This window comes from Lichenostomus cassidix, chromosome 9, assembly GCF_008360975.1.
Source record: "Lichenostomus cassidix isolate B80296 chromosome 9, HeHo_3.0, whole genome shotgun sequence".
Classification (NCBI taxonomy): domain Eukaryota; kingdom Metazoa; phylum Chordata; class Aves; order Passeriformes; family Meliphagidae; genus Lichenostomus; species Lichenostomus cassidix.
The window spans coordinates 16530543-16812412 of NC_139490.1; the positions used below are offsets into that span (position 1 = coordinate 16530543).

The window sequence follows — 281870 nt, forward strand, 5'->3', positions numbered from 1 at the left end:
CACCCACACTGTGCAATACCAAAGCTTGCAGGAAGCCAAAGGAAAATTAGTTTCCGTGCACTTTTTCTGTGTATTGATCACTGTTCTCTTGGGATGGATAAAGCTGTCTTGTAGGTCTGGTCCAGCTCCTTGCACCTGCTCCTAGCAGAGGGGAATGGAGCCATCAGTATCTGCTTGGTTTCCACTGACTTCTGAATTTACCTGTGTCCTGTGGAGAAGGAGCCCTTAGTGCACCTCCAGAGCTGAACATGGTAGGATGAGGCATTAGTTTACTCCCAGGCAAAGTTTCTGCATGTGAGCAGGAGAAAGGTGAGTTTGGGGAGTGCTCATCCCTCCTCAGGGCTGACTGTTCCTGCAGCCCTGGTACAGGGTGGTGTCACACACAGCTCTCCATCTCTGGCTGCCTGCCTATCCTGAGAAGTTTCCTCTCTTAGTGCTGACTGTAAAAACTAGGAAATGTTGGGGTTTTATAGCTTGGCAGGCATGAAGCTGGGGCTTGACTGCTGTGCCATGAGGGGACAGCATGTCCTCCCTTTCACTGTTTAAAATAGCTGGATTTGAACACTGTAATAGATTAGGCACTGTGGGTGTTTAAACTTTCAGGATGATTGATCACCTCTCAGAGAGAGGCAGATGGTATGGTGATGAGTTCCAGATCCTTTCAATTGAGCATCTTTGGGGAAAGTGTTGTGGACCAGGCTGGGGGGAGGGTTCTCTCAATTTAATTAAAAAAACCCACAAACCCAATGATGTAGGATTTCAAATTAAATCCTCTTGGCTCATAAACAATAACTAAAAATTGACTCAGTTTAACATTAACTGCCTGAGCTCCTCTAGTCTGTGAGCCAGGTGAAAGGGCCTTGGTTCACAGCCCCACGAAGGCTTTGGGAAGGAAGGTCTGGAGTGGGTTGGACTTTGTGCCATGGTCTCACCCCAGTGCTGCTGCATGGCCCCTGAATGGAGCCCAGGGCTCCTCCCAGCCACAGGGCCTTGCTCCTGGGCTCTGCCAAAAGCACCTGCATTAATGCCACTCTGGATCACCCTACTTAGGGACTTCTGATTCCTGGAGTAGAAATGTGCTTTCCAACCCACTTAAAACATTCCAGTGGCTATACTGGAGCCATCAGCACAGTAACCCCACAACAGGGCTGATGCTGCATGAGCTGCCATTGATCTTCATCAGTGAAAAGCAATGTGCAACTAATGAGCAAAGCTCAGCAGCTTCCCCAATATGTCCCAGCTCTCTGCTAACCTCAGTTCTCAGGGGAGGGGGGGACTGATTAGAAAGAGTCATTTGCCTTCTTGCTTCCTGGCATAATTTTACCACTTCTCAGCATGTGTGCTGTGGGCCAGCAGCCTCCCCTTCCTCTGGAGCAAGTTCCCCCCAAGCATTCCCCAGGGATCTGTGCAGAAACATTTGTCTCCATGTCAGGGGCTGTATCTCCATATTCTCTTGGTCCCCACCATTTGCTGGGGAGGGTGTGAAATCACACACTGGCTTCAACTCACAAACCATTAACTGGATGGGCATTCGAGGAGCCAGTTAGTTTTTCGAAGGCAGTTTCTGGGCTTTAGGGTGATGTAAAGTTTCACTGCAAGCCAGTTGGCAGCAGTGCCTGGGTAAAAGCCCGTGCTGTGTCACTCTTCCTTGAAGTGCTCTCCCAGCTCTGTGCCTGTTTGGACTGTCTGTCTTGACTTCTGCAATTAGTACAAGGTTATTGTAGGTTTAAAATGTTGCCTGCTTTGGCAGTATCTACAGTCCCTTAAGGCAAGGATGCCTGTTTATTGTTATAACACCCCCTGAGCACAACACAGAAGAGTCCCTGTAGGAAAGAGTATTTCAGCAAAGTAGATTTTTTTTGCAAAAAAAAAAAAAAAGTTTTGGCTGGCCTCTGAAACTTAAATGCCATTGGAAACTAATACTAAGTTTATTTTTTTCTCCATAAATCACATCTCAGGGCTTTTGTTATTCTGCTCTCATCCTGCTGTATCTTCCCAGCGCTGATAAGGAGTACTTAGCTGCTGTCCCAGATGCCCAAGGGGTGAGCAGAGCTCCTGGGGCTGCTGGCAGGATTCCCAGGGCCTGAGTGAGCTGTGCTGCTGGGTGATCCATGGCCATCCGTGCTGTGCCAGCAGCCCGGGCTGCAGGGCTGTTTGCAGTGCTGGTGGCTGCACCTCTGCCAGCACCTTCCCTGGCTGTGCTGCCCAGGCCTGCTTGCAAACCCTGTGGGGCTGGGAAGAGGGATGGGAAGTAGCAAAAAGGCTTTCCACCAGCTCCTGGGGCTTGCCACCCAGCCTGGGGTGCCTGCCTCTGCAGGGTGCTCTGCTGGAGCCACTGCATCCCAGACCTTTGGGAACAGCTCCTCTGGGACTCAGTCCTTTTAACACTCAACACCCAGCCACTGGATCAGCAATCTCCAAAAGGAAGCATTTCCATTGTGGGATGGGCTTGTATATGAATTAAAATAAGCAAATGCCCTGAAATCTATTTTGGGCTGGTCTTCAGAGGAACTGGAATATCCAGTTCAGGATGACAATCCCTGCATCCCTCAGCACAAAGCTAGGGATAGCTGGGAAGTGAGAGCCTGTCTGTCAGGCTGTTTCAAGGGTTTGAATGCTTATGCATTTTTATAAGTCAGAGCAACATCATATATATGTATAAAATATATGTGTTTGTGTTTTTCCTTCTAGCACACACATTTGAAGCTTTCCCTACACTCCACAATGGCTGTGCAGAGGAGGAGCCAGCCCAGCCTTCCTGTGTGCCTTTTCTTCACACACTTTGATGTGAAGATGCTAAATGACAGGAGAATTCAGTCCTCCTCCCACTTGTGCCCAGCTGGGTGCAGGCAGCAATGCTGCTGCTCGGAGGGAGGAATCCTGCTCTGCTGGGCCCCAAAGCTTTTGCTTGTTTCTGATTAAACCAGGCAATTCTGGATCACTGTGATAATGTGGCATTAATACAGAGGACTTTCTAATTTTCCAGCTCACTATAGAAGACACTGATGCATCGTTCTGATCCATCCCTACTGTTAACCAGCAGGGCAATCGCAGGTGAAATGGAAATATCAGTGTAGGGAACGCCTGCCTGCACAGCCTGCTCACTGCCTGCTGCCAGCAGCAGCTACGGAAGGTTTTCCAGTGATCTGGCACACGATGAACTGGAATGATTTCTGATTTCACTCCTGACCCACCCCCCCTCCCCAATCCAGCATGCATAATTTAGCAAGAATAATGAGCCAGCTCATCATATCTGCTGTGATACACCAGCTGATGAAGTGGCCCATCGTCTCTGCAGCTCGCAGCGCATCCTGCGCGAGCTGTGCCTCGAATGTCTTGGCTTTTACTGAGAGCTCCCAAACTTCCGAGTGCATTTATTTCAGTTTGCTCCTTGCATTTGGTGTGAATTTCATGCTAATGAATTTCAACTCTCTTGATGTCCCTGACAATGTTCCAATTCTCGCATTTTTGTCAGTAAGGAGCAAATCATGTCCCTAGAACTTGACAGGAGTTATGGTTTCAAAGCAATTGTTTGTAAGCACATTACTCAAGGAAGACTATTAACAGAATAATCATGGTATAAGCTTATCTTCCAGGAGGAAAAAAAAATCAGGCTTAAATATCTCTGTGTGCTTTATCGGCTATAGTTTCCCTTTTGGGCTCTGTAACTACTATATGAGATTCTAATATTACATAAAATTCATCTTTTTTGGAGGAAGAGATAGCTGCATAAATTCTGAACTGTACTGGTTTCTTTTTCCTGCCTTGTTAAATGGCAACTGTGGGAATGATCTTTTTTGAGGATGAGGCTTTAATAGGAGTGTTTATTACACCAATGTTTTTCTAAATGCATGAAGCGGAACTTACACTTAAATTATCATTTGATTAAAAGTGGGATTGTGTGAGCTCACAGTAATGATCTTTCTGTGAGGATTATTTCTTTCTCATGTCTCTGAAGGGAAGCTGGGAGGAACCCTCCTGCAGTTAGCAGAGCGACAGTGTTATTGTAAACCCCTATCCCTTCAAAAGGGTCTTGGGACAATATTTATTGGAAATACAGTGATACCTGCCTGTAAAGTTACAGTGCACCCATTGCCCTTCCTTACGATGGGCTTCAAAAAAACCCAAAAACCTCCAAAAAACCTCGTGGCAAGCATAGAAAGCTCTCTTGGAAAGAGCTTGTCTCATGCAGGCTGTGACCTTGGATGCCACGGGCAGTTTTGCTCTCCTGTGAATGCCACACAGATTGAGGGGCATGGACAAATCGCGGGGTACCAAAATGACCCGAGCACAGCCATGCCAGAGGGCTGGGTTCCTCCCTTTGCTCGCTGCCAGGCTGCTTGCCTGTGGATTTGGAACATCCTTCGAGCTGAACAAAGCCTCCCTCCCTGCCCCAGCGCTGCCGGTGTGTCTGTGCCAGCGATGCCAGCGCGGGCACAGCTCGGGCAGCGCAGATGGGAGCTCCGGCAGGAGTGAACCTTTTCTGTGTGCTCCGAGCTGCTCTCCCCAGCTCCCAGCGCTGCTGAGCCGCTGCCAGCCCGGACAGCAGCCAGGCCGAGCGATGGCTCGCAGAGGCTCAGCCGAATTTCCACGGGAGGCTCCAGCGGGCTCTCCTCCAGCTCCAGGCTCCGCAGAGGCTCCTCAGCTCTCGCTTCCCTTCCCAGGGTGTTGCTCAGGCACAGCCTCAGCCCCACAGTCAGAAATGCGGTTTGTGTGCTCTGTGTATCTCGTTTCTCCCGTTCCGAGGGCTGGGAGCAGCACAGCAGCAGCAGGCTGGCAGTGTTTTCTGTGCAGGGATGGCTGTGCGCTCCTCCCCCGGATGCCATGGGCAGCTGCGAGACAGCCGCTCTCGGAACTGTCTCTGTCTTTGGGGAGATCTGCAGTGCTGATGGCATCTCAGCCCCCTCATCCCAGCCTTTATCCCTGTCATGTGCTGCTTTCCTCCTCATCTCTGTATCCCTAACTTCTCCTCCTACACCCCGTCCCTCCCCGTGTCTCTCTGCAGTGGCACAGGACATGCTAGAATTGCAGCAGATTCAGACACTGAAGGCAGCTCAGACCACCCCTCCATCGTGTCAAAGCATTGCTTCACATCTGGATACATTTCTGCCAGGTTTTCACTGAGTCAACATGAGGATTTTTCCTTTTCCTTCCTATTCCTGATGCAAATATTTCCACTCAAACCTTCTTGGAAAAAGGTCCGCCTCAGGGAAACACCTGGCTTGGGGGGAAAAAAAATCTCGAGGTGATTGATTTCAGTTATGCAGCTTCTACAGGCACCTGGAAAGGGGAGGTTTGGAGGCAGAAAGCAGGAGGCAGCTGTGGCTGCAGCTACCTGGGAGGGCTGAGAGCAGGGAGGGAGCAGCTGGCCAGGCACAGGGCCACCAGCCACAGCATGCTGCCTGCATGGCAGCTTGGCTCCAGCTTCATCAGGAATTAGATTAAAGTGTAATACTATCAAATTTCTCTTTCTAAGTCTTGCTTTTCAGGGGGCACACACAAGTAGTAAGTGTTTAGCAAAGAGCACAGAGCTTGTAGTGCCTTTTGAATGATTTCTTTAATTCCAGGCCTGACTTCAAGTAGGTCAACTGAAAAATGAGTAAATTACACTTGCAAAAATGCATTAGGAGCTGCGGTGTGCATAAATCTAACTGCCATTTAGCAGAGGTCATAACAAATTAGAAATTAAAATTCCAGGTAGAAAAGTTTTCCAGGCTGTGGTTGGTGGAACAGCCTCTGCCTCTGGGCTCTTTGCCTGCCCCAGTGTTGCTCTTCCACCTCACTTGGACAGCTCCAAGAGCAGCTCACAACATGGCTTCATGCGTCAGACCTCCCATCCTTTCTGCTTTTGAGGTTAGATTATTCCATAAAACCTCATTTTCTTGGTGCACTCCTTATAAAAAGGATTAATGTAGCTACCTCTGGCAAAAGGACCAGGGACACTTTTCTGAAAGCCAGGACCTGCAGCTTATGTCAATATGGTATTTGGGCACCACCAGGTTTTTGAAGTTGGAAGCCTTTGAAATCCTTCCAGCCTTGGTCACTGAAAAACCAAACTCTCAAACTTTCAAATCTTGCCCTTTTTCTTTATAATGGGGGTGGGAAGGTATTCAGAGGAAATACAGTTTCAGCAATGAAAATGTAAGCAATTTTTTTCTTTCTTTTTAGAGGAAAAAAGATAAAACACCCTAAGACCCCAACCTTTCAAAGCTATAATCTGAATATACCCAGCCAGAAATGCCAGCAAATGTGTTTCCTTAAGGGTATTCTTCAGTCTCCAATTAGCATTTTAAATACCAAGACTCCAAGAAAAGAAAAGCAGTTTAATATAAATATGTTGGGTGAGTTGAAATGAAAAATACTTTGAATTATGCATTTTTAAAAAATAATTAGTGTTTTCTTGTTCTCAGGCTCGTAGTTTCTGGACCAAGCACCTTCAGACTGCAGAAAATCAATTCTTTTTCCTCCTCTCCCTCTCCTCCCACTTAATTTGAACATTATTCTCTTTCCCCACTGTGGTTCTTTTTCTGCTGTCTGCCAGGCATGCCTCCTCCTCCAAACACAGACAAAACCTGCAATGTATTTTAAAATAAATGCTTGTTATGCCCTGGCACCCATGCTTATCCCGCTCTTGGATTCCTCCGGAGGGCAAGAAGCACTTGATTTTCTTTAAAAGGTAGTCAAGAAAATGCCTTTAAAAAGTGCCTGCCTCTAAACAGCTTTCCAGGTGCTTCTTCTCCTGACAATGTGCACTGCTGGATGCCCAGGCAGGCAAGGTCCTGCAGCATGTGCTGCTGACACCAGTGAGATAAGCAGGTTTAAAGCACAGGGTGTCAGGGCTTGTCTGTGTTGTGCATATGCTACAAAGAACAGTCAGTGGGAAGTCCTGACCATGGCCAAGGGCAGCTGGAAAAGAAGATTTTTAATTGCTACCCATGTGCATGTTATCTTGCTTTCACCAGAGGTAATGGTGTGTAAGCCTGGAAAACTTCTATGTCACTGTTGCTGCTGGAGCTTCTTCATGGTTTCACGGTGAGAAAATTCACACAGGTACCCCAGCAGGGAATGTTAAACATCCACCTTGCTTTATTGCATTCTCCTGTACAGCAGAACCATGCTTTGAAATGGTAAGAGGCTTCTTACCCTTCCCTTCTGCATCTCCCCTTCCCCCAGCTGCTCTGTGGTGAGTTTGCCATCCTCCTTCTTGCTGCATCAATTCCTAGCACAGGGCTGTGTGGTGATGCCACCACTAAATTCCTCTTTCTGATTGAGGGGGCATCCTGCACAATTGCATGGTACTGACCTATATCTTTAGTTCTCCACAAAATCATTAAAAAGAAAGCTATAATAATTCTGCTTCAGGTTAAATTTTCAATGCAGAGAGGGAATTACAGCTGTAGACAGCCAGCAACTTTATTTAAAATCTTTTATTAAATAGTATTTTGATACCTCCTCTTGTTCTCATGCCAAAACAGGTATTTGGGGCACAACTGTATTAAAACTACTGAGGCAAAGAAGGAAGAGGTAAGACTGTACCTGAAGTACCTCTGCATCCTCAATGACACAAGTAGGAGCCAAGGCCTGACCGTCACTCCATTTCTGAGCAAACTCCCCAGATTTCCAATGTGACTGGAACAGAGGCACACAAAGATGGGTATGAGCCTAGGGCTGCATTCCAAATCATGTGCTGCCGCTGGGTTTTCATCCTCGCTTGCTTTTGGGGTTTTCAACCTTGTTAATGGAAAGAGCATGGAGGGTTATTGAGTGTTTAGGATCCTGGGAAGAAATAATCCCCTCTGTTGACCTGAGCTGCAGGAGGTGGCTTTGGCCAATTTATGGAGAGAGGAGCATGAATGGAAATATTCTCTGACTTGCCAAGGCTTTGCCACAGGAATCCTTCGTGGGTCTGGAGCTCTCTGGCAGAGTACAGGGAGCCTTCAATCCATGCACACATCACAGCAGATGGCTGTGTCTCTGCATTCAAGGCATCTTTCAAAATCACTGCTGTGATGTGACTTTAAGCTGATGCTTTTCATGCTCCCCTCTTTTGGCATGGTGGGTCTTTCCTGTCTAACAGAAGAGAATTGGCCTGGGAAAGATGGAGATAATGGGGGATGGAGAATGATCTTTGTTCGAATTCAGCAGAATACCTGTCTGGAAAGGTGAGAGATTCTGCTGCAATCAAGACAGTCAGGTCTGGGTACCACTGACTGTACAGGACTACAGTCTTGGGGTTTAATTTTGGTTTTAGCATTTCAGAATGCCCTGGCCCTGCTCTGGGCAGCATGGGGTGGCCTGGATAGCTCCCTTGGGAAAATGATGAATCTTTCCTCTAAACAGAGACAAGGCAGGGTGGTGCAATGCTGATCACAGTTTGGATAAGTACTAGTCTCTCTTTGCCTATTTCTCTTAGCAACCACCACTTGCAACCCATTTACCACTTCAAAGAGGGAGCAGAGACAGGCATGAAACCCTTGAGAACACCTTTCTTTTTTGCTGTGTGCCAGTTGCTAATTACTATTATATGTTTAGTCACTTGGATTTTACATAATCAGAAATCAGCCACTCAAAATCGGGTTGATAAATACATTATTAGTAGTAAAATATATCCAATATTTGGGTAAGTGTTCTTTTTTTACACAGGTATTTCAACAGAATTTATCCTCTTCAGTTATTCAGTATAACTGTATTAGCAGAGGATGAAGTAAGGATTGTTAATGATGGGGGAAATTACTGTCCAAGCTAGTGAATCCCACATGTTTTTGTTACCTATTAAAATTTATCTGTTGAATATTCTCCACAGGTGACTGAGAGAGAACTAGCCCTTCACATCCAGGTTACCAACAATCCTGTGCCTATTATCAGCAGAGTCAGCTCTCCTTAAATCTAACTTCTTCCATATGTCACTTCCAGATGATCCAAAGAGAAGTGCTTACAGATGCCTGAGCTGAGGAGAACAGCAAGGGAAAGGGCATTACATGCATCCCTCTTGTCAGGAAGTTTTGTCACACTGCCAAACCCCAGAACATTGGAGTTTCCAAACCCCGTTTCTCTCGCTCTCTAAATCAGCTCAGTGTGCCGTGCAGAACAGCAGTCTGAGGGGCAGTGTCCTTGACAGAGTAAGCACAGCTCACTTATTTTTAATTGCAAATAATGAACCAGATGTTCTGCATACGAGAGGAAACCCAAAATGCTGCTGCTGCTGCAGGGCCAGAGCTGCCACTGGTGGGCTGGGACCTGGTGTGCCTGGGGCACTGTTTCTCCCCTGGAGCTGCTTGCTGTCCCCCTCCCTTCCTGCACGTTGTCCTTGGGCTGCAGCAGGGCTGGGATTTGGGTTCCAAGCCTTTCCCGGCCCCATCCTGCACTGCTTTGCTGCTGACCCTCATCCCAGCACCAGGTGACTCAGTCCTTCTGTGGGGCTGCTCCTTCTGCCCCCTTCCCTCTTGCTGCCTGACCTCCCACGCACTCAGATGTGCTTCACTGGTGCATTTTTGGTTTATGTGCTTCTTTGGAGCCAGAAGAAGAGTAAGCAGAAAAATAGCTGCTGTAAGAAGTTACCTGACTTGTCCTCTTCTGTGTGGCTTGGCTGCTGTCCCGGCTCAGCAGTGCCCAAGCCTCCCAGGCTCTGGCATCTGGTTGGAGAGAGGTTTGCCTGTGGTAATGTGCTCAATGGCTCTCAGTCTAAGCACTGAAAAATGCAAAACACCCTGGAAAAACTGCAGGCCTCGGGTACTTAACTCTTTGGTGATCATGTAACAAGCAGCTAATAACCGTGACAACTTAAATGTTTCCTTTTTTACTGGTGACTTGACAGAGAAGTCAGACTTCCCAGCCTCGTTTAGAAAATCTGTGTAGACAACCTTACTTGTCTGCATTAGATACTGCCATGTACTCCCCTCTTTTTGCAGTTTCAGGTTTAATATCCTAGAATTTATTGACTTATGCTTTGATACATTAGAGAGTTACCGGTTTTCAGGTCCTAGCAAGGATGAATCCATGAAGACACTGTCCCACAGACTCACTTTGAGGGAGACTTGCAGCATTAACCTGCAGGGTCACATGTTGTATATAAGCATCATTTGCAGTAAGATTTATCTCAGGTGACATGATCTCCTGCTTGCAATATGAAAGATATCCACAGACTTGTGCCACCAAGTAAAGGTGACAGAAAAGCTAAAAAGTGGCCCTAATCGCTATGCTGCTAAAATCTGGCAAAAAGCTAGGGGATGTCTGGAGAGAATGGGCTGCCCAGGCTTGAGGCAGCATTCCTACCCTGTGCATCCCTGGGCAGAGGTAGTGGGAGCACCTGGAGCATGGAAGTTTTGTCAGAACTACAACACTTGTGAGAATTTCAAGATCACAATAGTGATATTAATTTTGGGACATAGTTTTTATGCCCCAAAAGGTATGATAATGTATGTTAGAAAGGCACATTAGAAATTCCAAAATATGTACAGGGTGTACCTTCCCTGAACACCTCAGGTGTAGCCTGTGTGAAAATGCACAAGCTCCTCTGTGAACTTTAGCTGATCTTTGGTCCTTCCTCTAGCAATCAAGTACATTGTTTAATTTTTTTGGACAGTACCCACATCACTGATGGGCACTTCATAAATACAACTAAATGCATCCTGGCAGGCTTCATCTCTAATTTTACAATGTGGTTTTCTGTGTCAGATGACTACACTTTATCCTAACTGTTTTAACAACAGCACCCAGGATGATTCAGGTTTATTCTCCCACCAGTCATACATGCTGTGCATTCAAAATAACCAACTTTGCTGTCTGGAGAGCTGTACAGTGCTCCTGAAGCAGCAGGTGAGGTGCTTTAATCTGAGATTCCCATTATAAAATGGTGCAATCAATCCAGCTGACTTCTTAATACCTCTGTGTGGGTTTTTCCCCCCCTCTGTGGTATGAGTGACTAATTTCAACTTCCCTGAATTGCTCTGAAGAAGCAGCCTGCTTATCTGTGATGCTTGTCCTGCTTCTGCACCTCTCAGAGGGTAAGTGATGGTCCTGTACCTGCCTAGCTTATCCTAAATCTGGCTGTAGGGACAGGCAGTGGTGTGGAGCTGTTGGGCCCTCCCAGGATATTGCCCTGGGTCAGCCTTGGCACTGAGGAGCTGTTGGAAGAGGTGCTGCATTTGTGGTTGGTCTCTTGGTGCTCAGAGAGCCAAAGGTTTGGCTGGCTTGTTTCACTGTTCTCCTTTGCTCCCTGGGAATGCTCTCCTTTGGAAAGCAGGAATGTCCAGAAACAGCTGGAGCTGCTGGGTGAGAAGAAAACCATATCAGCAATTGATTTGAATGGGAATAACAGACAGTTGTTGATGGGAGGTGAAGGCTGTGGTACGTCATGTCTAATAGTTGTTTATCCTCTACAGTTTTTTCAGAATGTTTCCTCACTATTTTTTTTTTAATGGAAAATCTGGGGGTGGTTCTTTCCTTTCTGCTTGTAATCTCTCAGTTTAGTTAAACCCACAAAAATGCTGAGAGAAATTGCTTAATCCCACAGAAGTCTGTCATCATCTTTCAGCTTGATATAAATTTTTGTTTGATTTTTGAGGAAACTGTTGTTTAGAGTGTTTTTCAGGCCGTGACAGGAGATGGTATCAGTATGTGTTACGGAAAGTTATTTAATAAGTACAACTAACATATTGCAAGACTGATGTTCTGCACGTTCAGCTTTTAGGCACAGGTCAAGGAAATGTCCTAGAGAGTCTGCCTCAGCAGGCTCCATGTGCTGTGCTTGGGCCAGCACAGGTCTCACCTCACAGGACTCCTTGGAGTACATGCCTATGAGGGTCTTGCTTTCTGCTCTGTAAAGCTTTTATATATGAAAGCTCCTGCTCTTGATGCAAAGATCAGCTTCCAGGCTTTATGGTATTGGTGCAGCCTCTTCCAAAGGAGATACTTACTATGTTCTCCCTTGCACTTCTCCTAAATCACCTTTTTTTCAAAGTGCATGTTGTGTTGCAAATGCAAACCTGGTTGCAGGTTTGGCAATTACCTGCCTATGCACTTGGCAGGACAGTATCTGTAGGAGAACAAAATATGTTTATAGCGGTATGGAAGCCCTGGCTTCCCAGAAGAATTGTTGGTAAGAATGCGTTTTTTTTGGCCAAAATGTCCATGATTCAGCATGCATCACTAATCTCTGGAAGTTGTCATCATACCTGTCAAACAGTCAAGTTTTTTCTAACTCACAAGCAAAAGTTTTTTCCCAAAGTTTTGTTCCATTCAAGTTTCTTCCTAAACTGCTGCTGTGTACAGAGCCTTTTAATGAGATCTTTCTTACAAGTCTGTTAATTTATTAAAAGGCCCATCTCTACTAACTGAATAAGCACAATATATCTCTTTGCCTTAAGCTTCCATCTTTCCAAAAGATCTGCTTTTAACTGTGGCAGGTATTTGAGTTCAAGTCATCACCTAATCTAGATAAAGGAGGTGATCTTGTCCACAGCACTTACATCCTTATGCCTGTACTTCAGACTCACATCTGATATTGAACTGAACTTGCTATTGAGTTCTCTATCTAGTAGCCTGAAAACATCTGGTCTCTTGTGACCAAACTGAATAAGCAGCAAAACTCAGGGGGTTTTATTGGTTGGTTGGGGGATTTTGTTGTTTACAAGTTTTAGTACAAATTCTGAGAAACCTCAGTACCTTTCATGTTCTGAATGTGGTCATGGACTCTCTTGGGTTTAGCAAAATACCTGTGTGCTTGAGTAACAAGTTTCCTGTGCCTTTTCCCAGTTGAAGCTCTGATGACAGAAAGGCAGCATGGTGTGGTGTACCAGGCTGGAGAGATACCTCCTGACTGCAAAGCCTGTGTCTGCTGGTGGCAGAAGCTGTACAGAACATTGAGCTGGCTGGGAGGTTGTCCTCACTATTTCCTGAGACAAATATGTGGTTTTTGTAAAACACAGTGTTTCTTTTTTTTGTTTGTTTTTAAGAAAGAAAAATCCAACACTTGATTTGGAGGAGCAGGGGAGTTCAATTCTCAGTTAAGGAAATCAGGAGGAGACATTTCCTCTGGGAACTGTTGATGAAATACTGATCCTTGTCTGCTTTTACAGCAGTGGCTCTGGGCCAGCTGTGGCTAAACCCCAGTAGCTGAGCAGTGTCCTGTGAGTGACTCATTGCCACTGGGGCAGGTGCTCTGCCAGGAGCTCTTCCCAGCTGCACTGAGGAGCCTCTGAACCCATCCCACAGCTGCTCATCTGAGCAGGTACACGTGGCTGATTTAAGGGATCTTTAAGCCAAGAATGTTCTGAGCTCCCACGCTTCAAGGGAGGTTGCAAAACCGTGACCTTTTATGTTCTGCTTTAGGACAAAGCCAAATGGACTTTCAAATGGGAAAACCCAGGGATTCTTGAAACATCACCCGTGGCCCACCTTAAGGTGTGGTAAGTCAGGCATAATAGCACAGATAACACAGTGGCCTTAGAGACAGCCAAAATATTTTCCAAGGATTGCAATAGAAATGGCTGGGGCAGATTGTTCATTTTCTGTCATCAGCTCTGCCTCAAAGGAAGCTCTGCAATTTTATGTGAAGAGAAAACATGAGGGTTTGAAACATAGAGCAGCTCAATTTGTTGGCCAAGGACAGCAGCACAGCTCTGACTTCTCCTCTGCAGGGTGTTCCCACCTTGCAGAGCATTACAGCAATTAGCTGTATGTAATCACCACCTCTGTCCGCCATGGACATGGCCCTGCCTGGGACTCTTAGCTGGCCCCAGTCCCTGGCCGAGGTGGAAAGCATTTCCCTGGCACTGTGGGGCTGCCTGTGTGTGTTGTGAGGTTTCACTGGGGGCTTTGCAGCACTGATATATTCCAAAACAATCTCAGAAGGTGTTTGCTGCAGCTCAAAGGAGCTGCATTACAGTATGCAGTTGGATTATTTTGCCTTAGTAGTAATCCTACAGCTGGGTCATAAAAGATAATAAACTTGATCCAGTAGGTGAAAAGAAGACCCCTAGCATCACCCCACTCATATTCCATTGGGAGGTATGAATATAAAAGAAGTTTTGCACAGCAAATGAAATAACTTCCCATATGGAGGGTTAACATCAAGTTGAAGCCTTTCTGATTTCTCTAGGAAATTCCCTAGGAAGATTAGTTTCAGACAGTTCTTAAAACAAGCTTCTTCACAGCATCTTTTAAAATCGTGTGATCGATGAGGAATGTCTCCCATTTGCCTATATCATCCTGACCTAGTTCAGCTCCTTTCTCTTGAAAAGTCCATCTTTTACAGTATGTCTTAGCTTTGTCTAAGGGCTCCTCCTCAAATCTACACTGTTTCCACCCTAGTTATGTGTAGAGAAAATATTGTTCAACACAGCCTAAAAAATAAGAAAACACTCATCTGAATAATTTCTGGTGATTTGGGTGTTCATTTTGGTTTGGTTTTTTTGAATTGAGTTGTAGTTCCAGCTTCTGCAAACTCTGGTGAAAAAAATGCAGCCAGCATTATATGTCACAGTCAGGAAACACCCACTAGAAGGCTGATGGTGGTGATGGTAAAATCCTGGCAGAAGCCAACACCAACTTACTCTTGGTGTTTGTTCAGGGAGTGCTGCTCCCTGCCCTGTGCAGTAAGAATCCCCTGTGCCTTCCCAGCGGTGTCTGTCTCACGCCAGGTGTAAAGCCAGGAAGCTGTGGGGCAAAAGCTAAGGCAAAAGGTTCTTCTAGGGGCTCTGGTGACCAAGGCTGAGAGGCTGAGAGGCTGAGAATGAAACACAAGATGAATGCACTGAGTCGTCTGCCCTGGGAAAGGCGTGCACAGTCCCTGGCTTCTGGAAATGGTTACAGCTGGTAATTTCCCAGGACAATCCCTCGGAGCAGTTCCTGTGCCATACCAGGAAGCATTTGCTGTAAATTTAGGCAGGACATGAATTGCCTGTGTTTCTAATCAGCAGGGCCAGAGGTGTGAGCAGGATGAGCAGCCCATGGGCACCAAGGTCTGGTGCATGGGCAGTGCAGCAGGGATGGGATTGTTCCCTATCTGGGGACACCTTTGGGACATCAGTCCCTGTGGTACCCTCCCAGCTTCCTGGCACAGCTGGTGTTGAGAAAGGAGCAATTCCACCCCACACCCCCCTTCCTGACACTAGATAAGGAACTGAAGCTTCTGGCAGCAGTTTTTGGTGGGCTCCAGCTGCACCCCTGAGGGTGAGTGTTTGTCTTCAGGGCCTGAGCAATGGGCTTCAGACTGGGCTCATCCAAAGCTGTGCTCCTCGTGAGAGAGCATGGATAAACTCCAAGGCTTTGTGCACCAAGGAGGCTGTTGGCAGGAAGGAAATGAAGGGAAAACTCATGTTTTCATAACAGATGAAAAATCCCTCTGTGATCCCAGATCCAGGGTTAGCTGTACCCTCACACTGAATAGGAGGAAGGAGGAATAATTTCCTCAGGTCTCTTTTTGTGCCTGTTAAATAATTAATATCTCTCTAACTTAAGTCTGAGCACTAGAAAACCCTCGGTTGCATTTAGGCCAAAGAAAACATATTTTTGCTATTAAAAGCACACTCTCATTTTATCTCATCAGCCCATGAATTTCTTGCAGACCACGCTAACTTTTGCAAAAGGGAGTTTCTGTCTTCTCTCTTTTCCTTGCATGTAGCTATTTACTTGGCCAAAGATAAGGCAAAGTTTCTGGAGGACACTTGACCACAGGAGAATAATGTCCCATTTTGGGTACAGAGTGTCAAAAACCTCTTTTAGCTTATTGCAGCTTGTGACGTCCTCTGGAACAACAATACCCCTGAGACAGCACTGAGGGACGACCTGGGGGCTGCAGATTCCTCCACCAGACTGGCTGGGGGTCATCTGAACCTGGTGCTGGGAATCCCAAGCAAGGTGTTTGAGGTGACAGTAGGCAAGACAGATGCCACTGTGGGGAGAAGAGAACCACCCCATGGTGAGGGGGCAGGAAGGAAATCTACAGCTACTACCAATAACACAAGGGCAGCAATAAGGAAATAACTTGGTGAATCAACCCTTTCAAACTGAGGCGCTCAGAATTAGATCTATAGTGCAGCAACTTGATTTCCAAGTGCTTTGGAATGAGTGACAGCCCTGTTTCCGTGTGTTACTGGCCCTTGCCATCCAAATCCAAAAGCTGCAGCTGGACACTGGCCAGAGCAGGGGTGTGAGGTAGGTGGAGGCAGCCCTGCCAGCCCAGCAGCCAGACAGGAGAGGGGGAGGAAGGACCTTCAGGGTACAGGAAAGAACCCTGAAGCCTCTCTGTGATGAGCAGCACCTCATTCAGCCTGTGCACAGGATGACGCTGCCTCTCCACAGAGACCTGGGGAGACAGATGTAGTGGTGAGGGAGGGAACGTTGGAGCAAGAGCTTCTAATGCACTACAGAGGGGATTGGGCTGTGGAAACAAACTGCTATGATTAGATTTTACTGGGTTTGAAGAAAATATTCCCATTCCATCCATGTTTCTGGTAACAGCTGGGCCACCAGCAGGCTCTGCAGCAGGTTGTGTTTACCAGCATCCTCCTGTCGCCTGTCTATTCCCACCTGTGTTTATGGCAGAAGAGAGCAATGCTAAGGAGAGATCCACCTTTAAAAGACATGTGTCTCCAGGTCTCTAACTCCTAGGCTTCTGATGGGGATATTTTCTAGGTTTTTCAAGTTGCAGATAGCCCTTGATACCCTAGCTGCTAATTTAGCAAGCAAAACAGAGCTGCTCACTCCTGTCAGCCCCGGGAAAGTTGGCACAGAGGGCTGCCAGCAGGGCACTGGGGCTGGGAAGAAGCTGTCCTTCTTAGAGCATTGTTTTCTCCTGGAGGATTTCACCTGGGAACAGCCTTGACCTGCTATCCCAATCAAAGAGGACCTGTGGTTTTCCAGCACTGCTGATGAAAAGCAAAATCTGCATGGCATCCCCAGGGGGCCTGGGGGAGCTGCAGCAGCAGTCAGAGCAGGTAAACCCAGATTTTCCCCTTTTCACAGAGCACAGAGTTAATTACAGGAAAGGGCAGGGAAGGAGTGGGCTGTGCTGTGCTGCTGCACCCCAGCAAGAGCTGCAAGGCTCCCCAGGCCGGAGCCTGGTGTCACCTTGGGTCTGGATGCCCTGCCAGCTCCCTGGTGACAGCTGTGACAGACTCAGGGTGCTGTGGCATCCTGTCCCTGCTGCTCCCCTGGGTCTGGGGCAGAGCCGTGTGGGCAATAACAGAGCAATTGCAGGGCTGAGCAGAGCTCTCCATGCTTCTGCTGCCTGCTGGGCCTGCTGCTGTCAAGAAGGAATAAAGAGAGATGGTTCTTTCCCCCCGAAACAGCCAACCTTTATAATTTTAGGGAGTTTTACTTGACTAATGGAGCTGTTCCTACCTTTATTTCTACAAGGTCAAACCATTTGTTTTCACGAGGTATGCTAATGTAATCTATTTTTTCTTCTTCCTCAGCCATCACTTAAAAAAATCTTAGATGTTTGTTTGGGAAAGTGTTGTTAGATGTATTTTTATGTGACATATTTATGCACACTGTTGCTGATTTGAATTCTGATCAGTGATACTGCACTACAGCAATAACTGATAGGTTGTAATGTTTATAAACGTTGCTTTGAGATTTAAATTTAAGAGACAAGCATAGGAAATAGATCTTATCACAATACACTGTAATCAAATAGAGTCCAAATAAAGAGGAATAAACAAAACAAATTTTATATCTGGGCATTTGCATTCTCCCAGATGCTGGCTACCATCTGCCAGGATGTTTTAGCTCTAAAGTAAGCTGCAGTTTATAACACCTATAAACCCAGGGATTTCTTCCCCTCTTCTCCTCTGCCCATACTTTTGCAAGGGAAGGATACACATGGTAGTAACTCGGGGTGAACATTATCTGTTGGTGCAGAGATTTCCTAGAATTCTAGCTTTTACTGGAAAAAAGGATGGCATTTACTGAAATATTGAAAAGTCTTATCTAGTTTTGGTTTTGTTCTGAATCCCAGGGATTCTGCACAAAGATGAAACTTATTAGAGGCTTGAATGCTCAGTGGTGTGCATTATTTCCATTGGACTGGGAGCAGATTCAAAGCTGGAGAACTGGACATTCACATGGTCCAAGAACTGAAAAGTACAACTAGCACCAGGTTGTTTTTTTTCCCCTCTGAGTTATGCTGACAGCAGCCATAACATTAAGGCTGAAAAGTTTATTTACTATATAAAAGCCATATTTTCCCTTCTTATCCCAGCTTTCCTTGGCTTTCATTGCTTGGCAGTATCCCCTTAACCACTAACACCCAGAGGCGTGGTATTAAACTGGGATGAAAAATGAACATGCAGGAGAATATTGGAGATTTAAGTGGGTATGGTTCTAAGAAAACCAGTGGAAAATATGTTTACTCCAAGCATCTGTAGCACCTAATTGAAGCAGTGATGTTTTCTGTAAGAACACAGGGAATGCTTTTCTGCTTTCTCTTTGGCTTTGAATTTCACTTTGAATTGATGTGACATAATCCATGGAATTATTTTCTCACAGCTGCAATGGAAACTTTCTGCCAATAGACAAGGATGTGTTAATCGGGGTGAAAAAGCCTAAGTTCAGTTCATCTTTGGTGCTTTCTGGAGTCTTTGTTTAGGAACTGTGCCTTCCTCCTAATTTATTGAAACCCAGCACACAGTAAGCACTATTACTTTTGAACTATTAATGTTGCTATAAATTTGAATGGTAGAAAAGGGTGGCAGATTGTGATCAAAAGGGAGCTGATCTACAGCTGCGTGTGAAATAATTGCCGATACTAAATGTGACAGAGACTGAAACCCATATTAATGTGCCCATAAAGGATGATGCAGTGCTCCTGAGCCTGCAGTATTGGCATTGCCAAATGAATTCCCATGAATCTTATTTAGGAGAACATAAAAGAACCCACATCACCTTTAGGGCATCTGCAGGAGCTGCTGGTTGGTGCTTTGTTATTCATTCATATTACTTTTCTCAGGCAGCTCTAAGTGGAAGGCTGAGCCTCCCTCCAGTGCACTTGCCAGGACTGGTGAGGGAGAGCAGCCCTGCAGGATGGGGGAGCAGCCACTGCTGCCAGCAGTGGTTCCTGGCCAAGGGAAGGCTCCTGGCATGGTGGTCTCACTCTGGGAGAGGCAGTGGGATGTGGGAAGGCTGTCAGAGCACTGCACACCACTCCCCGAGCACACCTCAGGGTGTGTATGTCCTGGAGTTGTAATTAAGTCCAGCTATGCCCTGGTCAGCAGTCTTAGCTCATTATGGTCCATCGCTGGTCTCATGGTCCTCCAGTGCCATTCCAAAATAAAGAAAAGGCAGTGTGTGCGTTTGATGGGAACACATGGGCAGGGATGGCCTTTTCTTCCCTGTACCCTGCTTTTTTGAGTCAGTGGGGTCCTACAGCATCTGTTCTCAAAGCTACAGATTTAAGCAGCCAAATCTTTTTGTCTGTATCAATCTGTATTTGTGCTGGCTGTTAATCTTCTCAGGCACACATCACAAAAGGCAGGCAGGCGTTAGGTTCCCACACCTCACTCATCAGTCCATCCCTCTGTTTCCTCACCTTTTATTGCATATGCTGAAACAAGAGCTGTTTCAAAAATGTACTTCTTTTTCCAAAATAGATTAACATTTCTCAGAGACCTTTGAAGATGTAAATTTAACCAGATATATTTTAAAGTTCTTTTTAATGAACATCAGAGCCCTCGTTTGGGCCATATGGAGGAGCAGAGGAAAAAAGTGGAGCTGAGAAAGTGGGATGGGGTGGGTGACACACCAAACAGCCTCACCAGCAAGTCACACCAGTGAAGGTAAGCCCAAACAGGGAGACTCACTGGGCACATGGTCATGGTCATGGCCAGCACAACAGAGCATGATAGTGCCATCAGGGTGGCTGGAAAAAATAGATTTTTCTCATTTAACCAACTATATAATTTTGCAGTCATGTTTTGAAGGTTAACAATGGACAGAAGAGGCTACTGATGTGAGTGCTTCAGAGACAGGGAGCTCATCCTGCAAAAGGGTTATTGACAGCGCCGACTGAAAACAGCAGGACAGTGTTTGGGCTGCATAGGCAGGGCCAGCAATGGGTTTGGAGTGGAGGTGGTTTCATGAACATATCTTTGGGGAAAATGGCCAGAGCAGAAATGGCCCCAGCTGCTGCAGGCAGTGCTGTGCCAGGCAGTGCCTGGCTTTCACAAGCCTCCGCTGAGCAGCACAAATTGAATAACCCCTCATTATGGGGAGCACTGTCCAAACGTTTCCTCAGTGAGCAGTTGAAAGGAAAGCTAATGTCCCTTCCTGGACAAAGCTTTGCTCCTCTTGGCCAGCTGTCAGCCTGGCTGGTGGACATGATGCTGGGTGTGGAGTTCCATGCCCAGGAGGAGGCTGTTCCACCACAGGCTCACAGCACTGCACACAGCAGCAAGAGCTTTAGAGGTTTGCTCAGTCTGGCAGAGCTGCACGCTGTGATGACAGGGGGTGGGCTGGCTGCCCTCCCTCTCCCTCCCTGGCAGTGTCACTCCAAAGCATTTTGTGGTGGGGCAGCTTTTGGCCAAATGAGAGCAGGCTCTGACCCACAGAGCAGCCAAGTCATTGCAGAGCCCCAGCAATGGGCTGCTTGTGAGGGTGCAGCCCACAGCAGGGGCGGAGCAGGACCTTCTGCTCATCTGAACAGTCATCCCCTCACTTCTCACAGAGCAGAGCAGGGCTTTGTTCCAGGATTAGTCCCTGGGCACAGGCATGGCTCCCTAAGACCCTGGGAGAGCACAGAGCCAAATTCAGCTCTGTGCACAAAGAGAAGGCATGGGGGAAGAGCTGTAGTACCTGACACAACCCAAAGCCAGCGCTGAAAAGGGGCTTCAGACTTTACTTCCAGCTTCCCACGCATTCAAAACTGAGCTGGATTCCCTTCTCCATCTTAAAAGGTCCTCTAGCCCTGCCTGACTCTGAGTGCAGAAAGAGCCTTGATTTTTCCACTCTTTCTCACCTCTCAGCCCTGTTGGTTTTTTTTCCCCTCAGCAAGGTTATTCCTAGTGCAAACTGATGGGCTGAGAAGGGCAGAGCTCTTGCCCAGCTCCCACCTATACCTGCAGAGGAGACCTATGCCTCCCACCTGGGCTGGATGCTGGAAAGTTCCCATGGGGTGACAGCTCTTTTGGGGGCAGGCTGGCCTTTAGCACAGCTCTGCAAATATCCAAACACTGACAGGGATTTCTCAAAATGTATTTTTACTATTGCAGGTACCATCAACCTTCGCTGAGACCTCTGGGCTGGACTGCAAAGGAAGTGCAGTGTTGGACACTAAAATAGAAAATATTTATTTAAAAAAGTCAAATGTTCCAATTTCTTTTCTCTTCTGGTGAGTGTAAATTAATAGCAGTTCAGCACTGTGCTGAAGTAAGTGGGGTGGGATTGTGGGAGAGCTCTTTTTAGTAAAAAATATAAATATACACCACTTTAATTGTCACCCACTCGTTTGTTTTTTAATGTGAACAAGGCTCCAGCAGGCTCCAAAGAGCATTGATACCCACACTCACTCTGCCCTGGAGAGGCCCCAGCCAGGGACCTCCAGCTTGTCCAAAGGCAGGTTTTTAAGCAGCTACAATATCACTGCTCAAGGAGTCAAGTAGCTCCTCCTGTGTCTGTGACTGTGCCCTGGAAAAGGGGCTCCACACTTGAAAAAGTGGCAAACCAGTAAAGGAAATATAGGAGCCCCCTGTTCATTTCCCATGAGATATTATAGGGTGCTAACAGCTGCCCCAGCTCCTGCACAGCAACAGCTGTCACATGCTGTAATGGAAGGGGGTCAGGCTTTGGGATCTTTCTTTCCCAAGTCCATGGTTGTTTTTGGAAGGGGGAGAAGGGCTGCCCTGTATTTGAGGGTTTTCCAGAATCCTCTGCAGTGTCCTAATCCTGCTGCCAGTGATATCTGATGGGGAAGCCATCGTAGCTCTGCTTCTTTTTGTTACTTTGCATTGATATGCAGATTTACCTTGATTTTTTTGCAATTTGCTGTCAGGGAAATAGAATAATATTCCTTTCCTTCACCTTTATATTCGAGTGTAATCACCATCCTTAGCCATGTGCAGAGAGCTGCATCCTGGAGCTGTAATTGCACCTGGGACACACCATAATGCAGAATAATAACTTTATGCTAATGAGCTCTATGTGTTCAGTCAGGATCAGACCTGCCATCCTCCTTCCCAATGAAATTACTGCTGGTCTGCTCACGCTGCTTTTCCAAGTGTATGCTAGTGTTTGCAATCAATTTGAGCAAGTCTCAGTTTTGATTCAAGTTGTCTTCTGAGTTATCCAACAAAGAAAGGCAAAGCCAGGACAGCAAAGCAGACATGAATCCTCAGGGCTCTCTTTAATTTGCAGTTTATCTGCAGTTTAAGGGAGTAAGCACAGCCATGCTGAAGATGCATAAATACAGCTTGGAGAGCCATTGAAACTAGGTCAGGGTTTCAGCTCTGCCTGGGGATTTCATTACCATGACTTGGGAAGACTCTGTGCTGCTCCAGGAGCCAGGTGGAGCACACTTCTGAACTAGGATAATGAAACCAGGTAGGCTTCTGCCTAATCAACAGCAGCTCCACTGCAGACTGGTAAACAGGTCACGTAGGCCATCGCTGAGCTGGAATTGCTAAATTATTGCTGAATCTCACTGGTCAGTCCTGGCAAAGGCCTTTGACTCTCCAGAGCCTTCAGTCTGCAGCTGTGCTCCAAGGAGCACCTCCAGCATTTGCTAGCAGTAACCAAATTGCCTTCCAGGTGCTTGGAGGGAGGGATAGAACTGTCAATCTGATAGTTGTTAACAAAATGCATAATTTGGGGGGGGAAGAAAAAGGGACTTGCACTGATGCACATTCATTTGCTCTGCAATCCAAGTATATGACTGCTGCAGAACATGAATCAATTCCGTATTTGAGACCCAGTCTGTGTTTGTGTTTTAAGCTAGTCTTCCAAGCAAAACATGTGAAAAGAGAACATTTAAACAGGAAGGGTTCGTGAATTTTTTCTTCCCTCATAAATTTGTGTAGGTCTTGTTGCTGCTAATTACTGGAGATCCCAGCACAAGAGCTTTTCTTTCTAGCAAACCAGCTTCTCATGTTTCCTGCCCTTCAGTTAATCAGTTATAATCTCCTCTCTGTTTGTTTATTTAACTCCCAAAAAGCTAATTGGCTGTTTGTGACATGAGTCTGCCTGAGACTGAGAAAGCAGAGTTTGTCTGTGTGCACCCGCAGTGCGGGCAGCGGGTGAGCTCTGGCAGTGCCCACCACTTCCACGGCGGCCTCTGGATGTTCCAGGAGCCAGGGACTGCTCTGTCCCTCCCCCTGTGCCTCCCAGGCAGGCTGTTTTCCCCGGAGGAGGGTGGCTGGTGGGGCTGGGGCATGGGCAGCTGCCAGGGCTGGTGACTTGCAGCCCCAGCAAGTCAGAATCCCACCTGGAGAGGGTGGGTTAGCATCAAGTAAGGCAGGGATGTGGACGGGAGTCACTGCAAGCCTGATCCTCTGATTCCTCTGGTGGGGCTAGAAAAGCAGATTGGGAAGTAAAACACTGAGGACCTCTATAGCAACCTTTGTGTCTCTGTGAGTTGAAGGCAGGTGGTGGTGGTGGTGAGAGCGGTGGCTTGTGTCCTCTCTAACTCCACTGTCCCCATGTCCCCTCCCTGGCACAGACATGCCCTTTGCAAAGGTGGCATGGCACCAGGCACCCACGGCTCACTGTGAACATGTAGCACAGGAGGGCAGCTGCACCCACAGCTCCTTCCTCCCCGTGCCCTGCAGTCAGAGTTCACAGGATGCCAACCAGCCCTTCTGGGTGTCAGGGCTTCCTGCAGTGAGTTTTTGTTCCTCACCCACCCAATATCTGTGCTTTCCTGAGCACCAGGTGTGTTTTCCCAGCAGCTGCTGCCTCTGCACATGGCCTGCCCAGGGGGCTTGGTGTTCCCAGTGCTCTGTTGGACCCTCTGAGCAAGATTAGGACATGGTTCTTCTCAAAATCTGTGTTTAGTTGATTGTGTAGTTGGTTGTAAGTGAGGTTTTTTTGACCATGTGTATTTTGCTTTCACCATGCAAGAATAACTAAGCAGCAGTGATTGTAATTTTTTTTTCTTTTCATCCTTTAAAATGGGTCCATAAACCACATCACACTCTGGCCCCTTCATGGCTTCTGTGACATCACATGGCTGCAGGCTCAAAGGATATGGCGAGTGGAGAAGTCTTCCAGCCTAAGGGGAAATTGTGAAAGGATTGCTATAAGGTACCTTAGTCATGCTCTTGTATGCACATTTTCACTAAAAAAGAGACTTGTTTTTTGCAGCTGTGCTTCTGAGATTGTGTTTCAGCATTGGAGGAACAGGCTGTAACGCAAAGACCCTTCAGAAAGTCCCACTTGAGTTCCTGGTATGACAAAACTACCCTTTAACCTCAAGCCATGAGGTATGAGGCCATCTGTTTCTAAAGTGACTTCAGACATTATGCACAGCTCTATAAAAATGCAAAATGGGGCTGTTGTATTACCTCCTGTAGCTCAAGAGGTTTGGAGCATTGGTTCATCATTTGTTACCAAAACAGCACTTCCCTAAAGCTGTGTCTGCTGCATCTTCTTTTGCAGCAGAGTCTTTATTTTTGTGCTTATAACATTGCAGTTTATTTCCGTGGCAACAACTATAATGTGACAATTTGCATCCATAATAACTTCACTGTTACTAGAAAAGGTAAAACGGTGACGGTCTTTTTGAAAAAATGATCTGGGTCCAACTGAAATTGCAAACTATTAAAAAAACATACTAAAAATTAAGTTGATTTCTAGGGTATTAAATCATGGCATATGGAGCTGAGCACATGATTTTTCTCATCTCACTGCCATAGTGAGGGGCGAGCCTGCGTAAGCGGGCTGGAGAGCTGAGACTGCAGATGAGGCAACACACAAACACTCTCATTTGTGTTTTACTTAAGCTTCAACAACGATGTTGTCTGTTTTCTCTTCCTAGAGGACTGCAATCACTCATGCACTGTTTTTCTTTGCTCTGCTGTGTGATGCACAAGTTGTTTCTGCATTCCAGGTTCATTTGTGACATCCCTCTCTTCTGCTTGCATGTGGATAATGAAGATGCTGCCCTGCTCGTCAGGAAATGATGAGGCTGCTGACTGCAACCTGAGAGGAGTTGCATTGAGGCCAGTGGAATTGTTATGACTCAGCACCAGCCCTGAACCAGGGTTTGCCCAGCACTGCCAGTTGTTCAATGCATTTGTACATGTTTTATCTTTCACCTGTGTCCATATGCACACATTCATGTTTAAATCAAAGAGAATCCTGCTTGTATGATGAGACACACATACTTCTCGGTTCAGACAATCCTCTGCTTTGATGAGTTTATCAAACCTATTATTCAGAAGTCAGGCTACTGGTAAATATAAAATGAGCTAAGAAATATGCTGTCCATATGCTTTGAGCAACCTGGTCTAGTGAAAAGTGTCCCTGACCAGGGCAGCAGGGCTGGAAACAGATGCTCTTTAGGGTCCCTTCCAACCCAGGCTACTCTAGCTTAATTCTAAGCTTTCCAGAAAAGCTTTCCTCCATAAATTAGAAGTAAGAAAGCTGGTACTAGTAAAACAGAGCAAGCTATCAGAGACCTCAGTTTGGCTGGAGTAGAAATGTCAGATAATATGATTTTCCATTAATTACTGACTGCAGCACTGGGTTGAGAAGTTAAAATTCTCTGTGGAAGGTAAGGTCCATGTAAGCCCCTTGAGCCCATATGTGGCCATGAGCACTTTATCTTGCTTGAAGCAGCTGGAGGAGCAAGCATCTCTTTTCTTCGTTGTGTGTGATGTGGGTTGAGATAGAATTACAAAACTAACCTCCTTGCCTGCTGCTTTGTCTCATCACATTTTCATAGGCCAGGAAGAACAAAAACCCCACATCCAATGATGCAAGTGTGGGCTTGCCTCAACGCTGTGTTCCCTTGCCAAAGGAGGGTGAGAGGGCTCTTCCCAGCCCCTGAATGCTCCTAGGACATCCATGATCTGCCTGTCAGCTGGCCTGCATCTGCCTGTGTGTTGTTCCTGCCCATGGTGCTCACCTGCACCACAACGTCGATTTGGCAAGTAAAGTTTGTGGTGATGTTTAGATGATCTGCCATCTGATAATTAATGCATGGTCTTAATTAGAATCCAGTTCTGAAGAATTTGCTCTCTTTTAAATATCCTGCTTTTCCTGTTGCATGATATTGCAGTTTCTTAACAGCTTTTGGAGTCCCCACACGACATATGCTCCTTGTGGCTGTGTTTATTTTCTTGCTTCCCATTCGAGTATTATCAGTATTGATTCTCGAGATGGTTGATTTGCTGTTTCTAGAGAGACATGCAGATTGAATCACTTTCCATTTAATATTAACTGAAACTCACTGGAACATTATCATCTGCATGGCAACCAGGAGCCCATCTGTGCCTAACATCAATACTCCAAAGTGAAAGAGCATGCTTTTCACAGGATAAATACACACTGAAAATCCTTATCAGGTCTGAACGAGCTCTTGGTGGGAAAAACCACCTTCTGCCTAACAGCAGGTGTGCAGGTCACATCCAGTTTCAGCTGTGAGTAATGGACAGCAGTGATTCACTCCACAGCTAGTCCCATAAAGCCCACTCCTTATTCCCAGAGACAAATAGGAGTGATATTTTTATTAACAAGTGTTATTGTTGGTAAGCCCTTTCTAGGTCAGTTTAAACCAATACACATAACCTCTCCTGGCTGACTCCCAGCTTCATGAAAGCTGGCAGATCCACTGGAGGGCTGGAGTGGTGGTTTGGAGGGGACATGCTGGACAAGGCACGCCATCAGAACTGGGAACTGGGTACAAAACTGCTCCTAAGTCAAATATCAAAATTCAAAGAGTGCTACTCTTTGAGGGAAAGAGAAGAGTGACAAATGCTTGCCAGGGAAGAGGAAGCCTGGTCTTCTGATGCTCCTCTGCTGAGAGATGACACCAGTGCAGACCCCCTGGTTGGGGTTTTGCTTCCCCTCAATTTAATAGTGCTCTTCTGCTTAAAAGAAATCAGCACAGGATTAATTTCATTGCGTCTTAATTATTTCTTTTCTGTTTTTCTACATGTTTGGCTGCTTTACTGCTTTAATACAGTATTTTCCATTAAGCAGTTCTATGCAGTACAACAAAAATAAACACTCAGAGCAACGTGCGTAAGATTAAACTATTTAACTCACTCAAAGTATACAGTTCATAAATTAAAAGTGCTTATGCTCATACTTTATTATTGATTGCTGAGTTGATACAAGTAGAAGAACTTGCCCTTAGGAAAGAAAACTCATGGTTCCTTAAGCTTTTCTTTGTCAGGAAGCCAAAAAGACAACATTACATGGAAATGTCACCATTTGTTCTTGTCAAATGTAGTTTATTCAATTAGATATTTTATAACTCTACTGAGTTATACAAAGGAGGTTAATATTTTTTATTGTTTTTCTTCAGGCTGTGCCTCTAATACACACAGAGGTAAGTTAGCCTAGTAAAATATACAGTGTAATTTGGTAATGTGTTTATTGGATTCCAGTAACAGACTATGAGAAATTATTTAAGATTTTTGCTTCTTCAACTGAAATTTTCTTTCTTTCTTTTTTTTTTGTTTCTTTTTGTTTGTTCTTGTTGTTATTGGGGGTCATAAGCTTGCCAGCTTTTTGTTTTCCAGAAATATGTTAAAGAAGAAATTGCTAGAAGCAGATCTGGGGCTTTTTCCTGAGTTAAGAAAGAAAGAAGCAGATTTGGTGGTTTTTCCCCTGAGTTAAGAAACAGAGACTTTCTGGAAAACAAGGTCTTTAGATATACTCATGTCTTCAAAAATTTGTCTATGGTTGTGAAACTTATCTGACATCTTGCAGAATGATTAATACAAGAGGAGCCTAAACTTACAGTAACTTACCATTTGAAACTGTCTTATGGAGGGTTCAGATCAGCTCTGGTTTTATGGATATGGTTTAAACTAGCAAAAAAAACTTTCCTTTTTCCTTGTGGAGTCAGTTTTCTGTCCAACTGGCGGCTGGAGCTCCATTGAGCTCCAGAGGTCAAATAAATATCACCATTGATGCAAGGAAGAGAGATGGGAGCATGTAGCCAGTGCAAGGGCAAGGAGAGCACCAGAGTGACCTTGATTTGAGGTTCACTTAACCCAGTGACAGAACTGCAGCCAAAGCAGCTGGCTAAAGCTCTGGGCATTCTCACAAGTTCTACTGAACTGGGACAGTGCTCCCATGCCTTGCCACAGATGGAAAGAAAAGCAGAAGCAAGGCTGTTGAGCTGACTTTGGGCTGAGAACCACATGTGGCCCATGGCTGCTTCTTAAAAATACCTGCAAGCACTTTCACTGTGTGAATCTACCGGAGATGACTGTATTTCTTGAAAGAACCAACACCCTTCCTGGAAAAATTGCAACAGTTCAGAAAAGGTGAAAGTTGAGCACTGCCACCCTCTTCCTCTTGTGTAATTTGATTAGCTCATCCTCTGAGGCAGCAGGAGCTGCCATGCCCACCGTGCCAGGTTGAGGGCTTTTTCTAAGTCTCGTGTTGTGTTGGGAACTGCTATCGTGTTTGAACTCAATTGAGGACATGAAACCAACTGCAGTTTGGCAAGCCACACAGACTGGAGCTAATTTTTCTTCTCTGTTAATTTACCTGCCTGTGGCTTTTTGTGTTGCCCAGGATATAATCACAGCTTGTTCTGGAGGTGCTAGACATGTTTGTCTGGAACCGTGCCGATGGCAGCAGCAGTGTGTCACCCAGGCTGGTCACTCCTGCCCATGGCAGGGCCAGCTGCTGGGCTGTGACATGGACAGACCCCAGGGCCAAGGCTTCCCTTGGCTCCTGCATCCCTGAGTCTGAGAGGAGTGTTGGAAGGGTCTTTAGAGTAGGGAAGCTTTGGCTGCCCTGACTGGTCAGGAGCTGGCAGGGCTGATGTGCAGGAACCCCTCCATCAGCTTCCAGGCCAAAGCAAGGAGCAGAAGTGCTGGAAATGATGGTGTGCTTTGGTACACACTTTGTGCAGTGGCCTCTGGGAGGGACGCTGCAAACTGGTGACTAAGAGTGTCCTGGAAGCTAAATCCCATGTAACTAGGGGTGTAGATCCATGAAAGGCTTAATCTGATTTAAATGCAAGCTGCTTCCGACAGAGGTGGCCTCCTCACATCCCACATGTGCATTCCCACCCTCTCCCTTCTCTTGCCTCTGGGTATCCCTGAGCTGTGGTTGACTCAGATCATGCTGTTCACCCAGTACAAAGCAGCTGACGTTCATTGTAGGCTCAGTTTGTGTCAGGCCATAACTATGCATACAAGAATATGACCTAGAAGGCCCCATCTGGTAGGGCTGAAGGAGAAATGCTGCTCTGTTCGGTAGCCTTCACTTAGACTGGATTGAGTAAAAGGAAACTGGACAGCACAGAAGCCAATTTGAATAATGCTCAGGGCTGAATTGGATGCAGGAGGTCAGGAGACTAAAACTCAGAAAACCACTGGAAACTCCTCTTAGCTACTTCATGTAGGAAGCACACAAAACCTGGAGCCTTGCACCAAGCTCCAGGGAGCAGGACTGCAAACAGAGGAACCTTCTTTTGGAGACATCACTGGGAAGAAACCAGCCAGCCAAAGGTGGTTTGATGGGGCTCGCTGATACATTTATACAGGTGAACAGTGTGGAGGCCAGGAAGGAGCTCTGGTTTCCAGATAAATACCCTCTCTCTCATTCACTTTCTTACTGATCACAGCTCTCTTCCATTTCCTTTCCTACTCCTTGCTCCTGTTTTGGGACAGGGATGGGAAGGGTTGGAGTGAGGCTGGTGGTACAGTGCTGTGAGGGAACACAACCCAAACCAAACACCCTTTCAGCACTGCTCTTCTTTTGCTTTCATTTTAAACACAGCTTTTCCATTCCAGGTCTAAGCACTTCCCAGGTTCATCACCTGCCCTTTCTGGAAATGGGCATTTGTTTTGGGAAACAAGTGGAAGAGCAGCATTCTGCCAGGGTAAATTCCCAGTTTCCAGCAATCTCGTGCACAGGGCCTTGCTTCCAGAACACAAGATTGCTTCTCTGCTGTGAGAAACCTGTGGTGATTGCTTCTTCCAGGCTTGTCTGACGAGTGTGCTTGCAGAGTGGTAACAAAAGGTGTTACAGGACTTCTGAGATGAGCAGCAGGTCAGGGAAATTTCAGGAAGACATAGATGGGAGCTGAAAGTGAGGGACAGGAGAACACCTCTGGATTTAATCTGTGATGCAAAAAGCAAAATATACTTAAACAAAACAAAAGAAAACCAACTCAAAACCTCAGAGAAATCAGGACATAAAAGTGTGGAAAAAGTAAGAAAAAACATGGGAGCTCTTCTTCCAGCTTCTGCTTCCCTGTCCTGCTCACTCTGCTCTCTCTGTGCTTGGTGTTGGTGTGCTGCTGTGAATCCCACCACGCTCCTCTGTCACAGCTCAGGGTGTGCAGCCTGGCCCTGGCCCTGCCCACAGTGGCACAGCTTCATCCAGGCTGCAAATGAGGCAGTTCCCAGCCTCCCAGGGGGACAGGGAGGGGAGCAAGTGACTGGCACAGGGCCCAAGTCCTGGCAGACCTGGAGAGAGCTGAACAGGTACTGAGCAGTGCTGGACTCCAGACTCTACAAATGTAACAGTCAAAGCCATTATCACACCAAGTAAATACATAATAATACATTAATTTTGGTGGCTTTACATAGGAATGTCCTGCATGTGCCATTGCTGAAGTCTTGGTGAGTTCCTGCTACAGTAAACTCTGATCTTTTTTATTATTATTATTTTATTATTATTTTATTATTCTGCACCATTCCAGAAATGTCATCCTATTTCCCACTGTCATACAAAATGCCTGAGGCTGTGATTGAAAAATCTTATGAAAAGACTCATATTCTGTTTCTAATCTGATGTGTTTCTGTCTTTAGATTGCCTGCTAGTTTCTTTTTGCCTGCGTGACATTTCTATTTTGATCTAACCTCTTCTTTCCCTCCCCCTGTTGCAGTGTCTCTGTCTCCATGGCCCATTTCTCCTTCACAAGTTGTTAATGTGAAAAAACTACACTGCCCCATACCTGAGCAGGTCAGCTTCAAGCACTCCTAAATCACAGCTTCAGCTCATGTTTATGGTGGATAACAAAGAAAAGTGTTTTTACGCTGAGGATAATGGTGTATTTGCACTGTAAGATAAACCTTAGATGTAAAAATCATTATTTATTTAATAGTCACATCAAAGAATACCACTGGAGAAGAGAATTTCAAAGTTTCCCAGAATAATCAGATTTCTGCTATTATGTGAGGTATTTTCTTTTCTCCTGACTTGATAATAATGAGTAATAAAAGTGTAGTTCTCAGAAATCATTTAAAGCTTTACCAGACTGAGAAGGAAAAAAAAAAGAATTGTTTCCTTAGAAGCTAGAAATGTAGTAAGTGACAGGACTGCAGAGCTAATGAGGGAAAGAAAGGTCTGACTTGAAGCAGACTGCAGCACTTCCGAAACCTGAGAAAGATTTTCTCTTAGGAAGGAGGAGAAGTACCATTGGGAAAGCTCGTTGCTTAATTTCCTATGGTACTTTCCTTAATTAAATGCATATTTAAATAAGCAGGAGCTCAGCGGTGGAAGTATCCTATAGCATCATTGTGCATTGTGCTCCACGGTACAGAAGCACCACTGAGGGCAGCCCTGTCCCCAGCATTGCATATTCTAGGTAGAGAGAGCCACAGAAAAGACATCCTTTGTGGATCTCCCCTTACAGATTTGTCTGAACGGCTCTCTAAAGCCTCTGATGACTGACTGTGAAACAAGGCCCCAGTTGATTAAGAAACCGAATGGCTTGGCAGAAGAATGAGGTCCTCAGTTTAAATTCAGGCTAGTTTCCGTTTTCTTAGTCCTCTCCGTGTCTCACAGAGAAATCCCTCACAATTTTTTAACCCTTTGCTCTGCCTGGCTGAGCCCTGGGAAGATGTGGGCTGTTGCGGAGCAGAAAGGCCTTGCAAAGCGAGGGCCTTGCTGCCCTTGGAAAATCCTTGCTCACTTCTGGTACTTTGGCTAACTAGAAAAGCATTCTGGGAATGACTCAGCTAAACTAGAGGTGAAAAACATGTCAGATAATTGTAAAACAATGATTAGAGCCAATCAGTGCTCACACTGTGGGGCTGTGGTTGGTTACACCTGATGCTGTTCCTGTCGAGGTCTATGGTGGTTAGTTACATTTGTTGTGCCTCGCAAGTATGGAAACTCATAACAAACGAACAGCTTAAGAACCCTGGACTTTTGCAATAAAGTATCTTTGCCATAGCACCGTGGAAATCATGTGTTTAAGGCCGCAGTGGGTCACCATGAGCTCTCTTTGTTGGTAGCACCTCCGTGCTGGCCTGTCCCTGTTCCCTGGAGCCCCAGGGCGGCAGGAGAAGGCTCCCCAGGCAGGGCTCGGGGGAGAGCTGGGTGCCAACGAGCAGAAAGGAGGAACTGAGGGAAAAAGGAGGCATCCAGCAGGTGAGGGATGTCTCTTCCAGCAGGGAGCATTAAGGTCCACTCTCCTGCAGTGTGCAGCAGGGAGGGAAGCGTGGTGGCTCTGTCAGCCCTATGCCCATGTGCAACATGTACAAACCCTGTCCATGTCCCACGCATGGTGATGGCAGCCAGGGTGGAGAGTTCTCTGCTGTGAGTGTGGCATTTGGTGAGCAGGCATTTGTATTTGACACTAACACACTCAGCTATTCCTCCAGACCAGGCATGGCTCTGGACACAGAATGGCCAGATTTTGACAACAGCTGTGAAAGGTTTCTCCATCCTGAAAGCAGAAGGGTAATTTGTTATTCCCAGAACAGGCACATTGTCTGCATGCTGTTAGGAAGGAAGAACAGTTTTTAAGTTGGTAGAGCAATGATCAAAGTCTCATAGGGCTTGGCTTCTTGTCTCACAGGGTCTGCTCAAGGCTCCAAGTGGGATCCAGCTTGCCCAATGACAGTTGTTTTGAAACCTGCCTAGTGAAGAGTGGTGAACCTCCAGAAGCATGTTATGCTGCCTGCAGCTGGGTGTATGGGAGCCCCAGCCAGGCCATCACCCTGCCAGTGATTGCCAGTGCCCCCAGCAAGCTGCCTGGGAGCTCTGTGCTGCACAGAAGGCTCCAGGCTGGGCTGGGGAGGCAGCACTCAGGTCAGATCCTCAGGGACACCGCACTGATTGGGGCTGTCCAGGGGAGCAGTGCCTCATCTAAAAGGGCAGGAGATGATTTATCCTTCCCCAGCTCACCCAGAATTGCTCCCTCTGACAGCAGTAACACATCCCTTCTCGCAGGTAAGGGATGTGCAGTGATTGCAGTCTTGGCTCACACAAGAGGCACTTTTTTTCCATTTTCCTCATAGTACTTTCAAGTACTATCAAATACAGAGGTATATTTTCCTTTGTCCTAAATAGCGCATTTAAAAAAAAAAATCTGTTTCAAGTGGTCCAAAGTATATGACTGAAAGCTTTTCAGAGATAATAATCTGCAGGTGTGCTCCAGCCCTGGACAGTGCTGGATCTGCTGCAGAGAGTCCTTCCAACAAAGAAAGGGGCTTCTTCTTGTGGGAGGTAAAACACAGCAGGAATGGAAATCTCAAAAGAATAATTATCTATGTACAGGTGACAAAGATAGTGTCAGTTTAATTTTAAAATCAATACAGACATTGTAATGATTTCTAATAGCAGAACTCAAGACTCTTACATCCTTTGTCATTAGGGCTGGTGAAGTCAGGACAGGGAATGTAAGTGGGAGATTAGCTCAGGACAGGAGAGAAAGACCAGTTTCAGAGTATAGTTCCCCATCACATGGATTTTTACTGTGACAGGAGGACTAAAAAGGAGGCTTATCCTCAATGCAGTACAGTACTGTTGAGAGAATAATACTAACAACAATAGCATATAGAGCTGTCATAAGGAATTTTTTTTCTGGACCAGCTCCAAGAAACAGGGTCTGGACCAAAAAAAAAGCCCTGCAATAGCATGTGTGATAAATATAATACCTTCTTGAACCTAGAAAGAGAAGTAGAAAGGCTGGAAAGTGCAGTATTTTGCATGACTTTTGTGGTATTTTTGTGAAAAACTGACTAACAAGCACATGATGTGCAGCTTGGTGGAGTGGGGGGAAAGTGCTGGGACAGAAACCTGAGTTTTCAGAGAAATTATTCTCACTGACATTAAAACAAACTCAGTTCACACATTTGTCTGAGAAAAACTCAACTGCCAGATTCCTAATGAAGAGGTAGCCATAATCAAGCCATGAAAACCAAAGAGGCATGGCAAAGGTTTTTAAAAAATGGCAACATACTGAGGAGAATCTATATGGAATATGTTGGCTCCAACTGCATTATTGAAACAGCTGTTGAATTTCAGGCTGAAAAAGCATAAAATATTGAGAACGGGTAACACAAGCTCCAATTCTGAAATTCTTGTGTGACAAGCAGAAAAGAAACTCATTAGGCAGCTGAAAATGTCACAGAATTAATTGTTTCATTTTGCGAGCTATCCTTGGTTGCATACACATCAAAAACCACTCATAAAGATGAGGAATATTCAACTTTTTTAGGAGCAGTAGTAGACTCTGTGACATCTGAGCACCTCCCTGCTCCAAATTCTTGCTGTCTGGCACCACAGTAAAGAAATGTCACTATTCCCATTTTACAGACAGGGAGGTAGATGAAAGCAAATGAAGTGATTTTCTAAGGTTGCACTGAGAGTTTGTCCACAGGTCAGGGACTGAACCCAAGTTCCCAAAGAACTAGCTAAATCTTTGGCCAGTGGATTTTTTTTTCTGAGTTGCGAAATGGTCATTGTTAATAATCCACAATTGTTATTCTTTTCTCCTTTGACAGATTTAAGGGTTTTCAATGCCACCTCCTTGTTCTCTTGTATTTCATATGGAGCATGCTCTGCATATTTGGTGGAAAGCCAAGCGTGCCTCAGTTCCCCATCTGCTCTTTTTATGTTGCAGCTTATCTCCCATCCCACCTCTGCATTGTCTTTTATAAGTGTATCTCTAATCTCAAGCAGTGTTTAGCAAACCCAGATTCCAGTGTCACAAGGGGTGGCTGCAACAGTAATGCCCCTCATGGTCTCCACAGTGCATCTGTGGAAAACTCGAGCAGCCCTAGGAACAGATCCCTGGGTGTTTGAGATTATTTTCAAGAACCTTCGCTAAGTATTCACCAAGAATAGGGAGACAGCTGTTAACACTCCAGAAATACCAAGTGAAGGTTTGAATGCCAATCCAGAAAAGGAGTTGAAAATATAGTAGATGATTTATCAAGGGCATATTGGAGAAGTGTGAATAGAGATGGTGCTGTCATGATGTATCTTAAAGTTCTTGATATTGGAATGACTGCTCAGAGATTTCCCATTAGACACAGTGAAATTCATAATTGCCAGCGTTGAGGGAGTCTGTGTTAAATGGGCACCAAAAGGCAAAATGTGGAGAGCCTGAGGACAAGGAGATTTGTTGAGGACAATGGAATTTGGGTGGTGTGGTTTGTGCTGTTTTTTTGTTTGTATTGGGTTTTTTTGTTTGCTTAGGTCTTTTAGGTTTGATTTTGGGCTTTTTTAAGCAATCAGACAGAGATTATTATAAAGAATTAAGAAGAAAAGGACATTTTATCACCATCCCACTTGCTTGCAGTGGCACTTCTCCCACTCTTTAGATCCAGCAAGAATTGAGAGAGGACAGAGGTCTGGGGGATGGAGCACTGAGTGCAGGGCAGTGAGTGTGGTGGGGACTGAAGGAAAAGCATCTGCTGCTTTTGTTTCCCCCACTTCATCTCTGTTGGTGTCAGAGGCAGCTGGGAGGTAGCCAGTCATACCTAGGGAATAACTTAGTCCAAATAATAGAAACTGGTAATAAAATATAAGGGATACTTGGCAAGAGGGTTGTACAAGAGAAGAAATGTTTTAGCCTGAGGTGTGAGGTGTGAATTGCTGAATGCAGCGTGTTTAGGAAAGATGGATGCAAAATCAAAGGAGCTGCTGGCACTGCTTGAGTGATCCGTGAGCTCAGTTTTGTCTATTTTGCTTGGAATTGGCTTTTAGCTTCTGCTGCTCTATTACTGCACTGTTTTGACAGTAACTTAATAAAAGTAGGAGTCAGCTGCTCTGAGGGATCTGTGTGTCCCACCTGGAGTGCAGTCCAAGTCCAGCTGGTGAGTAGCTGGCCATGTGTGTGCACAGATGCCACTTTTGTGTGCACAGTTGCTATGCCAATGCCAAGAGAGGTGGTATGTGCAAATGAGAAACTTGAAAATTGAGTTCTGAAGGTATAAGGGTTATTACCTGAGATGTAATGTACTTTGAATCTATTTAATAATAGCATCTTAGAATGAGCCAATCCTAATGATTGCAGACAGAGACCAGCAAGGTTCTGTGCATCTTGACTACAGTGTATGGATACTGGGCTCTGATTCTCTGCCTTTGATGCTTGGGTAATTATTCATTTCTATGCAAACCCGACTCTGAATGCTGCTGAACTGGAATGCAGTTGCCCTGTATTGTCTGCTAGTGTGAACAGGCCACTCCTGAAAGGTGAGGGAGCCCTGTGGGGTTTGGTGGCTGCCTGACACTGGTTCCACATGTGTGTGAAAGGCTGGGGTCAGACTCGCTGAATTTGACTGAAAGACTCAGGTTTAATAAAAATGTCTTTGTTTTGCCTCTGAAAGGAAATAAAATCCAGTAGGCAGCTCTCTGCTCTTGATGACAGTGAACACTCAGTACGAGTGATGTAATATTAGATTGCTCAACCCCTGACATAAAAAAAAGCTTGTAAAAATTGGGTATGTGAAGATTTATTGAGAGAAACCATGGCAAGCTACCAGGAACTCTTCTGTGACAGAAATAACCGCCCTAAGAAAGCAAAGTTCAGAGTACCTCTGAGGTCAGGGCTGGCCAGACGTGATAGTGAGAAATGCTTTCTCTAGAAGCACAGGAAATCTGAAATGCTCTTGGAAGAAATGGATGGATGTGAGATGCTGGTGTTCTGAGCTCTCTCAAAGTTACTTCAGGCCTAATACCCAGCTTGCTCTTACAAGTTACTAAAACCAGTGGTTTGATATATGCCATTTATTTAAGACAGATGATTTTCAGCCTGGACAAATACCAATCACAAAGGGCAGGCATAAAGGCACTACCTTTGGCCTAGTGTATGAACCAAGTAGGAAATTCCTAAGAAAATCTGAATTTATGCTTTATCCTCATTGCCATCTGGATTACCTTCTTGGACCTTCCTGATGATATAATTGCCAAAACTAACTTCCTGTGTTGCCACAGGGCGTGAGAACGATAACGTAAGGCCAGTGCAACATAAGGTGGCTGACTCCTGTTGCTTCACACACCATGTGCCTCCTACCCCTCCAGGCACAGTCAGAAGAATCCTCTATGAGGGCACTTATCTGCAGTTATTTGAACCTGGGCAGATGTTTTACATGGCCCTCCATGACCTCTGAACCACACAGTGCACCAAGTGAACTGCAGACATTGGCTGCTTTGTGGCATTGTGACTCAGGGGAGGCACATCCACGTTCTTCTGCTGAAATACAGCTCTCAGTGTCAACTGTCCAGGAACACATGAAGGTAGAAAACCTAATGCATGTATTTATGATCTTTGAGTAAGTGACTCCAGAGATAAGCTGAAATGAGCCATCATTTCTGCGGTGATCCTTTCTCCTCAAGCACTGACAGCTTTCCTGAGTGCTGTCATCTCAAGGGAGGGCATTGGGGCTACCACATCAATCATTTCTGAAGGGTTGTCAAGACTGATGGGGCAAGAGCAAGCCTGAGCTAAGGATGCTGCTGCCTGTGTGGGAGCTTTCTGACTGAACAGCTTATCCACTGGGCCCAAATGGTGCAACTGGAAAACAAAGCAGCAAAATCCTAGCTGACAAAAGTGGATGGAGGCAAGCCAGGACTTGAACAAAACAAAAGCTGCAAGTAAAATATAGATCATCTCAGCCTAGTTTAGAAAAAAAAAGGATTCTTGTGTGGCTGGGGGAAGTTCATGCAGTGATGGCACAGAGCAGGCTTGGGGACTTGGACCTTGATTTATGTCCCCTCTTATTACACTGAAACACAGCGGGGAAGGCAGAGCTATCTATGCAGCACAACAAATATAAAAAAAGTCATGTTTGTTTTTCCTTTAGAAGGAGGTGATGTGGGACAGCCTCTGGTTCACTGTGTCCTGTCTTGGTTAAGGGGTAGCTTTAATCTCTGGTCTGCTGGGCTCTGTGTGTGTGAGGTGAAAAGGTGCTGACCCAGGGAAGACCCTGAGAGAGAGATTTCGGTGCAGAGCTGACGTTTTCTGAGACTGTTCCATGAGCACACCAGCTCACATGTGGTTTCAGAATGCAGACAGCATACACAGCCTGGAGACTGGAACACATCCCCAGAACTGTTATGATAGCGGTGGAAATGACAGTCACTCTCTGTGGAGCCACAGCAAGATGGAACACTGTGGCAACATCCTCTGCTCAGGAAGGGACACTCCTGGTACTTGGGCACCAGCCAGAGGTTCAGACTTGGGAGGAAAATGTGCTCCACCAGAGCTGTTCAGCCCCACATGATGACTTCAGTGTGCCTAATTGCTTCCAGAGGGAACCACTGGCTGGTGCAACTGCCCAGCCTCCCAGCTTGTGGCATGGCGAAAGGTGACCAGCCTGGGACAGGCTGAACGTCTTCCCTCACTTTCCTAGTGGTGTTAGGGTTCATGGATGCCTCAGAAAGAGAAGCTTGTGCTGGTGCAGCAGGGAAGGGGACCAGCAGAGACACTGTCGTGTGTGGCAGGGGGTGGCCTTGGCCATCTGGTCAGAGTTTGACCTGGCACTGCCACCAAAAGGGACAGAAATAAATGAAGTGGGTGGGAAGTTGTGGAGGATAACCACAGGGCAAGAGCATGGGCTGCATCTGTCCACAACACCCACACACCATGGGAATGGCACTGCTAAGCCTGGGAAACTGTTCAGCATCCTGTGTGTCCCCCGCTTCCTTTGGTTGTCCCTTGTGGTGTCATTCCCTGTGAGCACTGACCTGAGCAGATGTAATGTATTTCAGCTTCAGTCCAGCTGTTTGTACTAAAGAAATGTCTTTTGTGATTAAAAGTGCTTGTACTTTTATTGGTAGTTGTAAAAAGACTTCCTGAACCTTACAGTTTCTCTATGTTTATTTTTTTAAAGAGTATCCATTTCCCATAATGCTGCTTGGTTTTACCTTTTAATTAAAAAGAAACAAACAAAAAACCCAACCCCCAAACAAAATTGATGTCACATGTTTTTATATATTCACCATGTATTGTAATATATTAAACCTTTCTTATAGACTGACTGATAGTGGGTAGTTGGTATTTTAGTCCTAAAGTACAGTGGAAACTAAATCTAAAGGATTAGATTTGACCTTATCTTTTTTTTTTCATTACATACATACCACTCCTCCGAAGCAGACTGCTCTTGTTCCTCAGAAAATTGAGTCATTAATTCACAAATTAGTGTGGCATTATTAAAACAAACTCCACCCGTTTCTGAATGAATGAGCTGTAAACCATTCAGTCTACTTGGACCTTCAGAAAATGAAATTTCACAAACTTCAGAAACTTAAGAAATTGTTAGCCTGAACTCCAGCTCTGAGAAGAGGACGGGGGAAAGGACTTTTCCCATCATCTCTCAAATTAATTCTTTAAGCTTTGAACCAGTTAATCCTGCTTTTATTGTCAGCGCAAACTGACTCAATGGGATGTCTGGATTGAACCATAGGCAAGAATCTCTCCTCCCAAGCAGAGAGGATTCCTGGAAGAGGCTCATACTGGAATGCAGAAGGGAATGGGCAAACCCAAGACACTAAGGCATCAAATACACCAGAGGTAGTGAGTGGAGAAATAAACTAGGGAAAGTAGAAAAAATGTTTATCAATATGATGGTAGGTGTTTTATAGATATAAAACTGATTTATATTTATTTTTATATATGTATAAAACCTCACCTTAACCAGAGTTAAGTTTTTAATTGCCAAGCCCTAGAGAGCTAGAGAGGTCATGAAAAACATGACAGAAGGCACAGAAGATGAAGATAATTAGCATGATCAGAGCTCAAATGCAGGCAGGAAAATAAAGAGACCAGAAATATCTTGCTAAGAAATAACATGGTTTTCAAAGCAACACCTGAAGTATGTTAATTAGTTGAAAGGCAAAAGCCCGTTATTTTTAGGCAAAGACTGCCCAATCTGGCATCTTACACATTATTTTAGCAAAACTACCACAGCAAGATGTCCTGTGTGTTCCTCCAGCTTGCAAACTCAGAGGCTGCCTTTGTTTTGGGAAAAGGCAGGCTAAGGTGAGATGCTGAGGTGTCAGCTCTGGCTGCTCTGTGAGGAGGGAAGATTGTGCCGACAGCAAGCTGCAAGTCCCCCATTTGGGGTGAGCCCTGGTGCACAAGGAGCAGCCAGGTTGGCTCAGGGACATTTGCGTTGTGCCCTGGCTGCTGCTGGGTTTCCTTCCTGCCTGAGTGGCCACTGATTACAGGCTGCAGCTGCTAATTATTCCACAGGGTGGTTTGAACCTTTGGGGAATCAAAGCCATAGCATTTCTCTTCTGGACTCTTAGCTTTGTGCTTTAGGTGTTTACTGCTGGCTGAGCAGGCCCACAGTTTGCTTTCTGCAACAAGAGCAGCAGCGGCCTTTTTCATCCAATTTCCAGGTTGAAATCAAAACCCTGAACCTCATTCGTCTCTACAGGCCTCTGAAAGAGAATAGTAATCAAAACTGATTTGATATTCTTAGGCTGAATATTGAATTTCTCCTCAGAACTTCAGAGGGTACGATGTACTTGTTAGCCCCAAAAGTCATTTGAGTGAGTGGATAAAGAACAACAAAGCCACCCCAACCAAAACCCTGAATTCTTAATCTGTAAATCTCTGGAAAGAATATTAGCTTTTTATTGTTTCCCTATCAGTAAAATGCAGGAAATAGTCCTAAATGCCTCACCTCTACAATTTCCCATTATTTCTCACATGAAATGTCCTTTATTCTAGCCTTTTTGGTTTACTCCTACAAATAGATTATGCAAACATCATAATTCATACAAACATACAATTCAGCATATGGAACAGAACAGATCCAAACTGTTCAGTCAAATGCAAAGTGCCTTCATGTGCTGCTGCTTCAGAGTGTGAGCTCTCGGAGAAGGCAATGCACTGAGCTGTATTATAAGCTGAGAGGATGAAAACACTCAGGTAGTCTCAGAAAAATGGTTAATCAGTAAGTATTCACTGGAGTTGGCAGGCAAGCACATTTTGCAAATGCTTGTTTCATAAATATTTATTTTAAAAATTGAATTTTGGGAGTTTTCAGACAAAAGAAGCCATAAAACAGTGAATAGAAACTTCAAGACTTAAATTCTTGTGTGTGTGATTTTTTTTTTCTTTATATTCCTTTTAACCTCTTTTCTTCTTTTTCAGTTTGAAAGTACTGAAGAAGCTAAAATCTACAAAAACCTGTCTCAAGCAAAATGTGGAGCCAGCACCAGGTATGTGGAAGAATGAGTCAGAAATAAAGAAACCTACAGCTTGTAACCAAAATGCCTGGAGCTGTTTGCATTAAGTTATCTTGAGTAAACGATGTGTTGTGTATTTCCTGAAGAGCATGACCAAAAATTCACTGAGACAGTGGATCTCCAAGTAGGTTATGGCTAAAAGCCTGACTAATGTTTTATGTGTCTTTTTGGTTCATATCCAAAAGGATGTTTGTTTATTTTTACTAATTTCTTACTCATGAAAAAAAACAACCTAGCAACTCAGTGAACTTAAGTGGTGTTTACAATAGAGAATTCATTTTTCATTTGTTAGAGAGCATTTCCTCTAGACTGTAGACAAATTGTTTCCCGGCACAGAAAATCTGTATTGATGTGGTCAAGATTTTAAAATTTAGTAATTTACTTCCTCTACTGGGGGTGTTCTGAATTTCTTCAGTGCAGTGAATCATTCTGGTGGTGGAACCAAATTCAACTTACTTATGTTGAATGGCAAAAGAAAAACAGGAACTTTCCCAAATTTGAAAATATCACTGAAAAAGAATAAAAGCACAATTGTCTTCAGTCATTATGGGCTGCCCTAATTTGAATCACATGGGAAAATGCTTTGTTAATGGCTTTCTTCTTTTACTCTTCATTGGCATCAAACCAAACCAAACCAAACCCCCTTCTTTGTTGTTTTCCTTTATGTATTGCTTTTCCATCTGGTTTTAGAAGAAGCTGGTCCTGTGAGTTAGCAAGGATTTTGAAATACAGAGATCAGGGGTAATTTCCACCAATTTCCTGAACAGCCATGGACTGACCATTTTACCTCCATTACTATTCTGTAAAATGGGAATATTCCACTTTACCTCAGATGGTTGTTCCTAGAATATCTATTTATTGCTGTAAGATGTCCAGCTACTACAGGATTATTCAAGGCATTTATGTATATATTTTATTTTTCTTTACAAGTGTGTGCTGTGTAGAGTTTAAGCTAATAAGTCCCGATGATGATTCATGACGAGGAATTCACTCTTAAGAGGAACAAATTTGAATAGATTTAAATATATACATGTAAAAGAAATATGTTTGGCCTCCCAGCACTCTTTGAAATATAAATGTGAGAATTCCTTGAGGTATAGTGCTGGAAGCCTTCACGTCAGATGATATTGGCAGGTGTCAGGCAGAAGGAGCCAGCCAGCCAGACTGATTTATTCAGCTTTCTGCTGGAAGACCCCAAAGACTGCAACTCCCTATCAATCCCAGTCGTGGGGCAGGTGGTGAGATGAGCTCCACTAATGCCTCCTTCTGCTTTTAAACCCAAGCAGAAGGTTTATTCCTGCATGTTCTGGACCTACAGTCTTTTGTCTGCTTTTTTGTACCATCTTCTCCATGTTAGATACTCATTTTATTCCCCTCCTCAGAGTATTATTTACGACTGAATAGCAGAATGTTATAGGCTGAGCTGACAGGGCACTAAATATAGCAAGAGCAGGGCAGTTCCCCACTCTAATCATCTCCTTCTGCTTTTATGTAGATAGTAAATGATGAGCCACAGAGGGAATTGCCATTTGTCTCTAGGAAATACATGTCAAAGGAGTTTAAGCGCTACATCCTGCCCACACCGAGGGAAGTTAATTTAGGCTTGATGCAGCAGCGCTGGCTTTTCCTAGCACTGAGGAGTTGCAGATGAGACCTTCAGTCCTTCAGCTGAGTGCCATAGAGACCATGTTTTTGAATAGGGTATTTACAATGGCAAATGGCACCATTTCTAGCCTCAAGTAACAGGCACATTTCAGCCAAAACCCGGTGCCATTCGTTCACATCCTCCCCCTCGCTGACCCCGTTGCCGACATACGTCTGTCTCGGCCTTGGGAAGCAGCCATGCCTTGGCTGGGGCTCGGCTCTGCCCCACCAGGACCTGGGCCAGCCTCAAGGCTGCCATTTGCTTTGTTTGTGCGCTGGGCTCGTTCCTCTGACTTGCCTCCCCCGAGCCAGCTGACTTGCCTGTGCTTTTTTCCCTCTGCCAAGTCTGCTCTGCTGCCTTCTTTCAGGTCTGGAGCTGTTCTGCTGCCTGCTCTTTTAACAGCTGTCCAAGTGCACAGGAATAGTTGAACCAACTCTAAAACTTCGCCAGCTCTGGTCACTTGGGTCCTACAACTTAAATGCAGTGTGTGAAAGTTTAAGCAGCAGCTTCGTTGATGGGACTTAGCCCTAAATCCACACAAATCCAAGGTAATCTGGAAGCAGCTCACTGTTGCTTTAATATCAGCAAGAGACGGCTTCAGCCGAGACGGGGGCTGAAGGAGCTGGGAGCTGTGTGCGTGCCTTGACAGAGAAAGTTTGTGATCTAAAGGTTTCAAAATCTGCATAATGAAAACTGCCAGAAAGTTTAGTGCAGCAGTTCTGTTTTCCCCGTGCAGAGCTACAGGGCACAGGTTAAGGCTCAGCTCCAAGAAGAGTGAGGTATTGCAATGCAAAGGAGCAGACGAGATGCTGAGTACAAGGATATCAGTTAAACTTTCTGCCCAGCCTAAGGGTTCTTCATATATTTTATCCACTGGCTGACTAATGTAAAATACAAAAGTATTCTGCCTGGCAAGTGGGGAGCAGAGCTGCAGTCTCCACCCTCCCAAGGATGACTTAAATATGAAGCTACAATGCCATGTTCTTCCTTTCCTTTCCTTCTGCCTGCTGAAATGCATTCTTAATTCTTTAATGCAAAGTAGGAAGGCACCAAAATGAAGAGCTCACTCTTGCTCCAGAAAAGCCTCAGACAGGGTGGACACCAGCAACTTCCTTCTGGGAACACCAGCAACCCTCCTCCTGCCTTCGGTGGAATTAAAATCACACTCCCCGTGTTCTAAGTGACCACCTAGCCCTGAGGTACAGGAAGAATGGGTGCTACCTCCTCCCTAGCTGTGTGTTGGAGCACAGCACCAGGTATGGTGGTATTTTTGTATCCAGGTGGTCTCAGCAGTGACCAGAGTTGCCCAGTGAGCTCAATGATCTGCCTGATAGTACAGGAGTGAGGGCAAGAGCAAAAGCACAGGCTTAGCCACCCAAGGGATATGAGCTCTTCATGGTCCACTCCTGGATTTGAATATTCTTTGGAAAGTCACCATTCAGTAAGAATTGTCTTATACCCTCGTGGATGTACAAAATACAGATGATTATAGTGGTCTGTAAACCCCAAAACTGGACACACTGTTTACTTCAGTAATTATTTGTTCATTAGAGGCAAAGCATTGCAGAGTTGCTCCTCCTGAGGTGCTAAGGTCACCTGCTGTGGTGATTCCACTGTAAGCCTGCTGAGTCCTAAGTCAACAGTACTTTCCAGTTAAAACACTTCAGAGGAACACAATGAAAGCCAGTAAGAAACAGAAGCATTGTTGATTGGAAATATTTCCCTATTTCTGTCACAAATGAAGGCAGCCTGCTTGTTTGCAGCGTGAAACAGAGTACAGACATTTAATCTTCAATCCCAAATTCACCTAAAAGATTTAGGGCCAAATATTCTTCTTATTTACACCAGTGTAAATTTAGGGAAATTTCATCCAACTTAATGTACTGCCAGGTGGTGGATTTTGCCTCAGATCTCATTATTTTTGGGTTTTTATTTATATTCAGCCACTGTGTGTATACACAGATACAAAGCAGTAATTTTTGCCAGCAATAAGAGAGTGGAGTTTGCTATATAAATCGGTATTTCTCAGTCAATATGTTGCAACCCCTGAAGGGGTTATAAAAACCATCTGGGGGCTTGTAAAGAACTGAAAATTTTATAACAATCTAAAGTAAAGAAAATGTCATTTCTTCTACTCTCCATAGAGCAGCACCATTCTCTTGGCAACCTGTCAAAACCATACATGAAACAATAAATTCTTTAGGCTTATCACTTTTACCATATTTTTTTTTTACTTTAGCTTTATAAAACATGGATGAGAACTGGGAAGTTTCTTTTTTTTCCACCCTTTTATATAGGATTTCCTATCTGAACTGGTTCAGAAATGCTGCTCTCAAATTCCTGGCCTCAAAAGGCAGTAGATTTCTTTAAGGGCCTCCGCCTTGGTCTTCTTCTTACCTGCTTGTTAAAACTACAGCCTATTTTGTCAAGCTTAGGCTTGTTTGTGTTGGAGCCAGTTTTTCTATTTCACCGTGACTTTCTGCCTGTCAGTTTCCTCTTTCAGCCCAAATCATACAGGGAAACATCAACATTTCCCTTTGTGGGAAGAGATGTTTTGCATCAAGTGAAGAAAATGGATGAGATTTCCTGTATCCTCATTAGCAATGTAGTGTATGGTTTGAAATCTGCCCTTTCTAAGGTGAGATACCATCTGAAGAGCCTCTCTGCTTTTAAGTATAGCCTCACAGCACATGCAACTTGTCAGTGAATTTTGCTTTCATGTACACATCTTTCATCTCTGTGCATAGGTACTTATCTATGAAATTAATTCTAGTAGCAACCAAGTGTGTCCCACCTAAAGGAATCAGAGAATAAATTCAGAAAGAAAGGCTCACTGTTGTTTCTTTTCTCCCTGCCAGGATGAGGTATGTCACACAAGAACTGGGCAAGCAGCAGAGCTGGTGAGGCTCTGAGACCTTGAGTGGGGTAGGGGGAAAAGGAGGGGATTGTAGTGCTCACCTTTTGGCAGCTCTTTGGTTGTGTGGGCAAATCTCAGACAGCTTCACCTCAAACTCCTCTTGACTTCAGCTATTTTTGCCTGATTTCCACAAATTAGTTCTTTGTTGATGCAAACTACTTAGTAGGTGTGGTACTTCACTCTTTCCAAAAGGCTGCTAGTTAACTGTTTAGTGGGCACAAATTTGATCACTTAAGCCAATTGCTAAAGAGGAGGAACAGTGACTTCTTGCCCAGGTGGGAGGTGGTTGCCCACAGCCAGGAACTGAATGAGCTCTGGGCTATGTGGCAATCACTAAGGGGAGGTGGGAGGAATTACACTTCAGGCTTTTACTCTTTAGCTCCAGTTTCACTGGACTGGAACTGGGCTGTCGAAACTGGGTGGAATCAAAACCTGGACAATTTCATGTAATTTGCTGGGAACACAACTTCATTATCCCTGTCCCATTTCTACTGAAGACAGACTGCAGATTGTGCACGTGCAGAGGCTGGGTTCAGGTCCAAGCTGAGAGTGTTTGAAAGCTTGGCTGTTAGCTTAGGTCTTCAGCCTGTCAGACTAGAACCAGGATTCTTGCTCCAAGATCTGAGTTCAGCTAGCTAGTCAGGGTCTCGCTCTCCCACTGCCTTTTCATAGGCCAGATTGTACCAAAATGCTCCTAAAACCATTCCATGGTATTTTCCCATGTGGTTTTCATGATGCTAAGCAGTTGGGCAGGAGATCTGACATGGTCTACACAGCTTTCTGTCTTCATCCCTGAGAGAAAATGGATACCCAAGGGTTGTCTCTGCTAATATGAAAAATCATGCAAAAGGTGGCTGTTGGGTTTTTTTGTGGTCTTTTTTGTTTTGTTTTTTTAATTAATCTCTATTCTCAATTCAGAAATGTATCTGTGTAGAAACAATGGTATGAAACATTTTGGGAAAAGAAGCTAAATTTTAATTAAAATTTAAAAACTGATCTAGTTAGAAAATAGCCTAACAAATGTCTACTTCAGCTGGTGCTGCCCACAAATAAACCATTCCTGGACAGCCCAGCCTTCTGGCACCAACACCTTGTCTCCGCCTAACTCCCCCTGCCTGGGCTGGGGCTGAGCTCCCAGCCTGCATGCGCTGCCTTGCTGTGCCACCTCTCTCCTCCTTCTTTCCAGCAGTTCGGTTTTGCTGAAATGAGGCACAGGGCCCCTCTGCTGAGAGAGACACCTTGACGGACACAAGGCTCTCCACCCTACAGACCAACAGCAGCTGCCACCGCTGCTGCTATGGCTCGTGCCAGGAGATGGGTTGTTTTGATTTTTTTATCCAGAGAAGTCCAAACTCCTGAGGGAAGAAATGTGGTTTATTGCATACTCATCCTGTTTCTTCAAGCTGAACTGTGCCATGCATGAAAATTTTTTTGGAAACCGGGAGCAGAAATGATGACTTAACAAGGCAGTGCTGTCCGCTGCCGCACCAACACACTGCTGCTTTTTCTGAAGTTGTCAGCACTACTGTTTTTGTACAAAGAGTGGAAATTCCTTCTTGTGCCTTGTCAATCAAGGAGTCCGGGGCTGTCAGTCAGTGTTAAGGTTAACATGTGTTTTCCCAGGTTGATACTTGTGTCCTGCCACACCGCTGTGCCTGTGCAGTTACACTGGAGCAGCAGGAACTTCCCTCGCTCACATACCTCCCGGGTTTTGTGCAGATTAAAGCCCCAGTGCCATGCAAGGGATGGAGGTCCCAGACCGAGGCATTTCCTCGCCCCTTAGAGAGTACGTGGGTGCACTGGGGAGCACCAGGGGACGCCTGGGTGCTATGGAGTGGTGTCCCTTGGCCGAGATCCTCCACCCTCCCACCACGCCTCTGCCAGCGAGGGGCCGCATGGAGCTGGCCTCGGTGGTCTCTGTCCCTCCCCACCCCCTCGGTCTCCTCCGCCGCTGCCTCGGCTCGCCCTTCTCCCCGCCGCGGCCGGCGCGCCTCCCGCGGACCAGCGGGGCTGGGGCTGTCCGGGGCAGAGCAGGCCGGTGGGACACGGGTCGGCGGGGCGCCCCCCCCACACACGGAGCTCGGGCCGGGCCTCTCCCCCGGGCTCGCCCCCCGCCCCGCTGCCGGAGCGGGTAGCGCTGCCCTGGGCGGGCCCGCGGCGCTGGGGAGGGGCGGGCGGCGGGGAGGGGCGGCCCAGAGCCCTATAAAGCCCGGGCGGAGCCGCCGCGCTCCGGCCGAGCGGCGCGGGGCGTTGGGTTGGTGGCGGCTGTGCGGCAGCGGCGGAGAGCGGCCGGGGAGGTGAGCGGGGCGCCCGGCACCGTGCGGACACACCGGGACTGCGCCGGAGGGGCGGGACGGGACCGGGGCTCCGGCCGGGACCCAAAGTTTGGCTGCTGACCAGCCGGCGGCCGCGAGGGTCGCTCCGGCGGTTCCTCGGTGCGCGCTGCCTGTTACCTGCTCGCACAAGTTTCCCAGCGCCGGCTGCGTGGGCGCTGTGCCGGGAGCGGGGCTGCTGGCGCGGTGAGTTTCTTCTGCGGGTTGGCTTTTCGAAAGTAGGGAGGGCTTTTCCCCCAGAAAAGCGGGTTTTCAGGCTGGCAGCCCGCGGGGCGCAGCATCGCCGGCGCGTCCCGGGCGGTGCGGGAGGCGCTCCGCTGCCGGGCGCGGAGAGGTGGCGATTGCCGAGCGCTGGCTGCGCTGCGAGGGCTCGGGAGCTGCGAGTTGCTCGCTTCGTTCGTGTCTCTTGGCTGCGGTGAGAGAGGGCTTGCTGTTCTTGTGCTAAGTAAAAGTAATAAATCATAATTCAGATAGTAACCGGAATTTCTTTGGCATGTCAACTGGTAGATTAATGGGGGAGAAACACTTACAGCCATTGCTGTTTGGGGAGGAAGGGATGATAGTCTAGTACCGAAACACGATTTGGATAGGACTTGTGGCATCACGTTGTGTGCTGAAGCAGAGAACTGGTTAGCCAAAACTCTGACCTCGGCTCATTTTGGAATTATATGAGAGCTGTTTCGTGTATCGAGTTCTGGGAAGATCTGGAAATGCAGAGTATGCCTCGGGAGAGAGTCTTTTGTCTCTTGGCAAAAATGGTGTTTGATATTTTGGCTCACTGCTGTCCAATATAGGAGGATCTTAACAGAAAAATACCTTTTGAGAAACCATTGTACTAACAAAGAGTTGTTAAAATGTCAAGTTTCCCATAAAACTAGGGAATATCTGTTTATTGATTAGAGGTTTCAGTGTGATTTATTTCTCTCCCCCTTTCTCATGCCTACATATGATTCTGAGCATGATTTGGCTTTTGTGGTTGTAATCGTATTCTTGGGCAACTTCCTGAAAAAGAAACCTGGTAGACTGACTTTTTTATTTTTTCACTGCACTGAAAAGTGACCTCTTCTTCCTTCACTTTCTCTTGTGTGAGCATTTAGTAATGTCTTGTCCCCAGCCTGCCGCAGGAATTCATTAGAAACCTGATTTTGTGGGAACTATTCACGAAATGTACGTAGGTGTAAGCAGCTGTGCTGCCGTGTAGCTTCAGAAAACAGGAGAAGCTGCAGACATCCTTGAGGAAAGTGAAGAGCAGCTGCGTGCCTGCTGAGTGCTCAGATGAATCTTTGAAGCGTGAGGTGAAGACCAATGCAAATAAAAAAGCAGAATGATTAAGTAGATTAATCCAACTGCATATAAGATGTGCGAGGTTGGAGTTCTAGCATTTTGTGGGGTGTGATTAAACTCGTGAGAGTAGCAGCTGTTTGGCACAGGAGCAAACTTTGAGTGATGAATGCTAGTCCAAAGCTTTTTACAATTACAGACAAGTTGTGTGTCAGGCAACCTGTAGGCAAATTTTGTCAGTGCTCTTGAGATGCTGAAAAGCAGCTTCTCTGGGCATACTGTTTTATGGACTCCCCAGGTATGAAGAACTCCTCTTTGCTTTGATTGGTGATATGGCCATCACTATAGTCACATATATATTTATATCTATATATAGCTCTATGTATCTCATGTGGGAGGCGATAGCAACTCATGTCAGAACAAAAAAGAAAACAGAAACCTGCAGTGGATTTTGTCTCAAGGTGTATACAGAAGTGTTGAAGCTTCTGTTTGGTGTTGTCATTGACAACCAGGAGAATAGCATGTCTTAGTGGCATGTGGAGACTTTTAGCCTGGGTCTCTAAATCACACAGCCAGAAACGTGTTCCAGTCCTAGAGCTTTTTACCAGCACACTGTTAGGCACAAAAATGTCAAGCAGGGAGCCCAGTGAGTTGCACCAGGTATTTTTAGACTAGATTGAAGTGAGTGTGTGTGTATAAATACTAGAAAATAACCACCTCACCTCACTGCTAGGAATTACAGTGGAGATGTGTATAAATTGTGTGCATCCACAGCAAGGGATCTGTTCAGAGGGAGCTCTGGCTAGAGATTTGTGTTGCTGCTGTGGTGGTGGGCACAGCATCTACCTGGCTCATGCAGCTCGTTGTGGCTTTTGATTCTTGATAGGTAACTACTGTGTTCATGCTTGGAAAAGCTGAGGCTTGGTGGAAGGAAGGCTTTTCTTGGAAGCTGGGGTTAGGGTTGCCTGAGCTGCTTGAATTGCTTAATCACAAGCATGCATGAAAGAGCATGCTTTTGTAATACTAATTAGGGGGAAATCCATTCTTATCACCAAAACATTTCCAGTCAACTTTGTTTGTTAACTGAATTCTGCTATTCTCTAGGGTTAAAGGTTTTATACATGAGAAGGCAGGGAAAAGATGGATTAATCATTGCTAATCTGTAATGCATTGCTAGATACAGTCATCTTTACGTGCCTCTGGGCATCTTCCCAATCACCAGTGACGTGGCTAACAAATCATATTTTACAGCAAAGTGCTGACCTGTAAGAACCATGTAATTCAGTGCACCTATGCTAGCCATTAACATCTTTTGAATAAGTGGAGTGATATAAAGAATTGCCTCTTTTTAGCTTTGAAGAGCAGGTACTGGTAGCATTTAGTAGTCCATCACTTACATATGAATTTAAAGATGCAGTGTAAATTTAAAGATTCAGTGTAAGTTGGAGAGCTATGAAAATATAAGAATACTTTTATTATTTAAGTAGATAGCCAAATATATGCAACCAAGTACATGTTGTGTCTCTTCTGTGATGGTTAAAGTGTTGGGAGGAGAGCAAAAAGAGCTGGTAGTATTCTACAGCTAAAGCTACACAAAGGTTTAGGCTGGCATGCTATGGGATAAAGCTGTCCTGTGTTCTGCTTGTTCCTGTCTCTCTTTAGTGATAGACTCTAGCTCGTACTTGACTCATGTGAATACTTCTGCAAGCAGAGCTGAAGTCTCTGCTGAAGTGAGAGCCAGTAATCATGGACAGGAAAAGGATGGGGCAATTTTAGTGGCAATGCTAGTATAAGCCATAGATTATTGAGCTGTTTGTCATGGCCTTGAAATACACTTTAAGTGCTAACTGAAATCCTTTCTAAATCTGTTAGCACCTCTGCTTGTGCAATGTCTGTGGAAAAATGTGTTTTGGCAGTGCTGTATCTTTTCTATGGTCTGGTGTTCACCTTTAATGGTCAGAAATATGTTTTTTCCTTTGTTTTCAGGCTTTTTATGCTGGGTTCTGATAATTATGCCACAAAGCAGTTTAAGTATGAAAGCATATTCATCTTGTGGAATTATCTCCCCATGATGAAAATGTCAGTTTTGCTGACCATGCTCAGCCATGTGATGTAAAGTGTGGGCTTCAGGCAGTCTCCTGTTGTCATCCTGGGCTTTAGAAAGAGCAGCCTGAAATTCTCTTTAGTATTGTGAGGCCACAAAAGCAATTGTGGAAGGCACCAAGCCTGCTTACCAGTGAGTTCTGAACTTAAGATGCCTGTTTAAGACTGTTTATATGTAGTGGCCTTGGCATGCAGGTAGGTTGGTTTGTGAGAAAGATGAGTTGCCAAGAGATGTAAGCTACAGTCATAAATCCCACTGGAGTCTCCAGAAGCACTAGTATGAAATGCTGGTGCATTCTAGCTCTCTTAGTTTGGCTGATGTGCAGGGGATATGAATTTGTGTGCATCAGCTATGTAGCTTTGACCAAGCCTTGTTTTTTACCTAAATGCTTTCTGTATTATTGAACAACTTGTACTTCAAGCTTCTGTTCCTGCAGAAGGGCATGTTGTGGTATTTAATGATGTTTCTCACTCTTCTGAGATGGCTGTGTCATCTGGTGGGATCTGTCAGCTTCTGCTGGCCAAAGGCTGAGTGGAGTTGGGGATTTTTTGTTTAAATAGCAGTGGGGCAGTTTCCCATTGGCTCTGACAGGTTAGAGGTACAAAAGCAAGAGGAGAACTGAACATAACTTAGTTTTCTTCTTCCATACTGTTATCCTCTTACTTTACATCCTTAAACAATCTAAGAAATACTACACAGAAGCAATCTAAGAAATACTACACAGAAGTTGGTGTATTATCTGTTAGCTTTGTCTCCATCTTGCTATCTACCCTCCTCTTCCAGAAGTAGTTCATGTGGCTTTCTCAGCAGTGGAACAAGCTGAGGCCTCCAGCTGCTCTGGCAGCTCAGTTGAAGAGGTTGCTTTCCCAGCTAATTGCCTACTTCCTCTGCAGAGGTTCGTCATCTGCATTACAGAAATAGTGATGGACTCTGTGGAGCCTTCTCAGCCAGCACAGCTCACAACTCAGCCTACAAACTCTCAAGCTGAACTGAATCAGACAGTTTAATATACCAGGTCATGACCTGCTCTTGGAAAATTCTGTGCATAGTTCATACTCAGTTGTCCTGGTTTTTAATACAGAAATGTAAGTCTTGCTTTCCCAGAAACCTCTAGTAAAGCCAGTGGGATCAGTCAGAAGTGAGGTCAGTTTAATGAAAGGAGTGTGTTTTCTTAAATATAGGTTTTTAAATAGCTGGTAATTCTCTTATTAACTGGTCAATGTAAGTCTTCTTGCAGATGACTGAGGAGGTGTCTACCTGAGCATACAGACTGAGAAGCACACAGCATCTCTGACTTCTGGTGCTTTTGTGGTTGGCTAGTTCTGCTTCTGGAGCTTTCTGGTGGAAAAGATGAATAGAAGTAAATGTCTAAGTGCTCTGAAGAAAAATGTGAATGTCCTTATCCTTTTTGGGTAGCCTTCAAGCTAGTGCTGGAATGGCTGAAAATAGGCCACTAAAAACTAGTATCTCACCTTCTTGTGAGCTTAAGTGTGTTTCAGTGGTGCTGTCCTGGATACAGAAAATCAACATGCTTTTTTAATTTTGAATGTTAATAACTTGGCTATGTTACACTTCAAGGGTTACATTTGTTATCTAGTTTGTCAGATGAGAAGGTTTCTAAATTAGCTTGCAAATAGGAAGTGGTTGATTGCTAATGTTGTACAGTGTGATTAATAAATAAATAAAAGGCTAGTCACCTACTACTCTGCAGATCTCCAGCCACAAGTGCAGTAAATGGTTAGAACAGTGTTCCTGATCTCTCCAAGTATTTTGTCACTCAGTAGCATACTCTGCAAACCAATGCTTAAAATATCAGGTCTTGGCTATCAATGAGTTTGTTGTGTAAGTAAAAGTTTTATAAAAGTTCTTATTGTGAACAGAGATTACTGGAGTTCCAATTTATTTTTATGGTGAAATGACTGTATTGATTGTATCCGTGTAACTTTAGGGAACTGCCAACACTGTTACTGCCATAGTCTTTCCTTGTGTAGGAGGAGAGATAAGTAAAAATATAGTAATACTGAATTACTTGTATTATTTTAAGTTAGATTTTCTAAAGTCCTCTTGGGAGACTGTCCTTCCATCTTCTGTTACCAACTGGGCATCTCAAACTCCAGCATGCATTGGCTTTAGTTAGATGTTTTGTGCCTGATACATCCTGCCACCTCTCTTAGCTTCCCAGGAGTAATAAAATGTAAATTATGTAACAATATTATGGCTCCATAGAAAACCTAATTTTCAGTTATGCTGTAAATCTCGACTGAACCACAGAGTGTGGAGTGATGGGAATTGGGCTTTGTAGCATAGTTTAATTAGAAATGCAAGTACCTCTTTTGTAGCAGTAACCTAAGCCTAAAAGGTGTAGAATCTGAAGGCAAACAGTCATCTCTCTTCTACTGTATAGCAACTCTCATGCCTTGTCAAATCTCTACTGAAATTTTCACTATTAGCTTGAGGACTTAATTCTATACCTTTAGTTTTCTTAATTTCTTACACAGGTTTTGTTTTTCTTTGCTTGACAGTTCTTCATGCCCGAGTGTTACAGGTATTGGTGTCTTAACCCTTCTGATGGAGGATGCATACTGGAAAGTTCTTGGCTTTCAGTCTTCTCCAAGCACAGCTTTCCTCACAGTTCCCAAGTGGCCATGGAGCCATTTCCACAAAGCTGTTTGTACTCTCCCAGCCTGGCAGGTGCCAGAGGCAGGGCATGTGTTGTTGGCCAGCAGAGAAAAGTTTACTTGGGAAAAGGAGAACCAGATTTGTTTGCACTGGAGGGGTGTAGTGGTGTGAGAGTCTTGCTCTCAAATGACACCAACATACCTGCAAGAAGTGGAAATAAATAAGGGTACTGGGTTTCCCTTTAATATTCTTTAAGGAAAAAAGATGGTAAAATCCTAAAGCAGAGGTAGGACTTAGGGTGATGGTGGTGGCGAGGTACCTGATAAGACACCAGTCATTGTTAGCCCAGCATCTTGTGGACTATTTAATTCATGAATCTGTACTTCCACAGCCCATTGCCAAAGAGTTAATACCTTGTACCTTATTAATGGGAGCTTGCAATGCTGTTGGCTTGCCTTTGGCTCCTAATGAGACTGTGGTTGCATAGTGAGCATTGTTAATGTACAGTAAATATGGTTCCATGAGGCCTTTCTTCCACAAAAACCCCTAAAAATAGGAGCTTGAGTTTAGGCAAATGCTATGATTGTTGAGCCCCTGTTCCCTCTACTGGGATGAATGCAGAGCAAGGTTTAGCCTCTCCACCATGTTGTGAAACACTGCTGTGCTGCCTCTTTTGGGGAAACTGGTTCTGCAGCATTAGTCTCGATGAGCTGACTGTCCCATGCTTGTTTCTTCATTATGTTAAAATAACCACATTGCATAAAGAACTCAAGATCAACCAAACCACTTCTTTAATAAAGGGACACCAGTAAATTAAAAACATAATTCTCTTTAATCTTCCTGATACTGTAAGATAATAGATCTTGGAGAATTCTGTGGGAACTCTGCTTTAAATACAGAAATAATGCGTAGAAACTTTAGGCATAGTAGTTGAGCCTACAGTAATGAGAGAACCCAGATAAAATTTGAAAATGTTGATAGAATTGTGCAGTATCAGAATAGTCTCCACAAGCTCCCTGCTCTGTCATATCAGCAAACTGCATTTGCTTCATGAAGCAGAGCTGAAGTTGGCTTTTAAAATCATGTATAAATGAGGGGTGGAAGTAAAAGCAAATGGTACCTAAATGCCTGTCTGTGTTCTTGAAACTCTTAATGGTGCCACAACTCAGTGGTGAAGTGAAAAATCCTGGTCAGCTTTGCATGATGCAAAATTGATCTTTGTAATGAATTACGATGAGCCACCACCAAGTGGTGTAGAAGAGAGACACTGGTGAGAAAAATCAGTCTGGCTTGTGGGCTGGAGACCCTGGTCAGGAGGCTGTAGGCAGCTTAAAATGGAGCTTGTCTCTCTGCACTTCATGGGTAACAGAAACTCCCAAAAAGCAGCGGTGGTCAGGACTCTTTGTCTAGAAGCACTAAACTCTGACTTCCTGCTCGTGTGGGAGCAGTGCTTGGACAAAGACATGGTTCCTATGTGAGACCAGCTGGTTTTACAAGCCGGTGCTCCGCAGGGAAATTCCCACTTGGCGGGGGGTTGGTTGGACACAGCTGAACAGGCTTTCCAGAATGTGCTAAAAACCTGACAGAAATAGGAATAGCAGAGAAAGGATGAAGGCTGGGACAGGAAATCTTCAGAACCTCTATCATGCTTTCTGCAGTCATGTGCCATGCTGGCTGTACTGCCTGAAGTCAGACCAATTGCTTAACATATAAAATTATTTCTTTAAAAAAGCCATCACTTCCATCTTATCTGTGTACAAGTTATGTTTATATCTTGTTGACAGTAACTTCCTCCTCTTCAGAACAATGTGAGTACTGAGCTGTTTAAAACCTAGCAATCATCCTTTCTTGGTAACGCTCTGCATATACTAAACTTTCCAGGTATTGAGTAATAATAGAGTTGTTAGATGAAAAGGAGGAGCCGACGTTCAAGCTGTACCAGAAAACCTGGAGGAAGATTTCTCAGATCTGTCATGTGGGAGGATGAGGAGAGGGTACTGAAGCTGAAGACTTTGGTATGTAAGAGGCTTGGACAAAAGAAGCTAGGAACACCTGTGAGGTGGGGAGGAGGCTGCCGAGAAGTTTTACTGAGAAGTGTTTTACCATGCTGCCAAGTGAGCTTCAGCTGAAAAACAAGACTAAGCATATGACCTTCCCACTGCAACCAGAGTGGTCTCACTGCTTGGGAGAAACAATAGCTGTGTGTTGAGCCAGCTCCTTTAATGACTGCTAACAAGTTTGGTTGAGTATTTATTCAGTCCTGCTGGAGAGAGTTGGTTAAATGCCTGAAGTGAAGCTGCTTTCTTTCAGCTCATATGTCAATTGAAATCAGACTTTTAAATCAGTAGCCCAGATGACAGTGGCATGGAAACATCAACATCTCAAACTTGGAGAGGTCCCTGAATATTTATTCTGGGCTGACTTTCTCTGGGCACACAGGCTGCCCAGTGCCTGCCACGTGGGCTCAGGGGATCTGAGCTTTTTGGGCTTAATAGTGAGACCAGCAATGCTGTGTGACTGCTCTTCAGTTTTAGTCTCTTTAGCTGTGCTTGCTGCTCTTTGGTTACAGCTATTCACAGAAGTGCAGTCTGGTGTCTAAACTTCCTTATGCTTGATATGTCTTTAAAGAAACTACAGAATCAATCTCGCAACTGCAGGAAGAAATCTTTTGGATTATGTATTATTGCTGTTGAAATCAGGCTTCAAAATAAACACTTGGAGGTGTCTCATGGGAAGTACAGTCATTGCAGATATCTAAAAATCTATGTACAGTTCATTATTTCATCCACTGCAAAGTGTTCTTCAGCCTCTCTGGGACAGGCCTTTTCTCCAACTTAGATATTAAATATGGGTATTTTTTCAGCTCATGTTCTTGCCTCTGATCTTGAACCAAACTAATTTCTCTTTTTCCTCTTGGGAAGACTGCAGCAGCTTGGTTTGACTCTGAAAATGAAGTCCTTCCTAAGCTGTTTTTTTTCCTGTAGGAGGATCTTCATTGTTAGCAGCAGTTTTTTGTGCCTGGGGCTGAAGATGTAATTTTTCCCTGCTCCACCAAATGCTTTTCTAGACACAGATTAAACCATCCATATTAATATAGCTTTGCTTTTGTAACAAACATTCTATAAATGCAGGCTGAAAGCATCATGGTCTCTTTGTTGATATAACTACTTCCATAATCACTTCATCCAAAAAATTTAAACTAGGTACTGTGGGGGTGATATGAATAGCTGAGCCTAGTGAGAGTTGAGTATCCTGCCCAGTATGTGTGAGAGTTGGTGTTTGCAACACCAGCTTGAAGCTGAGGTCATCCCAAGATTGGTAGACTGAAGACTTTTCATCATCTGTCATAAAACAACAGATAGTACATGCTGCAGTTTTCCTCTTCTGCCTTCCCCAGGAGCTCTTTGCCTGACTGGAATAGTTGTCTGAAAACTCTCTTGGGGCTTAATCTAGGCTCTGCTGTTAGACAGAGGTATAACTGGTAGTTCAGTGTGATGTGCAGGACTTGGTGTGGTGCTGCTCAGTGAGGCAGGGGGAGTGGAGTTCTCAGTGTGCTTGCTGTGGAAATGGCACCTCTCACACAGCTGAATGAGTGCCCTCATCTGTTTTGCTCAGAAACTCTAGCGTTAGGGTTAAGAACTGGATTTGCATAATAAATTGCAGTGTATGATAACACTGGCTACATTTCTTTGAGTTAGTAACAGTATTTCTATTGCGTGTTAAGGAGTTTAAATTGTGGATGTTGTCCTTCCTGTAGGAGCTCAGCAGAAGAAGTGGGTAGCCTACACTGAAGAGGGACTTTTTTCGATCTAGCATCTTTCAAAAGCCCACATTTATGTAAATTAATTCGCCTATACACCTTCCTCGTTTTCAGTTAACTTAGTAAAAAATATAAAGGTCATAGGCAAAGAAATGCCTAGCTTGTATTTTTGTTTGGTTTTCTGAAGCGTTAGATTCAGATTTAACTATCACTAAGTTTTTAGCTTCAGTGTTATGAAAGCTTGTTGAAAGCTTGTTGATATTCTGTATAGCAGGTCAGCTGTTTTCCATCCTACACATCATACATCCTTTTGGATTTCTTCTCCCAGCACTGTACTTAAGCTGTTTCTTTCAGGATATGCAAATGCATTTTGTGTTACGGAACGGCATAGAAGTTGAATATACTGAAATCCATGATGGAAACATTGATTACAGGGATGCCACTTGTCAAAGATCCAGTCATCTCCTCAGTTACGTGGTTAAGGTACACAGTAGCCTTAGCAGGGTCAGGCCAAGAAGTGACTGCTCTCTAACTTGTGATGAAAAGCAGTTTTACTCTTCTTCCATTCTCAGAGCACTGGATGACTTTATTTCATTTATTGAATAGGTATCTGCTAGAGCCTGTGCTCCAAAACAGAGACCTTAATGGTGTGTCAGGAGGGAGAGGTTAGGCAAATATGGAGAATTCTGGGGAGACCAGATGGGGGAGGTAATCGGCTGGAACAAAAAAAAATAACCCTGAAATTCTGCAGCAGTGGCCTTGGGAGCAGAGTTGGGTTGTTTTGACAAGGCTTCACATGTCATGGGGAAAATGCAAGGCTGTCACCCTGACTCTGTCAGGGCCTGTCACCAGTGAAGTAGAAAACTTGGTGACTTGCAATATATTCTGGGCAAGGCAGAAAGTGAAATGTCTGACTTCAGTTAGGCTTCAGATGGAGTGCATAAATGACAATGAAACTTCGTTTTGTTTGATTTCAAAGTGTCACTCCTGTCTCTGCTCTCATAGTATCCTTCTTGCCATATAATGTGTCAGGGGTAGATTGCTCTCAAAATAGCCTGGTCTCCTTTGGTTTGCTGTTGGGATCAGGTGGAGCTGCCTTGGTCCAAAGCAGGGTATTCAAACTGCAGCTCAGACTGTGCTCTGTGATTGTTTATCTGGCACTGTCCCTGTCCATCACTATGGGGAACAGACTGTATTGCCCCACCATGAACCATTGCATGCTTCTAAGTGCATCTAGTAAGACTCCTCAATAGTTTTTGGGCCTTGAAGTTTCTTTTTGCCAAGATACTAGGTCAAGGTACAAATTTGCTTAATATCAGGATTAAGAATTTGTTTTTCGCTACCCCTTGGGTTTCCAGGTAAGAAGAGATGGTCACCAAACCACCAAAGAAAACCCTTAGCCCTAAACCTACCTTTGCTCGGTGTGGTAAGCCACACTTTCCTCCTGCGAGGCATCATTGCCATCAGTGTGGAGCTGCTGCCTGTGAGAGAGGGAATTCTTGTTCTTAAGAACAAAACTAGAGGTTTCAGGTGGTTTGTGTTGGTATCAAAGAACACTGAAGAATATTCCTTAACAATTTTTTTTTTAAAGTGCATGTTTACTTTCCCTGTCAGGCTGTTGGCTCTCCCCCATGACATCTTCCTACTGTAGCTGGTGGTGAGGGGTGCAAGACAAACCTAGGAGTGACTTGTGTCACCTGCCTCAGGGGGCCAGGTGGCATTTGGGTTTCCTTCCTGCAAGTCTCATCTGCACATAGCCCAATCCAGTCTAAATTTTGGGCTAAGCTTGAGTAGTTGCAGTTGATGGCTGGTATGGAGCTCCTTTGGAAGGAATTGTATTTAAGTGATGTCAGAAGTGCTTGGGGGATTAGTAGGATGATGGAAAAGACTTAATTATTGGTTGGGCTGTTACCCCGCTTTGTAGGGGCAGCATTTTCACTTTTTCTTGCCTAACTTAAATCAGTCTTACAAGTTCCTCTGGTCAGAGGTATACTAAAGTTGGGTTTGGGGGAGAAAGATGTCTAAATTCCTGCATTATTGCATGTTCAGCATTTGGTTTATACTATGCTGCAATGACAAACTTTGACAAAGCCAATTCTGTCCCCTCAAATGGTGTAGAAGAAAGTAGAAATTCTGTATTTGTCGCTTTCAAGTGTTTTAGCTCAGTTAAAGTACATGCTATTAAAAGATGATTAAACAAATCTGTACAAACACCAGCTGGTTTTCTGGTAGTCAAGTGCTCCAGCATGGTTTGAACTCGCAGCGTAGGTAGGCTGGCGATGGCACAGCTCCTTGGGGAGCGTGGGAGGAGGCTGGGAATGACAAGGCTGTGGCTCTGCTGGGCCCCAGCACCCCTAGGGCTGCCCCTAGAAGGTGAGTGTGCCATGCTGCACAGGGTGCTCCAGGGAAGCAGAGACCTCTGTGTGCATTTGTTATGCAAATGGCACTTCACTCAGTTGTACGCCTTCTGCAGCCTTTCTTCTCAAGTCAGCTTGGGGAGGGAACAGCTCCTGGCTGGTCTAGAAATGGGAGTCAGGGCTGTTAACTGTGCAACTGAAATATCTTAATGTTGTGAACAGGGAACATAATGTAATGAAAATGGAGATTGTCGCATGACTGTTTCTCTAAGTATCTGTTTGCCCTAACAAAAAAAAAAAGGGTTGAATGCAGCTTCGTGAGGAGGGAACAGCCCAGTAGTTACAGTGCCCAGTGTTTGACATTTGGGCTTGGTTCTCTATAATCAGTTGCTGAGAGGTTCTGGCCCAACTATTGCTGCTACTGTGCTTCAGTTCTTAGGAGCTTGTGGGTAATGATACTGAATTTTGTCAGGTGTTAGACCTGCAGATGAAGATAGTCCCATTTTGAGTGTTTGCTTCATTCTTCATTAGGTGCTGTATTTTTTTAAATGGAAAAGTACAGGTTGAAATCCAAACTTAATTTCTGCATTTTAAAATCTAAAATTTTCCTCTACATTGCCTTTATTGAGAATGCCAATGACGAAGATAACTCTTATTGTTCTAGGCAGGTGTAAATTCCCACAACAGAAGGTCTGTTTGCATATGTATATATGCTTCTGTTCACTGCAGAAAATGATCCATGAGGTGTACTGTGCATCACATACTAGTGGGTGAGGACCATACCACAACACTTCACAGCACCCGTTTATCCAAAGGGCAATCTAAATAGAATGCCAGGGTTCATTGAACTGAAGCACACAGCTAGCTGAACTTGGGTGTGGTGGGAGGTAGTCTGGTAACTTGGTGGCTTTTGTCCTTTATGTAGGCACTGATATCTAGCTATGTCATGATTATCACTGCATCTGGAAACCCCTAGATCTAAAATCCTGGTAGTAGCAAGTAAAATGCAGGTGTGAGTCCCATTGCCAGAGCCAGCTGTGAATGATGTGTGGCACATGTGCAAGACTTGCCTGCTCTTTAGGTAACTAAGAATTTAAGTTCAAAATGCTGTGCTTGTGAAAGCAAACTTAACTTTCCCCTCTTGTTTTCTTACAGGTATCTCCAACCAGGAATCATGAACTGGCACTTTTCACTCCTCTTTGTTCTTGGGACTTTGATGTCTGTATGTTCCCAGTTCAGTTTTTATCCTCTGGAGGAGCTTAGCTCTGATGTTGGAATCCAGGTCTTCAATCAAATAGTGAAAGCTAAGCCTCAGGACAATGTTGTTGTTTCTCCTCATGGGATTGCATCAGTCCTGGGGGTGTTGCAGCTGGGAGCTGATGGCAAGACAAAGAAGCAGCTGACAACTATGATGAGATACAGTGTAAATGGTCAGTGATCCTAAGGTGGTTTTGGGTGTGTTTTGTCAGACTCTTCGTGATGTATGAGATGGCTTTCAAAGTGTGGTAGATTGCATCATGCACCAATTAACTCTGTTTACCAAAGCACAAAATGGACATGCTTGAAGTTAATTGGCAATTTGAGCACGGGCATGTACATATACCCGAACTGGCTTTTAAGCAGCTTGGTTAATGACTCCAGGGCCCTGGCTAGAACTGCCTTTGTCCTTGCCAGATTGGTATTCCAGAACAGGGTGGATGCTGGTCCAGTGCTGGCTCTGAGCAGGAGTGGTTGCAGTACCCCATTTCAGGCTGTACTGAACAACTTCTAATGTGCCACTCCTTAGATAACAAGGCAAGAGGAGATTTCTTGGCACCACACTGAAAGCAATGCAAACTAACCATACAATTGATACCTTCCCTTTGCTCTTCAGTTTTGTTCATGTGTTTCTGCTGTCAGAATCCCTGTATGTGTAGTTCTTGTAGTGCCCTCTTCTTGAAACAGCCATTTCTGCTTGCCTGACACTGCATGCATCTGTGTTCATGTTCCTCTGCCAATGTCTGCCCCTCAAAAGGGAGTAGGCTGAAGATTCTTACTGCTTTAATTTGCATGCTATTTTTGTGAGTGTTTGCCAGCAAGACTTAACATCTTAGTGCCAGCATTCTGCCTTACTTCCAAGAATAGAAAACCCTCCAGGAGGTAAGTGCACATTTAAATCTTGAGCAGTATTGTCATGTAACATGTTGTCACATAACATGTTGTCCTGTCTTCATTTGCTTTGCTGTTTTGGCCCTGGGTTTAAAGCACAACAAAATGATTCGACACCCTAACATCTAAATGATGTAGATTGAAATCCCTCCATGGGATAATGAACTCTAGGAACATTTGAATACTCAAAGTCTGAGTACTTGCAAAAATTTTAAAGCATTGTATCAACTGGTTTTAATTGGACCTGCAGACTTCTTAATCCTAACTGTGAGACACAGAGGTTCTCAAACACCTTAGAAGGTAGCCAGTATCTGGGATGCTACCTAAATCCTCACACAGGTTTCCCCTGCTCTTTTTTATGACTACCTTACAGTCCTTTGAAAACTGCAGTAACTGCTTCTTTGGAAAGGTAATAGTTGAAAAGTATTTAATTTGTCTTTAGCTGTCTTTTAATGCAATTTAGCAGCTGGAAGCAAAGAGGAGAGCCAGCATCATGAGACCAGCCAGCTCTCCCAGGACCACCAGCAAGTGCTCCGTGGACCACCAGTGGTCCACAGAATAAAGTTTGAGAACCTCTGTTATGGTATGTTCTCCAAAAGAATTTGCCCATAATATTGGAGAGTGAACATGTAGAAATCCATACCAATGGTGCTGTTAAAGCATTTGTGATACATGAAACAGCAAAGCCATCTGAGGCTTTTTCTTACGTGCAGCTAAGAGAATAACTCTGAACTAATTTATTCCCTTCATATCTCTTGTTTGTCTACATAAGAAAATAGTCAGGAAATGTTTCTGCCTAAATTGTATTGGGAAACAGAGGGAACCCATATAGAACAGCAGTAAAAGCAGCCACCCAAGGATGCTGTTCAGTGCAATGGTTGAACAGGAAGTTGCCTGCCTGGCAATGGCTTCCCTGTGTAGACAAGCACTCATTGATAAGCCATAACACAGGAGAACTGGGTATGGTGAACATAGCAGTTCTTCTGTGCTGCCATATGCTTTCCCTCACACACAGTGAAGGAGCTAGCAAGCACTTTGTACAATCTGCTTTCAGGTCCTAAGGATCTTGACTAAGCACTGGAACCTACTACTTTCCCTTTTCCTATTTTAGAGACCTGCTGATGTGTTAAGGGATTAACTCTTGCTTATAGCTGATTTAGAGCAGGACTTAGTCTTTAAGGAAATGAAGACTCAACTTGAAGCTTACTATAGAAATCTTGACAGCTTTCTTTGTTCTCTAGTAAATGGAAAGGAAGTAAAGAAAACAATTTTTGCTTTACATTCTGAGGCTCAAGACCATTTGTTATGCAAATCCTGCAGGGCTCTCTGAGCAGGCTGACCCTTTGACTTGCTTTGTCACTGTCACAGAATTGACAAGTGACCTGACTTATATGATATGAAATATGTTTTGGAAGAGTTTGTTCTGTGGAGGAGCATGATTTGTAGCTCTACACTCATATTTGAACCTCAGTGTTATCCCAAGCAATGTCTGTAACATTCTGAGCAGACAGCTAGAGGTGCAGCAGGCATCACAGTGGAGGTTCACATTTTTGCTGGGAATCAGTAGTGTTCTGCAGATGAGACATCAGAAATGGATATTTTGGAAGTCCTCTCAGAATGCTTGCTTTGGTCTTCCTTTTCTAGTCCAGCACTTAATGTCTAAGCTTTCATGTCATTAATAGTTGCATATAAAATAACTGTTCATCATGTTATTCTAAATTAAACTTGCTGTTTTTTCCAACTAGGAGTTGGTAAAGCCTTAAAGAAGATAAACAGGCTCATAGTCTCAAAAAAGAATAAAGACATTGTAACAATTGCTAATGCAGTGTTTGCAAAGAGTGGCTTTAAAATGGAAGTGCCTTTTGTTACAAGGAATAAAGAGGTGTTTCAGTGCAGTGTCAACAGTGTGGACTTCGAGGACCCAAATGCAGCATGTGATTCCATCAACCAGTGGGTGAAAAATGAAACAAGGGGTGAGTATTGGTGAGTGCCTTTGTGCATGGCAGGGTGGTGCCTGAGACCTCCAATTCAGATGGGAATACTGGAGAAAGATGGGCAGGTAGAGAAAGCTCTGTCCTGCAGCTCAAAACTGTCCTTTAGCTGGCCATTAGTGTGATGTTTTAGAGCTGGTGGGCCAGGAACCAGCAGTCTCACTGCCCCAGCAGATATGCCTGTCTGGTGGCCTAGAGGGATGTGTTTGGAGTGTGTCCATCTGTCCATGGGATATGGGGAGCTTTTACTCTTCTTTGCATTCATATAACTGGTGAGAAATCTAAGCAGAATTCTCTTGGGTCTATTCTTTCTCAAACACAGGAGATGCTTTCAGGCAACTCAGATGTTTTACTCAGTAAATGAAGCTTATGTGAAGCTATAGGGCAGTTCAGCTTTTGCTCTGACTGCCCTAAATTGTCCTAAGATATTACTCTGTTTTTAGGACTCACATTTAGTGTAGGGTTCTTCATTAACCCTGCCTTGACAGAACTCCTCATGCTTCAAGCCTCTTGAACCAGTTGCCAAAGCTCACATGTGCTAAAGCCAGAGAAGATGATTTGCAGCATGTTCCCAGTCTAGGTGAACTCTGTGTTTGGTACCTTTTGGAGCTAAAATGAGTCCCTTCTGGATGTGAGGAGTGTGTTAATGATGTTGGATGTGGTATTTGTGAAATGAGGCTGTCAGATTCTTTCTCGACCACATCACCAGTGTTGCATAGCAATGTTGCAAGCAGTGTGTGAATGGGGAGGTGTTTCAGCTGAAACTATTCCACTGTAGCATAGTTGGATCTGCTCGCAGGCTGGAAAGGGTAAAGCCTTGCTAATTGTTATAACATCAGGCTATGAGGTGGCAAGCTATGTTGGATTTCTAGTTATCCCAAAAGTTTCCTTTTTGACAAACAGTACCATTGACTTTATGAATTTTGAATATATTGCCCCATGGGGAGCTGGCACCCTCACAGATCAAGGGGTCTAAAGAAATCTGTGCTTCAGGTTCTTCAAGAACAATTGGCCAGCATTGTGACAGCAAATACTCAAGAATTCCTTTATTTCTTCCAGGTATGATTGATCAGGTTGTAGCTCCAGATGATATTGAAGGCAGCTTGACCAGACTGGTTCTAGTGAATGCTGTGTATTTCAAGGGCTTATGGAAATCACGATTTCGACCTGAAAATACAAAGAAACGCCCATATTATGGATCTGATGGGAAGACCTACCAAGTTCCTATGCTGTCCCAGCTGTCCATCTTCCGCTGTGGTAAGTTCAGTGACTCCCACTACCACCAGCAATGGGTGTGGAATTTGCCATTTTCTTGCAAACTGAACCAAGAGCTTGCTGTGCACGTGGTGTTTAATGGTGTTGCTTGTTGTAGCTGATACAGGTAGATTGTGTTACAGAAGTGTCTCTGCTGCTGAGGCATGGGCAAGGTACTTAACAGTTGCCTTAAGGTTGAATACTATGGCAAAGCATTGCCTTATCCTTTGCCTTCAAAAAGGAAAATCTGAAATTGAGAAACTTGCATGTTAGTTAAGCTTTGCTGTAAGAAAGGAAAGTACATGTTTTTAAGGGGTGAGAATAATGGAAAGCTGCCAAGAGGCAGATTGGTTCAGGTTTACCTGGTGGTGAGCTGTGTATGAAAGAAAGTTTGGAGTAGAATCAATCTATATTTTACTGTATATAGAGAAATGGGACTTGCACGGTCCCTCCTATGGGAGCCAGAGGAGCACAGGGTTAGTATGTTGGCTGTATCTCCTGAGGTGTGAAACTGCTCTTCAGATTGAGTCACAAGTGAAAAGAAGTTCAGCAGGTTCTGCCAGACTGCCATCAGAGGCTCTCAGAGCTGACACCAGCAGCTTGATGTGACTGACAATGTACTTCAGAGCTCCAGTTTGCAGCCTTATGGGGATTTTAGTGGTCAAAGTAAGATGGATGCTCTGATAAAAACTTAGGTTGCATCCTTCTAAGAAGTGCTGCCTGGAACTTACTTCCATGTGTGCTAAATACAGTCTGACAAATAGGCCTGAGAATCCAGCTTGCTATAAATCAAAAAAACAAGACACACTGTTTTTAAATGCCTAGTTTTACTGTCAGTAGTACTCAACTAATATTAGTAGATTTATGTTAAAGTGAACAGCTGTGACTTTCTGGCCCAGTCCTGTGTATTAGAGCAGATGTAATGTAGTACTTTAGGTAACTGCTGGAAGTGTGAGCTGGAGGAGTAGGGAAACCTACTGCAGTATATACTAATTCCAGAGTTTCAAAGAAGTTCATAATTTAAGGCGGGGTGTAGCAAGACTATTATCTTGAAGGCTTTTGACTTCTAATGCTGGATAAAATATCCATTATGTTGGCCTATGTTTAAGCTAGAAAAGCTATTAAGGATAGAAAGGAACAAAGGAAATACTGCTGAGTTAGGACTCATTTTAGTTTGTGTATCTCTGGATTTCCCAACACAGCTTCTATTTTATCCATTCTTACAAAGGAATCTTTAAAAGTTTACATTTATGAAGTATCTTCAGTCAAGCTGGCTGAAGCTGAGCTCCCCTCCTGCTCAGTTTGCCTCAGTAATGATAGCAGTATGTAGCAGGTCAGGAAAGCAGCACTTAGCTGTTGGACAGTTTGCCTTGTGTGGCTGTCCTGGAGCTGATTTATGCAACCAGTGTTTGATCTGTAGGCTCCAGCCTGAGACCAATAAAGAGAATCATGAAACTTTGATATGATTCCTGCAAAATAAAGGTGCAATGCTGCCAGTTTTGAAGCAATATGGGTTTAGGGCAGGTTTCATGGCCCTGGCAACAAGATTAAATTTCTAATGAAGCTGTTGATTTTCAGCTTGGGCTGACAAGTGCAGACTTAGATGAAGAAAGGGGAAAGACAATAAGACCTTGCTGCTATCCAAAAATTTTGCCTGAAATCCTGTCTATAGTTAGACTGACAAATTTTCACTTGAAACTACTGTAAAAAGCATTTGCTTCCCAGCCAGAAATCCCACAGTAGGCAAAGAGAACTTGGAGGAGGAGGGAGTTGCTCAAAGACAGTCTTGCTGTAACTTGGATGTGTTGCTATCTCCCTCCATCTCATCTAATTGGCCTCCTGTGCTGCCTAGAAGTGGCTGCTTTCCACTATCTTGAAAGACTTCAGATTGCTTCCTAATCAGATCCTTATTAAGCAAGAAAATTAAGCCAATGCAACAGACTACTTCAGACAGGAACCAGGAGCTCTTGCAATAACTCTTGGAGGAAAAAGCTTGTCTGCAAGATCTCTTCAGTTTTGAAAGAGAGTCTGCTGCTTTTCCTTGCTTTTTTTTTTAACTCAGTTCACAGTTGGTTCTGGTACAGCTGAGATCTGAAGCAGAGATCCAGCTAATTCACAGATCTGGCCATTTCTAACATAACTGGCTTGCTGCTCTGGGCTGGTGAGGTTTGTCTGGAAAACAGTATGTATGGCAAATGAGTATTTGCTTCGTGGTGTCATTCTGTCTGTGCTTTATGTCTGACCAGCATCTGTGCAGAGCCCATGCCTCTCAAAGGGTTGGCCAGCAGGAAGTCTGCAACTTTAGAGTCAGTTTTGAGATGTGGGCAAACCTTTCCTAGCAGACTCCTCTAGCAGTAGTTGTGCAAAGATAAAATGGATATTTGAGGCTGTAAGGGTTATGCCTCAGTGGTTTGTTTGTGCTTGATTTTTTTTTTTAGGCACTACAAGTACCCCCAATGAGCTGTGGTACAACATCATTGAGCTGCCATACCACGGAGAAATGATCAGCATGTTGATTGCACTGCCCACTGAAAGCACAACGCCACTCTCTGCTATCATCCCCCACATCAGCACAAAAACAATAGGAAGCTGGATGACAACCATGGTAGCAAAAAGAGTGCAGGTTATTTTACCAAAGTATGTACTTATAATCCATTTATCCTTCAGGGAGTGTTTGGGGGGTTATTTATATGTGTCTTATCTGATACAGGAGAAGGAATACACTTCAGGTGACTTTCCTGCATAATACTGATGCATTCTTTTTTTGTTCCAACCAGATTTACAGCAGAAGCAGAAACAGACTTGAAGGAACCTCTGCAAGCTCTTGGTATTACAGATATGTTTGACCAGTCAAAGGCAAACTTTGCAAAAATAACAAGTAAGGTTTTTTTTTTGTTGTTTTAATTCATGGTGGTCCTTTTATAGTTTCCAGCTCTGAATAAAGTGCTGCTTTACCAATGCAGTTGTCTGCTTTCTCTTGGCTAAGTGTTGCCATGACATTGGAGCTGGTTTTATGTTGTAGCCAGCCAGGCATGACTGCTTGCTTCTGTTCAACATTGCAGTGGCTTTTTTCCCCCCTTATCTTACATTACAGCAGTAAATCATGTTGGTCAGCTTCTTAAGATTTGATATTACAACCTGAGGGTCTTGATCATTGTCTAAAATCTTTGGCAGGACATAAACAATACCCTACCTTAGACTGTAGCAAATACTGCAACTACAGCATGTAACCTTCCCTGGAGTATGTGTTTAGTGACTTTTTCTTGAGCTGTAGGAAAGCATGTATGAGAAACATTCACACTTTAAGGGACTGGACCAACTCAGAGCTATAGGTAGTAGTATCTGCAAACAGGATATAAACACTTTTGAACTCATGGCTGTAAAATATCATCTTATTTAATTTCTCTTCTCTTCTTTCATTAAAATCCTGATTAGCTTCTATAGACCTGTCTAACCAAAAAGCCTACCTTGTGCTGGCTTAATTTGAAAACAAATTCCTGTGTTTCATTGAAATTGAGGTGTGTTGCTAAGTGCTTTTTTTCCCTCTGACATTGAGATAAATAGGAGCATAATTTAAATGCAGATAACATATTTTTGGGGTTTCTTTTTGGTTAATTAAAACTAAAAATGCATGTGAACACTTGAACCATCAATAAGAAAACTTTGTAAATATAAGGAGGAGTAAGGTAGGTTGTTCCCTATTTTTGTAATTACTCACTTAGTGACTGTATTCAAAGGTGTTGCAATCGTTCTGCACTGCAGCTTTGGGATTCCAGCAGGATTGTAGCAGCTTTTAGTATTCTGAGCCATGCTGACATAGCTGCTTAGCTACCAAGTACTTCAGGGCCCTGTCAGTGAGTTTTACTGAAGGTGCTGTTCTCCTTGGGTCTTTCAGGAACAGAAGGTCTTCATGTATCTAATGTTCTGCAGAAGACAAAAATTGAAGTTAGTGAAGATGGAACCAAAGCTTCTGCAGCAACAAGTAAGCAACTGTGCTGATAACTGTCAGACTTGGGAAAAGTCCCATAAGAAGGCTATTGCACTGAGCAAAATAGCCCACTTGGAGGCCACTGCAGGGATATGCTCTGACTCCAGATCAGTAATTTCTTAGGAAAATCTCAACCTGCCAGTGTTGATCACTGTAAGAAATACTAACAGGTTTACTTCTAGGGAAATGTCTTCTCATATCTTAGACTTTGGCCACTAATATAATGTGCTGACTATCCAGGTTGCAAAGAGGAGTAAGCTACTACAGCCTTTGGGTGACAATCCAAGAGTTCCAGTTTTCTGTGGGTCTTGTGTCTTTTTAATATGTTTCCTTTAAGAATATCATGTGACCTGCATGGCTTTAAATGTCTAAGTTGGTAGATTTTAGGCATTTCTCTGCACCTGTGCAAACTTATGTATTATATATACACATATATATATCTACAAGGAAACTTTACTTTGACAGAGTATATAAAGTATTGTGGTGCTTGATGTCTCACTCTAAACTTTTTTTTTTTTTTTGCAAGCTGCAATTTTAATAGCCAGGTCATCCCCTCCTTGGTTCATAGTAGACAGACCATTTGTATTTTTCATCCGGCACAATCCTACAGGTAAGCAGCATTTGTAAGTACTTTTTGGCTTAGAAGTTGAGTATCAGCTGTGGAATAGTAACAAAAGAAGTTTGGAGCTACAGAATAACTATTAAAAAAATCCTGCAAGTGCATTTTTATGCCTTTAATATTTTATTGAGAGTTTATCAGATTGATTTTATTGGGAATAGAACTGAGAACAGGGAGAAAAATACATATCAGTAGAAACAAGCAGGGCAGCTTTGTGGGTACAAAAGAGGAGTCTTTAATAGTCATAGTTCCTCTGAGTGCAGAGGAAACAACTCTTTAGTGAATTGGTGAATAGGACCCAGCTTTCTTCACAGTCAAATAGTCAGGGCCAAGGCAGAGCAGGGGCTTTGGGGATCCAGGGTGCTGCTCCAGCCTGCTCTCAACACAAGTGATTGGAACAATGTAGTGCTCATGGCTTCTTTGCAGTGTGGGCTGATGTTCCCAGAGCGGAGTTGCCCCGTTTACCTTGCAGGAGTGTGTGTGATCAACATGTCAGTTAGTGGGGAACAAGATGTCAGCACTGAGGGAAGAGCAGGCTGCTGGCAGCAGTCCCCATCCCTGAGACTCCACAGAGCATCAACAGAGCTGTGTCTCTAGAAGTATGAGCTGGCCACCTATCCAAACATGCTCTTCCCTGGGCTCACAGACTGATGAGGTGGCTTGGCTGGGCTCTGTGGACTTCATGCTTTCATGGAAAAATTACCTCTATTTACAGATGATGGTAATCCTTGTTTTTGTTTCATCCCTCAGGTACAATCTTGTTTATGGGACAAATAAACAAACCTTGAATGTGGAAAAGACTTTCTTGAAGAAGTAAACAGGCACACCCCTGTTCTGTTAAATATTTTGTACACTACTCTTTGACTTCACTCAAGAGCTAGTTTTAACCACTGACTAGGTTTTGAAACAGGAGTCGACATAGTTCTGGCTTTGTGGGGAAAAATACAGATTGAAAACTACAGTATCTCTTCAAAATGTCTAAAAGATTCTCTAAACTACTGAATGGTTACCTATGCTAACAGCTTTTGAGCTTTTTCTGTATCTACTAAGAATTTTATGTATGGCTTTTTGTGAGAGGATTTTAACAAAGAATGATAAACGTTTCTATTAATGTTGGTTTCTTCTTGTGTGTGGAAAAGGTCTAATTTTGTAGATACCACCTATCAAGATTACTTTTGGTTCTTGAGTATCTTGGTACCTGGATATTCTTGGTAGAAATAGAATAAAAGTTCTAGCAGTTTTTATATAGTGCATGTATCACTGAGAGTTTTAAAACGAATGTGGTGTTCAATACACATCGCATTGTCCTGTCTCATTGTAATGTAAACTTGTCATTGCTAGTATACACTTTCTATTGGATTTAAATTTTATATTTGTTTTTGTACAAAGGAAAAAATAAAACTGCATTATGAACAGTCAGTGTTGTGGCTCATGGATGTGCTGATATTGGGTCCAGAGCCCTGTGTACTTGTTTGAGATTTACTTGAAAGGAGGGTGGTTTTGTGAGACCTTTTTGTTGTGAGTGGGGTGGTTTGATTGGCGGGTTGGTAGGTTGGGTTTGTTGTGGTGGGTTTTGTTGTTTGTTTGGGGTTTTGCTTTCTCTGCATCTGATAACCTTCTTTTGCTGAAGTCATTTTGCTGTGGATGAATTATCCATAGGTTTGGTATCTGAAGAGAAAACTCTATTTGCTGTGCCCAAGTTACTGCTGAAAACAGCCCTGTGAGGACATCTCAGTGCACCTTTGGGGCCTTCCCTCCTGTTTCCTATGGTGTAGGTTATATGCACATGGGCATCTCTTCATGCCCCTTGCAGGACTCTCCCGAGGGCAAAACTCTACACAAGTAAGCAGTAACTCCCTTTGACTTGTCACAGATGGTTCCTTGTTGTACTGCTCCTGTGGCAACCGAGGGATTTGGGTGGGTGAGGTAAACTTTTGGCTGCTCCTCTGAAGGGAACACTTGCAGAGGAGTGGACAGGAGGCTGCTGGTCTGGGGGAGAAATTCCTGCAGCCTCAGCCCTGGTGGAAGTAGCTGACTAGCATGTATCCATAAAGTGGAGGGTGAATGAGAGCTGAGCTTTGGGTCAGGTAAGGAAACAAGATGAAGAGAAAATGCTTCCAGCTGAAAATACCTGAATGTGTTGTGCATGGCCAGTCCTAACCCAGTACAAAACTTGAGATGAGAGCTCATCATATTCTGCCAGATACTGAGCCAATCTGCTGGCCTCTCTTTTCCTGCTTGAGTTAAACACTGCAATCATCAAGAATAAATATGTAGGTGTTTTATGGGATGTATTAGGTGCCTACCACCTAATCCTCATAAGCTGGGCCAGGGCTGCTCCTGCTGCAGGCTGAGGGCTAGGTCTCCTGCACTCAGCTCTAAATAGGTGAGTGGAGAAACCAGCATGGCCTAGTTATCTTTTCTTGTTGGAGAGGAAGTGAGCCCTGCTGGTGGGGAAGGAAAAAAAAAAGACAAACTCCAAACAAAACAACAACCAAAAGATAACAAAGTCTATGGGTGGTGTAACTAAAGACTGTGGTGCTGAGCAGGAGAGCTCTCCTGGCTAACCCAGCCACACCTGCCTTCAATTCCTTGCATGTCACAAAGGTAAGGAGCACAAGTATCAACAGAATTTTTAGTGGGTTGTATACAGTCACAGTGACACTTGGGTTGGTTTGTCTTGCATCTATCTTGGATATGGTTTCTCCTGCAAGAACAGAGAATTGTTGCCTCACAGAAACTACAGAGCCAGGACCTGAGCTTGGACTTAAGAAAACTGTGAGAAGTGACTACTAGGGTGCAAGACGTCATTTTTGGGCTCTGGAGTAGTGTGGGATTGTATTTCAAGAGTCACAGCTGCTGTTTTGATATTAAAATGCAATATGAGAATTAATTTTCCAATTGCTTCTATTTAATGTTTGTGTTAAGAATTCAAATATTACAGGGTTGGCACTCAGACTGAACTCCCACAGGACTTGCACACAGCAGCAGTGTCTGCTCTGGGCAGCAAGCAGGTTTGGAATTAGTTTTGGGCAAGAAAAAAATGCAGTGACGTAAGCTTTCACGTTTGCCTTAGCACAGTTTCTGTGTAAACAACTGTCAGTCCCTTCTGTTAGTCCTGAAATAATTTGCAAAATAAGATGATTGCTTTAGAGCACGAACAGTGAGTAACTGGGTATTTTTTTCTTTGCCAGAAGTGGACAGAGAAGGGTGGCTTGGCAAAGGTGAACAGGATTATTTAGACTGCTGAAGCCAGGATTACCTGCCCAAACAGCTCTGAGCAAAGTGATGGGGAATGTCACATGTAGCAGTTACTCCTGGTGAGCTTCAGTGTACTGCAATATGAGGGCACAATATGTCACCACTCAGCAAAAGGGGATTTCAGCTCTGCCACTCCTAGGCAGCACTTTTTTTCAGTGCTGGAAAAGTTAAAATGCAAGTTTGACCTAAGATGCTGGTGGTATTTGCCTATAAACTGAGTAGAGGAGACTGGGGTGAAGGGAAGTTATTTAGGAGCCTTGAAAGGTGGGGGTCAGGTTAGCTGCTAAAAACTTCCTCTTTAGTAGTGCTGTAAAAACACTGTCTGTGCTCTTCCGTCCTGGGAGTTCATTAATATCAAATTTCCAGTCCTGCTTGACAGAGTAATGAGTTCAATGTGATGTAGCATTAAGGCTGTACTTACTGTAGTCTATTAACCCTTACTGTAGCAGTCTTGTCAGCTGCTCTTGAAAGGCTTTGGAGAATCTGATTGCAATCAGCAGAGGTTGCATGTTAAATTTAAGTCGTTGTCTTTAGGAATGTCAAGCTTAAGGTGAATGCTCATGCTGCTTGGTTCATTCTATTCCTCCTTTACTCCCAACAGCTTCACAGCTGAACTTTGTCTTCCTGGCAAAGCTGAGGTGGTTTTGGGCCACTGAGCCCTGCAATGTGTGAGGGCAGGAGGCTGGGGAGGAACTATCCTCAAGGAAGAACAGAGACCATGACACTGAAAGTGCAAAGCTTAACTTTTCCATTACTAAAATAATGGACTGGTAACTTCAAGCAGGAGTTGCAGAATTGCTGCTCAGATGGTCTCATTATTTGCTGTTCCTGGCTGCTCTCTACTGGTGCCTCAGTTTCTCAGTTTTTAAAAGCAGAGAGAACACATCCTTTGGAAGCTTTTCTGAGGTGGAAAGCCCTGAGAGACTGATGGCTCTTCAGCACTGAAACTGAAACCCTGGGCAGGGAATCACTGTGGAAAATGCTGTGATTACAGTTGCTTTAGCCTAGAGAGTAAGTAGGGAAAAAGAGTTTGGTAAACCTTGCTGTACATTTCCTGAGCCAGATATCTAATAAAGAAAGTAGTTAGTCATGAAGTAATTAACAGGTAAAATAGCAGGCTATTAATCTGCCAAACCATGTCTTCACGTTGTTTTCATAACTTCAGAGAGCTCTAAAATGGCTGGTTTTCTTTTACAGCTTCCACATTTCATTAACACTTCGTTGTTTTCAAATCCTGTTTGCTGGACAGAGTGGAGAGTGTAGGGAAGGGCCAGTTCCTCAGCCTGTGTAAAGGGATAACTGCTATTCACCCTTTGGCATCACAGCACATTCCCTGCTGGCAGTCCTCTTCTGACAGCAACCTCTACCTTAAAAACATGGCTGCATTGCCTCCCAGCAGCGACGTGGCTTAATAAAGATGAAAAAGAGCAAGAAATTCAAATATCTCTTGTGTAAGCAACATTTTAAAAACTCCCTTGTGCTTCAAAGAAAGTAAAAGCCCTTTAGCTTAGCCACACCAGTTTAAGCTGTGTGCATTTATTAGTAATGCCAATACCTGCAGTGGTTGAGGCTTGTCTAACACTAGTAATTTCCATTATTACTGTGGTGCCAGCAGGCTGTGATGGTCTCATGTTGGATGTGACACCCAGGAGGAGATCAGCCCCTCAAAAGCTGTAGGGGAACCTAAAGGTTGAAGCTGCAGTTGCCGTTCTCCCCAAGAGGGTGGTGCTGGTGCCAAACTGCAATTCTTGCTCTTGCATTTCTGGGCTTGCTGCTCTGGCCAGGTGGGCACTGTTCACTTACTGGATTACACTTTTCTGTGCTAATGATGGAGTAGTGATGGGTGTGTGCTGCCAGCTCACTGTAGGACAGCCATCTCAGTGCTGTGCTGTCCTCTCTTTCTTTCAGACCATGCTCAAGTTCCCAGGGATGCTAATTTTTGCTTTCAAGGCCATGGTGAGGATAACTGGTACAGACTGGAAGTAAGGCTGGGCTCTGTCTGGGATGCATGTGTCATGTATTGTGCATTAACATGGTGTCATTTCCATTCCAACATGCTGCCAATGCACAATCAACCCTGATCCAAGGATTATCTTCCCCAAGCCTTTTTGGGTTGCTAAGTCCATGGCATCTCCCTTGAATATTGGATCTGGGCTCCTAATGCACCAAGTTCCCTGTAATTAAGTGTAAAATCTCCTGAAGGACATTTGTGCAATAGAAGGAGTGAATCAGATGCTTTTTCTTTGGGGCACTGAGCACCTGGAGCCTGTGGCCATCAGTTAATTACACTGGCTGTGAGCCACCCTGTCCTAGACAGAAGGGCTGGGTTTGTCTCCTTGGTTCACAGGCAGCATTTGTTTTACTTCCAGACTAATGCGTGCTGGCTGCTTTGGGATCAGAACAGGTGGTGAAGGGGGAAGGCAGGGCTGTATGTGACCAGCCTGGCTCATCTCCCTTCCTGAAATGGTTGAGGTGAGGACACTGCAATTGGCCTGTTCGAGGCTTTGCTGGCACTTGTGTGCCCGTGGGAAGCACAGCCCTGTGTCATCTCTGGCCCTTCTTGCATGTTGTCCCCAGACTGGGCTGGCTGCCAGCTGTCCCCAGCAGGAACAGGGCTGTGAGGGGACCAGGGTGCTGTGGTGCCACCCTCAATGCTCCACCTTGGGCTGACAAAAACCCCCAAACTAAAACAACCCAAAAAAAAAACCCACCAAAGAAAAGCTGCCCAAACCCCTCTAAATCCATTCTGAGGCAAAATGATAGCATTTGAACAGTTTTGTTTTGGTTTTTGGGGTTTTTTTCTGTTGGTAGCTTTTAATGGTGTCCTCTAAGCACCTGGGTCAAGCAGAGAGCCTGAACAGGTGACTTTCCTGCCTGGCTGACCTCTGCACAAGGCAGTGATTCAGCAGGAGGTTCCCCATGTCCTCATGTCCTGCTGTCCCCATACCCTCCCATTCCATGTCCCACTCTCCCCCTGTCCCCATATTCCCCTGTCCCCATATCCTGCTGCCCCTGTCTCCCTGTCCCCATCTCCCAGTATCTTCTTGTCCCTCTCTTCCTCTCTCTCCCGTCCACATATCCCTCTGTCCCCCTCTGCCCATCTCCTGCTCCCATCTCCCCATGTGTCTATATCCCCTCTCCCCAGTCCCCATATCCCCCTTTCCCTCTATCCCTATGTCCCTATATCCCCATATTCTGCTGTCCCCATCTCCCCATATCTTCTTGTCCCTCTCCTCCCCTGTCCCCCTCTCCCCTTGCCCCATATCCTCCTTTCCACCTCTCCCCACATCCCACTCTCCCCCATCCACATATCCCCCTGTCCCCATCTCCCGTTGTCCTCGTGTCCCCATGTCCTGGTGTCCCAGTGTCCCCGTGTCCCCATATCCCCGTGTCCCGCTGTCCCGCTGTCCCCGTGTCCCCACATCCCCGTGTCTCCATGTCCTGGTGTCCCAGTGTCCCCGTGTCCCGCTGTCCCCGTGTCCCCACATCCCCGTGTCTGTCGCTCAGCCGCTGGCCCGGCGCGGCCGCAGCGCCCCCTGGCGGCCCCGCGCAGAGCGCAGCCCGGTGACAATCCCTGTGACAGTCCCTGTGCCGGGGACACTCGGGGCCCTGGAACGGGAGCAGGGAAACACCAGCCATCTGCATATCCCGCCTCCTGTGGGACCGGCATCCCCACCCAGGAGACGGAACAGCCTACAAGGATGTGCCTCCAAGCCGAAAAACCACCACGCGTCCCTAGGCAAGGTCAGCAGAATGAGGATTAGGAGATGGTGAGGCCAGAGGGAATATCTCATGTGATGAGAAAGGAAGGTTAAAAAGGCTCATAACCGCTAGTCATCAAATGAAGTTTTTGGATAGCAGTTCTTGAAAACCTTTCCCTGTGGATATGCCATCCTAGAGCTGCACGTTCATTCATAATCCCTGCTGTGAAGCCTCTGTACAGGGAGAGCACTGCCTTCCCCTCTTTGGGCAGAGAGCCAGACACTTCTGACAACTGGCAGGAGCTAAGCAGGTCAGGCTTAAAAAGTAGAGGAATAGGTGCATACAGGTCTGAGCAAAAACCAGAGCACTGGGCAACAAGGTGCCTTTTGGTGTCTGCTTGGATCACAGATTGTCATTGTGGCTACATGTCCACTGGACTAAACACTGCATTACTATTTACAAGCACAGGGAAACCTTGAACAGCAAACATGGTCAAGGCCTGAAATATGGTGTTTGAAAGATTTTAGATCCAGCTGTGCTGGGTATTTCACTGATGTGGTCATTGCCTGTTGTCTTGTCTGGGACTACTTGTTAGGTCAGATCTGGAGTAATATTCTTGTCCTTGGTGACCAAGTCACTCTGGAAATACAGAGGAAAAATAAGGAAGCCAGGAAAAACTGAGTCAAAACAAAGTGTATTTAACCACTTGTATCTTTAAAGCTTCAAGCTGGACCCATTCTTCCTGTGTCTGTTTCCTTTGCTGTGTGACATCTCCCTTGCTGGCTTTCTCAGCTACAGAATTCCTCTCTTGGGACAGATCTGGGGAAAGACAATTGCTGTCTGCTGCCCTCCCCCAGGATCTTGGGGAAGCCTCCTCCATCCTCCCTGGCTGCAGCTGTGTGACATGGTCTGTGGCAGCTTATCGAATGGTTCAATCCCCAGCACCCTGCTCCAGGAGGTTTGTCTGCACCTCGTCTTGGAGCTCATGTCTTTGGGCTCAGCTCTGTTTGTGACATCCAGAGCACAAATAGCTTCACCCAGCTCCCAGTCAGGGTTTTCAGTTGAGCTCAGTGCCTGCAGGCTGTATCCAAATGCTGTTGTTTAGCTATAAGGCCAGAAACCGAGCACCGAGGGGAGGAATTCTGCTGTTGGTTACCCAGCTACGTGGCCAACATTCCCATGCAGTGGACACAGAGAAAATAGCAGCACAATCCAGCTGCTTAAGAACTTATAGGATGAAGGATTACAGCTGCTTTAAGAGACAGAAAGGAGCTAATGTATTTCCTGTGATTACACATCCTTCCTCAGCCCATATCCCTCCGTTAATTACTCCATGGGGAATAGCCTTTCCTTTGCTGCCTGGCGGTGGCCCCGTGCCAGCGGGGATGGGCAGCGAGCTGGGCGCCCCGAGCGGGGTCACGGCAACGACTGCTCCTGGACAGAGCCCAGGGGAGAGCACAGCCAGCCCTGGGGTCCAGCCCCGTGCTTGAGCCCAGGGCCACCCGAGGGGACAGGTCCCGCCCCGGGCAGGCGGCCGCAGTCCCCACGGCCAGATTCATTTCTCCGCTCTTCTATGAAATACGGCCCCCGCTGCCCGTCTATTCTAGTGAGTACGGCTGGCGCCGGCCCGCCCCCCGTGACGGCATCGGCGCGCGGCGGGGCTGCGCCGCTACTCGGGACACCTCGGCCCGGCGGGCGGCGCCGCTACTCGCAGCGTTACGGGCCATGGCGGCCGAGATCCACTCGCGGCCGCAGAGCCGCCGGCCCGTCCTGCTCAGCAAGGTCGAGGGGCACCAGGACGCCGTGAGCGCCGCGCTCCTCATCCCCAAGGAGGACGGCGTCATCACGGCCGGCGAGGACAGGTGACCCGGGGCGCTCTCCCCGGCGGGCAGGGCCGGGCCGCGGGGCTGGGGCTGCGGTGGGAGCCGGGCAGCGGGGGCTGCTGAGGGGAATCGTGTGTGTGCTGTCGCTGTGCCGGGGGGCGCGCAGGGGCTCCGCGCCCGGAGCCATAGGGACATCAAAGCCGCGGTGCCGGGGAGGAAGATGCCATCAGCTGTGAGGCAGGGCTGGCTCGGCCCGGCGGGTGCGGGACGCGGCGCTGACACTTTCCCCGCCGGCGGGGAGAAGCGGCTGTGCTCCGTGCGCGCTGCCCGGCTGGGAAAGCACAGCTGCTCCTAGCTGCAAATGGGTCCCGCAGAGCTTACGAGCAGAACCAGGAGTGAGGGAATATGTTTCCCTCGGCCTTCCGCTCTGCTGGCTGAAAGGCTTGCCCTGTGTTAGTGCTTCCCCTGCCTGTCGGGAGAGCTGGAGCTCGCCGAGCCGCTCCGGGCGGAGCGATCCCTTTCTGATGGCTCGGTGCGGGTCTCAGACCTGATCCCTCCGGCTGGAGCCGCTCGGGGAGTGAGTTGGCAGATCTGAGGGCAGACGGGTGATGAGCTGCTGAGCACGGTGCTTTCTGCTCGGGAGGGAAGGTATCCGCGGAGTCTCATCCTGGTCCTCGGCGCTGGCTCGCATAGCATGTGAAACGTCTGCCGCAGAAGCTGGTAATGTCATTAAGCAAGTTACTCAGATGGAAGGAAAGTGGAAATGAGGAAGCTGGTAGTACAGAGGGTTGTGGCCAGGAGAGTGTGAGGGGTCTGCCGTGGACAGTGAGTGATGGAATTTCCCCCGTGCAATGTGGAAAGTGACTCTTAAATATGAAGAGGAGTGGGAGATGCTTCTTAAGAGCACCTCTTAAGAAACTGTGGCATCGTCTGAAAGGAGGATGATAAAAGTATGAAAGTGCATTCTTTGAGCTGTAGCTTAGTACAGGGGTAATGTTACTATTATACTGTAAAACTTTAAAAACTAAATTTGCATCAATGTTTGCATGAATTTTTGTCTGAAAAGCTTGACCTTGTGAGAAACAGGAGGGTATGACTGCTGAAAATCAGCAGAGCAATGGTGTTATCTGAACTGGGTTTTCTGACATTTCCTTTTAGGTCTAAAAGTGCAAACAGATCAGCTGTCTAGTTAGTTTGTGTCATCCCTTCCCAGGGAGATGGCTTTGTGTGGTACATGTTGGATAACAACTTCTGGATGGGACTGGGCAGTTTCCTTCTTATTCCAGTCTTGGGTGTGATTGTTTGTGTTTGTGTTCAGTTTGCTTTGATGGGCTTCCTGAAGGGAGAGAAGAGGAAATAGTTATTTCTAAGAGTTCATAACAGAGTTAAACCTACACAGAGTTCCATGGTACAGGCTTTTAGTGGCTTGGCTGTGGCAGACGGTGCCAGCCTTTAAACTCAAGGTCTAATGCTGAAGGTTAAGCAGTCTGCATGCTTAGACTGTTGATAAGAGCCAAGGATGTAGCTGTGTCTTTGTCTGGGTGAGTTTCGATGTCAGATACAGACCTGTGCAAGGAGAGCAGAGGCCACCACCCACCTTGGGTGTGTGCAATTTCCCAGCAAGGCTTGGGACTTAGGGCTCAATTTGTGTCACCTGCCTTACTGTGAGAGTTTACTTAAGTCTTTAAACTTTCCAAAACTGTTGCACTGTATTACCTCCAATCTGGGGTACCTCCTACAGTACATCAAAGCCTACTCCCTCATGTATCCTTCACCTGTAGTTTAACATGTTGTCAAACAGTGCTCTCCTGTTTGTTCACTGCAAGTGGCGTGTAGGTGTTAATACTGAGTAACTAACTATGCTCCTGGCAGCAAAGTGCAGAGTACAAGGAGCAAAAGAGCTGCTGTGTGCACTAAGAGTGGGGCTAAAGTAATTTTTATTACATCTTAATGCAGCTAAGGCTGTCAAGTATTTCATAATAACCAGTCAGAGGAATGTGTTTACAAGCTGGGTAGTGAGGAAAACATCGGTGCGCAAACATTCTCTGGGAACATTGAAGATTATTCTCTTGTTAGAACTACTCATTGTAGTTCTTTCTATTTTAAATTATATTTCCTAGAATGAAAAGTAACAGTTCTATTTTTTCAGAGGGTACAAACAATTTTGTAGTAGATCTGTGAATGCAAACAAAATTCTAGGATTTTTTTTTTTTTAAGTTTTGAAGATGAAAAAAGAGCAAGGGTATTTGCAGGAGATAAATAGTTAATTTTCCCAATCGGATTTTTCAGCAGGACACTTGCCATCTGTGAAGCTTTCTCAGAACTTATCTAGAAAGGATGATTAACTCTGTGTCCCTGTTGGCATCTTGTCTGACCCTGGCTCCAAGACAATGTTGGGAATTGTTGCAGTGTGTCCCTGAGCAGACAAATAGCTAAGGCATGCTGAGTGTTTCCCAGCTGCAGCTGGGAATGCTGAGGGATGATAAGCTGTATACAAGACCCTAAATGCAAGATGAAAGTAATGTATTTACCACAGGCTAGTAGGAGCTCTGGAGTCACTGGCACATTTGAATGCTGGTGTTTGGTGACCATCAGTAGCTGCTTAGAGTACAGTGCTAGCTTTTGTTGTTTTTTGCTTATGAATCTTAAATATTGGTCAAAACATGTTTGAGTGAGCAGAAATTTGATAAAAATAATCAACTGTGTCCTTGAGCTTCCATTGCACTGTGATTAAACCAGATTCCTAATGCTGTTTTGGGAACAAGGTCAATAACAGTATAAATATTTTTGACTTAGTTCAGCTACCAGAAAGACACAGTATGCTGTTCTTGCTAGGAAAACAGCTGTCAGTGATTGATTTTGGGTAGGAAAGCAGTTGGTGGTGGTTTGAAGGAGTTAGGAAGAGGCAGTGCTGGGAACAGGGCTGGTGTAGCTGCATAGGAACTTGCAGTGGTGCTTGTATTGTAACAGGTTTGGATTTGCCTGCTGGTGTTTCATCACTTCTCTCCCCCTGGCATCTGTGCTGGTGGTTTTCAGAGGGCAGCTTGTGTAGCAGTAGCACAAACACTGTTGGAACACATGATTGTCTCTGCTCTCAAACCCCAAGTTTTTTCTCCAGCACTGTTGGGTGCTTGCTCGCTCTGTAAATGAAACAGCGATTGAGAACAATAAAAATTCTTAGAAATTGAGAAGGCCACAGTCAGTGTTGCTTGAAGATGGCTTTTGAGTGCCTTTCTTTAGATTACATTAAAAATCTTATGCAAAAACCCCTTTGAATTGCTCTTCTATAAATGTGCATGATGCCCAGCTGAAAGCAGCATCTGGTTCAATACTGAATGGTAGGGAAGTTTGGAAGTAATTTTTAATCTTTTCTAAAAAGTTTTGCTTCTTCCTGTCACTCTCACAGACCTGAGCCTAGAATTTAAAAAGTCTGTATCTCTTGCTGGGTGCTCCTTAATGAGTTTCAGCATTTTTACATCCTTACTGAAACTGCTGTCAAACAACCCTCTGTGTCTTTCTAGACCCTTAGTAGGAAATGCTTAAGGAGGAGTGAGTGGTAGCCAGCTCTTCTCAGGTATTGGGCACAGGATTCTCCATTAAATAAAGACCAAGTTTTGAGGAAAGTGCTAAAGACTCTAGGGCAGTTGTCATAACAAAGCAATTTCATGGTAGAAGGAGATTGTGGGAGCAGCATTACTGGAGCACTTCTCTAGTCCTTTAAGCTAAGGACTAGTATTTCACAAATTAATTTATCCTAACATAAGGAGATGCATCACAAAAACAGGTCTGCAGGAGAGAGAATCAAGGAGAAGTAGCATTTTGGCACAGGTCACTTGCTGACTACTGTGAAATGATCTCTTCAAATTTTGCTCAGTCAGAGCTTTATATAATTAGATATAAAGCTGTCTGACAGCTTATCTTTGCAACCATGAGGCGAGCGGAGTCTAAATCTTACTTAAACCAAAATAAGAAGCTTTCAGAAGTTAATTTTGCTAACTCTTGCAGCTATTTCCTTAGGCTCTTGACTTCACTGAGGGACTGTACTGTTGATAATCAATGCAGAAATGATACTCCCATTAAATAATTTCTTAGAAAAACAGATCTTTGCTTCCTTTACTCTAGTTTAGTATAATTAACCACAATACTGAGAAGAAACTAAGTCTGCTTTTGAAAAATCAGCAATGCATGATCTTGATCACCATGATAACTTGATATCTTGTATTCTTTTAAAATAAAAATAATCACATGACTTCAGCTAGAAATGAAAGAGTTGAATTAGTGGGGGTGGAAGCTACCATCTGAGATGTTCAGAACAGTTTTGAGTATGATGGAGCTGCTTTAAAAACCAGTTAAAAAGCTGATAGAAGTGCATAGGTGCTAATCTGTGCTGTTAGTGGCATTTGCATCTTTAGAATGACTGGGAAAATTGTTTTTCCCATATTCCCTGTTACCAAGAAATGGCAACTGCTCTTCTGAAGTGTTGACTTACATAAGTCAGGCTGTTGATTATTGTAAAGAGGAAGTGATAGCTTGATAGCTTTTAAGAGACAGTCTTAATGCAAAATATCTAGTGGATTGGACTAATGTACATATGCCCCTAAACTGGTGAAAAAGTAACTTGATTTAAAAGCTGAAAATCATTGTTTTGGGGCAGTGTATACTCAGCTGTATTGATTGCAGGTTTTAGAAAAGTAGTACATTAAGGGTGGACATTGTCTGCCTTATTTTTGAGTGGTCTTTTAAAGAAAAGCCCTTAAATGGATTGCGAAAGTAGAATGCTACAGTTGTATCTACAACCTGAGAAGTTCTAGTTGTGTTGCAAAACACCAGTCACCTCCTGTGCTCTTTTTGTTAAACTCTTTACTGTCATCCTACATGATGTTTAACAAATCAGTCCCCTAATATTTTTCTAGAAAATTCTAATTACCAAACCTTTTATTAGCTAGCAGTAAATAGAACAGTGCATGTCAATGAAGCCTCTTGACAGTGTTTCTGGTTACATATATTTACAGATCATTTAGGAATGAGGAAGTTGGATTTAAACAGTAACAAAAAGGCAAACAATTGTTTGGAGAGGAAATTTCAAGAGGACTCAGATTAACCTTAACACTGTCTACGTGTGTGTTCTTAACTTCTTGATGTGGAGTCCCTTCAGTGTCTCTTGTAGGAATGTTTTTAATTGACAAGAGCTTTCCACTTGCTTGCTGATACTCCTATATCCCTCCTCACAGGGTTTGACAGTCTTCAGAGTAGTATAATGCTAGATGTTCTCAACACCATTTATCCTTTCCTTCCAAGGGATGATTCTGGAAGGTTGCAAACTAAAGCCAATTTTATAAAGAATCTTAGCATGCTGTCCAAATTATCTTGTCAGCTTTTCAGTTTCCATTTCACTGGCTCATCAATCCTGATCGTATTTAGGGCAGAGGAGCAGTGCAAACTAACAGCAGCTGATGTTGCTTGTCCTTTGCATTTCTACAAGAGGGAGTGGAGCTATGGCTTAGAGGAAACAACACTGAGTTAGATATGTTGTCCTTTGTGGATTCTTGATATTTGGGGATGAAGATGTCAGTAATGTGCTGATCTGGAGGATGAGGTGCTTCTGGCTTTCTGAAGGATGAGTTGCACAGAGATGCTGTAAAAATTAAATAGTTCTGACTTCATAATGAAATTATTTGCAATTCTTTTTTTTTAATGTATCAGACACTTAATCTGCTATAAACAAACTGCGGTTTGCTCTGCCAAAGGTAGAAAGTTTCTGCAACTTGATTTATAATAGCCAGAGCCAAGAAGGAAGTAAAGGGATGCAATTTGTGGCAATTTCTGAGGTTGGCTGAAACAGTATTTCCATTTCATACTTACTGAAACTCCATGTGTAAATAGTTTTGAAGAAAACTTTCTGAATCCAAGGGTGCCTAATTTTAGTGCTATAACTCTTGTTATGTTAAAGTAGTATTTGAGTACTATTATTTCTGTTATGTCATTCCTCTATTATATTTGAGTAGCACAAAAGCTTAGAGGAGTGGAGCTGATACATAAGTAATAAAGTGCTTCAGATGCAAGGGATGATGCACTTACAGCTGGCTTCTCCCTGCTCTTCCCATGACACAGAACAATCCGAGTATGGCTGAAGAGAGACAGTGGGCAATACTGGCCCAGCATCTATCACACCATGTCATGTAAGTACCATATGGAGATGGTAAGTGGTGCCCAGGCATGGCATGGGTTTTGTACCTGTGCTGTGTGTGGGAATACCTCCTCATTTCCCCAAGTGCTGGATTCCCTCAATGATCTTGATTTTGGGAGCTTTGCAGCAAATCTAGCTCAGACTTTGATTTGAAACTAGCTGCATAGTGGGCAAGATCTGTGGCAGCATTCTGACAGATCCACATCCTTCACCAGCTAAATCTCTGTGGATCTGCAGCTGGAAGTGCCTCAAATGCTGACAAATAACTTGTCTGCCAATTAACTGAGCTTTTCTAACCACTAGCTGAAAATTCAGACATAAGAATACTCTCTGCTTTCCAAGGTGTGCATTTTTATCTTTCAGGGCTCCCTTTGAGATAATCTTAGGGAGTTCAAGTTCTTAAGTCTAACTCAGCTGTTGCTGTTAGCTCAGCTTTCAGCCTGTGTAAAATTCCTCGTGCTGAGTTGCACCTTCTGCAGGAAATTGTGTTTGCATATGGTTCCTATTGGTATGCCTGAGTTACAGTAGTTATGTTCCTGTCCTCAGTTTCACATGTGGCAATTGACCTGTCTTACCAAGGGATGTTAGCTGTGGAGACAAATTTCTATCAAGCTACTTAAACAGTGTTTGTCCTGAGTGAAAGAGCTGACTTTTATTAAAGTCATGTGTATCCTAATACCTCTATTTAAGTAACTGTAATGTACTTGCTTTTTTTTGACAGCACCATGTTCTGCCATGGCTTATCATCATGACAGCAGACGGATATTTGTTGGCCAGGATAATGGAGCTATCATGGTAAGTTGTTGTGACTTTTCTTCAGAATGTAGGTTAGAACTGCTCAGATTGTCCAGGTGTCACTGGCAGCTGACAATCTGTTTTCTTTCCATTCATTTTTGAATGCAGCTATTGCTAAATGACTGAGCTTCTTGGCAGTTCAGCTGAGGTGTACATGGGAGAACTGCAAAGCAAAGGTTCTTCCGGCTAGATGCCAGCCAGGTAGCTTCAAGAAGTCCATGAGCCATTAGTGCAGCAGTGGACCCAAACAATTACACTTTGCCAAGGAGCTGTTTTGAGGAGAGTACAGTAAGCTGGGCAGAGTGCCATGGTGGTGCTCTGACAGGGGTTGTGAACTGCAGCTGGCTTACCCCTGGCCAGGAGTATAGATCTATCTGTATCCTGCCATGCACACGTCTCTGGATTTGCTTGCTGCAGATCTTTTTATGATGTAGGAATTTCAACACTAGCTCTAAAATTATAAGAGGCTGAGTTAATTTCTTTTTTTGCTGGGTATTATTTCTTCTCTCTTTCTATACTCTTGCTGTAATTGCTGTCCTCCCTGTCTTGGAGAGCAGACATTTGGCAGAACAGAAACTGGGTTTTGTTCTTCCTTCCTTGGTAAAGGAGAGGAATCTTGTGACTCTCAGATGTTTTAATGGTTTCCTTTCTCTATGAAAATAAGGTCAAAATAATAATTGTACCATAAGGAGCCAGGGTACTGCATGAGTGTCATAAAAAGTGATTCTACAGATAACTGCTATGAATAGCCTACAAAGAACTGCATAGAATTCTAGTGATAGCTACTGGAAATTAAAGTTGAGAGTTCTAAAATTTCATTAAGTCGAATGGATCAAATAGAGAACACTCACTTAAATTTGTCTGTTGTAAAGTCACAAACACGCAAATCCTGAATACTACAAGATACAATTTTGTTTGCTCCTGCTGGGTACAAATGAGATCTTATGTCTTCCTATAATCTCCCTTCAAACCGATTCTGAAAGGATGTTCTCTGTTGAAAATTCAGTTCACTTATAACCTTAATTTACAGTTGGTATTTTGGTGTGCTTTGCTCCAGCTTCAGAAGCTGCTTGTTTTTTGTGAGGTATACTGCTGCTATGCAAATTTTGGTCTGTGAGGTTGCTCCTTTTTGGGATATCAGTGTTGCTTATGCTACTGTGGTACCTTCTAACAATTTCACTTTGCTTTTAGGAGTTTCATATTTCTGAGGACTTTAATAAGATGAACTTTGTGAAGACCTATCCAGGTAAACTGTTAACCACTGTCTACACTAACATTTGTGTGAAGGGAAGGCATCTAAAATGCTCGGGAAACAGGACACAGTCAGAGATCAATCAAGTCCAGACGCGCTTTAACTCTGACTGACCTTATAGCTGTCACTTAGCTGGGGATAACTGCCATAAGAAAAATGTTCTGTCAAACAGCTGAGTCCAAGTTGTAGCCATTATCATTAAGTTCATCATCGTTAGCCTGCCACAGCTAGTGAGCTCAGATTTTGCTCTTCAGCTGGAGTAGTTGAACTACATGATTGTTGCTGTAAGAGCTTCCTAAAGGTGCATCTTGGTATTTGCAATTTCTGTCCATCCTTTTTGTATTCACTGGGCTTGGTTACTTCTAGCTCATGGTAATAATCCTTACCTTCTCTGTCATTTTAGGAGACCAGCAGGGATTAAAAAGAGCTTATTTTTCCATTATGGGGGAAATAGGGATTGTGGGATTGTTCCAATATTTATAAAAATGCTAATTTCAGCACTTGTCTACACATCCCTTAAAGAAATACAAAACTCAATTGTTGGTTAAAATTGGAATATTAATGTGAAAGGCCTGAAGGAAGCTCTTAAAGACTGCAGATTATGAAGCAAAACAAGTGCAGTTTGTCTTGTGACTCCCTGACACCGATAGAAGCAATGTTCTTGCTTGGGAGAAAAAGACCTTGTTCTTAAAGCAACAAAACCTCCCTTTATCCTACGGGATTTGATTTGACAATTCAGTCAAGGGAAATACTTGCATCATGGTGGGCAGGGGAGGCTTCTTTCTAAAGCAACTTCTTGCTAAGTGGCAGCATTCTCAACAAAGCTGGGTGGGATTTGGCTGCTGTCACAGGAAGCAGTTTGAATGCCATGACTAGATATCTTTTCAGGTGCTTAGAAGTATGAATGTGTGCATAGCTCTCTGGGGTTAGGAAAAGATATGTTTAGAGAAGGCAATTCTGATTTTTCAGATGTGTTACATTACTCCCCAGAAGTCCTGGGCTAACTAGAGGAAGCTGAGGGTTTGCCTGTTCCTTAACCTTGGGTAAGGAACTCAAGCTTCACTCTCTGGAAGAACTCAGCTTCACTCTCTGGGAGAAAAGCTTAAATTTGCTGACTGATGTGTTTGGTTCACTTAAGCTATTCAGAAGGCAAATACTAAACAGAACTATGTGAACCTTTTCATTCAGTCTAGTTGCAAGTATAATATAATGGTAAAAGATCTCCCTGGGGCATTGCCTAGATATCATCTTTGACCTATGTCTGTCTGAATTAGAATGGAAGTACACAGCACTTTGATTTTTGGAAAAAAGTAGCCAGAATCTTTTTCTTCTCACAGCTCACCAGAATCGAGTGTCTGCTATTACTTTCTGCCTGGCATCAGAGTGGCTTATCAGCACAGGTCATGACAAGTGTATCAGCTGGATGTGCACCAGGAGTGGGAGTATGCTGGGGAGACATTACTTTTCCTCTTGGGCTTCATGTCTACAGTATCCTTTGAAAAATGATTGCTACCCTGAAGCTGGGAGAGTACTTTCTTCCTTTACCTGAATTTGTTCCAAACTTTTCAGGTAAAAAAACTAGAGTGACATCTTTTGCATGTCTGCTGACTCTTATTAGAAGTTTAATGCCTTTATTTCTGTTACTGGTTGTTAGATAGAGCCCTGGAGTTGCAGAAATCCCTGTCTGTACAAGTTCCTAGTTTTGAGGTGTTTGTAGCATCTTGTTGTAGTGACTGTATCAACAGCCTGGCCTGTAGACTTCTGGGCAAATCACTTTGTCCAACAGATGCCAGTGTGCATTTGAGTCCTTCTAGAGCATAAAACATCATGAAAAACCCTTTGGTTTAATTTTTCTGTCTTTGCTCAAGTTATTATTTTCTATCTTTAAGCTTTAAGGGGTACATTGAAACTTTATTCACTACCAGTAGTAATTTGTCTGTGCAGTTTGCTTTCTGCAAACTGCATTTAACTGCAGTATCTGCAGCTTAGGCACTGGCTGTCTATTCAGCTATAAGTACTTCAGGGCATTCTTTACTCTATGGAAAAGACTTACAAACCCAGTAACTTGAAATGTAGTTCACATATCAAAGCTTTTGAAAGCAAATGAAATACTTGAAATTCTAAAACACTTTTTTAGCACTTTTTGATGGTGGTAGTTTAGATGTGGCTGGACAGTAATTGAAGGTACTGGTTGCTGTATGAGGTTTAATGGCAATAATGTTTTAGAAGTGGTAAGATTCAAAAGCCAAAAGGTCAACTCCATTGCTTGAAAACATGAAGACCTCTCAGAGTGGCTGTACACCTGTGTGCTGGTAAGAAGCTGGGAGGAAAGCTCAGTTGCCAGCAGCATGTCTGGGCCTTCTGAGGTCTCCCATCTGTGCAGACCCTGCCTTACTGACTGAAGAACTGTCAGGTTTGTACTGTTGTACTGCTGCTCTTTTTTAGAGTTCAGGGGAATTGTATCCCACAAAACATTCCATGGGCAACTCACCTCAGCTGAGTGCAGGATTGAATAGGTTAAAACTGGCGTGTGTTGGAGACCAGCTCACAGCAGTCTGGTGAACAGCCTGAGCCTCACTGAATTCAGTGGGTTCTATAGCTAATGCTATTGCAAATAATGGCAAAGTTTATTATTAAAATAGAGAAAAGGATATGACCTTTAATATCAATATAAAAATAAATTTCCACTGAAGAGCATGACATTTGAAAATCCATTGTAATTGATCTGCCTTTGGACTTGTGTTTGGAAGAATCAGCTTTCTGCTGTGTGTCCTAGGTGCTTGGCCTCCTTATCAGGAGGTTCCTTAGAACTTGTTTGTTAATGATCCTGTGTGTAAGCTTCTGAAAAACACAGCAGAGTGCTTATTCTTTACTGGATTAGTGGGGATAATGCAAGTCTGAACTTCCAAGATGAAGAAAGGATCACATGTTCAGGGACTTAGGGGATTTGTTGAAAGCAAATTGTTTATCTCAAGATCCTGAAGGCTTAAGAGATTTCAGAATGTCATCAGATGGCAAAGCCTCTGCATTTTCACTTAGAGTGGTGGGCTTTTTGGTATACTGTCTTTTTAAAATTAGCCTTTTCTGTTGCATAGCAGAAGCTACTTTTCTAGCTGCTGTTTGTGTTTTTGTGCAGCTCCAGGAGGACACCTAAGTTTATATATAGCTCTTGGGTATGTGGTGTCAGCTCATGGATCTTTTGTAGCTCTTAGATTCTGAATAGCCAAAGTATTCTAAAAGCAGTGAATTATCAAGTTCCATTGGCTTGCTATGCTTTGGTTTCTGGAGTTTAGTTACCTTGTGACAAAAACCAAGTATCAGAAAACTGTTATGAGCTGTAATGCTTTTGTTCAATGTGCCACCTTCTCAATGGATCCCATGTTAGGATGTGGTGTGACTTTCATCTCAGTGTTAACTGACAGAATCCTTTCTGAAATACAGCTCAGTTTTCAATACCACACTCTAGGACCTGCACTGGTAAACTTGGAAGTGCAGAGAGCAGGACAAGAAATGAGAGTCTCATCTTGGCTGTAGCTAGAACATTGAGAGTGTACTTCCATTGTAAGGTGAACTCACTGGAGGGTCAGCTTCCTTGTATCTTGGTTTTCCTCTCCTGGGGATAGTAGCTACTAACATGCTAGAAAACTAAGGGTTTATAGGAGAAGATACTAGGTAAGACTGAATGCCACCCAGTGTCAGCTGCTCCTAATGGTTGCACAGTGCTCTGCACTGCAACAAGTAGCCTGATGAGTTTTGGCATCTTGTGGACAAGTATCAGTGTGTTCTGTAAATACCTGCTAGAAATGGCCTAAAGCTACTTGGCTTCTCTTAAACTAGGGCATGGATTATCTCATGGCTTTCTCCAGTGGCTTTCTAAAACTCTTCTCACTTATTTTCTATACTGATTTACTCGCACGTGTGGGGAAGTGTGATGAGAAGAAAGGAATCAAAAAGGTTTATTACAGTCTCCAACTTCTTTAGAGGTAATTATGTAAATATTAATCTGGTGTATTAAAATGTTCTTTTCCAATTTTTTTTAGACTCCGTAGCTGACTGTTTCAGTCATGTAAAATACTCTCTGAACAAATGAAACTTCTCCTTGACTGGTTCTCAGATATGATCATGAAACTCAGCATGCATTTGTTGGTGATTATTCTGGACAGATCACTCTTCTGAAGCTTGAGCAGAATACTTGCTCAGTTATCACAACCCTCAAAGGGCACGAAGGTAAAGTAACTCTTTGTCTTTAAATCCACTTGTTCCAGATAGGATAGCTCTTTGTAAGCTAGGGTGAGATGTTCAGTTGCGTATCTGCCTCTTAGGGCTAGATACTGGATGAAAAACCAGTCCAGGGTAGTGGTTATCATAAGCTGTTCAAAGCTGTACATAAGACTTCCTGTTAAAGGACAAACACGTTCTTGTTGAGGGGAAATCTTAGCCTTGTAAATACCAACAGGTATTTTTATTATGGATGAAAAATAAAGGTAAACACATGCATTCAGTTAAACAGAAGTTATCCACTAGGTGGCCACCTTTAAAAGCTTTAATTTTTAACATTGAAGAGAAAGGATGAGAAGACTTCCTTTTTTACTTCTTTTTTTCTTTTAGGAGACCTTGTAATATTAAGATAATACCTAAAGCAGCTTTCACGAAACCCTAGTCTAGATTCTAAAAAGCAACTTAATTCTTCCCAGCACAAACTTTGCTGTTTTGATCAATCTTTGTGACTCTAGTTTAGTTTCTTATCTTTAGCTGAAACTAAGCTATAAACTAGAAATCTGGGGAGCCTTTTAGAAGCAAAATTGCCTAGTCTAAGGCAAATGCCTCATCCTGTATAGTACAGCTGAAGTCCTTATATCAAATGAAGAATCAAGAGGTCCATAACATGATATGGAGCCACTGTCTGCTGTGTTGACTAAGGCAAGAATGCAAATCACAGAATAATGTGTAACTTAGTGATATGCTGAGAAAAATAAACAGGACAGTGCCTTTTCCATGTGGTACTGGCAACTTTCAGATCAGCTGATAGTTTGCATGTGGGTAGGGATGAAACACTGGGTCATGAGTCTCTGACCCACTGGAAAAGGCTGCCTTGTTCAACAGCTGTAAGTATAGAGTAGGCTTTGTTAAAGCTGGGTAGACTCCTGATTTACAGATGACTGTAAAATGATACAGCTGGTTTTGAATGCGGGAGGCAAGTTGAGAATTTCTAGCAATAAATGTCTCTTCTGCTTTCAAGCAGAATTCCAGATTGTTTCAGTTAAGAGCAAAATGATTCTTTTGGCTCTAAAGACTCCTTTGCCTCTCTATACTTTTGCACTGGTCTGTGTTCAAATACAGCTCCTTGGTAGATGTTACTGTTAGTCTGAGAGCAGTATGTCTGTGTGGCATTTCTTACCAAGTCTGTTCTGTCTCTTGAGTTGTGATGGGCTTCCAAACACCAGCTTCAGCAATGCCGTCCACACAGCAGCCAACTTTGGCTTATATATTTCCATATGGGGACTGTGTGCCTTAAAACAAGAATTGAGCTAGCATAAAAGATGATTTCAGGGGCAGAAACAGGTTTTTCTTCAACTGGTATAAAACTAGTTATTTCATCCTTTTTCCTTTTTTTCCCCCTTTTTTTTTTTAAAGCAAATCAAATTATGTGTAACCTTTTTTCCTTCACAGTATTTGTATAATATTCTTAAGATCTAGTAACTCTAAACTTATATGGCATCTAGTTCTTTGAGTGAAGCTGCTTGACATACTTGAAAAGTCTGATTTCATCTTGTTTGCTTTCTAGCTCTTGCTAGATGTGACTTCATAAGCCAGCTTCGCAGGTTAAATGGTTTCAGAGTTTGTTCTCAGCTTTCAGAATTCACCATATCTAACAGCCTGCTCTGTGTAATGCTGAGATAATACTCAAACTCTGTGCCTTTTGTGGTACACATGCTGTTCTCAAATAGGTCAGTCTGAAAACAGTGTAGCCTTAAAGGATGCCAAAAAAATCCACGAAAAAACTATTGCTCCAGAGCATTGGAAAGGACCGATTTGGGCTCTAATTACCATTCATCATCTTGGTTTCAGACTAACAAGTCTTTTGATGAAAACTGAGCAATGGAAGGATGTTTTAAAGGGAAGGATCTCTGCAAGGGAATAAAATGTCCCAACTTCACAACTATAGGTGGCATGAGTAACAAAATTACTGCTTTAGTCTCCTGGCTACTTACCATGCATATGGGTTTGGTATAAGGCTGCTACTGTCAGATGACTCATTTCTTTTTATCCCTGACTAATTCACAGTCACACGGGGCCTTCTGAAATCTAGTTTTGTAATTTAGTGAGTAGGGGCAGATTTGCTAACAGCAGTGAAACTGTCACTTCGTTTCTTAGTCCAGCTATTAAGGTTGTAAATGGTTATGTGAGGGAGATGCTTTACCTGGTAACGCTGTGAGCTGTCCTGCAACCACTGACCAAGCACCTCACTGTGTTGTACATAATGGTTTCTGCTTGGTGAGTGTTAGTACTTTTATCTTCCAAAGCTCACATAGCAGTCTGGCAACTCTTAGAATCATCTACCTAAATAAAAGGGACAGAACTCAGACTTTCTGGCTTATGCTTTATGTAACTGTCTCCTTAGGGACATTGTGTTCTATTGTCCAGTACTCTTTGCCTCTCTCTCAGGACTGCATCTTGCTGTTGGATGCTTCCTTTGCCTTAAGGCTTTCAATATGTTACTGGAGGAAGGCAGTACCTCAGGTTTCACTTCAATGCTCCAGAAGGGCATCATTGTGTTGGGGAGCCAGTCCCTCACATCTAACTGCAGACTGTTCTTTCCTAGGGAGTATTACTTCCCTGTGGTGGGATCCTGTTCAACGCCTGCTCTTCTCAGGTGCCTCTGACCACAGCATTATCATGTGGGATATTGGTGGAAGGAAGGGGCGAACGCTGCTGCTCCAGGGACATCAGTATGTAATGGAGTCTTGTTTTTCATACATGCTCTGTAATGAACACACAGTCCCAGGAAGACTAAATAGCGTGGCAAGATATTTGAGTCATTGTGAATAATGGAGAAAATTACTCTTTGTAGAAACCTGAGGACTTTGAGGGGGAAGAAGAATAATCAGTACTAGGAGGGCCTTACTGATATTTTTTTTTTCTTGTTCATGTTTAATACGTTCTTATTATTAGGGTTTGGAAGTAACACAGAAGTAGTTTATGGGTGGGTAAAAATCTTAAATCATCTGGTTTGGCTTTTGTGTAAAAAATGCATATGTCTGTATTGTAAATACTGCACTGAGTTACCTGTGAGAGGAGGGCTAGAACCTTAATGTATAAGCATGCTCATGTACCTGTATAAAATAAGCTTCAATATGTTCCTGTTCTGTCTCTTTCTATCAGTGAGGTGATAAACTGATTGGCTAAATTACAGGGGTGGTCTCTCAACTTCAGAAAATATGTCATGTCTTCCCTCTTCTGAAGTTGAGGTAGTTTTCTGTATTTAATCAACTCTTAACTTTTAGAGCTATAACTAGCTACCATTTTTAAATGTAGGGCTCTAATTCAGTCTGACAGGCAGTTCACCACTGAAGATATATTCTACTTAGAAATGCACTGGTACTAGAGATCTTGTTTATATTTAAAGATGTAAGTGTATAGTGCATTCTCCTGTTGTCTAATTGCCTCCATCTACCTTTGAGCAAAACTAATAGCCTTAGGCCTAGAGCTCTTGTTAAATCTTGAGGATATAATTTTATGGCTAAAGAATTAAAGTACTGGTTACAAAAAAGTAACAGAAGTCAGTGACTGGAGGGCTTCATACTGCTGTTACTGCTGCCTCTGGTGTCCTGGTGAAGACCTGTAACAGTTTGTTTTTCTTCAAACATCATGCTTAGCATTAGACTTCATACTGGATGGGAAAGTAAGTTCTTCTGAGAAGCAGAATGACTTTTTTAATTCAACTTAGCTGTTGCAAAGCAGTCTGATACTACACAGATCCTTTGTTTAGTTTCTTAGGATAGACTTGTTTTGCCATGACTTTCTTTAGGATTAAATTGTCTTATTGGTGAATGCATGCTTTGCTTTGCAGCTACAGACTGACTTACTGTGATTTGTTAGCAGAAGTGGAAGCTCTGTGTGCTTCTTAGCTGCATCTTGAAACAAATATTGCTCTTTATTTTTCCAGCTGACTCTGTTTTGACAAGTGGCTGTCCTTGCTGACACAGAAGGGTACTTGCACACATGCTCTGAGCCAGCTGACACTCAGTTCACTGTCAGGGCTTACTGCCAGCAAATGTTAACATGCAACTGTACCTCTGGAATTCTGGTCAAGCCTGTAAGAGCACTCTCAGCAACATCCTGATGGTAGGGTAGTGCTCAGGTGACAGCATCTGTTCACTCATCCTCAGAGCTCTGCTTAGTGGACTTAGCAAACTGTTTGGAAATCAGTTTTGGGCTTCCTCAGTGGCTCTACAAGGATAAATCAGGGTTTGCTGGGCAACCAAGCTTTGTTTAAATACCTGTGGGTAACTAGTGTGTGCTTTGTTTGCAGTGACAAGGTGCAGGCTATCTGCTACATCCAGCTGACACGGCAGCTGGTGTCTTGTTCAGCTGATGGGGGAATTGCTGTTTGGAACATGGATATCAGCCGAGAAGAGGTAAGTTCATGTCCTAGGTCAGAGATTTTTTTTCCCTTTGCAGAGACTAATGTGGCTTTCCTTAGTCAGTTCTGCAGGTTGCTTTTCTCATGTTGTCTGACACTTTAAAGCTGAATAATGCTATTGAAACCTGTTCTGTTGTAGTGGCTGTCCATGCTGCATTTTAGTAAATGGGTTCCCATTTGCTGGACAGGACAGGAAGAGTGCAGGACATGCTTGGGAATGCTTAGAGCTTTATCTCAAAGAGACAGTAATGGAATGGCTGTTGCCTTTGCTGCTGGAACAATCTAAAGCAGTCAAACTTTTGCAGTAAAGAAGCCAACAGATTGTGCTTCAACAGTCTTACAATAAGTTCTCAACTCATGTCAAAGCAGGTAAAGAAGTGAGAGGCAGGTTTTGAGATGCAGCTCAGAAGGCAGAGGTTCAGTCTCCAGGCAACATTTTTTTAAAGACCTCAGTATACAGCAATTGACCCAGCCATACACTTTATTTCTGCATCAGTTCATATCCACGGTGGTGCAACTGAGAATGCTCTTTTTTTCTAACTGTCAGCAATGTAAGTGAATTGCAAAGAAAAAATGTTTTGTTGTTCCAGCTTTCCTCCTGTTGAGTCTCATGGAGACTTCCTCATGAGATGTATAACGTTGTATGGAGTGTACATGTTCAAATTCAAGTCTGTGTACTAAAAATATTGTGCCTCTCCTTCTATCTCTTACAGGGATATTCAGTTAAAGTATCTGAGAGAGCTCAAATGTGTAAAAGCTCTATTTTCATATGGCAGGAAAAGTGTGTGGGTGGGAGAAGGGATGCTTAATGAAGATGTGGGCAGGATGGAAAAAGCAGATGAGTTCCTAGTTATTTCAAAGTGCAATCCCATGAAAGTAGAAAAGATAGTTACTCACAGAATTTACCTCTGGACACCTCCTTTCTTAGAGGGGATGACTACCTCAAAGCTTCTACAGCTCAGACTACACTGATCCTTAAAGCCATCCAGGCAACCAGAGCAGCAGTCTTTGCCTGCAACAGGTTTAGTAACTTAGATGTTTGAATAAGTTTTCTTATAAAGGCAGTAGCATAACATATTACTGTAAGCTTAAAACGTGTAGGTAACAAATAACTGTATTCTTGTGTTTGGGATTTTTGTACTAAACTTTTTGTGTACTATGTCCTAGGCAATTTATTGTTGTAATGTCCAGAACTGAGCCAGGGCAACCTTCCAAGTAAAACTTTACTTTGGGTTCTTAAAACAAACTTCCTTGACAGTTGTATGAAGGGAAGACAATTCTGACTGCCTGCACATCTGCTCTTTTGTAGGCTCCTCAATGGCTAGAAAGTGATTCCTGTCAGAAGTGTGAACAACCTTTCTTCTGGAATATAAAGCAAATGTGGGACACAAAGACGTTAGGGTTGAGACAGGTGAGATGGCTGGTTTCAGTGCTTAGCTGTACCTTAGCACTTGAGCAAAATGTAAACAGAAAACCACTAAGACTGGTAGATATTTTCAACTCTTGGTATTTTTGCTGCTTTGAAGTGAGGCTATATTGAAACATTACATCTTCTAGGCACTCCTAAGACATTTCCAAATTCTGTGAGTGTTGCATCAAAATTCTGTCACGGGTCAAAGCAGGCTGTGCTAGGAGTGCTCAGTTGGATTTCTCTGAATATTTCCATGCTTTGGAGCTATGGACAGCTAATCCTCAAGTGTTGTGTAAAATGTCAAACAGTGCCCCTTAACTGAGCATGTAGGTGCTCACTCCAGTGAAGCAGTAAAGGCCCTGCTCTTACTGAGCCAGAATGTGAAGGCTTACCAGGTAATTTTCTTTAAGAAGGGACTGGACAGGCACCAAGATATTAATCTGTTTCTGGCTTCCTTAAACTGTTCTTGCCTTGGTTGCTTGTTCAACCCTCTTTTTCTCCTTCTCCTAGAAGGAGCTTGCAGGAAAAGAGGATGTACCCAGAGAATATGGAGATAAATCCATTAATGATCCAAATGACTGCTCAGAATTCCAGAGACCTTAGTCTTTGGTTGAAGTAACAGAGCATTTCCTAATACGTTACCTTCCAACAGGTCGAAAATAGAAACTTTGTTGTTTTTGTTGTTCAGTGGACGCTTGGTATGGTGGTCAAGTGACATAGTATAGTGATTTGTTTTCTTTTTCCTCCATGAAGCATCATTGCAGAAAATGTGGGCAAGCAGTGTGTGGCAAGTGCAGCACCAAACGGTCGAGTTACCCAATCATGGGATTTGAGTTCCAGGTCCGTGTCTGTGACTCCTGTTTTGAGTCGATCAAGGATGAAGAGTGAGTATTAAGGAGTAATAAACTGCAATAACACTGCTGGTGTGGAGAAACCTTTGGGCTAGCTCTATATCCACACACAATGCTATAAACACACCAAGCTGACTCTGCTAATAGGCCACCTTTGCCTTGGGCACTCAAAGCATTGTGATGGCAGACATCCCCCATCTGGGTCTGCAAGAGCATTTGGATCAGATGGGAAATTACAACGTTTTTATCCTTTTTAGTTCTTCTTTTCCATGAGCCCAAATCTAGACTTGAAATATATTTGTCTCAACATTTCAGTTCAGTTAAAAGCTATTGATTGCACTTAACATTACTAAGTGCGTGCCTGACAGCGCATTACAGCTGCCAGGATATATTAGTTCATGTACACTTCCTAAAAACTATTTGTTTGGGAATATTCTTCAGCACTCATTATTTTCCCCATGCAAGCAAATCGGGTTAAACATCATTTGCTGTCTCATTAAACTTGTCTTAGAAATGAAGGAAAACCCTTTTCTCTTGATATGAACATAGTAATAGGATGTGAAAATTTTGGGGATGTTCAGGGTTTTTTGTTGTGTTGTTGGGGCTTTTTGTTTGCTTGGGTTTTTTTGAAAAATGAGATGCTGTGCCCCAGTTGGGAAAAATGTGGCTGAGCTTGACTTTGTTAACCCGGAGTAGTGTATTTGCTAATGCAGTGACCCACTTCTGCTCCAGTATTATTAACAGTCAGGCTGCAGAAGGCCAGGAAATGTCACACCTGTGTAACTCCACAAGCAGTGCCTTAGCATGACTTGCTAATTTAATTCTGTCCCCTTTAATATGGCACTGCAGCTCTTGGAATTGATTTATTAGTACTTGAGCAACTTAATTTTCTTTTAAGTTTACTTTGCACTGCTGTAATGATGCCATGAAGCTTCACCTGCTGGCTGGCTTTCATTTCAATTGTTCTTGTGCAGCCGTACTTCCTTGGCAACCTTTCATGAAGGAAAACACAACATTTCACACATGTCCATGGACATCTCCAGAGGGCTAATGGTGACTTGTGGGAGTGACCGGATTGTGAAGGTATTCCTGCATCTCTTTCCTGCATTTCTTAAAGATATTTAATAGACAGTTCATTTTTTCATATTCTTTTTTTCTTCCTGACAACTATTGCTACAAGCTATCTATTGTGGGAAGAATGAATTACATTTGTCGGGCTGTTCTTCCTGCAGCTGAGTGAGAAAATTACTTGTAACTCCACTGTATGGAGTGCAGCTGTTGGATCTGTTACTGTTGTGTCTCTGAACAAACACAGCAGACATGGGCAGCAGGAGAATCTGCCAGCAGCCTTAAAGACACAGACCTGAGGAAATGTGCAGGTTCCTTTGCTCTGAGCTCCATGGCTTGGAGCTTGGCCACTGAAAGCCCTTGTTATGAGACAGTGATACGCAGCTCAGACTGATATGGAATCTTGCTGAGCTTGAGCTCTACATCCATCATGTATGTCAGAGCTGAGACTGTGCCAGCCTGTCCTTGTTTTGCTGTAAGCATGACAAACTGCATAGCACTTCTTAAAACAGACCCACACAGAAGTGCAACAAGGCTCTCTTGAGTTGACTTTTATAACTCTTACGACATTTTCTTCAAGCATAGGTTAAAAAGGAATTGTTACCTTGTGTGCAGGGATGTCTTCATGTTTGCTTCTATACCTCTTGCAGAAAGACCTGTTAGGTGCTACACTAATGCTGTGTAACTCTCCACAATGTTCTCTTCCAGATCTGGGACATGACGCCAGTAGTTGGTTGCAGCCTTGCCACTGGCTTCTCTTCCCGCTGATCTCCTCAGTGGCAGGTTTATGCACCTTATGTACAGCAATATGCACCGAATGAATGGAATCCTCCTCAAGAATATTACTGCAAACACTGGTTGCTTGATTCTCCTCCTGCTGCTGTTCCAGGATGGACAGTCACCTTTGTAGAGCACAGCTTTTCTGTTGGGCTCCTCGGGAATCTCCGTGGTGCTCAAGGGTGGTTCCGCAGCCTCTCGGACTGACATCAACAGCTTATCTGCAATATGACACCTGGATGGAAGGACCTGTTGTCTCTCGGTTTACATATGTAGTGTTAACAATGTGCTATCTCTGCTGATATATCTTGTACAGATACCTTGTAGCTAAAACATTACCAGAGTAAAATGAGTGTAGTAAATTCAATTTGTGCAAATACTAAAATAACTTATTCTCTTCTGAAAAAGCAATTCTGTTGAAATGCTTCTGAGCAGTCACTGTCCGACTTGCCTCCAAAAGGTATGTTGGTCATTCCTCTGGAAGGAGGAGATAGTTCAAAGTGGCAGGTAGCTTCTTTCAGATGGGATAGTAAGAGAACCTTTGATCACACAAGATCCTTTATTGGCTTTCTTGTAGTGTTGTCTTCAAGTTCAGTTGTTAGTGAAATCACTTTTGTGGAACAGCTGTTCTGTGTAGGTAGCTGGTGAGTCTGCAAACAATCCTGGGCTCTTTATGTAGTGTTTTAGCATAGCTGATAAACTTTTGTAGTTGTGAAAATGTGCAGTCCATCTGCTCTAAAGACTGGCCATAGGTATGAGCCATGTTCTTTGACAACTATAATGTTGTTAGAATGGGAACCTAAACAAATCTGCCTTGTTACAGGTAGTGGTTAAGAAAAAATGGCCAGCTAAATTCCAGAGATCTTTTTGTGGAAAGACTGATGTTCTTTAATGTTAGGGAACCTGTCTCTGCTAAAGTACAGCATAAATTCAAATACTGTCTTGATGTTGCTTAAAACAGATAGATATTGAGCAATAATTACTGAGGTACAGAACAGCTGCTTTTTTCCCTGCACTTAGGTCTGTTAATCCTGAGATATCTGTATTGATCCTTTCCTGTGTCAAAGCTGAGAAGTGTGAAGAAGAGCTGGGAGGCTTTTACAACTGTGCAGTTGGCACATAAAGGAAATAACTAGTGAGATATTGTCAGTAAACCGGTTTGTCAGTTGAGTGAATCTCCTACATTTGAACACTGTAAAGAGAATTTATTTTGTAACTTTGGAAGCTAAGTTGATATGTCACAGAGTTTAAGCTTGGAACTGTTCAGAGTTACCTGAAAACAGATGCAATATGTGTGAGGACAAAAAGTAAGGGTAGGTAGCTGGCCTGGAATAGGTGGTGGTGTACAAGTATCAAAGGCTCTTTCTGGCAGAAGAGTTGAGGGTTAGACTGTCTTTACTTACAGCAGCAATCAAGTGGTGCTATGAGTGTTAGTGAATTCAAGTCCTAGGTGTGTAACTTGACACCAGTAATCCTCATTGGACCATGCTGTAGGCTGAAATAGATTAAGATCTTTAATACATCATGATTTACTTGCATTTTAAGCCAAAAATCTGATAGTCTCCAAAGGGCATTAGAATCCAGAGTATGATAGTTAACTGTTACTTTGTCTGCTTTTCCATGGGCCTTCTCTGGAAGTTTTGTGAAGAGTCTTTTAATTTGCTAGCCTTACTGGACCACTGAAGAATAAACAAATCTATCTCTCATGGGGATCCCAAAACTTGTCTTGCCTTCAATTCAGGATTTAGCACTTGTCATATTGATTTGGTTCAACCCTGGCTACATGCTGTATAGCTTAGGCTTTTTGGGAAAGCTTATTTCTAAGCTGTTGAGAGAAAGTCAGCTTGCACTGGAAAAGCAGTTGCATCTTTCTGCTCTGAAGGCCTTCACCCTTCTAAACTAGGAAGGAAAGCTTTGCAGGGGTGAATAAGCTCTGATAATGCTCTGCATTCACTTTCAGACTTCTTCCTATCCGGTTCTGGAAGAGAACAGAAGCCTTCTTGTTCACAGCATGTAAGGCAGAATATGAGATACAGTGCTAGAACTGTTTAATATCCCTCTGTAATAAGTTAGGAGGATCTAGGGCATGAGTTAAGGTGGGAGATCGATGTAGATGTGCAATGAGTACCATATTTTTCAACCCAGACGTTCTGAAACTTACACCCATGATGCTGAGGTGTAACTCCTTTGCATTTAGCACTCCAGAGCTCAGCTTTTTTAGTTCTGATTACTCAATGCGCCCCTGCTCAGCATGCAGCTCCCCCCTCCCTTCCTTGTGAATATTTCCTCTGCTTCTTTACGTTATGTTTTTGCCACTAGATAATATATTCTCTACTGCCTAAGGAATCTATTTTCTATAATTGATATACTTAAAGATAGTGTTGGTTCAGATATAATGACGATTATGGCCACTAAATCATTAGTCTTTTAAGTATACTCTTGGTGTTGAAGGAGTAATGCTTACAAACCACTAAAGAGAGAGTAGTTTTGTTTATAAATAACTGTTTTGGAGGCACACGCTCTCTCATGGAACAGAACATACTTCAACTATGTCAGCTCAAGTGTGCAGTTACTGAGAAGCCTTGATTTGAAGCATTACAGGTCTTGCTTGTGTAACCTCTTCCATTGGGGCAGGGAAGGGAAGCAGAGGGTACTAATGTGTGCTAATTCTTTCCTAGTTGTATTTCTGTACCCTGCATAGTTAAGAAAATCTGTCCTTTGCTCCTTCTTGTCTGTTTTTTAAACTTTGATTACATGTACAATAAAATATTTCTTGATATTCATTTAGTGTATTTGGATGATCCATCTCTTTTTCCATCCAGTGAATGCACAACCCATATTTTGTGCTCTGGCTCTTCCTTACATGCCCCACATACAAATTGTAGGTTCCTAGGAGAGCTTGTCAGGTGTGTTGTATTGGAACTGAATGAGCTGCAGCAGGTCAAAGGCCCATAACGAACCCCTGAGCAGAGAGATGAGCAACTGCTGTGTGTCTCAGTTAGGGATGTGTAACCTTATCCTGTGTTCTCCTTGCCAGCTCATACAGACCTCTTTTCTGATTCATCTGGCTCCCCTGAAGAGAGGTTCTTGCCTACAGAGTACCAGAGGATCAGCCCCTTTCCTGAGATCCCTTGGACCTGTCTGAGGTGCTAAAGAAATGCTAATTTTGCTGGATGGGGTGAGCGGCGTCTACAATGTAATATATACAGAGGACACAAACTGCAGCTGTAGGAAGAGGCTGTACATGTTTCAAGATACTTTCTCGCAGAGAAAGGATGGAGATAAACTGGGAAGCATCCTTATCCCTCATAGTTGCTCACAGCCTTCACAGGCTCAAATACAGGCTGGCCCTGTAACCCTTGGATGTCTGAATGTTGGTCAGTGAATATGTCGTGTAGCTCAGTGCTTCCTTGGGGTATTTGGGAGCCATAGAGGGAATCTAGAAGAGTTTTACAAACTTGCCACCTTTGAATGGTGGCTGAATGGCCTGTGTGGAATATAATACAGTATTTTTTTTTTTAACATGACATGTCCCATTTTAATCACCTTAAACTTCTAACCTTTCCCAAAATAAATTCCCATGTTTTCTAGATTGAACAAAAATTGACTGGAAAAAATGAAGCTGTTGCTGATCTGTAGTCAGAAAAAAACTCTTTAGATATTTATGTAGACCATCTTCTGTTTTACATAAGGCATATGAACTCTTAAGTCAATATGAAAATGCTGGAGAATTGCATATGGTATCTTTGTAGCGAAAGCACAAAAGTAGATGTATTGGTTTTATAACTGAGAATGCACAGTTGATCACTTCTCAAATTCCTGATCTTGAAAACTTCATTTAAATTTCAGATAGCTGTGAGCTGGATCAAGTGATCCTACAAAGTTTTTTGTTCTTTTGGACGATGCTAAGGGCATGGACTCTAGGTAGCTGTGCAGTCTGCTAAACTCAGTAACAGATTCACAGACAGTGTTACTTGTTTTATTACTTTGGCAATGGAAGTATCAAAATAATATCAGTACTAAAATCTATACTTTTTTCATAACATGAAATATATTTTATCAAATAGTAAACTGAAGTATATGGGTTCATTAGAAACTTTGCTTTCTACTCTATACATGAGGCTTTTTTCCCCAACAGACCAGCAGCTCAGAGTTGCCATAAGTACGTGCTGTTTGACTCACGTGTACCAGTTTTAGTGTATACTCTGTGCTCAGAGAGGTAGAAGCATATTCTTTGACTTACTCTTGATGTGGTATATTAATTTTGGTGGGATTGACTGGCTTGTCTGCAGAAAATTTGGTGCATTCATTCCTAAATTGCTTTGTATCACAAAGATGATATGGGTTTTGGAGGTACATGTTTTTTCCTCTTTACCTTGTTTATAGAGAAAGACACAATAGGGTTTAACTTGCTCCTAGCTTTGCTACTATAGCTGTCTTTCAAGTAAAAAAGATATCATGCCTCTCACTATCTGTACTGAGTCTTCTTTCTGAAGCCTGTTTTCAACTGCTCTCAGAATCTCCATGTGTGTATCTGTCAAAACTCTCAAGTTTTCATGAGCTCAAGTGCACCCATGGAGCTGATCAAGAGTGGACACTGTTCATCAGTACTTCTTGATGGCATTGCTGCCAGGCCATAGCTGGTTTTCTGTTCTAGTGCTGTCCTTTGTCTTTTCTCTCTTCTGATTCATTTCTCTTTCTTTCTTTCATAGTTTATGGCTCCTTCTCCAGGTTTCCTCCACAACAGCACATCCATGTTGGATTTTGGCTCCCTGAGACAGGTGACAGCAGCTCTTGAAGCACAACTGCCCTGCTCACCTGAGCCTCCTGATCTCTCAGAGCGAGCTGGTGTTGCAGTGGCTGAATAAAGGATGACTGAGGCAGGACACATGGAAGGTGAGTGTCATTTAGGAAACAACCCATCTCCTTATCCCCAGTTACAAGGCTCCAGCCCATTAGTGCAGCCAAAAGTTGGTAAATGGTAGGGAAGGTGGGGAGTAAACAACTGTCAAGAGTGCTTGCAGGGTTTGGAGAATGTCAGGGTGATTTCTGCAAGGGTAGAGAATTGCATGTGTCTAAATGGTGTTTGTGGGACACTCAATTTAAAACCTGGACTCACAAGCATTAACTAAAAGAGGGAAACAAGGCTGTAAATTGTGTTCATGACAGTCCTTTTATGGAGAAGAAAGGCTGGGAATATCAGCATGCTCACAAGCAATGAGGGGTGCTTTAGTCCTCCTACTCCAAAGCAGCAGTGCCCTGGTTTACAGTATGAATATACCAACTGAGCACTATTTCAGGAGCATGGCCTGGATGGGCTTCAATTTTACAACCAGGATGGAAAGAGGAAAACCATGAAAGAAACTGAGTGAAGATGTATAGGACAAAGAACTGACTGGCAGTGTGGTTAAGGCATGCAGAGCTGGGATTTTGGGGTGGTAAGGAGGGATGCTGTTAATCCAACTGAACACAAGAGGGCTACAATAACACGTTTTCTTTGGATTGAAAAAGTTCTGGATGGAGCTTTGTGAATGCCTATCTACCTTTTGGCCTTTTAATTTTATGCAGCTGGGAAATGAAATAAAATGCTACTTGACACCCTTTAAGTGCTTGTGTACACCTATCACTTCAGTACAGGCTATAAGGATTTGAGATTGCTATTTTAAACACTTTTCTAATACTTTACTTAAATGTTGGGACTACTTACTGAATATGTTGCTGCTGATAAGGTACCAACATCTGTGGCACAGATAAATTGGTATGTGCTCCAGTGATATAAATGCTTTGTTCTGCACTTAAATTGTGGAGAATCCAGATTGTGTGAGTAAATATGGAAAAGGGAACATAGCAAAAGCAGTCTGGAAAAGTACAAGCCCTGCCTAGTAACCAAGAACAAGTGTTAGATTGCTTCTCTATTGATCCAAAGTGCAATTAAAAGCTACCTCCTGCAGCTGAATTTAGATTGGGCGTTAAACTTTTTTCTTTCCCCTAGTATCAAGTGGAAAAAAACCTGCACAGCAGATCTCCTATAAAATCATCAAGTGCAGTGTTCACCAGCCTCAACTCCTTGGTTTGCACAGGGCTACTTACCTGAAGTAGTCTGTGAGCTCAGTTCAGGTGCTGAAAACAACACCAAAGCATCTGCTGGCTAGAATCAGAGTAAATGTTCACTGTTCTGCCTCATTTGCTGTTCTACTCAGTGTGAGTGAAAAGGCTTCTTTCTGCACTAAAAAGGTGGTTTGGGGTTTTTTTCAGGAGAGGTTGTGCAGTTTTGTTTAGAAGGAAGGGAAAATGTTAGATTTTGTTCACTCCCTGCTGTTCTTTAGACAGTGGTTTGCGCCTCTTAATTGAAGCGGTCGGGATTTGCTTGTTGCTCTGGAAATGCACAGGAATATAACTTCCCAATCAATTGTAAATCATTACTGAATATATATGTTTAGTTACATGGTTCAGGATAAGCTTCTGAAGTCCATAAAGCTTGCAGAGATTAGGAGGGCCCAAGACAAAGCCTTAGACATCTGACATTTTAGCAATGACTTCTTTTCAAGTAAATAATGCCCAGACCCACCAAAACTGATACTAGGATCTAGGGAAGTTTTTAGAGCAGGTGTAGGCACACAAGGCTCACTGAATCCACTGTAACTCTTGGTGTGAACATTTTGTACTTCTGAATGTGACAGGCTGCTAGGAGAGTGGAATATAAGCAAAGAGGATAAAATATCCCACAGCAGTAAATAGCTGCTTGCCTCTCTTTAAAGCCTATTTCAAAGGAACCTGAAGAAAGAAAATGTTCATACTCCTTCCATACAGAGATGGAAGCCAAAAAAAAGGGGTCTCAAAACTACCTTTTGCATCAGTTTTGAGATAGAGAAATAATTATGCATTACTTTGCAAGCTTTTGTGTTCAAGTTAACTAACGGGGCCTAAGGGAAGCACTGGAAGGAGTTAATGTTCTGGCATTTTACTGACATAAGTTCACCCCATTGGTTCACCTGGCACCACTGTGTGCCACAGCTGCCTCCCCCTGCTCCCTGTGCTGAGTGACACTAATAGCTCAAACTTCCCAGCTACGAACTACTGATGGTTATCTTCTTTATCAGAAAATTATGCAGGTACACAGTGCTAGTGGCAGAGATGCAGGGAGCAGAGAATTCCAACTCTACCACGGCTAGTTAGGCAGTCAAGTACAGCCTGGCTTTCTGAGCTGGAAAGCAGCTAATTTAGGCATGATCCTATATCTACAACCTTGTTTCTGTAGGGCTTTCTCTGCCAGCTCCCAAGATTGGCCGTAATGGATTGACTTTGGCCATGGCTGTTAACGTGCACTCTATGCATGATTTGTTTGCTGCTGCTTTTTTTCTTATTAGTTGCAAAAACACACAAGCAGCAGGGTAGTTCTCTTGAGTTTATGGCCTGATTAGGTAAGGTCTTTGCATAGAAAAGTAAGATTATTGGGGAAGAGTTGTTAAGCAAAAAAATATTATTTGCCATCACTTGAGTAAATTACACAGGTAGGGAGTGAGGGGTATGTTCATCCCTTAATTTTAAATTCCTCTTGGAGATGAAAATATTGATGCCTCACATCTGTAGTACAGCTACACAGTGGTGTCCTCATTCTTGTGTGTTAGGCAAATCCAGTTCTGAGCGTTCTCTGAGCCCTGGATTTCCCAGAGCTGCAGTGCTGTCTGTGAACACTCCCTGGTTTAAGCACAGGGTCAGCGCTCTATTGTTCTGCATAGGCCACAGCAGGTAGAGCTGTGGGCTGCAAGAGACAAGGACGTGAATGTGATTGTGGGGAAGGCTGGTATGTGTCTCCTAGGAGAGGTGGTGTGGGTGCTGTGACACTTTGTGTGGATCTTTCACAGCATCTGGTAGAAGTTTTGGTCTGCTTTAACAGATTCTGATTGCAATAAGCGGGTATTTGGCAGGCTTAAATGAAGGCAAGATGGTGCCCCAGTAAAACCAGTGAGGCCAGTGCTGTCTGGCAGCACGGCACAGCGTGTGCTGCACCCCACAGCACAAAGGGTGAGGTGTTCCTGCCCTCTGGAGATAGTGCTGCTTTATGGGCCCAGGATGTGTACTCGGAAGGGCAGAGGCCAGGGGCAAGGGAACAGAGGAAGTATCACTGAGATCTGTGGGCAGCTGGGACTTGTGCTTTGTGTGTTGTGCACTCCAGAAGTGAAAGCAGAGCACTGGGCAGCTGCAGCAGCACAGCATAGCGTGTGATGTGCTGCAGAAACCACAACGGAGCAAGCAGCAGTGAAGGACTCCATGAACAGTCTGTATAGACCAAACCGAAACTTAGGGAGGGCTGAGGGGAGTAGGGTCATGCACGCCTAGGGAAATGTGGAAATTACCTCCCCGCTGTTGAATGAGAATGAGGAGCACACACCTGCATTTGCACTCTGAAAATTTGCATTTCCAGTTGGGAGCAGATTTCAGCCCAGTCACCCTCTCAGCTGTACATGTACAATTGCTTTTGGCCAGGGATCTCTCGCCTTTGCTGAAGCTGGAGGTTGAAGAGGGGTTGTGGTTGGCACCACAGTGATCCCTGAAGTCCCCAAGCCCCTTTGGATTTCTTTCCCTTTCTCACTGATGACTCACATGCATCACTGCAGCAGGGCACAGCTCTTCCCTGCCTGAGCAGTTGGGATCCATGTCCTGAATTGATGCATGCTGTGCTCTGGGAGATGTCTCTCCTTTAGACTACAGATATGGGACTTAAGCATGCTAAGTCTTCTCATTTTATGCTCATGTGGTAGTTTGCATGTGGGTCAGACTGCTGGTACAAGCTTGAGAAGCCTTAGGCCTGGATTTAGATCTTTTGATTCGAGTGCTGAGTCTGTGGATGTTGCACGTTCTTTTGGCACCACCTGCTTATCAGCAAATCCCTGCCACAGGTTACAGGGATTTGCAGATGTCCTGCCCTCTCATCCAGCTCCATCACAAAGCACCGGTGAGCAAAGCCCAGCCATTGAAGAGATTTAAACTATCAGAGTTCCATTTTGATGGAGATGGGCTGCAGAGCAATCAAGCCTGTAGATCGATCTGTGTCTTTAGGGCATGAATGCCTGACAGGGGAGTAGCTCGAGCCAGTGGCTGACATGAAGCGCGTTTTATTAATCTGGGGTGTGCCGAGGTGCGAGAGGCGCGGTTCACACACAGGTGCGGGCAGCTGTGGGGTCACGCCGTGCGGGCGGAGGCTCGGCACACCGGCCTGCGGGCACCCTGGCCTGCGGGCACCCTCGCTGCCTGCTGTCGCTGTGCGGAGCCCTGCCCCTGCCCCTGCCCCTGCCCCTGCCCGCGGTGTGTCCGTCGCACCCTGCCCGTGCCCCGCGGCGCTGCCGGCAGCGGGGGAGCGGCGGGAGGAGGCGCCGGAGTTGCCTTTTGGGGCATTGTGGGAAGGCGCGATGCGGCCCGGCCTCACCTGAGCGGGGCGGGCGGGACGGAGGCGGCCGGGCCGGGCCGGCTCGCAGCCAGCCGCCGCACCATGGTGAGTGAGCGGGGCCGGGCCGGGCCGGGTGGGAGCAGCCTCCCTGCCCCGCCGCAGCCGCGGGGCGCCCGGAGCCCCCGGAGCCCGAGCCCCTGGCCGGGCGCGTTGTGAGGGCGCGGAGCCAGGCCGGGCGGAGCGGGGTGCCCCGCGCCCCTCGGGCACCGGCACGCTGAAATGCCGTTCCCAGGCGGGTTCCGACAAGGTTTGCACCTGTTCGGGGGAAATGAAAGTTCTGCTCTTTCCTTTCTGTTTCCTGATTCTCGGGGTGAGCTCGGGTCACGCCGAGAGCCTTTCGTAGACAACCAGGAAAAGAAGGCTGTTACAGACAGGTTTTATAAAGTGTTCCTGTAACTTGAGGAGCTGAGGTGCAAGTCGGCTCTGGTGCCTGGAGAAGGATCGAGTGTGGTTTCGTGTGGATCGCTCTGTCTGTAGGCAGACTGGTGACAAAGCGGGTCAGTGTTGGGCAGTGGGTTTCCTTGTGACAGGATCGTTGGGAAGAGCTTTTCCACAGGTGTATTCCTTGGTGTCAGGTAAGTGGAGGGCTTGGACAGCAGCATTGCCTCCAGCTCGGGTGCTTCTGCTCCGCTGCCGGGTCTCGTGGGGATTGTAGGGATTTGGCTGCATCTTTCCATCAAGTAATGCATCAGCGAGAGAGTAGATGGGTCTGGTTCTGTTCCTTGTCTATCGGTCACCAGTCTTATTGTGCCACCCGGCTGCAGGCTGGCAGTGTCTCGTTTGAGCTTGGAAGGGGCAGCAGCCCTTCAGGGTAAAGGGCTGACGGGCAGGATCGGGGAGGGAGACCCTTTGCCTCTCCAGTGTTGTGTTTGGTGCTGGTTTGCTGAGATCAGGAAAGGTTTCTGTGGATGCTCTCTTTTGTTAAGCATGATGGCCAACATCCTGAGAATAATGGCTGGATTTTCCCCAGGGAGGGCTGGGGGCTCCCAAGTGAGATCGTCAATGATGCCTCTTAATAGAGAAACCATCTCACTGCTTGATAATTCAGGCTTGAGGCAGGCTCTACGGGCATGCCCCGAGCTGCTGTCTTGCACAATTTGCCCATTGTGTGCACCTGTAATACCAGTTGCTGGCGGTGCAGCTGAACAGAAGTCTCTCAACTCCTTCAGTGGAGGCCAAGTGCTGTTGTTTGTCTCTATCCTCAAAGGCAGAGCTATGTTGTTTCTCTTCAGTGGTTTAGCCAGAATGCCAAATATGTATTAGCCTCCTGTATTTAGAAAGGTGTACCCGTCATTATATTTGCAAATAGAATATGCACAGTAATGAGTTTAGAGATGGTAATACAGTCTCCACACCTTAAGTGCCTGTAGAGATGTAACTTTTCTGGTTACACCCCGAGACAGCCCTACATACCCACTTCCCTCTGGTAAAGCTTATGTAAACAACTGGAGTTCCTATTTTGCCCTTGAAGGTCAGTAAATATGGGAGCTGATTTCAGGGAATCTGATTTCAGAACTCTCCCTGATACATGTACTTCACTAATGCCAGTTTTCAAAGCACTCACGATGGTCCCAGGGGAGCACTGCTTACAGTAGTGCTGTTTACTAATGATTTGGAGACTCGCTGCGGTATTGATGGTTAGAATTTTACAAAGTGAGTGTGCATTCTTACAACTAAGAATTTTTCTTTATCCCTTTTTGAGACCATAGTACAAACCCTTACTGATGTTACTACGTTAAACTAGTGTTGTCAGCCTTACCCGGTACTTGTTATGGATCTGGTGCTGATGAAATGGTGCTTTTGTCAGGGAACTCTCTCTTAAAATTCCTCTGTCATCCACTCTCTGGAAAGGGGTTGTTAACACTGGGTTATGAGTCAAAAAATAAGGGTTTGCTGGGTTACAAACCAAGAATAAGCCTTATTCAAGCTCAGGAGTGATGAACTTTCAACAGGTCATTTACACTTTCCATAGATTGGTTCCTCTGTTTTGGAATCAAGGGTTGTGCTTGCCACCTTTTGCTATGTTTTGAGATGGGAATTAAAGGTGCTTGTGCAAATGGTACCATGTCTTACAAGAGGATTGTTCCAATTGTTTGCTCTCGTGTAGATTTCCAGGTAAGTTTCAGGGAAGAGTCTGTCTAGCAAAGCTGAGGTCATATTCTGCTGAGAAGCACAGCTTTTATGCTCAGTTTCTGCTTTGTGAGATTTTTTTCTTTTAAGAAGACTTTTTAGAGAAGTCTAAATTCTGTTTCCTGACATACATGGGTGCAGCAGAGATACCTGTCACAAAGGATAGCTCTCTCAACAAAATCAAAGAATAAGGAAGAAAGCACAGAGGAGAAAAAGATAAGTGTCCCCAAGGACATGTTGCTGATGTTTCTTGTGCCTGTAAATGTTGCTACACCTCGATCCTACTGCTGCCTCAGTGTTATCAGTATTACTTTTGTGAATAAATACAGGGCTCTGCTTGCATAGCTCTGAGTACAGAATTGGTGCCTGTACAGTAAAGGGTCTGATGCCCTCCTGCCTGTGCTACTCATCACTACAGGGAGACAAATTAGTACTTGTGGGCATGATCTGAAACCCTGGAGAAAGATCAAAAGAATCCCATTGAGCACAGTGGCTCTAAAAATGTACTTGGCCTGAATAGGAAAGGAGTTGGCAAGCACTGTTTCCACTTAGCAAGACATTTGATAACCAGTCACTGATCTAGAAGCTCGGGTGGAAATATTAGTTCTTGTGACTGCAGCTGCTGACGCCTGCCGAGTGTTTGGAAATGAACTCTCAGCTCTTCTGAGTATTGATCTCCACCAACACTCTCAATGCCCTTAATTGTTAAAATGGACACAGATCTACAAAACATGTTTTCAGTGCTGCACAGAATTTACTATTTACAGTTCAAAGAATGCTTATTTTGTACTCGTGATACAGCTGTGTATTAGCCTCACAAAGAGAATGAACTTTGCCTCTAGGCATTTACCTCTGAAAGACAAGAAGGGCAACAGGTTAGAACAGATGAGAGAAAATGACAAATAAATTGTTCTGTTGTTCAAGGCAGCAGTTCTTATGCTACGTGACAAAAAAAGTTCACGTGATATTTCTTTGTTAATTTATCTGACTTTTATTGTGGTAGTACATAATGGCAATGGAATGGTATCCTGTTTAGAAGATCCTGAGTAGACAGACTTCTCTTCTTGGAAAGAGGTGACTGCAGGGGAAGTGATAAAAACACATGAAATCATGAACACTAAAGGTTGATTGCTACAAGAAGAGTCAGGGTACATACTGAGAAATATTGAGGCATTAAATGTATAAAAACCAAATGGGAATACTTTTTCACACAGTGTAGATGACTGTGTTTAATCCACTGCTGGGGGTGCTGTGGGTGTCCCAGCAGTTATGCAGTTCATAGAGGGTGGGGCCACAGGTGGGTTGTCTGGATGCAGTTTCTGTCCCTGAATCATTAAACCTGTGATTCTTGGAGATAGGACTACCAGAGTGATTTCACACATGCCCTGTTCCTTATGCTGTGCTCTCCTGAAAGCTGCTCAGATCAGAGTACAGTTCAGGGTGATCCATGATCTGGTATTCTGTTACTCTCTGTCATTCAGTTGAACTTAAAATACTATTTTGTGGGATTTGTGAGGAAAAATGCTTTTTGGGGTTCTTTGGAAGCATGTAGTATCTGACTTGCCAGTTTTTGATGCTCCTTCTCCAAATGTTCATGACCACTGCAGATTGTCACTGTTTAATACTGGAGCCCTCTCAGGCTGTGCAGGAATTCTAATGCTCATTTTACTGTCTCTGAGTAATAAGCTCATTTCTGAAAAGCAAAAGAAATTCTATGAAATTTTTTTAAAAAATATCTTCACTCACAAACTGCAGGAATATCTGAGAGCCAGGAATTAGAAGGATGTAGAGTGCCTAGAGGGCTTTAGGGAAGGCCATGGCATCTGGGGTAGGCAAAAGCAGGAAGAAGTCTGAAGGGTTAATGGGCAGCTGGGTTTGTCATGAGGCAAGATACTGACAGATTTTGCTGCTTTTCCTTATCTTTAGTTACTTCAAAATCCTATACTTTATAAACAGTGCCGTAGACCTTCTGAAGCCATCAGTTACCTGCAAGAGCAGCAAAAGGACAAAATGATGAAAGTACAGAGGAAACTGGTCGGTCAGGGAGGGCAGATATACAGCCCCTCCCTGGAGTACTTGCAAGATTTATGCTTTGGCATCCACAGTAGGCATTTCTATGAGCCAGTTGTGGTCTTTCCTGTGATGCCTAAATGAAAGAATCCTGCTTGTGTGAAAAGGTTTCTGTCTGTATCACATATGCACAGCTACTAATTTCCATCCCTGCCCATTAATTTCCCTACTGTCCTGTTCCTGCAGGCTGTCATCTGCATTTTCTTGGCTGCTTTGGCTCTGTGCTTTCATGAGTAGCCACCCCTGGGCCTTTGCATTTCTGCAGATGTTGCAATGTAGAGAGGGAGGTGCAAGATCGAGTCCTGCAAGCATGGTATTTCATTTGTGAGTAGGAATACAGCATGCCGAGGCATTGGGGTAGGATGGGAAGGCACAATTTACATTTGTGTGTTTAAAGGCAAGCTTGATGTGCCTTTCTGGCCAGACGTGCCTTTCTGGCCTGGAATGTCCTTATAAGTGTTTCTTAATAGCACAGACATAACCCCAGGTACTCCATGCACCAGTGTTTTTTAATTCTCTAGCTTGCTGAGTTTATGTAGGATGTCCATCTGATCTCCTCTGTTAGGGAATGCATTAAAATCTCTCTTCACTAGCCAGTAAATGCTTGTTGCCTTGCTGCTGGAGCTTAGAGATAGTTTTTCTCACTCAATGGCTTGTTAACCAGCACAGAAGCTCTGTGGTCATCATCCTGTGCTTAGTCCCCTGTGTGAGCAATGGGCACAAACCACAAAGGAATGAGAAACAGACTCACTTTTGTTTGAATAAAATGCGGAAATGCACCGCGTTGTGCCTTTGTCATTCAAGGCTGTGTGCTGGGAGGAGAACAGGTGAAGTGTTGGGTGAGTGCCTGTGTGCTCTGAGCTCTAGAGAAGCCATGGGAAGGGCTGGAAGAAACTCTCACAGCTCAACAGCCTCTGGGCTCAGGAGCTGGGATGGCAAAGGGGCACAGTACCTCAGGCATTTCCTTTCTGTCAAGTCTTACGACAAGACTTGGATGAATAGCAGAATGAATTTGTGGTCCTAATTTCTCATTCTAGAAGTTAAATATTGGGCCAACATGTAAAGCATTTTGTGAGATTCTCTTCTCTGGCCCTTCCTTCTGTAAACGGTGGTTGCTTCTTTTATGTTTGTGCTTAGGTTAAATCCGTGGTTTTTTACCTTAATGAAAAGATGGCATTTTAAAAGGGAAAATTGAGAATTTCTCTATTGAAAATGCCCAAATTACATGCTTCAGTGTTTTCAAAAGGTTGTGCCATGCTCTTTCAGAGTCATAAGTGTGATCTGAACTCACATGTATCTTTGGTCCTTCTGGTGTTCAGGTTTTCTGTGAACATCTTTGTTGGGAGCTGGAGGAGTGGGTGTGAGGCTGCTGCCCACCTGCACTGTTCCTGCTCCACCACGTGTCTGTCAGCTGGCTGAGGAGCCAGGGAAGGAAGCTTGTCACCTTCTGGGTGTGCCTGCACTGTCCCAGAGCAAAGGTTTTTAACTTTGCTCCTACAGAGGTCAGAGGCAAGGGAAGGGCACTGCAGTGCCTTCATGTAGCATGGCTTTGCAAACAACTGATAAGGCAAAGTGGAAATGAAACTAAAAGAGCTGCACCTTTTGCTGAAATCCATTGAGCGAGATTTTAGCTCTGTTTCTTCACTAGATATTCAAGGAGCAGACTGGAAAAATAGCTTCTTGTGACTGTAAAGTACACTGGGCTTATAGTGAATTAGGGTTAGCTCTTGGCAGCTTGTTCAGCCTCTCCCCTGCTGTCTCCCTCCTTGTAGAAACCTAATGAAGATCTCCTCTGCCTCCCAAAAACATGTAATAAGCAAATAAAACATCTCTAAGAGCCCAGCCTAGGAGGCAGAAGGGATGTGATTACCTAGTTAATGATTGTTCAAAATGTCTTCAAGCTGTGCTGCTTTCAGTGAGCTCAGCTAGCTCGCATCCCTGCTCTGTCTGGCACTGAAGGGACAGTGGTCTGGCTGCTTCCCACGGCTGTGCTGCAGTTCCTGGCCTGCTCTTCTATGGCAGAGCCTGAGGCAGCTTTTATGCAAACTCCCAGTCTGGTTCTGTTCTTGCTTATTACCTGAAAACTGGAGTACGTCCACTTGCAGAAATAAAAAATTTAAGAAAATTGAGAGTAATTACCCTCTGTAAAGACTGGATGCCATTGCCTGGCATCTACACATTTGGGGCTGTTTCGGAAAGCTGTGCTGTCTCTGCTCTCCAGAGCAGTGCAGGAAATCTGTTGGTGGGACAGCCAGCAGCCTGTGAGGAGGAGGCACAGGCATGCCTGTGCTGTAGGGAGGACACTGAGAAAGGAATGTCACCTCTTTATGAGGAATGAGCCAAGGTCGGGAGGACTCGACCTGCTGGATGTAGCAATAAGCAGTAACAGAGCTGGAGGGAGCTTGTGGGGCACTTAAAAAACTCCTTGAGCTTTGTTTTCTGGTCCTTAGGTAGGGATCAGAAGTGAGCAGCTTGAACTCAACTATACTGTTTTGATTATAGTTTTATTTAACTCAAGGCTATCGAGAAGGTTGTTGCTGTCTGGATCAATACCTTATGTTATAAATATCCTTAAAATGCTCGTGTGCTGGTCCATTTAAAATCTTCACTAATAAGATATGGGTGACTTCTTCATCTTGAAAAGCATAAAATCAATGTGTAACTATGGTCACGTGTGCCTGTAATGATCTGGCACAGCTTTTATTGCATGGACTTTGGATGTATTGTTTAGGGGAAATTGCTCAGAAATGTTCCTAATGGAGATTAAGTGAGGAAGAATCCTGTGCCAGGTAGGCAGCAATACACTGCTTCGGGATTTCTGTGTTGCTGGGTTTGTGCATATTTTCATTTTTCTTATTTGCTTACATCATGCAGACTAAGTATGTTTTAAATTTTAAAGCTGGGAGCCAGCAGTATTTAACAAACATCTGTCAGCTCCTGTACTGCTCTGAATAAATGTTTTAGTGACGGAGTAAACAAGTAAGGAAATTAATATTTTTAATAAAGTAGCCTGCTTTGAATTTTACATATTTGCTTTAGAAGTGTCTGAAACCCCGGAGTGTGTATTAAAGGTCAGTAGCCAGATGGGATTTCATGTAACAGCAGAGTACCAAAATACCTGTACTTGAGTGTGTTAGAATTCTGGCTTGTCCTGATGTGGGTAGATTGTTAATAGGTCAGTTATTATCTGTTCAGTACATCTTTCTCATTTTGCCCTAAACACCTGGTATTCCAAACCAACTGTGTGTTCATGGTATAGCTGGATTTTTTTTTTTTAATTTCAGTATTTACTTTCCTCCTCCCCTACAAAACAAAACAAAAAACCCCACTAAACAAAGCAAAAACGAAAAGGACTCTTTTAATCTTGAAATGTTTTGGAGGGAAAAAAAGCACTAATGGCTGGCATAATGTGAATGTTTATACTTCTTAAAAGAAACAATTTAATGAAAGTAGGTTTTGTTCATTTTCAGATGTGATGTAAAAATAAATAGTGATTAAAAAAGTCTGGACTGCTATCTGTGCTGGGAAATAGATTCTTTCATATCAGAGGAAAGAATGAAAAATAGTAAAAGAGAAGCAGAGTATGAACTCAGCGAGACTAAAATAATGGCAGCAGATCAAGCAGACTTCAGGGGAATCAGAAGAAGTTAAAAGAGAACTTTATCATAGCAAGTCGCTTCCTCTCCACCAGGTACAGCCTGTCAGTCTGGTTTCCCCCAGACTTCTGTTGACAGCTGAAGGTCTGGATTTTCATCCCATTTCCCATTTTATGTGGTCTGGGAATTTTCATTGATTAGCATATCCCTGTGTTGTCTGTTGCCCTACAGAAAGTTTTTAAGGAAAGCTGAGAGTTTCCACACTCCGTCTGATTAAGGATAGCAGTTCCTAATTTGCAAATGTTACTTACACGTGAATTTCAGGTGTCTGTTTATAAAGGGGGCTTTGATTTTGGAGGGTTCTTAACTAAATTTGGAAAGGTTACAGCTGAAGCAGAGTGTAACTGCGGAGCTGCTGGAGTGACAGAGCTGCCTCACCGAGCAAATTCTTGCCCAACCAAGCACCCAGACTGGACAGAGGATTCTTGCTCTTTTTTTCTGCAGTCTTCCTCTTCTGCCTCCCCTCCCCTGAGGCTCCTCACAGTGTTCCCATCTCTATCCTCCTCTCATCCCCCAAGGACATGGAGCAGCCAGATGCCACAGAACAGGTTTGAAACCAGTCAGCAAATGTTATGCAGGCTGAATTACAGGAGGAGGAGCAGCATTTTTAGTGCACGTTCTTCTTTCTTATGGTGGGGTGAATTAAAGCCTCTTGCACACCCCTGGAGTTCCCCTTGCAGGAAGAAGTGGGGCATCCTTTACATGTTTGTGGTACTGAACAGTAAACTGGAGGAATGACTGGGAAAAGAAGGCCAGGAAAACCCCTTTCCCATGTATTCATTTTTATCTGCTATCCCTGCAGGTGGTTGTTGTGTATGTAATGGAATACAGCCCTTTAGACAGTTGTACTAATTGTTGCAGATTAGGTTAAATTTTAAACCCTCTGTAAAGGCAAAAAAATGATCCAAGTTTGAAACCAGTGTGCCAATTGTAATGTGTTTGATCAGTCTGAAGTGTATAATGGCCAAATACCGGGGAAGGCTGCTCCAAAGGGGACCTCAAGTCCTGGCAGGGAACAGTCCAGAAGACAAGCTTGGGTGAGCAGCTTATCAGATTATTACAGTCCATTAGTTAAAGGAGGGAAAGGTCTCCCAAAGAAGGTGGAAAGAAATCAGTGTGTGTTAGTTTTACACATTTCTCTTGCTGTTCATGAATATGCAAACCTTCTGTATTTTGCATTTTTGGTGTCTGTTCTATTTATAGGTAAATTATTTCATATTAAAGTCTACCACCTAAATTTTTTGTAGCCCGGAAACTAAGGGTGTTGGGTTTTATCCTGGTACAGTTTTGTAGCTCTCGGTAAAACAGAAGGCCCCATAACTTTCCAAACTGTTATATAACTTACAGCTACAATTGATTCAGAGATGCTTGAGAAGGGGATAGAGTTCAATAATAGAAATCTGGTTTAAATGTTTAATTAAAAAAAACCCCCAACCAACTATTTTTCCAATAGCCTACAAATAGAAAATGCAGTCATTTGGACTGCTTACTGACGCTTGTGGAGGTCAATTTGCACAGTGCTGTGGGTGGTTGGGTCTGATTCAGTAAAACAAGCTGATAAAATTACACTCAGCTCCCAGACCAAAGCTTGTCTCCACAGACTCCACATGTGAAGGAAGCCGATGCTCTCTTAGGAACTGTACTCTTCATCCCAACCCACTCAGTCTTGGACCTAAAAATTCCCTCTGGCATCGCCCTTGGGTCTGGTGATTGTTAGTCACAGCCAGCATGCCCTGGGGAAAGGGAACCAAGCACCCTGCCTTCTAAGGTATTCTGCTTGTAGCAAGTTATTTGCCTTTGTTTTTTCTCTGGAATTAGAACTTTTAAAGATGAGTAAAGCATTGCAGGATAATCTACCTATAATTGTAGTTTGGCTGCTGGAAACCAACTGAAAATTTCTTAATCAACATCTTCCTTGTCAACAGCACTATAGGAAAGCAAATATGTTTTCACAGTCCAGGAGCAAGGAACAGATGAGCTGTTAGATTTGTGTTTGTGCAGTACTTCAATATTTCCACGCTTATTGATGCATCAGAGTCTTTTCCAGTGGGTTGGGATGAACAGAGCCATGAGAATGAGGAATGTATTGTGTCGTGACAGTGGGACTGGGCAGAGCAAAGCTGAACTGAACAAAACGACATTGGATGCTTATGCTTACAGGAATAAAGCCATTGAACCTTTTGAAAATGTAATATTATTTACCTTCTGCAGAGTTCCTCAGATTGAAGGGGCTTTAGAAATTAGAAGAAGAAGAACCAAAAGAGGAAAAAAAACCCTCAGTATTTTTGCTTCTAAGTACCTACATCTTTCTAATATGTTGTTTTTTTACAGTAGTTCTTAGCTGGCCAGTGATACGTACCTAGGCTTGAGGTGCACTATTTTGCTGCAGACTATAAAATTAGAATTGTGCTACAGTAAAGGCTCTACCTATTTTCTAGCTGTATATATTTCTGTAATAATAAAATTGCCATGTGAGGTATGCACTTATAGTCTGCATATGAAACACTGTGGGACAGGAGATCAAAACAAGGGGATTTTTGGAGCTTGTGTATGAATCTTTATGCATTTAGGAGCATTAATGGATATTTTCTGATTGCAAAGAACATTGCCTCTGCTCATGAAAGTGATGGTGTGACATCAACTGCATGTGTAGAACAAACAGTGGAGTTCTTAAAGCAATTTTAAATGGAGAGCAGCTCTTTTTCTTATGGGTAAAGCATAACATCCTGAAGTAACTAGTCTGCAGAAAGTGTTGCTAATATTCGAAGTGATTCCCTGGTTTGTTGGTCTTTAACCTTTCAGAAACATAAGGTTGCACTTCGGGAGATACATATGTATTTACTTGCAGGCACTCAGATGTAAGGTCTCTTGGGTCCAACAGAGGTGCGGAATTGACTCCACAGCTCAGATAGTTATGAAGTAGGTATGTGTTTATTCCAGCTGGGGTGCATGGGGGGTAGCCTCTCCAGAGACATGCACACCGTCAGCAGCACTTCACTAGGTTTATATTAGGTTACAGGTTACATATGCATAAAGTTAGACAAAGCCCCTATACATATTTATCACCTATCCCCGCTTCATATTTTAATGAGTTCAAAGTTCATTTAAATATGCTCGCGCAAGTGCAGTGTTTCAGATTAATTGTGGGCAAGGGTCCCAGATGATTGATGATGACGTGATCCGTACTCTTCATCACAATGAACTGTTCACCCTGTTCCCTTGCGCATGCTCCCTTGCTTCTTGGTCCAAGTCCAAACCTTAGAACCAACCTGTACCAGTTCTGGGGTCCAAGGGCAGGATGTTCGGTCACACTCAGTAGTTTTTCTCAATTATTTGGCTCTCTTCTCTCTATCCTCCCCGATACTAGGTAGGCACAAAATCATTAAGCGAATAATAAATTGTCTTCAGCAAGCAAATCTTAGTAAATCATTATCCAATCTCTGGCCTTCTAAATCAGTTCAAAAATTATTATTATCCAGCTTATAGTTCTCTTAAATTAATAAATTGTAGCTCATCCTAAATCACAACAGCTGACCCTAAACTAGGATACCTTTTCATTTTCTTTCCCTGTTGAAACACTGCAGGCAAAGGATGTCACGAAACTCAGTCTTATGCTGAACATGCTGTCAGCTTTTGATGGGGATTCATTGACTCATTCCCTGTATATTCAGTCAAATCTGATCATCCTCTGGTATCTGATGATTCACTGTATTTTTAGAAATTTGCTTATCAAATAGCTGCTACCTGTACCCAGTGGCTCTTAGGTGGACTCTCGCCGACCTGCTGCTCTTATCTGTGGAACCTATGCTCTGCCTTTCCAAATACCCTCATCTTTACAAGGGCTTTGGATTTAATGTGCTGTGCAGCAAGCAAAATAGCCTTTCATTCAGCCAGCTCCTCTCAGTGGGTAAGTGTATGGACAGTAAGTGCTGTCCCTACATCACCTGGGAAGGGGAAGATGTCCCTACATCACCCTGGCAGCTGGAAGATTCCCATGTTAAAACCCAGTTGGTACTATGAACAGAGAAAGGCAAAACCATTGGTTTTGTTGCTTTGCTCTTCACTGTAATCAGGCCATGTGTCCTTCCAGCAGCATACTTGTTTTTATTTAGCAGGCTTGTCTGGGGAGTATTATAGGACTCCACACAAGGCAGCTACAAAATCCTTGTAATTTTATCAAGCACATTAGACTAACAATGGCAAGAGCCTTATTTCCAGAGTAGATCCTGCCACAGATACATATGAGTAAAACAGTCTTCTTTTCCCTAAGATATCCCACATTTGAAGTCTTTCTCGGTATAGTCAGAACTCTTATCTCCAGACTACTCAACAACTATGCAACTCAATAGCTACAGAATGGTTCTGAATTATGAATGAATGCTTTGTTTAATAGCTTTTCCTTTTTTTTTCTTTTATGTAGAAGCTTCACTACTCAGATTTTACCAGAGCATGGAATGATTTTATCTTCACAGAAATCTGCATTATAATCTTGATAGTGATTGTGAACATTAACTTTATAATCTTCACTGTGGAAATGTAGTGATGAAGTATAGTATATAATACTGCTTATGCTAAGCATGAAAAAATCATAGGTCAAACCTTGCAAAATTAGGACTAGCTTTAAATTTAAAATTTTAGAACCGTGTAGATATTGTACTTAATTTAATACAACGTCACTCACTTAGGTCTTTCCTTCCTCATTACAGTTGTCTGAGTTTTGTAATATCCCGATTTCTTCTGTAAAACCAGTCAAGCTTTCTTTTCAATATAGGTTTCTTCTTATTGCCCCTTATTGCCTGTTTGAGGAACCTGCTGCTTTGTGATCTGAAATAGTGCAATATCAGAATTGTTAGTGATTATGATTACTATCTCAGTATTCATATTTCTAGTCTTCTGCCACACTGATCTTGATTTCCTTACTCCTGTTGTGAATAAGTCTCTATTCCCTTCTCTGAGGTATCTGATTTTGCTGGAGGAGGGGGTGGTTCCCTCTTCTCACCACTGCAAAGTGGTGATGCTTCTCCTGTTCCCCAGGGCAGGGGCAGAGAGGGAAGCAAAGCTGCTGTTTGCACAGGTAAGGAGGGATGGGTAGGAGAGAATGTAAAGGGTTTGCCTAGGGAAGAGGTGCCACAGGGAGGGGAGAGCTGCCTGGGAAAGAAACAGGAGACAGGAGGGATCTTTCCCACGCTGAGCCTCCCCAGACCTCACTGACACCATGTCCAACCTCACGCCAGGGCTGGAGATGTGTGGCCAGGACTTGAATTTTTGGTGCCAGGCAGAGGAATGCTCTTCCCTGGCTGTGGCCCTGGTGTTAACCATGTTGCTTTGTTTACTCCAGATACACTTTATACTGCTGTTCAGTCGGCAGGGGAAGTTAAGGCTTCAGAAATGGTACACGACGCTACCTGATAAAGAGAAGAAAAAGATCATTCGAGAAATTGTTCAGATTATTTTGTCTCGCAATCAAAAAACAAGTAGTTTTGTTGACTGGAAAGACCTCAAGCTTGTTTACAAAAGGTGTGAGTAATTTTGTAAGAACATATAATCACTACTATTCATATGAATAACACATGCTAGAAGAGGAAAAATAAAGGCTCACTTGAAGAAAAGTGGCAAACAACACTCATGGTGCTGGGCTGAGTTAGGAGCCTGCCATTGGCAATCTGGCTATAACAAGGCAGTGTCCCTGGACAAGCCATCGTCCCTGGACAAACCAGCAGGGTAATTGTGAGCTGCAGAATACTTGTTCAGTCTGTCAAATGAGAAAAAATGGGGGTAACCTAATAAGTGTTAATGGTTAGAAGGCTTTAAACTTCACTGCTCCTTCAAATTCCCCAAAGTAGCCTGCTGAGATGTGTGTGCTGCATTTTATCAGCTGTGGAGGTTGCAGGATCTGTTCTGAGACACTTTGAACATTTTGTTTTTGAAATATCTTGTTGCTCTGGAGAGTATTAATTCCCATTTCCCTTTCCAAAGAAATCAGAGGTCCCCAGTTACATGATGCATAGCATTAACTGCCTGTTTATTCTCTTAAAGTTGTAACAAACAAAAGTATCCGTAAGGTGTAGCACACTGGGTAAATTGAACATCTCCCATTTAACAAAAATTGAGTTCCATGCTGTGAAGGCAGGGATATAAACATCTGACCAGAAGCTGTAGCAAGTTGGCCTCCAGCCACAGCATCAGCAAGCTGAATAGAGTTTGGGTGGATTTAAACACGAGGTTTTGGTGCAAGTTACTTACAAAGGTTGTTTGGTCTAAGCAGTTTCATGCATTCTGGCCCTATGTAAAACACTGTCATTTGACAGCCAGCAGGCTTGCTGAGATGTAACTCCTTTCACCTTTATTTTTACCGTTATTTTTATTTTTAATTAGAAGGAGTAGCTTGTCCTACAGTTTAATTAACCCCACTATTGTAGTGCTATTACAGCAGGCAGAGGAGACCTGAAAGTATTACTACTGATTTATTGCTTGTTTTATTATGTCGAGTGTTGTAGGTGTCCCACTTTACCAAGGGTGGAGTTGGTTCTTCTAACTAAAATAATAATTTGTTTAAATTATCTGCTCTTTTAAAGTGTTCTGTGGGACACTATAAGAATGAAAGAAAATGTTTATTTTAGAGACTAGATAGGAATTAACTGTCATATGAATGAACTCTAAGAGATGAGCAGAGCACTAAGGTCCCAGCTACTCACTGCTGTGTTTTTGCCTCTGTTTCACCAGGTATGCTAGTTTGTATTTCTGCTGTGCAATAGAAGACCAGGATAATGAGCTCCTGACACTAGAGGTCGTTCATCGATACGTGGAGCTCCTGGACAGATACTTTGGAAATGTAGGTTTCACTTTCTCCCATTCCTGTCTGTCTGATAAACAAAATTATATGAAGCTGATTTGGTTCATGTTCTGTCTGCAGCATTCGCCCTGCAGGCTCTCTCAGTCCAGAATGAAATTAAGTATTAGTGTATTTTATAAAATAGTGCTGAAATTATCATAAGATTGTTTTTCCATCCTTTTTCCACTTGCCCAGAATTAATCTTCATGGTTTGTATGTCTGTCTTAGGATAAAATTTGAAGGGAAATATTGAGGAAAAATTATTTAAAAAAACCAAAACGGATTAAAGCACTTTAATTCTCTCTCCTGACATCTTTCAGATATACTGGTTTTGTTTGTTTCGTAATACTGTGTAACAGTTAAGGACATAGAGGCAAAAGATAAAGTAATTCTGTTTTTAAAGACCTAAAGAAGGTCCAAATAAGTCTTCCAGTAAGTCTTTAGAGAATACAAGAGACCCATCTTTTCTACAAATATTTTTGAAATTATCCTGCCTACCTTAATTCATATCTTACTTAAATCAGTGTGCCATGACTTATGTCTGTACTGCCTCAAAACAAAAAAGCAGTTGGTGGCTGTTGCTGGGCAGGGAATTATCTTGCTCTGTGAAATTGTGAATGTTGTGACCCGTATTACAAGGGCTATTGTAGGACCTGTAATAAAGTTAGTGGGCCAGGAAGTCAGCTTTGATCTCTGAGAACCAGCAGGAACTTAGTAATGAGTATCTTTGCTATAAGTCTGTATATGTGGAGAGAATATGTTCAGAAGCTTCAATATTACATAACATGCAGTTTGTTTCTACTCCCTGCTACCTGCAACAAGTATATGCTGAGTATATTTGATGATCACAACAGCTTTTGGCCCAATGGTGCTTATAATACTGTAAAAATGATTTAAATGTGGTTGTGGCCTTCTGTTCTGGCAGGTGTGCGAGCTGGATATTATCTTTAATTTTGAAAAAGCTTATTTTATTCTTGATGAGTTTATAATTGGTGGAGAAGTACAAGAGACTTCAAAGAAGACCGCAGTGAAAGCCATAGAAGACTCTGACATGTTGCAGGAGGTAAGGCAGAGGAGGACAAAAGGCAAACACCTCATCTTCCTACATCTTCCTTGCTTGACAGGAGATGAAAACAGAGCTAAGCACTTCTGGTACTTAATTATCCAAGTGTGTCTTGTGTTCAGTTTCAACAGGTACAACAGTGCAGTTACATAAGCTTTCAATTCAACCCTCTTGGAATCATCTGGAGGCTCTTTATGTAAGAGAGCTGTTGCTCTCTTGCAGTTTAACTGCTAGAGTTCATTAAGAAACAGTTTAAGATGCGTCTGAGATCTTTCTTTATTATAATTACATAATCTAAGATTATATTTTATGTATACATATATATATATACAGAAAAATCTGTTCCACTAATACATTGGAAACATGACCTACTATTAACAATTAAAACTGGAAAGAGTATGTGCTGGCAAACTCCACTTTCATTCAGAAGCAGCTGTATCTTTTTTTGCAGGGCACAGATATATAACCCTTTTTCAGAGCCCTGCAGGAATTCTCTTGTTGTAACTTGGAATGTAACTGATACTGTTGAGCCAGGAAATGGCAGAAGCAGTTGAATGTGATGGGTTTCCTTCATTTTTTTCCTCACAATCCTGAAGGAAGCAGCACAGTGATAGAACCAGCTTGGGACATGCTGTGGGAGTTGAGCAGTTTTCCACAGTGCACATGAAACTTAGCCAGCTGTGTGCAAAGGCCACTGGCATGATGAGTTTAGCCACAGCCTGGACTATGTCATGATCTAAAGCTCAGAATTTAAGCCACTCTGTTGCATGTTTATAAAGCAGAATCTGATCTAATTTCATGCCAACTACAGCTGTCCTCAAAGGGACAAGAGGATTTCTATGAATATTATTGTACCACTCCATAATGCATCAGGTGTTTTTTTTTTTTTTTCCTAGACAGTGGAAGAATACATGAACAAGCCTGCATTTTAATGCTAAACTACCTGGAGAGAAAACTGCTGTATGCACCTCTAAAGTGCACTTCCTGAAAATGCTTCCCAATGTGCCAGATCCTCAGAGAAATACCAAAAACCAGTAACTGAAGGGGTTTGTTTGTATAATGGTGAAGATGAAGGTCAGCTAATGTAGCAAAGGGTTTAACAATTCTGTGCTTTGCATTACTCTGCATATGAGTTTCTCATATGCATATGAGTTTCTCAGAGTTGTTATTACCCCAATCTAGTTTCTCTTCTTGCTGTACTCATCTCTTGGTTTGTACCACATCTTTTACCTACGGGTTTTGTCATCACAAAATGCTCCTCTGACAGTACTTTGAAGAGGTATTTTTACTAGTTTTGTTCACTGCTGACTGTATGACTCTACTTTTGTACAAATGTCCATTATTTTGAATGTAATGGTTTTTCTGCTGTAATAATAATTTTTTTAAAAGCCAAATGGTTGTGGGCCCTGATTTCATAAACTTGTCATGACAAGATTAACCCTTGTAGTATACAAGGAAATACACATCTCTTTGGGCCAGCTCTTCCTTTCACTCTCTTCCTTCTCTTTTCTGCTCTAGTCTCCTAGTAAGACTGCTCCAACTGCTCCTAGAGTGCACTCCATGCCTCCATTTAATCTGGAACACTGTTTGACTGGAGGTAGGCTTCTCCTAGGTCTAATGAATCCTCTTTTTTGCTGCTGCATGCAGATGGCTTGTTTCTGTCTTTCTCCTCGTTTTCCTATCCCCTTCCTAGATCCCCTGGACCTCTGCAAAGGCTCCAGGCTTTGGAACTGTGCAGCATGAGTGCAGGAGAAGATCTGAAGAGAAAAAAATCACCCTTTGGCATTTTAGGGTGAAGATAATCTCATGTATCTTTTGGTATCCCAAGCCTGTATTTGCCAGTAGAGATTTTGAGTCCCAAATTGGCACACCTTGATGATGTACCAGCTGGATAATTAGCTTTCTAGTGGTTGAAGATAGGGGAATTTTTTGAAGGTTGGACAATTTAATCAGCTTTTTATAGCCTTGCAGCTGCAAAAAGGATAAAATAGTAGAGAGGAAAAGAATCAGCTGGGCCATATGCCCTACTGGGTGTTATAAACCACTGTAGCTGAGTGTGTGTGGAGTCAGGTGTGTTAACTTGCCTTCCAGTGCAATTTAGACTCTGAACTGATTGAACTGGCTTCCTTAGAGAGATTGTCTTCCTGTAAAGAAATTTTGTTTATCTGAGCCCATAACTCTCAGCTAGATGTACTGTCTGTCAAATCATGAAATTATTCTATACAAAAATTAGGGAAATTGTCAGACAAGTATGCCAGAATGATCCAAGCAATGATTTGCATTTCCCTTCCAGAAGTATTTCCCTTGATTTCTGGGATGTATAGTCAGTATTTTCTTTCGGGGTCTTTCTAATCTTTAAATGTCCTGCATGCTTACTCTAATTTTGTCATTGCTCCTTCCTTTGCCTGTATCTTCCTACAGGAGGGGCACTGGGGGCTCTTTGGAGGGTGGGGACACTTTGACACAACACAACAACTTTGCTGATTGTCAGCCTACTCTTCTGCCTGTGCTTTCCAGTCTGTTAGTAAAACTGTGACAAACTGGTTCATAGCATCATGTTGCTCTTTTTTATAATTACTTCATCCATCTGTTTTCTCTGTATTGATGTCAAAGGCATACTTTCAGCCTGCAAAAGACAGTGAAATTGCTGAAGGGCTTTTAATAGCTCTGAAGACATCCAATTTAATAGTAATTTAATGAAATTGTATGATTTGTATATTATTTTCTCTTGGTTTGAAATGAAGTTTTTTAAAGTACAGTGTTTAATTGATTAAGAAGTCATTAAGAAATCACTTCAGAATGTGTGAAGAGGCTTCCTCTGCTCTTTGCCTTTATAAGTGACTTCTACTCAGTGAAATCATCAGTAATTTGATTTTACTCCCTTTTGGAGCCATGCTGTGATTCTCTGACACTTGAAACTGTCATATTGCCTGAATTCTGAACTATATCAAAATAGGAGTACCAAAAAGATTTCTTGGTATGAATACAGGTATCATAAACCTGTCTTTTCAGTCATTTTAAGAAGAGCTAGAAGGCTTCTTCCTGTATCATTTCATGTTGAAGAGAATTCCTGATGGAAAAAAAAACCAATGGACTAGCTAGGGGTACTGGTACCAGCTGTATCAGTGTAGCATATGAAATAAATAGTGTTGCCAAGCTGGTGTATCCAGTGTCAGCTTGAGAAGTGTGAAGGAATTAGTCTGGTAAGTGGGAAGGAGTTAGTCTGGTTTCCTTACCCTAGTGCAAAAATTCATTGGAATATGGTGTGCCTGTTGTGCCACCTGCCTCTGTGCTACAGAGATGAATGAAAACATGTTAAGTACTCTTAAAGAGCTGCTAAATTATGTTCATGCTTTAAGAAACATCTACAGAATCCTGTTGCTTTTGTGTGTAGAAGATCTCCACAAGGCAGGCAGGCACAAGGCAAGAGCCTTCGTTAATGTGACTTTTGCAGGTGTCAGCCTCCATACTTAAAAAGAGTGGGTTTGAAACATAGGACTTGTATTTAAACTTTTTGTAACCTTGAACGAGAAAGGGATCACTCGCCTAAGTGGTGTTGTAATGGAATTCAGTTCAAGCCAGGTCTTTCTCCAAAGGGAAGAAATGAAGCCCAGTTATTGTTGCGTTACCTTTAGGTCACTATCAAATTGCCCGAGTTTTCATCTTTTTGGAGCTCCATTGTGACCAACAGGACCCTACACAGATTGGTGCATAGCTCGTCAGAAGATTTATGTCTCTCTTGAAATCTTAGTTCCTTGGTTATTCTTGGAGCAGGAGGTGCATATATCTTTGAACAAATTCACTAATCTCTGACGCATTGCCCGTTTATATTTGCTGTTTATGTTTCTCTTTCCAACTTGCCTGACTATTCTAGGCAATGCTCAATGTTTTCTGAGATAACTTTATGTAATTATTATCCAAAAAAGTATTAGCAGGCTCCTTAAGTTTTCTCCATCTCATCTCATCTTTTGCAGTTACCTAAACTCTCACCTTGCTGACAAGCTTCCAGCACATATGTCCTAGTTCGCAAAATTGCATTTACTAAAATAGGCATTAATCATGGTCATGTTGCTAGCCTAGATTCCCTTCTTTGCTTTCACAACGTGCATGTAACAAAAAGCTGCTTGATTTTCATGTGAGCATCTCTGCCTGGAGGATCCTCAGTATGATCTTGCTGCCCAGTGGTTGGAAGAGAGCTTCTTCTCTGTCGTGCAACTATTTGCAACACATGAGTTGAGACATCTCTGAACATACTGTGGCAGAAGAGATAAACATCTGACTGGGATAAAAATAAGTTTAATAATGTCAAAGGTAATATTAGAAATGTGTCAAATCATCGTGAGTGAGAGGCAAGAGCAGCAGGATCTCACAGGATTAATGAATTTTTATAAATTTTGTTTCTTTTTTTATTGTGAATTTTTGAGTGTTCATTAAAAGGTGTCAACTGTTACAAATAACTTTAGGAAATTTGACATTTAGATTGCCTCCTATCAGCTTTTGTTTAACCAAGAGCCACTGGAAGTCTTCAACACCTTCCCCAGCTGCTCCAGCAACCCACATGTGCCTTCAGAAACCCCGGTGGGAAACTCAAGTAAAGTTTAGGTGTGATTCTGTGTTTGTATTTTCCTTGGATAGAATAATGTACTTACAAAGGAATGTATTCCTATTTTTTCCTTTATTTTACAGTCCTTTCAATAGAGAACACATTTTTTATCCTTTGCTTAGCACTGTGCTGCATTGGAGTAATGGAGCATGCAGAACCAATACATGAGATGTCAGGAGAGGCTGGCTGGTTTATAAGGGAAGATCAGAGTGTAAAAGTGTAAAAGCTACCCAGAGATGTTCAATCCACAGTCCCCTCAAAATAACAAGGCTCAATGCAGTTCATAGAGAGAGAGAACTCCCCTCCCTGCCCGTCCATGACGTTCTGTTCCACTGAAAATGCGTTTGAAAGTATTTCTGTCAGCACAGCTCCTGTGTGAGGGGGATGTTGCTCTCACCCTGCCTGAGATGACTAAACCCAAAGGTCTCAGTTCTGCAGCTAATCCCTATGGTGGGGTTTTTATTAACTTTCTCCACTGTCTTTATAAGCATAGAGTCTGCATCATCATCCTGCATCACTGTATTTCTGATTTAGACTCTGCCAGAACTCGTGAGCCTCAGACCAGGTAACAGCATCCTTCTGGGGGAGTTGATGACATTCCTGCTGAATTCAGTAGTGTGCGTGTTCCTTGGAAGGTCACAGTACAAATGAAATCTAGTTGTTGACTTAAAGGTCTGTTAGGATATTTCAGGGATCTTTTTTCATGAAGATAGCTGGGCTGGGTTACAGTATAGTAGTGAAAGCTTAGTGTTTGTTGCAGAAATAACAGGCTGTGCTGCAAGAGAGTTAATGTTTGCTGTCATGGAAACCTGTTGCCTTGGAACATGATTAATGAGACACAGCCTAAGGGAAAGGAAGAAGCTATTCTAGAAATTAGTGTTCAGCAAACCCTAAGCAAGACCAGCAGTATACAATACCATGAATTTTAGTTATTTCAAATTCTGTTGACTAGTTCTCTTAACCTTGTCTTTTTATGTACTTATTCAACAGCTTTTGTAACCACATGTTTTTGTGCGAAGAAAATAGTTCAAAGCTAATCCTTCGGCTATTTAGAAATAAATAGGATTTTACTTGCATTCCCAGTACATTACAAAATTTGTTCAACTTTTTTGTTCAACACTGAAGACAAACTTGTGGCTGGTCTGGAATGCCCCAATAGGCCAGGGGACAGTAGCAGTTTAGCTGAGGATTTTTGCCTTTTGATTGTAGTTGTAGGTTTCAGAGTCCAGGGATATGAGGTAGGGAGCATTTCTGGGGACTTACCCATGTGGGTAAATCTGGTTACTCCTATGTATTGGTGTGGTAAGATTGCCACTCTCTAATGCTGAAAGGAAACTCAGGGAGGGGGACATACAAAAGGTTTTTAAAGTTGATTTCACCCTTCTGCCATTTCCTTTTAGAATTCTCACTGAGAATTCTCTCTTCTGGAGTTCCTGCTCCAAACCCAGTATGTATCATTACACCAGATTCTGTAATGGAGAATAGAATATTTTTCTTCTGCAGAGGTGAATTTGGTGTGTCTGTTGTAAAAAAACAACGCTGAATGTAGAATCCCTAGTTACACAGGGTGACAAATTCATTACAGCTTGCTGTGGATTTCAGCTGCCCTCTGGACCAGAATCTTGCATGAATAAATAACCAGTAGCTCTAAGTCTCCTTGCCTTGTGGAGATCACACTTCAGGGTCCTCCTCCAAGCTCACAGTGAGGAGTCAGCCTTAGCTGAGCTGAGCCAACAGTGACAAGTCACAGGGGAACGTCTTCACAAAAGTTTCAGGTGAAAGAATCTTCTCTTTTTATTTCTCGAGAGGGCTTAGGATGTGGTTCTAGGTGAGTATTATTCTGGATAGCAGCTCTGAAGGCACAATCTGACAATGTGGCAAGAAGGAAATATTTTGGGAAAATGAGCAAAGCTGGCTGGGTTTGTAAGCTGACAGCTCTACTGGGGCAAAGGAGGAGTTTTTCTTGTTTTTTTCAGGGTCAAGACAGTCCTTGCTTGCTCTCAGAGGGAAAACTGGCTTGGATAATGAGTTCTTGCCTGGCAAAGGCTGACACAGAGTTGGCAATGACAAGAATGCTCTCCTGGCAAAAAGGTGCTGCAGAGGGCAGTGAAATATCATAAATTATTTGAAAATACAATAGTAAAACAATTCGTTCTGGTTGGGTTAATATGAAGAAACATAAACATTCAGCAGGACAGATCTGTCTGAATTATGATGAAAATAATTAATATGTAAAAAAGTTTATGTCATAATATATACCCCAGCATTGATGTTTAAGTCTGGCACAAGACTGGGAAAGCCTAAGACCTCAAAAGATCTTGTTCATCCTTCAGTCCCAGGCAGGATCAGCTGCAGTTAAATCATATCTGTAACTTTTTTGTAACATTTTTGTAACTTCTTCAAATCAGCCTGTGGTAGATGTTTCAAAACATTCTTGGACAGTCTGTCCTGAAATTAAACCCCCCTCCGAGATGAAATGCTTTTCCTAACGCCAGCTCCTTTGGTGCAATATAAGCCCAGTACTAGTCGTGATAGATATCAAGCACAGATAAAGAAAAGCCTCTTTTACGTTTCCTGGTGCAGCAGCCCTTTGAGGGATTGGATTCTCTGTTTTGCTGTCCAACTCCCAGGTAATGCTCAGGAACAGAGAAGTACAGTGCTGGCTGTGCCTTCAGCTGGCTGTTGAGTGGTTTTAAGCTGGATTCTCTTGTGTGAACTGTATTCAGTTGTGGCTGATGAGTAGCTGCTCAGAAGATGTGAATAGCAACTAAACTGATGAAAAGCAGAAGCACAATTCCTTTCTCTTTTTCCTGTTTTCTTACACTCTGTAAATCCTCATAACAGCTGTGCATGAGGCCTGGATTGAGCAAATACTTTGTGGTGTGCCCTGTTACAAACATGGAAGAAAGCTCAGACTGCTTTAAAGGAGTACCTGCATTTTTGAGTTTAAATTATCCCCTGCCTGGCTACCTCAGCTCTGAGGAAACAGCTTTTTCTTTCCAGGTGTAGGAAAAGGGGAGTTCTCTTCACTGTTACAACTCTGGAGCCATGCTTTAAGATAAAATGAACGAGAAATAAAGCTTGTTTAAATTGTAACAGGTTCTGGCAGCAGGTGGGAGGTTCCCACATGTAATTTTCCAGCTAGGAAGCAGCAGAAGAGCTCACCCCTAACAGGCAGGGCTCTTCTGGAAGGCAGGAAACTTAAAATATGCTGCAGGGTATGGTTTGTAGGCAAACAGTGAAGGAAGGCATTACAAAAGGGATGATTTCTGGCTGTCTGGCTGCTGTGGGGTGCTGGAGCACAGCTGCAGCCTAGTGCCTGTGGAGGGAAGGGCTGAGAGCACACGTGGGCAGCTGCTGCTCTCTGAGAGACTGTGATGGCCAGGTTAGTTCTCAGCATGTAAGAGCCCAAGGAGTGGACCAAGGTGATGCATGGGCTTGCAGAGGAAATGGGAAATGAAATCCTTTGGGACAGCAGAAGGAATTGAGGGGCTGGCTGCAAGACACAAGGGTTTGCTGTTGGTTGGCTTGTCCTGCCATGCATTGAAGGGCAGAGAAGCCTCTATGTTGTGTGCAAAGAAGGTTGTCATATTAGCCATGTTGGAGCATCCAGTTCTCTCCTAAAGGGGGAAAATCTGAGATCCTAAATATTTGCAGATTACTCCAGTAAAAGGAAAAACTAACAGAAAAACAAATGGATACTTTTAGAGAGAACCTCAATTTTCCTTCTGTTCCTTAATGAAAATACAAAATTTGTTTGTAAGAAGGTACTGATGGTTGTTGAGGGCTTTCTGCAGTTTTTTTTAGTATTGACTTTGTGTGGCTGCTGAAGGCTGTGTGTGTGAGGACAAGCAGTAACAGTGTGGCACAAGTAAACAGGAGTGAAAGTGCTTACTGCTCCTGCTCCCCTTCTGCTCTAAGGTGATCCCGGCCAGGAGCAGAAGGGAGGTCCTCCAGGTCTCTGGCATGCAGCTTCCCCTTGGCACAGGTTGGAGAAGCAGGAAATCTCTTAGTCAGGGATGGCAGCCAGGAGCATTAGAGAAGTCCCCGGTAGCAGCTGGTGGGAGTGGAGGCAGAATGCCCTGCTTCAGCATCCCTGCAGGAGCAGGGCAAAGGGGATGAGCCACAGCACGGCAAGGAGAAGCTTTTGCAAGAGAGAAGGTTGAGAAGGAGGGCCTTCAGATGCAGTCTTCACACCATTTGCAGGGGAGTACTTTCTATCTTGTTATCCCCAGCTTTCACTCATTCTGCTCTCCATTTCTTCATGGGTGCTGCCCCCTTACTCTTTACCACTTTTTTGCAAGCCTTCCCTGTTTTCTCCAGCCTTGTTTTTTTCCCTTCCCTTCCCTTCCCTTCCCTTCCCTTCCCTTCCCTTCCCTTCCCTTCCCTTCCCTTCCCTTCCCTTCCCTTCCCTTCCCTTCCCTTCCCCTGATGTCTATTCTTGCATAAACTCCCCTTCCCCTCCTGTCTCTTCCTTTATCTACTCACTTTTAACTGACTTTCCACAGAGGGAAGGCAAGAAGGCTCTGTCTCTCCAGGGACAGCAGAGCAGTGGAGCCCAGGAGCTGTGTTGTGCTCAGCCTTCAGCTCCTGCTGCTGGCACTTCCACAACCTTTCTTTTCTCCTTTCTCTGTGTGTTTCTGCCAAGAATGCAAAGTCTGTTGGAATGCCTGGTTTGAAGAATGACTACCTTTCTGGTGTTGTATTTCCCATTTCTTCTCCCTGAGTAATTGCAGAGCTCGGTCTAGCTCAGGTGAATTTGGCAGTATGTGATGCTTTGCATAGGTTGTTACTGCTAGTAGATCACATGGCAGCTTGGTGCTTTTCCAAACTGAAATGTTATTTGGGGTCCAGATATGATATTAAGAGACATATGGAAAACTCAGGTCTGTTAGGGCTTCATTGCTAATCGATTCTAGAAAGATGAGCAAGAAGAGTATTTTCACTCACATTTTAGGATGCTCTGTTGTCCAGAGTTAACTTGGACACCCAGAGGACATTTTTGCTGTGAACTTTCCATCTCTGCTGCATATCTATTTGAGAAAACTGATTTGGAACGCAGATAAACAGAGACCCCACAGAAAAGCAAGCAGTTAAATCAAGCCAAGGCTAAGAATGCTAACAAAGCCAAAAGGTCAGACAAGAAACCCATTTCACACCAAAATGACAGAAAGATGGTGTTGATTTTGCTGATTATTTTTAAATAGAAAAGTGTGTTGGGCAGAGGCCAGTGTCATAGCAACCCTTGGCCCGTGTGTAGCACTGCTTTTTCTGCACCTTTTCTTTTACACATTTGGTCTGTCACTTCAGTCATCCTTGGGCTTTCATACCATGGCTGTGGCCTGACCCAGCCTGGGGGAAAGGAGCGCAGGTGGGAGCACAGCCTCTCTCCAGGAGCATCTTCCGTCTCTGGCACAAACCCACATTGCTATGTGCACTTTTCAAATCTCCACTTTTCTCCCTAATTGACTGACTTTGGAGAAGAGATGGAGCTAACAGTAGTATTTCTGCTGCCAAGGCCGTGCTGGGGAAGTCGGGATTTGGGAGCTGTAAGTGATGCTGCCCTCCAGGCAGCTGGAATTGGAGCTAAATGTATCCCCTGCCCCTGCCATGGCCATTCCCAGCTGAGGAGTGAGAGCTTCTGCCTGGGCTCAGAGGAGGCTGGGGTTTGGCCATGCTGCCTAAAGCTAGCAGAGAAGGTATCTATCACAATGTTAGTAATTAATCCCATGTAAGAGCTGAATCTCAAGTTACCCAGCTTGTTCCTCTCTCTATCACTTTGCAGGTTTTCTGGGTAAAATGCCGTGGTCCATCTAACAGGACTTGCAGTCTCAAGTAAAAATCTGAATTTTAACTATGTAGAAATAGCCCCTTTCTAGGTTACTTCTTCTGCTTTTAAATTTTATGGCTCTGGGCCCTGGTTTATTTCACAAATTCAGGGCTGTGTTCATGTATGATTTTTTCATGTCTGCACATTTCAGCACAGCCTTAGCAAGGCACAGAGGAGAGGGGATCTGGAATTTGGTAGCACTAAACTTTATGATGCTTCTCTGCCTGTCCGTTTGGGCACCTTTATGAGGTGTTATTGAGCAGCTTTATTTAGGCAATCCCAAGGACTGATGAACAGCTACTTTGGGTTGTGCCAACATCCTGTGGAAGCGTTTCCACCTTGCTGTGAGCATGGGGAGGGCCAGGACAGGGCGTGCCCAGCTCTGCTGAACAGGGAGGCTCCTGTGGGATGCACAAGCAGGGCTTACCAGAAGACCTAATGCTGGGTGGTTTGTTTTCATTTTTGAGTCACTATCTGATAAATCAGCGTGCCTGAAGAAGTATGTTTATGGTTTTAGTATTCAACAGAAAAGTTTGCCCTTCAAAGGTGCTGTGGGTGCACAGGCAAAGTGTAGCTCCTCAGGCAGCAGCAGAGATGACCCCTGACCAAACCCCTGGGTTTGGGAGGAAGTTCAGGCTGTTGATACCTTTTTTATCTTTTTAATGAAACCTCCTTCCTGCCATTTCAGAGGAGAGGAGGCTTTGACGTCATGTGCTGATGAGTCACTGCTGTTAACAGGCCAGCAAGCAGGGATTGAGAGTGCTGTCTGGAGCAGCTGCTCTGTTAATCATTCACAAAAAGCCCAGAGAAAGCTCAAGGGGAATGCTTGTGAATAATTAAATTTCTGTTTTCATTATGAAGATGCAGTTGATTTACCTGGATCTGCTAGAATCCAGGTACTGGGAAATGAGGGAAGAGGACAATGATCTCACTGATTTGTTGATATCACTGCAAATAGCTTTTGGATAGTCATTGGTGTCAGTCAAACATAGACCTGATTTAACAATTTCATGTAAAGCTTATGTAAATACAGCTCTGACCATCATCTACATCTCACTTGCCACAGCCACTGCAACCATATATATGTTTTCTAGAAGAGAATTCTTGGGGAAGCAAATGCCCTTGATAAGGCAAGACATGGGAAGGCTGGATTTCTGTGTGCATCTCATAGCCTAAAGTTGTGTATTCTCAAGGAAAGCATAGTTGTCCATGTTTGTTCACTGATATTTCTCCTGTTCACAGACATCTTCTGGGGCTGGCTGAATCATTTAGAGTTGGTGCTAAATCAACAAGAGATGTTGCACTCATCGTTGTGATGAGCTTTAAACTTCAGCTGCCAACATGCCATGACCAAAGAGTTCATTAGGTTCTGTTTTGGGTGATTAGGACTGTTATTTCAGACAAGGTTGAAACTGGATAAATTCGTAAATGGTGAATTATTCACTGCTGAACTCTTCCTCTCTAGTTTTACATGTCTTAGACAAGAGCTCCTGCCTTTTACCCAGAGGTAGAATAAGATGGGCAGTTTTACTCCCAAAACAATCCCATCCGCTAAGTGGTCAGTTGAAGCTGCCTTAGATCAGAAGGATGATGCTTGGTCATGACAAAATATTAGGTTTAGCCTACACAGTTGGATTGCTGGGACCATGGGGAGCGTAGGATTGCTTAAAAACATTGACTTTAATTACCTATACAATGTGAGCAGAAAGTTGTTCTGCCTGTCAGACAAATAACGAGAAAGAAAACCCACACCACAAAACCATTTGAGTCTGATGAACCTTTCTGTCTTTGGGCATTGTTTTCACAGACTTGTGAAAGCCCACAGATCTGTAGGCAGAACCTAATTAACTACAGCCGTTGAAAGAGAAAGTTCGAAATGATTTGTTGAAAACTGACTCTGTTTTTCATCTTCCAGCACTGTGGCAAATTTACTGTGGGTTTGCTTTCTTGAATCAATTCGTACAAAGTTTAACTGATCGTATCAGCTCCTCCATACCCATATTAGCCCCAAATTCTACAGTTTCCTATCACAGTAAAACGTGCTTATTCAATGGGCTGAGCTATTCTTGATAGATGAAAAAAACATGTTGGCAGATGAAACCAGATAACATCACTATGGAAGAAAGAGTTATCCTGGAACTGCAATAGCTGATGATTTGCCATTTCTGTAACGAGATGATTTCCAGAGCCTGCTTCTCAGTCTGCAGATACAATGGGCAGTCTGGACCCTTTCAGAAGTGCTGGCCTCACTCCCTGAGCAGGACCAGACCTGCTGGTAGAGTGGGAGAGTGGGGTGGCTATTCAGATATTTAGGGGTAACAGCAAAGGCCCAGCAGAGATAATACATGAAATCTTATGGAGGGGAACAGAGGAGTTCATTGGAATGATGAAATATGGGATGGGATGCCAGCAACAGGCTGACTGTCCCGGGCTGGGAAAGCAGAGCCAGAGGGATGGGGACAGTAGTTATAGTTATGAGGGTTGTAGCTTCTCAGATCATTGCCATGCTGTAGTGAGTGGGCAGCATTGTCAAACCCATGGAAGGTGTGATCAGGAGGAAACAAGGTTTGCATTGATTTTGGCAGTGGTAGAGCTCAATTTAGAGATGTCAGCGCTGAGAGGTTCTGTACACACCCTGTCACAAGCAATTGGAGATCATGCACCAAGTGATTGTGTTCCCCACAGAATCACAGCCTGAGAAAAAATGGGTGTCCAAGGATGGATGATTTGTAACTTTGCTCCTGTGGCACGTCCTTTCTGGATCTTTTCATGTTTGCCTTCTGACCCTCTGAGATTCCTATGTTCAAATTCCTATTAATTTCAGACTTACCCATTGAAAGATGTGATTCTAATAAATTAATTCCATTATAACTATACCTGCCTTTACTAATAACTCCTGCTATTGTGAGATTTGGATTCTGCAGCATCACAAGCCAGTGAGCCTGGGATGTGGGATAGAGCCCAGTTTGGATATCAGAGTTTAGGGAGGTTATTTATGCAGCAGGGGACAAGGTACCAGCAAAGCAAGTTGGGTTGCTCACAGATGGAGCATACGTTGTGTGACATCCAATAATAACGAAGGGCTCAGAGCAGAGCTGCCAGCAAAAATTGAGGAATATTGAAAATAGGGGATATCAAACAGGAATTTACAAAGTGTGGGAATAAAACAAAATCAGAAGGAGGATACCAGTTAAAATCTAAAACAAACCTTGTTTCTGAGGCCTCATTTCAAATGTTGATTCTATAGAAGATGTTTTTTTTAGTTGCTCATTACAAAGGGTCCTACTGAAGAGTTGCTGTTCCCTGGGAAATTGGATGCATTGTGTAGTCAAAATATCATATTAAAAATAGAGAAAGATATCTGGAAAGATGTGGATGCAAGAAAGCAATGCATTCTGAAGAGGTTTTTAAAAGCCACCCAGAGAAATTGGCCATGTGAGGTGTATTGCAACACTGAGAAGCTGTTAGCAACAAGACATCCTGTGGGACACCAAAGCCTGGCTCTGCACGTAATCATGAGCACCTGGGAGCCCCTGAGCTCCCTCCCCTGGAGTCCTTGCCTTGTGGACGAGGACAGCTGATGGTCTTTGCTCTGACATTTCTATTACTGGAAGCATTCTCTGTGGGAAGGGCTGGAAGGTTTAAAAACAAGTTTGAAAATTTTCCCTATTCTCTAGACACATTCTTTTTTCTCCTAATTGCAAAGCAAGTATAGGGTTTTTTTTTTTTTTTTTTTTTTAATGACTGATTCAGCCAGCCATTTAATCATTTGCTCTCTGCACTCAGCAAAAATGTGAGTGTGTCTAGACAAATAATAATTGGAGAAAGATTAACACAATCTGGGATTAAATGATGGATTCAGGAATCTTTCCCCAACCCAGCTCAACAGTACTGAGAAATTGTCCAGTAGGTTTTGGCATAAATCATGGTCTCAGGCCAGTGTCTGGGGTGAGTCTGAGCCCCGTGGTGTTGGAGGGTAGGTGTTCCCTCCCTCAGGTGCCCTCATGAGAGCACAGCTCTGGCTGCTGCCTGCCTTGGTGCTCATTAGTGACCACAGTGTTGTGTAGGAAAAGGCACAACTGTTTGCTGCTCAGATGATCAGATTTCTTCACTCACTTCTCAACTGGTGCTTGGGAGAGCTTGTCAAGGCTCCTTGGACCTGCCAGCTCCCCAGGGCTGCAGTCAATGCCTCACTCACACAGCAAAGCATTAGGGAGTTCTTGTAGTGCCAGACTGGTTACAGGTTAGGTGTGTCATCATTAATTATTGACAGAGCACTCAGAGATGGGATTGTGATAGCTCTGTTCTTTGCTTCTTTTATAAGAAAAAGAACAGCTTCTAAAGTTAAATTTTAGAAGTTTCACATTTTACGGAGCTGCCTATTCTCCTGTGCCTGAGGGGATGCGTTTCTCTTCTTCTAAGGGCAGAACTAAGTTTCTCTTCCATCCTTGATCAGGCCCTGTGGGATTTCCAGAGGGCTCAGTGTCCCATGTAAGCCAGCACATCAGATGACTCCAACGCATCAGCTACAAGCTGTTCTCACAGGTACCAAAGGCAGCCGATGTTCTGACGTAGGTGCAGTGATTAACTGCTCCCTGCTTCTCAGGAGAGCCCAGCAGAATCCTCAGGATCCGTCCTGCCTGCAGTCCATGCTCATGAAGATGGAAATACCTGTTGCACCCCTTGCCCTGGCAGCCTGGTGTTGCCTGCTGCATCCTTCTGTACGCTGGGGCAGGATTCTGAGTGTCCCTGTCAAGCTGTTCTGCATTTTGAGAGTGTGGCACCTTGTCTCCTCAGAGAGACAAAGAGTGCCCTTCTGGAAAACAAGGTCAACTGGATTGTTTTGGAGCAGATGGCTTCCTTCCATATAGTGGCATTTTCCTGACTAGACATAAATATCAAATGTAGCTATATGTGGATCTATAAGTATAGTAACAAATTGTAGGGTTAGGAGAATTTAGAGCTGCTGAAGAAATTATTATTTTTTTTCCCCATAAAAATCAGTCAGTTCTGATTTTTTTGTTTTCTTTATCTTCAATAGTCATCCTTTAATGTAAGTTAAGCTGGCAGGTGACAGGTTAGCCCAGTCCCTCCTGGGGAAGGTTTTCAGTGGAAGATGGCTAGGAGCAACTGCACAAGAAGAGTTTGATATATTCTGAGCTGTCTGCCCCGGCAGAGCGAGGGTTTGTTGAGTTCTGTGGAAATGTGAGCTAAACCAGATCTGATCTGGATACTAAAGCAGGAGATTGATGGGGAAGTCTGGCTTATGAGGCTAGAAAAAGTGCAGGTGAATTAATGGCACACGGAAAGATTACTTTGCTGTTTCCAAGTAAATGCATGTTGCTGTCAGTTTTGCTTGTTTTTTTTCAAAATATAGGGAATGATTGTGCCCCAGATTCTTGTCTGACTGTATTACAGCATGCCTTTGGGGTGGGGTAGGGGGAGTGACCTACATGTCTTATTCACGCATTTGAGCATTACTTGAGATTTCCTCCTTTTCAGGATGTCTGTATGCTTTTCCTGGTCCTATAGAAGTAATTAGGCAATATTAATAAATTTCTAATACTATTGTGTAGGAGGGAGCCTTGAGAGGCCCATTTCAGCTCTATTTTCATATTGCTAAAAGCAGGCAGCCCCAGCAGTGAAGGTCGCTGCTGCAGGGTGTTTTACCCCTGTGTGAGAGAGTGGCCTTGGTGGCGATTGGGTAGCTCTGCCTCTCCAACAGGGGCATTCAGATCTCTGCCCTCCAGCCTTATCTCATTAGCTCTTTCCAGAGAATGCAGCAGAAACCTAATGTAATCACTTTGGTGTTCAGGGGCCCTGGCTCAGTGTAGGACACTCTGGCTCACTAAGGGGAAATGCTGCTCATGACTCATTTCCACTTCTCTTCACTGAGTCACTGTCCATCCCTGCTGTTACAGCTACCTGAGAGAGCCTGACTGCATTCCTGGACACTTGGAGTCTTACCTAACTGCAGATGTGGAGGGAGTCACTTAAAGACATGGGAGCTTGCTATACCCCCCAAAACACAATGAACTATGTTGAAATAGAGATTTAGCCAGTGTGTTTGAAAGCCTGGGTTTAAAATGTTCAGGTTTCCTTTGGCTGGTAGATCATTGCTGAAAAAGGACTGAAACACAAGGACTTCAAAGGAGTTCACATCCGAGCTAGAGCTGAATTTCTCTTTCACAGCTTGGGCAAGTTTCCAGAGCAGAAACAAACTCATATATGGTTTTTAATATCATCAGCCTTGCAAGTCAAGCACCAAGTTCAAGTGTACAGTGAAGGAAGGACCTTGACTGAGTACCCAGCCATAGTTCATGTGCCTTCATGCTCCTGTGTCTGAGCAGGAGAAGAATAACCATCAGCAACACCTCCCCCCTGCCCCTTTGGCAGACCCTCACCTTTCCTCTCCCTGGGTTTCCTTCTGGCTCCTTGTGCTCTTGTTTTCATCTGCTGGTTCTGCTTCCAGAAGGTGCCATGAGCTCCCCACACATTTGTCTTTTCTGTCAGGTTTCCCAGTGCCCATGGTGACTGCATCCCAGAAGTCACCCTGGTCCAGCTGCAAGTCCAGAAGCTGATGTGGTTTTATGTGTGTCTGCTCAGCCTCTCCTCACATAATCCAGTCACACATGGCAAGAGATCAAGGTATCTTAAAAGCAAACATGGTTTATTACAAAAGAGAGAATTTTCTGAAACAAACACTTGTGTGTATTTAAAGGAATTTTTTGTCTTTCTTCACTCAAAAGTTTTCTGTTCTTCATCAATGTTGACGTCATCCTGTTTTAAGAAATTTTTATTTTTCCCTTTTGAGATGAAACTTAACACAGTATACCCCAGTACTCTTATGAAAAATGCTCATTTCTTTAAATGTCTTTACTAATCCCAGCGAACAAATACCAGCATCAGTATTTAGAGACTGAAGTGAAGCTAGAGGCGTAATTTATTTCTCAATAAATTTAGGCTACCCAGCTCCCCAAATCCATAGGTTTTCATCCTTTTTCTTGTGATTTGGTTGCCTAAGGCACTAATTACATAGCAAGGTAATATGATGTAACATTCCTTCACGCAGACCTTGTCTTTAGTTCCAATATTTCCAAAGGAGACCTCCCAGCCTGCTTGGAGCAACCTCCCAGAAGGCAAATCCATTATTCAGAAACCTGCTTTACATGGATGTCCTTTCTGCTCCCAAGTAAAAGTGTTCCTGGTCATGAGAGTTGTTGACCCTCTCCAGATACTTGTATTTATCAGCCACTGTTAATCCAGAACAGTTTTGGGATTTTTCACTTTGTTGAGATCTAATGATCAGTCAAAGTGACCAAAGGGGGGTCAGAGCATCTGCAGAGCTGCTGGCTGCTTTCCCAGCCCTGTGCTGCTGCTGTGTCTGACTCCTGCACAGATCCAGTGGCAGCAGCCAGGAGCTTGGGCTGAGACCTTCCTTGCCCCAGTGAGTTGATACATCCCCTGCAATAAACCCAGACCAGAATATTACTGTAAGTAGGTCTATTATGTAAAGCAGCTAAGAAATTAGCAGGAAACAAAGCAAAACCTGGCTCCATTAAATCTGATTAGTAGCTTTTGCTAGAAAATGCTGGCAGCACAAAGATTTTATTTGTGTTGTTTCACAGAGGTTGGCTAATAGTAAATCACTGAAGCTGAGCAAGGAGTGCTTGATTTACATGTGCTGTGTTCAAAAGAGCCTTGATGTTCATGTGTTCCCCAAGTCTGGGCAGAAGTGAATCCCTGAAAATTAACTTTCAAAGGTTGGAAATGTACTTTCTCAAGGCTCATGGATATTTAAATCCCTGTGGTTTGGCTTTGACCATTATAGGATGCATCCTTCCCTCTAATTAAGGTGTTTATGGCCTACATATGGCCAGATAAGCACAAATAAATGAGACTGATTTATGAGTTACCAGCCCTCAGTAATTCTTGATGGTTGATGCAGTCTTGGTGTGGTTTGGGATGCACTTCCAGTGCAGCTTCTTGGAGCTGTCTGTACCCTCCTTCCCCTCTGGGAGGAAGAAGAGACCATTCCTGAAGCCTGAGCCTGGCTTCTGAATTTCTGCAGTCTTTCAAGTTTGCTTTTATTTGTTCTATTTGACATGTCTCATGAAGTGACTTATTAGTGGGGTATTGAATATTGCTGAGTATTGGGGCTTCTTTGTTCTTAGTTCTACAGCTGTATTTTAGTCAGTCCCATTTTCCATCATTTAAATCAAATAAAATGTGTGTTTTGGAACAGAAAATTAAGTGCAATAAATCAATCTGATAACTAATAGCTACCAGAAGTTAAATTTAATTCTGTGAGCAGCCCAGGGGTTTGCTATTTGGGCAGACAAGTTTTCAGCCAATTCTCTGGATAAGATGCAGAAAGGTTGCATCATTGCACAGCTCTGGCTGGCAAAACATGTCATAAGAGCAGAACACTGTTGCTTAGTGACTTGTGAAAGATGATTAACCCTTTCCCAGAACTCCCAATTTTCCTATGGAAGCCCTCCTGAGCCATCATTGTGGACAGTAATTGAATATGAAGAAACTACTCTAATATCTTTAGCTACTAGGTGTATTGATTTATTAATCATTAATGTTTAATGAAGGACTGTCCTAATCTTACCGTTAGTTACTGAAGGAGATCACTAAATCAAAAGTCATTCGTCCACAGTGTGATGTGTAATTATTGCAAAGGAAGGTTCATATAATTACAATAAAGGTGGAGAAAAAGTAATTAAAACTATTTTGGGACTGATGGTGGTTAATGCCACTGCTGCTATTTCTTCATATGAACTCAGGTATTTCTAAAATTTCAGCTGAATTTAAAGAGTGAGCCCATGTGTTGGCATTGCTCTTGCAATGGGTATCTTGAGGCAGAGTTTGGTAGCAACAGTAGTTAGGGAAATTCCTCACCTCTCGTCTCTTCCCAGTGCAAGAGAGACATGGTAAAGGCCATTTCAGTCTGAAAATGGTGATTTTAATTAAAAATATAATTAATCTTTGATGTTGATGGGCTGAAAAAATTCTGTTATCTTATTAAAAATCTTATTATCTTTATTTCTTATTATGAAATAAAGCATGAGTTGATAAGCAGCAATGTGTGGGTGTGGTTGGCAGGTTTGGTTTTACCTAGTGTCTCCTTTTGCAGATACTGCAGAGCAGAAATTTTCCTCACAGTGTCACTAACATGTTCCAGCATTTGGGTTGATTTTGCAAATGTTTTGGATGGTGTTCACCTCATGCAGCATGAGCTCTCTCGATGTGAGATGTGGGGTCAGTCGAGCTAGAGCAAGATGAGCAATCCTCACCTCTCCCACACATCCCCCTGGGTGGGCTGAGCTGCCCAGGTTTGCCCCTTTTTGGAGCAGCCTGGAAAGACCCCAGGCCACAGAGAGTGCTGGGTGAGAGCAGCCCAGCCCTGTGGCTCCAGGGGTGTCCCGAGGAGTGTTATCTTCTCAAGGATGGCTTCCCAGGGTTCAGTGTGCTGCTTAACAGCAGCGGCAGAGCAACACGGTGTTCCACTGCAGGGTGGAAAAATCCCCCCGTGGGAACAGAGGATTTTAAATTGCAGTGGTCACTCCCTGTGATTTTAGTTGGTAATAAAGGCAAGAATTCCCCTGGAGCAAGAAACACTGTTGGTTTCACCTCTCCCCCTCAAGGAGCACTGTAACGATTGACCCTCAGTTCTGGTAGCTGGAGAGAAGGTGGGGGCTGAGAGCAGCTGCCTGTGTGCAGCCCCAGCACCTGTGTGACTCTCCTTCATCAACAGGGAACACCACCTGAGCTAGAAACATGTTATACTTGGTAGTGTAGAGATTGTGCTCTCTCTTGTTTGCAGATGGGTAACTCTGTGACCTTAGCAGAGACTTAAAAGGTGTTAGAATCAATCCAGGTGACAGCTTGGCACGACGATAACCTTTGCCATGACATATCCAAATGCAGGCCCTGTGTTTCTTGATTTATCCTTGTTCTGTGTGCTGCCATCAGGCAGATACAGAGACTGCTGGTGATCTTGTTTCCCAAATGTCTTATCCTGCTGCATTTCAGACTTTTGGCTCCAGAGAGCAGCCCATGTGACAAACAAGCTGCCTGTGTGCCGTGTGGGGTTTTGCTCTGCTGCTTTTTGAGTGAGTCCGTGCCATTGAGAGATCTCCAGGGAGATTAATGCTGTAACAGAGGCACAAAACAATTCAGATATTTCTGAATTGTTAGGCAGATTATTTACTGTTGTTTTGAACACGCTTTCTTAACTTGCCAACAGCCAAAAGAAACTTGAGTGACTGATATCTGAGCCATTTTCTTTCCCTGTTGTTAGTAAGGAGATGGAGCTTCCAAACTGGGATGTTTTGGCTTCTCAGTAGAATGGATGGATCTGACTTGTCTGAAATACGATTTCTGTTGGCGCCTGTCAGAGGCAGCAGCCATTTGTCTAGTGCTGTGCTGGCTGGCGTGTCACGCAGTGGGGACAGCATGTATTATTACCCTGCTCTGTCCCTCTCCTGGCAGGCGTTAATCATGCCAGCTGTGGTGCTTTGGTTCTGAGCAAGTGATCCTGCACGGGTGCCTCCAGTTGTTCTGGGCAGAGCCCAGCCTGGGAAACCTGAATATCAGTGCTCCTGTAATGCCTGTGTGCTCTCATCTCTGTTCCTGGGGGTTCACAGAGCACTGCAATTTCATAATATGCTTCTGGGAGGAACAGACTTAAGCCAGGATTTGTGTGGGCAGTAGGGCCACAGCAAAGTAATATGTGTGGATGAATCTGGTTGCCCTTGGGGAAATTCTTAGCATTTCTTGTACCTGTTCTGATTCAGATTTGGTATGGTTTTGGGGCACTGCGTGATTTTGTGTCTGTAGGAGAGCCTGGTCCATGGAAAGGCTGCAGTGACACTGAGATGTAACTGCACAGGGTGTGTCCTGGGGCTGTGTGGGTTTCGGGCTGAGGATGCTGCAGGGGCTGAGATGTTTCTGGGCTTGGGCAGCCTCGAATCAGCTCTGGGTCCCTCACAGCGTGTGAGCACACTGGGTACCTGGGGCTTAGAGCTGCAGTGAAGCCATGGCTGTTTGTAAAGCACTGTCCTGTCCCCTCCCTCCCTTCCCTGCTGTGCCAGGGAAGAACTGTGGCAGAGAGAAAGCCCAAACACCCTGCTAGTGAGTGAGGGGGACATTCACACCTGAGCTGGCACCTGCCCTGCCTGCCTGTGCACCCTGGTGGGGTGAACCTGGGTCAGCCCATCATCCCCAGAGCTGGGTTAGTTCCAGGATGGATTTGCTGTCAGCAAATACACAGCTACCTGCCCACGGGGATCCACTGCTCCATTTCCCAGAAATTCTTCAGTTTAGGGGGAAAATCTGGACGTGTGGTTATTCATTAGTTCTAGGGGTGCTTAAGCCATGTGAAATGTAAATAGGAAAACAGCACATGAAATTCTAGTCACTATAAAGGGGAAATAAAAGGCAACTAATTTAGAAATTATTGATTTTCTTTTTCCAGTTGTTCGTGGTTAATATTTAGCCACCCTTAGTTGTGCTTGAGCATGGTTGTGATCACAAAATGTGAGACAGGCAATAAGGAGTGGCTGACTTCATTATAACATCCTTTAATTAGTGCAGAAAACAGCCTGTCACTCATATCTGAAGTGGAAGGGCTGCACACAGAAGCATTCCCTGGGATGAAATAACGTGTGATTCCAGGTGAGGCTCTTTCTTTCAGCGCTGTCAACAGCGAGCCCTGGGGAGTTTGTTCTTTCCAGCTGGATGATAGCAAGTGACAGATTTCTTAATATTTGTTACAGTGTTGATGCCTTTCACTGCACGGCACATCAGGAGAAAAAGATTCACTGCTCTGAATAGCTGAACCTGGCCTTTTTATCCTCACCACTGGATTTTAGTGGTATAGCTTAAAGTGTAAAGCCTGTGATATGAGATTATTAAAAGTTCTTTCGTTAAGCTGTAAACAACATCTTATTTTAAATTGCATTAAATTAGGTATTTGAGACAAACTCTATCCACAGGGACACTGTGCACAGGTAGAAAGGCTCTAATCACCTCCATCCAATCCCAGTCCCTTGGCTGGGATGTGGGTGAGTGTTGATGGACAGCAACTCTGATTTGCCTTCAAGCATTAGAGAGCAACTGCTAATTGTCCTAGCAAGTGTTTCAAGGTTTTCTAGCCCCATAAACTCAGGCGGTATTACACTGCAACGGCTGAAGAAAGTGTTTTGCAACCATTACTGGAACTGAAAGTTAGGTAACTTTTTACAGATACTAAAGCCAGCGCCATAAAAGTGGCAACCCTGTCTGGCTCCAAGAAGTTCCTGGTAACAGAGGTGATAGTTGAATGTTTTGTTTCTGTCTAAAAACTAATTTCCATTGTATCCAAAGGGAAAAATGGCTACAGAATCACATAGTTTCAAGAAATTGCATATATAACAAAGGCTGTATTGTGAGAAGGAGACTCTATTTCAGATAAAAGATATAATTGTTATTGAGAAAGGTCAGAAGACACCCATGAAATATGTGACTGAAAGTGTATTTTATCGTAGACAAAAATTATCATCAAACACAAAAGTGTCCCAGTTACAAACATTCAGTTACTGACATTCATTTCTTGTGGTCTGGATCACCTAATTCTGTCTGATAAGCATCGCCTTTATTTCGGCAGTGCTTTTTCCCACTGACCCATGAGAAAAATTTGATCTTCCTAGCCTTTTTGCAGCAGCATGTAACAGCCAAGAGTGTGTCTTCAGATGTCACACAGGGTTTGATGCCCTGAAATCCTGGTCACAGGTCATAGCTTGGAGCATTGACAATATCTAGTAATGAGGCAGTGTCATGTCAGATACAACTGGATGAGTTATTTGTAACAAACAACTGATTTAATTTCTTTCCCTTGGTCCCTGAATGATCTACTGTGAGGTTTTGACTGCCAGAGATCTGCGTGTGTGAAATGGCAATGAGTGTTTTATGCAAATGGTTCCACTCTCTGGATTGCCTATCAGCTATTCAGACACATTATTTCTCATTATTTGCTGTTTCGGCTGAATGACAGTCCTGGTAAGTCACGGGGCACTGAGGCTGAGCCCTGAATGAACAGCTCCCAAACTCACATGGAGCTTGCAGGATGGCTAAATCCATGCTCTGAGCACAAACCCTCATGCAAAAGGATTTGCTGTGCTTTCCTCGTGTTCTTGTGCCGTGTTTATTGCTGGCAGGGGGTGGGAGTGCTGCCTGGTGTGTGGGGCAATCCCTTGCCTCACTTGGTATGAGCTTTGAAGCATATTTTGGCTGCATTTCCTTGGTTATCAACACGTGGCACGCGGTGCAGGGAGGCAGGGGTGAGCTGGCAGTGGGCAGGGGTGAGCTGGTTTGGGTTTGGCCACAGGAGCCAATTCCCCAGTGGCACTGGCCACTCTCCCTGCTCCTCACACAGCCCAGGCTTTTTCTCTGCCCGGGAAGCAGGCGACGTTTGCTGTGTTCCTTATGCAGTTTTTCAGCAAGAGGTTGTACATGAGAGAGCTACATCATTTGTGACAGTTGTAGCTCTAAATAGGAAATGATTAATATTTCATGATTATTTTTCTGTAAGGCATGATTCTTGGGAGAATGCATCAGTCTGACTTGCTGGAGAGAATGAGCCTGCCTTGCTCAGCTTCAAATGAAAATGTAGTCAGGCACTGCATGCTAATATTCCTACTTTAGATGAAAGCTCTCTGGCTCACTGACTAATGCTCTACTGCCAGGATGTCAGTGAAAAAGTGTGCACTGCAGTTTTGGAAACTTCTGTTTCCCTCATCAGTCTTGCAGGTTATCTGCCATTCTGCCTTCTCCTTGTGCACCTTTAGTCTAGGTTTTAAATAGTACAAGAGGTCATGAATGCCAGCCGACTGCATCAACTGCAAAATCTTTGATTCTATTCTTTCCTTTTTTATTTACTTGTTTTTTCCTTTCTTGAGTCGTGAGCAAACTACTTCAAAATACTTCAGGGTTGCACCACAGAACAGCAAACAATTGGTCAAGGAAACATTCTTGTCTCTGTGATATGACTTTTCTGTGAAGGTAGCTGTTCAAAATGCCTCTCAATAACATATATTGGCAAGTGTCTTACAGAACTTTTGTCCTTATAACATCAATGGAATGGTCACAGAGTTACTGTCATTCAGCAGTGAGGTCACCAAGGCTTTGACTGCCCCAGACTGCTACAAGAAAGTCAACAAGATTATGGACAGCTTGGTAAGAAAAGTGCAATGGAAGCTGCTCTTTTTTCTGCTTTGCCAGTTGTTCTCTAGGAGGAGTTACACCCTATTGTAGTAGGATGCAAATCAGGATGAAAGAAACAGAGGGACAGATTCCTATTTACTTATAAAGGTTCTTAAACTTGAACTAAGTTAGACCAGATGAAAATGCTGTATGTTTCCCCAGACTGGTATAATGACTTAATCCTTGCACAAACAGCTGTACTCAAATATAAACTATTCACAGCAGATTCTGCTGGTCCCAGACAGGGTTTCATTCTGTTAGACACACTAGAGAATACTCAGCAACGTGATGTAGGAGAGGCAAGACTGCAGAAAAAACCCATATGTTAGAATGTGTCAGCATTGAAGTGGTCTGTGAAATGTTAATTTACCCATCCTCCACTCCTGTCCCCTGCAAGTGCTACACTTGCTCTTAATTACAGCCATGTCTGCCTTTGCAAAAGAATGGATATACTCCCTGTCACCAAGCAAAACAAGGATGCCTGGTTCTTTCTAGGATGCTGTTTTGTGGCTGGATTTGTTTGTATATCACAGCTGTTCCAGATTATTTTAAAGTATCTTGGTAGCCTCTAAATGAAGCAGAAAGAATTGTGCAGGAATAGCAACTACTTTGCAAGACCTCTACATTCACAAGACAGCTGAAAATAAGTTTTGGAGGGGAATGATTTACAGCACCTGAAGTACTTAGAGACCTCATTAAGGGACAGGGTCAGCTAAGAACTTTTGTCTGTGCTGTGTAAGGATTCAGGGACTTAGAAAACTATGTAGCCTGAATTGCTTTGCTTTGCATTGCTTTTCTGCCTAAAAAAAACCTCATCAAACCACCCCTTTGGGGTGTGTATAATTTTCTGCACATGTGGTTACATACTGTGGTATTTGGTGATCCATCTTTTTTAAGCTAATGCAGCCAGTATGTCAGGCAAGACTTGCTCAGCATTATTAAAATTCAGGTTGTTTTATGAATTTAGGACTTACTTTAGCACAATGCAAAGTATGAATTCAACAGCTACTCTGCAGGTCAGAATAGTCTTCAGCCAACAGACAATATGGCCATGGGAAGATACCACAATTATCAGTGGATTGTAGCACCTTGTAGATGTTGCTTTTGATGATCAACAGAGCAATCAAATTTGCAGGCTTGTTTTATAATCTGTCTGCCTGAAAAATATTGCTTGCTTGCTTGGATTTTTTTTTTTTTTTTTTGGATCTCTTCTCCTAAAGTGTCATTGTTTGGTAAAAGGACTGGTTGGACTTGTTTATAATAATTACAAAGAGAGATTGGTTTGGTCTGGTTTTGTCTGAATGCCACTGGCACAGAAAAGCCTCTGCAGTTCTTTTGGTTTCCAAGTTAATGTAGTCAGGGTGTTGCTGCTGATAGATGGTGTCTGAGCCCTGGCTGTCTGTGCAGCTGTGAGGAGTAACCACATAAACTTAGTAATAAGGTTTTTGTCAATACTAATTAAAAATCACGGTTAAGGGCTCTCATTCAGCAAACACTGACTGCTGCTCTGAGCACTTAGATATGTTTTTAATTTTGTGCATATTCCAAATATATTTGCTCTTATTACAACTGAAGTATATACTTTGAATGCTATGGGTTCACTGCTTTTTAAAAGCAAATTAATAGCTGGAATTCATATATGTGCTTGGTGGGTAAAAATCCAGAAACATAACTGGAGTTTTGGTATGGATTTACTTTTGGGAGCAGCTTCTGTATTTCTGCTTCCCTGCAGGTTAATTGTGCTGGGATTTTCTCTGCTATGCTTCTCCCTTCAACTAATTTTTCCTAAGATTTCTCTTACATCGTAAGCCTAATTTCATCCATTTAATATTGCTGTTCATCAGCCTAATTACCCTTTGCTCCCACCTCCTTGGCACAGACCCTCAAAGAGACACTCAGTATTCCTGCCTCAGCTCCTGCACCATCTGGTGTCTCCAGTTGGGAGCTGTGTCTGTGGTTTCCAGAGGAGCTTTCATCTCTGTGCTCTGCTGCCTCATGTACTGCAGCTGCATCCCTGGCAGCTGCTGCTCACTTCTCTTACCAACTCCTGCTGTGTCTCCTCACACTGCAGTTCCTCCTTCCAATTGCTTCCTGTCCCGTGCAAAATACCTCCATTCTTCAAAAAATATGATAAAATGGGACTGATGTCCTTCCCAGGAGCTCAGGGAGCTCTGCTTCTGCACAGGACCAAGCTGATATCTGCCAGGCACTGCCAGGTCCTTGCAGAAGAGAGGATGAGGAATGAGGAAAGGACCTTCATCCATCAGGGTGAGAACCAGGCAGCAGGGGCTTCACAGGGACAGTTTGTGCAGCCGTGGTCAGAGAGGCACCGAGCCACAGCATGAGGCCATGGGGACACACAGCTGCCACAACAGGCACCAGTGATGCCTTAAGGATTCTTAGCTTCTATTTTTCATGTATTTGTAGTTTTGGTGTGTAGCTCTAGGCTCCATATAAGGTGCTAAAAACCTCTGTTCCCAGCATTTTACACAAAACTCTTCCTCTAGTTTGGAAAATCCCAGGACACTGCTGCCTCAGAGCCCCAAAATATGTAAACAGTGAACTGGGGGGAGCAGGCTTGGGGTAATTGGCATCATCAGCTGAAGGTGTAATTGGAGAATTGAAGCCTGATATATGTTTATAGACAGAACTTATGAAATGTGAGGAACTCATGACTCGCTGTCCATTTTGGGTGTAGCCTCTCGAGTAGGCTCTGTCTGCCCTAAATGCACCTAAAGGCTTTAATAAATTAATCTGCTCTTTATTCTCCTAACTTTGTCTAGCCTTCTGTTTCAGGAAGCCCCATTTCAGCCCTCACCAGCACGTCAGGGGAAACTGAGCAGAATCCACCCCAGCAAACAGATTGGTCACGACTCCCTGATAAAAAGCAAGCGTCAGCAACCCGGAAAGGCTGGGCTTGGTTTTGTTTGTTTGTTTTTCATATAATAGCATTATGAAATGGTTATGTACAATTGAGAACCTCATCAATATTACATCTGCAACAGATGGTGAAAACCTCCCGGCATGGAGAAGTAATCCATTTAGTTCTTCAGACAAGATCTCCAGTGCCAGGCAGAGCATCTGGCCTTTGGTCCATCTTTGAGGGACAGTAGTGGAAACTCACAGGCAGCCAGAGCTCCTTGTGACCCCATAGCCACGCAGGAGCACCTGTGAGCCAGCTCTGGGTGATGCTGACAGCAATTCATTGAGGGCTTTGTGACCTGGTTTCAAACAGCTGCAATGAATTGCTCTTGCCTTGAATGTCAAACCATTTATTTTGGGAGAGCAGAACACTTCCATGAAATGCAGCACCATGCTGAATGCAGTGAGAACAGATGACAGGATGACCTGGCATTTTTTTGGAAGATGGCCTTTGAGTCCTTGGGGATGGAGGTTGCATCTTGTGTGCAGCTCCTGGGCTGTGCTTTTTGGGGTGTGCAGCCCTGCAGCTGTGGGATGGACCTGAGGGGATTTTTTGCAGCACAGTGGCAGAACTGCTTCAAAATAAAGGTACCAGCTGTAAGTTTGGTAAAAAATGTATCCTCCCAAGCAGGAGCCTCAGGGCTGGGAAGGGCACTCAGCCCATCTCAGGCACTTACCATTAAGGTATGTAAGGCAGAAAGTATTTGCCTTAGGGGAAAATTGCAGCATTTTCACCTGATTATATGGATTTTACTTGCCAGTCAAGGCTCTGATAGCTGAGAGAGATGTGCGACTGCTATCTGAAACAGTTTGGACATACAAACAATTGTTCTTCCCACCTTGCCGAAGTGTTAATACTTATCCAGTAGGTTGGAACCTGTTTGGAGAAACAATGTCACCACTTGCATTTTGACTTTTGCCAGGGAAGGGACCAGCCTGCCTATCACTTTTTCCTGCCTCAAGAGACCTTTTCATGACTGAGTGATAAGAAAAAGCAAATTACAGATGTTAACAGATCTCCTGACCTTTGCAGGGGGAGGATGCAATGTTGTGACATGTTGTGCCATGTCCCCAGCTGTGCCCAGCCCCTGGCTCCCACCCCATCCTAGGTCGGATGGAGCACAGTAGCTTTCCATGTACACCTTGTCCATTGAGGAATGTGCAGCTCCCAGATCCCACTGTTTGGTTTCTCTGTCTCCTGCTGTTCACAATCTGCCTCCTGCACATCTGTTTGATGGCACTAAACGCTGCCCAGCCAGGAGTGGGTGTCAGTAGGTCAGTGGGCTGTGCTGGCTCTGCCTCCCTCCTGAGCACAGCCCGCAGCACTTGGGGGAAATGATTAACCTGGTCTGTTCTGCTTTTTGCACAGAGGTTCTGGACTTGCCTTCGTCCCACAGCCAGTCAACTGGGGAAGCTGCCATTGAAGCCAGCCAGCTTTCCCTGAAATTCAAAGTCAGTGCAGCTGAACCCTAAAACTACAAGATTTCTGCTTTGATCCTGATGTGACAAATGCAAATAGCCACAACCCCACGGAAAGGATATGAATTTGTGCTCTCTTTTTGATGTAATCACTCATTCTTATGTTGACTAAATTTTTATTTTGTATACAGTTTTTAAAAAGAGCTTGACACAAAGTGATTCTGCCTTGTCCATGTGTGCTAACAAATAATTTCTTCTTGTTGAATTTGGCTCCAGAAGAAATTCTCTAACAGTGTGCTGTGCCTTGCATTGAGTCTCTTTTGTCTATTTTTGTCACATTCTTGACCAAATACTAGATTTGATTTTGACCCAGATCCGTATAAATTACTGTAGCAACAGGGTTGGAATTCATGCACACATATACTAAGCAAAGGACAAACCTATGGCCTCAAAAAGGGCTGTAATGAAACCAGTGAAACGAATGACCCTGACAAGGACAATGCACGAGAAAATTGTGATAATGTTTTATGGCATGGAGCAGAGCATGGCTTTTTGCCCTCCTAGCTTTAGCACATAAACTCTCACATGCTCCATTACTAACGCACCTGTTGGGGATGGAAGAACCTTTGCCCACGTGCAGTAATACTTGGGGAATGGCTGAACTCTAAAAAAAATTTTAAAAAAGGATGAAAGACAGAAGTGTTAAATTTAGAGTGGCAATTTTGCTCCTCTGAGCCCTATCCTGTGTTGTCAGACAAGGCAGAAAAATGGACACTTTTCTGCCAGAGACATGGAGATCCAAAATCACTGAGCTTCTTCATGTTTATGAGTGATTAATGTGAAAATTAATGAGGTTTTAATGTAAGTAAGGGATAGAAATTACTTAGCCCCAAGATCATGAAGTTTCTGCAGAGGAGAATTGCTGAATGATTTAGCAGAGGACTAAATAATGAAACTAATCTTATGCACAGCTGTGAAAGCACTTCTCTCTGTTTATTTAAAATGAAAACTCACATAAACGTGTGTACAGCTCACCATTGTGCAAACTTTTTGCCTTCCCATGTAAAACTTTTGTGTTCTCTCGTGAGAGAACATCAGTGAAGGACAATCCTGGCTGATCTAGATACCCCAAGGTGGGCAATACCCCAGGCTGGAGCCTCACACCAGCTGAAGATCTCACACGAGCAGGTGGCACTGGGAAGGCTCAGGCAAACCGGTTTTTCTGGCTGTTGTTGCCACAGCTGCTCTGAAAGGCTGAGAGGTTTCAGTTATGTAATCTCCAATGATTTGGGGTGAACCTGTGCAGTTGCTTTGTCTCCTTCCCCTGTGAGCCAGCAGTGGGGAGTGGCTCAGCTGCTCAAAAAGCCCCACCTGGCTACAAGCAGACTATGTTGACTCAACTTTAGCGAAGGAAAGTTGGCTGGGGCTGGAGTAAGGGCTGCCTCTTCCATCTGAATGGTGCTGAAAGTGGCTGGGTCGTGCAGCGTCCCATGGATGAGTTGTTAGAGCAGCCTGCGAGCAGCAACCCCTGCAGCTGAGCCCCTCGGGGTGTCAAGGCAAAAGGGAGCCTGCCCCCTGCTAATTAAAACTTTTTTCTCAACTTCTCCTCGGCAAGGTGCAAAGAAATCCTTTTTTCATGCCCAACAACTAAAAATAAATCCTATTTTGGGTTTCAGAAGCAGCCTCATGACTAAATGAGCCCTTTGGTTTCATTCATGTTTGCTGTCTATTAATCTGTTCTCTTCACCCTCAGCAGGGTATGACTCAGGGCTTCACATTGTCTTCCTCCCTGAACTATCTGTGTTTTGACTTTAAATTCTGCTGTCTGACGCAAAGCAGTGCTGAAATCATGATAGTTTGATCCAGCCAGCTCCCAGGAGACTCTTGATCTTTACTGGCTGGTAAATGTAGCACTCAGAACAGCTAAGCAGAGCAGATATCGATATTTTTACACCAAATGTTGGTAAGCAGATGTCACAGGCTTGTGAAAAGCCTTGAAACTCCACGGGAGAAAATATGTGAGTATGTGTGTGGGAGGCCTGGAGATAAAAATAATTCGGTGGTTCTATGAGAAGGCATATATTCCTTAATCCGTTGGTGTTTTGCTATTCCTGTGCAGGGCACTCAAACTGGAGGCTGCTGTACTGGAACAAGTGTAGCAGCAAACTCTTTCCCTGTTGATTCATCTGCTGCTTTTGCAGCTCCTTCCAGTGCAGCCTCCTCTGCCCCTCTGGCCCTGGCTGGGCTGATAGATCCATTCCCCTGCCCTGAGCAGGGAATCTATCCTGTGGGGTGGAGCCTGATTGTGCCAAGCTTGAGGAATCCTATTACTGTTCCCTTTCCTGAGCACCAGGACACACCCCTGACTCCGGAGTGGCAGCCACGCCTTGCTCAAGGTTCCTCATCAGAGTTGGTTTTTTTTGGTTTTTTTTTTTTTTTTTTTGATATATATAAGCAGGCAGCCTGAAATCCTGAACTTGTAAATGTTGGATAAAAGTCCGGATTTCGGTTTTTTTTTTGTTTTTCCTCAGCAAAACCTGTTCTTGAAACATCCCCTCAGGGAGGCGTGTCGGGCGGGCTGGTGTTAATCTCGTTGCAGTGCTGAATAAAGCCCAGTGATCTACAGCCAGTGGACGCTTGCCTTGACATCCCTGCTTTTAAAGACTGTGGTTACAAACTGCAAAGCCCTTATTTTTCCTTACAATGCTGTATTTATCCCTCCCCTTATGGCTTTGGAAATGAAATTTGAGTCATTTATTATGCACTAAATTTAGGGAGGCCAAAAATATTTGCATACAAATATGATTGATCTTTCAAGCATGCAAAATGAGCAAAAAATGATGAAGCTGATGTCGGACACAAGCAGAGCTCAAGCACTTTAAAATTAAAATAATTTAAAAGAATCTGTATCTATGATGGTGGACTAGCCTTTTCTGGGGAAAGAAAACCTCCTCTCTCTCATTATATACAGAGCAAATGAAGATATTCAAGTCAGATATAGACTGAATTTTAAATGTGACAATGGCATTTATTCTGCAGGAAATGTCATGTCTGTAATGAATTGTAAATTATTTTTAGTTGCTACTAGAAACAGAAGAAGGGGGGAAATAATCAATATTGACACAAGCCTGCTTTATTTTTAAGCAGTGCTGATCTTTGGTAGCACCAATTAGAGGAGGAGAGAGCTAGAGCTGAAGTGCACAAACTTCAAACTATTCTGGTGTTTAGAAAAGGGCCAGACAAATTCTCTGCCCCTGTATTGCTGCTGGGATGGTCATTCCAGCAAGATCACCATTCCAGCCTCTCCTGGGAGCTGGGCAGGTGTGGGGGGAGGACACAGTCCATGAACAGTTCTTGGCTCTGGGCACCATCACCCCACTGGTGCTGCTGTGTCCTGGGGTCTGGCACAAGGACAGGGACCCCAGGGCCCTCACCAGACCATGCTGCCTCCTCAAGACAAGTTGCCTGACTTTTCCCACTGATGATTCCCACAATCATCCTTAGGGATGATGATATTCCAGCTGGAGTATGACGAAACAGAGTGGGCTGGAACTCTCTCACCTCTGTTTGCTGCAGTGAAGCTCCCCTCCCAACCCCATGCCCTCTTTCTTGCATGAAATAAAATGAAATAAAAGCCTTTTGCTGCAAGGTGCAGGGTTGATTGATTAACTTTTATCTTCTCATGATGCATGACTAGGTAAGGTAGAGCATGTGACAAGGCAAGCTGTTCAGAGAAATCACTGCAGATAGAGCTGGGCTGCTCCCAGGATCCACAAAAGGATGCAACATGATCAAAATCACTCAGAATAATAAGATTACCGAGCTGCTTTGCTTAAGCAGTTGATATTGAGCTAATTCTAATGCAATTTCCTAAAATTCAGAGATGCTCTGATGTGATCTTACTCTTGTATAAAATGCCATGGAACTTCTGATGACAGAACAGATCCAATTTTCTGTTGCATGACTCATTCTGAGGAAAAGAATGCCATACGTTCAATATGACCAAAAAAAGTACATTCAGTCAGGGCCTCCTCATAGGGCTGTGTGCATGCAATCAATCATGAGCACAAAGTCCAGGCAACACTTTTTGATATGGAGTAACATTGACAGCCGAATTGTAGAGAGCCTTTGGAAAATTTTATCCACTGAACCCAGAATAGCCACAGCAGAGACCTAAGCCAAGTGTCTGCCTGACTTTATCTGCTGTAAATCTCAGGTGAGTGCTGAAGGAGGAAGGAATCTTGCTCATGTGCCAAATAATTTGGGTTGTCTGAAATAAGCTCTAATGCAGAAGATCAGGGATAGATGGATGGCATTCAGCAGGATGACTTCATGAGAAAGAATTTGCTCCGTAAGTATTAGTCATTTGGTGACAGAATGCACAAGAGCCTGTTGGAAATAGGCTGCAGAGGCACAGGAAAATTCCTGAAAGTCTGAACTGAGTAATTTTCTCCTGGGTGTTTTTTTGTTATTATTCTGTTGGTTAGTTTTGATTCCATTGGGTACATGGACTGAGGTGTATCAGTGATGGCAGTGCCTGCAGAGCTGTGTTTTGTGGGCACTCAGGGCCTTGCTGAAGGGGATGTGGTGTGCAGCAGTACAGTTCCCAGCTGCTCAGAGGCCACTCAGACCTTGCCTTCTGCTTATTGCAGCAACGCCTTTCTGTTTCCCTTCTTCGGGGTTGCTATCACAGGCCCTAATGCAATATTTTGTTTGGCTCTTTTCTTCCTGGCTCTGGTAATGAAAGTGGGCGTGTTGGAGGGAATCTGGGGCCTGAATAAAGCTGCTGCTGAAGAGTTTCAGCACAAGAACTGATACTGTGTTTTACTCATAAAACTATGTGAGGTGAAACAAGATCTCTGTTTCCTGATCTCCATGTCAACTACAGCAAATGCAGCCAGGATTGTCTTGTTGTTCATGGCTACAATTATTTCTACCTTACTGTTCTTACAACAATTTAATTTTGTAATGTTTATTGGCTTGGAAAGTACAGTCATCCTAGTTTTTTTCTTGCATTATGTGCTGTAAAAGGTCAAAATTGTCAGGAAAGATTTATTTTTGGGGAAAAGGGATCCTTATTTAAAAGCCAAAGTCAAACAACCTTTCTGTAATAGAAAGGAAGCAGGAGGAACAAGCTAAAGCTCTGAGCATCAGCTGAAGCAACATGTTATATCTTGTGCTTTGTGGTTTATGGCACAGTGGTATTTACTCACCCACTGATCCAGGGGTGCAAGCACTGGCCTTTTTGAGTGCTGAGAATGGAGATAAAGCTGTGAGGGCTTTTTCAGGAGCACCTGGAAAAGCAGTGGTGCCAGGGGTGGGTAACCCCTCTCTGGCTCCATCCCCATCCAGGGGAATGCCAATCCATCAGCTGTCCCATGTCACAGCCACTGGCAGAGGCAGAGCACAGGGGCTATAGGGGCAGGAGGAACCTTCTGCCTTATCTTTCCTCAACATGCTTCATTTTTCCATCTATCTCAGGCAAACAGAGGAGGGGTGCCATTCCCCCCTCAGCTCACCCCCTCGGGAGCACCCATCTCTAGCTGGTCCAGAGCTCCCCAGCCTCCCACACCTGATGACAAGGCCACAGAATTGTCCCTGCCCTGTGACAAAGCCAGAAATGTGCTACAATGGCTCAGTCAATGAACTAAAGAAAATAAATAAAAAACCCCTGCTGGCCACAGCTGTTGAAAAGCCATCTCCTGCCAAGGCACGGGCACAGCCAGGCACACACACGGACACTCACACTGACTCTGGGGAGCAGGGCCTTCCTCGGAGCTGGGCTCACACCTCCCTCCAGCCCCGGCGTGTCCCCAGCTTTGTTCCTGCCCCACAGCCCTGGGCATGTGTCCCTGCTGCTGGTTTGGCTGGCAGCCACCCGCTGAGGTGAGGGTCAGCTTCACCCACCCAGAGTGAGGGTCAGCTTCACCCACCCAGAGAGAGGGTCAGCTTCACCCACCCACCCAGAGTGAGGGTCAGCTTCACCCACCCAGAGTGAGGGTCAGCTTCACCCACCCAGAGTGAGGGTCAGCTTCACCCACCCAGAGTGAGGGTCAGCTTCACCCACCCACCCAGAGTGAGGGTCAGCTTCACCCACCCACCCGGGGTGTCGGTCGGCTTCATCAAGTCCCTCTTCCCAGCCTGTGGGAGCTGAGAAACAGAAGGCACTGCCTGTATCACGTCTACCTTTTTTTTTCTTCTTTCTAAACCTTTTTTCCCTTTCCCCCTTCTTTCTTCCCTACCTCCCTTTTCTCGTTTTTCTCGTGGCTTTTCCTCCCCTTTCTTCTTCACTTTTCCCCCCGTTTTCCCCTCTCCCCGCTTTTCGCCGCTGCCGGCTGTACCGGGCCGGGTGTCTTTGGAGGCTCGGGGGTCGCTCCGCCCGCGGAGGGTCCCGCGGAGGTTCCGCCGGGCGGGGCGGGGCGGGGCGCGGCCGTGACGCGCGGCGAGGGCGGTATAAGCGGGCGCTGTCCGGGTGCTGAAGGCGGCGGAGCTGCGGAGCGGCGGCAGCGCAGGTAGGGACGCGGGGATGCGGGGATGCGGGGATACAGGGATACAGAGATGCGGGGATGCGGGGATGCAGGGTTGCAGGGATACAGGGATGCGGGGATGCGGGGATGCAGGGATACAGGGATGCGCGGGGCGCGGAGCCCCGGGGCTGCGCAGGGGGCTCGGCCAGCACCCGGGGGATCCGACACCGAGAGCCCGTGCTGCCGGGGCTGGGGCTTGCGAGGGAACAATTCTCTGTAAAATGTGGCCCTATCGCGATATATATTGCACACATGGCAGCACCGCCCGTGGCTCAGAGCGCTCCCGGGAGCGATGACACTCAGGCACGGCGCTCCAGCCGACGGGCGGTGTGCTCCTGGGGATGCAAACACCCTCCGAGCCACTTCCCAGATGTATCCGTATGCAAACAGTCCTTGTATGCACTAGAACTGCTGGAGGTTTGGGTTTTCACCCTTCGCTGCTGTTTTGTTTGTGTTTTCAGTGCCTTCCACAGGGTGAAGGGTTAGAGATGCTTTTAAACAAGGCAAATTTCTTGCAGTCGTGTTATTTATTACAAAAAAGAAATGGGAGGAAGAGTGCATGATATATCTATTTTCCCTATGGAAAACTGCTGTTAGGTTTCACCTAGAACTCTCAGGGCAGGGACAAATCTATAGGAAAAACCTATGAGTTTTCATAGCAAATTTTCACTGGAAACATTAGAGTCACATCAGAAACAGCTGCTAAGAGATCTAGATAGAAAATTACTGCTACCATGGAAACATCCCAGAAACGAGATATTTTCTGTGTCTGATTTTTAGGGAACTTTTTTCCGTATATGTTGCCTTTGTGCATGTAAAACTGTGATCATGATTGCCTCATTTTGTAAAGAGGATCTTCTTCATCTTCATTGGCTGGCTAAAAAGATGATTTTCCTGTTTGTTAGGTGCTAATAGAGGAGAAAATATGCTCTCCATCTAGACTGGCTTCACAGTTATCGATCTGGAGACAAAAGAGCTGTTTTAGCATATTTTCCTTTGAGAGGCACGGGAGACAATGTGTACAATATTTCCTAAATATAGGCTAAAATGTTCTATTTTAAAAACAAATCTGGAATTAAAGTCTGAAAGACTGGGGAGGAGTCCTCTTACCTTGGATAGCGCAGTATATTTAATGACAAGATTTATGACACGAACTCAAAGCTTTCAAAAGAAATCATTCCCAAATCTGTTTGACAAGGTTTTCAAGTATCATCTCTCAGTAGATTAGAAGTAAAACTTGACCTAGAGGCAAATGTACACAAAATATGTAGAGAGGAGCTGATGATCTGTTTTTCCTGCAAAGGAAACATCGAGTTGAGCAACATCCTTGTGAAACACTAAACTAAACTTTGCCTGGCTGCACACATTCTGATTTTAGTGGGATGCTGGCAGCTCTTGCAAAGGCTCTAATAATCCAAATTGTGTGCAGCGAAGGAGGGTGAGTTCCTGGTCTTTGTGAGTGGGAGGTGCTTGGCAGAAGATTATAGAATGATTCTCCCTTCCCCTATCCCTTGGAAAGGACAGCTTCTCATGTGCTAATCAAACTAACTGTTAATAACCAGTCTCTGCTGAAAAGGAAAGTTTTAATTTCACTTATTTGCTACAGAAATAGCAAAATTGTGGGGTTGTTTTGTTTTCTGGGTTTTTTTTTTTTAATGGACATAAAAAATTAGGTACAGTGCTAGTGCTTTTTCTGTGACAGAAAATGAAGGGATGTGGTGGCTTTGTCTCAGGGCAAACTCAGATCTGGAGGGTGGGACCTTCTAATCAGCTGTTGAACTAATCCTTTGTGAAATCAATGCTCAAGCGTATCCAGGCTTAAAGTCAGAAATGTTTGGGGAAATTGTTTGCTATTATGCCTGTTAGCCTGCTCATGCATACTGAGGGGGAAAAAACAGTTCTCTGAACCGATAGAGCTTTAATTATTTAGTTAAGTCACATTATGTTTAGAACAAAAACTGAGTGGAAAAACCTACAAGTGAGCTGAAATGAACATATTATGCTCCCTTTCTACTTCCAGCAGTGGGTAAAGACTGGTGTGCACAGCCCTTTCAGGCTGTCAGGAACCACCAATGTCTCAGCAGGATGCTTTCACCAAGCCAGAAACCAAAGCAACCAAAATAGGTCAATTAATCAAAGCAGTTTCTATCTTTATCGTTCTTTTCTCATGATTGTACTTTATTTCTTGACGAAACTGGATCAGAAAAGAGTCTAATCTGTCCCGTGGCCCCAGTGTCCCAGAGCCTGAGCTGTCCTAGGGAATGACTGATGGCAGTGTGTCCCTGGGCTGTGGGGAGGGTGCCCAGCTCCCTGCAAGGCTGGGCTTTTGCAGCTGTATCCTCATGCACAGTGATGCTGTAATCATCTTATTTCAGTCTGAGGCAAATTCTTCTCAGTTCTGTTCCAGAGTTTATTTCTGTCTGGCGTAAGCTGGGCACACTGGGCTGCTACTGATCTATTCTAACCGAATTTGCCAGTGGTCATGTTTCTGTCCTGGGACCTGATTCAATTTCTGCTGCAGTGAATGAATAAGCAAATGAATGAAATCACCACTCAGAACCTACCTACTCGAGCTAATTTCCAAGATGGGCTTTAAAGGATTCCATAAAATTATTTTGTACCTTAAGGATAAATCATAGTTTTCCTCTCGTATAAGGGATCATTGCCCTAGGAAGATGACTCATAGAGTAATTAACTGATATTCACTTGTAATACAAATAATTTTTTTTAATGAAATAGCAAAATAAAGGAAGTAATAGCTTCAGTACTGTCAGTGCTGACAGAAATAAACTTGCAAGTAATTTTATATGCCATGTTCTCCACCTCATCACATTAATTTTATTGCAGTTTAGCACCATTCAGCAGTATTATCCTGGCATGAAATTAGATGCATTATGGAGCAATCACAAAATAATTCTGTCTGTAGTTTTAATATTAGTATTTCAAGCAGCACTTAAATGTATGGATACACTGATTTTGTCATTTATGTGCTTTGTTCTCATGATCAAAATGACATCTAGATATGTCTATTGGCATTTCATGAGCTATATAGGATTGGTATTTTGTCCTTTGGTGCTGCCATTGGAAAATTAATGTTCATAAAGTACATGGAGCATAAAGAAATTCCTTGCATAGCTATGTTTCCTAAGTCTGTCTCCATGTGTTAACAGCTTCTTTTTTTTTTCCTTCTTCTTTATTTAAAGGAAATATTTTAAATATGGCAGAAACAAAAACCCTCCAGCCTGGAGCAGCCTGTGCTCTCACCTTTTGCTTTGTCCTAATCTGTTGGGCTGATGCAGCCTCCTTCCAGCAGCACCAGCTGCTTCAGAAAGATCCAGACTATGCAATGAAAAACTTACAAAGGCTCCCAAATCCCGACATGATCAAAGCTTTGGAATACATAGAAGACCTTCGCAAGCAAACCAACAAGGGGGAAAGCAGCCCTGATTACAACTCTTATCAAAGTGTCCCTTACCTACTGCCACAGAAGGAAAGCAAGGATCAGCTTCACCTCCCAGACAACGTAAGGGATTCTTTGACTGAAGATGAGTCCCAGTGGGTTAAGGTAATGCTGGAAGCCTTGCGGCAAGCTGAGAAGGAGTCAAAAGCTGGCCCAAAGGAGAATAAACCTTACGGTCTGAGTTCAGATAACAACTTTCCAGCTGGAGGAACTGATGATTATGAGGCTTACAAGTGGCCTGAGAGGTGGCAAAAGTACCTCAAGATGCCGCTTGGGCACTATGAAGACAGTTCAAGAGACAGTCCCTTCAAGCGCACCAACGAAATCGTGGAGGAGCAGTACACCCCCCAGAGCCTCGCCACCCTGGAGTCCGTGTTCCAGGAGCTGGGCAAGATGGCAGGACCCAGCAGCCACAAGAAAGAAAGGCTGGATGAGGACCAGAAATTGTACACAGATGATGAAGATGATGTATATAAAGTGAATAACATCGCCTACGAAGATGTGGTTGGGGGAGAAGATTGGAATCCCATAGAGGAAAAAGTGGAAAGCCAAACCCAGGAAGAGATAAAAGATAGCAAAGAGGAAATTGATAAACACGAAGAGGAGATTGACGAGGAAATGAAAAGATCAGGAAAACTCAGCTTCCTTGAGGATGAAATAAGAAGAGACAATAAAGATCAAATGTCAGAGGATGTTTCAAAACTAATGAATTATTACCTGAAGAGGCTGATGGGTAGTGCTGGGAATAGGAAACTGAGGACTGGAGGAGAGCTTGAGGAAAAAAGAGCATCCATGTTTTTGGATAAACAACTTGATCCTCAGTCTATAGCTCAGCTGATAGAAATCTCAAGGAATTTGCAAATTCCTCCTGAGGATTTAATAGACATGTTGAAAGCTGGAGAGAAAAAGCAGCTTCAGAGTGAAAGGCTGGAAGCTGAGCAGGAAATGGAATTCCCAGAAGACCTTGATGAGATAACTGAAACCAATCTAGGACAGAGTGATATCTTTAAAAATAATGCAAACTCTAAAAACGGGTACATGAAGCAGCCTCTTATTCCAGAAAATCTACCTGAAGACCTCAATATTGAAGATATTGTCAGCCTTCTGGGAAATGACAATTTAGCTAATCAGAACCCCTCCTACTTACTAAATCGTCTTAACCAAGAAAACGATTTGCCAAGACTGTCTTACATCCCCAGAAGATTGAAAGGACACCTGTTCCCTAAAGCTGCCTGGATGAATGACTTGGAAAGGCGACAAACGGAGTACGAGAAACTGAACGAGAAGGATGAAGAACTGGCTGATTACTTGGCCAAGGTGCTGGCAAAGTACCCTGAAGTGATCAACACGAACCAGCCGAAGCGAGCCCCGGCTGCAGCCCCGGAGAGCAGCCTGCAGGAAGAGGATCACCTGGAGCAGGCCATCCGGGAGCACCTCAGCCAGCTGGGACCACAGGAGGCTGCCAAGCTGGCCTCGCTCAGCAAAAGGCTCTCCATGGCCGGGGAAGCTGATGACACACAAACCAGGCAGTACCTGGATGAGGATATGCTGGCAAAGGTGCTGGAGTATCTAAAACAGGAGAAATCAGAGCTTGAAAGAGACCACATCACCAAGCGAGCGATGGAAAACATGTAATTGTTCCCCAAGTACTATTTCTCTTCAATGTGTTGACTTCTACCCCAATTCAGTTGTGATTTATTCCTGCTCTCCCACTAAGCAACCTATGGTAGACTATTTACCATTGAACAGTCTGCATATCTTTCTCAGAGCTGTTATATTGTTTATTGATATATGTTATAACTTATGGGGCAAACAACAAATTGCTTCAAGTGTTTCAAGAAACAATTTAATGATATCAAGTAAAAGTATAATATGTAAACAAATGACCTTTGCATTGTTAATAAAACATGATAAATGAAGAGTGACAATTATAATTTGAAATTTTTAAGATTAATTGGATTATTTTGTTACTGTCTGTAGTGGTTTTTGTGCAGTATCGAATAAAAAAAATAAAGCATTATATATATATAGTTTTATTTACAAGGCATTTTCTATTCAGTGTTTTATTGTTGATGAATAAATTATTTCTGGACAATCGACTGTGTTTCTTTGTGGCAGTTGATAAAGTCATACTAATTTGAAACCTATATCTACTTCTGCAGATGACTCTTCTGAAATATATTATTTTTCCTACAGACTAAGTTGTTGGCATAAACGTGGTTGTCCAGGCCATATGAACATCAATTGGTATTACCCTTAAGGGCAGGAGGTACCTAAAGAGCTTTCTGAAGTCAATCAATGTAATAACTGCATTACCTACAGCTGAAAATTGGGCCTCACATGATTAAGAGCTATATCAGTACCTCTTGGCAGCAGGAGGAAGATAAATGATCTGTCCAGCTAAGACAGACTCTGTGATGAAGCTCTGAAAAGATACAGAATTGAACCTTCATCTGTGAGCTCTGGGAAGCTGTGATGAAGTGGCAGGGAAGCTCTGCAGATGAGTCCCCCTCCCTCTCTCACAATGACAACCACAAAGAAGGAGCCAGGCTCCAAGGCAAGGCAGGCACAGAACTCCCCTGTGGGGAACAGCAGGGATAACAGCTGATAAAAATATTACTTCCTTTCTCGTGAAATGACCATTACATGTCACATAAATGCACAGAAAACCTTTGTTATTGGGCACGCTACCTGGACACAGGAAATGTCTCTTGAGCTCCTGTTATGATCTGCAGTAGATGGTCTGGAAAGGTTCTGGCTCCTTTACAGAAGGAAATGTGCTTGTGTAACACTGTGAGTCAGACGTGGTTTTCACTAGGACAGCTCATTTCCAGGATTATAGTTTAAAAGTGGTTTTCCCTGTGGTGTTCTTCAGCAGCTCATCTGCGCTAAGTGGGGTGGGGATGATTTTTGGCAAGGCGATGTCTAATGAAGTACAAAGTCTGCAGAAATAAAAAGCCATCCTCAGTGTCACCATTACCCTGAGCAAGAGCAGCCAACAGGAGCTCAGTCCCTGTTCCAGCCATCATTCCTTGAATGTACACCAGACAATAATAGATCTGATTTTCCAGGTGTGTGTAGGACCTGGAAAAGATGTCACACATGGTGACATCTTGGTGAAGCATGACAGGTGGGAGTTCCATGGTGTCATTCGCCTCCTGCCATAGCCTGTGGCACTCCCTTGCCCTGGGCTACACAGGTTCCTGAGCTCACCAAAGTCCTGGGGAGCTCTGTGACTGCCTCCAGGCTCTTACTCAGGGAGACCTCAATGAAAATTTGGGATACCAGAATGATTTTGGATCTAAGGAACCAGTAGTACAAACTTAAGGACATAAAAGGAGAGATGCTGTCAGACACTGTGTTGAAGAGTAAATAAACTTTGGAAAATCTAAATCTTGGTATGAGAAACTACATCACTTTTTAGAATACCACCTCACTCACAGTGTAGACAAGCCATTAGGGTCTTTGTGGTTCATCTTCATGAATGAGAAAAGAAGTGCTGTGCTTGAAATAACAGAATAACATTTTGTCTAACAGAACTGTATGAAAGCTTCAAGCAGATTTCAAGCTAAAAGGTGACATCAATACTTTTTCCTCTTCAAGCCACAGAAAGTAAACAACTAATCTCCCTATGAAGTGCTTTATTTCTAAACTCATCTCCAACTCTATATTGAAATTAAATGAAATGAGAAAATATTAGCTAGGCAGCACTCTCTTGGTAGCTATAGCTGCCTCTTGCTATGCAACCAAAGCTCCTGCAGAAGAGCAGAGAGTTATACCTGAATATGCAAGACAGCATTATCCAAATGTACATCCCATCATGAGATCTGCTCCATTAACCACTCCAGAGCCTCCCCTTGCAGAGAGGCTGTGTAGTGCTTAATTGTTCTTAATAGCCATGGCTGCTTCTGCTTTCATTTGTCTGTGGTTTGTGTTTTCCTTATGGGTGCAGTGGGACGAACAGTCATGGTGTTAATAATGCACACAGAATGCATAATCCATAACAGATACACTATCAAGCTTATTATTATAATTATATACAAAATAAAGTGACCACCCTGCAATTTTCGCTCAGGCAAAGTGAGGAGCAGATTTTTAATTCCTGTTTTGTGCTATGATTTGACAGCATCCCAGATGCAGCTGGTTTATACTCTCTATCAGTGGCTTTTGTCCAGCAAAGAAAATGTTTCTGCTCAAATCTTCCTCTTAAAACTTGCCTCATTGTGTTCTCATGTTTAAGGTCCTCCCCAGCACACAGAATGAACAGAAATTCTGCATTTGGTCAGAGTATAACAAGCTACTGAGCACCTTCCTCACGATCTGAGGTAGTTTTTCTTTGTACGTACACTAGAGTTCAGTTATTAGTACCCATAAGAGTTAATGCTTTTTTGTTTTTTCCATTAATTCATATGCTACTGCAAGTGCTTTGTTTACATCTGCCTCTTGATGGTTCCATTATTTTGTCAGCTGGAGCTCTTAAATGAGAACACTTGTTGATTCAAAAATTAATGTAACCAAATTACCTCGACTGGAGAAATGAGATTGTAGCAATTATTTTCTTCTAAAAGGGTATTTCCACAGTGCAGTGGAAGGGGGTTGAGTTGCATGTAATACGACAGTCATTAGTATTTCCCAAACCACTTTACACTACACCTCATTTTGGAGGAGAAGCAACAAAAGCCATGATTTTCTGAACATGGCAAAGGGGAGCCAAGGCTGGAGCAGGGGCACCCTGAGCTGGGCTTTGTCTCACAGCCTTATCCTTGCTGGTTTTGATGAGAACTCTCCTGATTCAAACCTGCATCTCCAGACACACCTGACCCAGCCCAGCCTTCCAGCAGTTCAGGTCAAACATGACTTTGAGGCAGTGGAGGAATTCTGTGGCCAAGGGATGTGCAGTGGTGACTGCTGTGAGGGAGCAGCATTCCCTGGAGCATCCCATGCCTTCCCCCAGAATGCAGGACACTGATCAGTGATTATTTACTATGTGATGCATAAATCCACGCAGGCACAGCTGGATGCCAGCTGCACTTTGCAGTTGTTCAGCTACCCAGGCGCCTCCAGAGAGGTTAACATGAGCTACAGGAACCCCAGTTTTAGCAGCAGCAGGCAGGTGCAGAGCCTCTAGCGCACAAAGTGGAAAGGAGAAGCCCTGAATCAGAGCTGATTAGCTGAAGAGACACGTTATTCCTGACTTTTGGATCATTCAAAAACATTTGAGATTGTTAATAATTCATTTGTAGATGTAGCAGAGCTCTAAATGTGGCTGATTAAATGCATTTGACGTTTCTCTTGAGAGAGGCTGTTATTCCAGGAAACCACTTGGTATCTGCAAATGTCTTGGAATTAGTGTACTCAAAATTACAGGTTCACTCACAAATGTTTTCCCTTGTAAAGGAAGAAAAGTGACCTCTGATTTCAAACGTAATGTACCCTGGTGAATGACTATGGCACAATTACTTTAAAAGTTCCCCACATGCACTCAGCAGACCTGCTGTGTAATGCCATGGTGCAACATGCAGAGCTCTGCCTTCCTCTGCTGAGACAAAAACCTGCAGACCAAGAGGGAGTCAGGTCCTACACACCCAGGGAAGGAGATCTTAAAAAGGGGTTGTTTGGCAACTGCCCAGCTCCTACAATTGCTGCTCAGTGATATCCTTCCCAAAACCCTTCCTGGCATCAGCCTGAAAGCACAGCCCCATGCTTTATCCTGGCACAGGAGCCAGGCTCTCCTGGAATGCCCTGGTGGGAGTGCCACAATGCCTCAAGTGCACTGGGATGGATGAGCAGGATCCAAGGCAGGATCTAAAAGAAACAATGAGCTTTAGACCACCTTTGGGTCTCCCTGATTATGTCAGCAAATCTGGGTCCACTGGATTTGTTTGGCTTCTTGCTTAAGTTGGAGTAAATCTCTTCAGGTGTAGCTATGGGGTGCATTTTGTGCCACTCCATTTAAATGTGTAATGAGAACTAAGTGTTTATGCAAATTGGAGCACGTGTTGTTCAAGGGGGTCACCCACATCAGGGCAGTTTTCCTACTACTCTGCTCACTGCAGTCACCACCACTGGGACACCTCAGTCACTGGAGACAATGGAATCCTTCCCTGACAGAACTTTGCTCAGGGTCACCTTGGGAAAGCCTTTTTGGGGTATTTTCCTCTTGTCCTAAGCTCTTGCCAACACACACAAAGGAGGGGCACTGCATCAGTGTGTTGAGATCTCCAGGTGAAACGTGGTCTTTATTGTCTATTAAAACTCTTTCCAAAAGTGTATTGCCTTTAAGTGGATCTTTTTCCTAGCTCAAATTTTAGATACCATTTAGTCTCACACTGTAAATCTCTTGACCCTGAAAGCAAAAAGAAACCTCCCATCCCCACTTTCCTCCCTCCTCTTTGACCTAAGAGAAGGTGTGAGATGCTTGGATGAGATGCAACATATAATTTCTGCAAAGAAACACATTTTTTTACCATGGATACATGCTTTGCCACCTGCTAATAAATGCCATAGCAGCACAAAAAAACACTTAGGTAGTACCAGCACTTGTACTCCTGCATGAAGGGTATAAGAGCTCATCCAGGAACAGCATGTACAGACAGAAAAAGGTAAAAACAAAGAGAAATCTCTAAATGGGGATAAGCCCAAAATTCCTTGTTTGTTATTATGTGGCATGGCAGCAGGAGATGTGTTAAATCCCTGCAAGTAAGTTTTGGGATGTAAATATAATCTGACAGGAAAACTGTTATTCCCAAGGTTAAATTTACTCAGATCCAACACACTATCAATTGATTTTTTTCTTACAAACATGGATGCAACAAGGTAGAAACTTTTTGATAGTGACTAGCACACTGAAAGAGGCTACAGCCTCAGAAAAAATTAGGTTGGAAAATTTTATTCTATATGTAAGTCTGCAACTGCCACCATATTCTACTGGGTAATTTAGACATGAGAAATGGTACTTTGTAAACTCATGAGTTTTTAATCTCACCTGTGGCCTTGGACTTTGCTTTCTTGAAGCAATAGTCAGGCTGAACTTAGTTTAAATATGTTTTTGACTTTCTAATTTCTGTTTAAAAAATGCCAGTCCCCTGGCCCTCTCCTCACTCAGAGTGCATGCTCTGAAGCTGGTACAACCACAGGAACATGAACTTTCAGAAATGGCTGGGGTACAGTGGCTGCTGTAACACCAAAAGGTTCTGTTTTCTGCACTCCTGATCCTCCTCCTACTGACAAAGGAGCTATTTCATCCAGAAGTATCTCATTCTGCTGGGAAAATCTTATTGATATTTTTACTCCAGAAGAAAAATTACTGTAGAAAATGACACAATTGTGAAAAACTTTGCCCAATCCTCAAACTTTATTACTTGTTATTATATTACTCATTACAAAAATACTGATTTTATTTTATTCCATGCTGTTTCTCCTTTGCTCCTTTTAGAGTCAGCACACAGCACTTCACAGATGCTGCACAAGAGTTCAAAGCTGCTGTCTGCTTCCCCTTTTGGCAGCACCTTTTGCATCAGTCTTATTTATATCTGGCACAATGCAGGTGGATCTAACAACCTCACACAACTCTGTGCTGCATGGTGTGATCTGTTTCCCTGCCAGGAAATGTTGTGATATCCCACTTAAGGAGGCTGTTTTTCAGCTGAAGCTCATTCCCAGCCCAGAGAAGATGTGGAGCAGGACCAGCATCCTCCAGCATGGACAGAGCAGGGCCTGATGCTGCTTGGCAGCTCCATCTCCCTCTCCCCAGTGTGGGGACAGTCAGGGACACCACTGCAAACCCTTGGAGACACAGTGACAAAAGTGTGGCTTCAACACATAGTTCACTGTGTAGTTAAACCAAACACTTTGCTGGGGAAGCCACAGAGCAGCTCTGGGTTTCTTCAGTGTTGCCATGGCTGTGAAGTTCCTTTCAGGTTAGAGCAGTTTGCCCTCAGTGGAGCTGATCACTGTTCCCTGCATATCTGGCCACATCACACTGCAAATCCCTTGGCTCCAAACAAGGAGGCTATTTATAGATTCCCCTCAGCCCTCCCCACCAGCCCTCCAAACAGGCTGAAGTATCAACTCAGAATAAAAAACTGTTCAGGCACAGATATGGGAACAAAGGGGATGTTAAGTAATTTGGGCATTAAAAAATATGAGAAGATAAATTGTGGCAAGGTGAGCTCCTGAGGAAGAATATTTTGACAACAACCTTCCAAGAAAATAGTGAAGTGCAATCAGTAAAATCAATACTTTCTCAAACACCTTTTCCCATCCATCTGATCCACAAGTAGGCAGTCAGAAAATCCAATTAGCTTTATTTCATTAACCCTGCTAAAGGCAACATTTACATTTTTAACTTAATACTGAATGCTCACTGAAGTGCTCTCCAAAGCCAGGTGATGAATGAGGCTGGGGAGGCTTCCCATCCCTGTCACTCGCTACCACCATGTGCCATGGAGAAGATAAATGATAATTGGGAGCCTGGCCTTGCTGCAGACTAATGGAATTGTCTGGGGAAAATGGGATTGGAGACTGCCTGAAGATCAGCATTCCCCTGGGCAACCTCAGGCTTTGGGAGCCTTCTGTCTTTGAGCTGACACCTCAGTGGTTACTTTCTTGGCTAACTAATTTGTTAGTCAGGTTGTACAATTTCCTTTTCTTCCATTTACCATCCTCCTGACTTAGCTCAGTGCATGAGTCAATAAGCCTGGCTTAATCATATTCTTCATAAATGCTGAATGTATTTCATTGTGGATAAAGTTCTTGCTGACCAGTTCCTACTGCTTAAATATCCAGAATGGAAAAAAAAGTGGGACTTCACCTTTGGCTTGGGTATTTTTGAAAATTAACTCCTAACCTATAGCAGCTCTCTGAAGAAGCAGCCAAAAGCAGCAGCAGACTGTTCTATAAATATAAAAAAGAAGTGACCTTTTAAAAACACATACTTTACCTATCAAACTGCAAAGATGAAATGGAATATAGATATCCTATGCCAAGACCATTGAGATGTTTGCCTTTTTCCTAAGGAAATGACTTTGCCTTGTAGCTCACCTTTTTATAGTGCACACTTTTCTGCCTGTGAAATTCATTACCCAGCACTTGATCTCCTCGATAGCCCAGTGCTGATGTCCTTAGGAAATGAATTTTTTAATGGTCTTCTTGATGAACATGTGTTTTGTGGCACCTGGAAATAGATGTACTGCAATTCTAGGCTAGATGCACGTTTTACCTATTGAGCTGTACATTGCAGTAGCTGTGACTTTCTGTGTGGAGATGGAAATAATTTAAGCAGTCATTTGCCTGACAAGATATGCTTATTTGTCCTCCTACATATCCTATGAGTACAAAGTTGGATTTATAGCTTGACCTTTTTACTTTACATCTTTGAAAAGCCTAAGAACAAGGAATGCATGACTTTATAAAGCCTTGATGGGTGAGCACAGGCCCTGCAGTGGTGTACCCCCACTATAACAAATGCTATTGAGATGTACAAAGCAGCAGGTGCTTTAGTGCAGTTATTGCTACAGACAGGAAAAAATACAGAAAGAGAGCAAGCAAGACCCTGCTTGACATTCTTGTTAGGAATGAGGTGTGGGGGACCTTTTCTGCCACCAGATCTGACTTGGGCAGCAGGAGACAATTCTTCAGCTTGACTCTCCCAAGGAAGGCACCAGCCTTGGACAATCAGTGCTTCTAAGGATCTCAATCTTATCCATGTCTCTGGCAAAAGAAACTAAAGCCAGGGATGCTGTTCTCCTAAAAATATTATGACCTTTGGAACTGTGAAACAATTTCTCTGCCTAAAACTGGGCATCTGCATTAACCCAGGTCATCTTTCCAAGCTGCTGTGCCTTGGCAAAGCTTAGAAAACATTGGGGGTTGCTTTCCCTTATAAATAGCCCCACTGTGTACTAGGGTAACTTACTGCAGTTCTGCTGACTGCACTGAGTGCAAGGGTTTGGCCATCTTGACAAATAATTACACAGAGACAAACTGTGTCCCCTGACTCTGTCCTGTCTGAGAGTGTGACAATTCTGTGCACATCCAGCATCTCTGGCCAGCACCAGTCCCTGCCCAGCCCAGCCTCTCCTCTGCCCTGTGCCCCACAGAGCAGCAGGCAGTGGATGACTGGCAGGCTATGGGAACACACCTGTGACAGGATCACCTTCCCCAACCCAAGGAGCAGGAGAGGACAAGGAGCAAATATCCAAGCTCTCTGTGAAGACACATTTGCAGCACTGTTTCACAGGAATATGCTCATCTGCCTCCTTGAAACCTACCCAGTGAGCATTTTTAACCTTCTCTACATGGCCAGGGCACAACTCTGCAGTGTCCTGCAGGCCCTGTGCCATTTCTGCAGCCTGCAGGAGCTGGGCTACCTTGGGGCAAACCTGGACCTTGGCTGGGGAGCCCTGCCAGGGGACAGAGGTGTTCCCAGCTGTGCTGGGCAAAGCTCTCCTGGCCTCCCCGGCCACATGCCGCTGCCTTTGGGCAGCCCCTGAAAGGTTTCCTTCCTCATCAGGTTTCCTTCCTGATCCTCAAGCTGGGGAGCACAGGGCAGTGGCTGGGGCCATGTAAGGACAGATGTGCTTATAGTCAATCATTGCTACATTTTCTCCAGCACGTACATGAATCCAAACATTATCGAACCTCAAACACTTCATTTCACACAACACAAATTTTTATACTGCTCTTGAAGATGTTTTTACAGCTCTTCTATAAAAATGAAGTACAAACTGAAGGTAAGAATCATCTGAACATAAAATGAGCTATATTCTCTTCTGAAAATTCCCAGTTCTGTTTCGCTTTTGAGGGTTTTTCACATGTTCAGGAATCTGCAGATTGCTTTACTCAAATGGGACTTTCATTTTTCAGGAAAAATAATATCTTGTTTCAAGAAAAGAAAATACCATTCTCCTGTTTTAAGCTAGAAAGCAGAAAAAAAAGGATCTTCTTTCCAGCATTTCTGTGGCCAACAGCATCTGTAACAGGCTTTCTGCATTCCTTCTGGCAGGAGAATTAGTGGAGAATTAAATATCATATAAATGTGCTGAGACACAACTATAGCCCCATGCAAAATATTCTGCATCAAGAGTAAGATATCCTCCTATCCAGGGAAGTATTGTTATTCCAGAAAAGTCTGTCAGGAACCATTACTGATAATAGCATATAAAAGCAGTATTTCTGTTCCTCAGAACTAGCCAGTTTGCTTTCTTCTCATGTAATTTAAAATTTGATATAATTTTCAAGTTTGCAGTGCTGGAAGAGCAGTTCAACTGACTTTTAAAGTTAATTTTAAGAATACAGTCCAATTTAGCAAGTAATTTGCAGAGAGCAGCCCTGTGATTGCAGCATGGTTTTCTACCCATTGCAGAAAGCTCAAAGGGGAAGGAAGACAGCATCATTAGCGACCCCACATAATCCTCTCTAACACAAAATGTAATTGTAAGTGGATATATTAAAGTGCTGAGATGCCAATTAGCTACTTTAATGCAAATGATTCTTTTCCTTATAGAGTGGTTCTTCCTTGAACCTGAAATTGCTGTAGCTCTGATGCTAACACCAAGTCATGAGATAAATGAATCAGAGTCAGGTTACTGCATCTGCAAAGAATGTTCTTGAGTCTAACCTGATGCTACAGCCCTTGCAGGAGAGCTGTGTGTGCACATGGATCTGTCAGATGAAACAATCCCCAAGGGACTTTCTTGTGAAACATCTCCTGTGTGCTCACAGGGCTGGAGGAGCAACCAGCTGGAGCTTTGGGACCAAATGGGACAATGTCCTTCCCCTTCTCTGCTCTTGTCTGAGAGCCCTTCAGGTGAGTTCACTCCTTCCTGGGCACTTCATCGGCTCGTCCAAGGCCAGAGCTGGATCCCACCTCACTGGCACAGGGCACACAGCAGTTTGGTGGCCAGTGCTAGCAGAGGGACCCTGACCTGGGCAGTTTGTGCATCAGTTCCTGCTCTGTCAGACCCATCCAGGTACTGAGCCCCACGTTCCTCACCTGCCTTTAGAATGCCAAGCTTGCAATGTAGCAAACATGAGCTGGCAAAGAGGAAACAGACTGTGTTATCTTTAAAGACAGATAGCTGGAGCCTTTCCAGAAAAATCTGGAGGTTTTTCCACTGCTGATTTCTTTGCGACACCCAAGAGGAAACCAAACCCACAGGGGGAATTTCTGCACTGCCAGGCCACCTTTCCCAGCCATGCTCCCCCAGGTCCCCCCAGAGTAAAAGCTCTTCTCACCCACTCCTTGGGAACCCCAGTGCTGCTCCCCATTGCAGCATGAGCTTCCCTGCATCCCATCTGCACCAGCCACACCCTGTGCTGGCAATTAGGAAGTGTCATCTGGGAGTCTGGGGGCTACTGCAAAGGGTACACAGCAGCCCAGGAGGTGCTCAGGCCTGTGGCTGGTCAGCTTGAACACAGTGCTGCAGTCCACACTGACCCCAGGAAATGTCTAAGAGGCACAGGCTGAGTGAGAGATGATGCTCTGCAATGCACACACTGTCAGAAATTGGCTGATTGGCTCTGGGTTGAGGTCACATAACACAGTAAATACAGAAATGGGATTATGATTGCACCAGCCTTGGTCTTTTCAGTTCAATTTCTAGGAGAGGAAATGCTAAAAGTACCCACAAGCGCTCTGGCCAATTAGTTACCAAATGTTTCTGCAATATCTATATCACCTCCACAATTCAGAGTATTTGCTGTTATTGGAGAAATATTTAATTTTACTACACTCTGGTTTCACCCTTTGCAGAGCTGTAGCAGAGTCCATTACCACATTCCTAGCTGTGCTCTCTAAATGCCTACAGAGAAATTAATGGCAAAAATCTGATTGCACTGAGCTCAGTGGGAGTCCACCATTGCCAGGACTATCTCCCAGACTTTGTACAGGTCTTTTTAGAGACCTTGTCTGTGAAATATGTCCTGTCCCTGAGGCAAAGCTCTAAAGCTCCCTCCTTTTTCCAATCCTGTTTCAAAGCTTTTAAATCTTCTGCTAAAATCTGCCCTAACTGGGCATTAAGTTCCAAACAGTTTCCACAAATCTAGAAAGGATTTTGTTGCATGCCTACATTTAAAATAGAAAAGTTGCTCTAGTTGTTAGTAAAAACAATGCAGCTGTTGCAGGACACTCAGAGCTGCCCAGTGGGAGTTGATCAGAGGACACAGACAGTGCCAGGACTGCCTCCTGGGAATCTCTCTGCATGCACACAGGGAGGTACAGCCTAAGAATTGAAAGCACCTAGCCTCTGTGGTCACCTCCAGAGACTCCCAGGAGCCATCTCCATCTCCTGCTGTTTTCCAGCATGTGCAGAGTCAGGCTGGTGGTGCACCAGCCCTGATGAGGTGTTGGCTGTTGTTGGCAGCAGCAGCTGCCTCTGCAATATTAGTCATACATGCAAAACAACTCAGCAAACTTAGGAGAGAGCAGCAGAAACTGCTCTTCAGTCTCCCATTTTGTTATCTCTATGCATCTGGTTTGCTTGCTTGCCTCAAGTCTCCCAGGCTCAATCCCAAGTGTGATTTTTCTGCTGGGGTGATTTCTTGCTGCAGGGCTATCTGCCTTTGCCAGGCTGATTGTGCAAGTGGAAATGAAACTCCATTGAAACAGATTAATTAAAAGAAGATTAGTAAGATTAGCTGGTTTGTGCCTTCCTTCTTGAATGAAAAGTATTGTGCTACACACAACAGAGCCAAGGGCCAACCCTTCTCTGTAAGCATCCAACATTGCTCCATCTAACCAAGAATTTCCCCTGCATCAGAGCTGGAGGATCATCAACAAGGCTCTAGGCTGGGCAGAGGCAGCACCATGTCTAGCTGTTCTTTGAAAGATGGGCAGGAAAAAGGGCTTATCACAGCCACACTGCCCCCCACATCCCTGCCTCCCCAGCGTGTCTCACGGGCAGCTCCTGCTGTACCCAGCCAGCTTCACTGCCACAGTGCTTTCTGCCACCTCCTTGTCCCAGCGGGAGCAGGCATGGCAGCAGAGCCCCAAGCTCCATGACAGGAGAAGGGAGTGGAGGGTGTTTCAGCATCTGGGGACTGGAAGAGGCCAGGCCTAACCAGAAGCAATGGATCTCACAGGAAAAACCCTCCCGACTGAATTGTGTTTACCTCAATTACACAGGAAACCACTCTGTGGCTGATGCTAGAGAGGCTTTAGCTCTTCTTGTAAACAGCAGTGATCTTCCCCCTTACATTTTCTGCTGCCTGCTTTTTTTTCCAGCTCAGGAACTTGAGGAAGAAAAAAAAAGAAAAGGAAGACAAACAACAGCAGAGAAAGAACAAACCAGCAGCACAGCAGGTCAGGAAGAACAGAGAGAAGGCAGATCAGGAGCTTCTGTCCTTCCCGTCTTAGAGCACACAAGCAATCAATGACATGAAAGACAGCAAATACAGAGCTGATGGAAGGAAGAACTGTTTCAACTAACACATAATTAGACCAATGAACTCAGTGCTGTGGATGGAAATCCAGGGAAGAACACGGCAAAATTTGAACAATTATTTGTGTAATGAGAATAAAAGTTTCAGCAGTTAACCACCTCGTGTGTGTGTGGAGACGAGGCAGCATGGTGTATTTCCCAGCTGAAGCCAGTCAGGATTAGAAGAAACCCTGTTAGAACTGCAGGCTGGCCATGACAGCTGAAAGCAAGGCTGCACTGTGCCCTTTTCTCAGTGACACACCCATGAGCACACCACGGCCATGAGCCCATCCTGCTGTGCATCTCTCCAGCATGCACCACACACCTCTGGCTGCCACCTGTGCCACCTACACCCACCTTTGGGAAGGACCACCAATCAGGGCTGAAACACCTAGCAGAGTGTTCAGGAAATAGATTCTATTACAGTATAGACAAACTCCATTTGCAGCTTGAGCACACCAGACTATTTATGAGAGGATTTTTGCTGCTGGAGATAATGAGCCAGTTTTCAGCAAAGTGTAAATCTGCTGGTTGCTTGTAGGGGCTCCCAGGCTGTCAGAGCACAGATCATCACTACTGAGTGCTCTGCTAATACTGTAAACAGTGATGACATTTAGAGAATTGTTTAACTGAGGGAGGAGATTTAAGTCACTTCTGCAGTAATATCTAATGGGGGGTAAACCTCTGCAGATCATACATCACAGCTCTGGCAGCAGTCTGTAATGTCTTTAAGCTACATCTTTAAATTATGGATAATGCCTATTAAAAAATCATAACTCTTAGTTGTGGCAAGCATGTCTGGGTAAGATGCTGTCAGAATGATTAGAGCCCAGATCACGGATGCAATATCTGTCCTCATCCCATGGAACAGTTTGGAGGATTGGCACACCATTACAGTGGTTTATTGCACCTCTTAAAACCAACACATGGCAAGGTACTTCCCACCAACAATCTTTCCATTTAGGGTTTAAGCCCTTCCAAGTCTGAGCATCAGAGAGCATGAGAAATCAGTAGGATGCACATTGTAAGGAAGTCTTTTGTAACTTTAAGAAAATTATTTCCTCTAAGCAAAGATTTATTTATCTTGTAGCAAGGTAACTTTGAGGCAATGTGAGATGAGCTTGACATCTCTTTCCTGTCCCCACAGCAAGGAGGAAGCCCTTGGGCTGTGTCCCTGAGACCACTCTCAAGTCTGTGTGGTTATTTCTGCAGCAGTGCAAGAGGTGTGTGAAAGAAAGCCTCTGAGCAGTACCAGGGTATGTAAAAATTTACCAGGGCCCCAACCACAGAGATATTTCGTATCACAGAGAATGTGTGGGACTTGCAGGCTCTGGAGGTGGGTGGGAAAACCACCGTGGCTCTGCTTGCCCCTGCCTCCCTCCTTCGTCCAGCTGGGGAGGGCTGGAGGGCAGGCACAGTGGCCAAGCCAGTATCTCTGTCATCACACAGACCAAAAATAGCAGCTGGCCTTAATGCAGGCTTTTTCTCTAACCACTTTATTCTAATCAGCTGCATAAAGGCCAACCGCCACCCATTCACCACAGGGCAAGATAGAAATGCTGAGCAGAACTGCCAGGTCACTCATTTAACCTCAAGAGTTTAATCTTCTGACTCTGCCTCCATGAGCAAGGAGTGGGACAGCCTCTGGCCAGGTTAATGCCATAAGTGAATTAGCAGCACCATCCATAGGCTTGCAGAAGGAAAGAAAATCAGAGAGTGCCACCCAAGGAAAGGAACTTCTGGCAGCTTATCCCAAGCTTTCTGGAAGGACAGGCAGGCTGCAGGCAAGCAAAGCAGTCACAGGACATAGCAGATACCATTTTATAATGCTTTTCCCCCCAGCAAATGTACGGCTTGTTAAAAGTGGGAGACCAACAGTACTGAGAAATAGATGAAGAATGAAAATTGGTTTTACTAGCCTGAGGTTTCACATACCTTCTGCCAAGAAGCAATCCTTGATCTCAGAAGTCCCACTTCAGTGTGAAAATGTAAGTTATGGTCCATTTACACAGGGTTAACTCCAGCCTGCAAGGACCATCCAGCTGCATGGGAACCTGCTTCTGGACCCAGCTCTGCCCATTTTCCATACACAACATCTGATAAACAGACACTCTGCTGGCTCTCAGGCCAGCACACTGACACTGGTGGGGCTCACCATGCTCCCTGGGGCTTGATCTGTCATGGAGCTCTGGATGTAGCACTGGAGGATCCCTCCTGCACCAAGCCTGCTCTGCTGCTGTCCCAGGCAGCCACTTCACATGACCCCATCCATCAGTCAACAAACCACCATGTCCTTGCACTGACTTATGAGTGCAGTAGACAGGTCCAGCCTCAGGTGGACCAAACCCCTGGTGAATGTGATGCCCACCATGGAGAGGGACAAGTGTCCTTTTGTTCTCTGTCATCTTTTCCCAGTGCCCTGCCTCTGCTGAAGGGCATGGTCCCACCTACAGCAGCTCTGTGCCTCCCAGATCCCTTCCACCTGCCACAAAGCTGAAATACTTTATTGAAAGGAGATACTGTGTGTTCCAACCTGTGCAGGTGTGGGAGAGTCAGGTTCCTGTGGAGTGCTCCAAAGACCAGACTGACTGCCTGAAGTCATCACTGGTGGTATCCCTGGTGCCTCAGAGCACTGGGGGTGAGACACAAGTACTGCAGCACACACAGAAAATAGACCAGCACCACTGTGGGACTATTCCAGGCTGCTGAGGAGGTGCTCCATGGGTCTGAGGTATTGGCAGGCCACAGGGATGCCAAGATTTTTGGTTGTCTTACGTGTAGTCAGAGTTCCACTTTGACCAGAGCGTTTCTACTCAAGGGATTCAAGTGCCATTTGCCTCCCCAGTCTCTACTCCAGCTGATGGGGACATATCTATGGGACAGCAAGAGTTTTTGAGGTGTTGCTGGAGCTTGCAGCTTATCATCCTACAAGAACACTCCTATAATACCTCACAACCAACATTTTGTTTAACAGTTTGCATTTACCACAAACTACCAACATTAAAATGAGATGAACTGACAACCACACCAGCTGCACCTCCCACTCTGCACAGCACCCGAGACAGCCACTCTTCCTTTCCAGCAGATTATTTCCCCTGCAGAAGCCAGCTGCCGACAATATTGAGCTCATCTGTTTTGAGCATTAACTCTAATTCTCACTTTCTTGGTGGGCCTTTGCCATAGAAACCTTCCTTAGCAACAGGGAGGCAGAGCAGCAGCAGCTCCAGCCAGACAGTTGTGAGGCAGCCCTGGACCCTCTGTGTGGCACCTCATGCCCTGTCCCCCCAAATTACCTTTCTAGCAGAATCAGGGTGGGGGGCAGGAGGGAAATGCCTGCATTGGGAAATTGAGATTACTTCAAAATTGTCTTTTGATTAAGTTCCCTTGGCCTGGCTTATGAACCCAGCTCACCCAAGGGAAACAGTTTGCACCCAAAGAGCACTGGTGTGACACAGGTGATTTTTGCTGTTTGTGGCCACAGGCACTGGGGGTGACAAGAGGAGCCAAGTTGAAAGTGGGGAGGGGATGAGAGCTGGAGCATCTCAACATGGGCCTGGGAGTTACTCTGCTGAAGTGAAAGAGAAACAAGAAAAATGGCTCAGGGTACTGAAAACAGCCCTGTGATCTCCATGGAGAAAGAACATCCTGACCACAATCCCATCCTGCTCAAGCATTTGTGACCTTCACTGGCCAGTGGGCAATGGTCTCTGGTGGATCTGAGCCTATGGGGAGTACTGGTCTCTGAGTTGTTCTAGAATTATTCCTGTCACATATTTCTGCTGTATCTTGACTGCTATTTCTTTTACTGATTAAAAAATCATTATTTGCCATTATTTGCCTCTCTGGTGGGAGGGATGCTGTAAAGAGAGAATCAGTAGCTGCATGAGTCAAGGGGCAGAGCCTCAGTGCTGTACCACCACAGGAGAGATGGCACACAGAAATGCAGGTGGGAAAAGCTGGCACTTCAAATTCCTTAATCAAGCAGTGTTCAGGCTGTAAAAGAAGTGGTGAAGGATCAGGGACAGTGTTGTTATTGGTTCTGTATCATCCTTCCTCCAGGCCTGTGCCTTTCTGCTCCCAATAGCTTTATTTTGGCAGGCAGATAAAGCGGTGTGCATGTTGCCCTGAGTTTTCCACTTCTTTCAGGGAAATAGCTGACTTTGGCTCTGCAGACAGGAGCAAGCCAGCTCTCCCTGTGCTACTAAGCAAGTCTGGAGTGCAAACATCTCACCAAGGGGAAACCTCTCAGCCCAGGTCCAGAGTCAAGCTAAAGGCAGTGATCCCACTTCCCTTGTGGAGCCTGCTGGTGTCCAGCCACCCTGGAGACCAAGTGTCCTGACTAAAATCTTCCCCAGCTGCCTCCCCTAGAGAGCCAGCCCAAGGACATGCCTCAAGGACTGAGACAGGCACTAACCAACCCTTCCAATCTCTGCAACCTGTACCTTTATCCCTCCATTCTCTGACTCATCCTGTCACAACCTCACCACGCAGGCACCCTGCTGCTACCAGCATTACACCATGACTCACTGGTAAACCTGCACTGCTCTCACTTCCAATCCTCCCTGCCAGGCTTTTCATTATCTGCTCTGCTGCTTGTGGGACAATCTTCTCTGGGGAGAGCCCAGGTGGTCTGCACCTCCAAAGGTTAACTAGGACATCCTTCACCATCAAAGACAGGAAGTTTCAAGACTTAGGAGATTCTTAACACAAAGTCAAAAGTGAACATTGTTCGAAGAAAGAGGCCACCACCTAAGCAATAAGGGTAAGGTGCCAAGGCTGGGCAGTGCCCAATTCCCAGGAATGGGTTACTTGGGACATGCTGAGGCAGCTCCATTCATATGGAAGGAACTCAAGAAAATGGAACTGGCTTCAAGCTTGGTGTACCCTCTGGGTCTCCTCTGTGGAGCAGGGAACCCCAGCAGACCTTTGTTTCTGCAGAGGAAAGGAGCTCTGCAGAGGCTCATGTGCCATGCAGGGAGACAGGCAAAGGCAGCACAGGGCACAGACAGCACAGAGCTTGGTTTTCTGTAGGCAGGAAAACTCCAAAGACTTGGCTTATCTACAGAATGGAAAAGCCTGGAAATGTGATCCAGCATAAAGCCTACCCTTAGTGCTTTATTCTGATCACAGCCTCCTGAACATGTTTTGCTTTCTTTTTCTTCCAAGAAACACAAATAAATAAATACATACGTCATTCTTTATAAGCACATTTGGAAATATTTTCTATTCTGATAAAAGAACCACACAGTACAACTTTGTTCCTTTTATTTTTGGTTCAAATAAGGAAAAATTCCTGCTTTGCATGTAAATTTTCAGAAGATCGTCTTCCCTTCTATGAGTTCTAACTTTTTCTTTTATATTGCTTTTTCCTTCTCCATCACTATGAAGTTCTCTGAGCTTACAGGCACCCAGGGTATCAGCAGTGGCATTTCTGCTCCAGTATGCAGCTGCCAGGAGCTGTATCTCTGCAGGGCAAGGGGAATAAGGTGCATTTTCCTCCGTTCCCATTCATCTTGCAGGTGCCCTGTTGCAGCACTGCAGAGGACAAACTCTCACAAGCAGATGGCTGGAAGTCTCCATGCAAGACAGGAGAGATCCCCCACTGCCTCTTCAGACCTCACATGCTTTTTAATCACAGGGCAAGATGACCTTGGCTCTCTTAACACACTGTTTTCTGCCAAAATTTTGAAACCAAATTACCTTTCACTGCTGGGTTAAAGTGCTGAATTTTCATTAGCAGTGCGGGGAAAATTCACAGCAACCTACAGCTTCCCAGGCATGTGGTTCACACTTTCTCCACAGCCTGAGTATCAAATGGACAATTTTACTAGGATTGTAGGGGAAACCTGAGTGGCAGGAAGGAATTAGAAAGCAAATGGGGTTCATGGATGCAGCTGAGGAAGAGCAGATCCCCTCCTCACCCACCTGCCAAGCCTTAACCAGGCTGCAGGCAGCTCTGAGAGAGAAAATCTTCCTTGCCAGCCAGAAGGCTTCCTGGAAGGTGAGAGTAAAACCTAAAGAGCACTTCAAAATAGAGTCTGACTTCAAAGAGCCCTGCTGGGGGAACTGCACCTGCAGCTTTTCATGTTTTCTCGCCATGTTTGACTGTTTATCATTGAACTATTCGTTCAGCCAGATCAGCACAACAAACCCTTTCATGGATTTTAGGCTGAAAAGAGTTCAGCCTGCAAACACAAAAAGTAAAACCATAATCTTCCATGAAGAAAACTTTGATATATTTTTAAATACCATTTTTTCAGAGGTGGATACATATTCAATCTTTTTTTCCTTCCTGGGGGTTCTTCAGAGCTTAGTACATCTCTGAGCCCTTATTGACCAGGCACAGCAGGTGCATGTGTTGGAGCATCTCACTGGAATTCAGGATGAGGAGACTGGCTCTGAAATCCTACTACTGCTGGTGCACCATGCACAGGCTCACACAGAAAAGTCTTCTCATGTCTAGGAAACTCTAATCATAGAAACATCTGCAAAATTTTCAACCAGCCTGATTCTCAATGAATCAGTGAAACTTTTGATTTTTACCATCAAGGACTTGGCTCCATCTCATTAGATTCCAAAACCTAAACCGAACCATATAAAAAGTTTTCTTGGCTCTCTGCCCATCCTTGTTGTAGAGCCTCCTTTACCATAGTATTGCAGTGTTCCATGATTTTTTAACATATTTGTGCTCACAGTACCCTACTGCATGGGAAGATTTCTTCCTTTTATGGGCTGGAAACAGAGACATCAGGAGACAAAAGAGTCTGATCCATCTAAGAATAGCAGGACCCATAAGGACTAGACTCCAAACCTGAGTCCCTCAAGCTCAAGCCTGTAAGTGTTCCTCAAAATCCATCAAGTCCCTAGACAAAAGCCTGTCTCAAATGCTTGGTGTTATCACCATCATCACCTTTTTCACCTAAGACTGTTGGAAAAACCACTCAGAAAGTCAGTGCTCAGGATAGAAAGGAAATCAGAAATCCCCAGATTTTCTCCCTTGACATTAGCAGCTCCCAGGCAAGCATGAATCTATTGGAATATTTTGAACTTGCTTTACCTTCTCTGACGCTTAGTGGGAAAAAGTAGCTGAAAGTTATAGATGAAAGGGATATTATGTGGCTGTGTGACTGTCACATAATGGAACACTCTCTCTCAGTAATTCCGTAAAGAGCAATTTTGTGGGTTTTATTGAATAACTCAAGATAATTTAAACCTCTGTGAAAGGACAGTGAAAATAACTCTCTTACAGGAAGACACGTCCTCACATAAAGAATTCTAGAGGTGCAACACTTATGGGTGTGTTTGAATTTAAACTTTTTCAGAAGACATTGCAACATTTTAAAAGGAGTAGCTTTTGTTCAGACAGTCTAATAATTTTGTTCATGGCATATAAGTTCTGAATGTTGAGCACATATGATACTGCACTCAGTATATAAGTGCTATATGAAACAAAATGGAAAGGAAAAGTCCTGTTCTAAAATATATTCCCAGCCAAAAAAGACAAGGGGATAAGGCATAGGCAAAACCTCTTTGCACATCAAATATGTCTCCTGCAACTGTGCCTACACCTACATTCACTCATACACTTACTACTTTAAAAATCAGACAGATGTTTTCCCAAGATATTCCTGGTAGAGGGCTGTTGCACAGCCATACCTTGGCCTCATCAGCGACATCTAAAGAGGCAAAATATAAAAACTACGTTCAGTGGTTGGTTTGGTTTTCTTTTCTTTCTTTTTTTCTTTTTCTTTTTTTTTTTCTATTTTTTTTTTTAATGGGAGCATCGGCATCAAAAGATCCAGCCATTTATCCCCATCTATCCAGAATTACTGGTGCAGATTTGAAGAGCTGATCTTGGACTTTGTGCCTCCCAGCCCTCTGTTTAGCCAAGTGCTAACAGAAGTTGTTAGACATCTCACTGAACACAAAACCACTGAAAACACACCCTGAGACATGGTGTCCAAATTTAGGGACTGCCTGCTTCTCTAATTTATTTAAGTTCCTTCAGTTTTCCCTTTCAAAGGAAACATCAACACCACATCTTTCTCAAGGTGAGGATTTTTTGAGTAGTGCTATTGTTAACCTTGCTGGGGAAAAAACACCCAAGCAAACAATGACAAGCATAATCCAGGTCTCACAAAAACCCATCTCCAGTGGCAGGTAGCCAGCTTGTGATCTCATTTACACTGGGGCAAAGCCATGGCAACAGCAGTGCAGAAGAGCTGGAGCTGCTCCAGCTGCTCGGGAGATGGGCAGGGGTTTGCAGCTTGATGCAGACAGCAAATGGGAAAGATCTAGATCGGCACTTGGAACGAGCAGCAGCACGTTTACACATCACAAAAAGATTTTCCTGTCTCATTTGGGCAGTTTGCTGTTGAGCTTTTCAAGTAAAGTCTACAAAAACTGAGCTCCAGGCAGATGCCAGCAGGAGTTTGCCAAGGGCTCAGCTGCAGAAGGAGGTCAGGGTCAGAATCAGTGTCCCCACACTTCCTGGCACAGCTGCTTGGCCAAGTCACCACCCTGAGCCACCAGGGTGCCCTGCAGACCCAGCAGGGCTTCCTCCTCTTGGGCAGTGGCTGCTGTGAGCTGGGAGATGTTCTGGGAGTGCAGCAGTGTTTGGTGCTGCGTCAGCCCGAGGGGGAATGACTCACCCAGAAACGTCAATGAAAGACAATATTTCTTCTCTCCACGCTGCCCTTGTGCCTTGTGCTTTTCATCCTAAAGGACAGGGTCCCTTTGCACCTTTCTGGATAGCAGCTGAGCAGTTTTTACCAACACAGAGTTTCAGAATGACGTTCTTTCTCGATGTTTCTCTCAGAGCAGATGACTTGTGTGCCTGCTACAAGGCACCATGTGCCATTGCAGCATCAGCAAGGGCAGCAGGAAACACAAAGAAGGCTGGAGGTAAAGCAGAGCCAGGTCTGGGAGGGCAGGCTGGCTGCTGTTCCAGCACACACACAGGACAGCCTGACTCCCACTTTGGCACAGCAAATGGCTGCACGTTTGTCCTCCTCCATCCCTCTCCAGCCACTGTGACCTGCTGTTTGCCCTCAGCATGATGTGGGATGAGACAGAAGGTCATTAAGTACATGTAACCATTACATGCACATGTTTAATAGATTGAATTGTAATTTTTCATACTTTATGCTTTCAAGCAGAAATGGCAAACATTCTCCAGAGATACAGATATTGTCCTTAACAGGCTGTTCCCTGCCCCCTTGCTGGGGAGCCTTGTGGCCTCTCTGTAGTCAGTGATGGGATTACCTTCAGGCTCTTTGCTCCTGAGACCTTGTATATACTTCTCTTTGTTTTGAAAGATGGAGCTCACAGTCATCTGGGTCCATCGTCTCAATCCAAATCATCTTCCAGGCTTGTGGAGGTGATAGCTTTATTTTGAACAGCCTCATAACATCACTGCATAGCATTAGTCCATGTGTGTTTCCATCTCCTCAAATGAGGGATTCCATCTGCAGGCACAGTAATGACAAGAGAGTGTTTGAGGAATGGAAAAACCAGATCTGAAGGGGATGTCTGTGTCACAAACAGGGCTGCAAATCAAGGCTTCAGTCATAAGCCTATCAAAATAACTGAAACACCTAATAAGCCCACTTTAAGGTATTTATCTGGCATTGTTTCATGACCCATTTTACTTAACAGGTCTGCAGAAAAATCTTTAATTCTTAACAGTCAGGTATAAGTCAGGGACTGAAGAGTAGGCAACTGCAAGTTGACTCTAATTCAGGACCTAACACCATTTAGGTTACAGACACACAATGTCACATCTTATTTGAGACAATCCTACAAACTGGCAGCACATCCTACCCATCTGATGATGCTGAAAAGTTATTTTACACCAGACTTTAGAGGTGGTGCAAAGAATAAGAAATTTGCTTGCATAATTTCATCCAAAACAGAGGAAAGCACAAAATCCAATACCTCCATTCAAGCTGAGGCCCTAAATGCTTTGTAGCACAGGAGACCTCTACCTTTCTCATGTCAGGACATGACTGGGCATTCAGGGAATGTCCTCATGGTCCTGAGAGTTTACCCAATCCTGGCCAGTCAAGGGAAGGAGAAGAGAGTGTGCCATGCTCCTTGCATCATCTTTGCTTTAGTCTGCTCTCTTTAATTTAGACAGACTGCAAGTGTTCACTCACTCTGGGTCACACCTACCCACCAGCACATCACTGGGATCCAAAGAAGTGTTTGTGAGTGTGTGTGTTACAGAATTTTCTTGGAGAAGACATGAATAGTTGGCTTTTTAATGGTATAATTAGCACCCCTAAAGAGTCTGCTTTCTAAGTATAGCCACAAGAAGCAGAAATACAGAGTGGGAGCTTATAAAACATTATCAGTTTTGTCATCTCTGTGGAGAAGAGCCTGCCAATTGGCCTCAATTCATCCTCCAAGGACATAGTAAATGCTGGAAAGTAGATTTTCAGAACAGTTTTACTCCAGCCTCCTTAGGAATCTGAACAGTCTTCCGTTGCTCCTTCTTTCAACAGCAAAGTTAAGCATGTCACCAGAGGTAAAAATTCTCAGGTTAATTAATGAATTAGCTAATTGCAGTTGGCTGCCATATATGAGCATTGAAGTACAAAGCAGCAGCATTCAGTTATAAATGGAGCTGACCAGGGTACAGCATGTGTATATTTGTATATAGGATCCAAGAAGTTGATGAACAGCAATTGGCACTGGAATTTGCACAGGTTCATTAAAAACAAAACTTTCTGCAGGTATGGGGTAGAATTTAGGGGAAAAGACAAACCAAGAGTCAATATGTAAATCCAAACTTACTTGGCTCCAAAGCAGTGCCCTTTGCTGCCATTGCTTGGTTGCTTGTCACAGGGCTGCCCTGCTACCCAAACTGGTGATGCCAGGCAAGGCACCTGCACAGCATCCCAGCACTGCTGGGATCAGGCTGTGCTCCTTTGCTCCTCAGTGCCTGCACAGGTCAGCCCAACCTGCCTGTTTTTCCAGGCAGCCTAAAACTCAGGTACTCCATTTTCATTATTGCAACGAACATTCCCTCAGGTCCATAATCTTAATCACCCTTCTAATATTGTGCTGTTGATGTGGGATTTAGGTTTCTTTATCACTTTTTTTCTTATCTCTGCTGTTTGGAGTGGGTAAACACTTCTGGATTGTTCCAAGTCACTCTTCCTTTTTATTCACAGCCTAACACCTATCTTTCTTCTTCTGTCTTCTGTCTTCTGTCTTCTGTCTTCTGTCTTCTGTCTTCTGTCTTCTCTCTTCTCTCTTCTCTCTTCTCTCTTCTCTCTTCTCCATCTCTCTCAAGAGAGCATTATATGCTAGATCTGCCTGGCTTTTGCATAGTAGTTAGGTAAACATAGAGAAGATAAAAGACTTATTCAGCTGAAATATCTTCTCCCTTCTTCCCAGTTTCTAACCCCTGGCCCAGACCTGTGCTGAAAATCAGGTGTGGCCTAAGGCAACAGGAGGTTCTCAGAGAGTAAACAAAGCATAGGTCTACCCTGCTTGCCATGTGCTTCTGTGAGTTAAGCAACGTAGATCACCTTGGAAAAAAAACAACACCAACAAAATGGCAAAGAAATTAATTAATGAATCAGTTTCACTGTGGTGGCATTGAATTCCCAGCAAGGGAAGGAAGCTTTTGGGAAACAATTTATTTTGACAGGAAAAGGTTGTTGATTCCACTGGGAAACCTCAAAGATCAGCTTCAAATTCCAGTTAAAGATATTGTAATGAAGATGAGCTAATATACAGCAAGGTGTGAGGATTTGGTGGTAAAACAGTGTTTTTAACAGAGTGCAAGGGACATTTGTGGGAAGGACTTGTGAGCAGAGGTCCAGGAGATTAGAGGATGCAATTCAAAGCACTGGAGAAAAAGCAATAAGGAAACAACAGTAGCTATTTTTAACTCTTTGATGTGTTTATGTGCTTTTAACAGCTTTATAGACAGTACTCTAAAAAGGGGCTTGAAAAGATGCTTTGATTGCTGGAGTGAGAAAAATCACCTTAATTATTATCTCATCTGCAGCTAAAGCTTAGACACTCTTTCGGGGAAAAGCAAGTGCTCAACCTATTCTGAGATATAAAACATCTCACCAAATCACCCAAAGTGGGACCATTTCAAGTTATCATAAATTCTTTCAGAGATTTCCCAAGATTAAGAACTTGCTCAGTGAGAAGCAAGACACCATGAATTCTCCTCCTCTGAGGGATACAGGACAGCCCTGCAAAAGGCTTTGATAGACTTCTTTAGGACAGAGTTCTTAGAAAATATATTGCATATTGAACACAGCCCCTTCATGGGGGCTGATGACAAGCTATGTGCTCAGAACAAACCCTACTTTGGACAGCAAAATTACACTCCTACACTGGACCAAATCCAGCCAGGAAATTAAGAATTTAGTTGCTAAAAGTAGATGTATGTTATTATTAAACTTTCTTTTAAAATATCTGATCATCTATCATTCTCATAAATAATTCTGCAGTTTGAAAGAAGTCCAGATATAGCTGAGGCAGTTAATTATCCACAAAAAGTGAAGGAACACAGTGGTCCTATATAGTTTCCTGTAATTCTGAGGTGCTTAATAACAACTGGAATGGGAACTCATTTTCAGATTTCTAAAAAAATCCCAAACTCTTCAGATGAGATAGAAGAGCCTGAGAGGAAAAATAAAACACAGGTAAACAATGGAAGAGTACTCTACTGAAATTCAAATATCACATGTGGTTTCTGATTCTGCTTGAAGACAGTCATGTTTAATGCACAGCTCATCAAGAACAATTGTCTCACTGTCGTTGGAGAACTGCATTTTCCACCTTCTGGCAATCTGGGCTTCTTCCATTACAGATCCCTGCATTTCAAGACAGTCCTTTGTTCCCTTGTTTCGTCTTAAAAAGCAAAACAAAGAACCCCCTCTTGTTCCCTTTAGGGGCCTACTTTGTCATGCTGATGTTGAAGCAAACCAAAACATGCAAACTTGCTCTAATTTAATTTTGTTTGGAAGATTAGCAATAACCTTTCCTGCAAATATGTAGGGGAGAAATAAACTGCAGCTTTTTCACAGATGAGAATCCAGGGAAAGGTAAGCTCAAGCTAGAATGTCCTTGGACAGCTCCAGATGGGAATATGTCTGGATTTCCAACAGTTTTGCAGGTGGGCTTCTTGGCTAAGCTCACTAGAAGCACAAGGGCAAAGTATGAAGGTCCAAAGGGGAGGCAAACCTTTACAGTTTTCTAGCCAGGAAATCACAGAATTATAGAAATATAGAATGATTTGGGTTGGAAGGAATCTTAAAAATTGTCTAGTTCCAACCTTCCTGCCATGGGTGGGAAAAGGTATCAAAGTCTGATGACTTCGATCCTATTAATGAGGGCAAAGATTTCATCCAACAAATAGGAACCTTATATGAAAGACTTCTACTTTTTGCAGCACACAGATATTTTCTGTGTCTCCCCAAGCAACTGAGAAGGCAAACCAGCAGATATCTTCTGCTCTGATGTGCCAAATCCCCATCAATGTAAAGCTGTGAATTCCAACACCACAGCTGCAGTCAACAGAATTCATAATAGGAAACAGAACATAAATTGTAGCTGGCTTTTAGGCTTTCCTCAGATACAAAAGCATGGATTCCTTGCATTCATTGCAATAGGAATGGTACGCCTTTTTCTTTCAGAGCAATGGCTGGTGTGTTTTAAAAAATATTACTACATAACAGCATTGGTATTTGGCCAGATCTTAAGCTTAAAGGCAAGCCATCTTCAGAGACATAAGGTATTAATTCAGGAAAGACTGTGATTTAGAATTTAAAATCACTTTTTTCTCTATTGTACTCTATCCTTCCAGTATTTGTCCGCAAAAGTTCGCTTCCCAGGGGGTCACATTAATACTAGACCAACACCTAAACCAGCCAACATGAGTTAACTTCTATATATCCATACCACTCCAGCTGGAAAACCTGCCCATGATATGCCTCTATCCAAATGATTAAAGCACTGCTTGACTGTAAGGTTACATATTCCTCCCTATTACTAGAAATCTTGCAGCTCTGTAAGAAAGACAGTAAAAATCACAGGGTTATTAAATTTCTACCTCAAGGTACAGCTGTGAAGAATGGGTACTTAGCAACCAGAAACAGAGGAGCACAGCTTGTTCCATCCTAATGGCACATTTCACAAGGAAATACAAAAGCTCATATCAACCTGTAACATCTAGGCCAACACAACTGATCTCCACAAACAGCTCCAAACTTGTAATTGGCAGGAAATGATCAGATTTCAAACCCTAACGTGTCTGGCAAATATAACTCAGCCCTCCAACTTCCTTGACATTTTTGTCCTTACCATCACCATGTTTTCCAATTGGATTTAAATGAGTAATCTCAGTTTTAAAAGGTTGGTTCAATATTTACGTTGGTTATTAAGGTCGAGGAGTCAAGAGATGAGAACACTAATTTCTGCAAGCAGATTGCCTGACATTTGAACAAGATTGAAAATTCCATCTACATGGCACATTTTTCTTGGTAAAAAGTTCATGTAATTTCTTAGGCATTAGTCAGCAGAAGTCAATCCTGAGTGACAAAGAAACAACAACCTGAGTCCTCTATGCTGTGTCATCCAGCCTCATTGGAATGTCCAGGCAAAGGGGAGTACAGATTACACAGCAGGAAGTAAATCCAACGTAGCCTGTACAGACCTCAGATCCAATTGGGAAACCTATATGGGAATCTGCTTAATGGAGGGGATGAATTCAGGGAGGCAGCTAAAGGACCAGGCACATGAAGCCACCATAGAGACAGAGGAGAAGTAGCAAGTGGTTTGAGATCCAGGAAACTGGCGGTAAAGGCTGTGTGTATGATTTCACTAAGGCAACGTGAATTATGGAAAAGGAAGGACTATTCTGGTCCCTAGACACTGGGACATCTCATGTGTAGTGATGTTACCTCATCTCAGAGGCAGCATGGTGTAAGACCAACCCAGGATTCTGCCTGGGCATGTGAACTGGTCAAGGCATTGGGATGTGACAGGACTGCATGAACGTCAGTACTCCTTTCTGCAGGTTTTTCAAGCTTTGCTCAGCTCTCAGAACATCCACCTTCTCTTCCTTTGCTGCCAGCCAGTGGGAACCCTGCTTTCTTTCATCCCATTTCAGAACCTTCAGCCGCATCAAACTAAAGCATGTTTAGAATCTTTTTGGATTGGCAGGATATGGGGAAATAGACCCCCAAGAGTATATCATTCAAATGGGTTTTTAATGAGCCTGCTGACTTGTGTGGGAGCTGCAGCCAGAGGAAATAAAGGCTTTTAAGGCATCTTCCTGATTGTTCAATAAATAGACCTACAGCACCAAGAGGGTTCCTGCTTTACAGGACGTTAGAGGAGCATCATCATGCTGGGAATCCCTCATAAGCCAGCCAGCTCCTCAGCTGCACTGCAAACAAGGAGCAAACCGGGAGTGCCATGGAGACAAATAGATCACATTTATAGATGGCAATAATCTCAGGGTGAAGCCAATTAGACACTTTTAGAGACTTAAGTTGAAAGACAAAAAGGCCCTTGAAAATGCTACAGACTTTCATACATACAGGAAATGTTGAGGATTACTGCACTCTTTTCCTTCAAGTGTTTTTTCCTTTCTAAGATCCCCCAAGAAATGGATATGGTGTTGGAGAAACATTCAGCTTGCTTGCACATGAAAAATACAGGAGGGAAGAAAATAATCCCCACAAACAACAAAAAAAGTCCTCCCAAGTTTTAAATTGTAATTACGAGAAATTATTCCCTTCAGCATACCAGCTGCACAGTCTATCTCTGCTGGTTGGAAAGTTTCATGCTTGGTTTTGGTTGGTAGGGCTTTTTCCAATTTCTTATGAGTGATTAAATGTTGGCTATAATTTACAGAATATATGTTGGCCTACAGTTCCTTTGAGTGATGTAATATGGGATACAAGCTGCATTGTGCTTCCAGTGTCACACAGACCTGAGGACAGTCTATTATCTCCCCACGGGCAGCTCCTGCTGGCTGGGGATAAAATCCCTCTATTGTCCACAAATTAGTGGCTGGTTTTGCTGGTAAGAGCCTTTTCCTCATGAGCTCTCCAGACTGTTGTTTTGTAACACATGACAAAAGACAAACACTATGTGCCTTTTGAGTTTTGTCTTTTCTCTGGAGCTCCAAATGAACTTAAAAGGACTGGAAGTAGCCTTGCACATATTCCCCTATATTTATGTGTATAGTCCAATTTTAGGGCATGGAAGGTGATATGCAAATGCTAAGTGAGACAAAGCGCAATTATTGGCTATATTTGACGTTTCAGTATTTTAAAGGATTTTTTTTTCCTTAGAGCAGAATTTGGTTAAATTGTAACCAAAACACAATAAACAGAATGATCTCAAATGAAGCCTGATTATGGTTGCCTCAACTTGTCAGTTAAATCTGCTAACACCTTCAGAAAAGTTCAGGAAAAAACCAAACATAATAAAGGACAAAATAAACTGATTTGAATTAAAAGACAATCAGCTGTTTCTAATAACTAAATTTAACACGCTTATACTTGTCCATTTCCATGAATCCCTGCGGCATTCCCAGGATTTCTGGGCTCCCTCTCGTGGCCGCGTTGACAATCCTGGGCTGTTCTCATCAGCCCAGCCCCGGCTGTGGGTTAATGTGACACGAAAGGGCAGTTTGTCGTTCTCCGGAGCAGGAATTGATTTTAATCTGCTCGGGAGCTAAATGAGTCAGCCGAGCTCCTGCTGAATCACCGTCACAACTGGTGGGAGATGGATTTTGCTGCCGGAGGGCATACGGGAGCTGGGCAGGATTCCTGAATCTCCTGGTTGGGATGCAAGGGCTGCCTTGGGTACCAGAATGGAAATATGCTGCTTCCCAGGGCAGCCTAGGAGCAGGATGCCCTTCAAACACCCTGCAATGTGGAATTTCCAGGCTACTCCAGCAGAGATGTGCAGCACATCACCAGTGAAGGGTGGAGGTGACGTAGGGAAACCACGGTGGTGGCAGGCAGGAGAGCTTGGGAGGGTGGCCTGACTTCCAGGGGCCAATTAATGAGGAGAGAAAAAACCATCCAGCTACCACACCTGTCTGTAAAATGGCCTACAGGGAAGTAATGAGCCGAGAGAGCAGCAGAGAGATTTGCAAAACAAATCCTACACAGTTTTGAAACCAAGAAGCTCCAGGGTTTGGAGGCTGAGCTGAAAACTACCTTTTTAAAAATAAAAGGTCATATCGTGCAAGTGCATCATATGAGTTCTGGCAATGTTTGCTTTTTAAGCTGTCAGAACACTATTGACAAACTTATGGTATCAATTTGCAGACAGTCATTAAAGGCATGGCTGAAATGTCTATTTCTATTTTTAACACAAATAAAATAGAAAAGAAGAAGCTGCTTCTTTCACCCTAGATTCATTTCCCCCTCAAACCAAACACACAGTCTCAGAAGATGTATTCTCCTTTTTCCATTAAAAGCAGGACTGTAGATTCAGTAACTTAACCCCAGATAGATTTGGGTGGTGTCCATGACAATCAATGAGTTATAGCCATTCAAACCCTGCAAAGTTGGTAATTTTGGAACACAATTACTGAGATACATTGCAGACACTGTGCCATGAGAGTGAGCATACAGTCCTGCAAGCATTACATATATACCTCAGTACTACTTCTTAGCACAGAAGTTTACTGAGGGAAAGTTTTATAAAAAGAATTAATTAAAATTCATTAATATAATTCACATTTCTTGTAGATCAATATTACCTAATAGATCAATACTGCCTAGTAACAGGACTCTTAATATCTGGTGCAGCTCTGGGCATATGTACCAGAAAAACCCACACATTTAGTCTGTGCAAATTTAATTTCAGATCATTTGTGCACGCTCAATTACCACGGTGCCATGGGCAAATAAGATGCTAAAATGCACACACAGCTACAACTCTTGCTGTTCTTTTTGAACTGGCAATTTTCTCATTGTAATGCAACATTGCTTTTCCTAACTCGTTGATCCGATCATGACAATAGTGATTGTAATAATTAAACCTCAGCTTTCTTAATATAAATAATTATATCCCCAAATTCTGCCCCCCTTATCGCTTCCTTTCTGCTACCCCCACCTCTCTAGTTCTCCCAGGTCTATGAAGGGCTTCTCTCATTGTATTTGTCAGACATTAGATCCAAGACAAACCCTTAGTCACCAGCTTGGTATCAAGATGCTGCAATATCCCATAGCTGGGGAAGTTAAATGCTTCACTCCCAGAGACAGAATAACAGCAAAGCTGTCTCAAAAGGCCCTGCAACAGAAGCTGTTATACACACTGCAGTACAAGCTCACTTCCTACTGCAAGTAATTACTTCACATTGACCAGCATTTTCCTCTTTCAGAGGTCTCAATGGAAGAAGAAATAGAAGAATGGAAGAAAAAACCCAAACATAACAAAACCCTGCAACACAGAAGACAGCCCAGGCCTCTGAAAGGTGATGTCAGCTGGAAGCTCTGGGAGCTGCAGTACCTGAGGAGAAGGTTCTGCTGCCTGCAGGAAGGACCTCAGCACCTCACAGCGCCCATTTCTGATGGCTGAAGCTTGCATTTCCCCACGGCTCTGCTCCCCATCACTGTGCCTGGCACCCCATCATCTGCCTGTGGGACCAGCCCAGGAGCACAGCATGCAGCACCCAGGAAAGCTGCTTTAGGCTGTCCTCCCCAGAGCTGTGACAGAGGGATACAGAGGGACAGGGCTTGTCCTCCCCAGGGGTAGCTGTGCCCCAGCCCCACAGTGTGCACAGCCCCACCTGAGCTCCTGCACAGAGGCAGCCACGGGGGTTCAGCATCACTTCAGGCACCAAGGAACCCCTTGGAAAAAGCTTCCCACAGCTCCTTTAATACTGCCTGGAGAACACCTCTTGATGCAAACAGAAATTGAAAGTTTCTCCCTTCACTGCCCCACCTTGCCCTTCTTGTATCCCTGTGCTTGAGGGGGAAAACAGATTTTGGAGATCACTCCCACAACCAGATCCTAATGCAGATAATTCTGTTAACAGGTAAATTTTGAGCTGGAAGTTCACACAGCAGAGTTTACTTTCAAGATAATTTCAAGGGAAAAGCAGATGTAAAAGAGAATCTCAAAAGTACCCATTTCACCAGACTCTTACACTGTCTAACTCTGTCCTTGCTGAGAACAGTCTGCAGAACAGGCTTGGAGCAATGTGATGGCAGTGATAGGTAGCAGTGAGCAGAGAATTATGAGGTGCAGATGCAAAGTTTGGCTAAGAGTTTCAATGCTAAAAGGCTACAGTTGGAATTTGGTTTGTGGTATTATTCAGGTTGTGAGCTCTTTGAGATGCAACCATTTTTGCACATTTTAAAACTGCATATGTAGATTAAATATTATTTTCTCACATTGTCTCTCATACAGAAAGAAATTAGGCAGACTAATAACGCACACATTTTAGAGATGATGCCTTTAAGGAAAAAAATAATATTCTATAGCTAATTCACTAAGGGACATAAGTGATACTCATCTCTTTTACTACCTAGCATGATATTTAAAGATGCTGCAAAAACCTAATTAACTTATTTCTGTGAAGCAGATATAAGACTAAAGCCTTTTTAACAGTTAAGCTTGTTGCTATAACAACCACACTTCAAGGACATGGATATACAAAACACGCAACAACATCTGCATTAACAAAATGTCTCACTGCAAGTGAACTCTACCTGGCAAAAGAACCAATTAAATGTGAAAACCTCATTGTTCAAAAAGAGAAAAAAACAAAAATATATATTATTTTGTTACTGTAAACAGAATTCTGTCTATAAACACCAGCAGCCTCTGCACAGGAGATTTGCTATTTAATTCATCTAGTTTGGATTCCTCCCCAAATGTTTCCTCTCCAAGGACAAGAAGTGAACTTCAGTGTTCCCACCTCAGCCAAGCAGACATTTAAGCATCTGGCTGTTTCCATTAAGTGGTGGGAATATTTCTTTGGCTGTGTATTGCACCTTGCTCAGGGATACGACTTCTTCCAGCCTTTGCTCATGAAATAAAGAAAAGAGAATGAAGCACAGAAACAAATGCTCCACTGTAATGTAACATAACAGGCCAGACAAGGAATCAACAGATGTTTCTTTGTTTGTTTGGAGTAGTTTTACAAATTAAGTAATCATTTGGCACAACTTTTTCCCTTATTAGACTATTATTTAACAGCCTGGAAGAGAAAAAACTAAAGAATAATAACTTTTTATTATTTTTTAAAAAGGAAGATAGACTAAGTCAAGCGGAGGCTGATAGAGATGTGCTCAGTGATAATCAAGAGCAGTATGTGGGTTTTGCTGCTCTGAATAAATACAAAAAAATTTTACAGGCTAGGGAAGCTCTGCTTTAATACAATCATGCACAAAGGACAGTTACACACAAAACATACTAATAGCCATTGATTAGGATGCCAAGATTGTTACTTCAAAATGAAAGGAGAATGCAAATTTTTGCGCAACACTTTAAACCACTCTAAAGCCAGCCTAAATGGTGGCATTAAAAAGGAGTGGAGCTCAGACTTACACAGTGATTATTTCCATAGTTTTGGGAGACTCCAGTTCATCCGTGAAATATCCCACAGCTAGAAAAACTGAAAATGATTGGGATCTAACTTAGGAAATAATTATTTTCAGCATAAAAATATTCCTCATGCAAGTTTCAGATACATAATAATACTGCATGGGGGGTTGATAATCATATTAATGTTTGCAAAGGGATGAATGCAGCTTCCTCCTGGGTAAATCTGTGCTTTGCAATAGCAGTCACAGAATGAGGCAGTGGGGAGATAAAAGGCAGCAGCAGTACTTGTGCACCTCTGATGTACAAATTTCTCACCATTTCTCTAGCCTGTTTCTCTGATCAGAGCATCTCCAGCAATATAACTCCAACAACACACACAAATTTGTCTTATTATGCCCCATTACCCCCCTTTTCCAGCTTCCAGGGTTTACATAACTACATAGTCTAGGAAGACAGCTTCAGAAGCAACATTAAATTCAGCACAAGTTTCGCAAAGCTTTCCAGAACTGTGACTTTGTTACTAATAAACACAAAATACAGGTTTCTCTACAAATGCCTTTTAGCTTTCTCTTGAAAATAGCAGCTGTGGCTTTGAAGGAACATTGTTTTCATTTGAATGCACACCTGTTAAAGAAGCAATAAAAGTACAGGAAGCAGAAGTCAACAAATGTGTTACAATGTTCAAGGCTTCTGGTTTCAACCCAGATTGCACACTAGGAAGGCAGCCTGCCAAAATCAGACCACAGGAAGAAAAATCACACTTTCTTCTTCTACTTAAATGTAAACACAAACTTTGAAGTTTATTAGAGCAAAACTCATTATAGCAGAAGGCAACATCACCTCACTGATGATGGAACAACACAAACTCCAAGCCTCACTTTTAAACAAAACTAGCCCCATCCTTAAGATGTGCTTTTCATCTGGATGAATTTGCCATCACCGTCTTGTGTTTGTTTTTTAAATTCACTTTTAACAATCAAGCACTTTTAACAGTCTGCTTATCAATTAGCAAACATACTCGAGTCTTCCATTCAGAGGTCTAATGGCAGAAGCTGGAAAGGTTAAATGTATCATAAAACATTTTACAGCAGCTGTGAAAGCCAAAGGCTGAAATCCAATCAGCTCATACAAAAGGCACTCTTACCATTGTTTTCAAGAGCTGGGATTTCACCTGCTGAGCTGATGTCTTGAACCATAAGGTGAAAGCAGAAGACACTGCTGTGATACTGACCACTATAAACAGAAGCCCCAAACTAGCAGCTCTTTGCTCAAGAATGGGTTAGGTGAGATTAAGATCAGAAAAGTTGAATGTAGGTTATTAATTTGCAAATGAGATCAAATATAACCCAACAATGCTCATGGAAAATGTTTGATTCCTATCATCTCAAGATCATGAGCCCCTAAACTACACATGGAGATCAAGTTACAAAATAGCTTCCAATTGCAGGAAAAGGCTGACAAGAAGAGAGGAAATTGCCTCATCACTGCATTGACATTTACTTGTGTCACACTCATACCCCTATCCAAGCAGCCATGATCTTCCACACCTTGCTCTTTTCTTTTTAAGTGTGAGACAAGGTAATCTTTTATTTAAGCCAAGTGGTGTAACTGAAAAAAATTACAAATTGTCCGGCATATCATCTCTAGTTCAGCTATTTTGCAGCTTTAAGCATCTGGAGGCCAGTGAAGAGCTGCCTTCTCTTCAAAAGAATGATGCTGGGGCTGCAGTTTCTCTTCAAGAGGAGCTTGGGCATGGCTGAGGAATGCACCAGAGGAGCAGCCTGGGAGCTCTGCTAGACCCTGCACAAGCTGCACAGGCTCACAGCTGGCAGACAAGCTTTGAAGCTTCCTCAGGGTTATTGTGACATGTGCTAGACACATTATTCCATTTTCCTCCACTTCAGAGAGCTGTATTGGTTTCCCTGGTACTCACTTTCCTATTGTTAATCTCCCTTAGCCCCCAGCACAATTTTCAAATTACAAACAATGATAAGAACAATGTGCACGAAGCGACTGATGTTAAACATTGTCATCTGTCTCCACTAAAACCTCTCGGTTATTCAGCACAACAGCTGGCAAGAAGACAGATGACATCCTTTATACATTTCAGCAAATTTGATCTATTATCAATTATTTATGCCCACTTTTGGTTAGAGATGTAAGAGACAGCCCATTTCTCATTTTCCAAACTGAGGCTCTCAGGGCTGATTCAATTACAGCTAAATTATGAGATAAGGTTTGGGATAAATGTTGCCACCCTGTGACAACCTTCACAGACTCTGGTGAGGCTGAGTGTCTGCTTTGTGACACAGCAACAGAGCCAACCTCCAGCTTCAGCCTGGCCATGCCATCATGAGGGCTCCCTTGGGGCCACCACTGTGTAGAACAGCTGTCACTCCCACACAGGACCACAAGAGAGCCTTTGGTTCTGCCTTTACTGCCAGAAACACCAGCAAGCACTACAGGCTTCTCCTGAAAGAGCTCCAGAAGGAGCTGTTTCTCAGAAGCATGTGGGATGGTCAGAAATTTGTGCTACCTCAATGAAAATTTTAATGCCTAGGCTGAAAGAGAAGTGCAGATCTAAAATATGCATCACAAATTGTCGCATTCCTGTTTCTAGTGCAATGGTTGGGGAGAACTCAGCTCAGGCATGTCCTGATCTCCTCCCTGAGCAGCCTTACCCAGATGCTCCCGAGGGCAGGAGATTGCTCCTGGTGATGTGAAAGGGCCCAAGCACATCGTGGGCTGTCACAAAAGGAAGCTCACCGAGGGCAAGGAGAACATGAGAACATGAATTAGGGCTTTTTATCTGGGCTTTTACAGCATATTGCCATAGAGCAGACAGATGCAACCTTTCCTATGGGAAACAAGCACACTCTGGGGAAAAGTGCCCATAAACCATCAACAGATTAAATGCAGAAGGTGAGTTTGTGCCCAGGAACTCCCTACAGAGCGGAGTGAGCGATGCACTGGGAGCAGCGGGATGACCAGTCCAGAGCCCGCCGGCCGCACCCACCCCAAGGTCCCCGCTACTGCCACTAGAGGTCAACACCAGCCCACGCTTGGGAGAGCCCCAGGCCAGCCGGACACAGCCCTGGCTCCGGGCAGGGCAGCCAGCTGCTTGTGGTCAGAGGGCCAGGATGGCTGAGAGTCCACAGGGAGAGCTGTCAGCACCTCCACACCCAGGTTATACCTACCTGGCTAGCTATAGCTATCCAGCATTTTGGATTCTGAGAAATCAGTGGGTAGAAAAGTCATAGACCTTCAGCTGAAAACAGCTCTCCAACCATTCAACAACCTCTGAATCACCATTTTCCCCCTGCAAAGTCCAACACAATTCATCATTGTTATGAAATTGTCTTTCACTTTTCCGATTTTACTGCTGCAACTTGATAATTTCTTCCCTAACTCCATGTTTGCTTTTCATAATGTGTCACTAAAGTTCCCATTTTTGCCAGTGTGTTTTTCCAATACAGAAACATTGGTGATATCTTCTTTTCTGCCCAACAGTGTTTACATCTACTCTGAATTCCCCCATCCCAGTTAATTGTCATCTTCTGATATAGTTTGGCAGTGCTCAGCCTCATTTTACCTTGCTCATTTTGCTGGCTCTGTGGGAAGAATGCCCTCAGCCTATCACTGTATCAGGAGAGGGAACCAAAGATTTGGTATGTTTCAGTAAAAGACAAATATTACCAAGTTTACTCACACATTTATATTCTAGCTACCTCCAGAAACGAACAATTTTTCAACAGGTTTTTCTCAAATAAGCTGGTTTTAAAGTTCAGGTAACAGCAGATTCAAGTTATTGCTGACTTCTGAAAGCTTCCATACTAAAGGAAAAATATTTCTGTAGGCCTTTTAATGTTTTCTCCTCATTGACATGCCAGCATTGTAGATGAACTGCCATCTGAATTGTGGCTTATTGTAGAATGCAAATTGGGACCTATGGTTACACTAATAGCTTTTCAAGGTCTTTTTATTACAGTATTCCATTTTCCTGGAGTAATTACATGTATCTATTAAACACTGAAAACTGCTTTATAGCTTTAGTAACTTGCAACTCACAATGCCTTGGAAAACCAGAATCTGTATACAATTTTTAAGTCTGGAAATGTAGGACAGTTCATTATTAGAAATTTCCTAAGAAGCCTTGACAGTCTGTACCTATTTGTGATTAGAAGTACTAAATTATTCTATTGATCTATAAAACAGAATTCTTTTGACTTTGTTTTACTATTTTGCAAGGCTCTTGGGGCAGCAGGATGGTGGGAACCTCAGCAGGAGGAGTGTTGGGCTTTCTGGTTCATCACTGCACTACTTAGCACTTTCTAGAAAGTAGGATCTAGAAAGGAATCCTGAGCTGCCAGCTTGGTGGGGGGCTAGGGCATTGTGGAAGGGACGATTCCCCAGGAATGTGTTCCTACCCACCCAGTATCCTCCTGTTGTGCTGTCCAGTCCTGTGCTGGGCAGACTGGTATCTTCCCAGTGGGAGGCACTGGCTCCCATAGCCCCTAAACACCTTCCTGTGGCTTCTTGCTGGGACAATCCCCACTTACAGCACTGGGAAAGACAGGGAAAATAATGAATGCAATTGCAGCAAGAAGAGTCACAGGGCGTGGAAGAAGGAAGGTTGTTTTTCAGATGAGCCCAGCATTCACATGTACTCCAGGCAGGGGTTTAGCTACTATAAAGAGTTGGAAAAGTCTTCTCAGAGCTCATGAATCATTCTCAGCTAATGAGAGCACAATGTGGTTCAGCTATCAAATAAACATGCTTATCTGCTCTCAGCCCTGGTGGACGTGACTGAGGGGCTGAAACTAATCAGTAGAGCCTCTGGCTGCTTGAGCATGCAGGTAGAGATTAAGTTTCACTTTGCTCTTTGGCTGTTGTGTGCACTGATTTATTTGGTACCGAAAGACCTCAGGGAAGACAGTGCCAAAACACCGCTGAGTTCCTGTAAGGTTAAATTCATTCTTTTGCCAGTAAGATTTTAGTGCTTTATAAAAAGAAAACAGGGGTATCACAAACCTCTCCAGGCTTCTCCCTGTTCTGGGTGTTCAGCCATTAATCCTGTAGGAGGGAGAAACCAGAACTTATTATATTATATTTGGAAAAAAAAGTGAAAAGAACAGCCAAAATTCCACAATAGTTAAGTCCGTCCTTCCTTCCTTCCTTCCTTCCTTCCTTCCTTCCTTCCTTCCTTCCTTCCTTCCTTCCTTCCTTCCTTTTTTCTTTCTCCTTTTTTCTTTCTCCTTCTCCCCACTGTCTGCTCATTTCCATCTACAGACAGATACTGAAGGCTTGGAAAAAGACATTTCAGAAAGCTGTGGCTGTGAAAGACAGCAGTCAGTGTGTATCAGAATCCAAACACAGTCCTGGTAAGCCATAGCATTCAAAAATGGGTTGAAGAGCTTCTGCAAAGATCCTCTAAACCAGACAAAATTCCCTCTGACGCCACAAAGACTGCTGCTTAGATAAAGGCTGATGTCTCACATCACTGGAAAGGAAAGCACATTGGTGAGCAAATTTCATCCCCTCAGAAACATAACCTTAGCTGTGATACTTGGAAATATTAATTAGATATGTGGCTCTTGTTTGCAGATAATTTTGGCAAAACTTCACGTTTTATAGCTTCACACAAAACAAGAGATATTATGTAGAACATTTCAGGTTCACACATAAACTGGAGCAGGGAGGACACTCTCCTAAATCAATAAATATTTCCCAACATTTCTGTATTTGCATGAAATAAATCAACATGCATAATCTAAATGTAACTATCCTGGCCTGTGGCTGTGGGCATACAGAATCATCCAGCCCAGTTATTTGCTCGGGAAAGTCAAAGAAATTAGTATTGGGTACATTCTAATACATCAAATATTACACAGGAAAATGTTTTTCTCTCTTCTAAAATGTGAATACGACTTCTGATGTGTGGAAGTGTAACCAGGCAACACTTGATAGATCATTATCAAATCCAAAACACATCTTGAAGAGACTACCTTCACTTTTAATTCATCCACAGAGAAGTAACTGACCCTAGATGCTGGAGGTTGATTGGTGATATCATGTAGCTTTTGTTATCTTTGTGAAGTGTAGGATTTAGATGTCTTGCATTCCATCACCACCAAACCCTCCAGGATCCAAGGCTCTGTCCTGGATCAGCTTTTCTGCTCAGACTGTGCTTGCAATTTCACTGGCAGCAGCGTTTGGTCACAGCTGAGAGGGGTGGGAGGACCAGAAAAGACATAGGACTGGGAGTTGAAGCATTTGGAAGCTACTTATGGCTTTATTATTATATTCCCAAATACTTCACCTATTAGTTTAGGTTTAGGCCCAAATTTTTGGCTTTCAAGGACAGGATGCAAGCAGGAAATGTCTTCATGCTGTTTCAGTCAATATGTATCTGCCTGTGAGCTCACCATCCAGTTTGGTTGTGTGAAAGGCTAACTTACTTAAAGTAATACTAAAACTTCTCACAGCTTCTCTTACAAATGGCACAAAATGCCTGGGAGCTGCTCTGCTGTGACAAATGCTTTTTACACAACCACAGCTCTCTCACCTCCTGTTCAGCTCATCCTGGCTGCCTGTTGTTTCCTACACCCTTTGGAGACTGCACATGGAGCAACCATCATCTTCCACTATGCATTTGTTTGTATGGCTCAGGCTGGGCCACCAGTGTGATAAAGACATTTAATAACAATAACAACTATTCAGAGGAAAGTGTGCAGCTAATTACCCTCAGATTGCAGTCCATTGTAAAAAGCAAACGTTGGAAAAGGGTTTATGTGGTCACATAGTCATTTTGGGGTAGTAAGGATGAAACCACCAGTGTTTCCATTTTTCATTCTTACATCAGCAGCCTTTCTCCTAGCCATGTTTCAAAAAGTTAAACAAGCCAGACAGGTGATGCCACTGCAGAAGTTTGCTTATTGATTGATGGCACTGTTGCAATGAACCCCAAGGAAGTGCTCAGGGAAACAAATCAGGCTGCTGGTGGATCTCTGTGACATAGGAAAGCTTGCAGAAATTGTAGCCTCTCCTACCTGGCAGGAAGGCTTGCATTCCACATGCAACCCATGGGTTGGGCAGCTTGCAGGCCTCTTGTTTACAAAACCAGCATCAAAGTCTTACAGTTGTGTGCCTGTATCTCCAGAGATACACATAGATCCATACACTATGACCTTAGAAATTGCTGTCTGTCAAGCCCTGAATGTTCAGGTAAAAAACATTGGGCTAAGATGTTTAATGCTTCATGTGCTTTCAGCAGGGTGATGTATAAAGCTTCAGCAAGTGCATCCCTGGATGGTGGAGCAAATTAAAGTGTTCACATTAAAAAATAACAAAGGGAAGCTATTCTTGGAGTCATTTGGGCCACCAGATTCTTCCTAAATAGTGCAGAAATATCAACTTTGAATAATTAATGCCTGAAGTGTGTGATTCTCACTCAGGAAAAGGAAGAAGCTTAGCTGGTCCTCCAGTAGTCATTCATACTAGAGGTGAGAGTCAACTTTTGTAGTGCTTTTCACTGGGATTCCTCAGCCTTGCACACAGCAGCAGTAAAAAAAACACTGCTCACCTTGGAAGCCAGGGGAAGAACTAGAATTCAACCCTATGTTCAAAACCTGTGTCTCCATTTGAGACCCTCTTCCTCACAAAATTGAGTGGGGATTTCAAAAGCCTGAGAAGCAATTTCCAGCTAAGCCTGAAACTACAAAGGCATCACAGTAACAGCACAGCAGAGCTCTGAAGTCAAAGGTTGGATTCAAATACACAACTCATTCACACAGGGAAAACAAACTCTGATAAAACCTTAGCACTCTGTAGCTACACAGCAAAGTTTGAGGACTTCAAGAAAGTGATTCCTAAAACCACTTGCACATTATAAAGATACATAGGATGGCAAAAAAATGGGCACTGTAGGTTATTTAATACACCATGTAAAAGGGGCTTATAAAAAGGAGGGAGAGGGACTCTTGATATGGGCAGATTGTGACAGGACAGTAGGCAATCGTTTTAAAGTGAAAGAGGGCAAGTTTAGATTAGATGTTAGGAAGAAATTCTTTAGAATTTCAAAGTTCTTCAACACTTTGAGAGTGATGAGGCACTGGCACAGGTTGCCCAGAGAAGTTGTGGATGCCCCATGCCTGGAAGTGTTCAAAGACAGGTTAGATGGGGCTCTGATCGACCCCATCTAGACAATGGCATCCCTGCCTATGGCAGGCAGTGTGGAACTAGATGATTTTTAAGGTCCATTTCAACCCAACCCACTCTGTGGTTCTGTGATTCTGTAAAGGTGAGGTTTATGGTCCTATCCTCCCATCCTCAGTGCTCCAGCACTTTTAGACCAAGCAGAATCTTGTCCTGCAGAATTCCAGATAGTTGTTGATGTACAGCCACTTACAGGCTTTGCAGTAGCTGAGATTCCTCATGAGCCAGGAAATCCTGAGGGGCTACAAGTTTTCTATCCCAGTAGGATGAAAAGGCAAAACTTATTCAGGTCAAGGAATAAAGGATATAGATTTAGAAATTCTGTGTATTGCTTATCTCTTCGGGGAGACTAAAGCTGCTCGAATCCGCAAGGCTTTGTTTTTTAAAACACAATCTCGTGACTTTGGGTGCAGGTCAGGACATGAATTCCAGCTTAGCTAAGTCTATTCAACTCAAAGGATAGTTCAAATAGCAGGACACATGTCCTGGAAAGAACGGGGCTGGAACCAGGAAAATAACTTCAGTGATAACTAAAGCCTTCAGGCAAAACAAATGACCTTTGTCCTTTGGAACCCAAACAAAAAAATAAATCTTGCTCCACATTAGTGACATATAACAAATAAACTAAAGAATAATAATGATCCTCTGTGATTTTTTGTAATTTTTTCCCCAAATATTATTTTCTGCATATCTCTGAACAAAAGAAAATGGTGGTTTGAATTTGAGGGCTGATCAGAGAATGAAACACTTTCCTCCTCTGCTCCTTTTGAAATTGATGTAGGTCTCTTTTATATGGTTGAGACAGTACAGCTGTAACTGAGTGTAAAAAATGAGTCATATCAAAATTCCCACACTGATTGACTGTGAGTGGTCTACTTACTCGACCAGCTTAACACATTTCTAACCAGACTGGCAGGGACAAAGGCTGGACTCTGCTAGGATTTGCCATGTTAAGTCTCCAGCTAAGTCTAAGACTTGGAATTTCTTGGTTCTTGCCAGTAGCACTGTCAGCCCAAGCTTGCCTTGTCCCTGGCTCAGACAGCAGCCATAAACAGGATCCTGGAGCAATCTGGAGTGCCAGGAGGCAGCCAGCAAGCAGGGCTCTGCTTGGGCTAAATGTACCATGTCAGGCTCCACTCAATCTTGAACACAAAGCTTCCAGACTCATGGGCTCAACAGAGACATCTGGTCTCCCTGACTTTCATCACAACCTGCCCCAAAAGTGCTCCCCAGCCAGCTGGGGTGGGTGACAAGGACACATGGAACTGCCCACACTGTTACCCACTGAGCAGGGCTGAGAGGGGAGCCTTGGGAGCACAGCATGGGTCAGTGGCACCACTTATCCTGGCCTAAGCACTCAAAGAGCAAGGCCAGGGATGTCACTATGCACCCTGAGCCCCTGAGTGACTCCCTGGAACAATCCAGCACCCCAAATCTTAAGCCCCAGAGAAAACACAAGGCCTGTGGCACCCTCAGCTGGAAGAAGGTGTGTTACCAGAGCAAGCTCATCAGATATTAAAACACCTTGTATTAGCTAGAACACATGTGCCTGCTTTGCCACCCCAGTGATTTTAAGCCCCCAGAATTTCAAGACAACATGACAAACATACACTTATGGGCCCTTCTTTAAAGGCTTCAAACCATGTCACAGAGAACACGGTGCAAGGGTGGTCACATCACACAGGATGGCTGTACTTGCCCACGACACAGTCAGTTAGACTAAATTGGGCTACTGCACTGTGCTGGTGTTTGACAAGAAGCAAAGAAAATTGTTCAGGCAGTCCCAATAGGAATTCAATTAATTATTAATAGGGACTTGTTATAGCTGACATCTACTGCATTAGAGGAAATCCCAGTGGTTTAGTGTGTGGGTGAGATATTCACTTCTGGTTAAATGAACCAATCTGGCTGATAAACTTTGGCAACTTTTCTTAGTTGGCCATAAGCAGGGAGAAAATTAAGAATCAGATGTCAGGAGAAAAATCAGGCTATTTGAACTACTGACCTTATGACAAAAAGTCTAGACTTTTATTGTCTCCAATGCTTAAAGTCTATTAAGCCATTAAATGTAATCCAATGGCTGCAAAGAAAAAGGGACAAGTCTTGACTGCTTCTGGAAGAGTTCTAAGTGTCTCCTTTTCCTTTCTTTCTCCCACTTTGGGATTTTGAAAGAGGGAGGCTGATTTACAGGCTGGAATATGTATTTTTCTTTAGCTTTTCCTCCATTGCCATGAACCTATTTGGAACCTGGCTAAAGATGATCATCCTTATTCACAGACAAGAAGGGTGACTTTGGTAGACTGATTCCTGCCATGGTAACAGTCGCCAATCACAAATATTCAGTCAGCTTGTTTTTACAAAAACCTCTACAGATTCAAAAATTGTCATATATTGTAACCTGGGAAACTATTTGAGAGGAAATTTGCAGCTAGAAGTCATCATAATTTATTCTCCTCTGTACAGAGCTTCGATGACTCTCACAAGAAGTGGAAACAATAACTCAGGGAACAAGACTGAAGGGACCACCACAGCTAATTACCAGTTCCTTCTCAATCAAATCAGGAATACATAGCCAGAAAACCTTTGGGCAGCAAAGGTACAGACACACCCAGAAAACAAGGGAATGAGAGCAGGAAAAGTGTGATAATGGGAACAGAGCTAAAAGATTCTGAGTTCATAACCAATGACTGAACAAGTTCCACCTGCTCCTGGACAAAATGCCACTGCACAGGTAGATATTTGCAGACAGGTGACCAAATTTCCAAATGTCCCACCCCACTAAAGCGATCCAAGCTTTGCTCTGCAGACACAGTCTCTGTCTCACAGCTGTAGCCAAGAATATAAACCAGGCCATGCCTGGAGAGAACAGATTTCTATTTTAGGATAAGGTTTTCCTTTACATGGAGAATCCTTGCTATTCAAAAGCCCTCTGTGTAACAAACATAACTGAGGCACAGTTAGCTGGGAACAGCTCCCTGGGGGTGTTTACTGTGGGGCAAACATCAGGCATCAGCTGCTCTTGTGAACACTTTGCTCCTCTGAAGGGATGAGCTTCTTTCATTTGCAAAATGTCTCATCTTCCCCAGTCAAGCTTTCACTCATTAGTACAACCTGTGAACAAGGCACCTTTCCTGTACCTGCAGCCAGGCACAGGCAGCCTTGGCTTGGAGAGGTATGCAGGGCTGTGCTTTCTTCTGTGCTGTCTTTTCCAAGTACCACCCTTAAGCCTTCCCTCAAGGTTAGGATAACCACACTTCTGCAGTTTCTTAACTCTGAGGTTCAGCCTGGGGCAGCTGGCAGGCCTAACAATCACCTTTGTTGGATAGATCTGTGACCCATAAGGATTTCTTTTAATTACAAATGGAATCCCTTGGCATTGCACCTGCAAGCAGTTCAGCTTCCCAGAACCTAGAAGTTCAGAGGAAGGAGACTCTAAAAGCATGTTTTCTTTGTAGTCATAGTTGGAAATGTCTCTGAGAAATAAGCAGGTTTTTCCTCAGATACTGAAGCTCTGGATGATTTCTGAATGCTACAAATACTGGCATGCTGCCTGCTGATTCCAATTAGCTTCTAATTACACAGAGTAATGTATGGAATATAATGAAAGAGGCAAATTTGTCCATTAATATGAATGTGATGAGCCCACAGAGAATGTATCTGCATGAGCTGATGAACTGACTCGAGAGTGATTGATTGTCTTCATTTCAGTTTTATTCCCAGTTTACAGTGTTGCTTGGTTTGGGGCATGGAATTTAATAAGACTTGCATCTAGAATATTAGAGCTGAAAGCTTTCATCTCATCTGGATTTCCTGGAATTAAGAATTTTAAATATAATATGAGGGGAGGGGGGATGGCAAGGAAGACCCCAAGCACCCAATGTTAGAGTTGGGCTCTTTTGAGGGGTTCTGAGAAAGATATGTGGAAGTTCATAGTGCAGATGGATACAGTGTTTACTAGAAAAAAATATACCTTGTCTAAGCTCATGGACCCTTCTAAGAGTGAGAATGCATGAATAAAATGAAGGAGTTAATTACATATTTTTAAGCAGAAAGCAAGCTTTGGGAGGAATCAAGAACAAGTAACCTTCCACGCCATTATGTTGGTTTCCTTTGGGAATTAAAGAAAGAGAAGGTGCAATCCAGTGGCTGAGTCAGATCAAGTCTCTATTTTAACCAGAGTCAGGATTCTGTGGATGTTCATTGTTAGGCCTAGCTCACTGCACACAGAGGGAACAGCAGAAATGCCACAAGTCCCTGAGTCATGAGTGATGGGAGACTGGGAGGAGCAAAGCAGAGATATTCCTGTATGATTTTCTTGTGGTGCAGGTGCTGCTGCCAGGACCAGCTCCTTGCACAGCACATGGCTGATGTGCCTCCAGCATGGAGAGCTGGGTGGAGAAAACACCCCAGTGAGCAGGGTTGTCCCCCAGCTACACAGCTGCCCTGCACAGCTGCCCACAGCTGCCCAGTCAGAGCCCCCAGTGCACCCAGGGCCACATCACCCACCAGGCTCTCTGTGAGGATGTGGTGAGTCTGTGCTGGGATGGAAGTGTCTCATCCCCTCACCTCACCAGTGGCATCAGCTCCCCTGCAGGGGCTGCCAGGCAGAGGGACAGGAGTGTGGGGCAGCTCTGTGACCTTCCACCCCAGCAGTGCCAGGCCTGGCCAGCACAGGACACCAGTCCTGCTGGGGCTGAGGGAAGCTGGCCCAGGAGGAGAGATGCTGGCCCATTTTTCCAGTGCTTTCTTCACATTCCTCAGCGTGGGAAGGCTTCCCTAGGTGGGACATGCTGGGGAGCAAGTATCCAGCAAGAAGAACCCCCTAACCACCTTTGGGGTCACTGCATGTGCCTGAGCTCCAGCCTGTGCCCTGCCCCTGCTGAGATGAAGGTCAGGAAGAGACAACGCCGTCTGCTGCCTGCAACAGCTTCTGCAAGGAAACTCACACAATAGCTCTTAAATAGTGCTTTCTGCCAGAAAACCTTCTGCAGATGGCAAAGGTGAAGCAAAAAATGAAGCAGCTTTGTAGAAGTCACTGAAGAGGATCAGTCTGAAAATGACTCTGTGTGTTCAAACCCTCTATCTATAGACAGAGCAATCAAGTACTTAGGAGATTATGAATGGTAGGTGAGAAGGTGACATTTTTCTTTTAGAAAGAAAAACATATTTTTCCTTACCCATGCTGCCCTTCATAAAGTTGTGCTGAGAAAGATCAATTCACTGAATTTCTCCTGCTGCTTTCTTTGAAAAAAGTTTGAATGCACAGAGATCTTTGGGATTTTGTTCACCCTCTTCACTCTGTACTATTGAGTCTATTGAAAAGACTGAAGCCTTTGTTAATACACTCGGGGTTCAGACAGTAATAGATTTTATCTGGAATTAAGCACTATCATTTTCACTTGAGCTTGAGGTGCTTGAGAGATATTTACCTACCCCTTGTCTGCAGAGACTTAGTTTTATGTAGTCTAACTTTTATATTTGTGCAGCAGGACGTTCAGATTCCTCTTGTTTGAGCTTCTCTTCCTGCTTTTTCCTCTCTCCTCCAAAGCAAATCAAATACTTTTAAGACAACCCCTTGTACTTAGCCTGTATTCCTGTAGCAGCAGGCAAGGCAAGGAAGTTTTGGGTTTCTTTCTTTTCCATCATTCACAGGTCACTACTGACATACTCTGTGCAACTTTTTACAGCTGTAACACACCCTCTGCAAGTCCTGCTGTGACTGCAGGCAGGTCATGTCCCTGCAGGTCATTTACCCTCAGTACTAACATCAAAAGGTGCTTTGGGAAATCTTTCTGCAAAGCCCTTTTCCTCTGGCTGCTGCTCTGACACTTGCACAGATGACTGATGTGGCACTCCCCTCTGCACTCCCACTACCCTCACTTACCCTCTCTCATCCCCAGCAGCACTATTCTGACAGACACTGACATGGAAACAGGACCGTGCTCAGGAGTTAATGAATCTGAGTGCCCTGCTAGCAATGCTTTCAAAAGAGGGCTGACATTCAGAGGAAGGAGAGGGCAATAGCTCTGCAAGGGCTGAGTGCCCACAGAGCGAAGGATGTGAGGTACAGGGCCCCTTCTGGCAACCTTGGGTAGCTCTGTGAAGCCCAGCTTACACAGCTGGGCCCCGTTTATAGTTATGAAAGGGTTTTTTTTCCTTGGTTGGTCGGCTGGTTGTTTTACTTTCAGATCATTTAACAAACAGGAAATGAAGAGGACATCAAACAAAAGGGCAAACAGAGCTCCACACATTTCAGGGCTCAGCTGGGAAACTTGGAGTGAGTCTTACTGAAGACTGGGAGTTCCAGGGGTTGTGCATCCCTAGCTGTGTCCTATTTCTTCTCAGCTCTTTTCTTCTATACTGTGACTGTGAAAGGACTTTTTATTTAACCACCATGGGGAATCCTTTGTTTCAGCTGCCCAAAAGCCAGACCACTACTTAATTTAAAACACAAATGGAAAGAAAAGAGAGCAAGAGAGTTAATGAGAGAACTACAGCCTTTGCTGTCTCTGTGGGCCATGACAGCAGGTGATAGGAAGCAATATTCAGAATACTGCTACCATTGCAATTAGCTGAGATTTGCAGGAGCCCAAACCAACTGAAGATTTTCTGCAGCTCAGGATGGAGATCAGATTTAAGGATGTGGGTTCATCTTGGGTTACTTTTGAAAGGATATTTCTCAAACAAACACTGGAAATCCACACAAGCCACTCATATTTCATCTCTCCCACTAACCAGCTTTCTAGCAGCGCAGTTCAGGCACACTTAGAAACCACCAAAGAGGAAAAGACTGTCCTCACACAAATGCCAGACCAACTAGAAGTGGGATGGGTCATAAACATAATGAGAAATCTTCTCCCAGGAGATCTCAGCGGTCCTGCAGGTTCATATTGCTCCTCACATTTCAGACACACAGCATGGAATATGTGATAATGCTGATGGAAGGAGCTGGTACAAGTCCTCCCTGTCTGTGGTGCCTTGAGCTGGCAGGCATCTCCTGCCCCATGGTACCACTGGGAGTCCATGCCAGGAAATTACTTTCCCTTCTCCAGTTCTGTTTTCCTGGCCTGAAACTATTGGCAGAGTACAAGGACGTTTGTTATGCAAGCAAAAGCAGAGCATATGGAAATATATTCTTACTTTTCAAACTCTTGTTGCCACATTTTTGAAGTAGCTTTAAACTTCAGGTTAAGGCTAGCAATTAAATAAGCCAATCCTATTACAAGTACACCATCTTGGCTTATTAAATGAATAAATCTACACTTAACATTATTGCTTAGTCATAAATATGTATATTTCTATTTTAAACACATAAAGTATAATTCACCATGGCAGGAATGACTTAATATTTATCATCATCAGAGTGAAAGGTAGAGCGGGGTGTGATGCCAGGCTTTAGCCTTCTCTTCCACCAAACCTGCTCTGCAGTGTGCAGAGCCAGAATTTGTGACAAGCTTTTCCAAACTCCTGAGCAGTAAATATGCTAACAGCATCTCATTGGAGAGATCTGAGAATAGGGGCAAAACATGAACCCAGGGTAAAAACAGCACAACATCACAGCAAGTAGGCAACAGACAGTGTTCGTAACTTCACCTGTGCTAATTAACAACGTTAGAACACTTCAAGGGTGTTTTCAGAAGGTTTGGTGCACCCCAGGTTGCAGAGCTGGTGCTTCCTTGGGCATGCTCTGCTCTCACTTCTCTGAACACATGCTGGCTTCACAATCCAGCCTGTTGTGAAGGTGGCCAAGCCACCTGGGTGTGGGCAAAAGCAGACTTAGCCTCACTGGGTAAGATGTATCTTGTGCCTCTGTAGCGCAAGAACATGACAAAGATTTCTGAAAAACCTTTGTTATGCTGCTCCATCCTCATGGCAGCGTGACTGGAGCCATACCTAGGCAGACAGCCTTTCCTTGCAATCCATTCTGTGCTCCAGGCAAGTTACCAGTGTCAGAGCTCCCTTGTGACATCTTTGAGGGATTCTGCAGCACTCAGACTAGTAATGAGGGGAATTGGGATCAGAACAATGATAAATCCGAGAAAGACATCCCCAGTTAATGTTTGTTCTAGGCTTAATAAGCTGTAATACGTGCTGCAGAAAGCACTGAAGTTAGAGATCACAGCACTGACCTCCCCAGTAAATTATATGTGATGTTTGATGGCCTAAAGATCAATAATCTAAACTTACAGATCTATATCATTATGAATGACTTCTTGCCTAAAGATCAATAATCTAAGCTTACAGATCTATATCATTATGAATGATTTCTTGCAGGGTTTGATTAAGCACTCAAATCTGTCATCAGCATGTATGATGGACAAAATCACATTATACCACAACATTCCTGCATATGAATGGTATTTGCCTTCAGTGTAGCCAAACCTGAACCTGAGCTCTGATTTCTCTCTGTGGTAGTGCAGTTTTGGGTTTGAATCTGATGAAGATTTCTTCAAGTGAGAAATCCTCTTAAAATCAATGGAGTTACTTAACTCAGTACAGAAGGATGCTCAATTTGCTGAAACACTATGGATGGCAGGACTGTGGCACACACTCTGTGAATGTCCCCATCTCCCCGGCTTTCCATTCACAGGTTCAATGTCAAGTGGAACAATTACAAGAATCTAAAGGAAAATAAGGCCAATCCTCCAGTATGAGCCCTCGCTGGCATAAGTAAACTAATTAGGTATAACTGACATTTCTTTGGCAGATAAAGCTTGAGAGTACAGAATTTCAAAGTCCTTTTGCTGGTCTGGCTTATTTCACTCAGCAGAACTGGTAAACTTTAATAGTAAATGCACTTTTCCTTCAGTAAAAGATGGGTCTACACAAGGACTGTTTCATTAGAATAGCTGTGCTGGCAAATCTCTTAAGCAGAGACTGATCTCAACAGAACTATAGATGAAGGCCAAAGTTCAGATTCATAAACTGGAAACCACTGGGCACCAGCTGAGACCTAGTAGCTGCCTCTGAGCATGCTTTTGACCTGAGAAAACAGTTTTAACATCTTTTACTGTAGCTTAAAAGCTTGTATTTCTGTGAACAAAGTAAATGTTCACAGGCAATCTATGGCATTGTAACTGGTTGAACCAAAGCAAAGTGACCCAAGCAGCTGTGGTGCAGTCAGGGAAGGTAATACTGATCTTCCCTCTTTTGGAACCTGACACAGGAACAAAAAACTCAACACTAGCACATACTAACACTGACTGAAGTACATGTTCGATTTTCCATCCCTGCAGTTTCCATCACTCACTAAATCTTCAGACTAAGAAGGTTTCATTTTTTATTTTGTTGGGGACTTTAAGCCAAAGCTCTGGTGGCCTACATTTTGGTCTGATTTGTTCTGCCAGATCTGATTGTAACTCTCAAATGACAGAGACCAAGTCTTCCCCAATGTTTATATCCTAGCAAGCAGACTGTAGACAATCAATAAAGAAGAAATCATCTCAATAAAAGTTTGTATACATTTCATTAAGTCATTTAAGTGTGTGTGTAAGTAACTGCATGAACAGGCTCCAAGTGGAGCACTGTGCAACTCCATAGCAACACTAATGACATCAGGGAAAAGAATGAGCCTTTGAAAAAATAGAAAGCTGGAGAGGTCATGGCTTTCAGCCACACTTGATCCCTCAACATTCAGCATAAAACATACTGTCCATTCCCCCAGCTGGTGAAGAACTGAATATAGGAGACAGGGATAATGCTCTCCTCCACACTGATGCCATTTTGAAACACAAAATTGCTTCTCTTTGGGCTCTTCACCTGTGGTAACCCTTAGAAAAATCGTGGGCAAGGCCTTGGCTGGCTGCTCTTAGAAGCAGTGATTAGGACAGCCAGTAACAATGGTCAAAGGAAATGCAATATGTGATGTTAGAAACAAATTCCTATTCCACAGAATCGCTCTGTGCAAAAAGGCCTTTTCACACAACAGCACCAATTATTTCAGAGTTCAGAGCCACAGCTCCTTAACTTTAGTGGGTAAAAAAATAAACCAAACATCTTTAATTCTGTCCTGGCTCTTGCCAACTTCACATCTGCAGCAAGAGCACCTTCTGCCCTTAGTGGTGCAGGTATGACTGCACAGCTGTGTGGAAGCCCTGGCTGGGTCCAGATGTGAAGAGCAGCTGAGAGGATGTGCATCCACAGGTGGATCCCAAACTCCCTGGGAGCCTGAGGCTGTTTGTTCCTTTGTGGATGCTGAGAAGGATGTGCATGACCCAGGTTTCCCTGCAGGTGTTCTGGGGAGGCCCCTGGGTGGCTGCTTTGCAGGGGAGCCAGTGCCCTACATCAGCACTGCAGCACACAGGGAGCACACAGGGATGAATTGTCACTGCTGGGGAATCAGGGGTGACAAACCCAAGGTGTTCACAGCACGGCTGCCTGGAAGGGACAGAATCTGCACAACAGGGCTCAGGAAAGGAAATAATAACCCAGCCAGAAGAACACTCTGAAAAATCCTTCAGACATTTTGAACAGTGCTTATTATTTTTAATATCCGCATTTCAGATTTTCCTGAGATTACTGTTTGTGTTATTCCTATCCTTTAACAAATAGAAAGAGACAAGGAAGAGCTAAGATATTTCCTGATCTATTTTGTTTGCCTTTAGATAAATAAACCTGCAAACATTTCAAAAGATGCTCTGAGTTTTGTTTCCAATACACATCACCCACGTCATTTCCTCTCAGAAATATGTTTGTGGGAATGCTCAACCAGTCCTTGTGTTGACATCCATAATAGACAATTTCTGATTTCAAATTAAAGCATTCAATCACCAGCACCTCTGCACATGAATGGGCCTCACTGGCATGTGGGGATACTTCTTTACTGCTCTATATTAATACATTTCTCTTCTGCAGGTTGTGATACTTTCCCTACACTACTGGTGCCCCTTACAGACACTCTTTTGTCCTGATGTAGAACTTTGTCAGTAAAAGTCCCAGAGTACAGGCTGAGCTGTGTTGGCAAAATGGTTTTTCTGGTGGTGCTTTTTGCCTCAGAACAAACAAGTAGCAGTAGCACAGGCGAGTCCTTGGGACTGATTTTACTCTCATGGATTAAATACAACAGCAGCAGCAAACCCAAATAGCTTTTTTAACCACCTGCCATCTGCATGCAAAGATTCAGTCCAGGGGTTTTCTGCATAGCAACACTTTCCAAGTATCTTGCCCAAGATCCACACAGGTATCAGCCAGCACAATCCATCAGCAAAGCTGATCTTGCTCACCAGAACACCCCACAGACCATGGAACTCAGCTTTCAGCATTCCCTGCTGCTGGAACACCCATCCCTCCCTTCATCTTGCCCTCTACCGATGTTAAAAATGCACTTATCACCTTGAAATGTGAGCACCAGAAGAGAGAGGCAGAGTGCAGGGTTTGAAGTGTGTAGCCTGCAGGTTGAAAGGCTATTAAATTTGTTTCTGCTATTGCATGGCGTGTCAAAGGAGGGGATGCAAGGTCATTAGTCCATAACTTTTTAGCTACTGACAGCTTGACTGAAGAAACCAGGCTCTTTTGGTATGCTACCTGCTTTTGCTCAGTAGGATACCAGGTTTGTTATACATTGAGATCAATTTCTTTATAAGAGAAGGATTCCTCTGTGAGCAACCAAACCCAAACCCCTCACTTCAAATTTGAAGTTCCTGAGTGTTTTGGGGGTATCTTGAAGCCTTTTATAAAACAAAAGCAGGAGAGGAAAGGTTTCTGGTGCTCATAGGATGTGAAGGTAACCTTCAAAATGTGAGTCAAATATAACCTATGCAGTAATGCCTACTAGAGTTGCAAAGAGCTCGAAGCAATAACACATTAACTGTCCAGTTCTGCTTCTATAATAATTATCCACACCAGCTATTTCAGTGCTCAGCAAAGACTGGTAAAAGGAACACAGTCATTACTCCAGGGATCTGTAAAATACAGTGTTGTCAACCTCAAATACTGAAAACTGTCCCACATGAATTCCCCTTCCCCAAAAAGACAAAGGACCAGGTAAAAGAGTTGAAATTAAATACTTGTGGGTATTGTTTTATGCCTTTGTAATTTCAGATCTCTTGTGTACACTGAGGCCAAAGTTCCAGGCTTTTTTCCACATTCAGAAACGTAAGAAAAAAAAAATTAAAATCACCATGAAGCCATTTGGCTTTTAAGGGCAGAGAGAACTATATCATTCTTAAGCTCACATTTAACCTGTGAGAGAGCTGCCAAGGTCAGCAGCCACACGTGACCAGTGTCTCCTTCTGGTGCTGAGGACAGCAGATTCTGACAGATCAGCATCACTTCAGCATATGCTAAAATGGTTCTGAAAGGTTAAATCCTGCTGAAGAAAGGTGAGCGTGTTAGGATTGCAAAAGTGCTCCATTTATACATCACATTTATTCACTTCCTCTGGTAAAAACTCACCCCTCCAGCCCAGCCTGCTAAAGATGAAATCATTAGTGTAAGTCATCACCTCCTTCACATCGAAGGACCTCATTCTTGTCACCACATATTTATGTTGCTGAAAACCAAAGACAAATGTGTATGGTGCGAATAAAGCCAAAATGCAGACCTGATAACCAATGCAGGAAGAAATACAATCACCACAGCACAAAAGAGAACCAGCCCACTGGTCCATAAGATGACACAGTGAAGAAGCCAATTTCCAAGCTTACTTCAATGGGAAATAAAAACCAAGTCTGTCAAAACACAGATTGTACCTCTCAGCCTTTCAGCCCAAGGGAATGAATGCCAGAAATAATAGCAAAAGCAGAAATGTCAGCAGCCAGAGCCATATTACAGGCCTGCTTTTAAGGGCAAGCTTTGATCCTGTGATGGGTGTGGGGAGATGAGAGGACAGGGTGGGTTCCCATTTCTGAAGCACGACATGGTTCAAGCTTCCTTGGCTCTAAGCAAGTTCTAGATCTGTGTCCAGCACAAGCATTGCTCAGGACAAGCAACAGAATAGCACAAGTTTCCCACAATTTTCCTCTGAAGTGCCTTTTACCTTACAGAGACCCCTGAATCCATAAACACAAGCTAGGGCAAGGCAAGATTTTTGGTGCCTCTGCAAGATTTCCTCCAAGTCAGAGCCTGTTTTAATTTCCCTCACAATAAAACAATATATGTCTCTGTCCCTAGTTCCTATGGAGTTTAGGGAAGGGAGAGGCAGAGGTGCAAGCCTTCTTACAAGCAATGCTCTGAGCGATGTTCCTCACTACCCTTTTGTGGCATCAGACATTCATTAAAAAAGCCTTGGCTGTGCTCTCTTGGTTGTTAATAAAGCTGTGTGGAGCTGTGGAGCCCTGCTCCAGGCACAACCCCTTCTGCAGCTCATCTTTATTGAATTCAGCTCCATTGTACTTTTTTCTTTTTTCCCACAAGAACTTCTTTAATTTCAAAACCAAAACTTGTTGTAGCATTTGTAGCATTGTGGGTCTCTTTTTCCTCTCCTGAGTTATCCAAGTTCAAGCTGGACAGGCATGAGAGACAATCTATCTGTTTGCAAATCACTGTGTGCTCTCCATTGGAACAGATCACAGTGGAAAAAGTTTAGCTGGGATTCAAACAGCCTGTTGCAATTTTTCCTTGATTTTATGGCCAAAAAGATGAAGGAGCCAAGCTCTCCTATTTTTCCACAAAGGCTTCTTACCACTGGGACTGTGCTCATTGTTACAACAACAGCAGTGTAGGAAAGGCCTTTGAGGCTCACAAAAAATCATTTTAGACTAACCAGGAGTGGAGAAGACTGGTGCTGAAATCTGCCACCACTGGCTTCCTGTCCCTGTCCTGACTGGCACTGTGCATTTCTCCTGCCAAACCTTCTCACAATGCCTTGGAGAGAAGGGAGGAGAAGGCCAGACTGGTCACCATCCTGCTCAAGCATGGGAGCTGCTGGCTTCCTGTCAGCTCCTCACACCAGTGCTCTGCTCGCAGCAAGAGCTGCCTTTTGCCTCCAGCACCAGCTCTAACTAAAAAGGGAAGCAAAGAGCACATCACCCTGCTGTTTCTCAGAGAACCAAAGTTAGCACAACATATCATCTCGAGATGAAATGTTTGCAGCCAGCAGATCCATCCATCTTCTCTGGGCAGTCCTTTTTGCCAGTCTTACTTGTGTTGGTAAAAAGGGGCAACAAAGAGTCTTTAATCTGAAAGCACGTTTCCCTAGAGATCAAAAGTATATTCTTTAGTTTTCAAATCTTCCCTCTTTATCCTCACAGTTCCCATATACGGGAAAAAAATGGCAAAACGTTAGTGAGAGTATATATAAATCACACCAACCCCTGATCCTCTTATCCAGTAACCATAACACATCATACATTGAAAGTCTTTCTCCGAGAGAGTAAAATAAATTACATTTTGCTTGCCAGCATACTGAACCTTATGTTGGTTATTGTAAATTACTGAAAGCACAAAGGTATAGTCTTTGTGTGCTCTTCTTGGAACATGGGATATGAACATCAAAGGCAGCAGTTATCAGAAACTGCTCTTTCTCTGCCTCTGCCTTTGACAATGGGCTGAGCTTCTCCCAGCTATTAAGTTAAAAGAAACAGAATTAGACAAACCATTAGAAAAAACAGTTCTTGCCAAATATAATAAATTATCTATGCTATAAATATCACCATAACCAAATAGTTGGCATTCAAGTAATTAATTATAGGATAAAAGCTTAAATAGACTAAAAAAAAAAAAAAAAAGATGTGAAAAAAATTATATGTTCTTTATAATTTTTTTCAACATTCAAGTGTTTTACAATGTATCTCTTCTGCAGTTGATGAAAAGAATCATTACTATCATCAAAATTTCATTTTTAAACAGGAGAAGACAATCCTTTTTCATGTGAAAACATTAGCCAGTGCTAAATCATTCTACCTTAACACAATTTTTTTTGCTAGTCTGTTGTCAGAGTCAAGGTGAGCCTGGCTCTTACTCTGAAAAAGGACCCAGCAAGTCAGAGTTTTTGTCTGGGGATTCTAGAACAAAACAGCCCTTGTTTTTGTATTCTTCACCACCAAAAAACTTAAGAATTTCTCTCTTTCTTGATAAGAAAAATGTCACAAGCATCACCACCGCATGCACTTGTCACATTCAAACTCACAAATTGATACTTTAATTATCACAAAAATATTTCAATTCCAGGGGTACCACAAAGCTGCTCACAGTTGTACCCACCTATAGTTCTAGGATGGTCTCAGAAATGATGCTGCTGTCTTGTACAACTCAGGCTCAGGTAAGAAAGCAAAGCAACCTGAATTTACATCATGAATTAACTTGTATGGACTGATTTTCATAACAGAACAGCGAATGCCTGCAGGTTTCAATAGCATTTCCTGAGCAGCTGTACTTTTACTTGCAGGTCTCAATCTTCTCTCAACAGATTAATTAGAGTCAATGACAGCTGAGACTCTCCATCATGTTAAAACCTTACCTTCTTTTAGGCCACATACATGACTCATCAGCTCAATAATTACAACAAATACACCAAATTTACCATCTGTCTTACTCTAGGTGAGACCACCTAATATCAGTGCCTACAGATGCTGATTTGAACAAGCTGCAGAAGCTGGAGGAATGAGGAGCCACAACCACCCTGACCTCTTGGTGCAGAGCAGGACTGGCCCCTGCTCTCCCTATGTGCTCAGCAGAGAAACAGCAGATAGGAAAGTCAGTCAAATGGGAAAAGAATGTCTCTTCTCCATGTCAAGAAGGCATTTTAATTATGTTTCTCAGTTTTAAAATGCACCAAGATGACTTTGTTTTATAAACGCTATGGAGCCTGAGGCACACATTTGTATTACAGTTGAGTGCTTTTATTGCATATTGTATTTTTAATTGTTCCTTAGAAGATCAAGCCTTTTTCCACTGAGAAATCTAATACATTATTATTACTTCTGATTCCACAATTATTTGGATCACTGTGGTGCATGTCAGCCACATGACTTGTGTGTATCTTTCTTTTTCTTCCTCTCTCAAAGGATTTTGTTGTTTGGATTATGCAATCATTTTGTTAATACCAGGACAGATGGCCACAATGAAAACACACAGGGTACTCTCTCTGATAGATACTTGCCAATATCAACAGGAAAGAACAGAATTAAATTCATGAAGTTCAGAGAGAAAGCACAAGCTTGTTCTTGAGCAGTGAAAGGCATGATGCTTTAATGTACAGAGTAACAGCCAGTGACAATCCATAGATATGCAGGTTGAGAGACTTGAAAAATTCAAAACAGGGTCTAAAATCGCCTTTAGAGGTCATATCACAAAGAGCTGCAAATGGTCTATTTGCCACAAATGGCACAAGGTCAGGTGTGGAGAGGATGCAGGGTAGGGATCCAGTGCTTTCCTGTTCCAGCCACCCAAAAGGTTCCCTAATACCAAAGTTAAATCACCACCTTCCTGCTGCAACTGAAGCCCACCATCTCTCACTCTGCCCACTGTTTATTTATCTAAATTTTCAGCAGCCTTCTACAGGTTGGAAAACTCTTCTTTTATCTGCCTGCTGCCACCTCGAAACCAGGACAAACCAAGCACATCTCAAAGCGTGGTGTGAGCAGGGAAGATGGTTTCCTACCCAGTACAGAGAGAATCCATGTTTCAGCTTGAAAACTTGCAGATTTGGCTGCTAAACTCACCAGACGCCAGCTGCCGAAAGGAAGTCTAACATCTGGAAAATTTCCATCCTCCTGATACTGCCTGTTCCCATGACATCACTGCTAGCTCTCAACCAAGAGAGAGGCTCTTAGATGTCACTCAGTAACACCAGCAAATCCATCTCCCTCCACACAGAAAGAGTTTGTGGCACAAAAGGTCACTAAAGAGCAAGAAGATTTAACAAGAGAACCACCACAACCAATGAATTTTTTTAAAAGATTTTTTAAAAAAAGTAAACATTAAAATTTCAATCTGACACTTTTATCAGCAAAATTATGATGTTAAATGGAACACCGTTGACATGAGAAAGCTGGATAAAGTAAAAAGATAATCTTTGCTTTCTTAAACTTGTGGTCTCTGACACCTGGTAAAATTTCATCAAAGCTTGATAAATCCAGAAGTCTCAAAAAATTAACTGGAGCAAAGTACGAGAAGAGAATTGGGCACCATTGCTAGAGAACCCTGCATTTCTTTAAACCAAGTGACAAAGACCAGATCCTGCTCAGGGCAATATTCCCTGTCTTTGCAATCCAAATGCAGACTCATACACTGAGCAGACACTCCACCAAAGCTTACACCTCTCTATTCTGTGAGCCTAAACCTCAAGATGAGACGTGCTATTTCCAATACATCAGAAACCTCAATTTAGATGTCTCTGGTTTTAAGCCTAGTGCTCACATGCCCTTGCAAGAGCACTAGGATACAGTATTTGCTAATGTGACTGCATTGCTCTCGGGCAGAAATGGGAAATACATGTTTGGGCCTCATGGAAGTAAACCAATGTGGCATAAATTTTCTGCTATGGGTTGTTCAGGGAACTGTCTTTGCACTCAAACACAGGTCTTTAAAGTTTTCTCCTATAGTCTTTAGCAGTTAAAGCAAAAACATTGAGAAAGATGAAACTTCCTTAATTTCTGTATCAACTGGATCAGGATGTACATATATTTTTCTGCAGCTGTATTTCAAGAAAAAAATCTTCAGCTGTAAATAGCAAAAGGCAAGTTGAGTAGCAGTGAAATGGTGGGATACAAAACAAGAACTCCTTTGCAGACATGACTTTACTGCCCCACATACAAATTCAAGACCTGGAGTAAAATCTGCTTTTTGTCCCACTCTAAAGTAAGACAAAGGAGTACATCTGTGCTCATTGAAGTGAATCACATTAAAAAATGTCAGCTTTTCATGAATCTGACCTTCTACTGGAGAAATTTAACCATTCTCTTTTGCTATCCAGAAGTAGAGTAGGTTTTGGAGAACAAGTGAAACACAGAGACCAAGCTCTGGTAAGATACATGGAAACACTGGGATTATCGAAACCTTTGTTCTGAGAAAATGGGAGCAATGAGGGCTGTGTCCATCTCAGCAGACATCTGTCAGTGCAGAATTAGAGCTAATGCTGTGGTAAACAAATACAGAGAAAGGTAAAGTCCTGAATTTACATACTGTGTTCTCAGAAGAGCTCAGGCAACTTCCCAATAGGATGTGAAGTACTTGTGCTGTGTTGATTTATTTCTGACCAGAAATATTTTTCCCATATTGACATTTTAAACCAGATTTTTTATACTAATTTCCATGTCAATACCAAGAAAATGTCACAAAGTAAAACTTAAGAAATAAGCTTGAGAAAAATTCATTTTGATTCCTTGTTTCAGTCCTTGTATTCCCTCACTCACTTATTCTAGCTGTCATTCCATTGTTTGGTTCATTTTTCAATAAAATGGTTTTGACAAATGCACTTTTTGTAGTGAAAACAATTGCAAAAAAGAACCCAGCAGTATTTTTATTCATACTAGTTCTAAAGCCTATTGAGTAAAATAGAAGGATGACATGTCAGCTGAGTTTATTTTCTCCATCTGACTTAAAAGTTTTGTTTTATCTTAGAGTTCTTTTATGGAAGCACATGAAAATTAAAGACAATGGATATGGCTACCAGTGATACTTTCTACTTCATCACAGCTGTTGAGCACTGGCAGAATCCCACTCATTTCATTTGCACAAGCAACTCCAAACACTTCAATCACACACATGAAAACTGCCATAAGGATTTAGCACACACCTACGACACCACTGCTGGCAGTAGAAGTGCAATTTCCTATGATCACACAGTGTTTTCTCCCTCAAATCTATCAAGTGAAGCTTCCTATAGAAGTACTTTCAAGCACTGGGTCTCATCTCCCTTCAGCAAATTAGAAGTAGGGCAATATGAAGATGTATTTCCCACGTAAATTAAAATTGTTCTTATGATTGCAATATTTGTGTCCCCAAGAGAAGAAGAGTGTTTGAGGTGGGTGGATAAACAAATATTCTAATCACATTCTTTTGAATGCTGCAATTTGATTTCAACATCATTTAAGTTTTTCTTTTTAATTTCTTCTCTTAGCTCAGTGGGAACTATAAAAAACCAACAAAAACATGTCCTTGCAACTTACTGCTTTTCGATCTGTTGTGATTTATCTGCATGTTTATTTTCCTTGTTATAATGATTGGCCTAATGTATTTTTCTGTTTTGACTCCTGTTTTCACAGTGCATTTCAGGGAACAGCTCCACTTGATTTCTAGCTGCTGAGTGATTAGACCAGGGGGAGTCCATCTGCAAACCCCACGAGCCAACTGGGTTACATTCCCTCGTGCTTCCAGCTCCACTGGCTGTGTTTTTACCCTGCTGCCAGGGTGGCTTCCAGCTGTGCAGCTCAGAGCTCCAGTGGTGAAGAAGATGGTTTCAGGTCTGTGTGCCTCTGTGTGCTGACCTGGGGCTGCACTGACAGATCACAGACCACAGGTCACAGCTGCTCTGCGCAGGGATAAAGCCCCACAACCTTCCTGTGAATGTCATCTTCATCCCACCAGTGAAGGACAGACAACTCAGTTTTCCAGAGGATCCCAAAACCTGGACTGTGGGAAAGGTGGGAAGGCTGCCTGTGGGCTGTGGCACACACTCTAGAAGCATAATCTGCTGTTTGGGGAAAAAACCTCAAGGATGCTGCAAGATAACCACCTGGTTTCTGGCTTACAAAAATAACTCAGGTATCTTCATTGATTCCAGGGGGACTAAATGCAAAGGGATTTAGGAAAAAGAACTTCAGGGAAATGTAAGAAAAGGTCTCAAAGCAGTGCCAACATGCATTTATTCTGCATGCTGCACTAACATGAGGGAAGTGCTTAGGGGTTAATTTGTGAATGTTTAAGTCATTAAAACAGCAGCTCTGGAATTAGCTTCCTATGTAACTTAGCTACCTTAAATAACATTCACTTTGCATTGTCACATTGTCACTTCCTGCAGTGACATTTTAGCAGCTTTTAGTGGCAGCAGAGGCAATCTGTGGAGTCCTTTAACTAATATAAACCTATTAATTTATTGGATTTATGGCTTAACCATGCAAATGCTTTATGTTTCACAGAAACCATTAAGTTTTGCAATCTACACAACCCACAAGGGTCTGATGTCTTCCCAATGTTTCCCACTATCAGTCAATGATAGAAAAAACACAAGAGAACTTGGGTGGAACCAGGTCCTGGATCTGAACTGGAGAGAAGGAGCAAAGGGAGAGAGGTAAAGGAGCAGCGGGACATGGGGGGACTGTGTGACACTACAGGTTGTATTCTCTAGTCTTATCCCAGGTCTGTCTGATTGGCAACACCTCCACCTGAGAGCAGAGGAGAGCCCAAGGCGACTAAATCATCATGGTTTGTGAAGCTGGGCAGCTGGTGACGGATGGAGAGCCACACTCATACCCTGAGAGCAGCACAGCCTTCTCTTGGGTTCCAAAGACATCCACCCATGAGACCACCCTGCTCTAGGTCTCTCAGGAAAAGCTTTATTTTAATCCTTAAATGGCCACTATGTGTTTCCAGACCAAATCTGTTAGATTTGCTACAGAGACTGGGATCAACATCAAGCAGAAGAGCAAGGTTTACAAGGCTTGGAAGTGAAGAAATCCTGAAAAAACTACTATAGGGAATTTGGGAATGCCAATAAGAGCAGCAGACCAAGAACAGCCACACCAAGACTACAGAAATGAACTGAGACAAAGACACTCAAATCATCACAGGCAAATGTACAGTAAGTAAGTAATAAGTAAGTAATGCTAGGGTGACAGTTCACTCTGCATATTTATATTTGTCTTCACTTTGTATTCACAGAGCTCTTTGAAATGCAGGAGTAAGTTTCTGGGAGGCTTAAAGGATTTAGCCGTCAAGTTAAAATAAACAAAACACTCCTGTCTGCTGGAGGAGAAAGAAGTAGATAAGCCTAGTTACAAGAAATGCTTAAATAGTTGTTACAAAAAGAAAAGCAAACAAATAGAAACAAACAAAAAACCCCCAAAACCCAATAAAACAAACAAAGAGAAATAACAAAAATGCCCCACCCAAACCCAAATGTTCATCTCTGCCTTCCTTGTTAATTTTGTATATGTGAATTTTGCTGCCACTCCACCTGTTCAGTGGGGCTTGGTGTCCCAACAGGAGAAAAGAAACAGTTGAAAGATGGAAACACAAGAAGGAATTGGGAGAAACAATCCGGAAGGTTATTTCTGGTTATTCAAGCTGTCTCTTCCAGTCACTTTCTTTGTGCTTTTTCTCCTGGGAATTTTTAGCTGCAGCTTTGAAACACACAGGAGTGCTCAACATCAAACAACCAGACCACATGGACACGTCCCAGATATTACCACATCACTATATTACATAAAGTCAAAAAAGTTTATTGCCCCTCCTCACTTAGACCATTATCTCTGCCCTCCAGGTTTCCAAAAAAGGGTTGGTGGAAAAGATTAGCTGTGCTGAAAATATTCCTCATCCAGAAAATATAGAAGAGAGCTTGAACCCAGACAATCCCTACTTGATATTTTTGCTTGTTACAAGCCAGCAAGTAGCTGAAATTTTAGATGGCAAAAACACAAGAGATACTTGGAAATTAATCAATACAATGAATTCTTCATATGAGAAGGTGGAAGAACAGGGGAGAAATAGATACTATATAAGCAGAGCCAAGAGAATCATGGCCTGGATGCAGGTAAAAGTCTCTCTTTTAATTCTGTGAACAGATTTTTTTCTACAATATTGCCCAGTCTCTACCAGACAGAAGGAACACATCCATTTTTCAAAATGGTTCTTAGGAGTATGGAGAAAAAACCTAATGGGCAAGTCCCACATGACGTTAGGGAACTTTCCATTCCAAAACATGGAGAGGCTCCAAGCACACAGCATACAGCCAGATTTCATGTCCCCTGCCACATGTGAGGTGTGTGTAGTTACCACTTTTGTGTAAGAGAACAAAAAAATGTCCATTTGAAACATGCTAATATTTGAAGACATTGCCCCTGCAAAGTTTAAGGACACTCAGGATGAAAATCTGGATTCAAGCCTGTTTAAGAGCTGCAAAATTATTTACTAAGAAATGAACATTCCTCACCTGAGCTGCTCTCCCTGTGCTCTGAGCTGCAGTGATGTGTGGGCAGCCTTGCATACCTTGTGCAGCTGCTCTGCTTTCTTCACACGTCTGAAAGCTCCAGCTGGTAAAAGACCTTTAACATCTTTCACACATTCCTTTTTTGAGGGAGTGGAAGGACAATTTCTTTTCAAGACACATAGTTATTCACCTTCCCCCTGGCCACTCTCCCAGAGGTCACCTAATAATTCTGTTTCAACACAGAGCATTTTGCATGCTGGCCTTATCTGATACTTCTCCCTGGGTGCTTTAAAGACCTGTTTTCTGTGGTTACTGAAAATTGGCAAGTGTCACATGAGTGGCTGAAGAAAGCAAGCAGTGCACAAAGCCAAGGGACAGTGACATTCAGACTGGTTGTGTGCTCTCTTTTAAGGTAGATACTCTAAATAGACATCCTTGGCAATTATTTACTAATCTCACCTCCATTATGATCTGTTTCCAAAGTTCTAAAAGTGAAGAAATACAGTAAGTTCCCATTTCCCTAAGTAGTGCATAATAATGTATGGTGCTTTCTCCTTCAAATGGAAACCCTAGAAATGAATGTTACAGCCTTTCAAAATGTTTTCAATGGAACATTTTTCATGAAATAAAATATTATTTAATGATATTTGGAGTTTACTTAGGGTAGGTATCTGGGATCTCAAGTGAAGTCACAAAGATCCCAAATTAAAAATGAAAGTCTGACATGGGAATCTTAAAATGGATGTTTCAACAGCTCTACTTCACAGACAGTAAAGGTTTGATCTTGTTCCAGTGGGGAATTTCAAAACCTTAGAGGCTGTTGCAAGACAGAATTTCTTGTTCCTCAGCCAGCTCTTGTTAGCATAGTCATAATAACCATAATCAGAGATTTATGTAGTCTTTTATCCCCATAGAACTTAGAGCAGTTTGCAAGTGACTGTGATCATAAAAAGCACATATGAAACACTCACACTCATACTCCTCACTAAGCTAAAGAGGTTAGCTTGCACTGAAGTATGACAGCTGTTGAAGAAAGCACAGAGTTATGGTTTAAGAATAAGTGTGAGGTAAATCCAGCAACTAATTGAACAGCAAGAGGGGTTTAAGTGGGCAACTTATAATTATTATAACCAAATTCAGCTACAAGATGAAAGCACACAAGCAAGCAGTGTTTACTGAGAGGATTTGTAAAAAGTGCATCATCTGCTGTGTCAAGAAAGGCTCCTCCCATCTGCACTTGCCCCTGCCAGCCCAGTTTTAGTCCCTAGCTAAGGACCATGTGCCTGGTTTCACCTGATGCCCCAAAACCTGAGCCAGACAGGTTTGTGCACAAGGTTTACCAGAGTTTGGAAAAGTTACTACATCACCACAAACAGCTTCTCCAAGACCACCCAACCACAAGTGGAATGTCATAGTAAATCACTTACATGCTACTGGATTTAAAAAAATAAATTTATAAAAAAGTAAATTCCAATCTGTGCAGTTATATACACAGAATTTGAGGCATACTTATCACATCTATAAAGTTAAGCAGAGAAGATGAAGCCAGCTGACATGATTCCAAATAGGCCAAAAAAGCATTTCTCATTCACACAGGTTTAGAAGCTCCACATGCCAATCTCATATCATTTGGGGCTCAAATTCATGAAATACTCCTGTGAGACTGTTATGCTTTAAAGATCACTGTGTCAAAGAGCAAAGCAGAAAGCTCCGACAGGGAAGAAATTTCCAGGAACTTCCTGAGACAAGCTTAGCAGAACACACAGCTGCTGAAGGAGTTTCTGCTGAGAGAAAAACAGCAGAAACTGCTGTCTGTTAACTGTCTGTGAAATGCAAAGACAAGAAACTTGGGCAGCTCTGCACAGGAGAAATACAGTACTCACCAAAGTGGCAAAGAGCTGCAAAGAACATTGACAGGAACTTTGCCATTGTCATGGCTGTGGGATGTCATTATTACTGCAGTGACTGCTTGTGCACTGAAGGCAAAAGAGACAAAAAAAAATAGTGTGAAAGGTTGCAGGATTGTTGAATGAGATGCTGTACTTCTGAATTTGTTTGAATTTATCAGAAACAAAACTATTTTGTCTTTTAGAAAAATGATTGATTACTGGAATCTTCTCACATCAGGTTTAGTTGCAATTATGAAGTCACACATAAGCTAACAATTAGAAACTCCTAAAAAGAATAATTACATTGACATTTTAGCTTTTTTTAGTTATATATATTTGTCATAACCTTTTTTGCTATACCACAATAAAGGGCACAAACCAGTCAGATCTGATCATCTCCTCAGTGTTCTCAACCAGAGTGCAATTTTTAAGAGATTTAAAAGCTTATCAAATGTGTCCCTTGCAACACAGTCTGCACACAAAGGTAAGTCAGTCTGTTGTGGTTTCCTTACACCCTACTTTGCTCAAACCTAACCAGCAAAGTGTGCTTGATCTCACTCTAAACCCCATGCTAGAAGTCATCACACATCTGAAATGGAGCAAAAAAGAAACAGTTTAAGCAACGCTGAGTCCTGATAACACTGGTAATCTGTGATACTAAGCAACTTCTGGTAAAGGCAAAATGGGAGCACAGGGTGTAGCAAAGGAGCTTAAAAGTTCTTGGTGCAACTCAGAGAAAAGGGGAAATGGAAAGAAGACATTGAACAAAATTAAAAATGTTTCTTTTTTCGATGAAAGGCCTCTCAGAGAAAGGAGCACAAATGTGTCTCTGCTCATAAAATGACACTGTACCCTCTTGCTGTGGTGTCTCTCGTAGTAGGCTGGGAAGATCCCAACAGCAATTGTGGAGGCTGCCTAGTGCTTCTCATTAGGCTCTTCAGAAGTCCTTGCTAGTGAAATCCCCCAGGGAAAATTAATAAGGCTGGGTGAGACACACAGAAAAACTGAATTCTGAATGGATGCTTCTGTGGAAGCATCCCTTCACCAGGGAGCTGAGGACTGCTGGATCCCATGCAAGCAAGGTGAAGGAGCTGAACCTAATGCTGTCAAGTTTAAGTTTGGACTTAACACTGATAATAGTTTTCTCTTGCTTTGTCTTTTAAAGCACAGTATTTTATCTGCTCACAGCTGGGAAAAGCTCTCTCTTCTGTGTTCTTTCTGTAACTCTTGTGGCATTGCTTTCACACAGACTTGTCTGCAAAAGGAGTGGGATTTCTCTGTCAGACAAGAAAGTAATGTGTTCTAGGTCCCACACGCCAGGTTCAAAACCTGTTCCACTGGCCTTCCATGGAGACACAGTAATACCAGTAAGCACATGGAATCCTCCAATGGAATGTGGACTCGAGACTTCACAGTTTTGGGACTTGACTTTTAAACCTGACAAAGTTAAGACAGCACTGAAAAGGACTGACCTCTGGAGAATGTGTTCAAGTTTCATGAATACTTCAGGTTATATGAATTAATTCCTACTGTATATTTTTCCCACAGAAAAACCTGTAATCCAGGCACTGTTAAAGCTCCACCCAAAGCACTTGTAATATAATTTCTTATTCTCATTCAACTAATGGGCATTCAAGCTATATAGTAAATCTTGAGAACAGTAGAAACTTACCCCTTTTCCTCAGGAATGAGCACCAAAACAAGCCCACTTCTTTTCCCTCATGTATAGACAACTTGCACCCAATTTCAAATCCCTTCTGAGTCAGGAGGAAGCCTGAGCTTCAAGTGTAGAAAGAAAATATAACAAGAACACCCCTATAAAAGAAAGGTTTCAGAAGGGAACCTATGTTGGGATTTAACTTTTGTTTTAAGAATATGAGAGAGGAAAGCACTACCAAACTCCAGACACTCCAGCAGGGGTTTGGAAGAGATTAGAGTCCTCAAATGACACTGTGAAGTTAAAGGGCAGAAGCAGAGGAAGAAAAATGCTGTACAGGACAAATAAACTGTACAGTTATCAAGGTATAGAAGCATCTCAGATGGCACAAAACTTTTAGGAGATGATGTCAACCCTGAATTCCTTGGCAGGAACAGAAAAAAGGCATAAGGGAAATGGCATAAAGTTAAGCAACAAGAGAAGGTGTGAGATGAGATATCCAAGGTACAGATTCTGTGCTTGCTGTGTTACCCTCACAAGTTCTAGCTAAAAAGTTCCAGGCACACAAGGAATACCTCAAAACCTTTATTGCCTGAAAAAGGCAATAAAGGTAGTAACACCCCTGCCAGTCTAATTATGATTTCAAGACTGCCTTCTGATGTTTTTTACATAGGCTCTATGATGCAGCATTAAACTTTTTTTGGACAAGATTTCTATCCTTGCAACAATAAAGAACTTTGCACTAGACTTTAAGTGCTCTTTCCTGGGAAATGTTAACACCCAAGCAGTTTTCACCCTACTCATTCAGTTTTCTTTCTGTTTTCCAATATACCAGCACACTGTAAATAGTACAAAGGATTCTGCCTTCTTGCCAGTCGCTGAGTGAATTATAATCACCCTCAGCAAATAAAGCAGCCTAACTTTAGGTGCATAAACATGAACTCGCATTGAAGTAATTGACTTGCAAGTTACACAGGATTAAACAACAAACAGAAAAGTATGCATGGAAATGACAATGATTCTTTAAAAGCTTAAAGGGATTTGGGCTGAGTTGGAAACAGTAATTCTCATGTGAAAATCTTATTTATTTTGCAAAAGTGCCCTTACTTTGACTTGCTATATCCCACAAACTTCTCTTTATGATTTTTTTTTAACTAGAAAAAATTAAGTAGTAATTTTTTTAAATGGTGTGGAAGATTTAGATGACTTGTTCCATAACTGCAATATCTTTGCCTGCATAAGTAGTTTTCCATATCTGGATTTTTTTTCCCCCTGCTTATAAAAAGACTTCTCTACAGTTGGATGTAATATGTCAAATATTCTATAAAGCAATACAACATAAGGCAAATATAATAATTCTCCTGCAAGTCTACAAGTTTCAAAAATTTTTAGGCTGCTTATTTTGATAAAAATATGTCAGAATTGTGAACCCATTCCCCTAGAGGGCAAAATCAGGTATCAATGAACAAAATATATTTACATGCCAGGCTTCTTCATTGTTTTTCCATGGTAACTACATTTAGAACAGATGGAATTCTTAAGCCTAAAATGAGGCAATTAGGAGAGTCCAGGTGAATCACAGCTGATCTTTAGCTTGAAGCTTCAGGTGAGTCATTACTTTTTACAAATTCCCTGTTTACTAAGATCCCCAACATACAGATCAGCATCCTGGATTATTTATCAATAACAGCAGAAGGAGAGGAGAAATATCACCCACTTTTGTCTCAGCTGAGGAAAAAACATTTAAGGTTCCTGTCAAAACCACCCCCAAGTCAATGCAGAATGGCTGGTGGTTCTTTAAATATTATTGGATGTGATTTGAATTCAAATGAAGGCAGGAGAGGAAAAAAAATCAAAATATTGAATAGAAAACACTTAATAGACTTATTCCATCTTGTGTGTGTATATGGCTTTTCCCCAGCAGGCTCTTAATACCATCCTGCTCCTCACATTGTCTGCTTGGAATTACATTCAAAAGGCTTTGAACCAAACAGTGCATGTGAGTCTAAATTATTATAACTTCTCTATTGTTGCTACTTATACTATATATGAGTGTCATACATCTGCTAAAAGGAATAAAAATGCCTTTTCTCTGCAGAGAGTGAGTTCTTTATCCAACCTAACATCTCCATGGTTCAGGGACAGTGCTTGGGTTGTCCAAACAGTGACAAGCCCTAGATTTCCTGTCACTGCTATACTTTAGCTGATACAGGCTGTGTCATTGTGGGTCAGATCTGCAGCTTATTCATGTGAATTCCATGAAGCTAAACCACTTCAGAAGCTGACAGTCTTGGTCTGGGTTATTCTTCCCTTCACATTAGTACTACAGTCTGGAAACATGACATGCTTAACTACTAGAGTAGTAGTGCTGAATTATATCCTTTCCTGCTTAATATTGCATAGCAAGGGACTGGTCTTTCATTGCAACATTAACCACAATGCCACACAGTGAGGATGTGCAGAGCTTAAACACACTGCTTGCTGCTGCTTTAACCCAACATGGCACTGAGGAGACGCAATACTCTTCAATACTCTTGTGTTGATAAACAATTTAACCAAAAAATGCTTAAGAGAAGTCCATACCTGGCCTGGCCAAAGCAAACAAAAGAAGTGCCGTGGTCTGAACAGTCACAAGAAATCTAAACAGCACGTGTAGAAAAGCTCTGCCTCTGGCTGTGCTGCAGGATGGCAGATACTGAGTGCCTCTGTCAGAACCATGGCTCTCCTTGGTCAGTGCAGAGAGAGGCAGCAGGGCAGGGAGATGCAGCCTGGGTCACACCCTGGGGCTGCTTGCTCTCTGCACTAGCTGTGTCTGGGACCTGCAATTCATGCTCTGAGCTTCAGCACCTCCTTCAAGCCAACTGAGGGAGTTCTCCTTCCTTAAGTGAGGACACCAAAATGGACTTGCTCAGAGCCAGCTCAGAGGCAGCTTCACTGCAGCTCTGTCAGTGCAGAGCTCTGTCCTGGCTGATTCACGCGGTGTTATGCAGATCCCAAAGATATCTGAGAAAACAAAATACAAGATTTTTATCACTTTCACCATTTCTGCCCTGGAACAAGTACATAGAAATACCCAACTCTGCATAGAGCAGTACTGACCAACAGAACCATTATCAGGAGGCCTTGAACACAGAGCTCAAGTTAGGGGTGCAGAGCCCTTACAACACAGCACAGAGACCCTCATCTACCTCCTGATTAAAGGAAATTATACATGCAGGTGCAGAGAGTACAGATAGCTTTATTAACCTTTGATAAGACCATTCTCTAAATATATAAAATCATCTCCTGTTCTTAGAGAAAGTGGCTTTGAATTTCTAAGCCAGCTGCTGAAAATACTCCAGGGAGTACAGTCACACAATTTGCAACAACTGATTCTCAGCACAGCATTTTTCTGTCCAGGGAGACTGACCAGTTTAAAGGCAAGTAAGATGCAGAGTCCCACATGGCAGTGTGGAAAGGAGCATTTTTCACCTGGCAGGTGTCCTTCTGCAGGGCATCTGATGGTACCAAGCAGGGTTCTCTGCATTAAGACATTAGGATAATGGAGATGGAACACTGAGGAGGGGAAGAGAAAGCTGCAGGTTGTGATCAAGTCTTTGTAAATCACTGCTTCACACTGAGAAAATAACGGAATGGATTATAACATGCCAATATTTTGTTGTAAGGGATCAGATGAGCATGCTATCAGGGCTCTACAGCACAGACACAATCCTGTTTCTCTGAAATGCCTGTGCTTTCTCTTCCCCCTTCTCACTTCCTTCTGATGCTCTCTCCAATGCATGCAAAAAGCCAGAGAGGCATCCACAGAGAGCCTGCTTATCTCAAAGCCTGGCTATCGTCTGCCCAGAATGCTACCAGAGCCCTGCAGAGATCTCCGTGGCAGCTGTGGAGCAGAACATCTGAAGGCGTCACCACAGGGAGGTGAACTGAGGTTGTATGGACATGGTTGTGAGAAATGAAAGTATTCAGAAATAATTGATAATATTCAAGAGTTAAGTGCCAATATTTAACAATAAAATTGTTGCCTTTCATCCTACTTCCTACTTGCAAACATGCCACACTCTTCAGAGAAGGTAAATAGAATTATTTCATTTTATTGCAGGGAAACTGGGAAATAAACAATAAAAGGATTGTCTGTAATAATCCAAAAGATCCATGGCAGTGCTGGACATCATTCTGAATCCAAACTGGCCCTCTGGGCTTGAGATCTAGACAGGAAACCCCAGTAATGCCCCGAGTCTCCAGGTGTCAGTGCTTGGCCAGCGAATCCCAAATCTGTATCAGTGCCAGACCCAGTGCCCACAGCAGCCACCCTGCAGGGTTCCCACTGCCACCAGAGAAGGATGAATGCAGCTCCTCAGGAGCTGCAGGGCAGCCCTGTGCTGAAGATCTCCAACACAACACACCCCAAGCAAGCAAATATTGTCAATAATTCCCAATTAAAAGAGAAGAAAGTAACAAAAACCAAAGGTGACATTTTCCTCCACTTGTTTCCAGCCAAGTGCTGCTGTTCACCCAGGTGAAAATATTACTTGTGTCTACAGGATGGTAGAAATATACTTTATTATTAGCAGCTGCTGAGAGGCAGCTGTGTAAATTTTCTCCTGGTTCCTGATGGTGGGTTGAGCAATAATTTGATTTACCACATTCAAATTTCCTCTTGGTTATTCACTCCATTATATACACACATCAGAGGGCACCACAGAAAAATTCTGGCCCATCTTCAGTCTAAACTATTAATGTAATACTTTGACTCATACATCTCTCACACTATAAATGTTTTGCTAATATGATACAGTACTCAAGATGGGGATAAATCATGGCTGTAAAAAGAATTTGCTTTCCACTTCCAGAACCACCCTTTGAGTACCCAGATAGAATATTGACCTATGACACAATGAAAGCCTAGTAAAATCTAATTTAATAAATGCAAATCTATTAATAAACCCAGCCAAAATGTGGAATGAAGATGTTCACCTTCTCCTTAGTTTTTTCATTGTGCCAGGAACAGAACAGAGGATTAAGGCTATAATTACTTTTCTGCTAGTCTCTACACCAGTTCATTTCACAAATTGGACATTGGGACTTTAAACACTCATGGAATAGTAATCATCAACTGATCATTAGTAATTTAAATACAAAATTGAAGCAGTAGCAAACCACTGAAAAGCTCAAGGTACTATTCAAAGCTCAGTCTGTGTCCATTCTGATCTGAACCAAAAAAGACAGCTGGTTCTGACCAATTCAAGATAGTTTGGCCTAAAATGGTGCTGGAAGCAGGAGCTGGCTTGCTAACAAAGCATTTTTTTCCACGGAAAGAATAAATTGTAGAAAATTTTCCGAAACTTCTGCATGCATTGCTAGAATAGCTGAATTGCTTTAAACCATTTCTACTATTAACAAACTTTCACTAGTTTCAGAAAACAAGATATTTTCCAGAGTATTTAACGACCATATGTATATATGAAAGAGGGGAAAATATTTGTCCCTACTTAGCTGCTTATTATCCAATCATAAGCTAAATTTCCCTCTCTGAGTAATATGTTCCCTTCCTGAGTAGTATAATTTTTCTGCAAGAAAGGAAAATACTTGTGCCTGGTCACAAGTTGGGATCTTGATAACAGCAGAAGTCAGCATTAAATCATCTGAAAGCAGTTCAAGTGACCCAGGTTCAACATATTCATTAAAGATTTATGTAAAACCATCTGCACTCAAAACCTGAGCCAAAGGTTCCATTAAACTGGAAAAAACCCAAAATGTAAGTTGGATGGAAGTTACTGTAGAAAAGTAAATTGAGTGATTACTTAGGAAGAGTGAATTTGGCTCCTTTCACAATCCAGGTAACCACTCTGAGCTAGGAATACCTGCAGTATTTACAGCCTAGAATAAATAAAAATAAGTTGGTGTGGATTACAATTTAGGCATCTTGGATTAATTTTAAGAACATCTGTATTCATACAAAATTGTAACAACATCAGTTTATTACAAAAACATTCACCTATATAATTTTGCCTATATAATGTATTTATTGCTTAAGAAATCTGAAATATCTTTAGGTTTCTGGGAAAAATCAGCAGTGACCTTCTAGCTGTGTTATGCTTCAAGCCACTATAGGCTAATAAAGCATGTCCTGTAAATTACCCAGACCACAGCGGATGTGCTGAATCAGTGCTTTACAAACCATCAAAGTCTTCACAGGAAAGACTTAGTCCTGTAACAAGTTGATCTTAGCCACATCAGAGGTTTTGGGAGAACTTTGCACCCCACAGTTTGGGTCAAATTGTGCTTTCAACCAGAGGAAAGGCTCCTTTTCAGTCAAAGTAGGAGAAAAGTAAACTCAGTCTTACCCCTGAAAATTTTTCCACTGATTTTTCCTTCTGCTCCCTAAAAGGCAAAAGGACCTTGCCTTCTGTGTTTAAAGAATGCAGAGTACAGAATTTTTGAGCAGCCTCTTGAGACAGGTGCACTTTCACACTAAATATGTTCTGATCGAGCCAAAGAGAAGCCCCATCCTCTTGTGACCCTGTGTCCTTCTGTCACTCCCATGGCTGGATACAGCTCAACCCTCCTTTAGGGAGAGTGTTTACCTACAGGTTTTATTGTTATCATGGCTCATAACAAGTTGGCCTAAGCAAGGTCTAAAGAAGACACCCAACAGTCAGACATTCAGCTCAGCTAAAGCTGAGCCAGCTTCTTTGAACTCCATGCTACACATGCCAAGTCTCTTGGGAAATGGAGCACTGGTTTTGGTGCTGAAAGGGAGTTCTTTGAATTATATTCTGTGTGACTTCTACATAGGGAAAAAATCAGGTTTAGCTCCCTCAGCATACAATCTTCTAAGTAGATGAGTCTCTAATTAGAGAAATATACAAATCATTCATTCTGAATCTAAACATGGTTGGACTTTGAATCACACTGATTGGAAATTAATGCCTCAGATTTATTTCTAGTTAAAGTAGGCTAACTAAATTCCACAATTCATGATGTTTATTCTTTCCAGATCTACATACAGTCAGCAAACAGCTACTTAAAATTTCCAAGTAGCTCTGCTGTATTTGTGATTCCCTTCTGCAGCTCAGAACCATAAAAGGTATAATACACAATTTTTTTCTCTTTCCAGTTTTCTTTGTTTTTCTCCCCTTTATTGGCACATGTCAAATAAGGGGATTTTATCTTGCTGTTGCTCTTGCTCATTTTTCAGCTTCATCCCTGATCCCATCACAATTAATTAGAGTGTTCCTCTGCCTCCACACAGCATAAACAACATGGCAGATCTAACAGGAGGGATACAGAGCAGTAAGCATTAATAAAACAGCATTAATCAACAAGCTGTTTTAAGTGTGTGAAGGGTTAAGGTCTTACTTGCTGCAAAAGTCTCATTTCAAGGGAAGTGCTGGTTAGACGGAGATGAAATCCTGTGCCTCTAGAAGTTCCCTGAGCAGACTCAGCCAGCCATTAACTGCACTGGCATTAAAACACACAATTTGAGCATGGCAGACCTTGTGTAGTCATAGATCAACTCACCCCTGCTCCAGCCTACCTGCAATTCCATCCTCCCCTGACACAAACCATGCCTCCAGCAGGGACATCTCCATTGGAGGGGCAACTTGAGGATATTTTTCCACAGGGAGATCTCTTTTTCACAGGATGACACAACTATCAATAGCATTGCCTTCTTTGCCCACAATAAGAATGACAGAAGCAAAAGTTGGTCTATGAACTGCAATTTGTTAAAGTGATAAGTTTTTCCCACCTCAGTTTTAAACAGAGAGAGAATTTCACAAATGAGGTTGTGCACAGAGCTCATCCTTCAGCTGCTTAAAAAGAGATGCCAAAGGTCACTGAATCACCCTTAACTTGCTACCTCACCTTAAGGCAAAAGGATTATCTATGGCTTAGCTGAACTCTAGGTAGGAGGCTGACATGGACTGGGAACGGTCCTGTGCAAATCCTGTAGGAACAGGGAGGTTCAAAAGCATTAAACTCTTAATCCAATGAAAAGGAAGGGACTTCTTTAGTTACACATGCAATCAAACAATGTAATTATGCTCATTTTAAGGGAATGACTAATTTGTGAAAGGAAGGATGTGGATTTGCATGACAAATGTACAGTTGCCTCCCCACATTTATAAGTCTGAACTGATGGCTTGTTTCACACCTACTGTGTTATAAAGACGAGAGAGAAGGGCTGTGTCTATTGCTGCTCACACCCACACTGATTTATGGCCATACTTCGTTTCCAAAAGCTTGAGCTATGTTTTGGTCCAGCACAGATAGCCAGAAGAAACATGAAGTCAAAATCAACCAAAGCCGAAAACAAACGTATGTTCACAAGTGTCTGATCAAATTTACGATTTTCAGTAATACATGCCTAGATTTAAGTCTGTTTTATGAGGAGAATGCAAAGCAAATACTGAATTCTTTAAACTATTTTTATTTTCCATGACCTCTGATATTGCTGCACTGTGAAGTAAGGTCTCAAAATTCACGATTTCACCACACAGGAATTGGAAAGATTTTACCTCCTTTCCAGGTCCTATATTTAAATGTGTATACACTTTATAATCTTTCCAGTGGCAAAAATAGATATCCTCATTATAAATATATTTACCAGTGATATTTGCATCTGTTTATTAAAATACTAAAATACAGAGAAACCAAGGGAGAGTAAAATTGCTTATAAGTACAGCTATATAGAATAAATCCTATTCTGGACAGATTTTGCAATCTGTTGAAGCTTGGTTTCATTCTGACTGGAAGTTCTCCAAAGGAATGTTTTTCCATAGGAAAATGCTGATTCATCAAAATCAAAGCATTTAGCAGTAGAAAAAGCCAACTACAGTGGAAATCTATCTCCTAGTGGAAATATGCCCAGGCTTCTGCCAGTTTCCCTGAGGCACTGTGCTGCACAGATGGGAAACCAAAGCATCCAGAAACTAAAAATAAGAGGTTTGACATGGAGATAAGATCACGGAAGGCTCATTAGCTCTTGTTGCCAGTGTCCTACATTTCTAAGGCTTCTCATTCTAACACAGTTCACCTGGAGGATTGCTGGGCTGGCAGAGGAGGATTCAGGGTCCTGAGAGGGTAGATGCCTATGATCTCCAGGGCCAGGATGTCCCACTGCTCCTCCCTGCTCTTCCCCCATTTGCCAGCCAGGGTAACACAGCTTTGTTTTATGAGAACACTGTAAAACCCACAGAGCTCTCGTGGAGTACAAGATATATCATTACCCCTACTTCTGAATTTAAAAGAAATAATTAGTTTTTCTAAACTTTTTTTTTGTCCTGTAAACCACTTCCAGCTCTGTAAAGCCTCACATAGAAATTTTGCTTCTACAATACTCCTATAGAGATATTCAGAGCTATTCCCTTTACCATTAAATATTTAAAAGGGCCTGAGAGGCATCTTCTTCCCAAGCTGAAGAATATTTGGTATTTTTGTCAAATGAGGAAATTTTATTAAATATCAAATTTAAAAGCTATTAAAGTACACTGAATTATAAGCATTGGGTTAACCTACCTCAAAAATGCCCAAACTCATGTATCTGGGAGCTGCAGGTACTAGGACACCCTGAAATGGGCCATGAACTTGCCACCCACAGTTCTCCCCATGCCCATCTTTCTTGAGGCAGGCTTTCATGCTTGCCCTTTTCCTGTATTCTGAATCCTTGCCTTTCCTCCCAGACCTCAAGGACATCCACTTATGACTACCTCAGAGGGGCTAGAACAAAGTACTTTGCAGCTTTAAGACACTGAACTTCAGACCCACAGGATGACCATTATATGAAGAATCACAGTCTGACTGTAACCAAAAAAACTACCACTGCAGAGGCACAAATCCCTTCAAATCAAATTAGAATCCCTCTATGGCCACAAGGGACTCCTCCAGGAAAGCCTCCTCCTCTCCCACTTCACCATAGAGTCTAGGGAATAAGGGAACCCTTATATTTGCTCAGCTGTAGTTATTCTTTGTGAAACTCTTTGATGAAAGCCAAAGGATAATGGGGATTATAGAGTAAAGGAATAGTTCAATGATTCAGGAAATCCTAACATAATTTTGTGCAGCCAGAACTGTGCAGTGAAAACTACAGATCTCCATTTTCAGAAAATGACAGGACCTTTCATGAGAGTCACTTGCTATTGATCTCTACTAAGAACACTGCTGAGCACAAAATTCTGGGAGATGAAAGGGACAAGAGCCTAATAAAATCATAATGCAGGATTTCCACTGCTCTCTTCTCGGTTAGTCTTATATCAGAAAGTTTGACCTTTGGAGAATTGTTTCTTGGAACAAGTTGTTCTGGAGCACACAGGGGAGAGGATGTTCTGACCCTTGTCCTGAAAACACTGGAGCCTGGCTTGGAGCAGCTCGAGAAGCAGCTCTAGTGGGGCTGCTAGTGACAGCTACCACCACAGGATCCATGCAGTGTCCTTGAGGAGGAAGTTGCTGGGGAGAGGGGGCAATATATCAAAGGAATGGTTAATCTAGTAGAGTGACACTAAGCTCCAGAGAGAGGAATTTTTTCAAAACACGATTTTGTGAAAGGCACCCTGAAATGAAAATACACAAATGGAGGTACTTAGCAAAGATATCGCTCTTAATTTGTTTGAATCAAAAATCTACCCTGAGAAAAGAGAAATCCAACCCCAGCCCCTCAGTAACCTTAAGTAAACTAGGAACAAGAAACAAATTGACTGAAATGAAGGCCAAAGTATTCCACATGACTCACAGTCAGTGATTGGAAGGACGTGACTATGATAAAATTAAAGAATGAAATTAAGTTCCCTCTATTCCCATAAAGTCACAAGTGCTGGTATCTCCTCTGTGTGTTCAGCTAGGTTGTCCAGGATGTGGGAGAGTGGAGCTTGGTTTTACCAGTTAGAGAGAGACACAGAAAGGAATGGTTTAGAAGGTACTTTAGGGCACACACGAACTTTAAAAGAACATAAAAATGGAATGGTTATCAATAAGTTTATGAACCACACCCTCAGGTGTACAATTTGAAAATACATAGGGTATAAGAAAACAGTTTGCTTTCTAAACTGAAATTTTGTGCAAAAAGCAAAGAACAAGAAAGGAAATTTCTCAGCAAATAAAGCTGCATTTTAGCTGTCTGCTAGAGGGCTCTTTGTGTCTTCCTTTGGAGGCACTGAGATGGTCCTAGCCCTTGAGACAGGCAGTTGATTAGTTCTGACAACTACTTGTGCACACATTGGCACCTGGCACAAGTTCTTATAGCAGAAGGCAAAAAGCCACACTACCTTGCAAATTCATGCAGGATGTTATAGGACATAATTCCAGGTTTCTAAAGGCTCTAAACGTCTGTTGAGTATAAGATATATTGATGTCTTGAGAGATCTTCATAAACACCTTCCTCTGTAGTCTTTTTCTACAATGTCTTCCCTTTAAATGTTCATTTGCCTATGTCCAAAGGCTGCTCTAATAGCACACAGCTGTATGACCTTGAATCCAATTGCACAAAGACAGGGAAGGTGTGAGAAGCAGGGCTTGTGCTGTCCCACCTGGACTTTCCACTTGGACTAGCTTTGCCCATTGGACTGGGAGATGTATCTGAGTTTTCTCTGAAGTATATGATAGATTCACTGCACCTGGCTTTGCCTTGACTTCTTCATTTGACCTTGGACTTGTCACCAGGCTTGTCTGGTGATCACTGGGCTCTTCCCTGGACCTGGCTATTCTCACTGGACCTGCTGTGCCCTCATTCAGGTACTGTGGGACAAGAGCCTTGTCAGAGAAGCTGCTGTCTGCCTGCCACACTGCCACCCCCAGCTCCCTGACACACATTTCGGTGACATTTTGGTGACATTTCACCACAGGCATTCCAAGCACCTGCTGAGCTGTACCTGTGTACCAGCTCATGTGCACAGCCCAGCACTGAGCATCTGTTAAATCAATATTTTAAATTAACTGCTAAAAGTATCAATGCTGCAGTTGCTTCATCTTGGGAAAACTAGGGAGAGCTGGACTGATGTTCACATTGTGATGGAAAGTTTTTTGGCTGACTTTGTGGGGGGTGGCTTCCATCCCTTTGTGGAGCCGTGGTTTATTTTGTTTCTTGTTTTGTTTCTTGATAGCTTGCCAGCATTCTCTGGGATAGATTATTCCTCAGCATTTTCTGAATCTCTGTCAGTACAGTCCAATGCTTCCTCCTCCCAGCTCTCATACATGCAGTGACTCAGCCCTGGCTCTCACTTTCCCTTTGTTGAACTTTGTGACAATTTTTTCAGCTGCATTGCTATGTGGCCAGAAGAAGTATGTATACAGTGTGCCAAAAGGGAATTTCAAACAACAGAAAGAAAAAGCAAGAAAGCTATTTGTTTGTTTCGTATTAGAATATATCTGCATTTTATGTCTCAAATCTATGTGCATAGGGACACTCACAGTTAGCTGTGCAAGACTGGAATGACATGTAAGATGCTCAGCAGTTGCTAAACCTGCAGAAAGTTTTAATTCAGAAAAGTTTGGGAAAATGGTTTCTTATCTCCTGGGCCTCATAGCACATTAACATCAGAGGGCACTAACAAGGCACATTTGAGACTTGAAAAAGTTAAATGATGGAATGAGCTGCAGTGACTGAGTTGTGGACATACAAAGTAGATTAAGACACAAAGTCAGTTTGAATTATAGTCATAGATGGGTTGCAAGCAAAAAAACCCCATTACTGTTACTAAACACAAGGACAACAGAATTAATGGCTACATCTTCACAGAGAAATACCACAAGGAGCCAGTGATGTTCCCAGTCAAAAGGATAGGATGGGATAGGATGGGATGGGATGGGATGGGATGGGATGGGATGGGATGGGATGGCTGGAGAAATTGTAAGCCACTCTAAGGTAGTTTTCAATTTGCTTTTGAATGGACAGAAGTAGGTAACAATGTTCTTGTTCACATAAGCTTGATCCATTTTTCCCAATTCTATTCCAGTTAAAAAAACAAGGATGGAAAACTCTTAATGAGCAGGACACTGTGAGGGTGAGGGAAAGCAATACAGGCACTGAATAAATGAAATCCTCAATCCCTGACACCACCCACTACCCAGTGAAAACCCACATTTTAAAAAGCCCTCTGAACTGCACTATGTCACTGCATAGTTATTGAAGGCTTGATGCACCAGTGTTTCCTAACTTATGGAGCAATTAATTTTTCTCTGAAAGGGACTTGAAGCACAATTAAATTTTAAACTGAAATCTTGACTCAGGCTAACTAGAGCAGCCTGAACTTTTTCCATGTTTCAAAATTTAGGCAGAAACTTATTTATTAAGTAGAAGAATTTCATAAGCTGTGCACATATTTTCCCTAATCTTTCTCAGATTAGTTTTGTTACAGTGGTGCTCTGTTACAATATTTTATCCAGTAGCTGAATAAAAATAACCTATATTGATCTTCCAGGCAGAGCTCTGTCTGTTTTGATTTTGTGTGAACCCTCAAACACACAGATCAAGCCTTTTCCTCAGCATAAAAGCTGGAGGGTTTTTGTTTATTTAAGAATTGTTTGTACCATTGCTGCTGGCCAAAGGATCCACCTCTGCTGGATTCTTTTGGACTTAGTTCTCTTGTAAAACTTCACCAGTGCTCAGATTCCTAATTCAATGAAGACTTGTTATAAACAACTCCTCCTCTCACCATCCTTTCTAGGTCACAGTCAGGCTTTCACAGACATCTTCCCCGGGAGGGATGTGTTGTTGCCATGGTCTTTCCTTAGGATATCCCTTATATAACAGGGTGATCTCTGTGGTGACGCAAACCTCCATTCCTGGGCACAGCAGGACAGTGTGTGAAACCTGCACCTCCAGGAAACCATGGCTCCAGTTCTGGGAATGTTCCACTGGGCATCCCGAGCTAGAGATGGGACTGAGCTAAAACAGTGGTCAGCTGCATGTGTTGTCTCTGCAGATCATGCCTCTGAGTATGTACAAAAACAATTGCCAGGGTTACTGTGGTGATTTTCTTCTACCTCCAAAACTGTCTGCTCCCAGCTTGACAGAATGCATTTCTGTGCCATGGTTTAGGCTGCTCAGCCTTGAAAACAACAGCTTTTCCATTAGGACAAATTTTATTTGTCCTTCAGTTTAGCTGTGGGGAAGGGTGGGAACTGTGGAGGCAGAAGAGTCTGTCATTCCCTATTTCACTGTCAAATCGTTTATCAACCAATAAATATGGATTCTAACATTCAAAAGAGTTAAACAATTCAAGATAAATGAACAAGGAGAAAAGTAGAAGCGATTCCCTCCCATTCTGGCAGCTAGTGAACAAACAAGCTCACACTGCCCTTGTTGTGACTAAGTGGTATGGTTTCTGTCTCCTTCCTAGCAACACTAATAGTCTTGAGTGGAACAAAAAAAAGAGCTTCAAGAAACTGTGATGTTTATACCAAAAGGCCTTGTTCTTGGTAAAGCATGTTGATTTTGATAAACAGAGTCATTTCAATAAACTTCAACATTATACAGAAGCTTTCTAATTTTTTAAATTATTATTTACAGCACTCCATACAGTCATAGCACTGTAAGCTGTGGTTTAACATGGTTTAAATTGAAGAAAGGTAAGTTTGTGTTTTTTAAGCTACAGATGGGCTCATCCAGGATGAGCTGTCTAGAGATAGGATTCTCTAAACCTTGCCTGATTTTAGGAATTTAATAATATTTGGGACTCCTAAACCCCTGAGAGCTGGCAAAGCCCATTGTTCTGCCAACCCCGAGCTAAAGGATGAGGAGGCAGAGGGGGAGAAGGAGGATGACAGTGACTAAAGGAATGTGTTAATTATATAGAGTGCACAAAAAGGAGAGATGTTTGTGGTGTGACATCAGAGGTGCTGAAAGGACACTTAACACTCAGTGTGGGAACAGCTTGACTTCACATAAATTATCCCTGACTCCCAGGTTACTCGTTAGGAGCATTTTGGGTATAACTATTATCTGCAGTTTTAAGGGGGTTGGTTTTTTTGTTTTTGAAAAACTGTGATGTATCTTTACCATTTCTATTAGGTGATATGAAGGAAAGCAGAACAAGAAGAGGGAACTAGATACACATTAGACTAAGAGTACAAAATTGTGCTATATTGGGGAAATTATTTTTCTTTACTGGAATAAGATACTGCCATTTAACTTGAAAATAATTTTCTCCCAGTTCTGCATAAAAGATATGAACTACATTTTAGGTGACTCTTCTGGGGCAGATTGACATCATTTTTGGGCACAACAAAAGAGAGAAAGACAATTATATTTTTTCCAGGCATGAAAATGTTAGAAAATGAAATTCACTAAAAATTTACAATTTGCTGTACAAGATCAAAAAATCACCAAGTAAAATAACACAAAGACAAATCTATTATTCTTCTAAGGCAAAATTGAACCAACTTGACATTTTTACTGAGGAAATGGGAGCTTTCTGCAAAGAGTGGACCTCTCTTTTTATTCTGCTCCACGGATTTCTGTGAGAAATCAGTGAAACTGCTGGAGGTTTTCTCCAGCTGAGTGGAGAGCAGAACAAGTCTTGATGTGTTTTGCTATTTGGATCATTAGCTAATGATAATTAGCTAATAATTAGACAGTCATGATACTAATTCTGTTTCAGAACTGACTAATAACCTTTAAGACTTTCACATAAGCAAAGTATCATTGGTACATCATTCTGCTTTGTAAGGGGACAGCTCAATTTTTCACATATGTTTTGAACATAATTCTTATCACTTACAAGCTAGGAGGCCACTTTCAGTGGTCTGTTAGTTACAGAAACTCAAAGAACAGCTGAAAATCTGAATTTCAGTCTTTCTTTTCTGGTTCTGAAAGTGAGCTTTTAAAACTTGGCAGTAAAGAGAACATTCAAGTGGTTGGTTTTCTCAGCCTCACCAGATCACAAGAGTGGGATGTATCAAAGACAGCCTTTCTCAGAGGCCTGCAGAGATATAAAGAGATGTTGACTTCAGGTAATCTAGAGAGGCATCTTCCCATGTAATGTTTGTTGTAACTAATGGGAAGGATTGAGTGGCTACAGAAGCAACCAAAGGCATTTTGCATTTATTTGCAAAGCCTCCCTCAAGACAGACATTTATCTGATCTTAAGTTCCCCTCTCATTATCTCCTTCTCCACAGCAAGATCACAGAGCTCCCCACTAGTAAACATTTGTTCTGAGGATGGGAATCCACCATCAACTTGCCTGTATTGAGTGACTTTGCTGACTGAAAAAGCCAGGAAAAATGGAATAAATCATGGTGATGACTTGCCATCCTCTTTTAGTAACAAAAAGCCACAGATCTGACTTTGTTGTGTAGCTAACATGAGAACTGTCAGCAGAGTTGCAGTGGCCCTTGAAAACCCTCTCTAGACACACTGGGCCCCACTGCCATGGGCATGGGCAATGGGAAGGCTGCAGAAACCACAAGGAGGAACCCTTCTGGAAATTTCAACTTGCAGCAAATATGGGAGCCCCGGGAACTCTTACTTCATTGCCAAAGCTGTAATTTAATGTTCAGACTGAATTCACTGCACTGTGCATTGGGGAGACAATGTGGTCTGGAGGTTACAGAAGAGGGCTGGGAACCACAAATATCCTCTTGGGATTCTATCCAAAATGAGCTGCTCACTGCGTGACTTGAAGGAAGTCACTTAATCTGATTTCTGTATGCCTTAGTCAATTTAGATATAAAACTGGATAGAAAGCAGAACAAAGCTAAAATTTCCTGTTATTGCAGTCAGACCTTATCTATGCAGAATAAATAAGTCCTTTTGACATAATTCATTATGGAAGGGAATATCAGAGAAGAAAGGTGACCTAGAAACAGTCTGGTTTCTTAACAAGAGGCAAAACCAGGCACAAAGAGAAGTGGCATTTTCAAATACTGAGCAAGTGTATACAAACAGTACAGCAAACCCTATAATTCTCACAGTGCCTGCAGAGAGTGGTTTTTGGGTAGGAAAAAAGTGTGAGAAATCTCAGTGGCATCTTGTCATCCATTCATTAAAAAGCTGATACCTGACCCATCAGATTGGCTTTGTTGGTGCTGAGATGAGGCTGCTCATTGGGAGTACTTTGATCAACATTTTACAGTATCCACTTGTGAGAAAGAAGCAGAAAGCATCCAAGCTGTGAGTAGAGGTATTGCTGTCCTGATGATCCCTGGATGTGGACAGAAGAGTCCTACAGGGTCATATTCCCACACATATCCAAAGGTACTCACAGCTCAGCAAAGTGGATTTCTTTATACATTTCTGCCAGTGTGAAAGTCCATGATTTTCTTACTGCAGTTGGAATCAGAGTATTAGAGGTCTGGCTTTACCACACTCAGGGCTTTCTATGTATGGTCAGTTCAGCTCTGACCATGAAAGAGAATTGAACTCCCCTCAGGATGGAGAGTTAGAGAACTGTATGAATTTAAGGCAAACAAACAAAGCAACCAACCCTGGCTACCCACAATGTGGCCTACATACTGAAACTTCAATCTGGATTCATATCTCAAAATATTCTGAAAGTTTGAAGGGTTTTGCCTGGAAAACTACTGAAAGAGAGGTGTGGAGCTGACACTCCAAACACAAATCCAAGAAGAAAAGTCAAGCAGAGGAATTTTGTGCAGATCCCTGTTTGATACAGGAATGATTCTGAAATCATCAAAATATAACAACAGTCCATCATCAGATGGAGATTTTAACCCATGAATTTTTATATATGAAACCATATTCTATTTATAAAATATATCTATATTTTAGCCCCATTTTCTTTCTCAGGAGTACAGGCTCCTCAGCAGAGTAACACAGGCCTGCCTGTGAATAGAGAGCATTACAGAAAAGCTGTGGTGATTGGCACAGAAATGCTCCATTAGGAAAGTCTGCAGGAGCCCAGCCATCATCCAAGGAAATTTTACTCCAATAAAGAATCATGGACAGAGCTTGAAAAATACCAAATCATTCAGTTCATCTAACTCAATATCCTCCCAAAGCTGAATCAGGATCCAACCAAATTAATGGCCATGCATTGAGCCAAAAAAAAAAAGAAAAATCTTGGTTACAGCAATATTTTCCCCTCTCAGTTTAATAGGTAATATATTGTCAACTAAAATCAAAAGCTCTATGATATATTTTAATTGCATTGTTACTATTTCTTTGTTAATTCCTTTAAAGTAAACTTTTTTAATATTGCCTTTAAAAGTCATGTCAAATGAATACGATGGGAAAACATTCTGCAATAAGCATGCATTCTCCCTCTGCTCACAAATGGCTTATAAAATTCAACAGTAACATTTTGGCAATCAGAACTATTTACATAGGAGACACATGACTAGGCATGGGAAAGCAGCTTTTGTTCACATCAAAGGACCACATACAAATTCTCACATGGTACTCTCATTTTTAAAAATCCTCATTTTTATTTACAGGGAAAAAGAGATTGAGCAACTTGATAAAAGCATGAATGGTGAGAAGTACAGTATGTTGAAAGAGGGAGAATGCTGCATTACTAGTGCAGCACAAGGTAAAGTTGTCTTATTGCAACATATAGGAAAGTGTCTCAGAGTTCAAGCTGGGGACATGAAAGCATGGCTCCTGCACCCTCTGCACTTTGCAAATGTCCTGAAGCAAAAAGGAACTTGCTAAGTGATATTTCTTATTTTGACTGCCTGGTTACAGCTATCTCTTATAACTGCTGCCTCCCATCAATACTCTTTCTCATTACAAAACAAAACCACCCAGTTTATAAAAGGAATCCTCAGTTTACATAAGGAACAAAATTAGGCGTAGAAACACACTTTTAAATGTTTGGGGAAAAGGATCCCAGCAGGGTATATTGTATTTAAGAAATGAATTCTACAGCAGCACTGAGCACAAGCAGCTCTCAGCTCCAAACTTTCTACTTCACACCATGGCAACCTCAGCTTGACTGAAGAACTTTTAGGAACCTGGTTTTAATTACATATTGAATCACACAAGTGCTTTTGGTGATGAATAAAAGAACCTATAATATACTACCTGATCATTCAAATACTGCACATGATACTAAACTTTACTGCTTGTCTTCCCTCAATGGCTGCTGTTGTTTTTTCCTTCCTCCCAACTTCAACACCAATTCCACCAATTTCTAAACAGCTAAATAATTTTTTCATGACAACATAATGTAGTTTGTTATCCACAAATTGTGAAACACTGAGGTATACTGGCAATTAGTGAGCAATAACCATTAAAAAACCTGTGGTGTCTCAACAATACACTACCATTTCTGCACATCAATTCACATACACATTATGATGTTTAGCTGAAAAAAACAGTCTTAGAGCCTCCATCCTTGCTTTCAGACTGTCCACAGTGGACACCCAAAATATCTAAAAGGCTCTTTTTCTTGTGTAATGATGGCTGTAGTCAACATATTCGTTCCTTGGGCATGGTGGATCTCTCTATAGTAGAGGCTAGAGTTTGTCTTCTCAGGAGTCAGACATCTGTCAGAAACAGAGACCATCTAGAAAATTCCCCCAGGAATGCAGGATTGTCACAAGGCTCCTTCCTTCCTATTTTGACCACTTTTCTCATTATTCCTTTTTTTTAACACAGTTGCTTAGCAGTGTGTATTTAACAACCACAAACACAACCAAGACACTTCACATCATAGACATTTCCCTTTAGAAAAAGGATTTCAGGCACACTGGCACGTGGCAGATGGTAATTATATTATTTAACATTCCACTGGAAGACACTGAGATATTCCTGCACGTGGTAGGATAAGCTATGAAGGGAAGAGTTACTTCCACGAGAAATGAAAGATGCAGACACCATTACTTCCTGCAATACCTTTCATTTTTCCCTCTCTAGATCTGGTGTAGTCCCTTGTGCTCTTTTCAGCTAACAAACCCCAACACATCAGTCCTGGAGAGTTGACTTTAAGGGAATGACAGCTCAGACTTCTTGCCTACTGAATTGGCAAATTCCCCATGGCTGCTGTTTGCCTGGTGTGGATCTTTCCCAGCTACTCAAGCACAGTCTGAGGCTCCTGAACTCCAGACAGTGCAGAGTCTGGAGCACTCTAAGCACTGCCCACCTGCTGTACACAGACCACAAAATCTACAGCTCACTCACCAAGTCACTGGCAATAGACATTTTCCCCCATTATTTTGCCAACACCTCAAAATAAGGTTAAAAATAAAAATTTTTAATTTTTTTAATCTGTGGCTTTAAATTCCACAGATGATTTTTTCAGACAATTTGACCTTCTCTGGTTGGGGATGAGTGACTTGTGGTTGGGAGGAGCATTTCTAATACTAAACACTTATTTAGAAGTAATTCAACCAAATTGTTTACCAACGGAAGAGATGTGTTTACTGTACAGTCAATACTACTTGATCTTAGAGAAGAACAGCTTGTAAGGAAGGATATTAAATGACTCATTAAAAGTTGTAATATGCATTTTTTCTATTCCCAGGGAATAAAGAATTCTCTTATTTTATGAGTGAAACACCAAGTTCTGGACGTACATACTTCTTTCTTAGGTGTTAAACTTTTTTTTTTTAAGTGCAGACTACTGATCTGGGAAATAAACTTTCTACCTTTATTGCATAGATATAGGCATCTGGAAACAGTCAAACAGTATCTCTATTCTTAATAAACTAAACCCTCAAAAGTAGACCTTTTTTCCAGGTATAATTGCAGTAACAAGGTACATCTGTTGCTGCAGAATCACTTTTATCAGATAGAAAATGCTGCTTTATATGCAGGTCACTTACTGGCAGAACAGATTTGACTAGAAAAATGTCTGGGGAAGGTGGGATGCTAAACTTGCTTTTTCCATATTGGTGGTGGCTGGAAGTTCCAAGGATTAACTAGACCATTCCACCACCTTATAAGGGACCACATTTAACTTCTTCAGCAGGCAGAGGGGATCTGAAATCCAAGGAAGCTTTCCCAAACATTTTAAAATATTCCACAGCTCCCTCAGCCCTTCCCCTAGAAGCCATGCTATTTTATATAACTTACTTAGAAAAGCAAAGAGCTAGGTGCTTAAGGAGGTGCAATGAATGCTTTGAGTTCAACTCCTTCAGAAGATCTGTGAACTGAAATTTAGTGGGTTGGATAAAAAAGGGAATAGCAGCTCCTTTTAACATCTCCACAACCACCATGCGGAAACAATTATCTTAATTTAGTTGTTATTTCAGAAATATTTTCATTTGAGACCTTTGATTAAAAGGGAAACCTTTTAATTATATTTTTGGCATATAAAAATTGATATATTTTTCATCTAATTTAATCTGTGTAAGAAATCTTTCCAGCTATCAAACTTCAAAGACTGTTAGCACAAACACTGATGCTCTTTACCTGTTGGAGATTGTCCTGTTACTGGTGCATGTTAAAAAAAATTTCTTAGCCCTCAGCAGTTATATAACACAAGTAAAGTAGCCTTTCCTCTAGCTTTACAGGAAACCTACATTTGCTCTTCTCTTTGCTTGGCTTGCATTGTCAATGGTGTTTTTTGAGCAGGATTTGAGCAGTTTGGGCTCTTGAAAGTGGGCAAGAATGGAACAGGGAGTGGAGTTAGGCTGCTCAAACCACCTGAAAGGCTGATGCTGTCTCTGCACCAGTCATTTGAATTGAGTTCTGGTGGTGAAGGTGGAGAATTTTTAACTCCATAAATAATGCCTGATGCAATGTGAAACTCTGTGCACTGCTAAAAAAAATAAATAAATTTGGAGATGCATCCAGCTTCAGCGCTGGAGGCTGAATAGCTTCAAGATTCTTGTTATCACTGAAATGTCATAAACCTCTCAAGTTCTAGCATGGCACCCTTCAGCTGCAGGCTGCTTGCACTAAGTGCTTCCTTTGGCTTCCTCACAGGTGGAACAAGGCACTCATGGCAGCAGAAAACATTTTCCTGGCTGACATAGATAAGTTTATCAAAGCAACCCACTCTTTACCTTTTGTTAAAGAGTTGCACGTAACAAATTACAATTCAAAGGTTCTCTTAAACAGAAAGAAAGATTTCAAAATTTTGGCATAGTAAATAATACCATTTTTCATTCTCTTGCTCAGTGAAAACATTTTATGCAAGAGCTAACCAAAATAAAAAACCTGCAGCCAGGAAAACAGATGTTAAATCATGCTGACAGTCTTGTCAATTTTACATATTTTCACTGAAAACAAAGGCACTAGCTACTTATTTAATTCTACTTTAAAATATGTTAGCATGCTAATTAAGAAGTGAAGCCTAAGATAAATAAGATATAAACAGAATTTCTAGGATAGCCCAGCATCATTTATTATTTTTATTGATTTCTTTCTTCCTGCCAGCAACTTAGAACAACTATCTGTTGTTTCTTCAAGCACTTCTTTTTTACTTTCTTCTTAAAAAGAAACACTTCTCTCTTAAGTAATTGCAAGCAGGGATTTGAAGAACTTTGCTGACAATCAGATACCAGTAGACCTTATGTGAAAATCTTAACTCACTTCTGCCTTTAAAAAAAAAATACAAAATTTTGAAAGCATACATATATATATATATACAAATATATATAAATATATGTTCTTGATCAAGAAACAAAAGTCAAGCCCTATTACTGATTCACAGGTGCTGTGTTCTGTTCTTGTCTCAACTTTATTTAATAATAGTTTTACCTAAGCCTGAAAGCTGCTAATGTGAGTAAATGACAAGTTTCCATAATGCTACCCCGTGTAATCATTCCCCTCAGTAAAATTCTCTTCCACACACCCAAGCCCATGCTCTATTTCCAACAGTCTGCACAATACAAAATTATTCATGTGCCTTTCCAAGCCTGCAGAAAATTCAGCTACCTAATAATGAACAATTCAGCTGCACAATGTCTGCTATAACAGCTAGACATGTTGTTCTGCACAGTACTTTAGTTCATTATGCAATTTTCATTACTATCACTGTAATTCTGCCTGAGAAGTGTCAAAGCTCAGTCTAGTTATCCCCTGCAAAATACACTGTTCCATTCATTTCCCAACAACAATTGTTTATTTCTTCTTCCTAATAACATCAGCTGCTTTCAGCTCTGTTGAGTAATGTAAATTAGTTATTCTACACTGGAAAGTCAGTGAGCAAATTGCCCTTGCTCACAACAGCCTCTCCAGCAGAACCATTTGCCAGAGATCATCAGATGAGCAGCTAATTGTGGCTTTCTAAAATGCCTTTCATACTCTCCACTGCAGCAGTAGCATTTCTGCTTTATTTAGCTGACAAGCCCTAGCAGAACTGTCCCTGGGGAGGTGGGCTGAGCTTCAGTGCAGTGATCTGAGCTTTCTCAAAAGCTCAGGTGTCTCCCAACCTTAGATTTCAGTTTTTACCTTTGCAGACATTGAAGTCTGCTTCGAAACTTCAAACTTGGTATGCAATATTTATCACATTTCAAGCTGAACATTATACTTCTGAAGGATTTTGAGGTACTAGAATGTGAAGTGACATGTTTTCTGAGGATGAAAACAAATCTCTCTGGCGGTGGAGGATATAGTATATTTTAAAAAGTTACAGAAATCACAGAGAATAGATGCTTCCATCCATGCTAGAAGGTCTCTCTTGTTTGAAACACTATTCATTAATAGACTTTGCCCACAGCACCCACCTAAAGTGGAGGTCAAGCCCAGCCATGATGATAAAAGTGACCACAGAATGGTGCTGAGGATTAAAGAGGCCACAAGCACTGACAAGATCAAGAAACTTTGGCTGCCCCTGTACTGACAGGATACAACTCATGGTGGCATAATATGGAACTTTAAATAAGTTTAGAAATAACCTTAGAAAACACATGATTTGTAATTCTCAAGCATAAGATGTGGCTAAAGCTAGATCACTGAAAAATTGCTTTTTGATGACCACATTATAGTCAATTCTAATAACATTACAAGAAAAAAACCACTTCAGAATTCCACCACAAAAACATTAAATTTTCTAAAAAAAATACAGAAGAAATTGAAATCTTAGTTAAAAGAAAATTTAAAACAGCAGCTACAAGAGTAGGGCAATTGCATGCAGCGGGGAGGCAATTCAAAACATTACATAAAGACTCTCAGTTCACAGTTATCTGAGAGGAAAGGACTCCAAAAGTAGCAATAGAAACAACAGGATGGTTAAACATCTGAGTACGGACTGCTATTAGAAGTTAAAAAAAAAAAAGAAAATGTGGAAGGTATGGCTAGATGGAGAACACAGAAAAAGGAATTAATTCTGTGAAGTTAAAGGTAAAAGCCCATTTAAGAAAAAATTCTTTTCATTGTTGGCATAAAGTACAGCTTGCTCTAGGTATAAAGACTACTAATAAAAAAACTTTTGCAGAAGTACTGGAAGCCAGGAGCCTGCCAGAAAGTTACTGAAACCAGCAGATCATAAAGATATAAACACTTGAGCAGATAAGCCCATTTCAGAAACACTGCAGAATTCTTTCCATTGGTGTGCAGCACAGGGAGGTCAGGCAGGTTCACCACTAAGCCAGGCTGCCCCAGGAAGGAGTCTGAGGAGCTTCTCAAACCCAAGTGTCAGAGAGGCAACTTTTCCCAGCTCTGGAACACGAAAAAACATAAATTGCTGAGACCAGGGAATGTTCACCCAGGATTTCTAAGGGACTCTAATATGAAATTTTGCCAGGCTTATCATGTAAATCTTCCTCACTTGCAGAGGGGTGTAGTGGGCAAACATCTCCCAGATGTTGCAAAATGGATCAAGGGTGTTCTTGCAAATAACAGATCAAATTCTGCTTGTGTAAGGCAGTAGTAAGCCAACAATGCATTTACTATATGTCAGAATCAATAGATACTTGGATAAATATGATTTAATGTGGAAGAGTCATTGAGCTTTCCAAGCACAGTGGTGCCTAGAAAAGCTACCAGAATGCTTTGAGGTATTCATCAGTGTGTTAATAAAGTTCTTCAGTGTACCAGGATTTGCCCCCAAAAATACTGACACAGGTTTCTGAATGGCTTTGACAGCCACTACCCTTCTGAGGGCTCTCTGACTTTGCTCTAGGATAAAGCAGTGTCTTTCAAGAATTGGTGAATTCAAATGACAGAAACAAAGGTTTAATTTTCAGATTGAAAAACATTCGAAGGGTGGTAATCCAAAGACCTATACTGGAACCTGTGCTACTCAAAATTCTCTGAATCTGAAGAGGTCAAACAGGGACAGAAACAGAGGAAGAGAGTTTGCCAGTTATAAAAACAGGGGAAAAAAACCCAAAGTGAAATCCCCATTCAGTTAAAACACAAGCCTAACTATGAAGGATCAGAAATTTCCCAGTGTTTGATAATTAGGTCATTAAATGAAAATAGAATTTATCATCAATAAAAAGAGAATAATGCACATGGGGAAAAGCAGCCTTAACTGTTCCTGTGCAGTGATGATCTGGTTTTGCCATTAATATTCACATCTATTATCCAAATTTTGCTGCAGGTAACAACTAAAATAGCAGATAAATTGTCAGAAAGTTGTTAAAAATACCCAATCTAGTGATGGGAATTGTTTTGACATGAAGAGGTAAGAAAATGTGCTCTAGTCAAAACCCATTGTTCACATGTTACACAATGTTTAATTCAGTATTTCCTTTTTATTGCTCTCTATCTCAAAAAGAAAACAGAAGAATGAGAAAAGGAATTGAAGAGCATTTTAGGGAAAGGATCACCAAACATATGACTGGGGGGGTGGTTTTGTTTCGGTGTTGTTTTGGAGGGTTTTTTTACTTTCACAGACATTTTTTCCTTCCAGTGATCAGAGTATATCAGGCAAGGAGAGGTTCTGGCAGTTCTTGAGCCATGCTTTCAGTTTCCCAGATCATGCAGACAGGTATAGCCAAGTCCACAGTCCTGGGTTTGGTAGATGTGGGACGCCAAGAAATGAATTCCTCCTTTTTCCTTTTGTCAATGCAGTTTTGTATTTATCAGATTGTTAAGTGTGTTAAGGGTGACTGAGTAAACCAAAATATGACTTTCAGGACAAGGCCTCTCTCTGACTTATTGCACTTTCAAGCAAATAAATATGTCTCATCTACTAAGAGATTAATGGACCCAATGGCATTTAAGTAGGTACTTACTGCTCTTTCATATAATCTGGGAGTTTGATTATTTAAAAAAAAATCATAAAACAAGTTTGTACCAGCTACTTATGACTAGGGCAGACAGCCAGAATCTGTAGCCTTGTGAAAACATCTCAACATCTCTCTGTGGTGTCTGCACTGTTGACTTCACCAGGACTCAGAATTTTTTTCATGAGGGAGGTAAGGGAATGGATATCTTTTTTTATATATATATATATATATATATACACACATACACAGGAAGATTTTCTGAGAGGTTCTCAACAATATCAAAACTAGTGCAATTTCTCCGAGGTTACCATCTTTTATGCACCAATTGCAGCTCATAGAGCTCAGTGCCAAAAGCAGCACCATCTCTGTGGCAGCAGTTACTGCCATCTCCAAACAAACCCACTCCTGGAGCATTTTGGTGAATGTAGATATATACACCAAAATATAGATGTAAATAATATAAAATTATATTATTTAAATAATATAAAATATATTATGTAAATTGAAAAGCAGTACATGATACCAGGCAAAAAAAAAAGCCCAAACAAAACAAAAACAAAATTAAGAAACACAACCCCCCCAAAAAATCGTAGAACTCACAAGAGCACAGCCCACAAAATCTCTAGTTTCCTGAACGAGCTCAGTATTTCTAATTTATAAGTATCTTTGGACAAGGAACAAACAAGAAAATTCTAAGTAGGGGAAAGGGAACACAGTCTTAATTTTGGAAAAACACAGCAGTACAGCAGAGAGCTTGCACTTTCCCCAGATAACTTGGCAGCAAGCTTTCTAGCTGTCCACAAGCAATTGCCCTGAGCCACATCACCTCCCAGCCTCACCAAATCCCACTTGCAAGAGTACCAATCCATGCAATTCTTCCCAGCCTCAAGGCAGCTGTTTGACCACCACCAAACTTAGCTGAGAAAAATCAGGTTTATTATGGTCCTCAGAGACTGTTACAGCTTCATTCCCATCCTGAGAGCTCTCTCATACAGGAGCCAGAAGAGCTCTGAAATTTGAGCAAAACCTCAAGTGCTTGCAGCCAACTCCTTTCCTCTCCCAAGTGTCTCAGCAAACCCTCATCTCATCCAAGCCCAAGCAGGTAGAGCAAATATCTAAGTGACAGAGAGTCTCTCTTCAGATGAGGTTCTGTAAAGACAAACAGATCAAGTCAAAAAGCACCAGAGCTGCTCAAGTGAATCCCTTTGTACGATTGCATTTTGACCTAATCTCCAAACACCATTAACAGAAGCCCTTTGCCAGCTCTTTTGCACAGGTGTGTTTATCTTCTGTCCACACCTGATTACAGCTCTCATTCACCATCATGCTTACTGCTGGCTACGTGGGATTACACATCAGTCACCACTCACATCCTTTGCAGAGGGCACTGGCAGGAGGAAAACCCCATGCAGCAGCAGCAGCAATACACCAGGGGCTGCAGCTCCTGAATTTAAGGCAAACAGAAAATGGAGTTGTCTGGGAAACAAAGGAGAAAACTATCTTTTCCCTTTACCTTCCAACCTGCAGCTGGGCAGATGGACACATGGAAGGACAAGCCGTGCATTTTCCCTTCAAAGCACACTTTGTATGCAAACCATGTCTCAGGGAACAGCAGAAGCTTCATGCCTTGCTAAGTTTCACCTTGCCGAGGAAAAGAACCTGCAATTTAGATATCCCCTTAAATAAGCTTCATTCTTTACAAAACCCTGTCAAACAATTGGTGAGGAAACCACTGTTACGGATGTTGTATAAGCAAAAACTATACAAAGAGGAAACTTCTAGAGTTGGTGTTGCTTCCAAAAGAAAACTGAGATATTTGTAATTTCAGTTAGAACCCAGAGCCTTTCACTGCTTAGTCTGTTCATTTCTGTGCTGGTGGTGCAGCCAGGCTCCCTTTGAAGGAAGATCAACAGCACCTGAAAGCTGCAATCCAAAGGCACAGTCATAAACTGAGCTGGTCCACAGAGGCATATTCCTTTTCCAAAGAACAGGAATGTGGGTATTTGCCCAGGAGAACTCCATGAAGAACAGCAGTAGTACAGATTTTTTCAGTCCAGCTCCAATGAACATACAAAGGGTTCCTGGGAGAGCTGCCACCAGCTTGGAAAGGTGGCACAACCACCACACTCAGTAAAACTGCTCGTTGCCTTAGCTGTGTTCCCATCAACATGCTGAGCATTCAAAATGTATAGAAAATTAAAACCATGTATTGCATTCTGTTCCCAAAGATAGCAGATCCAATTACTCATCTGTTTTTCACTTCCACAGCTGTTCACTAAGTGTCTGACCAGAGCACAGATGAATGTTAAGCTACCAACTTAAACATTTTCCATATGGTATCCAATTATGAAGCTTGGATTCTTGTTGTTTGAAGCTGGAATATTTGAATATTTTTAGCTCTTTTTAGGAATAGCACACAGGAAATAAAACCTTGTTTCCTCAAAAGTTGGGACAAAAAGGAGTCTAAGAGTCACCTGCCTCAGAGGACTTGCATAGTTAATGATCACTAATGTGGATGAAAACATGAAAAGTAAAGGACTCTCAGAAGTCCCCTCTATATTGCATGCTTCTATCAAATATATAAAAACACCATTGGCATATGGAGATTGCAAAATCCCTGTGTTCTCTTATGCTTAAGTCTGTTCACACAAATTTTTTTTCTGAAATTTTCCAATTTTTAGATGTTGAGGTGGATTTTTTTTTTTCTGAAAGTTCTGAGAAAACTTCTTTCAGCTGTTTCGGAAATGTGGGAGTTAAAAAAAAAGTAATTCAAAAACAACCACAAAACAAACAAAAAAACTCCTGCCAAAACAAAATAAACCCATCCTCAACCACACACAAAAATCCCCCTTTAAATTACAGTGGATCAAACAGCAGCAGCATCAACAACCAAAATATCTCACATACCCTGCAGTTATTAGTTTAATTTTTATTATTGAGACAGATGGTAAACTTCTGGCAAGTTTGTTGTGCTGGGCTTCACACATAGGGTATATGTCTCAGAGAGTGTGCAGTTTGGGAATCTGTAAATGGACAATTCATCTGGCAGCATAAAACATGCTGCAGGAGCAAGCTGGGAAGGAAAGAGGTTGGCTGTGCAGCCAGTGGACTGCAGAAATCCCACCAAACTGGGTTTATTCACTGTATCAAGAAACCAAGAGGTGAGATGAGATGCATTCTTTTGTCCTGGTGTGTGAGGAACCCAGGTAGAGGCCTCTGAAAATGGCTTTATTGGCTTGGCTTTATGCACATCGACAGGAGCCAGACTTTCACAGGGCACAAAGCTGGAGGAGGACAGATGCTTCCTTGGAATATACCAGGGAGATTCCCCAGCAACACCCCAAGTACAGGGTCAGGTCAAAGATCCCTCTAATCTGCTGCCTTTCCCCCACAGCTGCTGGGATGCCTAGAGAAATTAGCACAAGTATACAATGATATTTCCCTAGTGTATCCTCCCAGCTCTGAACTTCCTCAGCCAGAGACTCTATCTACTGTTCAGGAGCCTTTTGAGGAATTTTTTCTTCCATTGATTTGTGTAATAATGGTTTGAAACTTTTGGCCTTCTAAACATCCTGTGGCAAGGCATGCCATCATTTAATTATGTTTCTATGGAAAAAAAAGTAAGGGGGGGTTTTGTTTGTCTTAAACTTGTCAGCTGGTTATTGCATTATGTACTTACAGACCCTGTGTCATGAGAAATACTGAATATGCCTTCACTAGTCACCTCTTCCATATCTCTGAGTTTATAAACTGCCATGGTCTGCCTTTCCCACTCTCTACCTCACATCATATCTTCCAAGTTTAAGACTTGCATATCACCACTTCCTACATCTTCACAGAAGCTTCTGAGCACTATGAGAAGTCCAAAACCACACAGACTAAGTGAGACAAGAACAAACTATTATAGTGCTTTCTCTTTTATTTTCCCAGTATTTTTCCTGATTTTTTTCTGCCTTTTTTATTATTGCCAACCACTGTGGAAAACTTGTCTTTACTCCTAACTCAATCTGTGTGAGGAATTTTGAATGTGTGTTTTGAGGTTTTTTTGCTTGTTTTGGGTTTATGTCTTTGTTTGTTTAGGGTTTTTAAGAAGTTCTAGGTCTCTAACATAAGTCTGAAGGAGAATTAGCTCCTTAATTATTGAGATGTTACAAAAACATCATAGATGTAAGGCATGGCTTCTTTGTGTGAATCTCTCCTCTTCAGCATATCTATATGACTACTAATTCTATTGTTTATTATAATTGCTCAATAGTTTTCTCCTGTAGAAAGTCATCCTTACCCAACTTAATCTTCCCAGATTCCCTCAAGAATCAGCATCAATTTGCCATCTGTTATTCCTTTGGCACCAAGGATAATTTAATGTATATATTATGCACTACACTTAGCAGCTCAGTAATTTCGTATTTGAATAGCTTCAAAACACCCAGGCTACACCATTCAGCCTTGACAATTTGTTACTACTCATTTTTATGGTTTTGTCCCAAAAACGTCTGACATCACAACACCTCTGTGAGAAATAGTTCAGGTCAGTTAGACCATAACACACCAGCACACCCATGAAAGAGTGGAGACTGCCCCACAGAAAAGGATCCTCAGAAAGGGCTGAGTGCCATGGTGATGTATTATGCAATTAGAAGACAACCTTAACCTTAGAAGTGCAAATGCCAAATTTGGAAAAAGGCAGAGATCCTGCCCTTCACCCACACCAACATTAATGCTGACACCATTTATAAGTCACTACAGGAAATTTCCAAGCTGGCTGGTACAACTTTTTGCTAGTTCTGTGTGCTATAAAAGTCTGAAGACTAAACACTGCATTTAGCTGTTAGCAATACCTCATAGGATCACATTACTTGTGGCTAGGGAGAGTACAGAACATCAAGTCTGAATTAATACCTTCCAAAGATAAGCAAACAACACACTGCTTTGTCCTCGGGGCTCTTTTTGTTTTGTGAAAGGTTGCTAGCAAAGCCAAAGACCACACATTTTCAGGTTTAGGCTTCTGTATGTAAGTCTTATTATAGGAAAGCAAAGTTTCTTGAGGTTATATAATGAACATTATTTGAGAAAAGAGAAAAAAATAATAAATTGAGCTGTTCCCACAGGCACCCTTCTTTTCCTTGGCCTCATTTTTTCCACCTCCCCCTATTTCACATTTAAGTTCCTTCTGCTTACAATCACATCTCAAGATTGTTCCTTTAGCTTAGTCATAAATTTTGGTTAGAAAGAACTAGCCCAAACAGAGCAATTAGTATGCTTTTTGCAGAGTCCTAATTAACGAAGAGTTCCTGTTACAGCTCCTATTTTCCCCAAAGATCCTCCAGTTTCACACTCCAACTTGGTGTTGTTGCTGCCATTTAGCTGATGTTTTAGACACTTATTAGAACTGATGCTTTGGTTAGTTACTCTGGCAGCTATCACACCTCTGCTGGACAGGCATGGCCCTTAGCTCTGTCTTTGTACGAGACTATGATAAAAACAATAAGGATTACCTAGCTAACAGATCATGGTTAATTATCTAGAAGCTGAAAAGAGAAGTGGGATTCATCCCTTAACCTCCATACTTGTTCTCCTAACATCATAGGATCCCTGCATAGAGCAAAATCCCTTTCAAGTGCTGCCCCTCTGCCCAATCCCATGACCTGTGATGCCCAAGTGTTTAGAGGAAGGTGACTGAAAGGACAGGAAACAATGAGTTGCCAGCACTGAATAATCCTTTGTAATATATCACCTTAAGGATCTCAAGAAAGAAAAGCAAAACATAAACCCCCACAAACACAAACTCCAAAACTATCTCCATGTGTAGAAAACCACATAATTTCACTAAGTTTTAAAGTCTGAACCCTGTTGAGAATAACTTTTCACTTGGGTGAAATGACATTTGTTTGCTCACAGGGGAGACTGGAAAAAGGGAGGATTTCACATCCTTTGACTTATTTTGTCAGGTTGAATTTGATCTTACCCACATCATCAATTCAGACATTGAACACCAAGAGCTCCAAGGGAAAGGGAACCAGACAGTTCATGAGAAGAAATAGGATCTTTTGAACATGAATATCACTGAATATCCCATCCTATCAGGCATGTGCATGTGCTAAAAGTGTTTACCATCCTCAGCTTGATGCAGTTTCTATCTACCTTGCTTCTGCTTAAGGAGCACCATTCCTCCCTTAATTCATACACTCCCACTGTCTTTCCCAGTCTCTAAAATCTAGAGCCCCAACTCCAATGAACATACCAAAGGGTTGCCTCCCACAATGGTCAGGTCAGGAACTGAGCAAGCAAAGGAAATCTTAATACCTTTCCATTACAACCTCTAGATAAATAAAAAACCAAACCACCATATCACCCAGCTCTTGTCATTAACACTAACACTCAGAACTTCCAATATGTTAGTGTGTTCAATTCCTGTTGAATTCTTTACAGATAAGGCATTTAAATATCTCCATCCAATCTTGATTGAATTAGGTGATCGATATGTTTTATTTAGATATTTAAACAAGTCTTTGAGTCATAATACAATAGAATAAAGAGAGGAAAACATATTTGCAGAGACATTTCAATGGTAAAAGGCAGCAGGAGCTATCAATCTTGAAAGCAGCATCCGTGCCAATGAAACAAGATAGTACTGCCTCTGCACACATTAACATACTGCTCTTATCCACTCTGAAAGATAAAGCTACTGGGGGTTTTGAGTTATTTTGGCTCAGCTAAGAAAGTCAGATAGGTATAAAGGGCAAGAATCTTTAAATTCTAGCCATAAAACATAGCAAGTGAAGCTTTGTCTCAGGACACACAAATCACACCACACAGGTTGGAAGGATGTAAGGTCTATATATATATATAGTCTACTCTGTGACTGAATGATTAGGCCATGTGTGTCATTATTAAAAATAAAATTAACTGAAGGATTTTGCAAAGTCAGAGAAGAAATCATAGAAATCTTAAGTAGGTTTGACAGACTGGAATTCAAATTTAGCATGCTTTGGGATTAAACCAGAGCTTTAAGATTAGAAATCCATTTATAAGATCTGATAGGACTGAGGAAAATGCATGTTAATGTTCTCTGGCACTGAAGAAAACAAAGCACCAGGAAACAAGGAGAGAATCACTCTCTCAGCCTCATCCTTACATTTAACAGGTCTGGTCTCTCAATACCACTTATTTCTAGAGACCACTAGGGATATTTTAAGAGGGTATGGGGCATCCACAGTCATGTCTCTGACAGGTCAGAAAGGTCCTTTTGCTGTGTGTGCAGTGAGCCTGATGTGCTCCAGAGAGCACAGGATGTGTGGAGTGCCTGTTCTGCTCCTCACACACAGTGACCCCATGCCAAGGAACAGCCAGGCTGGGTCTTTGTCAGAGCCTGTAACCACTGGAGCCACTCTCACCAGCCCCAGAAAATGGGATTCTTCAGCACTGCTGCACATGAGCACAGCAATTTCACAAACACTGGCTTTGGGGTGAGTTTGGGAGTATTCAACCAGTACAGCAGGGCCCTACAGCACGAGCCTGAGGTTTCTATTAGCAAATACACCACTTATATAGCCCTTCCCCAGTTCTGCCTTGTGCTTACACAGTGCACAGTCAGTACATTCTGCTTGTCTGACACCATTTATACCCACAAAACAGTGAACTGCTAGAGTTATCAGGAGTTTGGAGAAATCATGGATGCCTAAATGTAGACCCACTGCTCACCTGAGAGCTTTCTCAGAGGCTCACACAGAGCCTGCCTCAGCATGCCATGGTTTGCAGTGGTGCCAGGACCCACCAAGCACTTGGCAAACAGACCCAGACACATGCAAGTGGTGCCCAAGGGCAGATTTCAGCAGCACTCATTGCTATGGCAGTATGAGAAAGCCACAACTTTCTAAAAATAACCTGAACAGCAATTTCAGAGCCTTTGCGGAGTCAAAACTCTTTAAATTCTGCCCTTAAGTAGACCTGAAGGTTTTGACTGTAACAATATAAACTTCTTTTATAGCAATGATAGACACCCAATCCCTTTATTTACCTGCACAGGTGACACACAAACACCCAAACAACCCTTCTTCATTGTTAAACAATTATTTCAGTCACACTGAAGGTAATAATGTTCAGCTACTCCTTATGCCTTGCATCTCTAGGAACTGACCATTCCTGACAGTGGCACATAACAGGGAACCACATCCCTTTTTGGAAGTGGCTAGAAAGGAACTTAACAGTTTAGGTAATTTTCATAATATAGGCAAGCTAACAACCAGTTCTTAATTTGAACAGCACTCTTCCCAGCTCTAAAGGTCTCTTTCTAAAAACCCCTTACCTACCAGTGGGCTAAATTCCAGCAGCGTCACAGACTATCAGCTTTCACTACAAGTGTGACTAGAGTTTTTTCTCCCCATGACCTGTGTTGGGTTGCACCTTCCTTTCTGCACACCTGTGAAAGGCCAAACTGTTTGGGAGTCATGGTTTGCTCACACAATCATTCATTTGCAAAGCCAGTAACAGCTTGCAAGCCTCTGGCTGATCAGAGCAGGGTTTGCATAAGCTACTTTCTTCTCATGGAGAGACAATTTTACTGCCTCACATCTGCTGAGCCTGCAGCCTCTCTGATGGTGATTCAAAATGCTATCATTCTGTGTTTCCATGCATATCAGCTCAAGGAGTTCAGCCACCAAGTTCTGCTCAGTTCAGCTGTACAACAGGAGGAATAAATGTCTCCTTCAACTTTTGCACAATAAAAGTATGCAAACTGCAGCAGCAGCAAATAATCCCTTTAAGTCGAACAGCAATTATCACACTATGATTATCCAAGAAATTTTAGCAGCTTTCAACATCAGTAACACAATATCTTGTTACATTTTTGTAAATATTTTAATAAGCTTTTTCTGTGTAAGTAGTTATTTTTCCCCTAGGTAAGGTATGTGTGTAAAGCTTACAATAATGATAATAATGGCTGATACCTGATAGAGCAGAAAAGCCAACTAGCACAGCATCTCCAAGATTCTGGCACAGAATAGTCTCTCAGCATCCTGACATATGGTGTTCAGCACCTTTCTCAGCAAGAGACCACAGTGGTCAGTTTGATAAATTTAAACCTTAATAAAGCTCTGATCACAAGAATAGAAACAGGAAATGTGCCTCTAAGAAAGTGAGACTGTAGTTTCCCAAAATTATGCACTACCTGCAAATGAGAGAAGAACTCTGAATCTAAGCCAGGTGGATCACCAGGACCTGCCCAGTGCCTGACCTCTGCAAGGATCAGTAATTCCCAGACTGCAAAATCCTGCTGGCATATTCCACTTCAGAGAGGGGAAAAGCCATCAACCAGGGCTGTGCTGCCATTCCACAGAAAGGTAGAGGGAACAAGGAGGTGAGAAGAGCAGCTGACAGTTTTACAGAACCGTGACTAGCACACCTTGATGGCAGCTCACAGCTGCTGAAGCAGCAGCTCCCCTGCCTGAGGGACTGCAGGGGATGGCCCTGTGCTCACTGCCAAAGCAAGGGCAGGACAGAGTATTCCTTTTACCTCCACACACTGCTCCAGTGCCATGGCAACATGAACAACAAATAAAAAGCAAGGCAATATGAACTTTGAGCAGAATTTGTCATTTTCATAACTTCTCATTTAAAGAAAAAGTCTTTGAGAATTTTTTAGCAAATTTTCACATTTCCTTGAGCCTCTTCTGTCAGTAATTCACTGGATTCTGAGATCTGATCTTACCTTCACATTACTTTTCACAGGCAGATCCCCAGGTAATAATTATGCTTTTGCAGGTTTTTTCCAGGCAAGTTTTCCCATACCTTTTATAAAAGCAGTGTCCAAAGCCCAATCCAATGGTGATAACCACTCTTTGCAATTTTTCCATCAAGTTCCAGGTGGCAGCTGCTGCTGTGAGACAGAAAGCCACACAAAATCTTGGGAAGAGAGGCAACAGGAAGGACCCATTAATATGCTCTATAGCTTCCAAGGAAGAGATACTTAAAAACAAAAACATGCATTCTTTTTTCATTCAATTTGTCATGTCTTAGGGTTCTCCCATTGTGTTTCAGAAGACTTCTGCCTCCAACACCTCCCAAAGCCAGGATGTAACAGGGACTCAAGAAACTTGTGCTTTGGGATAGATCCAGCCATCTCACAGATACTGATGTTCCACATGAAACATCAGAGCAAAGCAGCATACTGAAATTGCCACCCTGGTTCTCAGATCTCCCTTCAGCTTTTTGATGTAACTTTCCCTGCTGTCAGAGGTTTTGCTCTTGCTCCAAAAGGGCACACACAAATAGAGGAGTGCACACATATGCGTGTACAAATGGATATGTAATGGGTATGTCTGAAACCCAACTGTAACACCTTTCTCTGGCTCTTCTGCTTAGAACATTTTATTGCCTTTTAAAGAGTATTGAAATGTTTATCCAAAACCTTCTGCCCAGGTTTAGTGATGATAGGAGGGACGGTCAGTGAAAGAGAACTCTTGTCAATGAGTTTGTGTGTCTTTCTAGCTTTGCAGGGAAAAAAAACCCATAAAAAACAAACAAACAAACAAACAAATCACAAAATTTCCCCCACATTAAGGGTTTTTTTCAATTTCTGGAAGCTGAATGTAGCCTGGCGTAGTTGTGCCTGTGTTGTGCTCTCTGCAATTCTGCCTCCAGCTCCCTCTTTCCCTTCACTTCACCACTCCGCTGGAGCAAAGCTCAGAGATGGGAATGCATCACCACGGGAGGCTTTAGCCAAGCCATGGACTGAAGCTGAGCCACAAAGCTCAAAAGCTTTTGCTGCAGAAACACCAGGCTCTCAGTGAAATGGTCCCATGTGCACACATCCTCTGTGAACTGGGCACAGCTGGGGATACACAGCGCAGCACCCACCCACACACTGGGCCTGGGTCACTCAGCAACTGTGTGGGACTAATAACCAAGGCAGCATTCAGATGTGGTGACTCAGATCACAGCTTCCAAGCCCTGCCTTTGCAGCAAAAAGAACTCAATGTCATGCAAAACTCTGGAAACTTCCCAGCCACCCCAGGCAAAACAGCAGGATTGAAGTTCCATGATCTCCTAGACTTGACCCACCTTTAACAAGCTGGCCTTCCACACCCCCTGAGCAACTCACAAGGTGGAAGGCACATTTTTCTGATGTGTCACAGGCATTTACAGACAAACCTCTCTAAAACCGAGCAGAACTGGGGATTGGAAAGGCACTTTTTCCACAGGGATCGGTTATTACGTGCTAGGGTACCACAGCAGATCTCACTTATACTTACTAATTCCTCCACCAAACAGCCTGAGTCCTTTCTTACTGCAAAAATATTCCAGGTCACACAAAATTATTTAAAAAATTGCAAATGTGAGCTACAGGAAAGAACCAAAAACACACCTTCCAGTCACAGAAGCAGTACTTAACATCTTCCTGCTTTCCATCTTGTGAGATCCTACAGGAGAGCTGTGGGAGAGGAGCTCAAAGCCTCACCCACACCTACATCCCTGGCCCAGGTGTTCCTCTGCAGCCCAGGTTTGGCACAGCAGTCCCAGAGCACACTGCAAGGACAAGTCCCCCAGCTGGCCTGCAGTCCCAGAAGCTGAGCTCAGCACCCACAGCCTGACCCAGAGCTGTGCAGGAACTGCTGGTCCCAGTCAGGGCTGCACTGGGGGATCCCAGGGTCCTGGAAGGAGAAAAGCACCTGAGGCCCCTAGAGGAGAAAAATGCAAAGGATGTCACCTGTTGATATTGTCTCTGAGCCATGTGCTTTAGTTAAACTCTTCTGCTGAGGCCAGTCTCATTAAAATTCCCCTTTGACTAACTTGTTATTCTAGGCTTCTCTTGAATGAAAAAAGAATAAATAAATTTTGTGCAGTGTTTCTGATGGACCTGTGAATGACTTGTCCAACAGGGTTCGTACTTTTATTAAGACAGTAATATTAGCCTCACAGTACTAGCAGGTAAATGCATTTAGTGAAATTTGATACTTCTGCAGTGCCATGGTAGTGGAGATTGTCCATGGTCTGATAGCTCATAAGGCAAATCCTATGTGCTTACTCACTGAATTTATGAGAATATAGCCAGTGCAAGACGCTGCACTGCTGCTTTTCTCTTGTTGATATTTGTTTACAGATAAATCCTGGAACTGCTGATTATGCTGGGTCCTGCACTCTCTGCCAACCAGCAACCAAGGAAAGTTGTGCATTCATTTACAGGTGCAAAACCAGAATCTTTGCACTCATTTACAGGTGCAAAGCCAGAAAATTACATGTTTCCCTTCAAACATCAGCACATCCTGACATACACAGGGATTAGAGCTCAGTGGTTGGGCTTTAACCTGCAGCAAATCTGAGGTAGCAAACACCAAATACCATTCACTACACAAAATTCAGACACACAGGGAATGATTAGGTACCTGCTGCTTCCACTTAGGCTAAAACTGAGTGATGCTTTCCTCAAAGACAGTCTTATGCAAAATATCCAAACTGACGAGCTCTGAGTCATCTCAGCATCTCAGTGAGCTGTTTGTGTCAGGGACAGACTGGTGACATGACCCACCCTACACTGTCCTGTCTGCTTGACCACCACACTCTGGGCCATTCTGTCTCCTCTTCCCAGTGTGATATTGTACAGCCAAACCCTACAAGAATGCAACCTAAAATATGCTTGTGAAGTTTCTGTTCAGTCTCTACAACACCTGCCATGGGTGACTTTCAGCTGTTTGCTGCATGGATCAGATGGGACAGGGGAGAAAGGTACCAACACTTCAAATGTTACTACACCACTATTAGCTGTCCCATTAGCTAACTAGAAAAAAACTGTAGAGGTGCAGCTGAAATTCAAGCCTTCTTATAGGTTATGCCCAGTATTTTCATCCTTCATGACTCTGAAAGGGATTTTACTTTTTCCCAGTAAAAACAGATGTATAAGGAAATGAGCAAATTGCAGCGAATGTTGTAAGTTGTCCTGAACTGATCCAAAAGCCTGTGCTTAACAGTTGTTGTTTTGTAGGATTTTCCCCCTGATATTTTGCCCACTGCACCTTCCCCAGTACCAGCAGCTACTAAGAAAAAGACAGGACATATTCTCATCAAAATCTAAGGTCTGTTTCCAGTTAAGGGTGCAGTAAAATAACATGTCATTTCCACAGATGGAAAAACCCAAAGAACAATTTAAAGACAGGCTGGTTTCTTCTCAGAAAAATAAATGTCAGCGTAGCTCCACTTTTTCTTCTATGCTCAGGACAGACTGAGGAGAAAAGAGGTCAAATGGTCCTTTCTGTCTCATGAACTGAATATTTCCTTTATGCTTGCACTAGAGAAGCCTGTTGTGGCTAGCAGCACCTTTAACAAGCACAGTGAAACAGCTAGTGAGATCCAATTATCACTTTCAGGTTGTTTTTAAGTATTAACACAGTTGCCAAAAGACTGAAACCTGCCTCTGATCCATTGCCTACCTGGTTCATGTCACCCAAACCACACACCAGACTACTTTGTCTCAGTTCTCTGTTTACCACATCTCTTCTCCCAGCCTGCAAACTCTGTGAGCTCACTTGCTTTTTTTATCCCCTCCTTTGGCAGCTGGCAAACGAAACCTCACCTTGAAAGATTCATGTGAGTGACTGCTTTTAGTCAAAAAGATGACTTAAGTTGATGTTATCTCACCAAAAACTAAATTAACGTGGCTTTGACTTGAAACACAGGTGTTTCAACAAATAATTTGCTTCTTAAACAGCAAAAGAAATGATAGGATATTTAATTAATTCCCTGATTAAATCCACGAAGAAGTGGATCCAGACTGATTTCTACCTCTGCCCTGAGAGAATCCAGATGTCTTATGGGAGCACTATGGCTGCCAGGCTACAGGACAACCAAATCTCACAGTGTCTTGATGTTCTTGTACAATTTTATACAAGTTATAGTCAGAGTGGGATATATAGCAGAAATCCAATATATTCTTGCCTCTATGTATTTGCTAACCACTGTACTAGGGAGTATTTGTGACTCCTTTCTCTCTGGCTCAGGAAATACATATTTTATACTGCAGGGACACAAGTCCAGTGGGACATACTGCGGGTGTGCTGCCCTTTCTGCCTAACATGCTCAGAAGTGCTGGTAATTCAGTGGGAATGGATTATCCAGCTCCACCCAAACACAGACTGAAACTGTATGAGGGATTCCCAGTTTCTGGGCAAATGCATTAACCCCTGAGTTTAGTAAAAGGGAAAAAAATAATCCACTCCCAGAACAAATAAAGATCCCAGGAGTAACTAGTTAGAAAATTTGACCTGAATTCATAAATAGTTTTGTCATGACCTAAATACCATTTTCCCAACAAACTTACTATTCACCAGATTTTTTTCCCTCTGACTTTGCAGGCTGGTTGGCTCATTTGAGGTCACTCACTATAGGCATTAAACAACAAACAAGATTTTCTTTGTATACAGCTTGGACAGAAAGGAACTCACTGTGGGATTCCTTAGTCCACACTTAGAAAGGTGCAGTCTGTTTCTCCAGAGCGACCATCATCACAAAATTATCACTATGAGGAACACAGCAGACAAAATGGCCACAATCATCCTCTAGAACGACATTCTCCCAAGTTAAAGGGCACAAAATGTCTGACAGAATTGCCCTTTTCATAAGTCACTGGAAATATTAAAACTACCGAGAAAAGTGGATGACACTGTATCAACCTCAGATACAGAGCAAAATGAAAGGGCAGCTAATTAGAGGTTTCACAAATATCAACAAGGCAAAGCTAGAGCAGACCTCAGCCTGTGGGGAGGAAATGCTTTCTGATTACCCTGGGATTGAGAGCACAGCTGTGGTCACCACCACCACCAAGGACTGACCTTGTCACTCTTCCCCTCCATGGACACAGTCACCAGGCAGCTCAGTCCCCAGAAACAGGCGTTCTCTGAATCTTCACACTCATTTTGAACCTTCACAAGGGAGCTCTGCAAAGGATGAGGAGATGTCAGAGCAGCTTGTACTAAAGATGCAGCAAGGATGAAACACTCGTTGGATAAGCTTGGCACATTCTCACCAGGCTGCTCAGAGCTGGGAGGTGGATGCTCTCAGCTAATGGGGCCTGACAGGCTGAGCAATTGGAGACATTACTCGGACTGGGATGTGTAATTAAACCCTAAAATGTGCCCTGACATGCCTGCTGGGGGCTAATCACGGGCCTTGGGGGATGAGAAAGCATAAAGTTGTGAGCAGCAGCACCTGAGAGGTGTGATTAAGCAGGAAATCACAGGGTTTGTTATTCACAGGGTTATCCTGGTGCTGGTGGACCAGGGCAGGGCCACACACTCCCTGCCCCATGGGGGCAATTCTGCCCCTGCCCTTTGCCATCACCTTGAGCCACCACTGCTCCCAGCTCCCCCACAGCAAATGGCCTCAGGTGGAGGCATGGGGCTTCTGTGGGATTCAAAGAGCACAGGCTGGGAGTGCAGCACACAAAAAACCATTCAGAGAGCCCCTGCGGGGCTGCCATGGGACTGAAAAAGCACTGACTTGGGCTGCACCCCACAGTCCTCTCAGAGATGGGCCTGACCTAGCTGCACACTGTTTGCTGTCCTTGCTTGGAGGCAGGATTTCAACTCATTTTAAGGCTTTTATCACCTGACAGTTTCTTCAGAGAGTCTATCAGTGTAATTAAGAGATTTTTTTAATAACTTCCAGTTGCTCCAGGCACATAAGCAAAACAGCCAGAGGGCTACACAGAAACCCTGTGTGATGGCAATTGTGTGGCCATAGCTCATGTCTGCCCCATCTCTGCAGTGTTTTTTTCATCCCTGAGAGAATCACCCCCACAGCAGGTGGAAGGGGGGAAGCTGAAGTACTGGGGGAAGATGCTGGATCAAAGCTAATGGAGCAAATGATTATGTGTGTGAGGATGACCTGTCCTAACACATCTTCAGAGCTTCTTTTTTAAACCTTTACCAAAGAAACCCATTCCCTAGGCCAGCTGTGGTGTTACAACTCTAGCATTCCCTGTTCAGCTCTGTCTGAGCTTCAACACACAGGCCCCATCGTGGCATGGGGAGAGAGGCAGAATCAGCCAGCTGTCAGTAATCAGGGGACTGGTCACAGTAACTGTGTTAGCTGCACTGCAAACCTCGCAACACTTGGTAGACTTGTGAAACCATTATTTCCACACACCAAATATCTCACCAATGATAAGCCTTGTGAAAAAGCTAGGGGTAAAAAAGGCTGAGGGCCATAGGTGACCTTAAAGCAGGGTGCTGTTTTCACTCTGTCATGGCCCAGCTGGTAGCTTGCAGCCCAGTGTTTCCCCAGGGCTTGGTAGCACAGTCACTTTTATAGACCCATGTTTAAATGGAGCAGTTTGGCCTTCAGATGCAGCAATAGTTTACGTGCAGGACTCCCTAAGAGCTCAGGTCCCTGGAGAGGACATGAGGATGTCTACAGGAATGAGCTGGCTGTGGCCCGAAGCGGCACAGCAGATTCATGTAATCCCTCATAGACCAAAGAGAGGAGTTAATAATTTTCCAGGCAGTGCTTCAAATTGGATCACTAGGGATATCTGTGAGGATTCCAGAAGAAATGTTCCTGATGGTCATTAATGTGCTCCCAGTGACGTACATGATGCACACACGCATCAACAAAGCAGAAGCTAGCCTGGAAAAAACCCAGCTCATGTGCAGAGGTGCACTTACAGTAAATTTCATTGCAAGGACTCATTCACTGCCAGCACAAATAATGACTCCCACTGCCCTTCCACGTGTGCTCCCAGCAAGGGGTGAGGGAGCGGGATGCAGGGCATGTGTACAGCCCAGCTTCCACCCTTGAAAACTCCAAGGGGCCACGCTCTGTTTCCATAACACTTTTTACATGCTTACTTTTATGGGTCTCTTGATGACAATCTAAATCCTGCCTGTTCTTCAATAAACCATTAATCTTCCAGATAGAGTTCAGGGAAGTTGCTGTGTAGCAATAAAATGCATGTTTCCAGAGCCCAGAGGGAACAAAAAGGAAAAAAAAAAAAAGTGAAAGGGAGAGACATTGTTTTTGAAAGACAAAGTCCTGGCTTGGAGGGGTTGGGGGGCATGCAGGGTTATCTCCCCAAATCCTACCTGAAGCCTGTCCCTCCCCTGACCACACCTTGATGCCACTTTGAGCGTAACATTTGTGAGAAGGTTCACCCTCCCGCATCAGTGTCAACTTAAGAAAGGGGCTGGTGACCCCTCTACCTTCCACCCTGATGGCCCAGGAGGCTTTTGTGAGAGCTGCCAGCTGGGCTTGTGCTCTGGTGAGCAGATACCAGCTGGGGAGTGTCAGTGATCATCACTGCTCCTGCCTTGAGGTCAGTAGGGTGAGGGCTCCACCATTCCCCACCAGCCAGAGACTCCAGCAGCTAACTCACACCATCCAGTTCACAGAATTGCTGCTGCTTTTGCAGGATGAAGCATAAAATGTCTCCTCTTCATCTTCAAATGACTTCTTTCAGTGTGCTGAGTCTCACAGAGCCAGTGGCACAAAAGCCATCAAGTCCCCACAGCAAGCTTGGTTAGTCCTGTCCTGGGTTTGCATTTGAACCAGTGACCCACAGTGGAAGTTACAAATTCTGTGCCCCACTTTATAACAGAGTAAATGAACACAATCCCTTGTCCTTCCAGGCCCCTATAAAATTGATGGTAACCATATGTCAGTGTGTGCAGCTGGTAGGAAAGCACGTACTGCGCTGCTCAAAAGAGATGGTAGCAGTCAGCATTAAAAAGTGCCAAGGAATAGAAAAAAATCAGGTTCAACCTGACTTAAGTGCCTTAAGCTATGTCTTTTATGCATTAAAGAAAAAGAAGGCAAGGTTAGGCCTGAAAAAAATTTCCCTGGGCTATGGTCCGGTAGAAAAATGGTAGTAAGGGGGGGAAAAATAGGCACATCAAGAATGCACATACAGATAGAAGTCCAATTATTGGACTCTCCCAGTTCAAACTGACACAGCTCTTGACAGAAAAAGGAGGGAAAATTCACTGTCTGTCTACATATCATAAATAAATAAATACAATTACTCAGAGAGTCTAGCACTATTTCTCTAAGCTCCTGGCTTTCTGATACTTCCTGGCACACATGTATCTCACAAATATTCCTATACAGGACACTTTTAGTCCCAAAGCTCTGTCTATTTTATATGAATGTTTTGTGCTCTTCTTCCCACATGAATATAATGTTCTTGTTCCTGGTGATAGTGTTTCCTAAGACAAACTAAAGGTCACGGAAGAGAAGTTGTGGAAAAGATTCTTTTTACTCACAGAAGAAATCCTGGGATATACTGAATGTTCTTCATGAGTTTTATTACAAAAGTAGTGCATAATGCAGTGTGTAAATATCTACACAAAGTACAGTACCTATAGATCACCTGAGACAACAAAAGCCTTGAGCAGCCACCTCTAAATCAGCATTTTTCTTGCCACTGCAGCAGGATGAAGGTCAGCCCTTTCAGCAGCCATTTGCACCTCTCTGCAGAAGTGAGCTGCACAATTATTTTAATCTGGTCTTGCATTCATGATGAACATAAGAGAAAAAACTTCTACAGGGAGCATCCATCTGAGATACATCCTGGCCAAAGAGCAGCTAATTAGATATGACTGAAGTTAATTATATTGAACACTGAGCAGACAGACCCTGAGCAACAGAATGTGACAGAGCTCTTGCTGCTGTTTCCTCTGGTGGAGGCACAACGAGCAGTTTCTCAGTAAACATGAGTAGATGCAACAATCACATTACTCACTGGCCTCAGTGTCATTTCTTAGATAACACTCATCCTTCTAACCAAAGCCAACAGCATCCTTTGGTGTAAAATCCTCTGTAGCTGATGAAAATTTACATATATGCACTTGGTGCGCATCCCCCAAATTTCCACAATGCTCTCACACAGTGATGGGTGAGGGAAGTCAGACCTGGGGAAATGTCCCAGTGGTGCTTGGGCTTTCAGCAGTCCCAGCACTGCTCTGTGCTTCTCCAAGTGTCCAGAGTGCTCCTTGTTTCCCAGTGCAGCAGCAGCACGGTGCTTGCAGGCTGGAAAGCAATTACTGACACTCAGTGGCTGCTGCTGCTGACAGGATCAGCAATTGCAATGGCTCATTTTGTGCATCAGGTATTTGTGAGGAAAATGATGGGATGGGTGTTCCATCAAGACCTTGAAAGAAGCTCCACTGGGGTTCTCCTGTGTTATGTTCAAGGGCAGTCTACCTGCTGCTGTATCACTCCATACCTGTTAAAAATAGTAGCAACATTAGTTTTTCTCTTCCTCTCTCGTCTCTTACAGGAAACCGTGTTTGATCAGTTTATCCTGTTCTGAGGAAAGACAAGGGAGTATACATCCTTAGAGGTGCAGGGTTTATATTTCCTCCTGAGGAGAAGGAAAGACAGATTTTATGTACTGGCTAGGGTGGAATTCAAAACCATTTTCATGTCTCACATCCTCTTGCCTGCACTGTTTAGCTGATGTTTTCATTCCTGGGATGAGACACAGCTGTCCCAGGGAGGGCTAGGCTGGGGATCAGCCCCACAGCAGGCTGCTCCAGCTCCAGCATTCACAGGTAAGCTGCAGAGCCTGGAGGCATCGCGTGAGAGTTCCATCTGAACAGCTGGAGTTCACACCAGAGGAAGTTCTTTAATTTTGTGGTTTCTTCGCTGAGGACAAACAACTCTTCTGCCTTTTCTCACTTTCCATCAGAGCTCAGTGCTCTGAAATTCTCGGAATAGTTATCTTCACATCAGCCTTAGGCAGTGAAGGTGTGCTCTTCTTTACAGTTTATAAATGCGAGTCTTAGCCAAAGCAAGTAATTTTTCAGAGTACCACGGTGAACCTGGAGCTGAAGGGGGAACTGAACTTAGTCTCCAACATCCCAGAACTACTGCCCTGCTCTCCAGCTCTCAACAAAGCAAAACGTCCTGTTGCATGGCTTCTGTGGGCCTGAGGAGAGATGAGCTGCAATACTGCAGGTGCTAGTAATTGGCATTTGCACCAGTGGCTATTGTTCCCTCTAGTAGTATTGAGCAGGGGAAAAAAAAGTTTGTTGTTCCTGACTGAGAAAGGGCTTTGTATTTAGACCATATCTTTCATCTAAAATTCACAAGCATTTCACATCTATCAGAAACATCTCATATTTTCACAGACAGCAATATAAGTAGCATTGTGTGATAATCAGGACAGCACAGGAGAGTTGAACAGATTACTGAGGGACAAAACTGGGAACATAGTCTGTAAGGCACCATCCAATTACCTTTACTATCCTTCTTTAGTCACTTATTTTTGTAGCAAAGCCTCAGTCTACCTAGCCTAACAAAAACTAGAGCCCTACCCAAACCAAGTAAAACAAAATTAAACCTTGAAAAACTGGTGCTCATTGATTTTTTGATTATTTTCCATTTTCCTGCCTAGTTGAGCAGGTTACAGAGGTGTCAATGCACTAAGAAGGTGGCTCATCTCGCAGCTATTTTTGGCTCCACACAGTAGGAAGTGCAGAGGCGTGTGAAAATGGAAAAAATACAAAAGTAAATCAACCAAATACACAGAGGCAAATATGATCAGTGCAGGAAAACCAATAGCCTAAACAATTTTAATAACTTTTATGCCTCTTCTACATCTAACCATTAACTCAGGAAGAAATCATGTTCCCACTAGGACCACAAGCTCCAAAAGGATTATAACGTGACCATGGTATATCAACAACCCCAGGAGAGCATGGTCCAGCTTTGCCACAATTGCACCTGGCACATCCAATTACTGTGTGCTGCACCCACTTTGGGCACCTCTGAGAATGCTCATTTTTCACGTGGTGGTGATTCACTCCATCTTTGAAGCTTTCAGATGAAAATTAAAAGCAGGTGGTTTAACCTTTTGGTTGAAATAGTTGTGATAAAAGCGTGGTCTTCACTGGGGACCTGTGTGCCCCTTGTCCTCAAGCAGTACACATTTCCTTGACCAGCATCCTGCACTGAGGGACTAGAAACAGAAATTACTGCTAGAATTTATCAATTTCCTTCTTTTCCAACTCTTTGAGTCTCTATTAGATTATTTAGGTGAGTGTGGGCACTTGTCAGAGCAAGGGACAGATCCAGGGAACCCACTGTGAGAGGGCCAAGCTAAGGAGGGAAGTTTTATGATGATTGTAGCACATGAGGCTCCTGGTCTCACCACCATCTGTGCTCCTGGGAAAGTGGGTTCTCTCATTAACCTTCCTTCTCTGGTCAACTCTGCTCTGGGCTAGAGCACAGCTCTTCTGGGAGAGCTTGGCAGATCCTGTGCCTGGGAAAAGAGATGAATTCTGCATTCTCCCTCCATTTATTCAGCAGGTTCAGTCTGTTGAACGAGTACCCTCTCAGGTGTGGATTTAAGTAGGATTTAGGACAGTTCCTATCACAGATCCCAGTGCAGTAACCTTGAGAGCTGGAACTTCTACTTACAGCAGGTGCTGGAGGCAGACCATGTGCACAAAGCCACATGTGGCCATCTTCTCCTTTTCTCTCAGAGGTGGTATGGGCTGACTGCTGCAGCAGATGTGTGAGGTATAGCACTGCCAAGAAATGGGAACCTAATTGCTGTGCTCTTCTAGGGATGAATGCGTTTGTGAAGAAAAAATCACCTCCATTCAGTCAAATTACAGTCAATTATCATGGCCTTCAAGCCAAGATCTATTAGCTCTGAATCTGACTTAACTCAGTTACTGAAGCACACTGGAAATGGCATTCATTTTTTGGAAAAAAATAAATATTACCTTTTACTCCTTAGTAGTCAAAAGGATTTTGAAACAAGATTAATGGGAGCAATTTTTTTACCTTCTTTCTGCAGCTTTTGAAGGTCAGCAACTCTTCTTTTATTTTGGAATAATAGCTACCTGGCAGTCTAGGGTGACTGGGCTGTCATCAAGGCATCATTGCATTCACTTGCATATGCATCTAACTTTAACAACTAAAACAGATTTTTGCTTTTTTTTTTTCCCCCCTGGTGTCATCAAAATACTGATTTGGACAAGGACAAATGCCTTGGACAAAGGCAAAAACATTCAAAGCTATCCACATTCTTTCTCAAACCCCACAACCCAAGGATAGCTCTATCACAGTCTGCAAGAAGGTGGCCACATGTTGTGTTCAGCAGCTCATTTCAGTGTAAATATACCCCCAAAATACACAGTGTTTCCCTTTATGGCAGCTCAATTTAACACAAGAAACCACTGGAATAAGCTACCTTTTTGATCCACGAAGCAGAGCTGCAATTTCCATTTTGTTCTGCTTTTCCTCCTTATCGGCAGTGCTGTCAGAAGTTTCTTGATTCATTCTTGTGGCAATGGAAGCACTGAGAGCCTGAGGCAGCCGGGTGGGTAAACGTGGAAGAGGCAGCGTTCCTGCCTGACCCGCTATTCCAGGACACCGCGGCTGTCCCGGGAGATTGCGCTGCTGCAGGGAAACACAGCCTTGCTGCTGGGGAACTGCAGGAGCTTGTGAAGGCCCCAGAATTATTTAATAGGGAGGGAGTGAAGAGAGCAGAGCACAGGGGAGCAGCTCTTGTGGGAAAGCGAGCAGATAT

The 281870-nt window shown here is 43.2% G+C and overlaps 4 protein-coding genes and 2 long non-coding RNA genes across 19 annotated transcripts; all 6 read left to right on the forward strand.

The window, feature by feature from the left end:
* Window positions 1-13291: 13291 nt before the first annotated feature.
* LOC146433368 (uncharacterized) lies at window positions 13292-47718 on the forward strand. 10 transcript variants are annotated; one of them, XR_014854084.1, is made up of 12 exons: window positions 13292-13406; window positions 16802-16937; window positions 17963-18103; window positions 18493-18633; window positions 19649-19778; window positions 21210-21328; window positions 24295-24377; window positions 25040-26084; window positions 29916-30004; window positions 39735-39883; window positions 41471-43758; window positions 44289-47718. It is a non-coding gene; the product is annotated as an uncharacterized LOC146433368 (long non-coding RNA). The 10 variants fall into 10 exon arrangements; XR_014854080.1 differs by having other exon boundaries at window positions 41471-43266; window positions 43578-47718; XR_014854081.1 differs by having other exon boundaries at window positions 13293-13406; window positions 41471-41689; window positions 43061-47718.
* A 596-nt stretch (window positions 47719-48314) lies between these two features.
* SERPINE2 (serpin family E member 2) lies at window positions 48315-72000 on the forward strand. 4 transcript variants are annotated; one of them, XM_085069646.1, is made up of 10 exons: window positions 48315-48424; window positions 61737-62011; window positions 63193-63312; window positions 64475-64702; window positions 65780-65977; window positions 68413-68611; window positions 68752-68852; window positions 69870-69956; window positions 70489-70572; window positions 71332-72000. In XM_085069646.1, exons 2-10 carry the CDS (start codon window positions 61756-61758, stop codon window positions 71367-71369), a joined length of 1311 nt encoding a protein of 436 aa, XP_084925772.1. In that variant the 5' UTR covers window positions 48315-48424; window positions 61737-61755; the 3' UTR covers window positions 71370-72000. The 4 variants fall into 4 exon arrangements, with proteins under 4 accessions (XP_084925772.1, XP_084925774.1, XP_084925776.1 ...); XM_085069648.1 differs by having other exon boundaries at window positions 63196-63312; XM_085069647.1 differs by lacking the exon at window positions 48315-48424 and adding an exon at window positions 48504-48646.
* A 7195-nt stretch (window positions 72001-79195) lies between these two features.
* WDFY1 (WD repeat and FYVE domain containing 1) lies at window positions 79196-103135 on the forward strand. Its single transcript, XM_085069651.1, has 12 exons — window positions 79196-79406; window positions 85479-85546; window positions 86276-86349; window positions 87541-87595; window positions 88939-89089; window positions 91716-91828; window positions 94425-94551; window positions 96135-96240; window positions 97555-97656; window positions 98410-98540; window positions 99482-99590; window positions 100284-103135. Exons 1-12 carry the CDS (start codon window positions 79270-79272, stop codon window positions 100341-100343), a joined length of 1233 nt encoding a protein of 410 aa, XP_084925777.1. The 5' UTR covers window positions 79196-79269; the 3' UTR covers window positions 100344-103135.
* A 2088-nt stretch (window positions 103136-105223) lies between these two features.
* Window positions 105224-126945, forward strand: AP1S3 (adaptor related protein complex 1 subunit sigma 3). Its single transcript, XM_085068785.1, is given in 7 exon segments — window positions 105224-105248; window positions 109492-109847; window positions 109850-110047; window positions 122995-123173; window positions 124380-124488; window positions 125414-125551; window positions 126448-126945. Coding segments are annotated over 7 exon segments (1041 nt in total). The 3' UTR covers window positions 126484-126945.
* A 19964-nt stretch (window positions 126946-146909) lies between these two features.
* LOC146433372 (uncharacterized) lies at window positions 146910-155237 on the forward strand. The gene is made up of 2 exons (XR_014854089.1): window positions 146910-154431; window positions 154528-155237. It is a non-coding gene; the product is annotated as an uncharacterized LOC146433372 (long non-coding RNA).
* A 3535-nt stretch (window positions 155238-158772) lies between these two features.
* Window positions 158773-166659, forward strand: SCG2 (secretogranin II). 2 transcript variants are annotated; one of them, XM_085069653.1, is made up of 2 exons: window positions 158773-158791; window positions 164306-166659. In XM_085069653.1, exon 2 carries the CDS (start codon window positions 164320-164322, stop codon window positions 166195-166197), a length of 1878 nt encoding a protein of 625 aa, XP_084925779.1. In that variant the 5' UTR covers window positions 158773-158791; window positions 164306-164319; the 3' UTR covers window positions 166198-166659. The 2 variants fall into 2 exon arrangements, with proteins under 2 accessions (XP_084925779.1, XP_084925778.1); XM_085069652.1 differs by lacking the exon at window positions 158773-158791 and adding an exon at window positions 160986-161087.
* The last annotated feature ends 115211 nt before the right edge of the window (window positions 166660-281870 follow it).

Excerpts from the sequence above, each read along its gene's own strand:
- SERPINE2 (XM_085069646.1), top strand. The coding sequence starts at position 61,756 with ATGAACTGGCACTTTTCACTCCTCTTTGTTCTTGGGACTTTGATGTCT. Across the intron at positions 62,012-63,192 it reads GATGAGATACAGTGTAAATG|CAGCTGGAAGCAAAGAGGAG; the intron begins GTCAGTGATCCT and ends AATGCAATTTAG. Across the intron at positions 63,313-64,474 it reads GTTTGAGAACCTCTGTTATG|GAGTTGGTAAAGCCTTAAAG; the intron begins GTATGTTCTCCA and ends TTTTCCAACTAG.
- WDFY1 (XM_085069651.1), top strand. The coding sequence starts at position 79,270 with ATGGCGGCCGAGATCCACTCGCGGCCGCAGAGCCGCCGGCCCGTCCTG. Across the intron at positions 87,596-88,938 it reads CTTTGTGAAGACCTATCCAG|CTCACCAGAATCGAGTGTCT; the intron begins GTAAACTGTTAA and ends TTCTTCTCACAG. Across the intron at positions 91,829-94,424 it reads AACCCTCAAAGGGCACGAAG|GGAGTATTACTTCCCTGTGG; the intron begins GTAAAGTAACTC and ends GTTCTTTCCTAG.
- SCG2 (XM_085069653.1), top strand. The coding sequence starts at position 164,320 with ATGGCAGAAACAAAAACCCTCCAGCCTGGAGCAGCCTGTGCTCTCACC.